General features: G+C 45.1%; 1 protein-coding gene and 1 non-coding gene across 2 annotated transcripts; both read left to right on the plus strand.

Moving 5' to 3' along the window:
• The first annotated feature begins 76639 nt into the window (after positions 1 to 76639).
• FAM171A1 (family with sequence similarity 171 member A1) lies at positions 76640 to 211428 on the plus strand. The gene is made up of 8 exons (XM_053895770.1): positions 76640 to 76750; positions 149378 to 149605; positions 158893 to 158985; positions 174644 to 174802; positions 179320 to 179496; positions 205130 to 205246; positions 208419 to 208533; positions 209154 to 211428. Exons 1-8 carry the CDS (start codon positions 76654 to 76656, stop codon positions 210853 to 210855), a joined length of 2688 nt encoding a protein of 895 aa, XP_053751745.1. The 5' UTR covers positions 76640 to 76653; the 3' UTR covers positions 210856 to 211428.
• LOC128775122 (U6 spliceosomal RNA) lies at positions 103479 to 103585 on the plus strand. The gene has a single exon (XR_008419774.1). It is a non-coding gene; the product is annotated as a U6 spliceosomal RNA (small nuclear RNA).
• Positions 211429 to 252040: the final 40612 nt, after the last annotated feature.

Consider the following 252040-nt stretch of genomic DNA (forward strand, 5'->3'; position numbering starts at 1 on the left):
AAATAAATAAACATTTTAAAAAATGGAAAAAAAGAAAGAAAAGAAAACAATTATATAAACACAGTGACAATGCAATGGGAGAAAGTGTGAAAAATTCAACTGCTTTACTTCATGTAATTATTCAGATGAATTCCACAAACATCTTGAAATTTCTGGGAAGTTTCTTTCTAATCTCCAAATCTGCGTGCTAAAGTGAATTTTTCTTTTTCATTCAGATACTTTAACTTCATGTAAAATAAACCCACATAAAAAGGCAATTTCCTCAAAGAAAATTCCAGAAGATGTATGTATAATGAAAAATGTTTACTGTATAGAACAGCTTGCTCAAATGCTTCGTTTTCTGCTCTCTTTTTAGAGGAAAGGAGACGCAGATGATTTCTGCCAGCTGGGGGACACTCTAGAGAGGTGACAGTTCTGATAACAGATACAGCCACTAAATATTCCACTGCATTTAAACAGACTAAGCCCAGAACTAGACAGCATGTTATTCATAGGAGTGGAAGAAAGTGCGTCATGAAAGAGCTTTTGAAACACTTACTAGATTTACTAGAGATTACTAAGGATGGGACAACAGTTTATATAAGCCTCCTGATTCTCAAAGGGTCAAGAAACAGGAAACCGAAGATTAGTAAAACAGTAGAGGTGGTAGAAGAAATGTTGACACGTATGTGTGAACGCTTGATGGGAAAACACAATTCAACTTCAAATAATGTGGAATAAAGTGGAGGAAATGAATGTTGAGCAACCTACTCAAATATTACAGGTATTCTACCGTAGGACTTCAGACAACAGATCACTCCCAAAAGGTTGCTTGAAAGTTAAATAAAAATCTAAAAGCACTACAAGGTTATGGAAACAATATGACAAACAGTTACATATAAAGCAGAGCCTAAGTTTTGTAATGATATATGTATAAATAAAAAGACTGAAGGGAGTATACCAAAATTCTGTAGTGCTTATCTCTGGAAGTGGGGATTGCTGGTGGTATTTATTTTGTTTTCAGTTATTTTCAGAATTTTTTGAATGCCCTTCATAGGTACATGCTATTATAATAAATGTGTACAATTAATACTCTAGAAAGCAAATAGCATTGTGGGCTTTTGCTGTTTAATTGAACCCCACCGTCAACACATTTTTAAAGATAACAATCGTTTTGTGTGGAACATTACAAACTCTAGTGCTTGTGTGCAGTGAGTTTAGACTGTGGCTTCATATCCTGATACTTTTACTTAAAACAGAGAGATTATCTACAAGTGAAAATGCAGTGAGTGCAGTTTGCAATACTTTTTCTTTATAGTTACCAAGGATTAAGGAAGAGGGACACCTAAATGTTTCACCCAAATGTTATTCATTTTATCAAACTAAATATCAGATGTAAGATACACTTATAGAGGTATATTTCTATATGTTATTCAAATTAAAATGCAATGTTAGGATGATTTCAGCAACAGGGAATATTTAAAACTCACAAAATGACATAATTTCATCAATAATCCTCCTGGACTCTTGAAGTAATTTTACTTACAGGAATCATTCACTTTATAATTGAAGGATCCCTTCAATTCCAACTCAAAGCAACGTACTCTATGTTCAGTGACTTGTATCTTCTTTGTTTAAGACGGAGAACCACACGGAAAAATTCACTTAGCTGTATTTGCAATGTCAGCCTGTCCGCACACAGCAAAAGATCACCCAACCAAATTTGATCAGGAAGGGAACAACATATATTTTCAAAGATTTTTGAAAGGTCTCTACATTTAAAACTTTTTTAATGTTTATTTATTTTTGAGAGACAGAGCACAAGTGGGGGAGGTGCACAGAGAGAGAGAGAGAGGGAGACACAGAATCTGAAACAGGGTCCAGGCTCCAAGCTGTCAGCACAGAGCTCAATGCAAGGCTCCAAATCAGGAACGGAGATAACATAACCAAGGCCGAAGTCGGACGCTCAACCGACTGAGCCACCCAGGCTCCCCAAAACGTCTCTACCTTTGAAATCAGAGGTGAGTGATGGGATGCAGAAAGCCTTCCCAACACTTTCCTGTGTTCACAAGTATTTTCCAAATAAAGACATCCTGAACTAGAATCAGGTATTTGTAGCTTGATTGCTATCACAGAGAGAACAAACCAACAGACCTGACCTGGTCTAAAAGCAAAGGGTCCACCCATCTGTGTCCCCCAGAGAGAGGGGGTCCCATTCACTAATGAACAGATGGCTCACTGAAGGCCAGGAGCAGGCCCCTTGGTGCACCTGCAGATGACTTCAGTTCTACCTCATGAGCAGCAGGTTACAGGGCTACCCTTCGCTCCAGGAGATGGGCACGGAGGTTTTTCTGCTGTTTATATAAGGTTATACTCCCAAAACAAGACATGAGGCAGCTGTTTGGGAGAAAGCCTTGTCTGAAGAGCATCACTGATGCACAGTGTTGGTATTGGCACTGCAAAGAATAAAACACAAACCCAGTGCAGTTATCATAACAAGCAGAGAATCAGGGACTGGAAACTACGCCAATGAGAAAGGCCAATCCTTTGATTTCTGTCCACCCTTTCCCCAGCTGTCTCAAAAATCTCATAAAAGTAACTCATCCTGGGTTGTGCATCCTTCCTTTCTAGTCCCTGTGAAAAATGACACTTGGGGATTTTCAAATTTTTCAGGAGTGTCTTTTTTTTCCTCACATTTTCCAGATTTTGGCTCCAATGGCATACCTGCTCATGTCTGAATGTTCTCCCTGTCCCTTCTGATTCCTCTAAGATAAATACGACTTGTCCTAATTCTGTCCTTTCTCCTTCCTTCCAGGATATGGCTGGCTGCCATAAAGTCAAGGGTTGAGATCAAAGGGAGGTTGCTCCTACGCAAGAGAAAACATAGACTGGTCAGCGAGCTGTACTCTCTCCTGATCTACCAAACCATGTGATTCAGAAGAAGGGGGCAGTGAGGATTTACGGATGTCTCCCACCTCTACACGGTCTGAGTAAATGAGTCTGGCCACCAACAGAGGGAAGGAAGCTATTTTCTATTAAGATTTATGATCAGAGTCTAGCACGGCCTGCTGGAAAATTACTAAATCGGTGGGTGCGACTCTCCCCCTCAGAGATTTATTTCCTTTTTATAAAGAAACAAACAAAATTCAGAAATTCAATCACACAGGATCCCCTCGTTATACCTCTGTAGCAAAACAAGAAACGAGGAAGCCACTCCAAAATAGTCTTTCCCAAAGCCACTGAGATTCCCAATCCCGTGGTTACACTACTAGAAAAATTTTTCTTATTTGTAGGAGTTCCACTTTCTGTAAAAGAACCTTACCCATAGATCTCTTCTAGATCACATGCGCCTTAATTTTAGGAGCTGGGAGACCATGTCCGTTAGAGGCATCGTGGCAAGAGAATAGTTCTCCCTGCCTATGTCTAAGGCAAAGCATTTATTTCCCCCCGGCCTTCTTCAGTTTGAGAATCTTGAAGGAGGGAAAGAGAGAATAAGGGAGGGAAGAAGGGAAAGAGAAAGACTGGAGACGAATCAATACCAAAAAACACTGAACAAAGATGATCCGTGCCTATTCAAAACTGACCCACATTTAGGAAGTCATGACACATGCCCTCTGCAGAGAGTTGTTGTTAAAACCAAGTACACATTTGAGGGCATGAAATAAAAGCAACATGTGCTTCCAGCTCAATTTGGAAGAGCACCTTCTCCAAACCATCTTCCTGTCTCTTACTGACTTACTTTGGTCAATTGTCAAGTGTGTTCCCAAAGAAATGTCATTGGGAAATAAAAGTATTAGCCCTCATTGGAAAATAAGTGATTGCTTCCATAGGTATTTTGTGTCAGCTAAATAATGACATCTTGGTCTTTTCTTTAATTAACAGCTGCAGTACTCAGCATATCGGGGATATTTGGTAATGTTGCTGTTGCTGTCACACACATGTGAAAAGATAGCTTATTCTCAGCTAAGTATCTCAGGCTGTTCCTATACTGAACAAACATACACAGTTGGAATTGGATATATAGCTTTACACTAATAGACGAGATAAACAATGGCAACATTGATCCCTATATTCTTTTGATCTTGAAAATTTCATATTTACTTCCAATTAGAGCTAAATACATTACCCTGTTCCATCATGAGCTAGGAGCCTTTCCTGTTTGCATAGGAATGGCCTTTGTCCAGAATATAGGCTTATTCTACAGAGTCAAAATTTTTATTTTCAGACAAGGTTCTTCTCAGGACCTTAATCTCAGAGCCTAGGCCAGTCTTTGTGTATATAGGAACCTAATAAATGTTTCATAACTGACTGGTAGCCCATAGGACCTAATAGTTAGACAACAGTCAAAAACAGGTGTTACATTTGTCGTCCTTTTTTTAAAAATTTACTTTCAATAAAAAAAAAAGAGTTTTAATTAAAAATGATCTGTTAAATGAAAACATGTTTGTAAACAGCTACCATTTCATTCATCATAAAACGTGGGGAAAAACAATTATGAAGTTAAAAATGTTTCAAAGACTTTATGATGAATTTATTTCACGAACAGGAATGTTTCTCCTTATAGTGTCACTGCCGCACTAGGCTTATTTCATGTTTTTGAAAATTTTATTTTGTTGTGGGAAAAGACACATAACATAAAGTTCACTATTTATCCATTTTAAGTGTACAATTCAGTGACATTTGGTACATTCGGTGTTCGGCAACCATCACCACTATCTAGTTCCAGAATATTTTCACTACCTCAAAAAGAAAGCCCGTTCCCATTACTCACTCCCCGTTTCCCCTCATCCCTCAGACCCTGGCAAACACTAATCTGCTTTCTGTCCCTGTGGACTTGCTTACTCTGTACATTTCATTGTAAATGGAATCGTACCCTGTACAGCCTTTTGCGTCTGGCATAAGAGCACAGTGTGCACTTTTCAGTCCTTACAGTCGACATCATTTCTGCCTTCACACTGAAATTCTAGACTTGATTTCCTCTCTGAATTAGAGTCTTGCCCCCGATTCCTGAGTATTTGATCCAGAACTTAAAAAAATTTTTGACAGGTTTCCAACTCACACCAGAGCCAGGAATGATTTTGCTCAAGGTTTCAGAGCATAGGTCTTCAGGCTTCCATCAACACTATTACACTTACATCTGTGCTGAGATCTGTTAAAATGCTTTTCGGTCGCAAGTGGCAGAGAACCCAACTATTGGTGCACTGAACAATAAGGGGTTTCTTATCCCATATAACAAAACAATCCAAGGGCACGGTGGTTTCAGGACAGCTCAGCACTGCGGTGCAGGAGTTTCTTTTAACTTTCTGCTCTGCTCTGCTCTGCCATCCTCAGCTTGTTGGGACCTTCAACTCACCCTTCTCCCCCCACCAATGATGACCCGATGGCTTCAGCAACTTCCACCTTTTTACAGAGCTTGTCCAGAACCAGAAAAGGTCAGTTATTCTTCTTATCAATTTTTATTAGGGTGGAAGAACTTTCTCAAAATCGTCCCAGCAGATCCCCTCTCATGACTCATTGACCAGTTATGTCACAAGACCACACCCATTCCAGGGGTGGGCAAGAGCAGTGGATGTGCCTTGTCAACATTCACTTCTGGGACAGGGGAGGACCCGTGAAGCACATCGTCACCAAATACCTCAACATAATGGGGTTCAGTTGATGAGGGAGGACAAGGAAATGATAAACAGAGAGGCTACCTACATCTACTACTTTGGCATTTGTGTTGGTTTCAAATCAATTACTCTTCCAGTCAAATAATCTAAATGGTTCCCTGAGGTTGTGCAGTCTATGACATCAGATCTGAGTAACTTGGTTGACCAGGTGTTCATTAAAAGGAGTTGTTAGGAATGAACTCTCAAAATTCACATTTTACTTAGCCTGATAGCTGGTTAACAGAAAATAATATACATTTTGCTATACCGACTTGGCAGAAACAAGATCAGAATTGCCAAACTACAGCACTATGTGGTGGAAAAGACAATATTTTGAAAAGTTTCCTTTCCATAACACTGTTGTATATGATCCCTGGATTATTTACTCACCGTTCAGAGGTTACTCTGACAGATTACATTCAACTGATCAGCAAATGGATCAATACTTTTCACTACCCAATTCACAACTTTTGTCGGGAACTAGAGCAAACCCACCAGTTGCTGTCATGTTGATAGAGCCCTAATTGAACCAATAAATCTAGAGGCCCATCAGTTATAGTGACGGCTAAGAGGGAGAAGCAGCATAGATCACTCACAATTCAAAGGGAAAAACAAAGCACGACCCAGAATGGGAGTTGTCCTCTTCCTCCTCATCCTGTGGGGAGAGGAAAGCCTCAGGAAATTTGAGGAACTCTTTAGCCAAGAGAATAATGAGGCATAAATCCTGCCCATAGATAGTGAGAAGCCTGGCTCAGGAAGTAACGCCATTAACCAAAGGATCCTCCAGTGCCAGGGACAGTGATTAATGACCCAAACTTGACACGGTTATGTGACTTGGAAAGGGTCTCCACTCTTGGGGAGAGTGATTTGCAGAAAATGGAAACAATTTTGGTGGCCATTGTCACTGCCTCGCCAGTTTCCTTTGTACAGCAGCTAGCTCAGGGAGAAAAGAGAGAGCTGCTCGTAACCTTTCCTCTCTGGACTTGAGAATGAGCTCTTATCTATGCAGTGGGCTGCACTGGCTTCCCTCTAAAACTGGAGGATGGCTTGTTAAGGTTACAATTTATGGCGTGCTTATCAACATACTTCAGCCTGCAGATGGCTCCAGGCAGAGAACGTCACTCTTATCGGAGACCATTCTCTTCGGCTGTCGTTTGTTGGTCTTGGATGTTAACGTGGGCAGAGCACCATAGTCACCCACGTGGAATGAGGGTCACAAAAATCCTGCAGACCGCCTTTTGGAGGCTGAGCTTCTGTCACCTCTTCAGAAGTCTGTCACGTCTCTTTATCACTAAGTTTTACATCGCACATATTTCGCAGAACGCAGGAGAATTAAACAGGAAGACCAGGAACTCTTTAGGACTCACAGAGCCTTCAATGAGGAATGTGGGAGTTTTCTTTCTTTTCAGTCTAAAATAGAGAGGTACAGAAAGGGCAGGAATCCACTGGTTATTCAGCAACCACTTAGGGCACAGGGAGGTAAATAATTTGGTTGCTGGAAGCGGAAGCCAGAGGGGAGGCTGTCAATCGCTCCAGTGACACCGTCAACGGACCCTTGTTTTTGCATTTTTGTGACTTCTTAAAAATAAGCATCCCAGAGGTCCACTGTGTCCCAATGAGTTCTTTAAAGCGGGTATCAGAAAACTACAATCATTCCAGCGTTGCCGTCCTACTTAAAACATTTTTGGAGCTGGGGGCCCTCAGAGCCACCTGCTCCTAAGAAAATGAGGCTCATTACTTCACACCTGTATTTCATTTAAGGACTAAGAATTCTTCATCGTATACACTCACTCCAGTTACCAGTTGTTTCTGAGGAACACTGTCCCACTAGTGGAACCTGTGACAGGCCAATATTTGACCCATGAAGAACACCCAGTCAGCACGGTTGTTGAGTGCTGTTTTTAAATGAGTTCTAAAGGTGTTCTCAACAATGGGAGCACAGGAATGGTTTAAAAAGAAACTGGCCCAAACTGCGGTCACCTGTGCTAAGCTCCATGGCTGCAAACCGAGACTTAACACCTCACCTAACTGCAGCTTCAGCTTCTCCCAGAAGTGGAATTTTAAACCAATCGGTCCGGGGCGCCTGGGCGGCTCAGTTGGTTGAGGGTCTGACTTCAGCTCAGGTCATGATCTCACGGTTCGTGGGTTCCAGCCCCCTGTGGGTTCCAGCTCTGTGCTGACAGCTCAGAGCCGGGAGCCTGCTTCGGATTCTGTGCCTCCCTCTCTCGCCGCCCCTCCCCTGTTTGTGCTCCGTCTCTCAAAAATAAATAAACGTTAAAAAATATTTAAAAAAATATATATTTAAACCAATCAGTCTGGAATTTTCTGATCAATACTACAGTGAGATGGTCTGAATGACAGACCCCAGCCCTTTACCCAAAGGAAGGTGACTGCCTGAAATAATCCCTTTTTTGTTAAGACTTCCTTGTCCCTGCTCCCTTCTGCTTATAAAAGCCTTCTATTTTGTAAAGCATCTGGTAGCTCCTTTCTACTTGCTAGATAAGAAGCTGTCCTGTTCATGAATCTCCGAATAATGCCAATTAGATCTTCAAATTTATTCAGCTGAATTTTTTTTTTTTTTAATTTTTTTTTCAACGTTTTTTTATTTATTTTTGGGACAGAGAGAGAGACAGAGCATGAACGGGGGAGGGGCAGAGAGAGAGGGAGACACAGAATCGGAAACAGGCTCCAGGCTCCGAGCCATCAGCCCAGAGCCTGACGCGGGGCTCGAACTCACGGACCGCGAGATCGTGACCTGGCTGAAGTCGGACGCTCAACCGACTGCGCCACCCAGGCGCCCCTGAATTTTGTTTTTTAAAAGGTCAAAGACACAGTTTTTAAATATATTTGTTTAAAAAGTATTAATTCATTGTTATATTATGACATCAGGCCATATTAAGAGGCTAATTGCTATTAAAATCACTATATCATATACCCGAAACTAATATAACACTGTATATTAACTGAACTTTACAAATATGTATCTATTTCTCACTGCTACCAATTGTCCCCATTCCCCCCCTCCCCCCCCCCATCAGAAACAAACCAAAGGAGAAGTATATTGAAAATACTGGTGAAATCGTTGTACTGTTGGAATTTTTCCCAGCTTCTCGCTTGTAAATGTCTTTACATTAACAAGTAACTTGTAAGTGCCAGGTACAAATCGTGTAACAACAGCTGAACCAGAGAAAGAAGCTATTAGAAAAACCACGAAAAGCCCGCTGGTTTTAAGCATGCAGTGTGGTTGGGTTAAGCATTTGGAGTCTAGAAGTCAGACTAGGATTCAGTCCTGACACTGCCACAACTAGATGTGTACTTGGCCAAGTCACTAAGCCCTTCTAAGGGTTAATTTCCTCACCTACAAAATGGAGACAAAAGCGAGTGGTTCCACCTACCTTGTGCTGAGACGACTCGACACCTTAACGCAGGTAAAACCCCTGCATCACCCCAGGGAACGTGAATTCTCAAGACATCTTAGCTATTTTTCTACTGGTCCAAAAAAAGCTGAAATTCTGAATGGAACACACTTCTGGTAGAGGACTATTTTCCTTACTTACCTATACTATGGTAAACTGAGCTATAAAATCAAAATTTGAGAAACCTGGAAAGAGATTTTTGCATCTTGCTTAAGACTCAACCTACATTCCACCACACACCCCCCCCCCCCGCCCTTGAAATTCCCTTTAGACCAAAGAAAGTAGTGGCCCCACAAAACAGCACCTCCTTTGCCTGCGATGCACCGTTTGCTGTACCCACTCAAGCCAAGAGTCAGTCTAGTTTACAAGGACTTGTCAAAACCCGAAGATGAGTCCACAGGGGCACCTAATTCATCAGAGAGGAAGAGAAATATCACTTACTACTGGTGACTGGCTGCCTAGATCCTACAGATACCAATGGACACTGAAAAAAATATGACATTAAAATCTACCATTTGTGTAGAAATAACCATGGGAAAATGCATGGAATATGTGCTGTAAAAGAAAAGCAAGAGAGGATACATCTCGAAACCAAAGAATAACTCCGGTATGCATCCGTTCTGAACCTAAGACATCAATATTTGGGTTGGGACGCAGGTTTGACTGCTGTAACAAAGAAATCCAAAACAAATACGGCTTTAAAAGCTAGTAGGTTATTTCTCTCTCACATAGTCAGGCAAGGCAGTCCAGGCCCGGATGGAGGCCACGCAATCATCAAGGGTCTGAGTCACTGTTCCTTGTGCTCTGAATCCTCCAAATGGTTTGCATCTCATGGTCCAGTTGGTTGCTCTATTATGTCTGCACTTTAGCTTATGGAGAAAAGGGCAAGAGAACATCATGCCCTTCCGTTTAAGGGAAAACCCAAGAGGTATAAAGAGGGGAATGGCACACCTCACTTCCATTAGTAAACCACCAGCCTGTACTGTTACACGGCCACATCTAGCTATAGTATAAGGTCTTGAGCCCAGGCAGTAATTCATCACTATGAAAAATGAGGAAAATCAGTATTAGGACGTAACTAGTAGTCTCTGGCACCGTGGGGTGCATTTATTTAGTTGAGGTGTGTTAGCACCTTTTTTTTAAGAGAGAGAGAGACAGAGCTCGAGACAGGGAGAGGGGGGTAGAGGAAGAAGGAGACAGAGAGAGAGAGAGAGAATCTTTTTTTTTTTTAATATTTGTTTTTTGAGAGAGAAAGAGAGAGAGAGAGAGGCAGAGAGAGATGGAGACACAGAATCCGAAGCAGGCTCCAGGCTTCAAGCTGTCAGCACAAGAGCCCAACGGAGGGTTTAAACTCACAAAGTGTGAGATCATGATTTGAACTGAAGTTGGACACTTAACCAACTGAGCCATCCAGGTGGCTTGAGAGAGGTGGACGGGAGGGAGGAAGAGAATCTTAAGCAGATCCCTGCTAAGCTTGGAGCCCAACTCAAGGCTCGATCCCCGACCTGGGGAATCATAACCTGAGCCAGAATCAGGAGTGGGACTCAGCCACCCAGGCACCCTGGAAATTAATTCTTTAATGATACCATGAGTCACTGGTTCAAATGCTGCTACAACATGTGAAGTCCTATATAGAAAAGTCCCAGAATTCATTGCTTCTGTGCATTCCATTGTTTACCAAGCAGATATTAAACCGGAAGTCATCTTATTCCAGGATAGTCTGATTGCTGCGCATCTAGGTTGCCTCCGCACTTTCAATGCTCTCTCTGCAAACGCTTTAACTGGAGCTTAATTTTCTCTGTCTTTTAGGCATCAAGTGTCTCCAGGGGCTATCACAGGAAAGTCAGCTCTGGCTAGGACAGCCCTCTGAGGTCCATCTGCAGTTTTCAGAGCAATCACTGGATCCTCAATAAAGACTTGAATCACTGAATCATCCAAACATACAAACCCTTCAGCCTTTAAAGTCAATATTGAAGAGGCACCTGGGTGGCTCAGTCGATTAAGTGTCCGACTTCAGCTCCGGTCATGATCTCATGGTCACATGTTCGAGCCCCACATCGGACTCTATGCTGACAGTTCAGATCCTGGAGCCTGCTTCAGACTCTGTGTCTCTCCCTCTCTCTGCCCCTCCCCCATTCACACTCTGTCTCTGTCTCTGTCTCTGTCTCTCTCTCTAAGATAAATAAAATATTAAAAATGTTTTAAAAAATCAATATCAAAATTAAATCAATTTGAGTAATAGGAACAGAATGCTATACCAAACCCACATGGAATTTAGCACTTCTTCCTAAAATATATACACTCCTGGTTTGATTTTTTTGTTTAAACTCCTTTATTTTTTAAAACTTTGACACCAGTACCCCCGAACACTGCTGAAACCAGGGGGAAGGCTGGCAAAGCCCTCATGTGAGGCCTGCCCTCCTTTTCACTCTTCTCAACGTACCACCTTTCAGCCTATGCCTTGGCCTGGTTTCTACTGAATTTACTGCCCTGTGCACGGCTCACCTCAAGAGTCTGGGAATTGTTGCTCCTGAATTTGGAAAGGAGGGAGAGTTGTTTCTGAGAGCTGAGTGCGGAGGCCGTTGCTACTCTGGCATCTGCGAGTGACCCTGAATTTGCTGTCCGTACGTACAGCAGGTTTTGAAAGGTGTTGAGTTGGGGCTTCACGCAGCCACATCGAGCTGAAGTGGGCAAGAAGCTAAGGCACTGTTCTCTTCCTCCTAGGGGGAAGAAGGCTGACGTAGTTTTAGTAATTTTCCTCTATGCCAATCTCTTTTCAAAAAAGGATTCCAGGGCGCCTGGGTGGCTCAGTCGGTTGAGCGTCCACCTTCGGCTCAGGTCATGATCTCACGGTTCGTGAGTTTAAGCCCTCCGTCGGGCTCTATGCCGACCACTCAGAGCCTGAAGCCTGGTTTGGATTCTGTTTCCCTCTCTCCCTCTCTCTCTCTTTCTCTCAAAAATAAACATTAAAAACAATTTTTTTTAAGGATTCAAATCTAGGGGTGTCTGGGTGGCTCAGTTGGTTGAGTGTCTGACTTTACCCCAGGTCATGATCTCACAGTTCGTGGGTTCAAGCCCCACGTCCAGCTTTGTGTTAAGAGTGTGGAGCGTGCTTCTGATTCTGTGTCTCCTTCTCTCTCTGCCCCTCCCCCTGCTCATGCACTCCTGCACTTGCTCTCTCTCTCTCTCTCAAAACTAAACAAACATTTAAAAACATTTTTTTAAAAAGGATTCAAATCTGAACAGCAGAGATAAGAGATTAATGGCTTTGTAAGGGAGTATTTGGGGAGAGATTTGACAGAAGGTAGAGTCTTGAGGGGGTGTGACCTAATATACAAGAATGATTGCCTTCTCTAAAAGTTATTTAGATAAGGTTGATTTCAACTACAGAAACACGTTTCCAAGGGAGGACTGACCCCAAGGTGACCTCCCTTTTTCACACCTTGCGTCTACACTTTGATCACCCAGGGAAATCCAGATCTCCCAGAGGCTTCAGTGGAGGACTCCTTACACTCATATCGAAAAGATTACAGCAGGGGCAATAACGGCATACCTTAGTGTGCTGCAGAGCTGGAAACGGCGAGAAGGGTGGCCCTAGCTCTGATGCTCACACTCAAGTGGGGTACAGGAAAACGCATAAAATGCTCTCTAAAATCCAATTTATAGCGCATGCTATCCGACTACACAGTCCACAAAGGGAGGTGGGAGATCTGAGAATACTTTTTTCACTCTTTCCCACAAGCTTCCCCTCGCCCCACATTTTTCACTGGTGGGAGCAGTAAAAGGTCTTCTCGCACCTGCTGGAGTACCGATCCTGTGGACAGCTCCTCTATGCTATTGGGTTTTTTTAGCGTTTATTTATGTATTTTGAGAGCGTGCGCGCACAAGTGTGAGCTGGGGAGGGGGCAGAGAGAGAGAGAGAGAGAGAGAGAGAGGGAGAGGGAGAACCCCAAGCAGGTTCCATGCTGCCAGCACAGAGCCCGATACGGGGCTCGATCTCATAAACCGTGAGATCATGACCTGAGCCAGAATCAAGAGTTGGACGTTGAACGGACTGAGCTACCCCCTGTCCCCTGTGCTGCTGTTACTGCTGTTACTTGTACTGCCTGAATGACCACCGACTACGGTCTTTGTCATTTACTCTTACATTCTGCTCCAGTCACGGTCATAGGCACTGCACTGACATTACCTCTTTAAATCCTCACAAACCCCTGTAAGTAGGTTCTGTTATTACTCCTATCAGTCATGTGACGACAGTGATGCCAGAGGAGGAGGACTGAACAATTTGCACCAGGTCATGCAGCTGAAAAGGGTCATGCAGAGCTGGGAGGTGACAAATCGGCGGGGGTCTCGAGACAGCCTATAGGAAAGAAGCCGGTGAGGCTCGGACTCAGCAGATCAGATGAGTGGGATTGTTCTGTCATGATGAACTTGAAAGACAGCCCATTCCCCTTGCTTAAAACTCCTCCTTGTCACCTATTATGCTCCCATGACAGTGAACTCTCATCTCATTGACAAAGGCCTGCATGATTGGACACCTGTGCCCTCCCCCCCACCCCCCACCCCCCACCCCCCCCAGGCAGACCTCCGAACACTCCCTGCCACGTCCTGGTGCTCTAGTTACGTTTGGGCCAATCTGCCAGAAGTCTACTTGCTAGAGGCACTGGCTGGACTGCTGGCTTTGTATGTGATGTGCAGCCCTTCCATCAGACAGACTGTGAACTCCCAGAAAGCAGAGAACAAGCCCTGGGGAAGGAAACTCATGAGTTACTACTCTGATCGCAGCAGAGGGGACATGGGGATAACGGGCATGCAATGACATACTCTGAGTAATTGACTCCGTCAGGGATGCAGAAAGTGGCAGTTGCTAAGGCAGCACGTAAGAGAGCCCCTCACGCAGACCTGGAAGACCCGGGAGGGCCTCCCAGAACCAGGAATGAATGAAGAGAGACTTCTCGAGTGCATCACCTGAGGTCAGGTGAAGGACAGGAGGGGCCAGGGGCAGAGGGCAATGCTCTGGCTAAAACATATGCAATATGGAGGTCAGACAGAGCTTGGCTGGCTGCGAAAACTGAAAGAAGTTCTATGAGGCTGGAATTACCAGGGGAGGCCTGTGGAGTATGGACAGGTGAGGGCAGAAAGGTAAGTAGGGGAAGAACATGAACACCCTCAAACCAGAGTCTGTACTCTATCCAGTCAGCAATGGGCCACTGGATATTAAGTATTAAATATTACTATTTAGATATTAAGTATTAAAATGTCTTAAGCAGAAGAGCGACATGACCAAATGGGCATTTTTGAACAATCGCCATGTTCTTTATTTCTGCTGCATTTTCCTACAAGCTACTGAAAAGAGTTTTCTGCATATGGCATTGATGACACAGGCGCTTCAGGTACTGAGATTTCCCAAGGAAGATTAAATTTGTTAACTTTTTCCCTCACCTCTGGGTAGAAAGTTGCATCCATCCCTACGGGAGAAATCCCCTCCTGGAGCCAGGAAAGGTGCCATATTGTCTGTGAAGCAAAAACAATCAGCTCTTTTGTGTTTAGGTTCAGTAAGGAAGGTTGCAAGGGTGAACTAGGCTCTGAGGGCACTGGCTTCAACAGGGTGGAATAATGACCTTATCGTAGGTGGTCCTTAATCAACCTTTTGAGTAAGCGTGCGGGAAAATGGAGGGTCCCTGAGGAGGGAGACAGGTATATGACAGCCAACACTCCCATGGAACTTATTACATGCCAGGCACTGTCCTAAGGACTCTGCATGTATATGAGCTCAGCTAATCCTAACAACAGCCCTGTGACAGAGGGACCCTATTAACCCCATTCTCTAGATGAAGAAACTAATGCACAGAGAGGTTGAATAACTTGCTCCGGTCACCCAGCTGATGAGCAGCAGTGCTGGGAGTCAAGGCTACACTTCCAGAGCCAACTAACTGTGCCTCTTCTACCCACAGTCCATGGGAACAGGAGGCATTACTTTCCCTTCGCCTCTTCTCGGACCCAGCCTTCCCGGCCAAGCCATAGCTCTCCCGTTCATCGTCCACCGCCAATGTGTCTGAAGTAGAGGATCTCTAATTTCTGGTCTCTCTGTGATTCCATAAGTGGGGCTGTGGTCCCAGCCCCAGGGATATCCAGCATCCTGAGCTGGAGGAAAGGAAAATCGCTCCCTAGTTTTACGATAAATTACTCATCTGAATTGTTCACCCCTCATTCTAGGTTTTCTGTTCAAGTATCACTTCCTCCTAGAAGCCTTTCCTGGCTGCTTGTCTAAAATACACACATAATGGGGCACCTGGGTGGCTCAATCTGACTCTTGATTTTGGCTCAAGGTCATGATCTCAAGGTCATGAGATCAAGCCCCATGTTGGGCTTCCGAGCTGAGTGTGGAGGCTGCTTGGGATTCTCTGTCTGTCTCTTTCTCTCTCTCTGCCCCTCCTCCACTTGTGCACGTGCTCTCTCTCTCTCTCAAAAAAAATAAATTCTATTTAACACACACACACACACACACACACACACACACACACACACACACACTTACTCTTTATTCCCTGGCTCTGCTTTATTTCACAGCACCTATTGCTAGCTGAATGTATTTGTTTAATTGGTTACTTGTTTAATCTACATAATTTGTAGGTTATATATAAATAATATATATTTATACATATGTATAAATACATATATATGTAAATAACATATATTTATCTATATAAACTATTATGTTATATAAAAAATCACATGTGTATACATAAATTTTTTAACATTTATTTATTTTTTTGAGAGATAGAGAAACAGAGCATAAGCAGGAGAGGGACAGAAAGAGGGAGACACAGAATCGGAAGCAGGCTCCAGGCTCTGAGCTGTCAGCACAGAGCCCGATGCGGGGCTCGAACCCACGAACCGTGAAATCATGACCTGAGATGAAGTCAGACGCTTAACCGGCTGAGCCACCCAGGTGCCCCAACATATGTGTATATATAAATGTAAATTCCATAATAGCATTTTCATGATCTATTTATTTGTTTCATTGGTTACTTAGTTATTGTCATTCTCTCTTACTAGAATATTACATATATATATAAAACATATAAAATTTGTAGATTATGTATAACACAGAACATATATTTACACATATGTATAAATACATTCATACATAAATGACATGTGCGTATCTATATAAATTATTATGTTATATAAATAATAACATGCGTGCAAACATAAATGCAAATTCCATGATGGCGGAGACCTGGTCTTTCACTACTATAGTCTTAGCTCCTAGAACACTGTCTGGCAACAAAAGGGGGCCGCTCAAAAAATGTTTTTAAGTACTGAAGTAAATGAAAGGCAAGTAAAATTAATATTGACCAGCTTTGCAGCCTCACCTCACCATGGAGCCCCTTTCACCTCACCCCTTCTCACCTCTTTTTCCTTTACTTCCACATCTATAAGCTCTACTGTGGAAAAAAGAAAAAACACAAGTTTGGGGGGGTTCTGTTTTGTTTTGTTCTTTTTTTACTTCCTCCTATGTAATGTTCCTCCTCACCCTGCATCTCTATGAGTCTGTGCCGGTTTCCCAGGGCGCACTTCTTCCTGTGTCAGGGGAGGACAGCGTGTCTACTTTGGCAGCACTGGCCCTGTGATACCCTGCATATCTCGGTGGAACCGACGCCCGACACTTGGCAGACTTCCCTCCCTCACAGAAGTGAGCTCTGTGATTCCCACTCCATGATGTGAGGCAATGAACTCTGTCATTTGGAATTCTGTCCAGCTCATTGTTGGGAGTTTGTCTAACACTGAGTCAAGAGATTTGGGGAGGACACAAATAAATGAGTGCAAACCCCAAGGGAAAACAAATCTTCAGCTATCTGTGAAAACAAACCTCAGTGGGATCTGGCCTCAATGGGCTCCAGGTCCTGTGGTGAACAGAAGACAACTTCCCTGGGCAGGAAGGGGTCTCCTGCTTCACCCTGCCACCCACCTCAACTCCCACTCTGTCCACTGTCTTCTCAATTTCTTTAGCCCAAGCAGAATGGCAGGAGACAAAACAGGGCCAGAAAGGTTGATCAGCTGGACTTCGTCCATAAAAGGAATTCTAGTGCAAAGTTCTAAAGGGAGGGAGGTATGTTTTTCAAATTGTCATTGTTTTTCTCATTCTGGACTCTCCTACAACAGATTTTGCTCACTCAAAATGGAAAAACAAGAGGGAGTTATCTTCATGTAAATATTGGAACAAAAGAATAGAATCCCAGTGGAAGAATCCAACTTAAAGGTATTTCTTCAAGAATATTCGACAGGTTGGAAATGCAAGCTGGTGCAGCCAGTCTGGAAAACAGTATGGAGGTTCCTCAAAAAATTAAAAATAGAACTATCCTACGACCCAGCAATTGCACTACTAGGCATTTATCCAAGAGATACAGGTGTGCTGTTTCGAAGGGACACATGCACCCCCATGTTTAAAGCAGCACTATCGACAACAGCCAAAGTATGGAAAGAGCCCAAATGTCCATCGATGTATGAATGGATAAAGAAGATGTGGTATTTATATACAATGGAGTATTACTCGGCAATCAAAAAGAATGAAATCTTGCCATTTGCAACTATGTGGGTGGAACTGGAGGGTATTATGCTAAGTGAAATTAGTCAGAGAAATACAAATATCATATGACTTCATATGAGGACTTTAAGAGACAAAACAGATGAACATAAGGGAAGGGAAATAAAAATAATATAAAAACAGGGTCAGGGACAAAACAGAAGAGACTCATAAATATGGAGAACAAACTAAGGGTTACAGGAGGGGTTGTGGGAGGGGAGATGGGATAAATGGGTAAAGGGCACTAAGAAATCTCCTCCTGAAATCATTGTTGCACTATACGCTAATTTGGATGTGAATTTTAAAAAATAAGAAATAAAATTAAAAATATATATATACAGGAAAAAGGAAAGTATTAAAAAAAGAAAGAGATAAAAGTTATGAAAAAATCATATTTGAAACAATAGCCAGTATTCAAATATTATCAACCTTACCAGTAATTAAAGAAAAAACAAAGCATTATGATGCAATATTCAAGAAATTCTATTAGTAAAATTTTTAAAAGAATGAAAATAACTACATCAATAATAATGTATTAACTAATTCTTTCTGTGTAATATTGTTAGAAATGTAAATTGGTATGCAAATTCTAGAACAACATATGTTTATATGTTATCTTATTACATCTGTTAACAAAGAATTAAACATTTGCATTTTGGACAAAAATTAAAAAAAAAAAAAAAAAGATTCAACGGGTGGGGCACCTGGGTGGCTCAGTAGGTTAAGTGTCTGACTTCTGCTCAGGTCATAATCTCACGGTTCATGGGTTTGAGCCCCTCGTCAGGCTCTGTGCTGATAGCTCAGAGCCTGGAGCCTGCTTTGGATTCTGTGTTTCCCTCACTCTCTGCTCCCCAGCCCCCACACCCCCCCCCATTCACTCTCTCTCTCTCTCTCTCTGTCTCTCTCAAAAATAACCATTAAAAAAAAAGAATATTCAACATGCGAGCATTCAGAAATCATAGTAAATATTCAGTATCAAATCGGAATCTGAAATATTCAGTACCACATCTCTAACATATGCTTTTACCAGGTTGATCTGAATCATGGCACATTTTATGTAAATACAGTGTTAATTAAGATAAAGCTTTATTTCTGTCTCAAATGTTTTAGGCCAGAATTAACCAAATTATTTTCTCTGAGCATCACTTCAGATTCTTATTGCATACATCAGGAAAATATTTTATTCTATCACTGATATATCAAAAAATGTTCTGAAGTCATTGAAGACATTTGGGTATGTTGCCTCACAATTTTTCTTCATTCACAAAACTCTTTTCTTCTCCATAATAAACTTTTTGTCACCAACAACATCTACTGAGTACCTCTCTGTACAGAGCAGCCTGCTAAACGCTATCATCTCAGATGACAACTGTTTAGGCCAATGTACCACGAAGCCTCTAGTTGCCAAGTAAGTCCCCTTATGCATTGGGTTCTCTTCGTTTGTGTCTCAGAATGCTTTCTTTTGATTTATTTTACATCACATGCCTTTGAAACACTGGATTTTCCCCAAAGCCTCAACATGTCTCTGGATTGGAACCCTTTCTCCATTTCTGAAGCTTTTCTAAATAACACAAGAGGGACCATATTAAGAAATACTGAAATTGTCAATGCCCTTTCAAAACATGTATCTTCCAAGTGGGGTGAATATCAAGCAATCACACTCATTCAAATCCAAAATACATGAATATAAAAAATGAAAGTTCCCTCATATTACATCTTTGAAATGTCAACATTTCATGAAAATATTTGTGTCTAGGGACCTTGTACAACTGGGACTTATTTAGATATAGCGATAACTTTCCCCTTTTCTTCTAAACTCATAGCAGCCTACACCTCGCTTCCATGTCTAGACAAAACAGAATCCTCATGTTGTCCAATCTTAGATTCGTTTCCCCCTGAAATCATCTGCCAGCGAGAGGTGAAAAGGAGTAGGTTACAAACTCAGACAAGCCATTCTGACAGTTTCCATCTATCTCTCATTTTGCAACTAACTGGTGCAAATATCGGACGTCTGATTGACCTCCCGCACTCATTTCTGGCACACGTCCTACACCAGCTGCTCAGTGCCGCTTTTGGCGAGATGCTGATGGGCTCTGTATCCCCAGGGATGAGAAGGATACAGAGACACACGAATGACCGCTTAACCACGTTTTAGATATGACCTCTTTAAAACTCTGATCAGTAAAGTTTTTAAGGCGATGGTGATTGTAGACCAATTCTTTCAGAAATGTAATCATTTTGACTTTCAGGGGAAAGGGGTACTTTAAATGAGGAAAAAGAAAAACTAAGGAAGCTAAAATAGACAAGAGAAGAGATTGTTGCTTGGTGTGCGTGAAATAAGTTTTTTTAATCCTTCTGTGCTATTTGAGTTTCTTCTTATCATGTGGGTGTGTTTCCAGGTGAAAAAGAATGAGAACGTTTTACGTCCAAAATGTATCTTAATTATTGTGTTCACAGGTTAGCAAAACAGAGCCCATGTCAAAAATGGTCCACGAGAGGATGCTATAAGTGGAACAAAGGCCAGCATGGCCTAGGTTGTGAGGTCTAATTGTGACACTGGAAACCCCCCCTTGTGACACCTTGTTCATACCCTCCTGTCCTCCCAGGCATCTCACCTCCCCGAACTCCTTCATCTCCAACCCAGATCTCCTTCTTGTTCTCAGCTGTCAACTAATCCCTACGAAGGTGTTCAATGTTTAAAATGTGTAATTTCAAGCAACAGTTCATTCCAGAGGGGTGCCTTAGTTGAGGCAGCAAATCAGGCCACTCCTCGGCCTCATGATGTGTGAATCAGAGGCAAGGCCAAGAGAGGCGGTGACCACATGTGTGTGTATCAAAACAGAATAAGGATGACAGATGGGGCTCCTCAACTATGAGCTGTTATTCACTTAACCAGCCGACAATATGCTATGCATCAGGCTAGGAGTCAAGGCCACAGAAAAAAAAATATTTTTTGAGGCAACGTCCCACCCTAGAGAAGTTCATATGCTCATGTGGAAGGTAGGCACATCAATAAATCATTGCTGTTCCGTGTGATAAATGGCTAAAATAGAGGGATACAAAATGCCACAGAATCCCTGAAGGGACTATGTCCTTGAGGGATTTTAAACGGAAGAGCTATGTAGTCATAAATACCTGTCTGGCAGGATCATGGAAGACCAGAAACCAGGAGACCAGAGGGAATGACCTGACACAGTCACACCACAGCAGACGAGGGCAGTGGGAACAGGCAGCAAGAGGCCAGTCCTCCAATGGAGTTATCTCAATAACTTACCAGATAATGTCCATCCTGTATGGAGAAAAAGAGAGTGATTGTCACCCTCTGGTGGCCAACCCTCAAAATGGAAGAATTCATACTGGACTGTGTGTGTCAGTTTGTTGTTAACTATTCTAAACGATGATTCTGCTTAAGGTACCATTAATGTTCACGCGTGTAATTGAAAAAGCATGAAAAAAAATGTTATTTTAATGCAGCCTTACATCTGAAGTCTGTGTTCTGATCCGTGGCCATAAAAACACTATAGCATTCATTTAGAACAACCATCATCTAGTTGTGACAAGCTGTTTTATCTGCTGTCCTTTTCATAGTTAACAAGTTATCAGAATGTATTGAAAAGGGTTTCAATGGGGCACGTGGGTGGCTCAGTTGGTTAAAGCGACCAGCTTCAGCTCAGGACGTGATCTTGCGGTTCATGAGTTTGAGGCTTGCGTGGGGCTCTGTGCTGGTGGCTCAGAGCCCGGAGCCTGAGACTGCTTTGGACTCTGTGTCTCCCTCTCTGACCTTCCCCCACTCACACTCCACCTTCCTGTCTCTCTCTCTCTCTCTCAAAAATAAATAGATGTTAAAAAAAAAAGGGGGGGGCCTCAATCAGGATTTCTTGGCTCTGCCTCTAATGAGGTACGGGATATTAAACCAGTTATCCCCTTACACCTTGGTTTTCCCAACGAGGAAATGCTTCTAGGGCCCCTCTGAGCTCTAACTGTCATGTGTCAGCTTGCACATCCAATTTGTCTTTCTTCTCCTTCACCTGATGGAAATGGGCCCATTCAGTAAATGTGCCCTTTATCGCCTGATTTCTCCACATCTATCAGCTGTGTGTAATACAGATTGCCTACCTGCTAGTGAGCCCGTTGTGTTCAAATATGGTTCATATCTACTATCTGTGAAACCCTTCAACAGCTTAGCAATTATAGCTTTACAAAGTCCATCATTTAGTCATAAAAAGGTTAATCATCTCCATCGCGCAAAATATTCTTTGTGTGACCACACATACTCTTACCGGTTTAAAAGTAAAAAAATTTATCTTAATCAACCACCTAATAATTTACTGATCAATATTCAAATTTTGTTTTTAAAGAATATGTCACTCAAAAAAAAGATATTCACTCAACTGAATTTAAACAAGAATAAGAAAGATAATCAAAATTATTATTTTTTTAAAGACTAAAGCAAACAATGCCTCAAATAATTCTCCCCAGACCTTAAAGTTGTATTTACATATAGGAAAACTTGCCATCACGGGGTAAAAGGCAAGAAGGTTGCTGGGACTAACACGCACCGGCCCTGCTCAACCACACCTGGCTTTATGAAGGGCATTTGTGCTACACGTGAGTTTTCACTCCCCCAACACCAACCCAAGGCTGACAAACAGAATAGAGAGCTTTTGCTATTCTATTTATGTTTGCAGTGATCATTTGAAATCCCTTAGATACTTAGACTAAGCATAAAAACGCCAGATTCCCCTCAAGGTTTATGACTTTGTATCAGATTAAACCCCAAGCCTCCTCTTTTCTCTTTTTTGTTTCATTCAGTTTCTCAGGTTCAGTTCCTCCATCCAGAATTTAAAGGGAAAGGAAGATAGGTCAGAAATTAAATTTCAATCCTCTTTCTTTTTTACATAACACATTGTTCACCAAGACCGTGCATTTATTTTTTTTAATGTTTATTTATTTTTGAGAGAGAGACAGAGACAGTGTGTGAGTGGTGGAGGGGAAGAGAGAGACGGAGAGAGAGGGATACACAGAATCTGAAGCAGGCTCCAGGCTCTGAGCCATCAGCGCAGAGCCCAATGCCAGGAACTGTGAGATCATGACCTGAGCCGAAGTCAGCTGCTTAACCGACTGAGCCATCCAGGCGGCCCAAGATTGTGAATTTTAAAGACCAAGGGTGGTATGAAAAATATGTCCTATCATTTACTTTGCTCTGTGGGCTTCCAGGCTACTTATTTTGCCTTCTCCCGATTCAGCCAACTAGCCTAGAAACATGTAAAGATATCTAGTTTACTTCTTAGTAATTAAAAAGAACAAGAAAGAAGACTTTTTAAGTTTTCTGAACTCCAATCCTACAGGTACTGGCTGGATGAAAACTAAAAGTAATTTACCAATTAGAAAAGGAGCAGGAACCTCCAGGATCCAAAGTACATGGGAAGTTGTTTGGGGCTTAGAAGTTACTGTTTTGATGCACTGAATATTTCAGGTGAATGACTCCCCTCCAAGACTGTCATCGAATTTACCTAAAGGGAGAGGTGAAAATCACATAAACCAAGCCCTAACACTGCTGCCTCTCATCATGTGAACTATGACCCTAAGCCATGCGATTCCTTGAATAGAAAGAGATCTCAAAAGGATGTAGGGAGCACTTTGCAACCTATGGTCCAAAACATTCTAACAAAACCCTGAGCGTGATGTGACATCAGTTTTCAGAAAATATGGAGATGAAGGAGCAAGTAAAACCAGGTGGGACACAATCAGCAAAATCCAGACTACGGGAAACTCCCTAGGATGAGCAATCCAGGTTTTTAAGAAGAAAATATCAAAAGGAGAAATAAAGGCATGGAGGAAAGAATTCATAGGTTAAAAGACATTTGGGGGCACCTGGGTGGCTCAGTCATTTAAGAGTCCGACTTCGGCTCAGGTCATGATCCCTCATGAGTTTGAGCCCCACATCAGGTTCTGTGCTGACAGCTCGAAGCCTGGAGCTTGCTTCGGATTCTGTGTCTTCCTCTCTCTCTCTGCCCCTCCCCCGCTTGTGCCCTGTCTCTCTCTCTCTCTCTAAAAAAATAAACATTAAAAACAATTTTTTTAAAAAAAGGCATTTGTAAGACATTATCAACAATCACACTTCATGCCTCTTATTTTGGATCTCGAGTCAAACAGTGACAACCCAATCGTGAAAACTTGAACCCTGACGGGCTATTGACGTGCTTAAGGAATGGCTGTTAATTTTTTTTTTAAGTGGGATCATGGTATCAATGTTATGCTCGAGCCCTTGTGTTTTACAGTAATATCCTGGAATGATTAAGATTTGCTTCCAATAATCGGGGAGGAGGGTGTGGGTGGATGAGGCTACAGAATTCAAGAAGAACCATGACTTAGTAATTGTTGAAACTGAATGACAGGAACTTGAAAGTCCATTATTCTGTGTAGATTTTTGAAATTTTCAATAAGAAAAAGGAAAAAAAAAGAAAAATAAAACCAACAATGAGATTGACAGTATTGGGGAGGATGAAAAGCAGCTGCTGTTCCCAAACACAGGAGTGAGAACTGTTGCCATGACCTTGCAGAGCTATTTGGCATTCTGAAGTAAAGTGCTGTGTGTACCTCTATGACCTACCATCCCACTCTTAGGTATTTAGAAAACGAACTCAGGCTGAATTGCCCTCTAAGTGGCTTTTTAATCCCTCGTCCACTGCTTTCTAATATTTTTAAATCATGGACTCCTATCCGAAATCACACAGGGGCACCTGAGTGCCTCAGTTGGTAAAGCATTTGACTCTTTATTTCATCCCAGGTCATGATCTCACAGTTCATGAAATCAAGCCCCGTGTCAGGCTTTGCGGTGGCAGCGTGGAACCTCTTAGGATTGTCTCTCTCCCTCTCTCTGCCCCACCCCTACTCTCTCTCTGTCAAAATAAATATTTAAAAAATCACACAAACTAGGGGCACCTGGGTGGCTCAGTCAGTTGAGAATCGGACTTCAGCTCAGGTCATGATCTCGCGGTCTGTGAGTTCAAGCCCCACATTAGGCTCTCTGCTGACGGCTCAGAGCCTGGAGCCTGCTTCAGATTCTGTGTCTCCCTCCCTCTCTGCCCCTCCCCTGCTCATGTTTTGTCTTTCTCCCTCTGTCCAAAATAAATAAACATTTAAAAAAAATTTTTTTTTTAATCACGCAAACTACATTGGATGAGGGGATGTAAAGTTCAACTGGCTGCAATATCTATAGGTATCTTTTATGTCTTGTTGTTGTTATGACGTAGTTAAGGTGCGTAAAACGTACAGGTTTAAAGGACTATCTCACACATAAACAAGAATGTGTGTTGTCTGTAATACTGGAAAATGGAAGCAATATGAATATGCATCAATAAATGGTTTAAACAAAGTGTGGAGAATTCACTCCACGTGCAAATGTAAAAATGAATCAACTACATATGAACCTCGATAGTTTTCCAAAACATAATGTTGAATGGGAAAAAAAGCAAGTTGCAAGCAGACAAAGTCAGCATGATAGGTGACAAAGACACAAATGGAAAAAGTGAACTCTAAATACGAGGGAGCAGGGCCGTCAATGCAACTGAAAATAATACAGAGCGTGTGAGCATACTCGTGACATTCTGGTTCGTAAGCTGAGTGTAGGTTCATGTATGTTTGTTATATTATTATCTATCCTATTTTGCATCCCTGAAATATTTAATGAAGAATACATTGAACAAGATGATGCCTATTAGCCAGCTCCAGGGATAGGCTTGGGGCGACAGGAAAGGGGCAGCAGCCAGCCGGTCACACATTCTTAACTCATTACAGAGAGTTCATGTTATTTCTTACAGTGTTGGGGACTTTTTAAAAATCGAAAAGCAGTTTTCTGCGAGTAAAAATCTAATTTGCAGAGTAACATGATTTTCAGGACTCTGTTGTTCTACGTGTGAAAAGAATAGTAAAGGCTTTGTCTATGTTCATCCACCCATCTGAATTATAAGACCTGGAGAGAAAACCCCAGCAGAATACCTTGAGAATCTCAGATGAAGGGCATTAAAGACAAATGCCCAACGAATGGATGTTTTTACAATTTACTCACAATTTACCTTACTCAAAGCACAGAATTTTAAAAGGTTTGAAAAAATGAGACTTTAAATCTTAGTTGGTACCTATCTAGAACTTGCTGAAGAGGTCAGGGTTTCCCTTCCAACCTGTTCTATGCATATTACAAGTTTCTGATTAGTGTCCCAGAAAGCAACAATTCTGAAATCCGACCAAAAAGACAGTATCGCAGCGCCATCTACTGAACCCTAGAAAATTTCACACAAAAACTTGGGAAATGTCCTAAGAAAACGTGGGCTTTTATTTTATTATTTTTTTTAATTTTTTTTTCAACGTTTTTTATTTATTTTTGGGACAGAGAGAGACAGAGCATGAACGGGGGAGGGGCAGAGAGAGAGGGAGACACAGAATCGGAAACAGGCTCCAGGCTCCAGGCTCCGAGCCATCAGCCCAGAGCCTGACGCGGGGCTCGAACTCACAGACCGCGAGATCGTGACCTGGCTGAAGTCGGACGCCCAACCGTCTGCGCCACCCAGGCGCCCCGAAAACGTGGGCTTTTAAACCAAACATGAAATATAAGTGCAAAGCCTCAGAACTTTTTTTTAAAGTTTTTATTTATTTTGAGAGCGAGAGAGCGCAGGGGAGGGCCAGAGAGAGAGGGAGAGAGAAAAAATCCCAAGCAGGCTCCACATTGTCAGCACAGAGCCCAACCGCAGGGCTCAAACTCACAGACCGTGAGATCATGACCCGATCCGAAACCAGGAATCCCATGCTTAACCGACTGAGCCACACAGGCCCCCGCCTCAGAAGAACTTTTTAAATCAACGTATTTATTTAACTCCTTAACACTGATTTCAGTATTAAAGTACATGTAACATAGCACTGCTGTGCAGGCTGCATTTCAAAACATGAGGTTTGGTTTTATTTTACACACCACTACTCAACTACACTATTACTCATGAAAGGACAGCCTTAAAATACCCTTTACTTCAGAACTGTGTGCTATAGAGTGGGATTTTGGGTGTCAGGCGGGGGGGGGGGGGTGCTGGAAAAGTCTCAGGGACCCACCTTGTCGAAGGGGAAGAGCCCTGGCTGGCAGGGCTGACCCGTCTCCGTGGCTCAGGTAGCCACCGCCCATGTGATCACGGCACTGCCCAGCGTGTTGCTCGATGGTTCTGGAAGCTGCTGCGGGAGCTCAGGCTCCAGCACACCACTCCGTCGGACACAGATAGGGATTCTGAGGCCCCTGCCTAGAAAAGCATATGTTGGGGTACAGTTGCCCCAGGCCCTAATCTCCTTATAACTTCGGCCCGCTTCAAAATGAAAGCGCTTCAATATCAGCCCAGGCGTAGTCCCCTTGCCTGAAGCATTTCTTTTGCAGAGCATTTCTTTTTAATTTTTAGGAACCTGCAGGGCACGTCGGCCCCCTCCCATCCCAACCGCAATCACCCATCTCTCTAACCCAGCTCGCAGGGGCTGCACGCAGAGACACCACGAGCTGGAGGCAAGCGCCAGGTGTACCTTACAACCGGTTTGCTCCCGCAAAGACCAGACTAGACCAGTAAGCGCCCCCCCCACGCAGACCCCGTCCCTGATCTGCCACTGACTTTTCCCTCCATTGTAACGCGAGGACTCACGCCTAGGGGTGGAGAGCTACTGAAGGAAACGTGGGACATAGGAAACAGCGTGTTCTGTCCACTGCGCCTGCGCACCCTCCGCCTTTCCCCGCCCCTACGTGCCTAGACGTCACGGCGCTCCCACCTCCGCGCCTTAAAAACCTTTCCCGCGCGTTGTTGGGAAGCAGCCTGGTGTCTCTCTCGCCGGGGCCATGTCCCTCTCGCCTGGGGGCGAGCTGACCATAAACGCCATCCGCACCACCCTCGGCCTCATGTCTGTTTCTATTGTCAAAAACCTCGAGGTCGGTTTCAGTCCTGATCGTGCCAGAGTGGGTCCCCAAAGCCCAAGTCACGTCACCTCTCTAAACAGTAAATCCTCCACCTCGGAAAAGGATGGCGAGTCCTCACGAGGACTTTTCTGGCTTGCAGGCGAGAATTCTAAGAAAGGAACACTCGTGCTCAGTATGTGAAGCCTGGGGGAGCAGCGGCAGCATGTGGCGAAGCTGTCCCGGAAGAAGTCGCGGCACTTGCTCCGCAGCTCCGCCTAGTCTCTGCGCAGGACAGGAACAGAGGCGGCTGCTGGTGTTGTTCCTAGCAAGTGGGAAGGAAAGAGTCCTGGCCCCAGTTGGGAAAGGGAATAGAACTCATATGGGGAGGCAAGTTTAAGTTGTCCCTTGGAAGACTGACCTGATCTTTTTATTTACTGAGCTAATCAATAGGGACATCAAAATGCCAAGAGCACAAGCCCCAGCTCTCAAAGGACTGAGGTGGATGGTGGCCTGACCTGAATCTCTCCTATAGCGGAATCAGAAAAGGACCTGCGCGGAGAAGGGAAACCACAGCCCAGAGAACTGTGTTCACCCTCAGCTTCATGGCTGGTGCCGCATAACAGTCTTGAGTAGGAGGAAGAGTCTAGAAGAAAGCCTGGACCTCAGGGTTCTCAAACCATCCAATGGCAGCTGTCAATAGTGGGTCTTAAAGACTTAAAAAAGACTGCTCGGAAATGTGGTGATCCTACTGTGTGCAGCCATAGGTGAGACCATAATTTACTTAGCCATTCAGTTTTTGATTATTTGGTTGTTTCCAGTTTGGGGTCGTTACAAATAATCTTCTATGAACATCCTTGCATATGTCTTATGTTGCTCGTGTGTACACACTTTGGTGGGCCTATGCCTAGGAGTAGAATTTCTGGGTCACAGATAGGAGGACCACATATTTTGGTCATCCAAACTGGGACACTTTTGAAAGGACAGGTGATATTTAAAATAATTAAAATTTACTTCTTGATCATCAAATTCATTTAATAAATAGGTAGACCTATAAAAGATTTTGATTCAAAACTCATTTTCAAAACAAACCCCCCCCTCCAAAATATTAAAGTATAACTAGGCACATTAAAATAAAATTCTAAAAAAAAAGGGGGTGGGGGTTCCTGGGTGGCTTAGCAGGTTAAGCGTCCAAGTCATGATTTTGGCTCAGTTCACGATCTCGCAGTTGGTGGGATCGAGCCCCATGTTGGGCTCCATGCTGACAGCACAGAGCCTGCTTGGAATTCTCTCTGTCCCGCTCTCTCTCTCTCTCTGCCTCTCCCCCAGTCGTGCACTCTGTCTCACTCTCTCAAAATAAATTTAAAAACTTTAAAAAATTCTTTAAAATGTTCATATTGATAATCTGCATATGTATTTTTAAATAGAATGACTATGCTTGACACATACTCACATATATGAATTGGTCTTAGCCACATCTAGTATTTTTTTTTTTGAAGAACATTTATTTTTTTAATTTTTTGTCTACACCCAACGTGGGGCTCAAACTTACAGCCCTGAGATCAAGAGTCACATGCTCTTCCAATTGAGCCATCCAGGCACCCCAGAACATGTATTTTAATATGGTCTTAATACGTTTTGTAAAACTGCCTGCAAAATGTCTTCAAAGTTGCATTTAATGTTAAAATAACTAAGAAGGGTGAGACCGTCAACAGACTCTTCTCCACAGAGTGTATTCGTGATGCAAATGATCTCTCTGAACCTTCTGAAGTACCTTGTAAGATCAGAGCAAAGTCTGCTAAATGAATGATAATCTCAAATCTAGTTTTTGTCATATTGAACTGTGTAAATATTTATGCCCAATGTTTTCCACAGATGCTGTCTTTTTGTCTTTATTCAGAATCATCTTCAGCAAATATTTTTATAAGCAAAACTTACAAAGTAAGTTGTCTAAAACACTTTCAGGCATTTTGCCACATATATTTGCAGCAAAACTATAGGCCTTCTCCATTCCATTCATTTCTGGTTAGAATGTAAATACATCTAATTAAAAGAACGCTACCAAACATGCCAACATGTTTCAAAGTAAAAGTTTAAAATTAAATCTCGTACAATATTTGAGTTCTTATCATTTAATTTGTTCAACAGTCCCCCATCCCCAGTTGCTTTCATAGGGTTATCTTTCAGTACCTTACTGATCACAAGCTTGGTGTTCAATAATTCAAATTGGTGAAAGTTTGAAAAGCTGCATTTTTTGTGCCCAATTTTTTAACATTTTGATTAAGATTTTCAATAGATTCTGGAAAAATTCGACCAAAATATAGAGGATTATTTTCCAATACCATTGCAGGGCATTAGGCATATTAACAAAATAGTATTTAAATGCTTAAGTACTTCTAAAACCTGATTATTAATGGATAGCAAATAAAAAAAGATATATATATAGGGATGCTTGGGTGGCTCAGTCGGTTGAGCGTCTGACTCTTGTTTTTGGCTCAGGTCATGATCTCACGTGAGATCAAGCCCCACGTGGGGCTCCACACTGAACGTAGAGCCTGCTTGGGATTCTCTCTCTCTTCCTCTCTCTCTGCTCCTCTCCCCTACTCATGCTCGCTCTCTCTCTCTCTCTCTCAAAAAAAAAGATACATATACACACGTATATATAATCTAGACAAGAATAACTTCTACTTAGGTTGGTAAAATAGCACATTTTTTATTGTGGCAAAATATACATAAATTGAAATTTACTATTTTAACTAAAGTTCAGTGGCATTAAGTACTTCCATAATGTTGTGCAAACATCACCACTATTTTCAGAACTTTTTCATCATCTCAAACAGAAATTCTGTACCCATTAAACAATAACTTCTCTCCCCACTGTGCCTGATAACCACCATTCTCCTTTCTGTCTGCGTAACTTTGCCTACTAGAGATACCTCATAAAAATAGACTCATGCAAAATTTGCTCTTTCGTGTTTGGTTTACTTATTTAATGGTAAACTAATGTTTTCAGAGTTTATCCGTGTTGTAGCATGTATCAAAACTTCATTCAAAAACATTTTAAGGCTGAGTAATACTCCATTAGATTTATAGATAGATCTATAGAGAGTGAGATACCGATAGCTACAGATATAGAGATTTCACACTTTGTTCATCCATTCATCCACTGATGAACATTCGGGTTGTTTCCGCCATTTGACTATTATGAGTACTGCTGCTATGAACAAGTGTACAAGAATCCTGAGTCTTTGCTTTCAGTTCTTTTGGGTATATACCTAGGAATGAAACTGTTGGATCATATGGTAAGTCTGTACTTAATTTTTTGAGAACTACCTATGGTTTTCCACAGGGACTGTGCCATTTTACACTGTACAAGGACTCCAATTTCTCCATGTGCTGGCCAAAACTTATTATTATTTTCTTCTTCTTCTTCTTCTTCTTCTTCTTCTTCTTCTTCTTCTTCTTCTTCTTCTTCTCCTCCTCCTCCTCCTCCTCCTCCTCCTCCTCCTCCTCCCCCCCCCCCCCTCATACCCCACTCCTCCGGTAGTAGCCGTCCTAGTGGACTTAAAGTGGATCTCATTGTGGTTTTGATTTGCATTTTTCTTATGACCAGTAGTGTTGAGTATCTTGTTATATTCTTATTGGCCATTTATTTATATACCTTCTTTGGAGAACTATCTCTGTAAGTCCCATTTTACCCATTTCTGAATTGGGTTACTTGTTTCTCTGTTTGTTACGTTTAAGAGTTCTTTATATATTCCAGATATTAATCTCTTATCAGGTATATGATTAGCAAATGTTTTCTCCCATTCTATGGGTTGTTTTTCATTCTTTTGATTGTGTCCTTTGATGCACGAAAGAGTAGCACATTTTTTGACATACCAGCAAATTGTGTGTGTACCACAATCAATCCTAACTACATTTCTCCTCTCCAGGTTTCTTTTTTAATGTTTATTTATTTTGAGGAAGAGAGAGATGGGGGCGGGGAACAGAGGGAGAGACCCCATGTTCTAAGCAGGCCCATGTTCAGCACGGAGTCAGACACAGGGCTCAATCCCGTGTCCCTAGGATCATGACCTGAGAAAAATCAAGAGTCCTGTGCTCAACCAACTGAACTACCATGCGCCCCTAGCGTCAAATGTTTTAAATGGATCTATAGTAGCGTTCACCATCATATCATACATCTTCCCTTTGACAGGATGAATTTTAAAAGCTTTACTTTCACTCCATGGATTACAGGTAAAAATTCAACCATTATTAAGTGATTTTCTATTTGAGGCATCAGTGACACTGCCATAAAAACCGTAATAATTTAGCTGTTTGAAAAGTTCTTGTTCTGCTAATGGAGTGAACACACTGACAACTAGCATTTCATTTTTTGTGTTTGCACAAGAAAATTTGAAATTTAAAATGAGCAAAATTAATTTGCACTGGTCATTTGATCTTAATTAAGAGGCATGCTTCATGGAGTGATATGTAAGTCTATCTTTTGTGGTCGCTTACACCCTTCCTAAAGTTGCTATTACCTTAATGTATTTGTGGATGTTTCTTCATTTGTGTCTTCTGGTTTTCAGGTGGTTAGTGGTAACACTTTGCTCCATGATGAATAATAGTTAATGCCAAGAAGTATTTTGTAAAAAAAATATATTTAGGGGTGCCTGGCTGACCCAGTTGGTTAAGGGTCCAACTGTTGATCTCACCTCAGGTCTTGATCTCAGCATTGGGAGTTCAAGCCCCACGTTGGCATCCATGCTGGACGTGGAGCCTACTTAAAAAATAAATAAATAACATAAAATAATAAACAATAATAAAAATAATACATTTGTCATCACCTTCCTTAAGAAAATCAAGCAGTACTTAATTTTTCTATTATATAAGTACGTCCACTCATTTGAGCTCATTACGTCCAAGAGAATTTATTGTGAAATAAAAAAAAATTGCCAAATAATGACGTAAATAAATGAACTATTGTAGATTTACACTGTGTAATACATAACAAAACTATCTTAGTAAGAGCATTTGGACTAATCTCAGTCCACTCTTTATCAGGACAGCTCGGCTTTGTTTTCTGCACATATTTCAAATACATCTAACCCTGTAATTCTTTAACTTTACCTTTAACCACACCAGCCGGCCGCTTACTGGCTTTGTGCTTCATGCAGGCCCCACAGAGTGGCCGAGGCAAAATTAGTTGGTATTACACCAAATGGCCAGCAGGGGCAGCAGTGTCAGGAACTTATTTTCACCACAGTTCCACATCTGGATAGCTATCTGGATAGCTGTCCATAGACTTTTGTGTTCCTGAATATTTATTTTAAAAATTTTTGTAACGTTTATTTATTTTTGAGACAGAGAGAGACAGAGCATGAACGGGGGAGGGTCAGAGAGAGAGGGAGACTCAGAATCTGAAACAGGCTCCAGGCTCTGAGCTGTCAGCACAGAGCCCGCCGCGGGGCTCAAACTCATGGAGGGCGAGATCATAACCTGAGCTGAAGTCGGACGCTTAACCGACTGAGCCACCCAGGCGCCCCTGAGTATTTATTTTTAAATCAGTGAACACTCTGCATGCTCTCCATCATAAGGAAAGGTTAGATAGGTGGCATCAGGAGATCATTGGGGAAAATAACGTGCATTATCTCTGGTTGCCTTTAAGATGTAACAGTATGTTACAATATGAACTCACTCTGTTTACTGCATATATGTCCCACACTACTAGACACACCCCTGAAAAATGCTGGATGAATAAAGAAGACGTCCACAAAATGTTTCCTGCCTTATTTTAGTGTAACTGTTAGTGACAAATTTTTGTTTAAAAGTGAAAACGTTTTAACTAAAAGCATTCTGAGAAAATATGCATAAGCCGAAACTATTCAGAAAGAGTCAGGACAGGGTCACCTAGTTATAGAGAATGACCATCTTCTATTTTATAAGATACCAGCAATTTCCCAAAGGGATTATTGGAATTTACATCCCTACCAACCGCATGCGAAAGGTGAGAGATGTAATTATCCACTTCCCCACCAACATTTCAGACCATTTGTCTTTTAAATTTTGACCATTCTGGTGTATATACAGTGGAGCTACATTTGGGTTTACTTTTATTTTACCTGGTTGATAATGAGATGAAACACATGTTTATTGACTATTTGAACATACTTTTTTTTTTTTTGAGGTGCCTGCTCAAGCCCATTTGTCTTTTGGATTCTGTGTGTGTGTGTGTGTGTGTTCATTTTTCATATTGATTTGTAGTAGTTCTTAATATATTTGATAAGCCACTAATTAGTTACATGTGTTGCCAACATCTATGCTACTCTTAAATTGCCTTTTTGGCCTCCAAATGGTTTCTTTTGGCAGATCTAAGTTCTTAATTTTAATATAGTCCAATTTCCTATTTAAGCAATCTTTCTTTATTTTGAAGGTCATGAAGATATTATACTATGTTATTGTCTTAAAGTTTTTTTTGTTCACCTGTCATATTTAGGTATATAATCCTACTGCAATTGATTTTGGGTTATAGTAAGAAATAGGGATAATGCTTTATTTTTTTCCATACTGATACCTACGTGATAGAGTATCATTTTTACAAAAAAAAAAAAAGTCCTTTGCCTACTGAGTTTCAGTGGGAGATTCTGTTGTAAATCAGATGACTATATGTTGAGGTCTGTTTCTGGACTCTATTCTGCCCTAATCTGCTGGACTTTTCCAATGCCAATAGGGCCTCCTGCCTCAGTACTGTAACCTGGTAATAGTTCCATTTCTGGTGGTATGAGTTTTCATATATGTACTTCTTTTTATTTATTTATTTTTTTACGTAGGCTCCATACCCCGTGTGGAGCTCAACATGGGGATTGAACTCACGACCCTGAGATCAAGACCTGAGCTGAAATCAAGAGTCGGATGCTTAACCAACGGAGCCACCCAGGGGCCTCTACAGGTACTTCTTTTTAAAGACTGGCTTGGTGATTCTAGGTTCTTCATGTTTCCATATAAATGTTAAAATTAGCTTGTTCGTTTTCTCCCAAACCAAACAAACTCTGCTCAGATTTTGATTGGGTTGCAGTGCATCCATCAACGGATCAATTTGGGATGAACTGACAACAATATTGAATGTTCAAACCAGGAACGTGGCATATTCCTGTGTTTATTTAGGTCCTCTTTAATTTCCCTCAACAATACTTTGTAGTTTTTGGTGCAGACATCTTCAACATCTTTTTCAGTTATTCCTATATATTTTACAGTCTTTGTGCTATTATAGATTCTGTTTTTTAATTTCATTTTCTAATTGTTAATTGCTAGCATATAAAAATGCAATTGATGTTTATATTTTGAATTTGTATCCAACAACCTTGTTAAAGTCACATAAGACCAATGTTTTGTTTATAGATAGTTTTAGATTTTTTTATGTACATTATTACATAATATGTGAATAATAGCAATTTACTTCTTACTTTATAACCTTTATACCTGTATTCCTTCATTATACTTTATATACATCTTGTTATGTTGGCCATGACTTCCAGTACAATGTCACATACAAATGGTGTTAGTGGGTAGGTCACCACAGGGGAAAGGCACTCAGTATTTCACTGTGAAGTACAAGGTTAACCTGTAGGGTTTGGTAGATAGATACCTTTTACCAGATTAAGAAAGTCTCTTTCTACTCTTATTTTACTGAGAGTTTTTAAATCATAAATGGTATTAAATGTTTTTTTGTACATATTAAGATAATCATGTAGTTTTTCTATTTAATTCTGTTATTTTGGTGAATTACATATTTTGATTTTTTTAATTTTCTGCTAATTTTGTATCCAGGAATAAATCTTTGTCAGGATTTATTATTCTTCTTTATATAATTGGATTCAATTGAGATTTTTTGCTTCTATGTTCATGAAGGGAATTAGCATGTAATTGTCTTCTAATAGCCTTGTCATATTTTGTATCAAAGTTGTACTAGCCTCATAAAAAAAAGGCAAAAATCATTCCCTCTTTTTCTATTCTCCAGTAGAGTTTGTGTAACATTGGCATTATCTCTTCTTTGAATGTTGAGAATAAGTCACTAGTAAAACCATATGGCTTGGATTTTTCTTCATTGGGAGGTTTTAAATGATAGATTCCAACTACTTAACATACATAATACTATTGAGTTTTTCTATTGCTTATTCTACCACTTTAGGTAAGCAGTGTTTTTTTTTTAAGTTATTTGTCTTATTTTACTTGTTGAAATGTATAAATTGTATAAGTTGTTCATAATGTTCTCTTAGCATCTTTTTATTATTGATAAGATGCATGGTCATGTTCTCTTTTTATATCTGATATTGATTGTGCCTTATCCTTCTGTCTCTCCCATTTTGATTTTTCTTGATCTGTCTTGCCACAGATTAATACATTTTATTAGTCTTTTTTTTTAGTTAAGGTCTGCTGGTAATTTTCTAAGAAAGTTTCTTTTTTCATAACAATTTGAGTAGGATATTTTTACTGAAGGTAGTGTTCTGGGTTTCCAGTTATTTTCTTTCATCACTAAGATGTCATTCCATTGAATTACAGCTTCATTGTTTCTGCTTTGAGGTCAGCTGTCACTCTATTGCTTGTTTGAGGGCATTATGTTTTATCCTCCAGCTGTGTTTTCGAATTTCCCTTTGGCTTTATTTCTTCAGCAGTTTACTATGCTGTGCCTACATGTGGTTTCCTTTATATTTACCCTGGGAATCATAATGCCTCTTGAGCCTGATGTCTTTTTTCAGTAGAAACATAGAAATTTGTTTTGCTTTCTTTTAAATAATTCTGGCTTTAAGGGTGATAATTAATTGAACATTTTTCCATCTGTAAGTTTATGAAAAAATCCAGAATGTACACAGTAATTAGAGACATAGAGATTAAAATATTAACTTTATCCCTAGTAAATCTGCCATTGAAGAAAAAGAACTAATCTCAGATTACAAGCAGATTTCTAATATTCCTCCTGAAGTCTAGATTTCAGGGCAACTTTCCCAAGGGAGACTTAATTTGGAGACAAGGCCCCTTCCCTCTGAAGTACTGCCCACCACTTACAGGAACATAATAGTGAGGGAAGAGGGATCCGTAAACTAGAAGGGAAGTCTGGTGTACTTACCCCATGGAAAATTGAGCTGGAAACTAATAAACTCTCTCTGGGCAAATAAGCTAAAATTTCTCTTTCCAGTCTCATCAGTTAGCTAAGTCACGTACCCCTTAGGTGAAGGGGCAGGTACTAGTCCCATATTTTCACTCCTAAGGGATCAAGTTAAAACTCCCCCCATTCCATGGGAACAAACAGCCTGAGATAAACATTTTCCTTAAAGTAAATGATATGACACTAAGGGTTGGTGGTTTTTTTCTTATTTCTTTTCTTTTTTTTTTTTTTTTTGGTCTGGTTCCCAATCCAAAAGTTTAGTGAATTTTTTAGTGTATGCCTTTGATTGTCTGGAAATTCCTAGAGACCTGATTCAAAATCCTTCAGCCTGTGAAACACTCAAATGTAGTATAAATATTTTCAAGTTTCAATTAAAAAAAAACTCATGGTTGGGGAGATAGCACAAAGTGACAGACTATGCAAGTTGAGTCAGAAAAAGGTATCATGGGAAGTCAGAGTGAGCTGAATTGTGAAGAATAAAATAAACATTCAAACCTCCAGTGGTGGAAACAGTGGGGTAACAAGGTGAATTTGGGCAATTCATATTTTTTTTATTGCTTTATACTTACTATCAGTACAGTGAGAATAGATTAAATAGTCTCTAAGATTTCTAACTCTAACGGGCCATGTTCCTGAATTGATTAATAGATCATAGTACACCCTAGGTTTCTATGAACTACATACTCCTTCCATGGGTGATATTATGGGCTGAATTATATTTCCCCAAAATTGATATGTTGAAAGCCCTAACTACCAGTAACTCTGAATGTGACTGTATTTGGATATGGGGCGTTAAAAGAGGTACTTAAATTAAAATTAATAGGCTGCTAGGATGGCCCCTAATCCAGTCTGATTGGTGTCTTCGTAAGAATAGGAGATTAAAATTTATAGCAAGACACCAGGAGCATGTGCAGCATGAGGGTGGCCATTTGTAAAGCAAAAAGGGAATCCAACTGTACTATTACCGTGATCTCAGATTTCTAGCCTCTAGAACAGTGAGAAAATGAATTTCTATTGTCTAAACCACCCAGTCTGTAATGTTTTGTTATGGCAGCCTGACCAGACTGACTCAGAGGAGGACCCTTACTAAAACTTCATTAAGGGCGCCTGGGTGGCTCAGTCAAGCGTCCAACTTCGGCTCCAGTGGTGATCTCACAGTTCATGAGTTCGAACCCCATGTCAGACTCAGAGCCTGGAACCTGCTTCAGATTCTGTGTCTCCCTCTCTCTGCCTCTCTCTCTCTCTCTCTCAAAAATAAATAAATATTTTTATTACACCAGACCACCTTGATACCAGTCTTAGTAGGATAACACAGTGAAAAGGAACATATCCAACTCCAGAAAACTTAGGAAAGTAAGATAAGTCTTTCCTGAATGACTCATAAGGAGACAGCAGAAGAGGATTACATTGTACAACACACACAAAAACTTTCTTAAAATTTCTATTAATTCATTTCTCTTCCTGAAGTCCCACATCTTGTGCTTACATCTCTTCTTTCTCTCCCTGTCTCAAAAAAAAAAAAAAAAAAAAAACTTCTAAGATGAAAAAAAATTTTTTTAAGTTTATTTAAGCAATTTCTACACCCAACGTGGAACTTGAACTCACAGCCCCAAGATCAAGGGCCCCATGTTCCACCAACTGAGCCAGCCAAGCACCCCTTCTTCTAAGATATTTTATCCTCCCTGAAACTCTGCATTTTCTTATGTATCTAAATTTAAACTTGTGTAGACTTCTTCCAATCCTCTACACCTGTCCTTCCATGAGCATAATAAAAGCCCATTAGTGAATGCTAGCAATCCTTAAATATTTTCTCCTTAAACACCGGGAAAGGATGGAGAATTTCTAGCAGGTAGAAATTAGTATCTTTAACGTCTCTTTCACTATTTATAAAAAAAAAACAAACCACACTGGAGTTTATGTTAATGTAATGATTTTTGCAAAGCCCCTACGATGGAGGCTGGTTGCCAGGGGAACCAACCATGAATACAGGCTTGGAATTTCTCAGTCCCACCCTCTGATTTCCAGGCGGGCAGAGGGGCTGGAGGTTGATTCAATCACCAGCAGCCAATGATTTAATCAGCCTGTGTAACGCAGCCTCCGTAAAAACCCCAAAAGAGGTGTGTGGAGAGCCTCCAGCTTGGTGAACCCTTAGAGATTCCAGAAGAGTGGCACACCTGGAGAGGGCATGGAAGTTCTGCACCCCTTCCCACACACTTCGCCCTATGCACCTCTTCTACTTGGCTGTTCCTGAGTTCTTTCCTTTTATAAACCAGTGATCTAGAAAGTAAAATGTTTCTCTGAAATCTGTGAGCCACTCTAGCAAATGAATCGCACCCGAGGAGGGCGTCATTGGGATTTGCAATCTATAGCGGATGGTCAGAAGCACAGGTGACACCCTGGACTTGTGACCGGCGTCTGAAGGGGGTGGAGGGGGCAGTCTTGTGGGACAGAGCCATTAACCCATGGGATCTGACGCTATCTCCAGGTAGACAGTATCTTAATTCAGTTGAATTGCAGGACATCCAGTTGGTGTCCGAGAACTGTTTGGTGGTCATGGAGGGGAGAAACCCCTGCATCAGAATTGGGTACAGAATTTCCTTCACGTACCATTTAGGAAAATTCAATATTGTTTAGAAAGTGAAAATTTCAGGGCACCTGGGTGGCTCAGTCGGTTGAGCATCTGATTTCAGCCCAGTTCATAACCTGATGGTTCGTGATTTCGAGCCCCACATCGGCTCACTGCTGTCAGCACAGAGCCCGCTGGATCCTCTGTCCACCTCTCTCTCAACCCCTCCCCCACTCACACTCTGTCTCTCAAAGATAAATGAAACATTAAAAAAAGAAAAAAGAAGGGAAATTTTCAATAAGCAAGGTTTCGGGGATGGCAGCATAAACTGCCAAAACAACCATCTTGTGTTTTTTTGTTTTGTGTTTCCTAATTTGCTTTCTTTTGTTCACAAATTACCAGTTTCGTGAGTAAATCAAAATAGGTTATTTTGACTGTATGTAGACAGAATTTAATGTAAATATTGAATCATCCAACAAAACTAAGGCAATGCTACATTTTATAGTTAAATTATTCAATGAAAAAACTTGAATAAGTTATTGTTTTAAGAGACAAACCCATGCTTTAATGTAGGAAATAACAGGAAATTCCCTGAAATAAAAATAGTGTTTTGAGGAGTATACTGAACTCCCATGAGTCAATGGAAACATTTAATGTTTTATGGGTTTGCAAAGATGGAAGTCTACAATTCTGTGGCAGGCCCAGTAATCTTTCGTAATACATCAATGCCAGAGAGGGGGATCAGCATTTAGTTCCCTTCCAACTGGAATAAGAAATTATTCTAATATTAACAAGTAATTTTGCTTATAATGGATTCTCCAAAGGAAATAAAGATGGTTTACATAAGGAAAGCCATCAAAACAAAAGCATCCACTCAAGAGAAATCAGCAAGAATTTCTGAGCAGCTACCGAAACTCTGAGCCAATTTTAGCAGGAAGTGTTAACAGTACTTTCTACTTCAGGAAAATACATCTTCTCTCAGTGATTGTTCATCAAGACACGAAGCCAGCAACTGTTCAATATTCTGTTTTAGAGAGGATAGCACAAGGGAATTTCCACTTAAAAACCTAGACAAGAGACCGATAATCACTAGCCCTGGCAGTTCAATTAAATGTTTTAAACCATCCCAGGAATAATTTGGGGGATAATAGAAAAAGGAAGTTTATGCACCTGGAAAAGACTAAATAAAACCTGGAGAGTTAAACGATCCTGTGTGTGCCATCCTAAATTCCTTAAATTTTGTTTGCTTAAGAACCCTGTCAGTTAACAATGGGGCAGGGATCTGAGTGGGTATCCAGGGAAATCTGAATCCACATTGCCAGCCTAGCAGACTCATTGAGGACCAGGACCTTGTCTTATTCATCCCCAAGGACTCAGTACTAGGCCTTCAAGATGTCTTTCAATTAAAGTATATTAAACCGGGACGCCTGGTGGCTCAGTCCCTTGAGGTTCCAACTCTTGATTTAGACTCAGGTCATGATGCCAGTGTCGTGATGTCCAGCCTCGCATCAGGCTTCACGCTGAGTTTGAAGCCTGCTTAAGATTCTCTCTCTCTCTCGGGGTGCCTGGGTGGATCAGTCGGTTAAGCGTCCAACTTTGACTCAGGTCATGATCTCACAGTTTGTGGGTTCGAGCCCCGCATCAGGCTCTGTGCTGACAGCTCAGAGCCTGGAGCCTGCTTCGGATTCTGTGTTTCCTCCTCTCTCTGCCCCTCCCATGCTCATGCTCTGTCTCTCTCTGTCTCTCAATAATAAATAAATGTTAAAAAAAATTTTTTTAATAAATAATAAAAAATAAATAAAGATTCTCTCTCTCTCCCTCTACCCCCTCTCCCCTGCTTGTGTGTTCTCTCTCTCTCTCTCTCTCAAATTAAATAAATAAATAAAATAAAATACATTAAACCAAATAGTTACTTATCAAAGTTAAGATATTATTTAGAAAAGGACAGAAATTAATAATGACAATTTTCCTATAGTTTTTATTTGACCAAATGGAGAACCTTCTTTGGCATATCCCTTTATTCCTTCTCTCTGCTTGACACCAAGCACCTTAAGGAAAAGGAAGCTGTCTTATCTGTGTTCTTACTGTTAGTCTAGCATAGTAAGAGTCCAATGACTACTTTTTATTTTATTTTATTTTTTTAATTCTTTATTTATTTTTGAGAGACAAGAGTGTGAGCAGGGGAGCAGCACAGAGAGAGGGAGATACAGAATCCAAAGCAGGCTCCAGGCTCTGAGCTGTCAGCATAGAGCCCGATGCGGGGCTCGTACTCAAGAACCGTGAGATCATGACCTAAGATGAAATCGGACGCTCAACCAACTGAGCCCCCCAGGTACCACAGATGACTACTTTTTAAATGGATGAACGAATAAATGAATGACTCTTTAAATTCTATCTCATTAGACAGACTTCAAGCTGTATTACAAAGCTGTAATCATCAAGACAGTATGGTACTGGCATGAAAAGAGACATTCAGAGCAATGGGACAAAATAAAGAACCCAGAAGTGTACCCACAAACGTATGGCCAACTAAGCTTTGACAAAGTAGGAAAGAATATCCAGTGAAATAAAGACAGTCTCTTCAGCAAGTGGTGCTGCGAAAACTGGACCACTTTCTTACACCATACACAAAAATAAACTCAAAATGGATGAAAGACCTCAATGTAAGACAGGAAGCCATCAAATTCCTCAAGGAGAAAACAGACAAAAACCTCTTTGATCTTGGCAACAGCAATTTCTTACTTAACACATCTCAGGAGGCAAGGGAAACAAAAGCAAAACTGAGCTATGGGGACCTCATCAAAATAAAAAGCTTATGCACAGCAAAGGAAACAATCAGCAAAACTAAAAGTCGATGGACGAAATGGGAGAAGATATTTGCAAATGACATATCAGATAAAGGTTAGTATCCAAAATGTATAAAGAACTTACCAAACTCAACATTCAAAAAACAAGTAAACCAGTGAAGAAATGGGCAAAAGACATGCGTAGACACTTCTCCAAAGAAAACATCCAGATAGCCAAGCGACACATAAAAAAATGCTCCACATCACTCATCATCAGGGAAATACAAATCAAAACCACAATGAGATATCACCTCACACCTGTCAGAATGGCTAACATTAACAACCCAGGCAATAACAGATGTTGGAGAGGATGTAGAGAAAGAGGATCTTTCTGGTGCAATCACTCTGGAAAACAGTATGGAGGTTCCTCAAAAAATTAAAAATAGAACTACCCTACAACCCAGCAATTGCACTACTAGGTATTTATCCAAGGGATACAAGGATGCTGTTTCGAAGGGGCACATGCACCCCAATGTTTATAGCAGCACTATCAACAATAGCCAAAGTATGGAAAGAGCCCAAATGTCCATCGATGGATGAGTGGATAAAGAAGATGTGGTATTTATATATATACAATGGAGTATTACTTGGCAATCAAAAAGAATGAAATCTTGCCATTCACAACTATGTGGATGGAACTAGAGGGCATTATGCTAAGCGAAATTAGTGAGAGAAAGACAAAAATCATATGACTTCACTTATATGAGGACTTTGAGACACAGAAGAGATGAACACAAGGGAAGGGAAGCAAAAATAATATAAAAACAAGGAGGGGGAAAAACATAAGAGACTCTTAAATATGGAAAACAAACAGAGGGATACTGGAGGGGTTGCGGGAGGGGGCTTGGGGTAAATGGGTAAGGGACATTAAGGAATCTACTCCTGAAATCATTGTTGCACTGTATGCTAACTAACTTGGATGTAAATTTTTTTAAAATTAAATAAAATTTTTTAATCTATCTTATTAGAAGTTACAATTCTGTACTCCTACAAAAAATCTGGTTAAAGAAATTGTGCCAGAGGAACACTGAAAAATACAACCCAACACAGGATGGGATAACAATAAATATACAAAATAAAGTAAGCATACATATCTTATCTCCATCCAGGACAAATTTAAAATCTAAAACAGATATTCTGGGATCAACAAAATTGCAAAGGACCAACATAATAGTATCAATAGGCAACAAAGTATGTGCATCAACATAGGGTCCGAACTCCATCCATTATAGTCTTAGGAGAAGGCATAAATCTGTTCAGAAAAAGCTGTTTAAATTCTCAGTGCAAAGCAAGTGGCAAGATAAGCAATAATAAAAGGGACTTCTAATCAAAGTGGTGATAATAGCCACCACCCTACCCTCAGTACCTCTCATTTTCACCATTGACTCCTACATTTCCATCAACTTGGGAAAGATAACAATAAATCCTCTGTAAAAGTTATTAGCAATTTGGCAACCAGTGTGAATCATCCCAGTACCCTAAGAGGGTGATATCATTAATTCAGCTTTACAGATGAGCACATTGATGTTCAGGAATTAAGTAGCTTGAACCCAGGTCTGTCTGACTCCAAAGCCTATGCTCTTTTTTTTTTTTTTAACTGAGATATAATTACATATAACATTGTGTGAGTTTAAGGTGTAGAGTCTGTTCATTTATTCATATGTATATATTGCAGTATGATTACCACTGTAGTGTTTGCGAACACCTCTATCACGGCACATAATTACCATCTCTTTTTTGTAGTGGGAACATTAAGTTCCAGTCGCCTAGCAACTTTGAAGTTTATGATACAGTACTATTGACTATAATCACTATGCTGTGCATTAGTTCTCCGGGACTTAGTAGCTACTGGTTGCAAGTAAGTACCCTCAACAACGTGTCCCCAATTCCTCCACTCCCAAACTCCTGGGACTCTGTAGAATGGTACCATTCTATTCTGTTTTTGAGTTCAGCTTTTTAAATATTCCTCATATAAGTGATAGCATACACTATTTGTCTTTTTCTGTCTGACTTACTTCATTTAGTATTATGCCTCCAAGATCTATCCATGTTGTTGAAAATGGCAGTCTCCTTCTTTCTCATGGCTGAGTAATATGCCAATATATATGCGTATATATCACATTATTTATCCACTCATCCCTTGGCAGGCTTTTAGGTTGTTTTTGGATCTTGCCTATTATGAGTAATACTTCAACGAACGGGGTATAGATATCTCTTTGATACTCTGTTTTCCTTTGGATACATACTGAGAAGTGGGATTGCTGGATCAGATGGTAGTTGTATTTTTAGTTTTTGAAGAAACCTCTGTACTATTTTCCATAGTTAAAGCCCATGGTCTTAATCACCATCCTAAACTGCCCTGTAGCCCAGGTTGCTTGGTGACATCCCAAGCTCAGTGTGGTTAATCTTACAAAAAATACTAGTGCCCTAAGAGACAAGAGATTGGTCTGTCTTCTGATACTGAATTCTTACTTGTCTTTGCCTCGTTACTAAAGCTAAAGAAAGAAGATACTGACAATTACCCTTCATCAAAATGTTATGCACTAAAAATTAAATAATATAGGGGGCACCTGGGTGACTCAGTCATTTAAGGGTCCAACTTCAGCTCAGGTTAGGTAGGATCTCATGGTTTGTGAGTTCAAGCCCCATGTTGGGCTCTGTGCTGACAGCTCAGAGCCTGGAGCCTGCTTCAGATTCTGTGTCTCCCTTTCTCTCTGCCCTTCCCCTGCTCGCTCGCTCTCTCTCTTTCAAAAAAAAAAAAAAAAAGAATTTATGTAATTTTTTCATCCTGATTTTTATGGATACTGACTTATCACCATAGCACAGGCAACCTGGGAGTCAGGAGTATAAACCATGACCCCAAATTTTAAAAATCTTTTATTCTAGCTAAGGAGGACAGAGAGGTAGGACCTCATTTAATAATTGCTAAGCAATTCAATATAGCCTGCAAATACTGTGTTCTTTTGCTGGAAAGTAGGGTCCATGAAGTCTTGCTTGCTGTGTATCCCCAGCATCTAGAATGCAGCAAGGCATGTAATCAAGCCTCTGTAAATATCTGTTAAATGAATAATAATGGATTAGTCTATTCAGACTTGAGTTAATGCACTTCGGGGACAAAAATGCTATTAACATTTATTTTTAGAATCTTAAAAAGGGCATTGCCCTGTACTTGGCCATTTTTGATCCAACTGCCCTCCTTGGGTATTTCCTCACTTCCTAGGTTAGCATGTTAGAAAATCCATGGTGCCTATAATCATGCAACCATCAGGATTTTAAGAAGAATATATCCAAGGAGAACTTCAGCTTCTGCAAATACGGTGTGGACAAGATAGCCTAAAGCCTTCACGCTAAATATAGGTCAAATATGTAAGAATCACTCTTTTACATGCATAACTGAACTTAAAAGATAGTGAGGTAAATTCTAAGACCAAGAACAAAGCAGAAACACAAGTCTATTTAGGGTAAGTGGACACTGAAGCCATCTGTCACAATAGAGCACCTACTGATAACAAGTGAGTCAGAGCACAGCAGACGAGTAACAAGTTAGGAGCTCAGGCAGGGCAGGAAGTCAGAGCACAACCTCCCCTGTCTCTGCTCAAAGATTATGCAGTGTCGTAGCCTCAGAGAAAGCATCAGTGAGAAAAGGCATTGTCCTGGCTGGGGCAATAGAGAGGAAACATGACCGAGTATAAGGAGGGAGGTGGCTCTCCCGACCATTGTGTCCACGGGAAGCCCTGCACAAAGGTCTGGAACATAAATTCACTCTACTTGCAGTCTGGGAAACCACAAGCCAGGAATTTCCTTCTTAAAAGGCACCAGCAGAAGCAAGTGTAATTCCTCTCTGGGGAGCTGGATCTTCAACCCATTCTGACACCCAAGAGGTCACAATCTGAGATTTTATTTTAAAAGCAGTTTAACTCACTCGAATAGATTATGTCTTCCAATATGGCCTGAACCATGGCTGACCACCCTAGATGTCCTAGAAAAACATAGAAGCAACTGAACCCCAAGCTGGAATAGATTTCTTATTTCCATGATTTCTAGGAATTTTGCATGTAAATTGCTGTCTCCTGAGAGCTCCGTAATTCTCTTACATCTAACATGCAGATCCATTTACAATCACCATTGTAAAAATCAAGTTATATCATTAATATGTCTTTTGTTTTAAATGCGTACCCCTCTGAAAGAGAGATTGATTCACCTCTGCTAAAGAGAAGGGAGCGAAGGAAAACAGGGAGCATGCCTTTTTCCTATTTCCTTTCTGTTTTTCTTGGATATCTGGATTGAGAGAGAAATTGTAGTTTCACTACATGGTTATGATTTTGTCATGTTATGCTGGTGAGTTTTTATTTTTTATTTTTCCCTTTCACTCCTAAGGAGTAGACGTATCCTTCATACAGTATTATAAGCAGATCAAGGGTAGTATTCGGGATTCAGTAGAATCTGTTTTTCCAAAGGCTCTGTGAGGCAAGCCTGTGAGAGGCTCTGGGGTCCCATGTGAGTCAGTGGCAACGATAAGCTCAGATACACCCTTGTGGATGCTGGGGGTGGGGAGAATGGTGTTAAATCAGTAAAGTGCAACGAAAGAGCAGGAAGGACCTAGTCCAGTGGCCTGTTCCGTGAACACATTACAAGTGGGGGTCCCAAAGCTCCAGGGTTTGATGAAATTTATATGAACTGTAGAACAAAAGGCAGAATTTCAAATACAAAATTTTAGATATTTAGCCAATAAACATTCCTGTATATCACAGGATTTTTTTTAAAGCAGCATCTTAGGGTTTTGTCTGGCTACCAAAGAGATTCATGCTCACTGTAGAACATTTGGAAAATTCAGAGAAAATATGAAAGAAAATGTTTATGGCCTAAGATGCACAGACTGGGTTCCTGATATAGATGCTCATCATTGGTCTAGCACAGCCTGCTTATATTTATTATTTTTAATAATGTAGTAATATATGTATATGTGTGTTATACATTACATATATGTATACATATACATATACATACACACGTTGTGATGATTAATTTTATGTGTCAATTTGTCTGGGACATAGAGTGCCCAGATACTTGGTCAGACGTTATTCTGGGGTGTTTCTATGAGAGTGTTTTTGGGTGAAATTAATATTTACAGTGGTGGAGTTAGAGTAAAGCAGATTGCCCTCCCTTATGTGGGTGGGCCATATCCAATCACCTGAGAGTCTGAAAAGAACAAAAAGCCTGACCTTCCCTCTAGCAAGAGGGAATTCTCCAGCAGACTGCCTTTAGCCTCAAACTGAAACAAGTACAAGGTAGAGAGGAGCAGAGAGAGAGGGAGAGAGAGAGAGAGAGAGAGAGAGAGAGAGAGAGAGAGAGAGAGAATCCCAAGCAGGCTCCACACTTCAGTGCAGAGCCCAATGCAGGGTCAAACTCAAAAACTGTAAGATCATGACCTCAGCTGAGATCGAGAGTTGCACACTTAACTGACTGAGCCATGCAGGTGCCCTCACGTGATCTTATTTTTATATTTCCTTTTATTCTTTTCTGAGTATTTTTGCAGAGTTGAAATGTTCAGGACTTGGTGCTGGTAAGGGCATAGGAACCAGTTCTGTCCAGAATTTTAGCCACATAGAAGTAATATTTATATAATAAAATTTAAGCTTTTTAAAATGATTTCAGAGAGCTGTCTGAGGAAAACCCATTTCCTTCAGCCTATCACCCTTACCCTCCCCAAATTATAAAAACTCAACTATTTTTTTCCCCTAGTGTTTCTCTGGTTTATTTTTTATTTAGCCTTCCCTATTTCCTATAAGACAATGGGAACTTCAGAAAATCAACTCCATGGTGTACAGTGTTCAGTAACAGTTAATTTTTCAGCCCAATCGGGAAGTAAATTCTTTAGGTGAGCATATATTACACAAAACTGAAAGTCATTTCTATTTTTCAAGTAGTTTTCCTAGAAAACTTCTTTTTTTTTTTTTTTTTTTAATTTTTTTTTTCAACGTTTTTTATTTATTTTTGGGACAGAGAGAGACAGACCATGAACGGGGGAGGGGCAGAGAGAGAGGGAGACACAGAATCGGAAACAGGCTCCAGGCTCTGAGCCATCAGCCCAGAGCCTGACGCGGGGCTCGAACTCACGGACCGCGAGATCGTGACCTGGCTGAAGTCGGACGCTTAACCGACTGCGCCATCCAGGCGCCCCCCTAGAAAACTTCTTAAAACATCATATGGTCCCTTAATAAACAGAAACACTCTAAATAAATTAGCCTTTCTTGGTCCTAAGGATCATCACTATATGTGCATTATACACACACACACACGTAATATACATACATATAAATAAACATATAGATAGGCGGTTTTACTATGCCGAAAGAGGGGTTCATATAGAAAGCTTGGAGACAGTGGAAGTCACCTCCAGCCAGAGTCCAGACTGCTGCTGCTAGTTAGTAGGAGGTTTTTACTGATTTTACCTTTACTTTACTTCTCTTTCTCCCACTATCCCATCAACTTCAAACACTGCCCCCCCCCCCCGCCCCCCGCCATTGTTAGCAGGTCTCCTTCACGTTCCTTCAGTATGGATGGATTCTCTCTGGAAGTGAACATTCCCAGGGTGCTCTGTGTGCAAAATCTATCACTTTGTTTCTTACAAATGAGTTTTTAATTTCTTTATAACAGGGGAATGTGCACACTTTCAGACAGCTGTTTCCTCCAACCTTTTCAAAGACCCCTAGGCTTAGCCTTTGGGGTTGTGGACAATTGGGTGTTAGTGGTGGGGTGAAGTGAGATAGTACCCTACGTAATGGTGAAGAGACGTGCTGTTTTATCTTATGTATATTTGGACCATTTGCACTTAGCACAACGGTTGGCACATAGTAAAACTTCAATAAATGTTGAATGAATGAGTGGATAAAATTGTATGCCACAGGAGAAATCATTTTCTTCCTTTTCCAAAATCCCTGCTGGTCCATAAAATAGACAGTTCTTCGAAGCTCCCACCCTACCTCAACTTTCCAGGGAAGCGGAGAGAAAGTTGCTGCTTGCTCTTCACTCTGGCTGGCTCTTCACTATGGCTGGTGAGGCGGTGGAAGGCTGAGGTCTTGTTCCACATTCTGTCCAGGACCAGTGAACTCTGTGAAAGGGGACACTCAGGAAAGGCACATACATCTCTTTAGCTTCTTCTGGGTAGCTTCCTCTGCAAGCTGCATTTACCTGCCTATTAGTCCTGCCTTGTCCAGTCAAAATGCACCGCTGCGTGTACCCACCCCTGTGGGAAGCCTGCATCATCCCACCCTCTTCCCAGGATCCCATGAGTTTAGGGAAGGAACAGCAGAAAGCCCGCATGGCCAGGGGTCCAAGCACAGCAATAAAGCTCATGCATTGATCCCCACCCTTCTCATGAGTGTATTCTTAATTTCAGAGCCCAGAGGAGTGACATCATTAACTGGGTTCTTCAACCCTATTCACAGAAATAGCTAGCAACTGCAAATGGCAGAGAGCATCTGAACGGAATGTGAACAGAATGTTTGTACCATGAATGGAGGAAGAGGCAGAGCATGAGGGAGGAGAGCAGTGAGTTAGTCCCTCAGGAAGACTGTCTTCGAACGAATTCTTGTGGCTTTCCCAGGCTGGGCCAAAAGAAACTGCTTCGTGATAATTCAGTCCCTTCCCCCCATCTTCCCTCGCTTTTTTCCTCCTCCCCCAGATGCATAGAGAATTTCTCAAAGTTCTGCTTGTGATCATTTCTCCCTGGGAGATGTGGAAAGGAGAACAATGTCAGTTTTTAAAATGTGTTTATATATTACAAGTTAAAGAAATGAAATTCAACCCAACTTTTCTGGTCATTGCTGACATGCTGCAAAGGTGTTTTAGTTCTCAAAATCATTATATTTTATCTCCTAATCAAGATAAAGCAGTTGTTATGTTTATTATTATCAATATGATTAAAGGAAGGCGATAAACAAGAAGGCAAAAGTTTAAATATGACTGGGGTGCCTGGGTGGCTCAGTTGGTTGAGTGTCTGACTTTGGCTTAGGTCATGATCTCACAGTTTGTAAGTTTGAGCACCGCATTGGGCTCTGTGCTGACAGCTTGGAGCCTGGAACCACTTCGAGTTCTGTGTCTCCTCTCTCTGCCCCTCCCCTGTTCATGCTCTGTCTCTGTCTCTCTCAAAAATAAAGAAACTTAAAAAAAATAAGTATGACTTTGTTTCTAATGTTGGAGACAAACTGGTGGCAAGCAGGCCTCTAATTCTGATATCATGGGTGACATACTCAGAGCTTGAGACTGGTCACAGGCTTGGACCACAGTGGAAGACACACACCAGACTCTGGGTCTTGGTTTTCCATTGCAGACCAAGCAGGGAGCAGGCCATCCTGGCTGAAACTTAACTGATCTTACTCTGATCTTGCTGCTCTAATCATCGTTTTCACCTGGCTCCTGATGGCTGCGTGTGTCCACCTGGCCTCTCTAACGTCAGCCTCTCATCATCCTCATCATGTCAGAGAGCTCAGTTCTCTAGGAGCATCTTCTCCCTTTGGCCTGTGCCTAAAGAAGATGGCCAACCACTGAGCATCACAGAGATGCTGGGGCTGCTCTGGACAGTCAATTCCTTTCCACTTTGTTGAATGGGATGCCCTTCAGAATCTCCTGTACAACTGGTTTCTCTGGTGGAGTTTCCATGGAGACCAGAATAGGGAGGAGTGGGTCACTTCTCCAAGATCAGAGCATTCAGAAAAAGATGAGAATTCAACGTTTGCAGGAGCATCAACACAGACGTTCCCATTCTATATGTCAGGGTCCTGTCCCATTCTTCCACCGGGTGACACAGCAATGATTCCACTAAAGTAGAAGTTGAGACTGCCACCAGGTGACTTTGGGTTCCTTATGCCTCTGAATCAACAGGTGAAGAAGTGGGTTATTGTCCAGCTGAGGTGATTGATCCTGATTCCCAAGGGGAACTGATTGCTCCTATGCAATGGAGATAAGGAAGAGTGTGTCTAGAAAGAGGAGGTCCCTTAAGGTGTCTCTTAGTACCACCACGTTGAGTGATAAAATCCAGTTGAGAATTACAACAGTATGGGGTTCCTGGGTGGCTCAGTCAGTTGAGCGTCCAACTCTTGGTTTCAGCTCAGGTCATAATCTCCTGGTTCGTGAGTTCGAGCTGCGTGGTGGGCTCTATGCTGTCAATGAAGAGCCTGCTTGGGATCCTCTCTCTCTCCCTCTCTCTTTGCCCTTCCCCCACTCTCAAAATAAATAAACTTTAAAAAAAGAAAATTACAACAGTATTTGTCTGTCTATATCTGACTTTTATGTGGAAAAAAAAGTTAAAAAATAAAGGTGTGAGCTAAGGTGGTAATCATATTGCAGTATTACAAGTGTTTTCAGTCAACGTGTTGTGCACCTTAAAACTTATACGATGTTCCATGTCAATTATATCTTAATAAAGCTGGGGGAAAGAAGTATAATGATAATGAAAAAAGAAAAAGAAAGTTCCAGAAGGAGGGGAAGACGGCAGAGTAAGAGGACCCTAAGCTCACTTCCTTCCACAGGATGACACTCGCATCAGTGCAAATAACCCAGAAAACAACCCAATGACTGGCAGAATGAACTCCACAACCAAAAGTAGAGAAGAGGCCACATTGAAGAAGATAAGAAAAGCAGAGACACCATTTGAAACCTAAACAGACCATGGTGGTCTACGGACCAGAGGGAGCCAGGAGCCTGGAGAAGGGCGAGAGACAGATGATTGCACCAGGGCCCCCGCATGGGGAAGACAAAACCCCATAACATTTGGCTTTGCAAGCAAAAGAGGCTGAATTTCGTGAGTTCTTACTACCAGTGGAAAATATGGCCTGGAATCTAGATTTCAGGGGGCTCTGCTCCAGGAGAGTCCTGAGGGCATCAGGAAGCTGAGTTGTCACCCTTAAAGTCGCCTAACAGCCTCAGCAGAGACAGCATGGAATTGGCAGTTTGGAGAATGCCTGGGACACATAGGAGGGAGAGTGATTTGCCCATCATGGAGCATGTCCCAGAGAGATAGGGATCTCAGAGACACCCCTCCAGGAACAAAGGAATGGTGGGCGTCATTTTTCCCCCTCTACCAGGAACACACGACCACCTGTGGGAAGCAGTACAGCTTAGCTTGCTTGCACCAAGCCCCACTTTCCTGGCATTTGGGGGGATCTGCCCTCCCAGTCCTGCTTGCTTTAGTCCCAGCACTGTGGGGCCCCTTCTCAAGAAGATCAGCCCAAACGTTGTCAGCACGACGTTTTCCTACTTGTGCCTTTTGCAGGCCCTCCATCCTAGTGGCTGAGGCAGCGGGTGGGCACTGCAGAAGGCTGAGGTGCACCTTTAAAAAGTGCACACCCTGCCCCACACACATTGCAGATCCACTTAGGCTGGCTCAATCCTGGCAGCAGTGGCTCCAGGTCTCATTTAGCAAGCAGACCAGCATGTATCTTGTTAAAAGGCACCCCACCCCCACCAAGGACCAAACATGGCCCCAAACAGACAGAAAGCCACTGTAGACAACTACACTGAAGGGGAGACCAGCAAGAGCACAACAGGACACACACAACACACACACGAGTCACTCCCTGAAGCACCAGGTCCTGGAGAACAGGGGACACTGCACTACAGGACATGTCAGGACCTTTTTTTTTTGTTTTTAAGTAGGCTTCATGCCCAGCATGGAGCCTAATGCAGGGCTTGAACTCATGACCCGGAGATCAAGACCTGAGCTGAAATCAAGAGTTTAACTGATGCTTAACTGACTGAGCCACCCAGATGCCCCTCAGGACCTCATCATAAAGCTATTACCTTCAAGAGCAGGAGACATAGCTGACTTCCTTAACACAACAGAAACAGACTCAGAGAATTAGACAAAATGAGGAGGAAGAGAAATCTGTCCCAAATGAAACAACAGGACCAAACTACAGCAAGAGACCTAAGTGAAACATATAAGAAATATGCCTGAGAGAGAATTTAAAGATCATAAAGACACCCACTGGACTTGAGCAAAGAATGGAGGACATCAGTGAGACCCTTAACAAACAGATAAAAAAAGAACCAAGCAGAGATGAAGAACACAATAAATAAAGTTAAAAGTACGCTTGATGGGGGGCACCTGGGTGGTTCAGTTAGTTAAGCCTCTGACTCTTGATTTTGGCTGAGGTCTTGATCTCATTGTTCTTGGGATCAAGCCCCAAGTTGAGCTCTCCCTCTCTTTCTCCCTCTTTCTGCCCCACCCCTGCTTGCACGTGCTCTCTCTCTCTCAAAATAAACATTTTTTTAAAAATACACTTGGTGGGAACCTGGATGGCTCAATCAGTTAAGCATCCGACATCAGCTCAGGTCATGGTCTCACAATTGGTGAGTTTGAGCCCAGCATCGGGCTCTGTGCCAACAGCTCGAAAACTGGAGACTCCTTTGGATTCTGTGTCTCCCTGTCTCTCTGCCCCTCCACTACACACACTCTGTGTCTCTGTCTCTCAAAAATAAACATTTAAAAAAATAAAACTAAAAAAATACACTTGGTGGAAAAATAGCAAGGTAGATGAAACAGAAGAATGAATTAATAACCTGTAATACAGAGTAATGGAAAGTAACCAAACTGAGCAAATGAAAGGAAAAAAAATTACGCAAATTGAGTCTTAGGGAACTCAGTGACTCCATCAAGTGTGATAACATTTGCAGCACAAGAATCCCAGGAGAAGAGAGAGAAAAGGGGGATAAAATTAATTTGAAGAAATAATAGCTCAAAACTTACCTAATCTAGAGAAGGATACATATCCAGAAACGGAAGGCACAGAGATTTCCCCCCCAAAAAAAATCAACCAGAGGAGGTCCACACCAAGACATGTAGTAATTAAAATGGTAAAAAAAAAAAAAAAAAAAAAAAAAGTGATAAAGAAAAACTTTATTTTTTTTAATTAAGTAGGCTCAACACCCAATGTGGGGCTTGAACTCACAACCCCAAGATCAAGAGTCACATGCTCCACCAAATGAGCCAGCCAGTCACCCTTACATCAATGGACAGATCATCCAAACAGAAAACCAACAAGGAAACAGTGACTTTAAATGACACACTGGACCAGATGGATTTAAAGGATATATTACGAACATGCCATCCTAAAACAGCAGAATACACATTCTTTTCAAGTGTACATGGAACGTTCTCTAGAAGAGATGACATACTGGCTACAATTCAAGTCTTAAATTCAAAAAGATCAAAGTCATAGCGTGCATGTTTTCTGACCATAAAGCTGTAAAACTAGAAAGAAACCGCAAGAAAAATCTGGAAAGAGCACAAATACAGGATAGTTAAATAACATGCTGCTAAAGAATGAGTGGGCCAACTGAGAAATCAAAGAAGAAATTTAAAATTACATGGAAACAAATGAAAATGAAAGCACAATGGTCCAAAATCTTTGGGATGCAGCAAAAGCAGTTCTAAGAGGGAAGTTTATAGCAATACGAGACTATCTCAAGAAGCAAGAAAAACCTGACACCTAAAGGAGCTAGAAGAAGAACAACAAACAAAACCAAAAACTAGCAGAAGAAAGGAAATGATAAAAATTAGAGCAGAAATAAATTATTATAGAAACTAAAAAAACAAAACAACAACGACAATAGAAGAGATGGATGAAATCAGGAGCTGGTTCTTTTAAAAATTTAACAAATTTGATAAACCTCTAGCCAGATTCATGAAGAAAATAAGAGAAAGGACTCAAATAAAATCACAAATGAGAGAGGAGAAATAACAACCAACACCACAGAAACACAAACAGTTATAAAAGAATATTATGAAAAATTATAAGCCAAGTTCAACAACCTAGAAGAAATGGATAAACTCCTAGAAACATAAATTACCAAAACTAAAGCAGGAAGCAATAGAAAATTTGAACAGACTAATAACCAGCAAAGAAATTGAATCTGTAATAAAAAAAAAAAACAAAAAACTGTCAACAAACAGAAGTCCAGGACCAGATGGCTTCATAGGCAAATTCTTCCAAACATTTAAAGGAGAGTTAGTTAATACCTATTCTTCTCAAACCATTGCAAAAAATAGAAGAGGATGGAAACCTTCCAAATTCATCCTATGAGACCAGCATTATCCTGATACCAAAACCAGATAAAGATAGTACAAAAAAGGGAGAACTACAAGTTAGTATCTCTCATGAGCATAGATGCCAAAATCCTCAACAAAATACTAGTAAACTGAATCCAACAATACATTAGAAAAAATCATTTACCACAAGCAAGTGGGGTTTATTCCTGGGATTAAAGGGTGGTTCAATATTCACGAATCAATCAATGTGATACATCACATCAAAAAGAGAAAGAAAAACCGTATGATTTCCATAGAGGCAGAAAAAGCATTTGACAAAATACAACATCCATTTATGATAAAAACTCTCAACGAAGTAGGTTTACAGGAAACATACCTTAATTAATAAAGGCCATATATGAAAAAACAAAACAAAACAAAACACAGCTAACATCATCCTCAATGGAGAATGCTGAGAGCTTTTTCCCTAAGGTCAGGAACAAGACATGATGTCTACTCTACCAGCTTTACTCAGCATAGTACTAGAAGTCCTAGTCATAGCAATCAGACAACAAAAAGAAATAAAAGGCATCCAAACAATAAAGGAAGAAGTCAAACTTCCACTCTTTTCACATAACATGATAATCTATATAGAAAACTCTAAAGACTCCACCAAAGAACTACCAGAACTGAGAAATGAGTTCAGTAAGGTTGTAAGATACAAAATCAACATACAGGTATCTGTTGTATTTCTGCACACTAATCATGAAGCAGCAGAAAGAGAAATTAAGATAACAATCCCACTTACAACTGTGCCAAAAGAATAAAGTACCTAGAAATATACTTAAAGAGGTGAAATATCTATACTCTGAAAACTATAAAATACTGATAAAAGAAATTGAAGATGGCCTGAAGAAATGGGAAGACATTCCATGCTCGTGGATTGGAAGAACAAATATTGTTAAAATGTCCCTAGTACATAAAGCAATCTACAAATTTAATGCAATTCCTATCAAAATACCAACAGCATTTTTCACAGAACTGAACCAAACAATGCTAAAATTTGTATGGAACCACAAAAGACCCCAAATAGCCAAAGAAATCTTGAGAAAGAAAAACAAAACTGGAGGTATAGCAATTCCAGATTTTAAGTTATTACAAAGTTGTTGTAATCAAAACAGTATGGGACTGGCACAAAAACAAACACATAGATCAATGGAACAGAATAGAGAGCCCAGAAATAAACCCATGACTATATGATTAAATAATCTGTGACAAAGGAGGCAAAAACATGCAAAAAGTCTCTTCAACAAATGGTGCTGGGAAGACTAGACAGCTACATGCCAAAACTGGACCCCTTTCTTACACCACACACACAAAAAATTCAAAATGGATTAAAGATCTAAATGTGAGGGGCGCCTGGGTGGCGCAGTCGGTTGAGCGTCCGACTTCAGCCAGGTCACGATCTCGCGGTCCGTGAGTTCGAGCCCCGCGTCAGGCTCTGGGCTGATGGCTCGGAGCCTGGGGCCTGTTTCCGATTCTGTGTCTCCCTCTCTCTCTGCCCCTCCCCCGTTCATGCTCTGTCTCTCTCTCTGTCCCAAAAATAAATAAAAAAAATAAATAAATAAAAATAAATAAATAAAATAAAAAAAAAGATCTAAATGTGAGACCTGAAACCATAAAAATTCTAGAAGAGAGCACAAGTAGTAATTTCTGTGACATTGGCCATAGCAACATTTTTCTAGATATGTCTCTTAAGGCAAGGGAAATAAAAGCAAAAATAAACTATTGGGAGTACATAAAATAAAACCTTCTGCACAGAAAAGGAAACAATCAACAAAACTAAAGGGCAACCTACTAAATGAGAGAAGATATTTGCAAATGCCATATCCAATAAAGCGTATGTAGGGAACTGATAAAACTTAACACCCAAAAACCAAATAATCCAATTAAAAAATAGGCAGAAGACAAGAACAGACCTTTTTCCAAAGAAGACGTCCAGTGGCCAAGATAAACATGAAAAATGCTCAACATCACTCATCATCAGGGAAGTGCAAATCAAAACAAGTTATCACCTCCCACCTGTCAGAATGGCTAACATCAACAACACAAGAAACAACAGGTGTTGGCAAGGATGTGGAGAAAAAGGAACCCTTGTGCACTGTTGGTGGGAATGCAAATTGAATGCAAATTGGTACAGCCTCTGTTGGAAACAGTATGGGGTTTCCTCAAAAAGGTAAAAATGAAACTACCCTACTATCCAGTAATTGCACTACTAATACAAAAACATTAATTTGAAGGGATACATGCACCCCTATGTTTAGAGCAGCATTATTTGCAATAGCCAAATCATGGGAGCAGTCCAAGTGTCTATCAATAGGTGAGTGGATAAAGGAGATGTGATGTATATACAATGAAATATTATTCAGCCATAAAAAGATGAAATCTTCCATTTGCAACAGCATGAATGGAATTAGGGAGTATAATGCTAAGCAAAATAAGTCAGAGAAAGAAAATACCATATGATTTCACTCACATGTGGAATTTAAGAAACAAAACAAATGAGCAAAGTAAGAAAAAAGAGAAAGAGAGAAACCAAGAAACAGACCCTTAACTATTAAGAACAAACTGATGGTTACCAGAGGGGATATGAGTGGGTGAAATGGGGGATGGGGATTAAGGAGGGCACTTATCACGATGTCGTCAACCAGTGGATGCCGTATGGAAGTGTTGAACCACTATATTACACACCTGAAACTAATATAACACTATGTTAACTGTACTGGAATTAAAAATAAAAACTTAGTTAAAAAAATACATGTGAAATACTCTAATTCAGTTTTTAAAAAATTACAAATAGAAGTGCCATACAATCCAGTAATTCCACTTCTGAGTACTTACATGAAGAAAATGGAAATGCTAATTCAGAAAGATATGCACCCTTATGATTACTGCAGCATTATTTACAATAGCCAAGATACGGAAGCAACCGAACTGTCTATCAATAGATGAATGGATAAAGAAGACGTGGTTTTATATATCCGTACATACATACATAGACATACATGTATGGTATACACACACACACACACACACATTGAAATATTGCTCAGCCATAAAAAAAAAAAAAAAAAACAGGGAAGGACCTAGAGAGTATTATGCTAAGGGAAGTAAGTCAGATAGAGAGAGGCCAATAACATATGGTTCCACCTACATGTGGAATCTGAAAAACATAACAAATGAACAAACAACAAGAGAGAAACACGTAAGTATAGGGAACAAACTGGTGTTTGCCTAAGGGGAAGGGACAGAGGGATGGGCAAAATGGGTGAAGTGGATTAAAAGGTATAAACTTGCAGCTATAAAATAGGTCATGGGGATGAAAAGTACAGTATAGACAGTATAATCAGTAATGTTGTAATACAGTTACCATGGTGAGCATTTAATAATGTGTATAATTATAAGGACTCCTGGTTGGCTGAGTCGGTTAGGCATCGGACTTCGGTCAGGTAGTGATTTCGAGATTCGTGGGTTCGAGCCCCGCATCAGGCTCCGTGCTGACAACTCAGAGTCTAGAGCCTGCTTCGGATGCTGTGTCTCCCTCTCCCTCTGCCCCTCCTCCGCTCACCCTGTTTCTCTCTCTATGAATAAACATTTAACAATTTTAAAACATAATGCGTATAATTGTTGAATCACTCTGTTACATGTCCGAAACTAATTTAATGTTATGTCAACTACACTTCAATTTAAAATTTAAAAAAATTGTTTTTAAATGCAAAAGAGAAAATTACAGCAACCCAATTTGGGGAGGACTGCTAATGGTCCAGAGCTTTAGGAGTGAACGTCAGGTCACCCCACCAGACCGTGACCGGCTAAGGTGCTTGCTGACGGTCAACAAAAGATGGAACAGACAGTAGAAGAAGGGAGTTAGAAATACCAGCTGTGATCACATGACCAGTCATAGAAACGATGATGGTCATTGTTGAACGTCTTCCTTATTTTGATACGAGTGTGTTTGTGTATATATTACCAAATATTTTTCTTTCTTCTTCTCTTTTCCCTTTATCAGCTAACGTAAGATACAATAATAATAGTTAACTTTATATACCACGGTATTTAAGTTAGAGAGGATCAAAGCAGAGGAGGAAACATGTGTGACCCTGTTGTTGTCTTTATTTGGAGATTAAGGAGAGATTAATCTCCAAATAGGAGATGTGCACGAATGCCAGGTTGACAAAGGACAGACTGTAAGGATCAATTTTGTGTGTTGGCTTGGCTAGGCTACCATCCCAGTTATTTGAACATTAATCTAGATATTTCTGTGAAGGTATTTTGTGGATGTAATTAAAGTTCATGATGAGTGACTTTAAGGAAGGAGGATTAGGCTTGATCATTTAGATGTGTCTGATTGGCTCAGCTGAAAAGTGCTAAGAACAGAGTTGAGACTTCTCTGAGGAAGAACAAAGTCTGCCCAGGGATAGAGGTTCAGGTCGCTCTGAGAATTCCAGCCTGCTCTTCCTGCCGGCCTGCGCTATGGATTTCAGATCTCCCTGGAAAACAGACTCCAGTGGAGATAAGGATGCAAAGGGGCGCCTGGGTGGCTCAGTCGGTTAAGCCTCTGACTCTTGATTTTGGTTCAGGTCAGGATCTCACGGTCCTGGGACAGAGCCCCACAAGGAGCCCCTCCCCGGGCACGAAGGGCAGAACCTCGCTGAGATTCTCTCCCTCTCTCTCCCTCTCTGCCCTTCCCTACTCAAGCTCATGTGCGCTCTCTCTCTCTATCTCTCTCTCTCAAAAAACAAAAACAAAAAAACAGGACAGCAGAAATTGTGAGGGGTGCTGATGGACATAACGCCTGTTAAGAAGGACAGGGAGCAGCAGTGAGTGGAACGCATGAGTCCACCAGGCCGAGCGGTAGGGCTCCGCCTCTCCGCGAAGTCGGTCAGTGAAGAGAGTGTGGACAGTAGGAGAGGATAGTAGTAGTAGGTCTGGCTGGTGAGTGTTTGCGAAACATTAAAACAAATCACGCAAAAGGAAGCAGTGCCATAGAAGAGTTAGGTAAGTTTAGGATGATGCAGCAAGTTTCCGCACACTGACTCCTGTTCTCCTTTAGAACATAATTTTCTTTTTTTTTTTTTAATTTTTTTTTATTTGACGTTTATTTATTTTTGAGACATAGAGAGACAGAGCATGAACGGGGGAGGGTCAGAGAGAGAGGGAGACACAGAATCCGAAACAGGCTCCAAGCTGTCAGCACAGAGCCCGATGCGGGGCTCGAACTCATGGACTGTGACATCATGACCTGAGCCGAAGTCGGTCGCCCAACCGACTGAGCCACCCAGGCGCCCCTAGAACATAAATTTCAACAGGAATGGGATTGGTTCTTGAGCATCAGAAAACCTTATTCCTTTTATGCATAAGGCAGATGCATGTAAAGTACGCGAACAGATACATGATATATCGTGGCATTAAAATTTCACGTGGTATTGGATTTCAGGGGTGATGAGGAAAAAAGTGTCTGAAAAGGCTCTTTAGGGAGTGGTAATGCAAAAAGGGTGGAGAAACACTGCCTTAGCAGGACTTCTTAAATACTGCCCTTGTGTGTGGGTTTTTTAAAAATCATGGAAATAGCATTGTTGCATTTCCCTACTACAAAAATAATACATCCCCGCTGTAAAAATGAACATAAAAAAAGATGAAAGCTTGCTACACATCCTACCACCCGGAAATAACTACTATTGCACGTTTAGGGCTGCGTGTGGGTGGACGTGTGCACGTGTGGACAGGCACACACACTTCTTTCCTACAGATATTTTTACTTCTACTAAGATGAAATTGCACAATACGTACTATTTTGTGCATGTTTTTTTCTCATAATATTGCAGTTGGCTTTCTATGCGGCAAAGATAAATGGAGAGCATAATTTTTTTTATTTTTTATTTTTTCTAACGTTTGTTATTTATTCTCGAGAGAGTTAGAGAGACAGAGCATGAGCAGGGGAGGGGCAGAGAGAGAAGGAGACACAGAATCCGAAGCAGGCTCCGGGCTCCGAGCCGTCAGCACAGAGCCTGGACAGTAAACATTGCTGTGCTGAACATCCTAGACTTGTTTTATTATGGTTTGAAGATCAATTCCTGAGAGAGGAATAGTCTATACACTTTCTCTGAAGCAATGAGATATGTTGCCAAGCTTTATGTTCACATCAATAAGTACATTTCCACCATCATACTAATGCCTTCATAGTATTCCATTGCATAGGAATATCTTCATTTTTTAAATCAATACGATATTTAAGAGACAGGCGGTTTCTTTGCGATGCTGTAAAAACATCCTGGACTTGCCTCATTATTTTCGCAGGCAGAATCCCTGAGAGGAATTATTGGACCAAGAGTAAACAATTAAAAAAAAAAAAAAAAACACAAACACACAACTTTTTAATGGCTTTGAAATGCTGTTCCAATTTTTTCGTCCCTTTGAAGGCAATTAACCAGTTGTGAATCACAGCATTTCTGGCCTCAGGGCTTGTGACTGTAGGTCTCACAGGATCACCTTCTGGATGTACCTGAAGGACCCCACATCCTTCGCATACTGCTTTCCTGCAGATCATAAGGAAAGGCACAGATTTCTTCCCCTGTCGGTGCCTGAGGTCCTTGCCTACAGTTTAGAAGAGCTTGTCTCTAAAAAGCAGCTTTTGAAAGATAAAGTATGGGGAAATTTTCACCCGGGCTTCCTGGTCTGCTGTTAACTTTGGTTTATTTTGTTTTCGTTTTTAGCTTTGGACCTGCCAGGATGACACTCTTGCATTATACATTGCCTATTGACGCAGGATTGGGGAAATTATTTCTGGCCGCGGTCCTTAATCCTGCGCCCAAAGCACTCACTTGCTTATTTCTGCTTCTGTTTAACAGTGAAGTCATCAGGGGCAGGATACCTAACAAATGAGCCTCCAGAGTCTTTATAAAATCATAGCGGTCTTCCCGTTATCCAGAAAGGCATGGAAAACTGCGGCTAGTCACCTGTTTCTGTTGTGGAAACTAATGCTAGGTTGTTTGTTTTTTAGCTAGATTTTTTTTTTTTTTTTTTTTTTTTTTTTTTTTGTAGATTTCTAAACCTCCTTTCCCTCTATTTCCTGCTTCTCACGCAGAGCTAACCTGAGGCTGTGAGCCCTGGACCAGAGGTAGGAGTGGGTGGTCTTGGTATAGAGGATCCGTCACAGAAGCTATGTTGGAGGAACCACGTGGGGGAGGAAAACAACCCAGTACTCGGAAACATCTCCGCTTTTCCGAGTCACCAGCCTAAAGTCGTCTCTCATCTTCTCGAAATCTCTTTTTTTTTTTTAAGCCCGATGCAGGGCTCCATCACACGAATGCGAAATCATGACGTGAGCTGAAATCAAAAGTAGGACACTTAACTGACTGAGCCACCCGGGCGCCCCTCAGGTATTCATTCTCTTTTTTTATTATTATTTAAATTCAAATTCATTAACATACAGCGTAGCCAAATTTTGGAAAGAACCCAAATGTCCAACAACTGATGAAAGGATAAAGAGTGGTATCTATATACAGTGGAACACTACTCAGCAATGAAAAAGAATGAAATCTTGCCATTTGCAACAACGCGGATGGCATTAGAGGGTCTTACGCTAAGTGAAATAAGTAAGTCAGAGGAAGATAGCTATCAAAGGATTTCACTCGTATGTGGGATTTGAGGAACACAACAGATGAACATAGGGAAAGGGAAGGAAAAAGATTAAAACAGGGAGGCAAACCATAAGAGATTCTTAGATACGGATATTCTTAGTCGGGATCAGACATGGTGGTCTCCCTGTGATGGTCACCTAAAGACAGAAGGTGCTGATTTACTTAGTTCTAGAGTTTTCTGGATGTCTACTTCAGGGGACTGGTGTTTCTAATCCTCAGTGGCCCGAGTTTAGAGTCATCTAAGTGAGCACCTGAATTCACTCTAAAAGTCACAGGCTCCATGGAAGTCAAAGGAAATTCGAAACATTGAGGAGTTTACTGTCAATAATGGCGTGTGTTTAGAGCTTTCGGGTTGCAAAGTGCTTTGTTTTCATACAATCACACATCAGCACTTCAACAATCCTGTTAAGTAGTTATTAGCATCCCATTTTTCAGAAAGGAGAAAATGGAGTCTGAAAGAGAAAGTAACTTGGCAAAAGTCATGTAAAAGTGACTCTGTCTCCAGTTCTCCCAAGGAGGGAGAAATTCTTGCAGTTGTAGAAAATCCTAACTGTTGTGATTACTTTTTTGGAAAATAATTCCCAATGTGCTAACTGGTTGAGCTTTGGTTACTATTTTGATTTGGTTAGGGGAGGTTTAATTTTTTTTTTTAATGTTTATTTATTTTTGAGAGACAGAGACAGAGCATGAGTGGGGGAGGAACGGAGAGAGAGGGAGACACAGAATCCAAAACAGGCTCCAGCTTCTGAGCTGTCAGCACAGAGCCTGACAGGGGGCTCGAACCCACAAACCATGAGATCATGACCTGAGCCAAAGTCAGATGCTTAACTGACTGAGCCACCCAGGTGTCCTGGTTAGGGGAAGTGTAAACTTACATTTCTTGTCTCGATTTTATTTACTTGATTGTTTGAATTACTGCAATCTTGAAAACGTGCCTAAACATTCTCCTTCCTACATTGTTTTCATTATGTTAACATAACTCCGTATGTATCATCTTTATTCCTGTGCCTAAATTTAGCTCCTTGTTATCCAGCCATAGAAAACTGGATGTTCTTTTTTCCTCTTAAATGGTCCCAGTTCCTATAGATTCTCTCCAGCTGACCTGCATCTTTCTGCATATCTGGCACAGCAATAAAAAAAAAAAAAAGTATCACGGATTAAAGTGTATGAAATGAAATTAAAATCTCATTCTGTCCTTTTTTCCTCTGCAGATTTTCCGCCAGCCCCTTTCTCTTTATAATTGCCCCCCACACACACACACACCCCTTCAGCTTGCAGGACCTCAGCACAAAAGGTTACTTTAGAGACAAGACAAAATTATAGGAAAAATTTTGTTTTTGGCCCTCATCCTGAACTTAACCCTACTTTTAACATTGACCAATGGAGCATGAGGAGTTTTTCTAGGGTTGACTCGTCCCAAGCTGGACCCTGGTGTGTGTTGTGGGGCTCTGTCTGCGACAGAAACTCAGCCAAGAGGACTCCCTTGTCTTTCCCAGGGACAGATGGTGCGCTCAGTGGGGGAGGAACCGAGCAGATGTGAGCAGCTATCTTCAGGTTGTGGGGGAGAGGCCCAGGCCTGTGCTCCAGGAAAGCAGAAAACCATCCATTTTCAAATCTCAGCCTCCTCGCATCGAGTATCGAGCCACATTTCAAACATTCTGTGGTGCGTGGAATTCTAGAGAGCCGTGGCAAGGGTGGTTCCCTCCGTCATGCTTGTCTCATCCATCATTAACTTTGGGAGAGTCTCTACTGGGGAGAAGGACCTTGGGTCTTTGTAAAATCATGCAGAAACCCTCCACTTCATACCAAGTTTTTTAAAGGTACTTAAAAGTAGTGTTGGGGTGCCTGGGTGGCTCAGTCTTTTGTGTCCGACTTTGGATCAGGTCATGATCTCACAGTTCTTGAGTTCAAGCCCCATATCAGGCTCTGTGCTGACAGCTCAACTTCGGATTCTGTCTCCCTCTCTCTACCCCTCCCCCGCTTGCGCGCTCTCTCTCTCTCTCTCTCTCTCTCTCTCAAAAATAAATAAACATTTTAAAAAAATTAAAAAGTACTGTTAAAGTCTTTGGAGCGGCATCCATTTTCTTTTTGGTTTCTTGATGAGTTATCTTCAATTCCCGTTCAGGAGGAGGAAGACCTTTCTTCCCAGTTCTCCCTCCACCTTCTCCTTCTCTCCCTCTGCTCAGCCCTTACTCCCTCCTCATGACCTCCTTCTCCACTTTTTTTTAGTCTTCAAAACTTTCTGGCATGTATTGTCACCAAAAAGTGTTTTGGTGCCCCTACCTACAAATCCCAGCTAGCCATAAACTTCACCAATGTACGTGATCAACTCTGTGCATAACTGATGAGCACAGTTTCGAATCCCCTGCCCCTCCCCGCATGCATGGGCTGGAGCCCCACCGGGGATTACATTTGTGACTTTGCTTTCTCCGATGCCAAACACGCAGTCCTCACTATGAGTCTCCCGTTTGTCTCATGTTCCTGATTAGCTCTTCCTTCCCCTGCAATAGAAGCTTTGGAGACAGGAAAAACAGCAGCTTCCTGTTCCGCCTGAACTGTTTATTACGTTTAATTAACTCCTCTATGGTGATTTCTGTTTTTATTGGCCAGGAGACCATTCATATTTGAAAACTTTGTTTTTGACAATGGCTGAACTCTATTTACCAAATAAGATCTGGCTCTCGTGACTCACTCACAAAAAAAGACTACTACTACCTTTCAGTTACCCAGAAGGCACTGACAGGTGTGGTGGATTATGAATACTTGGGTGTGAAAGACATTTCAGTTCCCCCTATGGAAGTGAAAAGACAGATCTGTCACTGTCCGTGTCTGTGATGCATATGCAGGTGTGACAAAAAGAGCAAATGATAGCAGGCAGGTTAGTTTCAAAACAGTAAGAATTTAGGATCTAGGGGCACCTGGGTGGCTCAGTCGGTTAAGCGTCCGACTTCGACTCAGGTCATGATCTCACGGTTCATGGGTTCGAGCCCCTCATTGGGCTCTGTGCTGACAGCTCGGAGCCTGGAGCCTGCTTCTGATTCTGTCTCTCCCTCTCTCTCTGTCCTTCCCCTGCTCACGCTGTCTCTCTCTGTCTCTCAAAAGTAAATAAATGTAAAAAAAATTTTTTTTTCTAATTTTTTTTTAAGAATTTAGGATCTAATAATGCATGAAGGACTATCGTGGTTTTGGGGACCGTCTTTGCTTGTTATGAAGTAAGATTGAAGGAAGTGATTGGCCGGCATGTCCAGAGTTTCTGGTCTCGCTGCTTTATGTCTCCCCTATGTTTATCCACCTAGGAAATACCCCCGAAGTATCTTCCTGAAAGAATCTAGTCTTCCGGGAAGTTTTTCTTCACTGTGAAAACAACCACAGTCAGTGGGCGTTGGGAGGTTAGGTAAATGCCACTTTATCCTGCAGGCAGCATTTGGAACCAGCAAACTGTGGGCACCCGCTATCTCTGATCTCCATCTGCATCGGTCAAATTCTTTTGATTATAAGTACAGAAAGCCCAATTCAAGATGGCTAAAGGAAAAAGAAAAGTTTATTCACTTAACATATGAAGGTCCCAGGGAGGCTAGCTTCACATCCTGGCTGGATTCAGGAGGACATCTCGCTGTCTCCATGTCTTAGTTCTGCTTTGCTGTTTTGGATCCATTCTTGGGTTCTTACCTCATGGTGGCAAGATGGCTGCCAGAGGTTGCTTGCTTTTATCCCTTCTGCTCATTAATTCCAGTTGGAAAAGCCCATCTCTCTCTCTCTCTCTCTCTCTCTCTCTCGAGTTTCAAATATTTTAAAAATTCTGGAATTGGGTCTTTGACTGACGGGATCACGCTCCCAGCTCTGAAGTGTGGCTGGCAAGGGAAGCTTCCATGCTGACTGGCCAGGCCTGGATCACATGCCCACCCTTGAGGCCAGCCCTGACTCACCTGGACTGAAAGGAGAGGAAGGGCGGGTCCTTTAGGAAAGTATTGGCTCCATCCGTTACCAAATGGAGACCAGATGCCTCACACAGGCAAAACCGTGAACGTGCGCTATGCCCAAGTCACATGTGCAGCCGCCTCTGTGAGACAGAAGTCGAATAGTTGGCTCCACCACATGCAGCTGTGTTCTAGAACTTCTGAGGCAGATTTGAAATTCAACTCACCCAGTTAAGGTACATCCCACCCACTCCGCTGGGTGGGCACAGCCAGGTTTTCGTTTGTAGCTCATACATAACTTCTCACCTGCCGGTATTATTTCTGGTCCTTGTGCACCCAAATCCGGCATTCTCCTGACAACTTATATCTCTGCTGAGTGGCTTCAGTCAAAAACCTGTTTAACCCTTCGTGGGTCCAGGATCACCACCTCTCCCAGGCTTTCAAATCTTTTGAAGGCTTTTAAAAAGCTGGACTGTCATTTTATGTGGTGTGTGGGTGTGAGTGTTTGGGGACAAAAATTGATAGAAATGACTTTGAAGTTCCCAGTTAGATACACTGTAGGCATCACATTCAAGATTCTGTCAGCTCTGAGTACTTGCCTGGACTTCATCTAGTTTCCAGGACACTGAGAAAATGCAATAAATGCTCTATTCTCTCCCTTGGATCCTAGTGTTAATTTGCAAAACACATTGTGCAATGATATTTATAAAAGAACCAGTTCCAGATTATGTTCCACGCTTTGTGGCCTTGTTACGAAGGAGATAATCATCATATTTTGACAACTTAGTTATTTTTAAAACTGTGAACTGGTATGTAAGTTAACATTAAAGACTCCAGATTGTGGGGCGAGTGTCTGTCTCTGTCCTGACTTTCTCGGCAGGTGTTCAGCCCCCTTGCTACTGTCCCTTATCCTTACCTGGGACTCTCCCGATATAAGACAGGCCCAGGGACTTCCGATTTCCACCTTCCTCAAGGAGACCTTGGTCTCGGTGGACGAGGCATCAGCTCCCTTTGTTCCTGGCATCCATGAGTCTTACAGCGTCCTCAGTCCAGCAGAAGGGATTGCAACCAAGATGCTGGGGCACCTGCGTGACTGTCATGGGAGACACAGCAGTTAAAACTGTCTCCATTTCATCTGAAGAGTCAGAACCCGTAGTAGCCGAGAGAGACCCAACAGCACCTCACAGGGTGGGTGTGAGGGGAAGCCAGCCAGCTCTGGCCAAGAACCTTGTGATCTTCAGAATCAGCCTGCTTCTGCAGCGGAGTAAAGGCCACCACACGTCCAGACAGCTGCTAATGCGAGCCAGGCTCTGTCTCTGTCCCATATCTCCTTGGATCCACAGCCTAGGAGAGGTGGGGCTATTTTCACCCCCATTTTACAGACAAGCAAACTAAGGCAAGGGATGACGAGCTCACTCACCAAGGGCCACGCAGCTGGGGGTCCAAGCCCCATGAGCCTGGAGTCAGCGCTCAGACACTTCCCCACTATACTATCTGCAGGCACTTGTAGAGGCTTTTTTTTTTTAAATATAAAATTCATTGTCAAATTGGTTTCCATATAACACCCAGTGCTCATCCCAACAGGTGCCCTCCTCATTGCCCATCACCCCCTTTCCCCTCCCTCCCACCCCCCCATCAACCTTCAGTTTATTCTCAGTTTTTAAGAGTCTCTCATGGTTTGCCTCCCTCCCTCTCTAACTTTTTTTCCCCTTCCCCTCCCCCATGGTCTTCTGTTAAGTTTCTCAGGATCCACATAAGAGTGAAAACATATGGTATCTGTCTTTCTCCGTATGACTTATTTCACTTAGCATAACACTCTCCAGTTCCATCCACGTTGCTACAAAAGGCCAGATTTCATTATTTCTCATTGCCAAATAGTATTCCATTGTATATATAAACCACAACTTCTTTATCCATTCATCAGTTGATGGACATTTAGGCTCTTTCCACAATTTGGACTTGTAGAGGCGTTATTATGCAGGGGAAGATACTGAAGTGCTCCCCGACAGGGCTTGTGGCTGATGAAGCAAATATTTAGTGAGGCATGGATTTCAGAGCCATCGAAGGGAAAGAATCTAGGTTGTGGATTTTTTTTTCTCTGTTTGATGCTTTTGTAAGCTTGGGAATCTTTATGCTACTGTCGGATGCTTTCCCTCCGGGGTTCCCAGGAGTCAAATGTCAGTGTGTCCAGAGTGAGGGTCTGGGCCTCTCCTGTGTAACTTGTTCCCCATCCCTTTCTGCTTTCAAGGACTCCTGTCTGCTGATTAAATCTCTCTAGGCTCCCGCTTTCCATCATCCCTTTCCAGGATCCACCATTCTTCTCAGGGGAATACACCCAGGATCACTACTCATAGATCTGCTAACACCCTCCCCCCAGGTAAGGGCAGATTTGGGGGAGGAGGGGCTGAGCAGATGGAGGGGGTAGGGGACAATGCCTAAGTCTTGCAAGGCGATGACTCAAAAAATATATATTTGAAAAGAAAATACTTTTATTTAGACAATGTGTCACTGTTGTATAACACCTTTCTTTAGAAGTAGGTGAAAGAATAATTTTTGAATCATATGTGCACCCAAATCTAGTATTCCATGTAACAACTTACATCCTCTGAATTATTTCCCCTCAATCGAATCTATGTACACCTTCCAGTAGGTGGGTCAATGGCATTGTTGAAAGTCAACTGAGCAAGGCTATGTTGGGATCTTGAGGGAGCCAGTAAGATGTAGACAAGGAGGTTCCTTCAAAGAACTGGTACCTTGGGAAGAAAAGATATTGCTGTGGAAAATATATCACAGATTTTGAGGTGTTCTGTTTTGAGTCTAAGTGACTGAGGATGCCCTCTTTTGAGGAGGAGATTCTGGAGAATTATTGCACGCATAAAACTTTATCCTAAATGCTGGTGTCACAACTCAAGAATAACGTACTCTCAGAGGTCAAAAGTTTCCACAAATATTCCCAGAGAGCCCTGCCAGATGGTATAGTTTGGGCTGTTGTAGACAGACTGCATGCATTTTGGGCAACGCAGACCCAGCTCGCTTTATTATACATGCTGTAACTTGTATGTATAAGGCCCGTTGTTTCCCACATCTGGTAACATGTAATTACAATAACTCCACGAAGTAGCTCATGATTGGAGTGAAACTTACTTGCCAGAGAGCACTCAAGACGTGTGAACAGGATGGGCAAATGTCCCGCAACAGGAAGTCTCAAGTTCAGGTTAGGGTCTGAAATATGAAGTGGGATCTCTAAAGAATAGTCATGAGAGGGACGTTCAGAAAAGTGAGAGGGGGTAAGACTGGAGAGGGCCCTGAGTTGCCTTCTTAAACTTTTGGCTCATGGCAAAGATTCAACAAATACTTGCTAATTCATTAATCAATCCAATGAATCTACTTTGTGCCAAACATTTTTCCTAGATGCCGGGAATATGGCAGGAAGCTAGATAATAGCCCTGTTCTCATGGAGCTTATATTTTAGTAAGAGGACGGTAACAGTCGGATAGCTAAATAACTACATTAATATAAAGATCACGTTAAAAAAAGGGGGGAGGGCGCCTGGGTGGCTCAGTTGGTTGAGCGTCCGACTTCGGCTTAGGTCATGATCTCACGGCTCATGAGTTCAAGCCCCGCATCAGGCTCTGTGCTGACAGCTCAGAGCCTGAAGCCTGCTTCGGCTTCTGTGTCTCCCTGTCTCTCTGCCCCTAACCCACTCACATTCTGTCTCTGTCTCTCTCAAAAATAAATAAACATTAAAAAAAAAAGATCACGTTAAATAGTGATAGGCATTAGGGACACAATAAAATGGTAGGCAATAACTTGAGAGAAGAGGGATACTTTGGATAATGTGGTCAGACGGATCTTTGAGGAGGTAACATGACCAAGCTGGTGCTCTGAAGGAACATCAAACATAGAATTTTTTCTACACATAAGAGTCCACTGGGTGCCACTCGTCCTCTGTGAGGTTCTGTCCAATCAAACCCTCAATGCTAGGACTGGAGGCAACTTCCCTTGGACCTTCCTCACCGCTGCAAAGATAGCCAGTCTTACCCAGCCTAGCCCCTCATCCTGCTATAAATTTCTAGTCTTATTTGTAAAACAGAGAATTCTTTTTCTGCACTTGAGCCCTTACTAATGGAGCCTCTAACCTATGTTCAGAAAAAAACAAAAGGAGAATGGTTATGAAAATTTTAAATTTATTTCTTATTTCCAAATCAGTAGAAGACCCATAGTTCCCAAGCGTATTAGTGTTCTCCAAGAAATAGAACCAACAGGGTAAGTGTGGATATAGAGAGATTTCTTATGAGGGACTGGCTCACACAGTTATGGATGGGAAGTTTCCATGATCTGCCATCTACGAGCTGATTACCCAGGAAAGCTGGTGAGGCCCAAACCTACAGGCCCAGGAATTGGGAGCACTGATGTCTGAGGTCAGAAGAAGATGGATGTTCCAGCTCAGAGAGAGCAAATTCACCCTTCCTCTACTATTTTGTTCTATTCCAGTCATCAGAGGATTTGGTGATGCCTGCCCACATTGGGAAAGGTCATCTGCTTTATTCCGTTCACCAGTTCAATGGTGCTAATCTCTTAGGAGACGCCTTCACAGACGCACCCACAGATGTTTCTCAGTGTTCCCTGAAAAGGAACTAGATGGAGAAGGATCTCCAAACCCTGAAGGAGCCACAGGACCAAAGAAAAAGGCCAAAAAGTCCAGCTTAACAAGAAATGGCTTATCAGGGGGACTTACAGACAAGCGTGTCTCCGGCAGCTACAAGTGAGTAGATCTTGGCAACACCACCTGCCTGGTAAGATCTGCTTTCATAGCCCTAAAGGCTGGGGGGCCTCCTGGGAAACCGCCTAAGAGGATTTTTCGCAACAGACATGTCTTGGGGCGCCTGGGTGGCTCAGTCAGTTGAGCATCTGGCTGCTGATCTCAGCTCAGGTCACGATCTTGAGGTTCATGGGATCAAGCCCCGCATCAGGCTCCATGCTGAGCCTGGAGCCTGCTTGAGATTCTCTCTCTTTCTCCCTCTGCCCTCTGCTCGTGCTCTCTCTCTCTCTCTAAAATGAAAAACAAACAAAATTTTTTTTTTTTAAAGAATAGGTATGTCTCATTGTCATATCTCCAGGGCAGAGCAAGGACATCACTGTGTGCTCAAACAAAATTGAGAATCGTGGCTCAAGAAAGTTTCGGGTCACAGGACGGTCCTCATGGCAGATTTGTCCCAGATGGCATCAGTCTAGCTCATACTATCTGCGCATCCCTCGGCCCAGTCAAGCTGACATGGAAAATTAATCATCACGCGGAGAACTGCATCTGCCTGCGTTGAGAACTTCTCTCTGTCTACTCCTTTACTCTTGGAAATAAATACTCCTCTAGCAAAAGCCTCTGAATATTCCTTCCAACAGCCGAGACCTATTGATATGACCTGGACTCCTTTAATCACAATGGGGCATGCAAAGTGGAACAGTGCTACAGGGGCTCTGAAATGAACACTCCCAGGGATTCGCTCGCATAGGCTAACATACTTTTGCAAACTTCTCACCAGACATGCACTCGCTGGATTAGTCCTTTAATAAGATACCTCTGCTGGCTGAGAGCCTGGCTGAGAGGAAAGAGATTGTAGGGGGAAGGAAAGGACGTGTGAAAGAAAAATCTTGCTGGAAAGTCACATGGATTAATATATGGGTGCTAAGCCCCCCAAAAAGGGCAAAGTAGGGGGCACCTGGGTGGCTCAGTCAGTTAAGCATCCAACTGTGGCTCAGCTCGTGACTTCAAGTTTCCTGAGTTCAAGCTTCTCACTGAAAGTGCAGAGCCTTCTTGGGATGCTCTCTCTCTCCCTCCCTCTCTCTGCTCCTCCCTCACTGGAGCTCTCCCTCTCTCCCCCCCCCCCCCCAAAATAATAAACTTAACAAAAAAGAACTAGATTTTTGGGGCACCTGAGTGGCTCAGTCAGTTAAGCGTCTGTCAGACTCGGTTTTGGTTCACATCATGATCTCACAGTTTGTGGGTTTGAGCCCCCCCCCCCCATCGGGCTCTGTGCTGATGTTTTGGAGCCTGCTTAGGATTCTCTGTCTCCCTCCCTCTTTCTCTGCCCTTTCCCTGTTTGCACACTCTCTCGATCTCAAAATAAATAAATAAATAAATAATAAATAAATAAATAAATAAATAAATAAATAAATAAATAAATAAATAAGAGGGCAAAGTAGGAGCGCTGGGGTTAAGTGGAACCTATCGATTCCTTCTCAGTAATTTTTTCGCCTTTTTCTTTTTCAAATGAATGGCCGACGGGCTCTGAAAAAAATGCCAAGCGCTTGCAGCTTCCACCAATGGCTACATTTTATCCAACTTTAATACAAGCATCAGCAAACAGAAGTAGGAATGTCCGTGGCACCCTTCCTGGTCTGCACCGCATGATCAGCGTGTGGTTCGTATGCGGCTTCTTCCTCCGGGCGGATGTATGGGGCCCAGGGGAGAAAGAGAAGGTAGGGTGAAGCAAACTCAGACAATTCAAATTCCACCGCATGGGCACCAACATCAGGAAAAATTTCAATAGAACAAATCATCCTGGGCTGAGAAACCTTGACACAGAGCCTCTGAAATCAAGGTCTCTGGAAAATTCAGACAGGAAAAGTTCTGTATATAGCATCACTGCTTTTGGCAGAGGACTGGAAAATTGAAATCAAATGCTGCAGTCAGGCAACTTCGAAGCAATTTCAAATAAGTACAGTCATAATTCATCTTCAGTCAAACAATGTGCGATTTTAATAAGAGCAACAGGAAAAGTTCTAGAAGGAAAGAGCACTTCTAATTTCCATTGTCCTATAAACACTCCCTCTCAAGCAGTGATTTTCCCCCCACAGTTATGAAATGGGAATCTGATTATTGGAAAATGAGAAAAGGTGAGCCATATTCTTCTATTCCAGTAGAGAAAAAGCAAGACTATTTAACTCTTACATAATTCTGGGCAGAGGATATGTAAGCATGCTTATTTAGGTGACTTAGCAGAATTTGTGCTTCTTAGCCTCCTACCCCAGTAACCGAAAACATCCACCTAATAGGGGAATGTTCTTGGGGGGCCCAGGTCTCTTCTTGGGTTTGAGACAGGCTTGCAGGGTGCACCGTGCAAAAATATTTGACTTCTTTGTGTTTCACAAAATGGATTGGGGGTGGTATTTCTAAAACTATTTATGCAAGCCTCAGCATTGCTATAAAGGTACATAAACTTCCTCTAAAGTGCTATGTCATCCACAGAAATTTTGTTACACAATAATAACAACCATTATACCCGGGCATCTACAGGGGTGAACGTGACCCAAATTTGATTTGACTAACCATTTAGTGTTCACTAAGACTTCTCCCACTCTTAAAGGTTCTACTCTATACTAGGATCACCAGTGTTTTAAGGGAACAATAAAGCTTAAAAATTAAATGGTACAGAACAGGTGTTTTTTTTTTAACTTTTTATTTGGGGATAATTATAACTCACAAGAAAATATAAAAATACTACAGAGAGGTCCAGTTACAACCTGCACCCAACTCCCCCCAGCAACCCTATTGTAACATGTAACTAAAGTACATTACCCAACCAGGAGACTGACAGTGGCATCATATTATTCACTGGGTGTTATTAACCAGGTGCAGAAATAACTGGGATTAGACTAGGTTTTTGGACCTAGGTTTTGGACACAGCAAGAGAAGAGGCAACTTGAATCGTTTGCATGAAACTTACTCTTGGGGGTAACATTCTTATAGGGAATTTGAGTTTGCTGTCATTTAGAGCTGGATACTTTGGGCAAATTACTTGTCACCGAGTTTCAGTTTGTTCATCTATAATTTGGGAATCCTAATGCTATCCAAGTAAGTTGTTACTAGTGAGAGTGGGATATATTAGGAACCCCCCAAAATAATAGCTTCCTTTATTCTTTCATGAGACTTCAGCTTCCGAGAATTTTTTTGGAGTCCCAGGTGGTCTAACAATCCACCTGGTTAATGTGCTTTGTTTGTTTCTTTTTTGCTCAGGCTGGTCCTGTCTCTTAGAGCCAACATCCCCAACATCCCTGACCAAGATATATCCTTAGGATATTTGAACTGGGAAGTTTCAACTCTAAGATGGGGCTTACTGCTTAGAAGCAGCCCCCTACCCAAGAAAGTGACTTGCAAACTTCAAGACTGCCGTGCTTCACGAAGCCATCCTCCATCCAGCCACCTAGCTAGCCTGGACCCTGTGCTCCCGTAGGCTGGTGACTAAGCTGGGATTGAGGGCTGAGCTGAACTGTCATTGCATTCGCTTCTCTCCTCTGGCTCTGAGGGTTAGGACCCTGGAACAACCCTAAGGCTTTGACGGCGGAGGGATCAGGCAGTCCTTAATTGTAGGTTTTCCTTCTGCCTCCCTGACTACCTGCCACCCTGTGCAGGTGCACAATTTGCACTAATTGTAGCATTGGTCCTGAGGGTGACAATAAAACCCATATGGGCTCCTCCACCTCCTGGTTTTTATTGTGTCTCACAGTGATTTGTCTATCATAAGCCAACTGGGCAAATGCCATCCTTCATTCTCTTTTTGGTACACTGCCTGCCATGCTTTAATGCCCAATTAATAAAATCACAGAAATAACCCTCCTCTGGCCTGGTGTTCTGGAGGCAGCACTGGGCAGACAGTGAGACTGCTGTGGATTTCCTTAGAGCCTGGGTGCCACACAGAGGCCCCAGGGTCACTGCAGTGCTGGTTGGGAGATGGGGCGGACAGTCAGGGGGGACATGTGGGGTGTGTGGAGGAAGGCATATAGAGGGAAGAAGGGAAATTGGGGTGGGGGTGGAGGGGTGTAACTAGGATTAAAGGAAGCCTGAGGATTTTGTGAAGAGCTTTTAGCCTTCGGGCCAGACTATTTTTCGGGCCAGACTCTCAGCCTTGGCTCTGCCACTGACCAGCTGTGCACTTTGGACAAATTTCCTTAACCCTCCTTAGCCTCTATTTTCTCATCTGTAAATGGGGATAACACTACCCCTTAGATCATGTATCCCGAAGACAAAACAAAAGTAACAAAACTACCCACGCCCTCAATACACGGAAATGTAAATTCCCTCCCGACCCTAAGCTTCTAAAACTAGCCCAGCACCATTCTACCTGGAGCCCTTCGTCCGTCAACACTGCGGCACAGAGGGCCTACTTCAGTTCATACAGGCGTACAGATTCTGTTTCCGCTGACTTTTAACACTGGGCGTCAAGTCCACCTTGGGGAACATACGTGGACCGGGACCTGAGTAGCTGCAGGTGGCGTTATACCGAGGAAACTGAGGCAGGCCACGCCCCGAGACCCAGATGCCACCCTCGGACCGTCCGTTAACAGGTGCGAAGGCCTCAGCCTCGGAAAAACAGGTGTTTTTTTTTTTCTTCTTCTTCTTCTTCTTCTTCTTCAAAGCAGCGGGGAACGTGGGGTGCTGGGGCTGTCCCGGGGCCAAAGGTTTCGCTCGCGGCCCTCGGGGAGGCTCGAGGGCGCGCGGGCGGAGGCAGGGGGGCGTCGCGGCGCGGGCGGGAGCGGGGCTCGTGGGCGCGCGGCCCCCTCCCCGCGCGGCGCCGCGGCCGCCAGGTGGCACCACGGCGGGGCCCGGGCGCCGCCCCGCGGGCGGGGCGCGGGGCAGGGCACGAAGGGGTTAAAGAGTTGGCGGAGCCGCAGCCGCGGCTCTTCGGGGAAACCCACCGGGGCGCGCGGAGGAGGGAGCGGCCGTGGGCTGCGGAGCCCGGCGCCGCGCCGGGCGGGGGCGCGGCCAATCGGGCGGCGGGCCCGGCGCGCGCGGAGCCAGGCGACATGGAGGGAGGCGCGGCGCCCGGCCGCCCCTGACGCGCCGCTCCGTCCCGGTGGTCGGCGAGCCCGAGCCGCCCGGGGCCCCGCGGCGCGGAGATGAGCAGGTCCGCGGCGCTCCTCTTCTGCCTGCTGGGCTGCAACGTCTGGAAGGCGGGGACCAAGACGCTGCGGGAGCCCGGCGCCGGAGCCCAAGGTCGGTGCGCGGCGGCGGGGCCCGGGAGGAGCGAGGGCCGGCGGCCGGTGGGCTTTTGTGTCGGCCGCGGGCCTGCCGCAGCGGCGGCGGCGGGCGGGGAGGCTCTCGGGCCGCATTGTGTCGGCGGCCGCCGGAGCCCCGGCCGCAGCTTCGGCCGCCGGGCCTGCGGCGTCCCCCCACGCTCCCTGCGCCGCGCTCCCGAGGGGGCGGCGCCGCCCGGGGCCGCCGAGGCGCCCCCGGCAGAGGCTCCTTGCGGGGTCCGCGGCCGAGGCCGGAGGCGGTGCGGGCGGCACCAGCTGTTGCTGCTTCGGGGGGCTCGTCTGCATGCCTCCGAGGGTCCTTCCCTTTATGCCGTGGCGCGGACACGAGGCTCCATCCTCCCCTTCGCCCCGGCCAGAGCGGCCGCCCCGGGGTCGCCGCCGCCCGCTCTCCCCCCCTCCCGGCCCCCCCCTGCCCTCTCGGGGCTCGGGTCCTGGAAGCCGGAACGCGAAGGCTGACCTCGGCCCTTTTGTTGTGGCGTGTTGGGGGGGTGGCCGCTGCCTCTCGGGTGCCCCCGGCGCCCTGGGACCCGAGGTCCGCGGCCGCTGGCCGCCACCAGCCTGCCACAGTTTGGGAAAGTTTGGGGGTCTCCTTCTCCTCCCCGTCCGACGTCTTTTCCAGGCGGTAAGGGATTTGCTCAGCGGCCCAAGAATCATCCCCAAAAGGGGAGACAGAACTGGGAGGCCTTAATCATTAAAGAAAAAAAAAAAAATCATTTCTAGGTCTGTATGTCGCCAGCTCGTGCCTTTTGTCTCATCTTTGGCCTCTGCAAATCTGCTTTCCAGACCTGGGAGTAATGTGGCCGCCTCTGAGAATGGCCACAAGCCTGTCTTTTGTTTTTAAAATAAGACTTTATTTGGAGGGGATCCCGAAGCTTCCTTTGCACGCGTGTGAGGGGACAAAATTGAGTGCTTCTCTGCTGCCTGCCTTTTCACAAGGGTGAGTGAGGCCGCCGCAAATGAGCATCAGCACCCACACCGGATCCAGTGCCCGGCCTCCCCCTGGGCCTCTCTGGGCTGTCGAGAGGGTTTCCCTGCAGCGGTGTAGACCCCCACCCCACCCCCACCCTCCGCCCACCGACTCCATGCCCCTGTCCTCTCCTGGCAGAAAGGTGTGTGTCCTGTAAGGTCTGCCCAGTGGATGCAATGAACGAGGAGCGCCTCATCCCCGCGCACACCGTCCTCTAGCACAGACCGTGCCTTCCTCCCTCTTCCTCATGCTAATAACCTCCTTCCCTTGTAACAAATACTCAGAGCTTGGATTGCCTGGGAGCAGAGAGCCGTGGGTGGGCTTCCGCCCGTGATGTTATGACAGGCAAGGAAGGTTCTACGTAGTGGCCTGGGTTTAGTTTGTTACCTACATGTTGTACGAGAGGTTTTCGCATTGGGCTCTTGCTGTATCATTTGCTGGCATCTCTTTCCTGCCTTGCTTTTTTCTGTAGCTATGACATAATAGAACCGTTATGAACTGTGTGTAAATTTAGTAATGTATATTGTGGAAAGGGGGACATTGACAAGGTACAAAAAGACCCATATGTCTCTTCAGTAGGAAATGAATGTTTAGAACATTAGATCATCGGTGTAGAATTGTAGTCTCTTTCATTAATATTCTACTGCTTCTTTGAATCAGCTATTTTAATGAATATGATATTTGTGTTTCAACGAGGCCATTAATTCCAAAGAATGGGTTGAGTGTTTTTGCATTTGAGATAGGAATATATGGAAATATTAAGTTCATGTGCTTATAAAATAGGGGAAGACAGGGCCTCGGTTGAAAAAAAAAAAAAAAAAGTCATGAACAAAACCTACTGCTGCAATTGGGTGAGGACCACACTAGACAGAGATTGGGTAACCAAACTCCCAGAAATGGAATATTCTATGAAGTGGGTGAAGAATGATCAACCAATGAGGATATTGATACCATGGTTTGAAGTGTCTTAGTCTATGGGATGGTTTGAATGGAGGATTAAGTGCCTTGGAATGCCCCCCGTCCCCCTGCCCCCCTGCACCAGAATTTAGTGCCATTAAGTAGAATGGCTTTTTAAAGTGTTGAGCCCAGGAGCTCTACCAGAAGTCAGGGCCTCACTATCACCTAGGTTTTGAGCTAGGACCGTTTTTAGGAGAGTGGATGGTTGGTCCTTTGACATTGGAAAGTAACCTTACCCCCACTGATTTCTTTGAACCCAGTCTTGTCACTCGGCTTGTAACATAGTTATTATTTTTTTTAACGTTTATTGTTTAGGAAGAGAGAGCACGAATGAGGGGGTAGGCAGAGAAAGAGGGAGACACAGAATCTGAAGCAGGCTCCAGGCTCTGAGCTGTCAGCACAGAGCCTGACGCAGGGCTCAAACTGACGAACAGTGAGATCAAACTCACGAACCCCAAGATCACAACTTGAGCCGAAGTTGGACTGCCAACCGACTGAGCCACTCAGGCGCCCCTGTAGCATAGTTTTTAAATTCACCTCTTCTCTATCTCCTGGATCTCATGCACAGTGAAGAAAAATGCTACATCTGATTTCACTGTGCAGTCCCACCACAGGTCGTAGATTGTTTTGAACTTAGTTGGTGCTCAGGTAGCGCTGAATGAGCGAAGGACTGAAGACAGTTAATAGCATACACTATAGCACACTGTGGTGAAGTTTTAGAGGAAATCTTCAGTGTTTACCTTCTCGGAAACCTAATTTGTAAGAGTTTTGCTTTTATTATACAAATTGTTACTTGAATCATACTTTGAACGTGCATTGCACACATACCTTCTGCACCAACAGGGTTGAGAAATGACTTTAGGAAAAACTCCTCAGAGAACTGGAACACACAAATGTGTATGGTTTACAGTGGTGTTACAGTTACATTCCTGGGACTAAGTGACACTTCTGTATTAAATGAGTGTTGCTTCATCTAAGGCAATTAACATCTACAAAATTCCTTGGCATTGCTTTGCTCAAGATATTCAAATAAATTGCATTCAAGATAATTGAATAAATTGTACTCAAGATAGAATTTAAGATTTGGCTCCAGATTCTTTCTACTGTAGCTACTTTGACCCAGCAAAGGGCTCTCATAGACCGCTGTTGTCAGCGTGAAGTTTTGCTTTGCGAATCATGAATTTGAACTAGCTCTAGAATATGATTGCGTGTTTTCATTGTTCTCATCGAAGTTTCTCTAAAGTGTTTATAGTGTCTATTTTTTTTTTCTGGGAATTTTACAGAAACTGTTATTCAATAGTACTGACTAATTTTTACTTTCTTAACCTCTTAGACAGCTGTGTATTGAGGCTGGCTTAATAGAGGGGGCTCTCCTTGGAGCGCAGTAAGCTGTGCAGATGTACTCCATAGAGATATTTTTGAAGCCCAGCACTGTTTTTATGTGCCAAAAGAAAGGTCAGAGCTAGGTTAAGGACTTCATGCTCAGACTTATATTGTATGATCTTTATTTTGCTGCTCATTATCTAATAGTGATGTATTTTGCAATGATGTGCTAACTTTATGTTCATCTCAGAAAAGCTACAATCTGTCATAACATTGGAGGTGAATGGTTGGCTGTCTTTCTTCTCTCCGAGAGGCCTGTTCTTTGCCAAATTCAAATTTCGGTTATTAGAACACCATGATCAGTTGAAAACCCACGGAGCGATGGAAAATATCAGGAGGATCGTCCAACAGGCATGACTTATGCTGATGGTATAATGAGAACATAACATCTAAATAAAACTCCTGGGCTCGCGTCCTGGGAAAGTGTAGAGCTTGGATTTGCAGAGGCCACTGGACTTTGTTGCACACCAGGTGTGGGAACTCTGTTGGAAAAACAACAGCAGCATCTAGGTAATTTCTGGCAGAGGCTTTGAGATGACTTTATGGGTTTATATTTGTGTCCTATTTGTACTTTTCCTGTAACGCTTTGTAACATACAGCTTTCATGCTTAACATTCCGACCAGAAAAGGGAGGAAATTAGGTAGATTTCTCAAGTAGTAGGTTGCAAATGAAAGTACTTTCTAAGCTTCAGTCAGTTCTTTGTTCTAAAGACATTTCTAATATCTCTGTAAGTCAGACCGTACATTTGTATTCTTGTTGGGGAATACTAATTTAGTTATTTTAGTAAATACTCCACACGAAAAAGGCACACGCAAATTAAGTCAGACCACAGACGTGTATATTACTGAAGGAAACATTGTATAAAAACTTTTCAGAAATCTAGATGGAAAAATTTGTCCTGTGATGGCACCCACCTCCCGTACTTTGTGTGAAACATGCCTAATGGAAATCATCACATATTTCTTTTTTTTTTTTTTAATTTTTTTTTCAACGTTTTTTATTTATTTTTGGGACAGAGAGAGACAGAGCATGAACGGGGGAGGGGCAGAGAGAGAGGGAGACACAGAATTGGAAACAGGCTCCAGGCTCCGAGCCATCAGCCCAGAGCCTGACGCGGGGCTCGAACTCACAGACCGCGAGATCGTGACCTGGCTGAAGTCGGACGCTTAACCGACTGCGCCACCCAGGCACCCCCATCACATATTTCAATAATACTATTATAGTTTGATCAAGTTACAAAGAAGTAATTGGAAACAAGTCATTTTCATTTGATTTTACTGAATATAACTTAAGGATTTTTAAAGACCTCAGTACTGGCTAAATGCTCAGTTCCACCAAATGTGGAACTGAATGTATTTTAAGTGTATTTTTTTAAGTTTAGTTTTCTTAGTAATCTCTACACCCAGTGTGGGCTTGAACCTGCAACTCCAAGATCAAGAGTCATATGCTCCTCCGACTGAGCCAGCCAGGTGCCCCTAAGTGTATTTTTTTAATTAAGCTTCAGCACTCTAAATAGATCAGTTAATTGTATGAAATAATAGTGTTTTTTTCTTCTTTTTAAAACAATTTTTTGAGTTTATTTATTTTGAGAGACAGTGACAGAGAGGAGGGCAGGGACAGAGAGAGAGAGAGAGAGAGAGAGAGAGAGAGAGAGAGAGAGAATTCCAAGCAGGCTCTGCACTGTTAGCACAGAGCCCACTGTGGAGCTCAAACTCACAAACTGTGAGATCATGACCTGAGCCAAAACCAAGAGTCAGACGCTTAACCGACTGAGCCACCCAGGTGCCCCTGAAATAATTTTTTAAACAATTGTACAGTGTGACCCCAACGTGTGCCCTACATTAAGTAAACCATTGTTTTTGTAAAATGCAGCTGGTAAATAGGCAAAACGTGAGGCAATTAACCACTCTAGAAAGGCTTCATAATAAGCCCCCTAAACACAAAACAGTTCAGTCAGCATGTTTAAGGTGATTCCACCTTCCTCTGATCAAGCTCTTTGGAATGACTTCGCCATTTTCCAGTCCGTCTGCAAACATTTGCTCTTTTTTTTTTTTCTTTCACTTACCCCTTACAGAATTTAATCCACATGGATTCCAGTAATTAAATCCTTTTATGTGGATGACTCCAATTTTTCTCCCTCTGGCTTTGACATGATGTCTTGGCTCTTTTTCTTTTTATCCGACAAGCTACTGGACGTCCCCCCTTCAGGACACTGAGTCTGCCTCCAACCTCCCCCAGCCCAGCACAGCCTAAGTTCTCTGTTAACTAGGCTTAAAATCTGGGCGTCTCCTTAGACTGTTTGTCTACCTTGTAGTCTATACAGTCAGTAGTCTTACGGGTGCTTTTATGTGGCACGTTTATAGAGATGTCTTTAGATCAAGATAGACGCAATTGTGTAGTACAGAAGGAACCTTGAGGTCAAGTTTATCCTCCTTGTTCTGGAGATGAGGAAACTCGGGCCGAGAAAACTAAGGTGATCTGTGGTCACAGTGCTTTCTCCCCACACACATCCTGTGGAAGGTAGATAGAATAATGGCCCCGAGAGATGTCGATGTCCGGATCCCTGGACCTTTGAATATATAACCGCTGAAAGAGGGAGTTTGCAGAGCTAATTAAGGCAAGGGTCTTCAGGTGAGAAGATTAACCTGGATTATCCAGATAGGCCAATGTAATCCAAGGATTCTTAACCGGAGCGAGGTGGGGAGATCAGAGGGAGAAGAGATGTGAGCAGGGGAACAGAGAGACAGTGGAGATGCTTCACTGCTGGCTGTGAGGATGAAGGAAGCGCCGTGTGCCAAGGAATGCAGGCAGCCTTTGGAAGCTGGAAAAGACAAGGAAATGGATTCTCTCCCAGAGCCTCCAGAAGGAATGCTGTCTCACTGACATCTTCACCGCAGCCCAGTTGATACTGACTTGGGGCTTCTGTCCTGCAGAACTGTAAGCAGTAAAATTATGTTGTTTTGAGCCCCTGAGTGATGGTAATTTGTTAATGGCAGCAATAGGAAACTGATACAGATACTGACCCCCAAGAACTGTGAAGAGAGCCTGGCTCCCATACAGCCCACCGTGGCAATGGGCCATTTGGGGGGACCGCAGCTACTGAAGGTAACATTTGGAGAAGCGCGTGGAGTTTTTGCATCTTCTTAACAAAATTCTGCCAAACTGGAGCCATGGTGAGGATCCTTGGGGAGTACCTCACGGACCTCCCCCGCCCCACTATCACCAAACAACTTTTTTTCCCAGATGCACTCCGTGGGCTGTGACTTTTATTTGTAAGCAAAGTGCATGAAATCCTCTGCGTTCCTTCTAGAGTGGGTTTTATTCATATCTGCAGGGAGAATACAGAACCGCCCCCCCCAAGCCCCCTGCCAAAAGCTAGTTTTAGAAGTCTTGCTTGCTTCTAAACTTGGCTCTAATTTTTGTTGAAACCTATCTCTTGGTTACTAAATGGGGTAAAAGGCCGCTGTGATCGAAGGGCGCCACCAGTGCCTTTGTATAATGAAAGGATAGGGGACCACTCCCCCTGGAATGGCCTCCCACGTGTTGTGTGTTGTCTCGGGCTGGGCGCCCACCTCTGATACCTGTGCCTCTCGTCGGCGAATGGGCCCCAGTGCGGACAGAGAGCGGTGCGGTGTGGAACACCTGGGCACTGCACCTGTTGGGCAGCACAGGAGGAGCAAAACTGCTTGCTCTGCAGTTTCTAACTCACCGGGAGCAACGTTCAGTCCAGTGTAGCCTAGAGAGGGGAGCTATATGACAGCTGGACAGGTCCCAGGGGAGCAGCTGATGGGGCCTCTGGTACAGAAGCGGGGATTCAAACCTCAGGGGCTGGGAGGAGGAGGCTGAAGGGTCCCGGTTGGAGGCTTCTCCCAGGGAACTGAGCTCAAGAACAGAGAGGAGCTTGGCTCTTGTCGAGTTCAGGGCCTTGGTCTAAAGGTGAATAAGGAACGGACAAAGGGAGAGAACCACTCAGTCATTTTAAGACCTCGCCTCACGTGAAGGCGTCACACTTCCCTTCCCGTTGTGTCTCATAAACGCTCCCTCACTCGCTCCTCACTTTCACGATCGTGTATCCTCACCCTCATAAGGCACCTGTTGAAAGCATCCTGTCTTCTCTCTCTCTCTCCGTGTTGTGGTCTCTTCTTTCAACCCAGGCTCTCTCCACGTGTCCCTCTTCAAACACCATCGTATTCATGTTTCTCTCCTGCAGAAAAACATTTAATCCTTTCCTGTTGCCCAGCATGTAAAGTCTAAATTACTAAGTCTGGCCTTGACGACTTTCCTGCCTTTCCTCATGCACCTGCTCCAACCTTTGCGCCCCCTGCTTCACCAGCTTAAATCCCCTTCTCCAGCTGGAACATTCTGCTCATCACCCCTGGATGACCACTGTGCGTCCTCACTTCCCTTCACCTCCTGCTCCACTCTTTATGCTCTTACAACCCTCCATACAGAGCATGCGCCCTGTGAAGACTTATGTAAGTATGCAAAATACCTACTAGACAGAAGAGGGTTGGGGGGGACAGCATATTTTTGGGTAAGCTTGATTATTTAGAAATCCTCGGCCTCTGATATTTTACAGTCCAGCTGGAAGACAAATGGAAAAATAAATTAAGAAGGGCATCACCAAGGGACTTTTTTTTTGTGTGTAATTAGGAAAGAGTCTCTTGAGTAAAGGTGAAAGCTAGTAACAGTTGTCTGACTAAACGTCCAGCTATAAGTTGTGATGTATATTTCTAGATGTTTCAAGGATTTATCCACAATGGGACACAGGAGGTTTTATTTTAGAGAGTATAAGCATGTGGACATCTCTCAGTGCTCTTAATGGTTATAAATTAGGTTAAGAGATGTCCTGCTGGGAATCAAATATTTACGCAGTGACAGCATTGATTGGAAATGTTGGTACTCTTGTCGGATGAAGCTCTGAAATAATAGTTACAGGACAATTAGGTTAAAACTCATATTTACTTAAGTGGAGAGAGATAAGGTGGTCAAATATAGATCTGATATGTTCATCCACTATTTCGAATCCTTAATTTTATGTAACATTTAAACACATACTCAGATATGAAAACTGATAAGATCTTTTGGATTTGGGGGGAGTAGCAGGCAGAACAGGAAAACCTGGCTTTTAGAAGAAGACACCTTTGAAGTAAGCATTGAGTTTATAAAAGGTGGGTTTTTCCTTTTGTTTTGTTTTGTTTTGTTTTGTCTTAAGCTATACTGCACAGGGACAGAGAAATATGAGCTTGAGGAGGAAAGTTAATTATTTCCAAATCAGACGAGCATTTCATTTGCTTAGACTGACTTTTTTGAGCACAGGACTTGAATGGAAGACTTCCTGAATTTGTACTGAAGGAAAGGTTTCTAATGTAATTTTTAAAACATTTTTTAATGTTTATTTTTGAGAGAGAGAGAGAGGCAGAGAGTGAGCAGGGGAGAGGCAGAGAGAGAGGGAGACACAGAATCGGAAGCAGGCTCCAGGCTCTGAGCCATCAGCACAGAGCCCGATGCGGGGCTCGAACTCATGGACCGCGAGATCGTGACCTGAGCCGAAGTCGGACACTCAACCGACAGAGCCACCTGGGCGCCCCTCTAATGTGATTTTTAGTGTAATTTTGACAGAGCCGAACTCAGTCCCTAAGGTGAGCCACGTTATCCAAGCCGTCACCGGGAGCTCTGCCTCAGTGGATGAGGTGCCCGCTCCCCCTCTTCGCCCCTGTAGTGCCCGAGTGGGCTTGTGCTCTGCGTCCTTTGCACCACAGTCCACTGTGGAGGCTCCGGGGAGGAATTTGCTTGCACACGAATTCAGGTGGTAGTCAGAATGCAGCCCCTTGCGGGTGGATACCAGGCCGAGGCTCCTCTTTCCTTGCCCCTTGAGGCTGCCTGCAGTCCTTGTCCCCTTGCCCCTTCCGTTGCTCAACCACAGCGACAGCACCTGGGCAGCTTTTCACACCTCAGATCTCTCTCTGATTTCTCCTGCTGCTGCATCTCTCGGACCACAGCCAGATTGACCTCTCTGCCTTTGAAAGGGGCCCATGCGATTAGTTGAGCCCACCGGATAATCCGGGAAAGTCCATAACCTTAATCACCCCTGTAGTCTCTTTTGCCACTTGACCTAACGTATCCGCAGGTTCCAAGGGTGAGGGTAGAGATGCCTTTTGGGGGCTCCTGCCTGCTGTAGCCAGAATGTAGACGAGGGGTCACTGGGCAGAGAGGATGGGGAGGCAGATTTCCCTGCCGCCGAGGTCAGTGAGCACGGGAGGGAGGACAGTGGAGCGCCTTCCCTTGGCGAGTCCCGAGGAGGGCTCTGGATGAGTGTCCCCTCTGTCCTTTCCTGCGCCAGGACCTTACAACTCTGACATGGACTCGTACACAAGGAAATCCTAAGACAGCTTGTGGGATCCCAAATGCCATGTTTAAAGTCGTCCTGAGTTTTCCTATTTTGTCTCTGAGAACTTGAAAGTGAAGTTTGTTTCCATAACTGTGATTTACTGAGTTCACTGAATGGTAAATATTTATGGGATCTCTATTATATTTAATGTTAAATCTGTGAAATAGTGGCAGACACTCTCTGCTTCCTTCACAGAAACGTGAAGAATAATAATGGCAATTAGCTAACGTGCACTGGGTGCTTACAACCTGCCAGACATGATGCTAAGTACCTGGATAGATTATCTTCTTTAATCTTCATATCGTTCCCGTGAGACGTAAATATACAGTAAGTGACAGAGGCCACTGTGTGACCGTAGGCAGCCTGCCCCCTGCCCTCAGACTGTGCTATCATAAGATTTGGAGGATTAAATTATAATTTCTCATAATTTTGATCCTGTGGCATTTTACCAGCATAAATAAGGGACTCTTAATAGGCCTGGTCGTTTTTATGCTGAAAAGACAAATCACCTCCCTTGTGTGGTCCCTGTTAGCCTTTGAACCATGGAAAGCAACCTCGAACGGTCATTTTCTGAGCGGCTCCTAAGAGCCGAGCTCTGTGCTTCGTGTTGTGTGGGGTCCAGATGTGTAGAAGCGATAGGAAGCTCCCACGAGTACCTCTCCTGAGCTCTTGAGGGAGGTCCAGTCGAGCAGGGTGGGACTTGGGGTAACACCCAGCTGGGCTTGGGGGAATCTCCTGGCTTGTGTTCAGAGCCCATTAGTTTTTGGCAAGACTATTTATATAACAAGAGAAACTTGTTAGGACCCAACAATTGGAGAGTTGGAGGTAGGGAAGGATGTGGTTGTTTGTAAAATAGTCCCGCAGGTTTGTTTGGATCCGTAAAGTGTGATGGGATGCCCTTGCTCTCCTTATGGCACCAAGTGAGGGCTTTACTCACTCTGAAGTAAGTGTGAAATACCGGTGTTTATTTGGTATTTGAATTTACTTGCAGAATTTTAATCCTTTTCACTCTTTGAAAAGACTTTATTCATTCCTCTTGGCTTATACAATGATCCTGAAAGTAAAGTTTTAAATGATGCTAATTATGGCACTGTAATAGATTTTTTTCCCAACTTATTTCATGAGCGTGTTTGGCCATACAAAAAAATGGAAAGAATTTTACAGTGAAGACCCATACTCACCACTTAGATTCTACAGTTACCATTTTACTATTCTTGCTTTATTCCCTATCAGTTCATCTTCCTATCCATTAATCTGTCTTATTTTTTGATGCATTTTCTTTCTTTTAAAAAAAATTTTTTTTAATGTTTCTTTATTTTTGAGAGAGACACAGAGTTTGAGCGGGAAGGGGCAGAGAGAGAGGGAAACACAGAATCCAAAGCAGGCTCCAGGCTCCAAGCTATCTGCGTAGAGCCCAGTGCTGGGCTTGAACTCAGGAATGGTGAGCTCATGACCTGAGCCGAAGTCAGACATTTAACCAATGGAGCCACCCGGGAGCCCCTTTACTGATGTATTTTAAAGTACGTGTCAAATATATGCACTTTCCTCCAAGTACAACGGCAGGCATATCATTAATTAGGATTCAGTATTCCATTTTTTCCCAGAGGAAAATTTACATACAAGGAAATACACCTGTCTTAAGTGATGACATGTGTATATCTGTGCGAACCCAAGTCCCATCTTGATACAGAATATTACCATCATTCCAGAAAGTTCCCCCAGTACCCCCTCCAGTAAATCCCTGCCTCTGCTGCTTGGGGGCAAGCACCGTTCAGATTTTTTCCACCACAGGTTACTTTTTTGCCTGTTGTAGAACTTTCACATGAATGGAATCATACATTCCATACTCTGGCTTCATTATTTGCCATGAATAGTATTCCACTGGGTGAATATCTTATAGTTTATCCATTCTCCTCTGGATAGACACACAAGTCCTTTCTGGTTTTTGGTTGTTATATCGTTGCTGTGAACATTTTTATACATTTGTTCGTTCTTTGGGCATGTTTTCATTGTTCTTGGGAAGAAACCAACATTTCTGGGTTATAGGTAGGTGAATGTTTAGTTTCTCAAGAAACTGCGAGATGTTTTTCCATCATATTTTTCTATACTCCCACCAAAAATGTGTGAGAATTACTGTTGCACCACATTCTCACCATCATTTGGTGGTGTTGGTTTCTTTAGTTTTAGCCATTTTGGTGGGCTAAAATATACATTAGGTGGCTAGATCGATACATTAACAATGCAGTGCATACATTTCATTTTCCAGCTACAGTTTTCCAGGCTTTAGTTTTTGAGGAGTGTTAGAGCACTTTGAGAAATCAGCATTGTTTCGCCATTATGTTTATTTTTATTCTCAACAATGTTTTATTTATGCAGGCTTTAATTTTTCTTTGATAATTAAAGTCTATCACATGACCACACTACCTCCTCACTGAATATCCCATCTGATCATGTAGAACCACGTTATCGCATACCAAGTAAGCCGTGGTACATGCCTGTGCATCTGTGTACGTGAGGATGTGTATGTGTGTGTGTGTGTGTCAGGATAGAGAAGGAATGAGAGAGAAAAAGAAAAGTAACCCTTCCAGAGTCTAACATTTACATACTGCTCAGGTTAGATAGGTTAATATAGGACTAGAGATTATACCAGACTGTTTCGATACTTATTCTCTTTAAAGGAAAGCAAATGTATATGCCATTTACGTGTAAGAATCCATACACCCAAAGAAGTGCCAGGATCTCTTCATGACCAGGCAGCTTCTAGGAAGTTTCTTGGGATACTTTGTTAATAACCCTTTTGAGTCAGTAGTGTATTGAGTCAGTTCCTCAAAATTAGAATACTTTGAATATTCTAATAGCCTCTTTTAATCAGTTAAGATAGTACAGTTCCAAATGTATTCATTCACAAAAGCCAGAAAAACTTTGAATCAGAGTTGAACATACCAAGAGAGCATGGAAGAAAATGAAATTCCTTGAGATTGAAGAAGCTCCCCTAATGACTGGGTATATCCTTTGGAAATTTAGACAAGATATCATCGTTTCCTTCTATCCTTTGCTTATGCCATTAACCTATACAAATATACATTTGACACTTCAAGGGAATGTGCATGTCTACCTGCAGATTTTGTGGGGCTGGGCTATTCCAGAGATCCACATCTGGGATTAGGGAAAAAGTGGGTGTTTGAGTCAGGTCCTCTATTTTTCATTTCTGCTTCTTCCCTCATGTGGCCTCTTCTAACTTTTAGTCTGTTTCTGAGCCGCCTGCCTTTTAGAAACTATATCCGTGCAAAGAACAGTGAGACCTGTGTCCGGTTTCCCCGCTGTATATACAGTTGCCTTGTTAGTAAAGCTTCTCTCCTCAAGCCCTTTGTCTGGTTTCTGTGAACTTCTGCACAGACAGATAGAATTAGTGGCATAAATAGCCCCTCTGTTTAAATTAAAATAGAGATTTCATAAAAAGAGAAGTTTTTTCCAAACTTAGAACGTTTTCTTGTTTCCGTACTCATGAGATACATTTGTTTCCTCTGATTCCTGAGTATGGAATCTCAGAGCCCTGCGTTTATACATTTGTTTCCGCTGATTCCTGAGTATGGAATCTCAGAGCCCTGCGTTTATTCAGTGTTTACTGTGATAGAAAGTTGTTCTCTGGGAGCTGCTGGCCCCTTCTATTATGTTTTTGATATTAAGGAAGTCTGTGGTTATTCCAAGTTAGGAAAGCACAATAGGATTAGATAAATGCAAGTCCATTATTGCAAATATCGCAGTACGAAAAGGCGGTATCTGCTCAAGGATGACCTAAAAGAAGTTGCTTGCGTTTGATGTCACTCAATTAAAATATTCCCATCTAATGGGAGGTTGGAGGTAAGTGGCTTTTAGATGTCTCTTTCAGAACAAGGTTTTTCAATTTTTGCTTGGGTGATTGATCTCTTTCTTTGTTACCATCTGCTGTCCATGTTTTTGAATGTGCGATAAAGCATATGGGAAAGGAATAGAAAAGTTAATGCATTCAACTGGTGAGGGTGGAGGACAGTGTCTGCAGTCTGGTCAAGTTTACAGCCCATCTGCGAGCACAGGGAGCCCTTTTAAAACGTAGCTTTGCTCTCCAGGCTGTCTGTGCAGAGCCCCCTCGGTCCACCGCTTGTCCAAATGTCACCAGTACGGCTGTGGCGAAATTAGGTCTCTCCTTCCAAAACTATATCACTTGGCGCATGGGGCATATACTCAGTGCACAGTTTTGTGGGTACGTTTTTTCCTTTACTGTAAACTTAAAGACTGCCTAGTGAAATTAACCTTAGAAAGTGATCCTTTGATTCAGCTCGCTCACCCCTTGGCAGCACAAACCATTAAAATGACTTTTAACGCCACTTGTGTTTTGATTCTTGTGCTGCAACGTAGATTTTGAGTTAGAGGTAAAATTGATAGAAGTCTCCCATTGTGTTCTTTCCCCACTACTGTTTGGAACAGCTTTGTTTTGTTTTTTTCACCATCTTGAACCTCATTTGCCTTTTCAAATTTAAAAATAAAATCATTGCCTTATAAAGATTTCAGTGTCTTAATGGAAACCTATTAGATGTTGCATTAAATATTAAACTGAGACATTCTAAATCAGTACACGTAAAAGTAATACATAAATGCTAAGTAAACAAGAGAAAGGAGTTAATGGCTTTCAGACTAGGATATTTTTTTATGTGCACTGATTAGATAACATGTTAATTAAGGTGGAACTATTCCCTGCTTATGTCTTCCCATTTGTTTGTTTCGTTTTTAATGTTTATTTGTTTTTGAGACAAAGAGCATGAGCAGGGGAGGGGCAGAGAGAGAGGGAGACACAGAATCCGAAGCAGGCTCCAGGCTCTGAACTGTCAGCACAGAGCCTGACGGGGGGCTCGAACCCATGAACTGTGAGATCATGACCTGAGCCGAAGTCAGATGCTTAACCAACTGAGCCACCTAGGCGCCCCCATATCTACCCATTTCTAAATTCAGAATCCTTAAGGAGACGTTTACATGAGAGAAAGGCCTGGCAAGTTAGATACTTCTTAAACTTCTTTTCCTCTTAGCTGCTTCATGGCAGATGAACCACTCTTTATCCATCCTCCCATCCACCCATCCATGTACCCAGCAAAGAGTCTCTGCTGTCCTTACCTCTCACCACCGGAAGGTTGATAATACTAATTTCTTAAATTGCAGATTTTCAAGTGCTTTCAGGTCCGTTATCTTTTTACTCCTCATAATCCTGAGAGGTATCAGGAAAGAGATTATTCCTTTCTGTGTATGTGGGTGGGGGAGCGTGGCTTGAAGTCACAGCATGGAGATGATAATCCCACATACATGCTCCTCCTCTGTTCTGTTAGAGTGTCTCTCTCGGCTGCTTTAGACGCTCACACTCACTGTTTCAGTCATGATTTCTGCTCAGGGATTCTCCAGTCTGAGCCACCCAGTTTCTGGGCAGCCGTCATGCTCCCTACCAAGTAGAGCTCACATATTTAATAATGAAAGTGGGCATTATCAGTCGCTTCTTATGGTTCCATGCTCTGGGGATCCAAAGATAATTAAGCCCCCACTTTTCAGGAACTCGAGCTCCTATGGGAGAAGCACAGATAAACAAACCACTGTAGGGAGGAGCAAAGCATAGAGGGATGCGGAGGAGGAAATAACTGGGCAGTCAGGGAGGCTTCCCAGTAAAGTGGCTTGTGAGGTGGGGTTTGAAGGCTAGGAACCACACAGAGAAGGGGAGGAAGGCACTCCCAGGGCCACGCCACCATCCATATGAATTGTAGCTTTTTTGTAGTTTATAAAGCATTTGAAAAAGACTTTTTTTTTTTTTTTTTTTTTTTTTTTTTTTGGCAAAATGACAGTGGAGTTGCTGAGCTGCTGGTAAACTCCTGTCTCCTGCTTCCTGCAGGGGCATTAATGAGTAGTGGGTATTCTTCTAGGTCTGTGAGCCGGGCGCCTTGTCTCATCTATCTTCCTCACCCGAATTATTACACATCCCCTTTTCTCATTGATTCTGCATGGTTGGTCAGTCTTCAGCCAGATATCCCAACATCAAAGGGACTGGTTTTCTCAGTATCACTCGTCTCAACTCTAGCCCCTGCTAATCTCATGGAATTTATTGAGGACACAGTTAGTCGCCTTTGTTACTGAGCTCCTTTACTGTCTTTTTTTAAGTTTGTTTATTTTTGAGAGAGAGAGAGAGAGCACGAGCAGGGGAGGGGCAGAGAAAGAGGGAGAGAGAGGGTCCCAAGCAGGCTCCGTGCCGTCAGCATGGAGCCCGACGTGGGGCTCAAACCCACAAACCATGAGATCATGACCTGAGCCAAAGTCAGATGCTCAACAGACCGAGCCACCCAAGTGCTCCTACTTTCTTTTTTTTTTCTTTAAGTTTATTCATTTATTTTTCGGAGGGGGATGGGTGCAGAGAGAGAGAATTCCAAGCAGGCTCTGTGCTGTCACCGTGGATCTTGATCTCATGAACTGTGAGATCATAAGTTGAGCTGAAATCAAGAGTTGGACACTTAACTGACTAAGCCACCCAGGTGCCCCTACTTTCTTTTCTTCACTCTTGTTCTGCTCTTGCAGTGGAGTTAAGGGAAAGTGCCCCACCACAGCAGCCAAAAGGGTATGGAAAGTTCGAACTCTTTAATGGCAACTTTGGCAGCGGAAGAGACTTTGAAAATTGTTGAACATCACCGCTTACACCCAGATCTTAGTTAGTTTACATGGGGTTATTGAACATTGCACTGCGTCTCTTTTCAGGTACTAAAAATGTTTGAGATAAGGAAGCTGATGCTGATTCTTGTTGGGATGGGGTGCGAGGGACCTAGTGCCCAGAGAAGGTTCCTCCAGTGGTCCTCATGGAAGCCATGGTAGAGGCGTCTCCATGTGGGGAGTGGCTTCTTGAATGGCTTCAGGAATGGCTGGAAGGTTCATTGGATTCTCTTTGCTTTTGCAGGAATTGAAAGGGAAGGGGCAGAGTGTGGTAGGGAGAACGTACAGTTTAAGTGCTATTCGCTCTCTCATTCATGGATATTTATTAATCCTGTCCTGTTACTTGTCAGACAGTACAAAATAGACTCACGATCCCCGCTGCTCCAGTTTACGATTTCGTGGATGCAGTTAACTCTTCAGTGAGTGGGACTGCTGTTTCAGATGGAAACGCATACCTAGGCCTGTTGTAGCACACTGTCTTTAGTGTGAGCTGTGTGCATATGGCCTTGTTCTGTGCTGTGTACCGCACCGGCCCCAGCTCCTTCTGTTTCTAATTACATGTCATTTTTCTAGGTAGTGCTCTAAGTGACTTCCTAGCTTGCTCTGAAACCCAACAGGTTTGCTAATAAGCCCATTGCAATTGTCACACGCACACACACACACACACACACACAAAGAGAGGGAAAGAGGAAAGAGAAAACAAAAAAATTATATAATCCTATCTAAAATTGAACTTGGGAAATATTTTCCATTTCCTCCTAGCCTATTACTGTACATAATTTAAAATTGACACTGTTTTAGGGGCTAGCATGAAGCCAAATTACTTTGAAGAATTAAGGCTAATGGATAAAGAAAAGGCAGACAGGGGCGCCTGGGTGGCTCAGTCGGTTAAGCAGCCGACTTCGGCTCAGGTCACGATCTCACCGTCCATGAGTTCGAGCCCCGCTCTGTGCTGACAGCTCGGAGCCTGGAACCTGCTTCCGATTCTGTGTCTCCCTCTCTCTGACCCTCCCCCATTCATGCTCTGTCTCTCTGTGTCCCAAAAATAAGTAAACGTTAAAAAAAAATTTTTTTTTTAAATAAAAAAAAGAAAAGGCAGACAGCTTTATGGCTCAGAGCAAAGGTGAAATAAAACTGAAAGAAGTTATAAAGTGAAACGCCAATATAATCAAAGTAGCACTTGATAACTTTCTGAGGCTACTTGCCCGGGCTCCGTGGAACCTTTGGGATGGGGAGCCAAAACAGAAAGCCAGTTCTCACCACTGCTTCCCAAATTTGAAAGCAGATACGAATCACTTGCTGGTCTTGTCAGATTCCGGGTCAGTGGGTCTAGTGTGGCCCCTAAGATGCTGTAACTCTTACCGTGCTGCTGGTCGCTGGACCACACTTGAATTGGTGAGGTTGTTCACTGCCCATCCTGTCCTAATATTTAGGGACAGGCAGAAGCAGACCCAGGAAGCCATCGATTGAATCTGGCTACTTTTTCCTCAGATTTTTAGCCTTGCGGTTTAAGAAAGCTACCTAGAAAATGTATTCTCACCTTTTTCAAAGCCTACGTTCAAGAGAGGTAGCTGGTTTAATATGTTCAGGTGTTGGGGCGGAACCCACATCACTTGTGACTTAGAAGGAATTGCGGGCCTTTTTTTAGGTAAGAATTCCCACTCGGTTACTTCATTCATACAATTAAAATATTCATTCATCATGTACTAACTGTGTAATGAAAACCCTGCGTAGCTCTGAGTGACTTTTGGTTTGATTATCTTTAATTTGCCTGCGGCCCGTCTCCAGCCATGCTGCATATAGTTTTAAGCCAGGAAAAAATATTTCAGGGCAATAGAAACACTGATACCATTCTGGTTCTTGTTTATATTTGACGCTGAACTATCTTTTTATACCTTCTTTTTAATAATTTTTAAAATTTAGGGGCACCTGGGTGGCGCAGTCGGTTAAGCGTCCGACTTCAGCCAGGTCACGATCTCGCGGTCTGTGAGTTCGAGCCCCGCGTCAGGCTCTGGGCTAGTGGCTCGGAGCCTGGAGCCTGTTTCCGATTCTGTGTCTCCCTCTCTCTCTGCCCCTCCCCTGTTCATGCTCTGTCTCTCTCTGTCCCAAAAATAAATTTTAAAAAAATGTTGAAAAAAAAATTTTTTTTTAAATAAAATTTATTTACTTACTCTGAGCTAGAGAGCACAAGTGAGGAAGGGGCAGACAGAGAGAGGGAGACTGGATCCCAAGCAGGCTCTGCCCTGTCAGCACAGAGCCTGATGCAAGGCTCAAACCCACGAACCATGAGAGATCATGACCCGAGCCGAAACCAAAAGTTGGATGCTTAGCCAACTGAGCCACCCAGGCTTCTGTACCTGTACCTTCTTTTTAATTGGAGTACGGCTGTTATAAACAGTAAAGCTTGCACATTTTTATCGGTTTTATGTTAGTATATGATCTTTAGTTTTGTGTGGATTGCATCTGGAATAAGTCACTTATTGCCTGCTGTTTGGGCTTGTTTAAATAAAGAATAGCTGACCACTGTTACTCAGCTACAGAGTCCCTTTTTTCCCCATAATTTTTTTTTTTAATGCTTATTTTTGAGAGAGGGAGAGACAGAATCCGAAGCAGGTTCCAGGCTCTGAGCTGTCAGCACAGAGCCCGATGTGGGGCTCGAACTCACAGACAGTGAGATCGTGACTTGAGCCGAAGTCGGATGCTCAACCGACTGAGCCACCCAGGCACCCCTCACCCGTAGTTGTTTTTGTGTTTTTTTTTTAAGGGCTAACTAATGACTAGACTTCTGAGTCACTTTATTCGAAAGACATGGCTTTTGCACCACACTCAGATACCAGCAGCAGGCTGTGCCTGCCGCCCCAGCCGTGTTTTCTTCTCCGTCCCTGTGTGCAAGGTGGGTGAGGCCCTGCTGAGGCAACGAAATTCCTAAGTGGCCTTTTTGTAATTTATCTCCCTGGAGATTCTTGGCTGCCTGCAGAGTCCCAGAAGACCTTCAGGGGGCCGGTAAAATGATGATCCGTGGGAGCATTTGACATTCCACCTCACGAGGGTTGTATGTATTTCTGTTCTGTGCTTTTAAAAGTAGGAGGTAGAGTTGGGTGCCCCCGTCCTTTTCCTCTTGAAACGTTCATCTCCTTGCCTCCAGAAGAAGTACCACGTGTCCAGATGAGAGCCTGGGTGCTCAGGAGTGAGCTCTAGGCTCCACTGGGCCGGGCTTGTCGGCCGCAAACCAGGTTCCTGGAGGGAGTTGGAGGGGGAGGAGGTTGAGAAAACCCCCGAGGCCTGGCCCATCGCATTCCAGCTTTGAGCCCGGAGCTGTGCAGTCAGCACGTCCCAGACTGTGGCTCTGTCTCTCATCTTCAGCAGATCTGGAGGCCTTTCCCCCCACGAGGACATACCTGTGAAACAGCCCCCCCCACCGGACCCCAGAGCCCCCGCGTACGATTTCTTCCATTCCGCTGCCAGGAATGCTGCGGTCTGCGCTCAGTGTCCCCACTTGCTCACCCCCACATTCACCCTGTAACCCTCTGCTGCCCATCCCCCTCCCCCACCACTCCTCAGGGACCCCTTTTGCCACAGCCAGCGCTCATTCCCCGGCCCGCTCTCCTCTGACACCGGTACTTCTGTCTCCATGACATGCGGCCCAGCTTCCATGGCAGAGGCGTCTCCTGGCTGGTCTCCTGCCTGGGCTGCCCTTCCTCAGTCCCCATCGGGTCTCCCCTTTCCTCCTCTTCCTCTTGAGAGAAAGCTGTGACCTCGGGCTCCAGCCCTGAACCCCTCAGAGCATCTGCTCCACACTGGGGCCCATTTCCAGCTGTCAGCTGATGGACCCCCAGATCTCCCCCGACCACCCCCAGGGCAGTCCTCCCGCTTCCCCCTGAGCACCACCTGGGCTTTACTGGCCAGGGGTCTTCATTCGTGGTTGTCCAACATGCTCGCTGTGCTGCACCTTCGGACCCACCCCCCCCCCCCACCCCCCCTTGCCCGAGGGCTTTGTACTGACTCATCTTTGCTCTTCCTAAAGCCTCAGGCATCCTCCCCTTCGGGAGCCATCTCTGGCTCCCCCTTTCCCTTCCCAAGTCTGTGTGCATACCTTTGCTGTTCATTCAACAAATATTTATTGAATGGCTCCGTATTCCTGGCACTGTTCTAGGTGCTGAGGGCACAGCAGAAAACCCTCCCCGCCCGGTACTGAGCAGTTGTGTGGTACACATGGGCAGTCCGTCCGTCTCTCCTTGAGGCCGGAACTGCCTCCCATCTGGTCCTCAGTGTCTTTGCTGAAAGAGCAAATCCGGTAAGGCCAGTTTTCTCCTCTTTCCACTGTGCCTTTCCTCCACCTCTCTCAGGAGCAAAAACAGGAAAAGAGAACTTCATAATCACAAGATGAGCCACATAAAATTGCATCACTGTTTCTGGTTTCTGCATCCAGTTTGTTGAATTTTCGTGTGTGAGCGTGGTACAGAGTGTGAGTTGAATGCTTCCTTTGTTTGATAAATTTGCTCAGCTGTGGCCCACAACGAAAGTTTCTCTTCTGCTGTGTCCTTTGTTCGGAGCTGAAGAACCCCGTTCTTTGAAAAGTCACTGAGATGGATACTCTGCTTATATCTTATTCTAGACAGCCCCTATGCCTGGGACTCCCAAAGCATTTGTTGGGAAACAAAACGCAGCGTTTTCAGATGTTTTTATCTTGTAATACCACCATCCCTTTTTCCCAAAACAAACTCACACAAATTGACTTTGGGACCATTAGCACTGGAGCTGCAGATAAACTAAGGACACCCGGTTGAGTGGCATTTCAGACACACAGTGAATAAATTTTTAGTATAAGGGTGCCCAAATCGTGCATGGAACATAATTACACTAAAAATTATTTGTTGGTCATCTGAAACTCAAGCGTAACGGGACATCCTACATTTGAGGTCGCTAAATCTGGCAACCCTGACTGCCAGCAGAAGGCACTTGTTGGGATTAACCGTCTTTTAGCTCTCCTTTCAGTCATGGTGACTTTCCGAGGGACGTCGTCCTCATATTTGGTGAAGGCTCCTGCCTTTGCCGACTGCAATCGCAGCCCCACCTCTGAAGCACTTCTCAGCCCTCATTAAGCGGGAGGAACAGTGACAGGCACGTCTTTCAGCCTGGAGGTGTGGGACCAGCTGTGCCAGTGTTGTTTGGTTGGGAAGGTGAGGTCACAGATGTGAACCCAGTCTTCGGTCCTCGAGGCTGTTTGCCCTCTACAGACGTGGAAACAGTCCGATAGGCAAATATATTCAGTTTAGCTCAGCGATAATTTATTACGTATTGGTTTGAAAGGCAGAGAGGGAGAAACCATGTCCCCCTCCAGGATGCTCATGGTCTTGGGAGGAACAAGCATTTCCAGTGGGGCTCAACCCTGGGTGGACGTTATAATTACCCAGGAGCATCAGCAGGATTCACCCCAGAGACTCTAAGTTCGAAGTCTCGGGGGGCCTGAATATGGGTAGTTTTTCCAAAGCCCCCCCTCTGATTCTGTGTCAGCCAGAGCTGAGACGTGCTGACTTTCATCTTTGTGTCTTGTCTTGAAATATTCCCCGAGTGTCAGCGTGCAGATAAGGGACAGAACCTCTGCTTACGGAGTAAACACAAGGCAGATTTAATGCTGGGCCGTGACTCTAAGGTTGGGTTTCTAAGCTGTTCACGTAATGGCCCAAATGGTCAGAAAGTCATGTGTGTGCCAAATGCATTTTAAAAATTATATATAAATAGGACTGGAGAGGGTCAGACTTGGCATCCTGGAGTCCCTCAAATCGCGGTTAAAATTTTCTGGGAGCTGTAGTCATGTTTATTGCCATTTGTCATCACCCCTCAAGACTTTTAGCAACGGGATACGGTTGCGGAACTAATTAGGAGGCACCCTGACTGGCAAAGAGTCTAAATCGGCAGCCTGGCTCCGCCGTTCTGTGTGCGACAAGCTCGTAACAGCGCTGGCATTTAATTATACTCGACTTTCCATTCATCACTTTAACCGTCCCAGGTTAACACCACTACAGTTACATCGACACACTGCACAGAACGAAGGATTGATGATAAAAGTCTTGAGGGGTGACTCCTGGGGTAAAGTGGGCTGGTTTGGTCAACAGACCGCCTGTGGCTTGCACCCCGCATCACTGTGTCTCCGAGTGTCCTTGAGGACCTCCTGCATCTGAATCCCGGGATGCTAGTTAAATATGCAAATCCTGGGCCCTGCCTCACAGATCAGGACCTCTGGGGGTGGGCCTGCAAATCCCGGACATAGTCCCTGTGGTCCCGATGCTGACATCACGGGGGTTAATCCGAGCAGTATTTTGAGCGTGGCAGACTCAGAAGTCAGACGGAGATAGAAGCCTTCCATTATGTTATTATTGTTGTTGTCGTTACTGTTACTGTTTATGTGGACCTCCCCCTGTTTGGGGGGGCAGCGGCATCTGACTCTTTGTGCCTAAGGGTCCCTTTGCCTCTGTGATGTGCCTGAGGATCTCATGAGCATGCTCAGAAGCACAGGTATGTCCTGGGTTGTCTCCAGCTCTGTGGAGTAGCTGACAAGGTGTGCAGAGCTTGTCTTTCTGCAAGCCGTGTTGCCATGGTATCACCTTCCCCCCTTGATTCTTTCTTCCTGTTGCTTTGAAGGCAGATCGATTTTTTTTTTTACTATGAGCAGAGCCTTCCCATTTAACTCACAAGTAATTACATGTATCTTATCATAGATCTTCATTAATGTACAGTGGAGCTAAAAATAGGATAGTGGGTGTTACCAGCAATTGGGAAAAAACTAAGGAAACTATTAAATAAAGTTTTCAAAATGTGCCTTGTGAAGCCTCTTTTTGCTAATGTGGGTTTTGTACTGATTTGGAGAATGGCTTCTAAGTGTAGCCTTCGGTCTGCTGAAAACAGAACGTGTTACGCTCATCAGTCACCTGGACCAGTGGTTCTCAAGTAGGACTTTCTGTGAGCCAAGCAGAGGTGTTTTAATACCCAAAATGGAACATTTGGGGCTTTTTCCAGGTTGCACTAGAAAATATTATAGTTGAAAATGTTTCTAGTCCGTGCTGTTTATCTCAGTGAGAGAACCTTTGATAAGATGAGTCCTCCCTTACCCCGAATTATAAACTTACTTCAGGTTTGATGTACCTACGACTCTGTGCAGATTCCACTCCCACACCTAGACGTTCTGCCACCTGCGCAGTTCGTCACCCACTGGCATAAGCAAATTTAAAAGCATTAGGCTCGGGGCACCTGGGTGGCTCAGTCAGTTGAGCATCCCACTTCGGCTCAGGCCATAATCTCACGGTTCGTGAGTTCGAGCCCCATGTTGGGCTCTGTGCTGAAAGCATGGAGCCTGGAGCCTGTTTCAGATTCTGTGTCTCCCTCTCTCTCTGCCTCTCCCCTGCTCCCTCTCTCCCTCTCCCCCCGCCCCTCAAAAATAAACAAACATTAAAAATTTTATAAAAAAAAAAAAAGAAAGAAAATACTGATAAATGATTACAAATTAGATCCACCCTCCCCCCTTCCCCATCTCAGACTCTTGCTTCTTGTTCTGGCCCCATATCAGCTGTCATCTCCTCATATGACTTCTCTGTAGGGTCCCTTAGCACTTCGTACAACCTCCATTACATCACCTGCTGTGTTTCATACATAATGTGCCCCTCGCTGCTCAGTTCCCACTATCTATATATACTCACTATCAAGACCTGCAGAATTGTTTCTCCTAAATTCACGGTCTTGAGTGAAAGCCCAGGTACCGTGTACCCCACCGTGTACACAAGTCTGTGCAAGAGGCTGTAGGGTGGGCTGTAGGTCCCAGCCATTCTCCTGATAGGATGCCGACTCAGGGTGTTTACGAGCATCGTGCCTGGAGTTTGCCAGTTGCTTGACTGTGGGAGCTGAGGACAAAGGCCAGGATGGGCACTGACATGGGCAGCAGGGCTTCTGGCATATGGTGGGTTCAGCGTTTGCAGTTTGGTTGCTCAGACAGAGTCCAGAGTTCTGCAGCATGTAGGACTCTGTAATGTTACTGTGGCAGAAAGTTCACTGTTGTGGGCCATCAGTCTGGTGTGTGACGGGAGTCTGGTCGGCGTGAGGGAGGCCAGCAGCTCTGTGCGCACAGCGGCCCGTCCTCCCCAGCCTTTGCACGTGCACAAATACAACAAAATCCCTTCCTGCCTCTTCCTTTTATTTTTTTTTAATGTTTATTTTTGAGAGAGAGAGAGAGAGAGTGTGTGAGTGGGGGAAGAACAGAGATAGAGGGAGACACAGAATCTGAAGCAGGCTTCAGGCTCTGAGCTGTCAGCACAGAGCCCGATGTGGGGCTTAAACTTATGAACTGTGAGATCCTGACATGAGCCAAAGTCTGAGGTTCAACTGACTGAGCCACCCAGACGCGCTCCTGCCTCTTCCTAAAAATTAACTCTTGAGTATCCAGGAGTCCATACTGCTAGGAACAAATGAATGAACGATTGAATGAGTGAGTGAGCGAGCAAGTGAGTGGAGGAGACACATCCCTTATACACAAGAACCGAAATAAGTGAGGTCACTCCTCTGCTGTCAAGGTCACAAAACCTCCAGCCCCTCACGTATGAGTTGTGGAAAGGAGAAAGTAATTCTACGATTACTTGTTTCATTAGGAGGAACTGAACAAACAGGCAGGTGACAAAGGTCAACATCAATAGCTGTGTTGATAGTACCCTTGATGTGACAAGAATGACACTTTCCTTCTGGGGTCTTCCTCCTTACACCCTTAATCCCAGTCTAACCGTGAGAAAACACTTCACAAACCCAAACTGGGGGCATTCTACAAAATACCCAGCAGTACCCTCAAAACTGTGCCCAGGTCATCAAGAACTAGGAATGTCTGAGACACTGTCACAGCCAAGAGGAGCCTAAGGAAATATGACAACTAGATGTGATGCAACTCCCTCGATGAGGGCCTGGATCAGGAAAGGGACATTAGGGGGCAACTAAAGAATCTGAATAAAGGAGGAGCTTCGGTTAATGACAATGTGTCAGCATTGGTTCATTAATTATAACAAATGTACCAGATTTTGCTACAAGATGCTGGGTAAAAGCTATATGGGAACTATCTCTACTGTCTTTGCAATTTTTCCGTAAATCTAAAACTGTTCTAAAATCACATGTCTTAAAAAAATAAAATAATCCCCAAGGAGGAAGGTAACCGTTGGTGCTGGAGATAGAAGTAAGGTGGTTTTAGAAGGTGATGCCTATTAGCTGAAAATACAAGTTTTATGGGAGAAAATATATGCCATATACCATAATCAAATTTAGGGACCCCTAATACTAGCAGAATATATTCGTCACAGATGTCCTCGATCTCTTTTACTTTGATTTCAGGGAAAATGTATATAAAATATTGGGTTACTATCGTGAATTTATTGTTTTATGGGCATCAACAAGCAACAGAAGCAAAAGCAGAACCATAATGAATGACTTTGCTAATTGCTATTTCCTTTATTAGTTGGCATCCATTTTTCAGTCTGACATCATATCAGAAGTATTGTTTATTTTTATACGTATTGGGAAAGAGCATGCAAAATAATGACTGTTCTCCCCAGCAGTTCCAGGTCTGAATCGGAACAAGATGAAATCTGGCTGGTGGTGGGAAGGGTACCTACCAGTTTTAGGATTACACAACTATTAGCATTTCCCCCTGTACAAAATCTATTTTTTGCACATGGGAGATCCAGGCATGAGCACTTAGTTCCTATAGCTCTTTATTTATTTTTTTTAAATGTTTTACTTATTCTTGGGAGAGAGAGAGAAACAGAGCATGAGCGAGGGGAGGGGCAGAGAGAGAGAGGGGGACACAGAATCCGAAGCAGACTTCAGGCTCTGAGCTATGCGGGGCTCGAACTCACGAGCCATGAGATCGTGACCTGAGCCGAAGTCAGACGCTCAACCGACTGAGCCAGCCAGGGGCCCCTCTATAGCTCTTAAGTTTTCACGATCAGGTCACACTCATCTGAATCAGACCTCAGAGTTAATTGCAAAATGAGTGTTTCCATGAAGACGTTTAATTGGACTTTTTATATAGTCTGCCTGCTAAAAAAAAAAAAAAAAAAAAGCATGTTGTCTTTTAAGTAGAAGTTTATTTAAAACCATGATAAGTGAGCCATAACAATCTTGAAAGAGGGTTTTTCTTCCCCTCTTTTCCAAAGGCCTTCAGTGTATTTACACTAAAGATACTCCGTGAATACCTTGTTCAGATCCCAGAGGATTCAGTGGTATGAACTATCGTTTAAGAACACTTTGTACTCGCTTCAGGAGCACATATACTAAAATTGGAACGATACAGAGAAGATTAGCATGGCCCCTGCACCAGGATGATACACAAATTTGTGAAGTGTTTCATATTTTGGGGCGCCTGGGTGGCTTGGCTGAGCATCTGATTTCAGCTCAGGCCATGATCTCACAGTTTGTGAGTTCGAGCCCCGAGTCGGGTTCTGTGCTGACAGCTCACAGCCTGGAGCCTGTTTTGAATTCTATGTCTCCCTCTCTCTCTCTCTGCCACTCTCCCACTCTCTCTCTCTGTCTCTCTCTCCTTCAAAAATAAACACTAAAAAAAAAAAAAAAAAAAAAGAACATCAGACAAGTTTCAGGTTTAGTATGAGGCTACAGGTAAAATATCATTTGCTTACATTTTTTCCCTTAAGAATTCATCTTCCAAGAATTTCTGCTGTGGCTCCTTGACACACAGACCTGAATGTTTCTGTATAGAGATTTCATCAAGTAGTCTCCCTGAGGGAAATAGAGTTTATCAGGTCACTCCGGGTTCTAGTGAAAGGTGACAATGTATTAGTTTATTAATAAATCAGTGTTTATTGATAATTTGTTAATAGCCCACACTTCACTGTGTCAAGCATACTTCATGTAACTTTTCTCTCTAAACACTAATAAAAGTCTACACTGCCCCTCTTTTTGCTGGCAGAACCCTGGTTTTGTTCAGGTGTCAGAGTACGTGGGCTCATCCTCAGGGCTGGGGTCACCCTAGTGCAGGACCCCGTTCTGGGGTGTGAAAGCATGTCCCTGTCTGCTTTTGCTTCCTGATAAGTGGAAGGCACCGGGGGGAGAGGGAACCCTGTGGCCCGTTTCCTTCTTTTCTACTTGGACACTGTTGTGACAGCCCGTGCTCCAGTGATGACACTTTTGACTAGGAAGTGACAAAAGCCAACCCGCTGAGGGTTGAACCTCTGGAAGAAACCCCAGTTTTGGACAACACTGCCGAGCAGCTAAGCCCGGCCGGCCCCTGCTGCCTCCAGACTTCCTGTTCTTTGGGAAATGTAAACCCCTGCTTGTTTAAGCCACCGCTAGCCTAGTGTTCCAGTGTTCGCAGCCAAAAGCCTCCTTAACTGATGCTGCTGTCTTATCCCAGTTCTACATGTGAAAAAGGGAAGACTTCCCCAGGTGGGAACCCCTTTCTTGGGATTGCATGACTCCAAGTGGCAGAACTGGGTCTCGAACACAGATCCGGCCCCCAAACCCTTGGACTTAACCATGAATGGGTGCCTTTCCTCCAAGACAGGGCTTTGAAACTTTCTCAGAGATAGGTCTACCTGGAGCAAACCTGATCATAAATGAAGCTGTTTCCAAAGTGTTTGTGTCTGCCTCCCTTTTCTTTTCTTTTTTAATTTTTTAAATGTTTATTTTTGAGAGAGAGAGACACACACACACAGTGAGAGTGGGGGAGAGGCAGAGATTGAGGGAGACAGAATCTGAAGCAGGCTACAGGCTCGAGCTGTCAGCACAGAGACCGCAGGGCTCAAACCCAGGAACCGTGAGATCGTGACCTAAGCCGAAGTCGGAGGCTTAAGCAACTGAGCCACTCAGGCTCCCCTACTGCCTTCCTTTTCTTATAAAACCACCAATCCTATTGGAATAGGACCCCACCCTTAGGACCTCATTGAACCTTAATCACCTTTTAAAGTCCCTAACTCAAAACTACAGTCACGTTGGAGGTTAGGGCTTCAACATAAGAAGGTGAGGATGACACAGATCAGTCTATAGCACACAGCCATACGGTTTCTCTCTTTGGAGAAACCAAAGCTTCGAGAAGTCTCGCCAAGCCCACTGCTGGCAGGTTGTCTCTGAATCTAACACTTTGAAACCCAGCTGTGGTCCTGGCACCCGGACCTAGACCTGTGGAGCACCCCTCCTCAGATTGTTCAGCACTGATTTGAGAACCCCAGGATTTCAGAGCTCAGGGTAGCTAGCTGAGGGTTTGAAAGTGTTATCTTCTTAAAGAAAAGTCAGAATTGGGGGGCTTTTATTTCCAGCATTAATTTCCCACCTGGCCCATGGGTGTTGGGCATAGACCTTTAGAGCAGTCGGTCTCAGCTCGTCCCTGGGGAAGACAACATGGTCCATTCAGACAGAACCACGATCAGAGCTCAAGTACATTGTCAGAGTGGGAAAGTAGATGCGGTCCGGTCAGTCTCCACCATGTTTAGAAAATTTAGTACCGGACAGTGACCCCTAAATCCTTGAATCTGAGAGCCTGTTTCGTATCAAAATGGTTTATAGCCCCCCCCCCCACACACACACCCAAGCATTACACAGTATCATTCGGTAGAGAAAATATGTTGGTTATGTGAGTGTCCTAACCATTTACATTTAATCCCATTTTAGTAGCCGAAACCCTTTTTCTATAGGGCTGAAAATAACAGCAGGGAACATACAGGATTTCCTTGATTCTGCCCAGACACTACCATATCATAGGCCCACACTGATTATCAAACACATCCCCGTTTACGAAATATTAAGTGGAGCAGTAAAGCTACACCTTAAAATCAAAGAATACATTGGGCGCAAGTTTTTTCGGTCCACAGAGAATGTCTCTGCACATAGCTGTGCACTCTTGAGAACTCCACATATTACCTGCCCCACAACCCCAACACTGGCCACTGCTGATTTTCAAGTATCAGGTCAAAAGCTTTTCCCTCTTGCATGTGGAAGGCAGATCTATTTCATGGATAAAACTGCCCTATTTGGTGCTCCTTTTCCTTTCTTATTTTGGTGTGTGTGTGTGTGTGTCTGTCCTTCTGGGTATTGCTCAGCCCAGCCTTGCCTCAGGAGGGATATAGAGAAAAACCAGTGACCCCAGTCAACCTGGATGACAGATGGTGGCCTTGAACCCTGTAGGCTTCCCTCTCTCTCAGCTCCGTTTTTGAGGGTACTGTGCTCTGAATAACATCCTTTTCATTACTGCTCCCTCCTCCCTGAGAATACTGCATTGTTGACTCAGGTATAAATGACAGATTTCACAGTGGTCACTCAGAAGGACCTCTGACACCAGATGCTGTCTTAAGTCCCAGTTGTTGAGTAAGAATCTAAGGACACTGGCAGAGAATGAAAGAATTTCTCTGTATTACAAGTCAAGGTAAATAATAGAAGGTTAAATGAGTCAGAAGCTTGAGTCTAGTAGAAGATAAAAATGAACCTAACCTTGATTACCAATCTTAGGAATTTATTCCCACTTTCTCACTCACTTTTTAGTCTGTATCAGAGGGAAAGAAAGCAATACATCTCCATGTACATGCTTTTACGCCACCTCGATGGAAACAAAGATAAAAGTATTGTACTTTCAAGTTGTGATTCAAACAAGTTTAGCATTTTATGTTTCAAATCTCAACATTAGTGCTATATAGGTATATATACATCTTGTAAATGTTAAATGGCTTTTAAAATTTAATTATCTCCTTTGGCCCAAGTTTTGTTTTCCTTCTGTTTGAAAACCCTGATGAGGTACTTTAAGATCATGATTTTTGGTTTTTTGGCAACCAAAAAAAAAAAAAAAAACCCTTTCCATTAAGCAAATAGATTTCTTACAGCAGCATTTTTTAATGTAAGTTTATTCTCTTAAAATTTTTTTCTTTTTCCCTTTTGAGCCCCTTCACCCATTTCTCCCATCCCACCCCTGCTGCCTCCTGAAGTTACCAATCTCTTCTCAGTATGTATGAGCTTGTTTTGTTTGGCCTTTTTGTTTTCATTTTTATTTTTTTAATTTTTAATGTTTAGTTTTCTTGAGAGAGACAGAAACAGAGGGTGAACAGGGGAGGGGCAGAGAGAGAGGGAGACACAGAATCTGAAGCAGGCTTCAGGCTCCGAGCTGTCAGCACAGAGCCCAATGCAGGGGTCGAACCCACGAACCGCAAGATCATGACCTGAGCCAAAATGGGACGCTCAGCTGACTGAGCCACCCAGGTGCCCCTGTTTGTTTATATTTTAGATTCCATGTATAAAAGAGATCATGTGGTATTTGTCTTTCTTTGTCTGACTTATTTCATTTAGCATTATACTCTCAAGGCCCATCCATGTTGCAGATGGCAAGATTTCATTCTTTTTCGTGGCTGAGTAATATTCTCCTGTGTGTATGTGTGCGCACGTGTGCGTGTCTTGAATGTTCTATAAATGCATTGTGGCATTTTGTTAAATTTAGTGAGCTGTTCCAACAGAGTATAAATGAAAGTAAGGTTACTTGCTGTGGTAGTAAACCACCAAATGTTTCATAGATTGAACTTTTTGTAAATCAGTTGTTTAAGGTTTAAGAGATGCCAGCCCCAATCTTCTGATTCCTAGAGCAGCCTTGATGCCAGGAGTATTTATCAGCAGTAAGTGGCGAGCCAGGAGGTGATCGTGTCTCCTCTTTGATCACAAGACCAACTTCTAAAATCCAAGGTCAGAGGACATTTTCCATTTTTCTAGAGCTCTATTTCTCATTAAAAAGAGGAGGGGCTGCCGAAGAACCTTATTGCTGTTAAACCACTCCTCAAAAAGGTTCTGTAAAGAGAAACCTTAGTTTCACTGCAGCCAGAATAACAGAGTTGTAACATCTGGGTGAGTTTGTCTGTAGTGCCACGTTTAGGATTGGGAACACAAAGGAAAATCAGGAGCTGTAGGTCTGGGAGGAGGAATTCTGTGGCACAAGGTCTTTGGATGTTCCAGAGGCACATCTGAAAACTGGGCTAGTGAATCCAGTAGGAAGGCTGATGCCAACACCTTGAATGTTGAAATGGATCCCCAGGGAGCAGGGAAACAGTGACCAGGAGGTTGAGAAGCTATAGGGGAGAGAGTTTTAAAAGCATGAGTGGCCCCTGATCCCAGACCCCAGGAGCAGAGAGCCCCAGAGTGACACTGAATGGACAGATGTCCCCAGGACCCAGGGGTTAGGTGGGGTTAGGGGCGGTAAGAAGAGCAGCTGGGGGCTGCTGGGAGCAACGTTAGATGGTGACACGCAGCCTATCTCGTGGCGTCAGTGACGATAAAGTGAAAGCTGCTGTATGTGCATGAGGTCTGTGCTCAGCTCTGTGCTGGGGGTGTTGAGCAAGGTGGGGGGGTGTTGATCAGCTTGTTAGGACACCCCTTAATAGATCCTGTTCACCTTTTCTTACTGTAAGCACCCCAAGATCGCAAAGTGATTCCAAACTGTTCCTTCCTACCTAGACCCAGACCCAGGCAAATTAGCTGAAATTCATTGCTCTAAGCTGATCTGTTCCTCAGATGAACTTTGAGGAGACTTGTCAAGGAGATCAGGAGGAGGGAACAGACGGTGTCAGATCGTAGAGGATAAGCGAATAGAGCAGCTGGAATGCTCTGGACCTTCTGCAAGCCTGGGCCCTGAGTCCCTGGGACTTGATTTGTGTTCGAAAGCCTACATCTATGAGTTTGTTAATGACACTAGTTATTTCAGGTTGGTAAGTCCCGTCTAGCTCATGAAGACGTTGTACTTGAATCACCACTGCCACGCGGTAAGATTGGAAAACCCTTTACATATATATCATGCAAAAGAGAGCCTTGGACAAGCAGCCCTCATATCAGAATCTGCCCTTCTGTGGAAGAATGTGGCCCTATCTCTGCTGGAGGCAAACTGGCATTGGGAAGTATAAAAACTCTCTGGCTTAAAAGAGAGGAGGAGTAAAAGAGGAACTGCTGGGCATCACTGACTTTGAGGAAATGCCAGGTAAACTAAATATTATTTCTCATGCCCTAGAAAGGAAAATACCAGGTCGATGCTTGGTTATGTCTCTAAGAAGTCGAGTTTAAAATACAAATGCCTCGGGGCGCCTGGGTGGCTCAGTCGGTTGGGCGTCCAACTTCGGCTCAGGTCACGATCTCACGGTCCGTGAGTTCGAGCCCCGCATCGGGCTCTGGGCTGATGGCTCAGAGCCTGGAGCCTGCTTCCGATTCTGTGTCTCCCTCTCTCTCTGCCCCTCCCCCATTCATGCTCTGTCTCTCTCTGTCTCAAAAATAAATAAACATTAAAAAAAATTTTTTTAATACAAATGCCTCTAAATGCTAGTACTAGTTTTTAAGTTTTCTGGATAATTACACTTGAGTTCTTAAGTCTTAACTGTGTTTTTTAAAAATAAAAAATCAGTGCTGTTTTCAGCACATAGGAGCATATATTTGGTTTTTGCACATGGGATATTCCCAGTAATTTCCAACCAAAGCTTTGTGCCCGAAGTGGGTAAGACATGGCTGTAGAAGCTGGGAGTGTGGTGGAGTGTGTTTCTAGAGCTAACTTAAAATATTTAGGGGCGCCTGGGTGGCTCAGTTGGTTAAGACTCGGACTTTGGCTCAGGTCATGATTTTGCAACTCATGAGTTCAAGCCCTACATACGGCTCTCTGCTGTCAGCTCTGAGCCCACTTCAGATCCTCTGTCACCCTCTCTGCCTGTCCCCCACTCGAGCATGCTCGAAATAAACAAAATAAACATTAAGAAAAAAAATTTTAATTAAAAAAATATATTAAGATGTTGGTCATTCCATTCTTAGATTGTCCTTTTCTCTTATACAATGTACAAAGATTTCTCTGGTGTCTGCCTGCTCACTGTGATAGGCAGAAGATCCTTGTAGAACCGGGAAGGACAGGGTGATAGATATGGTGGAAAGTCCTTTGGAGTTGAGTTAGAAGACCAGAATCTTCCATCTCCTGGCTTTTTATTCCTGTGAACTTGAGGAACGTGCTCAACTTTTGCAGACCTCAGTTCCCTCACTTGCAGCACAGGGCTGACCACACCTCCCGGGCACCTGGGATGGTGCCACGTTCCATTGAGATCATGCGTGTGCGAGCATGCTATAGAGGCTTCTCATGCCAACACGGTTCTTCTTAATGAGTGCTTCTGGGACAGTGGTGGAGAAGGTTCATAAAAGACTGCCTGTGGGTGGCATTCACATGCGTGCCAGAGGGAATTTACTAAAAAGCTTTTGATTGGTAGCCTGCTTTTGTTTACTGTTTAGGGTGATCTGATTAATAATGGCTGAAAGAAGTCTTCGTGCTAATCTGTGGAATCTGAATATCTGTCGCGTCTCTTCCCTTCACTATATACATAGACGCCTTTCTCCTTTTTCCTCTTTCATTCCCTTTTGCCCTTCCGTCGCTCTTGAAGATGGTTTTGCATAACTGTAAAAGTATTAGGGAATCGTGATCTTGACAATATAGTGAAATAATTCAGTCCGGAATAGACCGAAGCTTATTGTTGATCTCAGCTGTCTCGGAGGAGGAAAATATTCACCAAGCAAATTAAAACACTCGTCAGTGTTCAGCCACCTGCGGTGCTGTCCTATGCGGTAAAGAAAATGCTTTTCTTAAATGCCTCCTGCAACAGGACTTCTTCAGGTTACAAGTAAAAAGAAACGCAATTCAAGGGCGCCTGGGTGGCTCAGTCGATTAAGCATTCAACTTTGGCTTAGGTCATGATCTCCGGGTTCGCGAGTTCAAGCCCCGCATGGGGCTTTGTGCTGTCAGCATGGAGCCCGCTTTGGATCCTCTGTCCCCCTCTCTCTGCCCCTCCTCTGCTTGTTCTCTCTCTCTCTCCCTCCCTCCCTCCCTCCCTCTCTCAAAAATAAATAAACATTAAAAAGAAAGAAGCACAACTTAAGGCTGGCTTCAGCAATGAACGGAGGATCACTTTATGAAACTAGAAAACCGAAAGGCACAGTGCTGGGGCCGCCAGACACTGATCTGGCTTAGCAATGCCGCTGAACGTCCTGGTTTCTTTTCTCCACCTGCTTTGCTTTTCTTGGTGTCAACCTGATTCTAAGGATCTCCCCTTGGGATCCTGCATGTGGCTTCTGGTGGGTCATAGCACCATCTGCACCACTGTCCCCAGCATCTCCAGAAGAAGCTCTGTCATTCGTGCTTACTGCTTCTGCTCAGGTCATGTGCCCAGGACAGAAATCGTGGGGGAGGAGAAGGGAAATGGGCTCTGCCAGTTGCCATAATCTGGATCATGGGTCTCAGCCCTGGAGCCAAATAGAATCTCCACAGGATGTTGGGGACTCCCCATCAACAGAGGTGTCCCTGCATTCCTTACCTATTCATTACGGATAGTCGGTCAGGATTCCTGTTGATAAACTCTTCATTATTAGTTCAAGTTAGTATATGTATTTTAAACTCAGAAATGAGTGTCTGTAAAAAATACACGCACGCGCGCGCACACACACACACACACACACACTGCACTTGGTTTTTTACATTGCTCTGTGCCCTCTAGCCAGATTCTCAGCCTTTCTGCCCACGTCATGCTTAAGGGTTTCCTTTCACCTGTGGTTGTAGCAGAATCTGGGCCACGGCCACAACCACGGGGACTTGCTGCTGCCGTGGCTTTGCCAGGGCTTCCTACTTATTGTGTGACCGAGGGCAGATTACTTAACCTCTGAGCCACAGGTTCTTTGTGAATTTTGTCCTCTTTACAAGGTTGTTTTGAATATTTTCTGAGCTGCAAGGACATGTGGTTTCTGATCTCCACCCTGATAAGTCAGAGGCCAAGTGCACTTCTGCCCTGGGGATGTCAGCTTCGGTAGATGCTAGAACCGCATATGGAGACTCTTGCCAAGGCCTGAGCTGTCTGAACAACAGGTTGCCAAATCCCTGGGGCTGGGTAGGGATTGGAGACAAAAATCGGTGAGGAAATCAAGGCAGCCGATGAAGAAAGAGTGATCACCTCGACCCAGCAGAGGCAGCCAGACTCCTATACTGCCACAGCCCAAGAAGACTGGAGCTCAGGCTAATTCTGATCCAGGAGCGGGTGGGGTGTGAAGAGGGGCAGCTCCAGCCTTTCTCACGGGGTATCGCTGTTCACATACTTAGAGCGTTACACTTCAGGGCACCTGCCTACTCCTGTTCAGAATATCCCAGTTTCTGATGAAAACCAATATGGTAAAACCTTGGTTTGCGAGCATAATTCGTTCCGGAAACAGGTTTGTAATCCAAAGCACTCATATATCAAAGCGATTTTCCCCGTAAAAAGTAATAGAAACTCAGATGATTCATTCCACAACCCAAAAACATTCACATAAAAGTGATTACATAAAAAAAAAAAAAAAAAAAAAAAAAAAAAAAAGGGGGCGCCTGGGTGGCGCAGTCGGTCGAGCGTCCGACTTCAGCCAGGTCACGATCTCGTGGTCCGCGAGTTCGAGCCCCGCGTCAGGCTCTGGGCTGATGGCTCGGAGCCTGGAGCCTGTTTCCGATTCTGTGTCTCCCTCTCTCTCTGCCCCTCCCCCGTTCATGCTCTGTCTCTCTCTGTCCCAAAAATAAATTAAAAAAAAAAAAAAAAAGTGATTACAGTACTGTACTATAATACAAAATCATAAAGAAAATACAAAATATAAAGAAAAATCAACAACCTGCACTTACCTTTGAAAACCTTCATGGCTGTTGTGAGGGAGACAAGAGAGCAGAGGGTTATTGTGTAGGACAACTTTCACTATCACTAACGGAATCACTGCTGTCTACTAGCTCAACGGAATCTTTTTCTTTTCGCGCAACTTTAACGAGGAACCTGTCCAATGACACTTGCTTTTGCCTCCTTTTGAAGATTTTGTGGAAACATGACATTGCGTTGTCATTAAACAGATTCATCGTTTGTGCTGCTAGAACCTCATTCGGGTGATGCTTTTCTACAAAATTTGCACCGTTTCCCACGTTTTACACCTCTCCCTAATCTCATTTGAAGCGAGGGATTCCTGCATCTTTTGTCCTCCTCCTCTGCAGACGAGATACAGATGTAGACTTCTTATAAAACCTTGAAATTTCGGCCACTCGCATCCCTCGATCGTGCTTCTCGATTTCCTTCTTAACTTCCACCATAATCATCTTCTTCTTAGCGCCTTTCTTTTCAACCTTTTTCTGCATGGGGGCCATTGTATATGCTCGCACGGATGTTGACTACAGTACTAATAAACTTGTCATATACCATATTTAACGTAACTGGCAATAAGGCAGCACAGGAAAGGGTGTATATCTGCAGGCAGCCTGACCTAGAATGAAGCAAAGCATTCCTAAGCCTCCTCTTGTATAGAAAAGCAAAGGACTGTCCCTCGGTGCTTTGGAGTGACAAAAAACACACTACTGCCAGTTGTGGGCGCCCTCCGACGTTCTGAAAAATCACTGATTTCTGCCAGACACTGCGGCCTGAGACGGAGCATCCAAGCATGGGAGACAATCACCCACAATCCTGCAGTGAGAGAGAGAGAGAGAGAGAGAGAGAGAACCATTGGCTCATTGCGACCATGTGACATCTGGCGTCATGTACTACTCATATTGCAAGACATCGCTCGTTTATCAAGTTAAAATTTATTAGAAATGTCTGCTTGTCTTGTGGAACACTCGCAAAACAAGTTAATCACCATCAAAGGTTTTACTGTAACGTAAAATTTATTTTTAAAAAGATTTTTTCTTATAGGTTATGAAAGTACTGATAGATTTAAGCAACGAGACAAGTTTCCCTACTGAGAAAGATAGAATGTCCAATTAAGTCATCTTTGCTATCCTCGTAGAAATAATAATAGTAGCTAAGAGCTGGTAAGCACTCAGCACATGGCAGGCCCTGTTCTAAGCATTGTGTGTGCATGGACTTGATATTCCCCTAACACCTGTGAGGTAAGTGGTCTGGGACAGAGAGGTAGCGGCCTCCAGGCTATTTAGCTAGCAAGGAGCAAAGCTGGGAACTAAACCCATCTCTTCTGGTTCCAGAGTCTTTGACCAGCACCCCACACCACTTCCTAGTGATTTGATCTCCGTTAATTTTGTGTTTCAGGGGAACGCTTCATCTGAAATTTAGAGCTCGTATCGATTTTTGATGGGTACTCGAGGGAAGAGGGAGACAGTTAATCATTTCGAATGCATTGTTGCCACATTTTAGTGGTGAAAAACCACCAGGTGTGGCTGTGTCCTCCTGCCCCCAAAAAACCAAGAAGAGCTAGAAGCTGTCACTCCCACCAGAGGTAGCCATGTGAGACTTATTTTTAATTACTCACTGAGCCTATTTCAACAAACCAACTGTGAACACAGTAGTGGGTTACAGGAGAGGCAGGGGGAAGACACAGGACTCCAGTCGATATATACAAGGTTGTTCACAGAACATAAAATAGAAGAATCTCAACTTTTACAACTGATAAATCAGAGGACACTTAGAGTGAAAGGCGATTCTTTTACTGAACAGTTCATCGTAGATTTCCTCATCCTGGGTGCCCTCCGAGTGCTTACAGGGAGGATGTGACCTGGATGTGCTTCATCTGCATGAGGTTGAAGACAGAAACATAGTTTATAAGTAGGAGTCTGAGGTAATAATGGTTTAAAACTGAATATGAGAAGAGAGAATGATGGGATTGTCCAAGCAATTTCTCTTTACCTTTTAGGACTCATCTTCAAGTGGGTCAGAGTAAAACAGCACTTACCCTCGGTCGTCACATGCTGCATCCGCCCCTGCCGTTCCCCCAGAGGTGGCATTTTGGCCCAGTCAGGAGGGAAGGTGAGCATGTGCTTTGGAGACAAAGAAATAGGTTCTGAGTTCTGAGGTTTCGCAAGTCTTAAAGCCTAATTCTGGGGCTGCCTGGGTGGCTCAGTCAGTTAAGCATCCGACTTGATTTCAGCTCAGGTCATGATCTTGCAGTTCATGGGTTGGAGCCCCAATCGGGCTCTGTGCTAAACAGCTTGGAGCCTGGAACCTGCTTCAGATTCTGTGTCTCCCTCTCTCTCTGCCCCTCCCCTGCTCACACTCTGCCTCTCTCTCTCTCAAAGATAAATAAACGTTAAAAAAAAAAAAAAAAAGCTTGGGCACCTGGGTGGCTCAGTCGGTTAAATGTCTGACTTCGGCTCAGGTCATGATCTCACGGTTTGTGAGTTCGAGGCCCACATCAGGCTCTGTGCTGATGGCTCGGAGCCTGGAGCCTGCTTCGGATTCCGTGCCTCCCTCTGTCTCTGCCCCTCCCCCTCTCACACTCTGTCTGTCTCTCTCTCTCTCTCAAAGATAAATAAACATAAAAAAAAAAAAAAAAAAAAAGCTTGGGCACTTGGGTGGCTCAGTCGGTTAAGCGTCTGACTTCGGCTCAGGTCATGATCTCAACGGTTTGTGAGTTCGAGCCCCACATCGGGCTCTGTGCTGATGGCTCGGAGCCTGGAGCCTGCTTCGGATTCCATGCCTCCCTCTCTCTCTGCCCCTCCCCTCTCATGCTCTGTCTCTCTCTCTCAAAATAAAGCTTAAAAAAAAATAGAACTAAAAAAGCTTAATTCTGCCAGAGAACACAGCAAGCTTTAAGAAACCCAGAGTCCCAGCAGAACAGAAGCAGACTGGAGGAGAGTTAGAGGCATAGCACATGACACATCTGTCTAATGATCCGTAACTACCAGGAGTCAAGTGGGTAGAACCCGAGCATAGATCAGAAGTGGCTGAGGTGCACAGTGTCAGGGGCAGAAGGGCCTGGAGGCAGGGGGCAGAGAGGGTGGAACTGAGCCAGGCCTGGACGGGTGGTGGGGTTTGGGCGGACAGAGCTGAGAGGAGAGGCCGGGAGAAGGGCTGGGGCGAAGGCACAGCCGCATGCTGGGGACAGTCAGGGGTCTGAAGTAGGGTTGGAAGGATGGAGTACAAGAGAGGAGCCGGGATGAGGCTGGCTGGGTCTGTGAGCCACAAGATGCAGCTGAGATGCACAAGCCCAGTTAACTGCTGCCCCCACGGACAAGTCTGGAGCAGAAAGGCGAGCTGGCAAGACCTCTTGAAAGAAAGAGGCATTTACCTTAGGAGGCAGGTGGTTGTCCTCCGCTTACCTGGAGGCGGAGCTGGGTGTCGTGAGCACTCCAGGCTGGCCGGGTCACCGGCGCCCACACGTGGAACGCGGGCTTGGTGCCGTGCACGGCTGGTGGGTGCAGGGCCAGCGGGTGCACGGTTAGCAGATGCACGGCCGGCGGACCCCCTGAGCCTGCCACACAGCCCTGCCCTGGATGCCGAGGGCTTGTTTAGAGACGTCCTCTCTCCCATTGGCATCGCCAGTTCTTGCTGGCCGGTAGCTGATTTTCATTCAAGATTCCATTAGCCACAGAAGCGCAGAAGGAAAGTTCCCTTTCTGTGAGACTGAAGCTCTGGAAAGATTCGGCTAAGGCCAGCCACTGAAGAAAGGTGTGGATGGAATAACAGCCCTAAGAGTGGAAGGTCGTGAGGGACCGGAAGGATTCGGGGGCGGGTTGCTTTTCAGGTGTGAACTCTTCAGGTTCTCTCTGCGTTAAAATGAAACCGGAAATCACCGACCGTGCCCTCTGTGTGTAGACTTTGCAAGAAAGGTGCCGCGGGACTGCGTCAGAGAAGGAGGACAGGGGAGGAGAGCGCCTCTTACTCAGATGTACCCGGCTTGCTCCTGCCACTTACGGGTCATCAGCCCCTGTGTGTGCTGTGCCCCTGCCATGTCTCCGGTCTTAGCGCTTTCGTCGCTCTTCCATTTTGTTCTGGGTCCTCGGGTACAGGGAACAGGTGCGGGGGGGGGGAGGCATCAGTACAGATGCTTCTGCTCAGAGAGTGACTACAAGTGGGAGGGCCTCTAGTTAGCCCAGGTTGCTCTGCCTGCGATTTGTTATTAAACCCGTGACGAAATCATGCTTCCTATCATGACAGCACGGATCCGGATGGGCTGATTCGGTTTTTTTTGTGTGTGTGGTTTTTTTCGTGGGCTCTTTTCTCTCAGCCTTGCATCTGAGGCTCGAAGAGACACCGGCGGTTAAGTAGATGTTCAGATCGTCGCTAGGAGACCTCTTCGCCGTTCCGCGGGTAGATGGGTGTGACGTGAGTCAAACCACCACTGGAAACAGACAGTGAGTCCGAGCCGGGCATGCGTGATAGACGGATAGTGCATGAGGCCGCCCGAAATGTTTTAGCGCCCGGCAGAGATGGTGATTGCCAGAGATACGATTAAATGTGGAATATTAGCATTATGTTATGCCCTGGGAATAAAATACATTCGATGGCGATATATAAAGAATGTTTCCCCCAAGGAGGATAAGAGGGTGAACCTCTTAAAAAATGTATCCTCAGATGGGCGCCTGGGTGGTTCAGTCGGTTAAGTGTCCAGCTTCAGCTCAGGTCACAACCTCGTGGTTTGTGAGTTCGAGCCCCGCATCGGGCTCTGTGCTGAGAGCTCAGAGCCTGGAGCCTGCTTCGAATTCTGTGTCTTCCCCTCTCTTCCCTCCCCCACTCATTCTCTGTCTCTGTCTCTCTCTCAAAAATAAATAAACATTTGGGGCGCCTGGGTGGCTCAGTCAGTTGAGCGTCCGACTTTGGCTCAGGTCATGATCTCAGGGCTGGTGGGTTCGAGCCCTGCGTCAGGCTCTGTGCTGACAGCTTGGAGCCTGCTTCCGATTCTGTGTCTCCCTTTCTCTCTGCCCCTAACCCACTCTCATTCTGTCTCTGTCTCTCTCAAAAATAAATAAACATTAACAAAATTTTTTTAAAAGATAAACATTAAAAAAAAGTTTCTTTAATGTATCCTTGGAGGACTGGGGGAGGATCTGGGCTGCACGGGGATGGTCTCCCGTGCCTGCTTGCGTGGACTGCCTCTCTACTTAAATAACTTCATCTTCCCTGAAGAAGAGATGGAGAAGAAGAGTGGGGTCTCAGTTGGGCATAGGCCAAGTCGCTGCCTGGGCGTTAAACTCCCTGTTAATCAAATCAGACATGATGCATGCCAGTTTCCATCTCGAATATTGCACATTTTGGGGTGGAGATTAGGACTCAGGTTTATCTTGCAGTCACTCATTTCACTGGCCACCTATTTATGGGTTTCAAGAATTCTAACTAAAAGTTATGTGGTGGCACTCTTGGAAAACTGATTAACCACCAGCCCTCTCGTTTTTGATGCCCCACTTTGAATTGGTTTCCACTCTGTGTGGATTTTTTCACCATGGTGTATTTTTAGTGGTACTGAATGTAGAAGCTTTTCCTGGCAAGTAGATAGATACTGGTTTTAAAGTGTTTGCACTGGGGGTGCCTGGCTGGCTCAGTCAGTACAGCATAGGACTCTTTTTTTTTTTTCTTTTTTTAAGTATTTATTTTGGGAGAGAGACAGCGCAAGTGGAGTAAGGACAGAGAGAGAGGAGAGAGAGAATCCCAAGCAGGCCCCGCAATGTCAGCGCAGAGCCTGATGCAGGGCTCGAACTCATGAACTGTCAGATCATGACCTAAGCCAAAACCAAGAGTTGAAGGCTTAACCAACGAGCCACTCAGGTGCCCCAAGCATAGGACTCTTGATCCCAGGGTCATGAGTTCAGGCCCCACATTGGGCGTGAGCCTACAGAAAGGAAGAAAGTAAGGAAGGGAGGAAAAGAAGAAGAGAGAAAGGAAGGAAGGGGGGGGAGGAAAGGAAGGAAGGAAGGAAGGAGGGAAGAGAAGGAAGGAAGGAAGGAAGGAAGGAAGGAAGGAAGGAAGGAAGGAAGGAAGGAAGGAAGAGTTTGCACTGTGTTTAAAGATTTTTATAATTGTTGAAACTAGACAAGATGCTGAATCACACTGGAATCCTAATACCGTGTTCTTTTCTCCCAACTATATTATCCCCCACTTACTTTAAGTAAAATCACAACATGTAGGGTAGAAGATACTGTGGTTCCTTTGACAAGATTATATTGATTGTGGAGGTATATGCTTTGGGTTATTTCAGCCTGATACTGTTATGCATCTGAATCCTATGGTTTGCTCTCTTTTTTCTAATTCTCTCTGACCCACCAAATAAATTTATGATTATAAGTTGGCTTCTTGGACACCTGGGTGGCTCAGTTGGTTGAGCGTCCAACTCTTTGTTTCAGCTCAGGTCACGATCTCACGGCTCCATGCGTTCAAGCCCCACAGTCAGGCTCTTCACTGGGAGTGCGGACCTTCCTGGTATTCTCTGTCTCTCCCTCTCTCTCTCTCTGCCCCTCCCCCACTTGTGCTGTCTCTGTGTCTCTCAAAATGAATACATAAACTTAAAACAAACTAAGTTGGTTTCTTGGGCTGGCCTAGCTTTCAGGGGAGAGAAGGTACCACTTATCCAATGAGAGTATTGCCATCTTATAGAGAGGTAGTAGTACTTCCTACTGCAAAGGAAGACTTTGGCACTTTGTTTCCATACTTCAGTCCGTCAGCCTGGTAAAGGTGAGTCCATCTGGGCGCGGGGTCTCCGCCAGGGCTGTAGACCAGACCTGGACATTGACACGCATTTCCCAGGATGACCCCAGTCCATGAGACTGCTTACTGGGCAGCTTATTTGCTACTCCTGGAAGAGCTCTGTCATCCTCACGCTTCTCATTTGAAACATTAATAGTTTCTATTAAACAGTTTGGGTAACGGATTAACAGTGTCAACTAAGGATCAGCGCATTTGAATGAGTGCTGCCTCCTATTGGCGGTAACTTAAAGGGAATCAGCCATATCTCCACCAGGGAAAAGTCAGGTGCGTGGAAGAGCTTTCACCTCAAAGCTATCTCCTTTAAATCCACAGTTTATGTTATCTAACAGGGGTGGAACGTGATACAAAAAAAAATAAAAATAAAAGAAGAATCATCTTTTTTCTTTAATGCTCTTAAGTAAGACTAGTCTGAGTGTTGGAAAGCATTCTGGAAAAGAAAACCTGGTAGCGAACCAAATAGAAATCTCTTGGCAGCTGACTCCCTCTCTCCAGATGTATTCAGTTATTGAACAGCTGTCAAAGAAAGCAAAGCATTATTTGTCCATTTAGAACAATTTCAGAAAGCTCTCTTTAACCCCCAGTGGTATTTTTCTGCAGCCTTCTAATCTCTGCGAAGGTTTTAAAAGATCTAACAACCCATGCTTGTATCAGGCCTGAGGTTACCACTGGAGCATAAAGAGAAGCAGTTAGTGTTCATGGGAAAGGAATTATAACCGCTAGAGTTTTTAGTTCCTGCAAAATTTTGCACCATGGCACATAAACATATATAGCTGTGTTGGCTCGGGGTCAACAACAATATCTACTCTTTGTTTCTCCACTATATGATAAATAAGGTAAGATAAAAATCAGAGCTCTATGTATTCCTCGCATAACTATGGAGCTGGAAACAACTATATGGTCAACTTCTGTTCTAAACATTTCATCTTACAGTGGGACTGAGTCTGTGTAGTTTTATGAGCTCATAATGATACAAAATACAGTCAACATGATCTTTCTTTTTGACTTGAAGTACAAACCGTTCAGATTTTGAAGCATCAACTTTTTTCTCTCTCTCTCTCGGTTTTCGTTAAAGTGGGTTTCTGGCTGGGAATGCTGGTATTTGACTATATTGAGATTTTAGACTTAGAGAAATGCAAAATGTTTGTGTTTGGGTTTCCCTTTGTGGTTTCATGGTTGCCCCAAAAAAGTATTTTAAGTGAAAGTTGTATAAAATTATACAACTATTTGACTGTGAAACTGGGTTATAGTTTTAGTGGGGAAAAATTTTAAAACAAACCTAGCTTCTAAAGGCTCGAGGCTGAAACCGTGGCTTTCTCAGTGTGCAGTGTTAGTTAAGGTGACACGGAGAAGTGCCCTTTTAGGAACGTGAGTGAAGAGTTTGTGTCTTAAGATGCCTGGACACAAGTGAGGGTTTATTTTCATTAAAAATCACAGCCGGGTTTCCTCCGGAGTTCCGGATCACCCTCCTTTTCCTAAGCAGAAACTGTCATACAGGAAAATTGTATGAGTTACCTTATCATTTATTGAAAGCATTTAGTATTATATTTTGAGTATTTAAAAAGGGTATATGTTATCTGGATTACCTTTGCAAAATAGCAAACTTGAACATGTAAGGAAATTCTTTTGTATGGTGGCCACAAAATTATTAAATGTAAAATAAATCATCGCGATGCCGACAGTGATGTGGCTTTGAATGCCAACATCAACAGAAAATTCTGCTCACAGGGGCGCCTGGGTGGCTCAGTCGGTTAAACGTCCGACTTCGGCTCAGGTCATGATCTCACGGTTCGTGAGTTCGAGCCCCGCGTCAGGCTCTGTGCTGACAGCTCAGAGCCTGGAGCCTGCTTCAGATTCTGTGTCTTCCTCTCTCTCTGACCCTCCCTCGTTCATGCTCTGTCTCTCTCTGTCTCAAAAATAAATAAACATTTAAAAAAAAAAAAAACTCTGCTTACACACCACCACCGTTAAACTCACTTTTCACATACATTATCTAGAAACTGTTTGATTTAGACAAGTTCATTAGACATTGGCTGAATTGCCTGCACACTTCATAACTTTCAGTGATCATTTTCAGTACATCCCACGTGTATCATTGTATTCTAACTACTTAGCTGGGACTAGCAGATGACGATTTCTTATGGGCGTAATTGCTGTATGGTCTAAAATGGTCTAATATAAAAAGTGGAAGTATTTTCACCTGCTGTTTTCATTTCTTTAATTAAAAGGCTACAGATGGTGAAGAGTGTTATTAAAAATTGTTGTACCTGTCCTGTGCCTGCCTTGAGTGCGTGGATTAAGGGATTGTTTTTGCTTTGGTTGGTTTTCTCCACTCCCACTCTACTTTTTTAAAAAAGATTTCTTCCCCATATGTGTCCAAAATCCCTAGGGGCGCCTGGGTGGCGCAGTCGGTTAAGCGTCCGACTTCAGCCAGGTCACGATCTCGCGGTCCGTGAGTTCGAGCCCCGCGTCAGGCTCTGGGCTGATGGCTCGGAGCCTGGAGCCTGTTTCCGATTCTGTGTCTCCCTCTCTCTCTGCCCCTCCCCCGTTCATGCTCTGTCTCTCTCTGTCCCAAAAATAAATAAAAAACGTTGAAAAAAAAATTAAAAAAAAAAAAAAAAAAACAAAATCCCTGACCGTGTCTTAATTTTTCATGAGGGAGGAGGGACGAGTCTCTTTACTCTGGCAGTGACCACGGGCTTCCTGTTGGAATGACCAGGTGAGAGGAAAGAGAGACAGAGATTCTGTGACTCCGCTCTATGTATATGCCATCCACAGGCTTGGATGTGGAAATGAGCACTTGCGCTGTACCTCCAGATGTCTCTTCACTGTCCTCCTGAGCCCAGACATGATGCCACACGTCACCCCTCCCGGTTGTTCTCTGAACACCTTGATGGTCTTTGTGACAGCAAAGCGCAGGGAGGAGCAGATGTCTCGCCGAAGACCGCGTGATTTGTGTCTCTCTCCCTTTGTTTCCTCTGAAGCCTTTACCCTTCATGAACCACTGAGAGGCTTCTGAATTTCCCTCTTGTGGCTGACAAAATCAGATGTCATGCCATTCCCAGGTATGGTTTGGGACTGCTTCAGCTTGAGCAATAGAGACAGTACAGGCGTGATCCCCAAATAGTTGGGGTTTCTGCACCCCCGGTATGGTCCAGGGTGCTGTGCTCCCACATCAGCCACAATGCAGATCCCCGGAGAGTCTCAAAGGGATGGGAAAAGGATTAAGATGTTAAGCACACTCAAAGGATCTGAAGGAGATAAAACTAAGCACACTCTTCCACAGGAACAGTAAGACTGCATATGCCTCAAAACTACTAAGCCAAGTTGACATTCTGCAGCCCCTGGGAGAAACCAGTTTCAACGCTTGACAGGGCACTTGACCAGAAATTCCCATCCCCTAGGGCCCAAGGGGGAGCATCTTGGGTGACACGGGCTGCATGGAAGAAGGTGAGTGGATTTCTCTGCAAGAGGCTGGAGTTAACTGCCTTCTCTCTGTTTTATCCTGCTACCCAGAGATACGCACTCAGTTTCTTGACCCTTCTCCATGTGGCTGTGGGACTTGGTCACTGATATGAGTAGCTGCTCTCATCCCAGGAGGGCCGAGCTGAGCCCCAGCTCCTTCTGATCCTTTTCCTCTTCCAGACTCATTTGCTCTGGGCATTCCCGGGGAGGAGTCCCCAGCTCCCAGCATCCTCCCTAACAACCAGTATAATCATGTCACTTCCTGGAAAGTTCCAGTGCCCCACCACTGATATCATTGGCTTGCGCACCTCTTTGTATACCCCTGGCAGTAAAATGGAGCATGTGCCCCTGACCTGTGTGTATTTACTTATAAATGATGTCGTATGTCTCTGTATAAACCGTTCCTACAACCTGGTTTCTTTTTTTAGATTGAAATGTATGGAAGTGGTTTTCATGTTTCCCTTTAGTGACCATTGGCTTATAGGAGAACCAGACCTTGTCGATGGCATTAGGATCCTCTGTTGCTGACTGCTGCCCCACCTCCCTGGCCACACGGTTTCGCTTTGCCATCTGTCTCCAGATAGTCCACGTGGCCCCCGCTCAGGCCTTCCCGGCCCTGCCTGTCAGGCCCCATCTCCACACCTTTCTTTGTCCACACGCCGCATTTTGTCCTCTGTCCACATCCTTGAACCTTAAGGGCCTGTTTTTCTGCCCTACACAACTGTCGACACCTTCTGATTCTTCGCCAGCTCCCCCAGCAGGTATCTGTTTAGACAACACTCCCGCTAGACCCCAAGGATTTCAGACGTTGGTTGGATGTTTGTGTCACCCAAACCTGCTTCAGGACCCAGATGGACAGACCCTCATTTCTTTTACATCGTGTCAGAGAATACACGAGTGTGTCTATGAAATAAAAAGTAGAATTGCCTGTCGAAAAGTACATGCACTTGTGACTTGGATGGATGTTGCCAGATTGCCCTCGGAGGGGTTGTGCTAATTCACGTTTCCACCAGGAATGAGTGTTCAGTGGCCATTTCGACACAGTTACGCCAACACAGCGTGTCATCAAACTTTGCCATTTTTGCCAGTCAGATCGGTAAACAAAAGTGGTACCAGACAGATGTAGCTCTTCCTGTGACTCTGCTTAAACCTTCGCCCTTGTTGAGGATTGGAAAAGCAGGTTACTGTGTCTTAAGAGTAAAAAGGGCCCGTGTGGGTGGAGTTTCCCTCCTGTATCAGTCACTAAGTCAGCTTCTGGAAGGCTGGTCCTAAAAGCTGGGATGGCTTCTCAGAATTAGGGGAGCCAAACGCAGTGCACCACCGACAGAGATGCTCTCTTGTAAGAGCAGGGCCACTAGAAACCCTTCGCTTAACGTGAAGTAACTTCGAGGTCGGAAGGACACCAAAGCGTGTCCTTCCAGCACATGGAGAACGAGAAAGGAAGCCACCCTCCAGGATGATGCCTGTGGTCCAGACACAGCCTAGACGGCCTAAATAGAAAGTACAGCTTCTCAATAAACCAAGGAATGCTAGTAGATGATGCACCAGAGTCCTCGTAGCATTATTTACAGTCATGAAAAACCGGAAGCAACCGACAGGTCCAAAATAGGGGATAATTATACGACATATCCCTACAGGGGAGTGATATGTAATCTTTAACATACGTTTTTAGGGACAAGGGAGAAGATGTCTGTATGCTAAATTTAAGTAAAAAAATGTAAAAAATGCTCATGTAATATAACCATCTTGCTATGTAAGGAAAAAGTGGCAGAAAATCCAAACCAACACAGAAACCTGAGAGGAGGTATGCCAGAATGTCAGACCTTGTTGCCTCTGGAAGATGGAGTTTGGTTGTTCTTTGGTTTTTTTGTGTGTGTGTGCTTCTTTATTTTTTTTCTATATTAATTTCCTACCTTACACTAAACCTCAGCCCTCTCCAGCCCCTACTTGTCACCACAAAAAAGGACATCAGCCCTCCTTAAGGCCTTGGGAATAAGGAAGGCACCAGATTTGTCCCAGGGAGATAGGGATGGGTTGCCAGTGGGCTCAAGGGCTCAGCAATCCTGATTAGTTAGAACCTTTCAGTGGAGAGGAGTGTTTCCTGAGACCTTTGTGAATAAATCCGTGTTTACAGATGTACCAGGTCTATTAGAATCATGGGATAATGTGGTCTTCACGGGAGATTTCCCCACGGCTCTGTCGCATGCACCCTCTGGGTGGTAGAGAAATTCAGTCACCGGGAAGGCAGCTCAGCCATTTCTTATAATGATGATGATGATGATGACAGACTACCAGCTGACGTGTGGAAGGCTAGCCGGGTGCCAGACCCGAATCTCCGTGCTCTGCACTTACCCCACCGTATGCTTCACACACCAAGTACACTGTCTTAGGTACTACTGTTGTCCCCATTTTGCAGATGGAACAGTGAGACAGAGAGAGATTAGATAACTCACCCAGACACACAGCTAGTAGCTGCAGAGTAGAAGCCCTTTCTGCCCCTCTTTGTTAGATGGATCCAGTGATCAGCACGGGCCGGAGGACGAGGAAACTTGGGCAGGTAACAGAAACGTTCTATATCTACAGGCACAGTGGTGGTGGCTCCATGGGTACGTTTGTCAGAATTCAACCAGCTGCACCCTTAAGACGAATGGCCTTTTTGCATCTAAATTATACCTCTATCAAGTCAATTTTTATTTGTTTTTTTAATGTTTTATTTACTTTTGAGAGACAGAGCATAAGTGGAGGAAGGGCAGAGAGAGACACAGAATCCGAAGCAGTCTCCAGGCTCTGAGCTGTCAGCACAGAGCCCAACATGGGGCTCGAACTCACAGAGTGTGAGATCATGACCTGAGCTGAAGTCAAAGGCTTAACCAATGGAGCCACCCAGGTGCCCCCATCAAGTCAGTTTTTAAAAGAAAAAGGCTTAAGCATGACCTCTTTCTCTCATTCCGAACTAAAGTCTAAGAACGTACCATTATGATATGAGGAAAGGCGAGGCCAATCCACGGTACCAGATGGAGCTGCTTCAGCCTCTTTCCCGCTGCTGCGGCCATGTGGGCCTGGGGGTGGGGCGGTCGTGGCAGGTTGCTTCTGTCCTGTGTCACCTGGGATCCTTAGGGAGGAGACAGCCTGGGACCAGGTGCTTCCTTCCCTTCCCCCAAGCTCGTGGGAAGGTGGGCCATTGGGGGCCTTGCTCCCTCTCTGTGGGGTTGGGATGAAACGGCCTTGATCTGCCCCAGGGACCAGGAGGAATGCCAGAGTTCCTTGAACTCTTCCCCCAGAAGAACTCACTCAACACACAGAGAACTCCCTGCTACGTTAAGCCTGTGGTGTTGGGTAGTCGGCCAGATGGGCCGACACCCCAGATGAATTACGGTTTTCCCCACATTGCCGGCCTTAAAAGGATTTGCAAATAGGCAAAACTACAAACGTTAAAATCTGCAAGTGCCCAGGTCTACTGTGTGTTTTAAAAACTGAACATTCAGGTAATCAGCTAAATTAAAGAATTTTTTTAATTATTTTTTTAATATTTATTTTTGAGAGAGAGAGAGAGCATGAGTACCAGAGGGACAGAGAGAGGGGGAGACACAGAATCGGAAGCAGGCTCCAGGCTCTGAGCTGTCAGCACAGAGCCCGACATAGGGCGCGAACCCACGAACTGTGAGATTATGACCTGAGCTGAAGTCGGACGCCCAGCCAACTTAGCCACGCAGGCGCCCCTAAATTAAAGAATTGTAAACCAGACCAAGTGAATTTCTCTTCTCTTTGGTTTTTTTCACTGATAATGTCAAGATCTGAGTAAAGATGATGGCAGGCATTCAGGCCTATGTTTTTATACCATTGTATGTGGCCTCCTGTTTTGAAATCCTTTCCAATCATAGGGTGGCGGTTTGCCCTACCATATACCGTATGATCAGACTCTTGGCATCCCACCCCTCCACATCATCGGTTTTGGCACTGGAAGCTGGCTTCTCTGGGTCTGATCAGGGAAGCACATTGTCAACAGGAAATATCTGCCAGCATGACAGGGAAGATGTCGGGAAAGCTAATGGAGGAGGAGTCCGATCCCCCTGCCCCTCCCCACCGCTGCGTTGGTTGCGTTCAGCCCCGTGGACCAAGGATATGGGACAGGAGTGGTTCCTATTTGCTCGGAGTGTGGACTCAATGAAGTTCTGCTCTGTTCTGGCAGGACATGAGTCGCCCTCTTTGAGGAACGTGGGGGCTTGCTTTTCTCAGATCACATACACCTGCAGATCTGAGGTGGCCTCCATAATACATAACAATTTTATTTTTTTCCAAATTCAGGATAATAATGTGAATAGTGAATGGAGTTCTCTGCCCAGAAGGGCTGTATGTTTCTATACCCTTGAAGTGTTTATTTATGCACCTTAATTTTTCTTTTGGTGTGGATGTGCTTTATTTTTAAAGGTGTTTTAAAGATGGTCAGTTTCTGGGGCACCTGGGGGGCTCAGGCAGTTAGGCGTCTGGCTCCTGATTTCGGCTCAGGTCATGATCTCACTGTTTGTGGGGATCAAGCCTCAAGTCAGGCTCTGTGCTGACAGCATGGGGCCTGCTTAGGATTCTGTCTCCTTCTGTCTGCCCCTCCCCTGCTCGCTCACTCTCCCCCTCAAAAACAAATACACATTTAAAAAATTAAAACGGTCAGTTCCTTTATTATAATGGACATTTGTGAAAGTGTATCTGATTGGTTTAGGGGCAGTCTACGGTGTGGATGTTGTTGTCATCTCCAGATTCTTGCTAGGCTGGGTCCTCAGGAGAGAGGCTGAATGTTAATCTTTGACTCCCGAGGTCCTCAGTAGGGTGGTGAGGAGAGAGAAGTTACAGAGAGGAAAATCTTAGGTCAGGACAAGGGAGAATTTTCTCCTCTCCGGGGCTGTGCGGTCATGGAATGGGCCGCTGCCCAGGCAGGGACACGCTAGGCGCATTTCAGCCACGGGTGCTGGAGCTCTCGCTCCTAATGCTGCTGGCATCTCCTGGCCCCCCCGTTCTCTAGCTGCCGAGACCTGGGAAGAAGAGAAAGTGGTGCTGCAAAGCAGTGAGGGGGAGCTCTTCCTGCTGTTCCTGGCAGGAACACCAAACGCGTGTCCACAGAGGAAGAGACACATTCTAATCAAGTGCCGTTAGACTCCAGGACTCCCTGGGGCCAATTCCCTGGACCGGCGCTCTGTCCCTGGCATGTGGGGAGCTCCAGAGCCCACGCCAGAGTGAAATCAGTGCTCTGCTCCTTCGTCAAGAACCTCTCCCTCGAAAATGGAAAAGTGCTGAACTCAGAACAGTAGTTGATATACATTCTGGTGCCTTTTTTTTTTTTTTAAGTACCATTTCAACTTGCAGCGGGCACTTGTGCGGACCTCTGCCTGCGTGGCTCAGCATCCAGGCGTGGAGGGCCAGGGGGTGCCTCTGGGAAGGTAGAGCTCCGGGTCAGTCGCTCTCCCCAGCCTCGCCCCGCTGGCTCCAACCAGAGCAGAACCCATGTGTTCATTGTTTCAGCAGAGTGTTTTAAAGAAGGGGTTCTCAGACCAAAAAAGATTCAATACCTCCCCTACATAAGAGCGGACTAGTTTTGGGGCGCCTGGGTGGCTCAGTCGGTTGGGCGGCCGACTTCGGCTCAGGTCATGATCTTGCGGTCCGTGAGTTCTAGCCCCGCGTCAGGCTCTGTGCTGACAGCTCAGAGCCTGGAGCCTGCTTCACATTCTGTGTCTCCCTCTCTCTGACCCTCCCCTGTTCATGCTCTGTCTCTCCCTGTCTCAAAAATAAATAAACGTTAAAAAAAAATTAAAAAAAAAAAAAAAAAGAGCGGACTAGTTTTATAGCTCAGCAAGCAAGGTGGCAGTGAGAGCTTTGGGGTGAGGGTGACGCGTCCGTAAGAGCATCACCTGCATTTTTTGCCTGCTGCTTTGAAACTTGGAGCAAGCTTTCTTTCCCGGTTTTCTTTCAAGTACGCTTTTCTAAGCAGGGTGCTCTCCTTTTATTGGTGACCTTCTGATCTGGTCAGATCTGAAAGGCGGTGTCTGGGGCTTGAATGGCAGGCGTTTGTTTGGTGTGACAGAAAGTGCACCAGACTTAGCAGATGTGAGCCTAGATTTCAGTCTGTGCCCCGCCACAACAGTGTTGTAGAACTTAGTTAAGGGAAGTCCCAGAATGAGTGGCGATTAAGCCATATTTACTACTCATTTTTAATGGTTAGAGGGAGATCACATCTATTTAAAGGAGGGAACAAAAGCCTTTGCACAGAGAAGGCAAAGGCTACTTCATGCAGACTGGAGACTTTATATGCCATTACCTGCTTGTGCAGCTGTGGGTCCAAAATAATTAAAAGGGAATATGGGTTCAATTTTCTTTCTCCCTTCTCCCTCCATTCCAATGCGTCGACGTGTTAAATGCAAATGGAAAATTTTGAAACGATGCATTGAGGTTATACCTGTGCTGCAGAAAGCCTGCACATATCCCATATTGTGCTTATAAAAATGCAAAAGTGTGCTCAGACTTCTACACTAATGCTTCCACAGAGTGGCCCATTTTTGGAAAGGAAGGCAACAGTTGGAAACATGTATTGTTGGGAGGAACGGGGAGAACCAAGTGAGCTGTAACTGTATGAAAAGCAGAGACAAGGCTTCCAACAGAAGTATGTCGGGGGGCCCTCCCTCCAGCCCTCCCTTCCTGCAACCCTCGGGCCTCCTATGCCCAGTGCTTCCGGGCTCTACTTCTCCTTTGGGACTTGTCTACCCACCCTTGTCCCGATGGTAAAGGTCCATCCTGCTTTCCAGGCACAGGGAGGTGGAGAGGGAGGGAGTAAATCTCCGGAGGATCAATGCTTAGATCCTACAGATCTTCTACAAGAAGAAAGTTTTGTTTTGGAAACAGGCCAGTTGGGGGCAGTTTTCAGTATAGGGCTGTGGCTGACAGAGTCTGCTTCTCTGCAGAGCTAGCTGGAGCGGGTCACAGCACACTGCACTGCTATCCAAAGACCAGACCCTTTTGCCTCTCGACTGCCGTTTTTAGGGCATTTTTAAACATTTTAGGTCACGCTTCCCTTTACTATAAATCATGGACATTGCCTGTTCTATATCATGGGGTTACTTCTAAGATCAAATAGTAGAACCTATTTGATGGTTTTTTGGAAACTAATATCCGGTACATATAGAAGAGGGTTTTTTTTTTTCAGTGTTTATTTATTTTTGAGAGAGAGAGAGAGTGTGAGCAAGGGAGAGCATGAGAAAGAGGGGGACAGAGAATCCAATGCAGGCTCTGTGCTCACAGAAGAGAGCCCTATGCAGGGCTCAAACTCACAAGCCATGAGATCATGACCTGAGCCGAAGTCGGACACTTAACCGACTGAACCACCCAGGTGCCCCTATACAATGTTTGTTTGTTTGTTTGTTTGTTTTAATCAATTTAGTATTACTCTTTCCCACTAAATTCTTCCCTCACCAAACTCTTTGCCTCAATCTGCACCTGCCCACCATGCAGGCAAGGTGTCAGAAGTTGGAAACTGATCGTTCTTTCGTACATTCAGGGGTTCTAGGTCAGAAAGAAAATTCAACATCAAGTACAATTGGCTAGTGAAGCTCCACTGTCTTACTGTCAGGCTGGGGGGTTCCTAGACCCAAAATAACAACTTCTGTCTGTTGCTTAATAACAAGTCCCAGAGACCTGCCAAAGTGAGAGATCAGAGTTTAGAAATGAAACACACCTTTAACATTCTTTCCTCCTCATTGAAGGTCTACTGTGTCATTAAAGCAGAAATAATTTACTGATCATCAAAAGTTTGTTACCTTAAAATACTAGCATTTTGCTGTGGTTTTAATTAATAAAGGCTTAGAAAATTTGCAGATTTCTTTCAAGTCCTAGAGCAAGTCTTTAGAAGCTAGATTCGTCACCTCCAAATATTTTGTTTCCTTTGTGGATTTAAATTACATGCTCTTGAGTATCTCACTTTAAACATGGGCAGTTGGCAGACAAGACTGTGGATACAGTAGTTTGCTTCAGATGGCTTTTAAATTGTGAGCTGTGAGCACACGTCCGGTTTACTTGCATATCGGTTATTTCAGCAAATAGGTGCATTAGAAAATGAGATACACTGGGTTTCTGCTCACCCCGAATTTGTATTGCATTCATGGTTAAGTTATCTACATTCATTAATTTCTCATTTACAAATTACATCATAACAAGAGATGAGCCAGAAGATGGGATATCAAAAGTTTGAAATAGGACCAGCTTTGCAACAAGGAGGAGTTGCTCATGTTAAGATTACGTTTGTTTTTAAGTTGAAAACCTGGAGTTCTTTATGGAAATAGTGATCAAGATAGACTGTGTCAAGATAACATGTCTAAGCTGTTCCCTATCTTTAAAAACTAACTTTCCACTTTTAAAAACTAAATGTTAGCAGATGTTTGTTTACAAGACTGTCTCTTTAGAACCTTCCCGGAGCATTTATGAACTTTCACAGTGAGGTGACAGTTTTCCTTTCCGGCTGATTGCAGTATATACCCTTCCCGAGTAAATCCTGCGTACCCGGATTGTATACTTGGACATGGAGGACAGTGTATGGTGTTTGGGTTGTCTGTAGAACAACCAGTGATTTTGAAAGATTAATGCCTGAATATGGACAGCATGAGAGAGACACAAATGTTTAATCTTTTCTAATTAAAACTTTTCATTTCCCCACATTGCCTCCATGCTCCTAAATAAGCTCTAAATACTCACTGGGTGGTTTTGGAAAAGAAGAGTCACAGAATTGGAAGAATATATTCCTGTTATTGTGGTGATGAATGTTATTGTTTGGGGGTCTTCCTCAACTCACTGTCTACTTTACAATGAAATCCTAACCCTATAATCCTGGGTATGGCCTCTTGGCTCAAGCTTTTTAGGATCCGGTGTGTGCTTTACCCAGGGGGTGGGTTCAGCCCTCGTGGCCCATGTATATGGCATCCGATCGCACAACGCAAGTGAGTGGAAAGTTGTTGCATTTGTGTTACTTCGCAGCTTCCTGAAAAATAGGCCAAAGTATTTGCCCTGTTGAGGATATGTGGGTGGTGTCATCCTTATGCTGCGAGGTCAGCACTTGGAAGCAGGAAATGAGGTCACTCAACAGAGACTGTCTCCACAGTGCCCTGCATCCAAGTCCAAGTCTGCACCCTCAAAATGTCACAACCCAGAGCCCTGAAAGGATCCCAAAATTCACTCCAAAACTACTGTGGCATGATGAAAAGCCTTGTTCTGGGAAGCTTGTCTTGGCAGAAGTGTTGGCCATGATGGATGTTTGCTGAATTTAGATCCAGTGAGAAAGTGGCTATGACCTAATTGAGCAAAAGAATGGAATCCAAAGTAATTGCTGGTTCTGTGTGTGTGCAGATTGTTGTGTTTGGGATGCAGTTTCTCCCACTGCCCTCATTTCCATTTGGGGGTACCCCTTGGGAGTCTTTACCCCAAATCAGACGGTCTTCAGAGTCAACTTCAAAAGAACATCTCGTTCTAAAACAGCTAACTTAAATACTCTGAATTTACTCATCTTGCTGACAGGATGATTTAAACATTTGTCCTCTGCATGATTTCATTATTTTAGGGTGACTTTTTTCAAAGGAGAACCAAAAATACCTTACCTGTTGGAGGCTCTGTGGAACACCTAAACTGAAATCCATAACTTAAAATCATTTTGAATCAAATGATTTGCATCGGTGTGTGGAGATAGGGACCAGCCCCAGCAAGATACGTCACATTGCACACGAAAGTGATGCCCCGTGATGCAGCTGTCTCCTTTCTGTGGGACTGTGACCTTCCTAGGGATTTTTCTGCAGGTTAATGGCCATGCTGTCAGACCCTTCCCGCGGGGCACTTTGGTGCCCTTTCCACTAAGAACCTCTGCCCAGGGGTCTCCTCCCTGGCGTTGAGAGGAAGTCGATTCTTATTCAAGTTCACCCATCTTCCTGTCTCTGCACACGCACATGTACACACCAGCAAGCCTCTCTCTGTGGTCTTGGGGACTGGCCTTCAACTGGAATCTCCTCATTATCCCTTGCACCCCTGGTCTCCCTTTGTGGCAGTCCATCTTGTGTATCATTGTAAGAGTCACTCTTCTACTGAAGTCCCCAGCGATCTTCTGCTGTTGAAAGTCTGTAATTTCTCATTCATGGCCCTGATTCAGGTGACACCTGTCAGGGTCTGGGAGGTAATGTAGAGCTTCATCCGGACCAATATGGAGTCCTGTGTCCCACCTTCCTGACAAGTCAGTGTCTCCTCTCACCACTTAATTTTGTACTGTGATCAGGAACGTACTGTTTTTTCATGTAGCCGAGACTTCTACAAAGTTCTTCCTCCTGGCAAGTGTTACTTGTTCTAGCATAACTAGTTCTATACTACCACTCTGTTCATGGCTTGTCTGCAGCCAGAAAAACAGGGGCATCTGGGTGGCTCAGTCAGTTGAGTGTCTGACTTCGGCTCAGGTCATGATCTCACGACTCGTGAGTTCGAGCCCGTCAGGTTCTGTGCTGACAGCCTGGAGCCTGCTTTAGATTCTCTCTCTCTCTCTCTCTCTCTCTCTCTCTCTCTGCCCCTCTCCCCTGCTTGTGCACTCACTCTCTCTCTCTCTAAAAGAAAAGAGAATTTGTGTTATCTTCACATCCCCAGGAGGAAGGGGCATGGCTTGGCATTGTTGGGGTTCACAGGGGGTCAGCACTCAGAGAGACTGAGGGGAAATGTGGACAAGAGCCTTTCTGTGGTTTTCTTGGAAAAGAATGGATAAGGCAGAGGAAGCAGAAAGGGCAGGGCCAGGATAGGCTAGTTTAAGTAACATCAGTGGGCTCAGGGCAGATTGGCTCTCTCTAGTCGTTTGGTATCTGGCCATGAGGTCACTAGGACAGGTGGACAGTGACCTGAAATGTGAGAGCCCCATAAAGGTGGTGGCTGGGGATGTGAGCTCTGGATGGGTTCATTTACATATGAAGGCGTGCTCATGAGCCAGTGCTCACAGACAGTAGTTTTCTCTCTCTAGGAATTAGCTAGCCCTGGGACAGGTAGGCCCTGCTGGACCAGCAAAACCTTAATTAAAATGTCAAAGCCTGGGGCACCTGGGTGGCTCAGTCCATTAAGCATCTGACTCTTGGTATCGGCTCAGGTCATGATCTCAGGGTTTCATGAGTTCAAGTCCCGCCGTCGGGCTCTGCGCTGGCAGCCGGGAGCCTGCTTGGGATTCTCTCTCTCTCCCTCTCTCTCTGCGCCCCCGCCCCCCACTCACGCTGTCTCTATCTCAAAATAAATAAACTTTAAAAAAATGTCAAAGGTTAATATACCTACTCATCCTTGCAGCTCCATCTCAGTTACACGCTAGCCATGGAACCTTGCATGGGAACCTCAATTCTCCTCTGGAAAGTGGAGCATTAAAGATTACAGCACAGCCGAGAGCCCTCTGTTTCTTCTTTGTGGGAATGAAGCCTCTGACACTTCCTGCTGCTTCTTCCCCATCCCCAAGATCTTTCAGTCCAGATTCCCAGTGGGGAGGTGCACTAGCCAAAACACCGTCCCTGGCTAATGGGCAGGGAAGGCCGGCCGGCAGTGGGCCACCCTGAAGTTCTAACCTCCTTCATACGTGGACTTTCCTGCCTGTATTCCTAACTCCTTTGGCCAATGGGCTCTCTTGGGGAGATATCATCTTTGGCCCTGCCACTCCAGTAACTTCTGAATTCTTGATCTGAGCCAAGTGATTATTCAGTGAATATACGTGTGTGACCCATTTGACAGGTGACATTTAATATTGCCTTTGTGAAGGAGAGCTAATAATGGCATCGACTTCCAAGTATAAGACAAAATATGGCAGACCTTCTGTACTGACGCTTGGAAAAAATAAATCTCCATTTTATATTGCAGAATTCGTAGTTGAGCTGGCAATGAAGAAGAGTGTGGAACTCTTACTTTTTCGAGGCAAGAGTGGAAAATAAAATCCCTTTATTGACATTGATGCCAGTATATGAGCTATGAAGGCTAGAAAGTGAAATGTTAATCCACTTGGCACAAATTAAGAATGATTCTATAAACTTAAACTGGGTGGAAAATGTTGGTTCTTACTGTGGAAAAAAATCACAAGGACCAGTACTTTGTTGTTCTGAACAGTCCCGTGCCACCCCACCCCCCAGCCCCCTCCCACTGTCAGATGAAGCAGGAAATTTAAGTTGGCTGTGAAAAGTTTAAAAGTTCTTAGACAACCCCTGTAAATTGGATTTCATAAATATTGGTGTTCATCAGAACATGAACATGATAAGTTTCTGTAATATGTAGGAGTGAACACAGCGCATGGTGCTGTCTCATTAGTACAGAATTTATTCAAACACGTGATAAGCAGAAATAGTATTTCACTAAGCAAATGTACATTTTCACATGTTAAAGAACCTTCATAAGCCAAAAGGCATTACCCAAAACTTGGGACTGTCTTGTCTCTTGTTTTTTCCTCTGATTCTCCTGGGGAACTCACACATTCCTTTCCTGCCTCAGTGCCTTCCCAAATCCCGGACTTCCTTGGGCTCCTGAGAGGCTGTCCAGAACTGCAAAGGGTCTGTATTCTGCCCTACTTGTAAGCTAATAAGGCAGCCCCCCATGGCTTGATAGATCCAGGTAGAAGACACAATACTTGTGGGTCAGAGATGAAGGACTATTTATTACTCACAGCGGCCGCAACAGCCAGAGGATCAGTGTTCTTGCCCAAGTTTCCCGAGCCCTGTCTCCCATAGGGCAGTGCAGAGAGGACCAGATGATACCACACGCAGTGGGTTGCATTACAGAAGCTTAGGGAACCTAAAGAGCCTGCTTGCATTTGCTTAGAGGGAGACATGTCTATCTTGCATGGCTGTTCACTAAGCATCCTTGAGGAGATAGTTCAGGACAAAAAGTAGAATATTTTGTGTCTTATAAGATGTTCACAAATACAAGAGACCCATGTAGAGCTCTCTCCTATCAGTGACAGTTCCTTGTGTCCTTGGGACTTGTTGGGGATGGGTGTGAAAGAGGAGGAAGAATCTTCCATGAACCTTCTCAGGAAGTCTTTTGTCAACTGTCTAAAGATGTTGATGATCCTCATTTAAGAGTTGGGTGTTGGGGGCCTCGGAGTGGCTCAGTTGGTGAAGCAGCCAACTCTTGTTTTCAGCTCAGGTCATGATCTCATGGTTCATGAATTCCAGCCTTGCATCGGGCTCCACACTGACAGTGCAGAGCCTGCTTGGAATTCCCTCTCTCCCTCTCTCTCTGCCCTTCCCCTGCTTGTGTGCTATCTCTGTCTCTCTCGAAATAAATAAATAAAACTTAAAAAAAAAAAAGAGTTAGATGTTGGGGAACAATCACCAAAGTAGCAAACAGTTATTAAACCCCACACTGTGCTGTGTTAAATACTAAGCCCTTTACTTCCTCACTATGGCTCCATGAGCTGATCATGGTAGGGGGGCAGTGTAACCTCCTTTATTACAGATGAGAAAACTAATTAAGAGCATTAAGGAATAAGTAGGGAGATGAGAATCTTCCAGGTCATCAGAGTCCTCAGCCCTGTGCTCTGAAGAGCACGCTATCTTCCCTTTTTTATTTCTCTTTCCTTGAGAGACTTTTAGAGGTGGAGGCTGGGGAGGCATTGAGATTTTGTTTCACCAGATAAACTTAGAGGAATTGGACAGGAAAGCAAGGAATAACCTCGTGCTTGCAGCTGCCTTATGGACATCACCGCTGGTCCTTCAGGGAATCCCACAAGTCTTCAAGGCATTTGGCATCCCTGCTTTATGAATGAAGAGATGGAGGTCAAGGAGGCTGAAGGCAGCCCTGGTCGCCGGGGCCATGAGACCTGCATTGTGTACACATTCCGTACTAGTTCTGGGGACTTTCGTATCAAGGACCTTCAAGTGCCCTAAGATATTTAAGCTTCGTTCTGAAACAGAAAAGAACATTTTAATAATAGGTTCACTGTAGCTTGTTAACTATCTCCATTTCCTCGGAAAGATAAGCACACATGTGTAATTTAATCACTGCGTTGACTAAACTCAGCTGCTTCAAGGACCTTTATCTTTCTTTCATAAAAGTTCAAGTGCCAGAGAACCTCACACACTTGGGCTATTCACAGCCTTCCAGAAGTCACTTCAGCTTCCATATTTTGCCCTTTATTTTTTTCAGTTCTAAAAGTAATTAGGGGCGCCTGGGTGGCTCAGTCGGTTAAGCATCCGGCTTTAGCTCAGGTCATGATCTCATGGTTTGTGGGCGTGAGCCCTGCATCAGGCTCTGCGCTGACAGCTCAGAGCCTGGAACCTGCTTCACATTCTGTGTGTGTCTCTCTCTCTGCCCCTCCCTCGCTCATGCTCTGTCTCTCTCTCAAAAATAAACATTAAAAAAATTTTTTTTAAAGTAATGACTCTGCTTCCTCACTACTAGCTCCCACTTAGCACTTTCTGGCTGTTCTTTGCCTAGAGAAAGAAATGACTTGCTAAAAGAAAATTTTTTTAACAATAAACCTCTGTAGGCTTCTTTATTCAAAATAAATGTCATGTCCTGTTGCCCGTGACCTAGCCCTAGACAAAAAGTATGAAAAATGTGTATCCATAGATAAAAGGAGATCTGGAAACACACACACACACACACACACACACACACACACACAGTTTTTCCTCCACCAGGTTCCCTTGGCAACCATCCACTAGCATCTTCCAGCAGATCTTTAAAGCTTGGCTAAGGTGTGTATGTTAATTTTATAGACATGCTTAATATTGCTCATTAACTTCACAGTTCGCAGATTCTTCCAAACTCTCCCGAGGGGACTTTGTGCCTTTGTGAAATTTTTAAAACACTAACAGAACGGAAGCCTCTTACAGTGGTTTCTTACAGTGATTTCTTTACCAACACTTGGTGGGTCCTCCTGTTAACCACCGTGACACATCGTCGTAATTCTCTCGTTCAGTTCGGAAGGATGCTTTGTGCCCTTATACGTGCATTTACCATATTTACATTTCCATGTGAGAGTCATCACATGCTTTCCCGTATCTAACTAAAATGAGGCTATTGTTAGGTTTTTACATGTGCATTGATGTCTATGGAAAAGATCTCTAGAGTTGGACCCACAGCGTTTTTTAAAGCTATATTTAACGCCATTTTGTTTTTTTTGTTTTTTTTTTTTTTTTTTTAATTTTTTTTTTTTTTTCAACGTTTTTTATTTATTTTTGGGACAGAGAGAGACAGAGCATGAACGGGGGAGGGGCAGAGAGAGAGGGAGACACAGAATCGGAAACAGGCTCCAGGCTCCGAGCCATCAGCCCAGAGCCCGACGCGGGGCTCGAACTCACAGACCGCGAGATCGTGACCTGGCTGAAGTCGGACGCTTAACCGACTGCGCCACCCAGGCGCCCCTATTTAACGCCATTTTGATGTTCAGTAACTGCTTCAATCCATATTTCTTCTGAACAGTCGAAACATCTCTCATTTTAAACTGGCGTGAATTTTTTTGGAGAATTCTCCCCCAGGATAACTAATCCTGCCTTCACATAGTACTTTAAAGCTACATCTCAGTGACTCCTGTTACCACGTATGAGGACTGGGACTGTGTCAGCTTAGGCTATTGTCAGGTAACTTGTTTAGGCGGGATCATAGGAAAATTCTGAAATGATTTTGCTTGAGAATACTTCGTTGTGACGTAAGTTGTTCAGTTGAATCAGGTCAATCCAGCAATAGTTTCCGGATTATCCTGGGATGTTTACCCAAATAACCTTTTGATTAGTTGCAAGAACGTACTCACTTTATGGTTGCTTTCATAGCATAATCCACATATGGAACCAGCCCCAGAAAGCTTCGTTTTGTCCCAGGTGCAATAACAGAGAATTGCTTCTGCCATTTAACTTATCACTAAATGGATAGACTTAACAGGATCCTTATCCAGTATGTTGCAGTAGGTTGTTGGTATTTGAAGATTACATTTTCTACTTCCATTACAGAGTGTTTCAGGTGGGGCGAAAAGTCAATGTCATGCATGTATACATCAGTATTCTCTATATCATAGCTTCTTTGTGAATGTTTATTGTGTATGTCAACATTCTCAGCAACTTGGTGAGGTTGGGTAGAAGGTGTTGTTAATGGGATGATCGTAAGTTTGGCCCTCATGCATATTTCTTTTGGGGTGGGGAGCAATCCACTGATTTATGGCCCTTGACAGCTTTGCCAAGACAGAAGTAACATAAGTGAGAGGGACAGACAAGTGTTGGGGGGAGGTGAGAGAACGTGCTGTATGCAGAGCCTGTCAAGACTGTGATGAGAAATAAACTCAAAGCACACGCCTGCAGAGGTAGGCAGCCGCTCATGTAAACAGTACCCATTGGATGCCTGCGGAGATCTCTCTCTATTCCAAAGGGAAGCTGTAACTGTTCAGTCTACCATGTAGCTGTCCTTTCACGAAGTTCAGAGACGAGCCAGTTACGATCCAGAGATCATAAGACAGAAAAAGGCCCAAAATGGGATTCTGACTTCCCAGGGTCTGCAGCAGCAAACTTACCTCTCATATGCTTTTTCAAGTGAATAGAGATTCAAATGGAAATACAGAGATTGTAATCCTCCACTGAAAATCAAGGGACACATTTACAAGGAAAACCTACCAAAGTGGGGGTGGCTGTCAGATATTGTGACCACAGATTAATAGAGAGGTTTCAGGGCACTCCCGATAGCATCGACCAGAGCCACAGGTGTCTTAAGTACAGAATGGCTGCTGACAGGTGGACCAGGAGGGACTAGGGCCCAGCGGATTTGTCCCTCTCGACTATACCTACATTGTCCTTTCTCCTCCTGAAGACAGAAATGTTGGTCTTTGCAGAAGAACACCAAACTGAACATTACTTTTATAACTAAGCACACACGAGATTTACCAAATGTTTGAAGTGCAGCTAAAATTGAACAGTTGTAGCAGGTGTTTATTGACCTATATATTATAAGTAATGTATAACATGTTATTTATATATAACACAATGCCTATGTTAACATAATTATGTATAACTAATATAGTATATGTTAATATATAGGTTATATAGGATATGTTATACAATATATAGTATAACATATAGATCTCTAAAACATACGTATATAATTTGCTTGAAGGACATGATTAATTAAATTTTGAGAGCAAATAAAACTGAATGGTAAGGTGCATATGCACTATGTGAACCTGGAGAAAACACAAGAAAACTCTAGTGTAACGCTCGCACAAAGCGCATTCTAATTTTGCCTGATTACAAAGTAAAATACACCTTTCGTAATTATAAAAGAAATAAAGTAGATAATTGCCTCTCAGCATGCGCAGCGTCTTAGGACATACCTGCAAATAGCTGCATAAAGGCAGGGAAACTCTGCGACTCTACCAATACCGTAAAAATGTCAGTACGAGTAACATGGGGCAGAATCTCTTAGAGCAGAGGTCCGGTAACATTTTAAAACTGGCATCCGGGGCGCCTGGGTGGCTCAGACGGTTAAGCGGCCGACTTCGGCTCAGGTCATGATCTTGCGGTCCGTGAGTTCGAGCCCCGCGTCGGGCTCTGTGCTGACAGCTCAGAGCCTGGAGCCTGTTTCGGATTCTGTGTTTCCCTCTCTCTGACCCTCCCCTGTTCATGCTCTGTCTCTCTCTGTCTCAAAAATAAATAAAGGTTAAAAAAAAAATTTTTAAAAAAACAAAAAAACTAGCATCCCATTTGGAAATTGTTTTCAAATGATCGAGTCATGTCTTACTGTTTTACGTGAGACATGAAAAACCATGAACTCCCCCTGAATTTGGGTTAAATCTAATCATAGTGCCGGAGGCGAATGAGAGGATTCTCCCACCGCTTGGCCCGGCGTGAAGCAGCCACAGGAGCTCCAGGCAGCTTGGGAGGGAAACCCTTGCTTGGTCTGCCAGTGGAAAAGGACTCCTGTCTGCAGGGCCCCAAGGCCAGCCTGCCGAACGCTGTGTTCCCAACCGGCTGGGGGTTGCCGTGGAAACCAACAGCTCTAAAACCCAAAAGGAAAGAAAAAATTAAAATCCCAGAGTAAAGACTAATTTGAGGGGATATGAAAGGGAATGAAGAACAGCCAGAGGGAGCCAAAAACTTCACAGAAACAAAAACAAAACAAAAGACGGCGTCCCTACACTCCACTTTCCCGGCCCAGATGAAGCCAGAGTTTGTTGGGTTGCATCGCAGAGGCCGTTTCAGAGAGCAGGTGAAAGCAGCCTCCCAGCCCCGTCCCCAGCGAAAACCGCAAAGGGCTTTGCAATCTGGAGCAGTCCGCGTTAGCACATGACCGTAAGAGAGATGTTGAGATGTTGGCTTTGGAGTTTGGGTGAGAGATTATAAAATAAATGTGTTCTGTCGTTTGTAGGGAAATAACTCGGGGTATAAAGTATTTGAAGAAGAAGGAGGAGAGAGAAAAACAAGGCCCCTCGGTGTTTGTGGGCAGCACGGTAATAAAACTGATGGGGGTTCCCTCTGTCCCTCTGCAAAGTGTGACCGTCTTCCCTTCCTCTGCCTCCAGATACGTTCCCTTCCTCTGCTTCCGTTCAGATACGTTTGCTCTGCACTCGCCACTTAACTGGTGGCTTCTCTGAGGCCAACAATTTGAAACAGGCTTGTTGCGTTTAGTTCTAAATCTGTGGCAGAAGAAAGGAAATGACTAAAAGATAATGTTTCATTTTCTACCCACAAAGCAGATGCTCTCTGTTCTACTTCAAATGGACTGGCTTGTGCCCACAGAGCCAAACTGCACATTTGCCAAGAGCAAAGGAGCTCTGAATCATGGCGGAGGGAGAATGCCCGAGTGCTTGTTGCTTCCTTCTTGATTCTTTCACTGACCGATGAAATTTTGAGAAGAATGCTCCAGAGGCGGTGACTGAATTCCTGATCCTGAAATAAATTGCTGAGTAAGAATATGTAGCGAGGAGAGTCCTGAGCACACATTCCGGGGGTCCGCCCACCGCGAGCGGACAGAATTGGAACACAGGATGGGTATTATGTTGGTTGGGGTTCTCCAGAGAGACAGCATCAATAGGATGTATGTTTATGTAGAATGAGATTTATTATACAGAACTGACTCGTGGAGGCTGACAAGTCCCGGGATCTGCAGCATGATTCAGCAAGCTGGAGACCCAGAAGAGCCAAGGGGTGGTTTCAGTCCAAAGCCTGGCAGACTTTAGGCGCAGAAAAAAAAAACAAAACCTGTATTTCAGTTCAAGTCAGAAAGCAGGAAAAGCCAGTGTCCCAGTCCAAAGGTAGGAGGAAGTTGGGGGAGGGTCAGCCTTTTTGTTCTATTCAGGCCTTCGACTGATTGGGTGAGGCCCACTCATGGGAAGGAAAGCAAATCTGTTTTACGCAGTCTGATTTAAATGTTAATCTCACCCAGAAACACCCAGAATATTGCTGACCAAATACCTGGGCACCCCATGGCCCAGTGAGGTAGACACATAAAATTAACCACCACAGATACTGAGAAGTTGGGCCAGAGGGTGGGAGGAGACCCTAGCGGGTGCGTCCCAAGGAGATAGCCCTCAGCTGTACAGCGTCCTGCTAGGATAGTGCAGAACTTGAGGAGTGCAAGCACCACGACCCACTCTAGCTGGTTTAACTAGACAAGACATCATTAAAGCATGTAGGTAACTCACAGGAGTTCTGGGAGGACCAGGCTGGGCAGCCAGAACAGTGCCTAAGCCAGATGGCAAGACTGAGCCCAGGACGCCCTGTCCCCCTCCTGCACTGAGACAGGGCGGCTTCCACTGCTGGCCCCCCAACCCACAGGCACTCTCCTCTGGCCAGAAAAAGCACCTGCGTTTTTACGTTGCTGTCTTCTAAATCAGAACCCAGCATGAGGACATCAGATTAGCAGAGCCCAAGTGTCTCTCCTTAGCACCGGGGAGGCTGGGAAACCAAGTTTCTGGCGTCTGCCTTTGGCTGAATGTGTGATGTGGGAACATAGTCAAGTAGAGAAGGCTGTTCAGAAGATGCCTTTGTCTTCCCACACTACGCATCCCGCCAGCCTCCCTTCAGTTCTCGTCTCTTCCAGAAGCATCCCTCATTGAACTCGATAAACCGTAATCATCAGGGCCAGTATTCGTGCAGGACTTTGCACAGCCAGCGTTCTCTGTTCCAGTTAACAGAACGCTCACAGGCACCCCCTCGTAAGTCCTCTCCTGTCACCCCTACGTCACCTCTGCCTCCACAGAGCTTTTGGGTCTGTCCTCGCTGTTTTTGTCTGTCAACTCCAGACCTTATTGGTCTCTTCTTTGCTATATTTTTTCCTCTGCCTTACCCAGCTTCGTCCTTTTTGCTCTCTGGCACGTGGGTTGGCCTGACCTCCCCCACAGCCCCCAAAACTCTAAACTTCTTAAAAACAGAAGCCGTCTCTTTTTTCTTCTATTTTTAATCTCTGACAGTGCCTAATACCTGCTACACATACAGTTGCTGATCAGTAAATATTTTCTGATTATTGCAGCGCATTAGCTCTCTGAATTAATGCTTTTCAAATGAATGTCGGCAGTGTCTGTTTAAAGCAGTAGTGACTAGGAAATAAATGGAATAACAGCCAACAACAACAGCAACAAAAAACCAGGGATATTTAGTCCGTGTACCAGATGATATCTGGAAATGCCTGTCAGTGTGAGTGACTCATTCAGCATACATACTGGTTGCCTACTGTGTGCCAGACATGGAACACATGATTGGACAAGAAGAGAAGAAACAGACAACATAGCTCTCTCAAAGCTGGCATTCTGGAAGAGTCAGGCAGTTAATAAGCACATAAGTTATAGAAACGTGATAGAATTGCTGAGTGTCATGCATAAAAGAAAAAGCAAAGCAGGACAGTATCAGAAGCACAGGGTGGGGTTGGGATCGGGGTTTTGGATAGAACGGTAGGAGGGGCACCTGGGTGGCTCAGTTGGTGAAGCGTCCAACTTCGGCTCAGGTCATGATCTCCAGGTTCGTGGGTTTGAGCCCAGCGTCGGGCTCTGTGCTGACCGCTCAGAGCCTGGAGCCTGCTTCCGGTTCTGTGTCTCCCTCCTTCTCTGCCCCTCCCCTGCTCATGCTCTGTCTCTCTCTGTCTCTCAAAAATAAACAAATGTAAAAAAAAAAAAAAGTACAGAGGATGGATGATATATTTTTTGAAAAATACAGTCATGGGGCGCTTGGGTGGCTCAGTTGGTTCAGCGTCCAACTTCGGCTCAGATCATGATCTCATGGCTCGTGGGATTGAGCACTGAGTCGAGCTCTGTGTTGACAGCTCAGAGCCTGGAGCCTGCTTCAGATTCTGTGTCTCCCTCCTTCTCTGCCCCTCCCCTGCTCATGCTCTGTCTCTGTCTCTCAGCAATAAATGTTAAGAAAAAAAATTTAGATACAAAGGTAGGAATTGTTAAAAAAAAAAAAAATTGCTTGAGGCAAGCAGAGAAACCTGAATATTTGCTGAGTATAAGGTGATACAAAGAGGTTGTTATATGAATTGGGTATGATGATGGCATTTTGGTTACTTTTAAAGCCCTTATCTGTGGTAAACTAAAATATTTATGGGGAAATAATGTGACCTAATGCAACTGGGATTTGCTTCAGAATGTTGGTTTTTTGTTTTTAATGTTTTTTTTTATTATTATTTTTGAGAGGCTGAGCAGGGGAGGGGCAGAGAAAGAGGGAGACCCAGAATCTGAAGCAGGCTCCAGACTCCGAGCTGTCAGCGCAGAGCCTGACGTGGAGCTCAAAGGCGTGAACCAGGAGATCATGACCTGAGCCAAAGTCGGACGCTTAACCAACTGAGCCACCCAGACACCCCTGCCTCAGAATGTTTGAGCAGAAAAAGAAAAGAAAGGAAAAAATTGAGTTGGGAGAATAGATAAGAAGAATGGTAGAGGGGCGCCTGGGTGGCGCAGTCGGTTAAGCGTCCGACTTCAGCCAGGTCACGATCTCGCGGTCCGTGAGTTCGAGCCCCGCGTCAGGCTCTGGGTTGATGGCTCCGAGCCTGGAGCCTGTTTCCGATTCTGTGTCTCCCTCTCTCTCTGCCCCTCCCCCGTTCATGCTCTGTCTCTCTCTGTCCCAAAAATAAATAAAAAACGTTGAAAAAAAAAATTTTTTTAAAAAAAAGAAGAATGGTAGAAAGTTGGTGTTCGAAACTTTATCAGTGCAGAGGGTTTCCTCAATACTATTATATTTTTCTATATTGTTCTCTATATTGTTCTAAAATTTCCATATTAAAAGTTAGAAAAAATAAGTGGTGGTCGGTAAAGGCCTCGTTCAAGAGGTGACACGTAAGCAGATTAAGCTGACGAGGACGTGAGGGAGCCAGATGCACGGAAGGGTGTTGGGGAAGAGTATACCAAGCATAGAAACATTCAGCACAAAGCATGCTCCCAGAACCCTAGCCTCCTTGTTGTTCCTTGAATGGGGGGCCACGTAGGAAATGAGGGCTGAGAGATCTTGGTAGGCAGGATAGAGAACACAGAGCCTTTTAAGTCACTGTAAGGGCTTCAAGTGCAGGTCAAACCCAAGAGCATTCAAGGGGCTGCTCCAGAGTCATGCTCAGATATATTTTCTTCGTCGAACCATTCAGGTGCCTTCAGGTCTTTGCTCAGATTGAGACTGTAGTGCATGATCAGTACCGTCCGGTAGAACCATCTGTGATGCTGGAAATGCTCTGTCTGTGCCAGCCAGTGTGGCATCCCCCTGCCCACCTGGGGCCGGAGAGTACTTGAAATGTGCCTGGTGTGACCCAGCAGCTCAATTTCGGATTGAGTTTTATTTGGGTTCGTTGAAACTTGAATTTAGATGCCCACGTGTGGCTGGTGGCCCCGCCTCGGACAGTGCAGTGTTAGGAGGTGGCTGGCTGCACGCCAGCATTTCCCTCCACGCTGGTTTTTATTCGGTTCCAGCAGCCAGGCCGTTCTCACCTCAGGGCATTTGCTCCCCTGCCTGCACCTTTCCCTGGGTGCTTCCTGTGTGTCCCTCCCACCTGATCTTATACAACCCCTCCCAAAAGGCCTTCCAGTTTAGTAATCGGGTAGCTCGGCAGGATCCATAAGCTCCCACTGGCCGACGAAGATAACAGAGTTCATCTTAATACATAGTTAGGTTTGGGCCCTTTATAGTGTCTTCTTTTAACTTGCAAAATGAGAATAGTCTCAGGAAATAGTGCCTCACCTAGTCCCTAAGATCACTCCGTTGGTGGGAACAATTTTGTTTGCTGTTGAATGGATAACCTAATTCCAGATGTTACTCAAGAAAAATGATACCCCAGTAGTCTGTAATAATCACCCAACCATACTGACATTTCCCCCCATCCTGTCACACCAAAAGAAGCAACTAAATGATCTCTTTCAAAGTAGATAATTGCAGAACATAAAGTAGGCTTCTCTAAATTGGAAGAAATTCCAATCGTAGAATCGAAGACATCGTTTATAGTAAAACTCCCTCCTCTGTTGATTCAAGAGTTGGTTAGCTTTGTCCAACTCTTATCTGCTCTTGCGAAGCAGCCAACAGTGAAGAGAGAGCAGAAACCTTGTAATCCCAATTGTTAGTAAATGTTTCATGACCATAAAGTTGCAGAAATCGTCACTGCCGCCCTACAAAGCCACCCTTCCACTCTCCCTGTTCCGGGGGATTTCTGCTCTGTGAGTATTAATGAAAGCAGAGTTAATTTACATTATAACTTCGCATGCCACCTGGGGACCTAAGGAGTTGAGTTAAATAAGAAAACACGTGTGTGGCATATATCCCGAACATCCTGTATTCAGATAACTGCTAAGATTGGAGGGGATTAACTCAGCATATTTTGCGATGTCCTATCCTGGTTTTCCATGATGTTGATTTTATCCCTCTTTGGACATTAGTTCTCTCCCTGGATCAAGTAGCCAAGTTCAGCTTCCGTAGCATTTATCTTTTCCTGTCTACTAGGTTTCGAGAGATTTCTTTTTTTAATGTTTATGTTTGAGGGAGAGACAGAACAGGAACGGAGGAGGAGCAGAGAGAAAGAGAAAGAGACAGAATCCGAAGCAGGCTCCAGGCTCTGAGCTATCAGCACAGAGTCCGATTCGGGGCTCGATCTTAGGAACCGTGAGATCGTGACCTGAGCTGAAGGTGGATGCTTAGCCAACTGAGCCACCCAGGCACCCCTTGAGAGATCTCTAATACGTAGGCCTAGTATTCTCTAGCTGTTCTTTGTGGTCATCTAGTCAAGAAATATGTTAAGTTATTCCGTGAAAAAAAATGGTGATTAACTGAATTCAGAAGGTCGCTTTGGTATCATAAGATTGTTTGGCAAACTACCAAGGCAGAGGTCCTTGAGCCAAAAGACGTTCTTCTCAGTTTGGTTGCCACAGCGGAGGTAGGGCTTTGGATGTAAAGTTATCACCCCCTGAGAGGGATGCCTCAGCCCTGCACTTCGTTTTATCCCTTTCTCCCCTCCAGCTCCCTTCTCTGTGCCCCGGCCCGGCCCCCACTGGACGCTGTGACCAAGTGCTTTCAAGCACAGTGATGGGAATAACGTAATGGTAACCGCTGTGTTTACACTTGCTCCGTCCGGCGTCACGCTGAATGCTTCCACCTCTGTCTTGACATATATGTTGCTGTCACCTCCACTTTACAGAGGAAGAAACAGACCTGGTGAGGAGAAGTACCTTGCCCAGGGCCTCATGGCCAGAACCGGGTGGAGCTGAGATTCGAACCTGGCACGGGGAATTGCAGTGGAGCTCTGGAGTGTATGCCCCGGGGGCAGTTCCCACAGGGCCAGCTCAGAAGCGACTCCCTCCCCCTCGGTGGCCGGTAGGCCACTGAGCCCGGCTGCCGTGGTCCTGCACTCATGAGCCTCCCTGCACACCCGGAGAGTCCTTGCTCGTCCTTGACCCCACCTCTTTATCCCAAGGCTTCGATAGGGCTTTCAGGCTGAGGCAGCTCAAAATGTGTGGCAGGGAGGGGCTGTGTGTGTGTCAGTGGACTTATGTCACTGAGCACCAGCCACTCCTTACACACCCAGGCGTAAAGGGTTCCCTGGAGCAGGATTCACCTCTGATCGTTCTGGAGTACTGTGCTGGTGTCTTGTAATCGATGCGGCCCACCTCGTCTCCTCCTGGGTTATTACAGAGGCCCCTTAACTGCACGCTCCGTCTCCAGTCCTGCCTCTTCCCCGGTGCATCGTTTACCTAGAGCCTGATGTTTCTAAACCAAATTTAATTCCCGCTCCCCTGTTTAAAAACCTTTGTAACTTCTCATTGCCCTTGGGGTCAAGAGTGAGCCTTTTACGTCCCTTCTGAAGCCCTGAGTGGTCTGGCCCCTACTCACCTCTCCAAACCTATCTCTTACTGGGCCTCATGCCCCTCACGCTGTCTGTCATCTTGCAGAAGCTATTCGTGTTTCTCCAGAAAGCATGGTTTTTATCTTGCCTCTGAGCCTTTGCACATGCTGTTCCAGCAGTGCCCCCCTTCGTGCCTGCACCACACATCATAGCACTTGCCTGTCTACTCACTTTTCTTCACCACTGTGACTTGCACAATTAATTACTCACAGTGCTAGGCACACAGTCGCGGCTCAACAAACCTCTCTTGCATGAATGAATGAAAATCATTCCATTGTAGGCTTTTAACGGGAGTCTGGATCTGGATACCCCCGCCCCCCCCCCCCCCCCCCCCCGTTCAGGATCTGGGTTTGCCAGTGTCGCTGACTCAAGTTCCTCTATCTTTTCAAATGTGTACTTCTTTTTTTTTTCTGCTTGTAAGTTTCTCCTTTCCCATTCTTCAGGCCCTCCTGTTTAAGACACTTTGGAGTGCTTTTCCGTCTAGTCTTCTTGCCCGCCAGCACAGCGATCCTGGGTGGCTCCCGTCCACGTTCAGCAGGATTGTTGAAGACTCTGGGTGCAGCTCTTTCAGACCGCAGGGTCCTTCTGTAGCAGCCCCAGCCCTGTTTGAGCCCTGTTTGCCAGCAACACTGGGAAGGATAGAAAGACTATTGTGTTTGTCACGCAATGTCTTAAAGGGATAGGATTTTTCTCTCAGTGATTTGTTGGTGTGAGCAGGGAGGAGCAAAGAGGAAGGCAGTCTTTGACTTGCATTGGCGGGGCGGGGAGGGAGGAAATCATGGAAAGTAACAAAGGATCTCTACCAAGAAAGTGTTCCCTGGTTACAAGGACTCCTCTTGTGGACGTCGATCTAGATTTTCCGAGTGCAGCCCACCTTCCACGCTCCCCAGCGAGGGCAGGATCGTTGTCGAGGTGGCCCAGGTAAATAGCAGTTGTTCTTTGTTGCCTTTTCCTTATTCCAGAGGTTACACTGAAAGTCCACGTCAGTGATGCCAGCACCCACCAGCCCGTCCCAGATGCGCTCATCGAGATTTTCACCAACCAGGTCTCCATTGCCTCTGGCACCTCGGGCACGGATGGCGTCGCTTTCATCAAGTTCCAGTATAAGCTGGGCAGTCAGCTGATCGTCACCGCCACGAAGCATGCCTATGTGCCAAACTCTGCCCCGTGGAAGCCAATCCGATTACCTGGTAAGGTTGTCCCGGCCTTTCTGCGAAGCAGAACTTGTGGTACGGGCTCAGGCAGGAGTCAGGCACACGAGCCATTTTGAAAATAGGGGTTGACATCAGAGACTCTTAAATACAGAGAACAAACTGAGGGGTTGATGGGGGAGTGGGGGAGAGGGGAAAATGGGTGATGGGCACTGAGGGGGCACTTGTTGGGATGAGCACTGGGTGTTGTACGTAAGCGATAAACCATGGGAATCTACCCCAAAAACCAAGAGCACACTTTACGCACTGTATATTAGCCACCTTGACAATAAATTATATTAGAGAGAAAGAAAGAAAGAAAGAAAGAAAGAAAGAAAGAAAGAAAGAAAGAGAAAAAGAAGGAAGGAAGAAAGAAAGAAAGAAAAAGAAAGAAAGAAAGAAAGAAAGAAAGAAAGAAAGAAAGAAAGAAAGAAAGAAAATGATTGCCCTCTACTGCCAAAAATAAAAAAAAGAAAGAAAGAAAATAGGGGTTTAGTCTCTGCTTTACTTTTGGGTCCTCTGATGGGAAGGAAAAGTAGGGTCTTATATGAAGGAGGTGGGAGCTCTCACTCAATTTACACACGCAATGGAATCAAAAACCGTAGAGTTTCTCCGCATTTCCCCAGCGTCCTGTTGTGTACCTTGTTGATGATAACTGACAGGATGAGATTGAGGCAGTGTTCTGGAAGGGAGCTTCAAGGGGCCCAAGAGCCACGCTGGCCAAAGAGGCAGGGGGTGATCTTTCTCTTTTCTTCCTTCTCACCTGCTAAGGGAAAACACACTCCTCTGTGTTTCCTCAATGCTCTCGCTCACGTCCAGCACTTCTGATCACCAGCTGTGTGGCGGATTTTCCACACATCAAGCAGTTCTCAGATTCTCAGATGCCCACTGGGCATCCTACGGTTGAGCTCAGTTCTGACTCTGTCTACCTGGGGACAGCACCAGATCCCACAGGTTAAGGGCTCAGTCCCACGTGACTTTCCCACTTCAGATGCCAGTCATAAGTCCCAAGATGTCACCTGTGCTTCTGACCTGTAGATCAGAGGTTCCCCAGCCCCTCCTCGGGTTTGACTGATTGGCTGGAGCGGCTCACAGAACTCAGGGAAAACAGTTGTTAAAAAACAAAAGTCGGCCAAGTAAACTTGAAGGTCTGTTTGGCTTTATTAAGTGATTCATCAGTCAGGCAGCATTCATCCAGCAAGTAGAGGGGAGCTTCAAGGAGTTGCACAAAACAGGGGGCACCTAGGTGGCTCAGTCAACTGAGCGTCCAGCTTCGGCTCAGGTCATGATCTCACGGTTCATGAGTTCGAGCCCTGCTTCGGGCTCGCTGCTGCCATCGCGGATGCTTCAGATCCTCTGTCTCCCTCTCTCTCTGCCCCACCCCCACCGGCGCTCTCTATCTCAAAAATAAACATTTTTTTAAAAAGCAGCTAACATATGTAAACTACCTTACAGTGCCTAAAACACGGTAGAGGCTCAATAAATAGCACAGTGACTGGCAAAATACCAATGTCAGTGCTCATCTCTGTGCCACCACACCACTGGACACACACTCCATCAGGGTCCCCATTGCCTCTGGGGACACATCTCATACAGCCCTGGCATCTGCCCTCATACACAAAGTTCTCTGTAGTTGAGTTTACATGTATTAAGTACCTACTATGTGCCATGGAACTCCCCTGGCCACTGAGGATATAGATCTAAAGACACAGAACTTGCCCCTGCGAAGTTTATAACTTAGTTTGAGAGTTATGTAGTCAGCCACAGAAGCCATTCCCATCTAAGGAGATGTTTGTGTGTATATGTGTGTAGGGCATCCTGGGGGAGGACTGGTCATCCTAGGTGAGGGAATGAAGACTTCCTGGAGGGGGCGGGAGGGAAGCTGAGTCTGGAGGGTGAAGAGATATTAATATCAGAAGGTGCTGTAAAAAACACACAGGTTCCACGGCTCACCCATTCATCTGGGGACACTGATCCAAAAGTCTGCATTTTAACAAGTAATTCCCCACCCCCAGATACTTACAGATAAAAGCGTTCACTAAAGTCGGAGACCACTTCTTTGTGAGCAACGGAAAGCAGATTTGATATAGATACAACTGAGGAGATAGATCATTTGGAAAAATCTTAGAGAAAAGGGGATAAACCTTTAAAGAAATATTTAGCAGGCAAAATGCAGAAAGCCTCCGAGAACAGATGGGAGAGAGTTAAGGGAAAGGACAAAACAGAATTGTAAGTTGGATCTCGCATTTCTAGCTGGTGACGGAACAGATAGAACAGATGGGCAATGGGGTTGAGACACCCACCACTCCATGCTTCCTTAAAGTTGACTCAATTGATGCAGTAAGTTCAAAGAAGCTCCCTTCTTCTTCCCCACTCCCCTGTGCTTGGGGCTCTCCCCTGGCTTGGGGCTCAGGCAGAGGTAGATGCAGGTGATGGTGGGGGTGGGGGAGATGGGAGGGAAGGAATGAATGTTGGGCTCATAGTTGATGAGTTCAGTGCAGGGGAGATTGGATTTGGGCTGCCTCTTGGACACAAGGGCATTCAGCCTTTAGTTTGAAATGATTTGAGGGCGCTCAAGGGGTTTGGAGGTAGAGGTGTGGTTTGGGGGTCACTAGCATCATGGAGGTCGGAACCGTGACCTCCCCGAAGCATGGGGAGCAGGCCTGGGACAGAACCCAGAGAAAGCCCACAAAATAGGAAGACGATCTTTACTGGATAATATATGAAGAAAGTGTTTGACCACCTCCATTTTTCACACTGAGAAATCACTGGAAACAAGGGAAGGTTAAATGGTACCCAGACACCACAGCTCAACCTTTGCTGGGAGAGCAGCTGCACAGAATAACAGCAGTTTGTTCTGTAAAGTCACACGGGCACTGGGTTAGTCGATACTGAGCCATTGCCTCTAGGGAAAATTCAGGGTTAGGGTCCTGTGAGCCTCCTGTCATAACATTTTCATCAGCCGAGCAATATATCACCTTGGTTTATGTGCGTTCGGGGGTGTTTAAAGACACGTTATTTAATATGTACTGTTGGTTCATAAACATGGAACTCCTGGCCAACAGCTCCATAACTCATGCTTGAACAAAGCTTATCTAACATATATTTTTCCCATGAGCACCTCCCAGCCTTCCTACAGTTAGGAACACTAGACAGCACGTCAGCGCTGTGCCTGGGGGCCGTTTTAAACAGCAAAATCCTGAAAAGAAGCACAGGAATGTGAAAAACTTGGCACTAAATAGATCACCAGAGGATGCTTACAGTATGAGAGCTGAAAGGAAAAAGCGGAGCATTGCCTCGTCCGACCTCAGCTGAGAATGTGTGCATCCAAGACTCAAATTTTTGACCCCTCTGTACTTGCACGGAGAAAACATCATGAGGGCGCCTGGGTGGCTCAGTCAGTTAAGCCTCCGACTTTGGCTCGGGTCGTGATCTCGTGGTTTGTGAGTTCGAGCCCCGCATCGGGCTGTCCGCTGTCAGCACAGAGCCCGCTTGGAATCCTCTGTCCCCCTCTCTCTCTGCCTCTCCCCTGCTCAAGTTCTCTCTCTTTCTCTCTCAAAAATAAACAAACATAAAAAGTTAAAAAAAAATTAAAAAGAAAGCATCATGAGGATTGATTTGGGGGGTCACAAATGAATTTTATCAAGTAGGCACATTTGCAAACCCCAAATCCACAAATAATGAACATTCAATGTACGTTAATTACATTTGTTTTGACTTTGTTAACATGATCATACTTTAATTGCATTTGTTTTGACTTTGTTAATATGATTCTTGGAGAAAAAGCAACGTTTTCCATAATCTCCATATTCTTAAATGAGTGAAATAATGGGAATAATGAGGTTTAATTGGAAGAGATGGGAACTAGGCATGACACCTGGGTTCCTGCCCCACCCACCCCCAGCTGTCTCACATATGGGAGCCCATCATGGCTTTGGGGGCCCGCCAATGGCTTTCTGAGCCCACGTTCCTTATTTCTAAAACTATATTAATTAGACTAAATAATTTTCAAGGACCCACCATGTCTTTGATTATTTTCTCTGTTTGCCTCATTAACATAATAAAGATACTCTTAACTAGAATCTGACAGAAAAGCTGACCAAACCTTGGACTTGTCCATTGTGAGAGCAGAGTAAACTTTCGTTGTCATGCATGCTTTTGGAGGTCAAGAGAGCACTGTTGAGGGTACCTGGGTGGCTCAGTCCGTTGAGTATCCGACTCTTGATTTCGGCTTAGGTCATGATCCCAGGGCTGCGGGATCAAGGCCCGCATCAGGCTCTGCACTGAGCATGGAGCCTGCTTGAGATTCTCTGTCTCTCCCCCTCTGCCCTTCTCCCCTGTGTGTGTGTGCTCTCTCTCTCTAAAATAGTAAATAAATAAATGTTTTTTTAATGTAAAAAGATAACACTGTCGATATTGCAGATAACTGGACAAGGAATAGAGAAAAGTAGGAAGCCTCCTGGTTTTGTTTGCATGTGCACCCTTGAGAGATTTTGGAATGGATTTCTTTTTTCATCCTTGACAATAGTTCCTGGAGAATGTGTTGGTTTTGCGCTTTCAAGGAAGGAGGTGTAGATTGGAGGGGGAAGCCCAGCATTAGGAGAGCACCCTTTACCTTGGCAAGCAGGTGAAACAAATTCACCTGTATAAAATGAGTCCATCAACTAAAGACTGTAAGCCCACATCTGAATTATTTCCATCTCCATAGCCGTTGCTTCACCAGACCTCAGACCCAGTTCATTTGCCCCCTCAAATGACCCTCTATGTTACCGAGCATTCGTGTCTTAAAAATTTGTACATGCAGATATGTGTATATGTGTGTGTATATATACATATATATGTATACATTACATATATATATTTACATGCATGCATATGTAGAATTGTGTCAATTTGCTGTCCTCGGGATAAAGTTTAGACCCTCCTCCCCTAGCTGCGTCTCCCTTACACATCTCATGGTCTAGACATCTAGGCAGTTTGTCAACTCTCCTTGTGACTCCTTTTGAATCTGACATTTTGCCCGCTCTGTGTTTGTCCACACTGTTATTCCTTTACTGATGTTTTCTTGGCAACCTCGTCTTATGTCTTCCTGGCTGTTTTCTGCTCCACGAAGTCTTCCTGACTCTCCCAGGTAGAGTTACATGTTCCTCTCTCTCTACTTACCAAAAACCAAACATCTACCTGGTATGATAAGAACCCCCAGACATCACTCAGCATCTCTTCTCTGAAGGGGGTCCAAGAGTCGTTCTGCCACCTCCTACCCTCCGGGGCACTCGGTCGATTTGAGGTGGGCAGTCCCTTCCTTCCTGCTCCAGGAGGCCCCTGTGGTGTCCCTCTTGCCACACAGCACACTCAGCTACAAGGGACCGTTTTTCTGTCCTCCAGAAAATAAGGCTTGAGAAAGGTTGCTGGAGCAGATGCCTTATGTATGGAAGTACCAAATGTTTCAGGTTAGAAGTGTTTACAGAACACCCCACAATGGTCACGCACATCTTGAGAGACTGCAGGGCCCAGGACATACCCCTCAGGATGTGCGTGAACTCTCCAATGGGACAGGGCGGCCCATGCAGGCAGCATCACGGCAATGACCCTTTCTTCTGGGCCATTAGGTACCCGGTGCCGTTGGCCGAAGGCGTCATTGTTAAAGAAGGTCAAGTGTACCTTTGAAGTGGTTGCAGAGGATTTACCCAAATTAGGACTCCCCACTTTAGTCCTGACTCACACGCGTTCCCTGGTCTCCCATCCCCCAACCTGGTATGGATTTTTCTCCCAACTTTGAACCCCTAAGATGAATTCTTTAATTTCTTACTTTTTTGTTTTGTTTTTGAATTTTAAGTCATAATTCATATACCATGAAATTCACCATTTTGAAGTGTGCAGTTCACAAGATGATACAACCAACACCACTGACTAATCCCAGAATATTTTCTGTACCCCTGAAAAAAAAGCCCAGACCCATTACAGGTGACTCACTGTTACCCACTCCGCCCAGGCCCTGGCAACCACTGACCTCTCTGTCTCTATGGTTGGCCTATTCTGAACATGGAAGATAAATGTATCTCTACAATATGTAGCCTTTTGTGTCTGGCATCTTTATTTCTTTTAAACGTTTATTTATTTATTTTGAGAGAGAGAGTGCACGCATGAGTAAGGGAGGGGTGGAGAGAGGGAGAGAGAGAATCCCAATCAGGCTCCGCACTATCAGCACAAAGTGCCACGCAGAGCTTGGTGCCCTGAACCATGAGCACATGACCTGAGCCACAATCAAGAGTCAGGACGCTCGACCAGCTGAGCCACCCAGGCGCCCCGCGTCTGGGATCTTTCACTTCACATAATGTTTTTATGGTCCATCCGTGTTGTAGCGTGAATCAGTACATTTTTCCTTTTCATGGATTAATAATGTTCCATTATATGGATGGACCACATTTATTTATCCTGTTCATCAGTTGGCGGATTTGGGGGTGTTTCCACTTGTTGGCTGTTATCACTCATGCTGCCATGAACATTCATGTGTATGTTCTTATGCGAACATATATTCTCAGTTCTCTTGGGTCTATACCTATGAGTGGAATTGCTGGGTCATATGGTAACTCTGTGTGTGATATTTTGAGAAACCACCAGATTGTTTCCCCAGCACCAAGATGCGTTCTTTTTTTTAAATGTTTTATTTATTCTTGAGAGAGAGCATCAGTAGGGGAGGGGCAGAGAGAGAGGGGGACAGAGGATCTGAAGCTGTCAGCACAGAGCCCAACATGGGACTTGAACTCACCATGCTCGAGATCATGACCTGAGCTGAAGTCAGTTGCCCAACCGACTGAGCCACCCAGGCGCCCCCCCAGGCACCCCCCTCCCAGGTGCATCCTTATTGTTGCTCATGGCACCGGCCAGCTTCCACTCATTGTGCAGCTGCTTCTGTGTCCCAGTTCTCTTCAAATGTAGAACCTTGCAGGTAGGGACTACCTCCAGCATTGATCTGTTGTCTGTGTCCAGCACTGGACCTCATATAAAACGACAGCTGGATAAGTTGACTGTAGAGGGTATATAAAAAGAGAGATCATGTTCAGGGTCAGCTCACTGGTCCCCCCTGGCACTATTAAGAGCCAGCGGTGCTAAATAATGGATATTCTTAGCACTTGATGTTTCTGGTCCCTGATAATTTCCCAGAAACTCACTTTACCTCTTTAGACCTTGCTTTCCTCATCTTTAAACTTGGACTGGGTAAAGTCCAGGGCAGGGGTCTCTGAATTTTAGTCTGTGTCGCATAGTAGTGGAGGACAGACTCCAGAGTTCCAGTCCTGCGCTCAGTATTTACCAGCTGTGGGATCTTGCACAAGTTAATTCCTTATCTATAAACCTGTTTCCTTACCTGTCAAATGGACGAGTTAATATCTATTTCATAGGGGTGCCTGGGTGGCTCAGTTGGTTAAGCATCTGACTTCAGCTCAAGTCATGATCTGGCAGTTCATGAATTTGAGCCCCACGTCAGGCTCTCTGCTGACAGCTCGGAATCTGGAGCCTGCTTCGGATTCTGTGTCTCCCTCTTTTTCTGCCCCTCCCCTGCTTGTGCTGTGTCTCTCTCAAAAATAAATAAACACTAAATAAAAAAATTTTTTAAGAAAAATAATATCTATTTTACAGGGTTGAGATTTAAATAAATTACCAAAATTAAAGCCCTTAGAATAATGTCTGACATGTTACTAAGGGTTCAGTGACCTTAATGAGTATTATTATTCCATAATACATTTATTTTTTTCTCTTGGAATCATATTCTATCCAGAAACTTACAGGCTTTGTGAATTTTGTAGTTAGAAGTCCAGGTCCTTAAGCAAGAATTTTTAAAATGGCACAAGTTCTCTCATCTTATTACTTACCAGAATAGGGAGTAATGTTCTCCTACCACATGGCATATGTTAACCTAAGCACATATTTTTAAAGTCTTTTTTTAAAGTTAATACCTAACTTTATATATTTTCCATTCATATAATGTGTAATTTAATATACTTCTAATGTGAAGGGGCGCCTGGGTGGCTCGGTCGGTTAAGCGTCCGACTTCAGCTCAGGTCATGATCTCGCAGTTCGTGGGTTCAAGCCCCGCATCGGGCTCTGCACTAACAGCACCAAACCTGCTTGGGATTCTCTCTCTCCTTCTCTCTCTCTCTGCCCCTACCCACCTCTCAAAATAAATAAATAAACTTTAATGGATATGTGAAGAGATTCAGAATCTTTACTAAAAAATTCTGGTGAATAAAAACTAGTTGACCATCGTAGCGTAAGCAGTTTTTATATGGGAGATTGCAGTATTCCCGTGGCAATTGGAAAGCCTCTTGCTAATCAGACTTAAATGAAAAAAAAAAAAGTTTCCTTTCTCTCTACTCACAACACTCTGACACCAAATGAATGGGGCTTTTTCTCAAACCAACCAGTTCTCCGACTCTGGACGCCACCTGGGTGTCCTACAATTCAGTTCAGTTCTAACCTTAACTACCCAGAGCTAGTGCAGACCCTACAGGTTAAGGTCTCAGACCCAAAAGACTGTCCCCCACCAGTCCCCCAGCTTCAGACACAACTCCCATGGTGTCGCCTGTGCTTCTGGCAACTGGCTATGGATCAGGGGTGTCTACAATCCCTTCTCGGGTTCAGTAATTTGCTATAATGGCTCACAGAACTCAGGGAAACATTTATTTACATTGGCCAGTTTATCCTAAGGGATATCATGAAGGATACAGAGGAACTGCCAGATGAAGAGGTGTACAGATGAGGTCTGGAAGGGTCCTGAGCATGGCTGACAGCTTCTGTCCCCATGGAGTTGAGCCGTGCCACCCTCCTGGCACGTAGATGCGTACACTGATCTGGAAACTCCCCAAACCCTGTACTTTTGGAATTTTCACGGAGGCTTCACCATGTAGGCATGATTGATTATAAAGTTAATATCTAGCCCCTCTCCTCTCCCTAGAGAATGGAGAGGTGGGGCTGAAAGTTCCAAGTTTCTAATTACAGCTTGGTCTTTCTGGTGACCACCCCCCATCCAGGAGCCCACCCAGACTTGCGTCATTAGAACAAAAGATGCTCCTACCACCCAGGAAATTATAAGGGATTTAGGAGCTCTGTGTCAGGAACCAGGAGCAGAAATCAAGTATGTATTTCTTATTATGTCACAATACTAAAAATCCGTATTGTTGTTGACTGATTTGAAATCAGAATAGCAAGAATGCAGAGTCCCCAAAAATTGGAGTGGGCATTTTGATTTAAATGTCAGAATTCCCTTATGTCCATTTTTACTTCTGCAGTATTTTCTTCACTGAGCCTGGGCCTGCTTCCAGAACGATCTGCGACTCTAATGGTGTATGAAGATGTTGTCCAAATAGTCTCAGGATTCCAAGGTATGTTGAATATTGAAAAAGAAAAGTGACTAACTTTTGGGCCAGCCACTAAAATCCTATTATAAGACAGCTTCTTTTCAGATGGTGATGGCAGTAAATTTACCCAGAGCTGGATACTATGCATGTTGTCCTATGAGTGCACAAACACACTTGAATTGTGGTTAAACTCTCCCCTGGCTGTGATCTTGTTTGTTTTAAGGCCAGCCTTTAACTGGGTGAGAGAAAAGAAAGGGCTTCACCACTCTGTCCATACCACATCTCTCTTTCTTCTCCAAAGCTGAGAATATTCACCTCATGAGTTCAGAGCCCAGGACCCTGTCTGAGCATCACTGAAGAAAGGTTCATCATAAATATTCAAGGAGGTAGAGTTTCAGTCTTGCGCAGTGAAAAGGATCTGGAGATCTGTTGCACAATAATGTACTTCACGCTCCCAAACTTAAAAATGGATAAGATGGTAAATTAATTACTGTGTGCTTTTTAACACAATAAAACAACCCCTCCCCCTTAAAAAACAAAGGAAGAAGTGTTCATAGCCTTCAAGAGTGGCCTTTTTCTCTGTCTTGTCCCTCATTGTCGTAACCCCTCTGGTATGTGGTTGTGCATCAGAATGTGCCCTTATACCTTCTAACTTCTCTTGCAGAGAAACCAGTACGGAAGGCTTGAGAGGGATTTCCCTGTGTTGGTGGTGGGGTTAGAATTGGGAAGAACGCTAATGTCAAACGTATTTGTGCCAAAGTCAGTTTCTTTCTCTAAAGCATGGGCTAGAGAGCGCTATTTCCTGGCTCTCAACGTTCCATCGGATTAATTTTTTTGTTTACTTCATTTTAATACCATTTAACACAAATCATTCTCTACCTCACCACATTCCGGTGCCATTTGCAAATGAGGTGACCCCATTTATTCCTTTTTTGAGTGGCTGTGGAGACCCTGCAGAAGTGGGCATGCAGCCGTTATAATTAACATATAACACTGTATTCCTTTTAGGCATACAGCATAATAATTCGAATTATGTGTATATTGCAAAATGATCGACACTGTAAGCCTAGGTAACACCCGTCACATGTAGCTACAAATCTTTTTTTCTTGTGATGAGAACTTTTAAGATCTACCCTCTCAGCAACTTTCAAATATACACTACAGTGTTATTAACTATAGTGACCATGCGGTACATGACATCCCCAGGACTTTTTTATCTCATAACTGGAAATTTGTACCTCTTGAGACCCTTCACCCATTTTCCCCCAACATCCCACCTCCGGCAGCCACCGATCTGTTGTGTTTCTATGAGTTCGGCTTTTTTAGATTCCACGTAGAAGGGAGACCATGCAGTGTCTGTGCTTCTCTGTCTGGCTTGTGTCACTTCGCATAATGCCCTCCAGGTTCAACCATGTTGTCACAAATGGCAGAATTTCCTTCTTTTTTCTGACTGAATAATATTCCACTGTAGATCACTTTTCTGCATCCATTTATCCATTGATGGACACTTAGGTTGCTTCCACACCTTGGCTCTTGTAAATGATGCTGCAGTGAACATGGGCGGGGGGAGTGACCGGGGGTTTCTCGAAATGAGGGAATGATTATGCTTCCTTCTCATGTTCTTCACTAAGAGAGGAATCGTTAGTGTCTTGCTCTCATTTCGACTGGACTACATTCTGATAAAGACCGAAATGATCTTTATCACAATTTTGGTCTTTATCAGAATGCAGCCCAGCGGAAGATGATAGCAAGAGGTGAATGCTTGTAATTAATGTCCTGGGTACAGACAGGCTGTGCTCACCCATTTACGTCAAGATTATGTCTGTTGATTAGGATGTTCTGAGTATAATTTAGAGCTGACTTCAGCTCTTCAAATATCAAATGGAAACTACGAAGCACCTGAACCAGGCTTCCTGAAGCTTGGAGTTTGGTACCCACTCTGCATTTCCGGAGAACGGGCACACACTTTGCGTTTCCTCAGACCCAGCCTGGTTGGGACCCTGCTTCTTCTAATCGGGGCTGTTGTTGCTGTGCCGTGTGCCCATGTGGCAGGGGACTGGCACAGAGCAATTAAATGCTGTCACGGCAGCCGTATATTGTTTTCTTTTTAGATATGCCTTAAGACCCATTTTTTCACAGAGAGGGAGACAAACCATAAGAGAGTCTTTTTCATTTTTATTTATTTTTGAGAAAGAGAGAGAGAGAGACAGAGCACGAGCCGGGGAGGGGCAGAGAGAGAGAGAGAGATGGAATCCGAAGCAGGCTCCAGGCTCTGAGCTGTCAGCACAGAGCCCGACGCGGGGCTCAAACTCACGAACGGTGAGATCATGACCTGAGCCGAAGTCGGATGCTTAGCCAGCTGAGCCCCCAGGCGCCCCAAGAGACTCTTGAATATAGAGAACAAACTGAGGGTTGCTGGAGGGGAGGTTGGTGGGGGGATGGGCTAAATGGGTGATGGACATTGAGGACACTTGTTGGGATGAGCATTGGGTAAGTGATGTGGTGAATCACTCAACTGTACTCCTAAAACGAGTATTATGCTACAGAACTCACTTGGATTTAAATAAATCTAAAAAAGACCCATTGTTATCTTTCACAGCCTTGCATGTTTTGATTTTTTAATTTAAAAAACTGACCACCGGGGCACCTGGGTGGCTCAGTTGGTTAAGTGTCGGACTCTTGATTTCGGCTCAGGTCATGATCTCACTGTTGGTGAATTTAAGGCCCGTGTCAGGCTCTGCTCTAACAGTGCAGAGCCTGCCTGAGATTCTCTCTCCCTCTCTCTGCCCCTCCCCTGCTCTCACGCTCTCTCTCAAAATAAATACACTTAAAAAAAAAAAGTTTAACTTATAGGGATCTTTGGTAGTAGCTAATTGATTATGGTGTTCCTCAAGGAAATATATTTGGACACTGCACTCTAAGAAAAAAAACACAACTGACCCATATCATGTTTTACACGTTGTTCTAAAGGCCGCAGCCACCATAATTTTCATCACCTGCTCTTTCTCTTAATTGGCCCCTCCCCTACCTTTTCCTCAGAGTTAGTCTTCATTTCCTCTTACTAGCTGTACTCATTCTTTGTTCCACTTTTCTTCTGCTTCCCGTGAATTGCTCATCCTTTTCCTGAGATGTTGGTCCACCAACATACCCTTTGCTAGAAAGTTCTCAAGTAGCCAGGCTGCTGGGCTTCTGCGGTGTGGACCTGCCAGTGGGCCTTGAGAGATGGAGAGGAGGGGCACCTGGGTGGCTCAGTCGGTTAAGCGTCCAACTTTTGATTTCAGCTCAGGTCATCATCTCACAGTTTGTGAGTTTGAGCCCTGCATCGGGCTCTGTGCTGACAGCGCTGAGCCTGCTTGTGATTCTCTCTTTCTCTTCTCTCTCTCTCTCTCTCTCTCTCTCTCTCTCTCTGCCCCTCCCTGCTTGCGGTCCCTCACTCTCAAAATAAGTAAATAAAATAAAAGTAAATGGTAAGTAAATAAATGGAGAAGAGCCAGGCTGCGGGGTACAGACCAGAAAGGGACCTTGTCCAATAGAGCCCAACTCCCCACCACCTTCCCCAGCCCTCACCCTGTGTCCTCTGGGCACCAGTATGGCTGCAGAGAACAGCCTTCCACCTCTTCTCCGAGCACTGCCCCCCTTCCTGGTCCGAAATGTCCCTGAGACACAGCCTTCCCTGCAGCCTTCTCAGGTGGGGGCTGTGCTCACATTACTTGTCTCCTTTCTCCTTCCTTCCTTCCTTCCTTGAGGATCCTTGGAGGTCAGCTGGACCACTCATCACCAGTGTCTGGGTCAGCTTTTCCTCCTGGACTGATGATACGAGCTCCTAGTTCCCAGGTTCACAATGCTTCTAGAAACGTTTCTTGGGAATGTGAGCCTCCATATGGAGGATGCCCCCGGGTCCCAGCTGCTCACCCACACCAGGGTGCCCCCCTCTACACCACCTCCCTCTAGAGGATGCCCCCTGGTGCCCCAGCTGCTCTTGCACTCCCAGGGTCTTTTCTGTCCCACATCGGTCACCCACTTCTGCAGTCCTGCCTTAGGCCTCATCATTCCGGCAAATCAAATGCACCACCTCCGAGCTCAGCCCCTGCACTCCCTCCTCTCACCCTGTGGCAGTGGTTCGCACACCACTGAGGGCTCCAGAGCCTTGACTCACTGTGTCCTTACCCACGGATTGCCTCCCTGCCCAGCCTACGAACCATGGCCCTTCGTTGGAATCGTCTCCTTGCAGACACTCCCCGCAGAGCTGCTCCCCTCCCCTTCTGCCATCTTTGACCGAATAACTCCTGACTCTGGTTGACCTGAGCCACTTGTGGCCACCCCAGCGCAGCTGCACGCGGCTGGAGGAAACCTCACCGGTGGTTGCCCCGACTGGTTGCACGACCACAGACCTCAAATGGGCATCGGTCCTGGGGCCACTTAGTCGTTTGTTTCGTGAGTCTCCAAGATGATTTTCACACCCTCTTCCCTACCTGCTGGCTTCCTGTGTGTTCACTCACACTCCCATCCTCTGTCTCCTCTCCTCACATCTCTGCCTGCTTCACTGAGAAGCTGAGAACCCTCACCGCCCCCCCCCCGGCCCCCAGCAAACCCACAGACCCGCTCACTGTCCCTCGTTGCACTGGAAGGAGTGTCCCTCTTCCCTTACGTGTGAGTCCTTCTGTTTGTGCTCAGCATCTCATCTCCTCTCTTCCTTCGGGATTCCAGAAGTTTTTCCTCACCATTTTCTCCTCATCGGGAGCGGGCAGATGTTAAAGTAGCACATCTCTAATGCTTCCACAACCGTGTCTGTCTCTAGCCACCGCCCTGGGTCTCTGCTGTCTTCCGGAAGGACGTCTGCACGCCCTTCCTTCCTGCTTCCTCGCCTTTCTTGCCCTGTTCAGCACCCTGCAAGTGGCTCCATTCAGACTGCTTTATCAGAGTCTCTTACAAGCCCCGTGTGGCCCGGCCTGAGGACATTTCTCTGTGCCTTCCCCTGGACTCTCCACGGCACCCAACAGGGATGACTCTGGTCGCTCTTGCTGGAGACTCTCCTATCTTCCATAACACCATGCCTTGATTTTCTTTCTCCTCTTGGTCACTTGCCGACACTCCAGTGACTGTCTGGGCCTACATTCCTCCTTCCCAGTACCCTCCCCACAATGTCTCATGGGCCCATGCTTTAATGCTGTGTAGACACAGATAACGCCCAGTCTCTCACCTCCCGCCCAGACTCGCCAAGAGGGTGACCCAGAGCTGGCTGCTTATTTGACGTCTCTGCTTGGATGTCCGCTAGGCATCTCAGACTTGATGGGTGTGTCCAACTTTCCGTCTCCGTACATGGTACAAGCATGGTACTTAAGTGGCCAAGCCAGACCCTAGGAACTATCCCTGACTCCTCTGTCCTCACAGCCTGGTTCTCTGGCACAGGTGTTTCTCCCCATCTGGGACACCACCACATGAGTCCAAGACTCCGTTTCCCCCTGGAGAGCTGCGGTAGGTTTTTAATCGGCTGTCTCCTTCCGCCCTTGCCGACCCATAATCCGGTCTTCGCACTGCTAAAGCGACCAGGTCACCTTGCTTCCACTCTTCACTGGTTTTCCCTGTGTACTTGGAATAAACTCCCAAATGCTTAGCCTCAGGGCTGGACAGTCCCCTGGCCCTGAGCCTCGGTGGCTATGCAGTTACCTGGAAGGGGAGTATTGGTAAGAAGGGGTCGAGATTGTAGTATCTGGATACATGTTCCCGTGAGCAGGCTCTCTGCACCCCGACCCCCCCATGCGTACTTCTTAGACCCTACAGTTCTCATTGTGGACCTCTCTTGTCCTGCCCAGGCACCTTTGACACCCACTGCACCACACGTGTGACCCCTTCTCGGCCCCTCTCTCCCTGGGAGCCACTCTACCCTCAGCAAGGTGTTTGTGATAAGGGCTCACTCTGAAACCCACAGGGTCTGTTGCTGTGGCCACACTTTACCCCACCGTGGCTGTCAGACCACCTGTCACTGCCTGCTCTGCTCCTCACTATGCCCCGCCAGCCCCGAGACCTGATCGTCTCTTCTGGTGACTGTGAGGGGGCTCTGGAAGGGTCTCAGCATCTGTGTCACACGCTGTCTGTAAGGAGTCACCTTCTCCCCTTGTGTGTGACCTTCATCTCCCCTTCTTACGCTCCGTGGGTCAAACAGGGTTACAACACGCCGGGGCCTCGTACCCCGAGTGATTTCAGAGTGTTCTGTGCTTACACACACTCGCATCGTCTCTGCTGCCCACACGTGTTGCCACAGCCGCCGCACTGATCCAGGCCCTGGTCAGTCTCTCTTGGACCAGGCAGTAGCCCCCAGCTGGTGTTCTTGTCTCTAGTCTTGGAGTTGAGATTGGAGCTGGACCTGTGATTAACCAGACTTCCTCCGTCTTGTCTCTCCCTCCTAGTCCACCTTGCCCTGAACTGCCAGAGGACTCTTCTGGGGGCAGAGCTCCAGTTATTTCACACCCCTCAATTGCCACCCCACCCCACTTTTGCCCTAGAATAAAACCCAGTCTCCTTAACACAGCACATACCGACCTTGTGACCCGGCCTCAGCCTCCCTTCCACACGTACTTCTCCTTCAGGGATCGTTTTCTAGCCTAACTGAATTTCCTTTTATGTTTTCCATCTGGGGTGTCCCACTCCATCTCCGAATCTGTCTTCGAGCCCTTCTTGGCCATCAAGAGCAGCTTCAGGGCCACCTCCTTCAGGTCTCTTCTGCATCTTCCCTGGAGATGTGGTTCATGCAGGTGCCTTGCCCTCCAACCTCGGCTGCCAGGGAGCTTATATCATGTGACCCCTGACTCAGGGGTAACCAGTCCACAGTGTGGCCAGGGGCTGGGATCCAGCTAGAAGAGAAAATCTGGAGCCATCAGTTCTTCGTTCTCTTCCTTTTACTGAGATCGAGCTAAGAACCAGAAGAGGTGAGAATCTCAACTGAGTAGTTATGAGGCGCAGTGGGTCTGTGACCATTCCAGGCCACCTGGAGAGGGCAGAAGAGAAGAGAAGGTCGGGTTCCTGGATGGCTCAGTCAGTTAAGCGTCCATCTCTTGATTTCAGCTCAGGTCATGATCTCATGGATTGTGAGTTTGAGCCCTGCATCAGGCTCTGTGCTGACAGCAGAGAGCCTACTTGGGATTTTCTCTCTCCCTCTCTCTCTGCCTTCTCCCCTGCTCATGTTCACTTGCTCTCTCTCAAAACTAAATAAAATTAAAATAGAAGAAGAAGAAGAAAAGAGAAAGTGTGAGTAAGAGAAGGGAGCCAGGTGGTGGCAGGTCAGAGAGAAGCCGACTGGGGATTAGTGGAGTCATGGTCAATGGCACTGCATTCACGTGAAATCTACAGACTCTTGCCGTTTTGCCCAGAGCTGCCCTGAGCCCAGAACCATGTTCTCCTGCAGCTTCCATGCCCTCTGGCTCCCATCCTTGTATTCTGACACATCGCTGTATCCCTTATGGCCCCTCAGGTCCTTATCAGTAACCAGAGGGTGGATTAAAACCCTCCAGCTGGGGTGTGTGTATCTTATTATGATACCTCCCTTTCTACCATATTTGGTAGTATACCTTATCTCCCCAACTAAAAATTTGAAACATGAAGGCAAGAAGTTTGTCATCTTCACCTTAAACCCCGCCCAGGCACTGGCCCTACACTTGCCGTATGATATATTCAATGAACAAGTCACTGAACGATTGAATAAATAAAATTTTTTCAAGTCTAAATAACCAGTGTTTTTTGCACTTCCTACATAGGTTGTCTGCGCCCTGATCAATTATTTCCTTTGCTGTGGCTTCTAAGAACATTGCAGCTCACACACACACACACACACACACACACACACGCACATATATGCACACACGCAGTAAGAGAACTTGAAGAGCTCTTTCTCTAAGGAGTAAGAAGCATGGTCCTACCATAAGGGTATTAACCATTCAGGTAGTTTTTGTTACATTTAATGTATTCACTCTCATTCCCTCCTGTGTATAACCAAAGACTGGGAACCACCTCTCCCTTTCTAAAATCTTTTTTGCATTCCAGCTTTTTAAAAGGACAGCAATTTTGTTATTTTTTTTTTAACTTTTCCTGGTTCATGAGTCTAATCATTGTTCCTTGCATTTTTCCTTGCCATGGCAGAGTTGAGACAGGACAGTAATACTGCATGATGTTGTTTCATGTTTTCTTACCAGTTGGAAGGAAAGCCATATGTAGATAATTTTGGGTCTTTGCAGTTCTGTTCTATAAAATTAATACAAAACTGAATTTACAAAAGCTACATTCAATTTTTCTCAGACTGGTCTAGTGTAGGTGCGTTTATTTATTTATTCTTTGGTGGATTCAGAGAAGAAAAAAAAATCAATTCTTACTTGATCAGAAACGTAAGTACTAGAAGCCTTTGGATTTCAGTGTATCGCTCGGATGTTATAATGTGGCAAACGCTCCTGAGAAAAGGCGGGTAGCATGATGACAGTTCAAACATGTTACGTGCATAGCCCTGGGTGATGATGCCCATTGTTTGGCTTTATGTGACACTAAAGTAAAAGCTTTGGAAGAATGAAGGTCACTAGGTGGAGATGAAAACAGGAGAGGAGGGAAGGAGCCCCGCTGTTCTCATTAGTTGGATGCTTCATGCTTCAGTTGGCGTTTTGTTTTGTTTTGTTGTTTTGTTTGCACCCAAGTAAAGTAGAATAAACTCATGGGAAATGAGAGGTTTCCTAGAAAAATAAAAAGACCGCCCACTTGTTTTCTTCTCTTGTAGGTATGGTCTTTATTTAAATTCTGACCATACACACCCAAACACTACTCTGTCATCAGACTAGCTTCAGACACAGGAAGTGCATAATACATGCACATTTCCAATGGAACAGTTCTTAGAAGTGACTTTCATTTAAAAAGTAAGGCAAGTGATTGTGTTTTATTGACATTGTTTTATAAAGAAAGCCTGGAGCAGTCTCACGATAACAATGTGGTGAAGGGGAAGGGCCAACTTAGTAATTGGTTAACTCTAGAGTTTTCTGCACCATAGACTGTCTGAAAATGTGCTCCTTGTCACAGAAATGCTTGCAAATTGCATTCAGACTTTGCAATGAGATGGGAAGTGAATGACAAGAGAGAACACTTACAGATTATTTTATAAGAATTATTTTCTTTGAGGGGCTCAGTCCATTAAGCATCTGACTTCCGCTCAGGTCATGATCTCACGGTTCGTGGGTTCGAGCCCCGCGTCGGGCTCTGGGCTGACAGCTCAGAGCCTGGAGCCTGCTTCAGATTCTGTGTCTCCCTCTCTCTCTGCCCCTCCCCCACTTGTGCCGTGTCTCTCTCAAAAATAAATATTTAAAAAAAATTTTTTTAAGAATTATTTCCTTTGAGTGTGTCGTGTACTTTTCCGAGGAGCACATTCACACAGAAGCCTGTGGGGAGGGGATCGGTGATGTTTCTAACGTTTAAATCTCAAGATGATTACTGATAAGGCGTGGACGGTAATGATGGTGGTGTTGGAATCTGGGGACAAGACCGGCAGTTGGCCTGCGGCTCTGGCTCCCACAGCGTCCAGCAGACCTTCATGCTGTCTCACAAGTGGGGCATCTTGTCGACTCTGTATGTGAGGACGTCTATAAGAAGGTGTCATGAAGATGCGCCACTGCTCATGGCCACACTCTCAGCACCGGCTCCCTCCTGGCTCCTAGGGCTCTGCTGGAAGCCCCGCCCACCTCGTCCATGCCCCGCCCACCTCGTCCATGCCCCGCCTACCTCCCTACCTCTCCTCCTAGCAATGACCTTGCACCGAAAAGAGAGGCCACCAGGGGACGCTGACCCTCCTGATGTGCCTGCTGTGGTCCCTCCCCCCCCCCAGGAGCCCCTCCTCAAGCACAGGGTCCCACCTCTTATCTCCTCTTCAGGCCTCCCTCACTCTGTAGTTCTCCTCCCGCTCCCCCTCAGTTCCCAAAACCCCAGACTTTAGAGAAGCCCTTGATAACCCACCTTCCTCCTTCAGCTTCTACCCGCATCTGCATCCTCCTCCGAACAGGACAGGTCTGCAGGGGAGGGGAGGTGGGAAATTAATGTTCATCCTGCACCTGTTACGCGCCCGGAGGCACCACTGGGCATCATATATGTGTGTGTTGTGATCTAAGCATCACAGCAACCATATTATGAGATGGGCGTCATTCATACCCATTTGAAAGTTAAACAACCTGAAGCCCAAGGTCACTCAACTAGAAGGTGGTAGAAGAAAGACTGAAATGTCGATTGAGTGACTCCACTGCTCTATGTTCTGTTGTCATGGTGGCTCTGCTTAGGGAGATGTACACGTTCACGGATAAACCTAATTAGGGGCGCCTGGGTGGCTCAGTCGGTTAAGCATCCGACTTCGGCCCACGTCATGATCTCACAGTGTGTGGGTGCGAGCCCCGCGTCGGGCTCTGTGCTGATGGCAGAGCCTAGAGCCTGCTTCGGATTCTCCCTCCGAATCCGAAGGTGGCTCCCTCTCTCTCTGCCCCTCCCCTGCTCACACTCTGTCTCTCTCTCTCTCTCCTTCAAAAATAAAAATAAAACATTAAAAAAAAAACCTAATCCAGGGCACAGTGAGATCAGTGCTGCAGAAAGATACACGTAGCGTCTAGAGGTTGGGGTGTGATCAAGAACGTCTCCACAGAAGAGGTGGCCTGTAGGGCACATCTTGGATGACGCGTGGGACTTGCAGGTAGAGACTGTGGAGAAGAGACATGAGCACGTGTGGAAGCACAGAGCCAGGCAGTGCCACGTGGCCAGAAGGTGAGAGCCAATTGTCAGGAAGTCCAGCATCTCTTCCGAGGTAGGCGTGGTGAACTAGGAGGGGAACAGAAGCCAGGGCTGCAAGAATTCCTTTCTGTCTCTTACTAACGGGATGCCTATGGACAAGTCACTTAGCCTCACTCGGAAAGCAGAGAGGGTTCTTCCTTCACAGGACTGTTGTAAACAGTAAGTGAAAGAATGTGTATAGAAGAACTATGTACATTCTAAAGCACTGAACTCTACCTGTCACAGGACGAGAAGCATAGTAATTGGGGTCTGCATTGGTCTGTAATTGTCGCTGCCATCATTAATTTACCAAGTGGTGGAGATCCGTTGAAGGTCTCTGGGCTGAGAAGGGATGTGACCGGAGTGCCTTTAGAAAAGTCCACGTATCCGTAAACGAAGTGGGGAAAAGGTGGTCAGGCTGGAGCACAGTTAAGGCAAGGGGTAAGGCAAGGTAATGCAGGGTGGGGGCAGAGAAGGAGGAGATGACAATGCTGGAAATGTTGTTGGGAAGGAGACTGGCCAGTCCTGGCAGGGAATGAATGCGCAGAATAATAGGAAAAATGATGGTGTCCTGGAAGCAAAGCTGGGTCTTGGGCAGAATGGGGTAGGGGGTGTTAGATGGAAGAGGAAGTAAGTGATGGTGTTGATGCGCCTGTGGGGCATCCAGGTGGAGGTGTCTGGAAGGCAGAGGAATTGCAGACATGGGGCGGACAGGAAGGCCACCGTGGAGGGGAGTCAGTGAGGAGAGAGCCCAGAAACTACTACGGAGGCAGCTGAAGGCAGCCCCTTAGGAACTGTTTCATCCGGAGGTGGGAGGAGATTAAAAAAAAAAAAAAAAAAACGCACTTGCAGAGGAAAAAGCCAGCTGACTCTGGAGAGACCAGAGCCCAGGAGCATGAATGCCAAGCAGGAGGGGTTCCTGGGCGGGGGCGACGAACAGTGTTGACCATTGTGAAGAGGTCAGCGAGGAGGAAGGCTGAGAAGTGGTCACGGGTTCGCAGATTATACAGTTGTCCATTGACATTAACGAGCGCAATGTGTGTTGTAAGTAAAAGCCACATCGCTGGGCGTTGGGTGGAGGGAGAGGAGGCCTTCGCTTTTGGTGGTAACGGCATTAAGGTCATGTTTCGGTGTTATTTTTCTAGATGAGGAAGAGACGGGTGTATTTGTTGGTTGTGGAGGAAAAGCCTGTAGAGAAAGATGATGGACGGAGGCAAGATTAGTTGGCTGTGCAAGTCTTGCTGTATGACACGCAGAAGGTAGGCTAGAGGCTTGGGCTGACTGTGGAGGAGACGGGGGACAGAAGGGACAAGAGAAGAGGGAAGAGAAGAAGGTTGGCCCCAGCAGTTTCGGTAACACATGATGAAGTTTTAGGGTGACAGTGGGGTGGTCCGGAGCCGGCCACCAAGAAAGAATTCTTGAAGACGTCTTTGGTGCGAAAAAGGTGATTTTATTAAAGCACAGAACAGGACCCGTGGGCAGGAAGAGCTGCACTGGGGTTGTGACAGGTAACTGATTATATACCCTCAGGTTGGGAGGGGGTCTGGGATAGAGTAAGTCTCTGAGGAATTTTGGAAGCAAGGTTTCCAGGACCTTGAGGGGCCAGCTGTTGCTAGGGAAATATCATTTATTACCATTTATAAAACCTCAGTCTTGAGACCCTACAGATGTTTATCAGGGGCCCATAAGCTTGGGGCATGATTGCCAGCATGCAGCTTGGGGCAGTTGAGATAAAGGAAGTTGATTTATAGCATCCTGGAGGTTGGGATGATGTTAAACTAAGGTTCTCTTTTGCCCCCAGCAAAGTGTCATCCTCGAGGCAGCTGAGCTCCTAGAGGGAGGTCACTCTGCCGGTCTCAAGGACTTGTCAATGGGCTGTAGGCAGTAAGGGAATTTAATTTTCTATTTGCCTTAGTTTCCCATATTACAGTGGCAAGCACTTAAGCCCCTTTCCTTTGTTCTTGGGTAGCTGGGAGCGTCCAAGGAATATCACACAGAGTTTGAGAAGAACAGAGAAAGTTTGAAAAACCACTATTGCAGAGAATGTGGGAGAGGCATCCGGAGAAGACCTAGCCAGTCCCGTCCCCTTCTGTCCCTCCCCCGTCCCCAGCCCATCACACCGCGTCCTGGAATTACAGAAATCTAGCAGCGCTAATACAGGAAGATGGGCCTGAGGTCATGACCGCTCCCCCAACCCCACGCAGACACTTGTATTTCATTTACACACGAGGCTTAGAGGAACTTCGACCCTTAACATAACTCCCTCCTCCCGTATTTCTTTGGTCATGTCAGCAGGCAGAGGTCTGGCCTTTGCTCTGTGTCGGGAAGTGTGTTCGGGCCCTCAGCAGACAGGTGTCCGTGTCATGCTGGTCACAGCGTGTGTCCAATCGGCTGGACAGGCCACACCCCCTTCTAGTAAACCTTCCCCAGGCATCACCCGTCTGTGCCCCCCACCTGGCAGCCACAGCAGATAGACCCCAGATGTCTGGCCAGTGACCAAGTTCTCTGGCACAAAAAAGGAAGGGGAGGGTGGGGAGGAGAGGTGGGGAGGGGACTGAGACGCATCTCCCACTGAAAGGCAAGATATGCCAGAGACCATGAGAAGGCTGCGTGCCTGTTAGAGGGAGGGGTGAGGGAGAGAGGAAAGGAGACAGGAGGGGCGGGCAGGAGAGACAGCCAGTGGCCCCTGAGAGCTGGGGTGCAGTGGGGTCTGGAGCCTCCCAAGTTCCAGCCAGTCCCCATGAGGGTATCAGTCTGATTCCCCCTTCACCTTTTAGCAGCCGCCCTTTTCCCTTGGTCTAGCTTGAGGAGATTTCTCTTCCTTCCAGCCGGAGGAGCCTTTGCAAAAATCTCAGCCTTCCCATCTTACAGCGGCTATTCCTGAGGCCTGGAAAGCTGCATGTGGATCTCACCCTGCTCTTCCTCAGCCCTCGTGAAGACAAGTCTCTCTTTGCCCCGTCACACTTGAGACACCCTTCTCTGCGTATTTGCAAGTTCTTTGTTTCCTCCACTGCGTGAAACCCAGGCAGGCAGCCGGCAGCATTGTTTAGATGAAGGGCAGTGGAGAAAGGGAAGTAAAGGTCTCAGAAAGTTCACTCCCGTTGAAAACCACACGATAGGAGCAGCGAATGATGTTCTGTAGTTGGGGGTGAAGAGATGAAAACAGAAGCGTTGCCTTTGACTTTCCATCTCTGAGTGCAGCGGGGTGCGGGGGGGTGGGGGAGGAGATCAGGGAAGCAGAGTGCTCCTTGCTGGGCGTGGGGTGCTCCTGGGGGACGCGAGGTGTCGGAACTCTGTGCAGACCAAGGAGGTGACAGGCGGAAGACATCAGTCTTCTGTGAAATCAAAGGAAGAGACCAGACTGAGCAGAGCTGGGAGTGAACAGAGACAGATACTTGGATGCTGGTGCCTCGCCACAGGTTGTAGGGGTACAGAGAGGCAGTGGTGGTTGAAACAGCACTGCATGTGGGTCCAGTTGCCTTCAGCGGAGGTGACCGAAGACAGAGGAGTCATGACTTTGGGCCTCTGGCTCCCGCGGGCCCTAGAGCGGGGCTTGTGTTTCATGGAGTGCACACCAGTCATCCGAGACCTGTAACCAGTGATGTTCAGGAGGTATGGAGAGCATCTGGCTCTCGGCCACCTTGGTTGTGCGCGTTCCAGCCAGCCTCCCCGAGCCTTCACGTCCGTTGGGCTTCTGTGGCCTCACTTGTAGAAGAAGAGAGATGTGGACTAGTTGATCCTTTGAGCTCTAAAACTCCCTTATGCTAGAACCCTTTCGGATAAGCTTATTCCCCACTGGAAAGTTTCTGATCCAGGGTTAAAAGGAACCCTGGAGTCGGCATAAAGACTGCCCACTCAGGGCAGGGCTGTGGTGCCTGACAGCCGTGGACTGTTGTGGGGGGAGCCCCCAGCCGACCATGGGGGAAACCTCAAGCCCTGGGCAGGCTATGCAGTGACCCGAGCGCCAGGGCGGATCACTGCTTTCGAGGAATCACTCTTTCAATCCGCACGAGTGTGCACTTTCATTGGTAAGGTGCTATCACTCCCACTTCGGTTACTTTTTGTCTTAAGGATGTTTTTGCACCTTAAGGATGACTTAGCACCTTGACATCTTGCGACTGTCACCAGAGCCATTCGGTGAACACGGGTTCAGGCTTTGCGATCAAAACAGCGTGTGGAGTACAGTCGAACTGCAGATGCTGTCACAGGGTAGCCTTCTGGGTGGGGCCACCCCGTCCTTCTGCACCCAGGAGCTGGGTGTGACGGAGGCACAGCACCTCCACTCCACTCAAGGGTGTCTCATCCCAAAATTCTCGACATAAGCTGTGCACCCCGCAGGCACAGACCGGATGCCACGTGGCAGCTTCCACCGAAGGAAGGGGGTTCAGTACTGTCGGGCTCTTGTTAGTAATTCTTGTCCGGGCTGCACACTTAATTCCCTTTGCTCTGCTGCTGTGTGGTGTGTGGAGTTAAGCCAGATTTTGCCAGATGAAGGAGGCGTGCATAACGGGATCAAAGGGTATCTCTTGCTTTGTTTATGTAAAGAGATGAATTGTCGTCTACTCCTTTCCCTCATGTGGACTTCCTTTCCCAAAACGTTACCCCCATCCATAGGCACACGCTGGGCAGTGAAAAGCTCGCTCACAAATGGGACTTAGGAAAGCTTTTTGTTAAAAACCCAAATAACATCCTGTGTCAAAACAAATGTGACAATGGGCTATTATTCCTGTCCCCATAATAGCATGTTGTCACATCTTTGCGCCCTGCCGTGAATGGGGGAGGGGAGGAGCCGCGGTGGGGGGGGGCGGTGGGGGGGAGGAGGCGTGCCAAAACGTGGAGAAGCACTTCCTGGTTTCCTTAGATTTACTGCCCCTTCGGGAGGTAACTCAGAAGTCCATTTCTGCAGGTGCCCGGCCACAGCCTCGCGTTCACTTCCAGAGGAGAGCTCTGCGGTTGCCTGAGAACACCAGCTACAGTGACCTGACGGCTTTCCTCACTGCCGCCAGCTCCCCGTCCGAGGTGGACAGCTTTCCCTACTTGCGAGGACTAGACGGGAATGGAACAGGTAATCTGAGTCTCTCCCCTGCTCAGCTGGGGCTTCCGTGTTTGGATTTTTCCGTGGGGCGGGGAGGATTCGTACCAAATGAAAGAACTGAAGCCGGAAAGTTCAAGTGTGCTGAAACTGTGTTACTTAAGGAACCCGGTCTACACCACTGCGGTGCATTTTAATGACTTTGTCTCCTTCAGTCATTCTGCCTCCTGTACCTTCTGAGCTCCCCTCTGGTAGACTTCAGAGACGTGCTTTCCACTGAAATGGTTGTGTTTGTGTTTTTCCAAGGGTAAGGTCCGAGTGAGGGGCTCTCTGCCCCTCGTCCCCACTGGCCCCTGGAGCCTGCAGGATGCACCCCGCCCACCCACGTGTCACAGTGGGGAGGGGAGGTGGCACTGGTCTGGTGCTGAGAGTGGGGACGAGGGGGCTGCCATTTCTAGGATCGGGAGCATTTCGGAATGGGAGCCTCTGCTCGCCTCCGTCTGTACACATCCAGCGTGTTCTCACCTCTGCCCATCCTCCGTGCTGTTCCCTCTGCCTGGACTTGACAAACAGTGGCCAGGCTTTGAAGTTGACTTGAATCCTCTCCTGACAGACCTCTGCGTGAGCTCCGTCAGTGTCACCCTATGCCCGCATGACACACAGAGCTAAAAAAAATCAGAGACACCAAAAACCACCAGCTGGAAAATATGTAATAATTCCTTGTCAGTAAAAGACTGGTTCTCAGCCAACAGTGCACTGGGCACTAACATGGCCCCTGGTCCTAGTGAATGGAAAGCAGCAGACTCTGAAGTCCTGAATCATTTCTTGTATCCCCTCTTGTTTTCCCCACACTTCTGACGTGAAAACCAGAGGCTGTTCTGGGTTAAATCCTGCTAGGTGAGGAGGTGACTGTGTTTCCCAGAAACACTTTTATTGAATTTCACTGAACTGTCCAGGGCTTTGCATAAGCGGATCTTGGGTCCTTCTGAAAAAGCTTTTTACACCTGCAGCATCTGATCCATTCTGTAGAATGCTGACAGATTTCTGGGGACCGATCAAGATGACCTGGTGATTTGTTACTCGCTTTTGTGGCACCTGTCCGTCTGTGGACCCTGCCTTCACAAATGTTTCTTCATACTTTAATTTTTGTATGAAGGTGCAATTAATGCGTCTATAATTGGCCATCAGATAAAAATGTGTGGTAGCCACTCTGAGTAAGCATTACTGGGAGAGAATGTTGACTTACAGGCCTAGGAGAAAGTAGTATTTCAGGGAACAGGAAAACGTACAATTTGAGACCATCAAGAACCCTGTACCCAGTCTCCCCAATAAATGATGCACAAGCATAAAACCCTAACTTGGAGGGGCGACCTCATTGCTCAGAGCTCACTAATTTTTCTGTGCCCCGTTTCCAAGAGCTCTTGAATAAATTATGAAATCCGAGATGATGGGCAAGAACACAGAGAAGAACACAGAGACATAGGACTATTGATTTTAGAGGAGTTTGTTTTATTTTAAAATGACTGTTATTTCAAGGGGGGGAAGAAAGAAGGTCTTCAGAAGGTTACGTGCAGCCTCTTTCCCACTGAAATAACTGATACTTGACGTGGGAAGAATCAGACCTTGCCTGAGCCCTGCCGGGAAAGGCGGTGTGCTGGCTCACAGCCCAGGAGGGCGTGGGCACGTGGGGTCCGCTTAGCACCCCGACATCTCATCAGCCAGGTGCCTGTGTCCAGTTTCACGTCGTGCACAGCCTCTCTTCTTCCCCACGGTTGCTTGCCTGCTTCCCTCCTGTTTGATAAGATGCATCTAAGAGATTACAGCTTTGCGTGAGGGCCTGGCCCACGCACGCCAGGGTAAGGTGGCAGGTCGTCACGAGAGTCCAGCAAAAGTGCGTGGAGCCCACAGACGGGATTGGAGAACGTTCTGCAGGCTGGTCTCCCCGGAGTGTCCTCGTTCAGAGGACACCGTCCGGTTCAGAGGGGGTTTCCGGAGTCGTCAATAGAGAAACCCGGCCACGGGGAGATTTGGGCCACTTCCCCATTGTCCAGCCACGTCCACCTGCTCCATAGTGTCCTGGCGTCACACGGGGCAGCCTCCTTGCACAGGCCACAGACACTGCACCTTCAGAGAATCACAGTCCCCACTCTGGTTGCTAAGAGATTTCTTGCACACAACGGTTCTGGCATTCCCAAGCGGTTCTCAAGAAACAACTTCCGCTAGTAACTCTAGGAAGACAGGGAGGTGTCAGTAGAATGACTAACACCCAGCGAAGTTGGTAGCAGGATGCAAAGCCAGGCAGAACCCGAGATGCTATTTGAGCGAAACCCCTCATATTAGAAGGGATGAGTCCGGGGCCTCCTAAGCTTGGTCCAGTGGTGCTGCCCCCTCCCCCTGCTGCCTTTCCCTGACACCTGTCTTTATTCAGATGTGACAGGAGCCTGGTAACATCAACAGGGAACAAGAAGGAAAGTCCTCACTGTATACAGAACTCAGTGTTTCCTGTAGAGTTGCAGTCTTATAACAAGGGCTGGAACAGAAACAATGGAATCCTTCAAAGTATGGATTGTTCCAGAATAAAGAAAGTGGGAGGATACAAGGGAGGGTATTTTGGAAGGCGTGGGATAGGAGTGGGCATTGAGTGGAGCACTGAGAAAGCAGGTACAGCTGCCTGCTGGGTCTTCTAACAGAGAACTTTTCAAAGAACATTAAATCTCCAGAACCTAACGTATGTAACTTTAAATTAATAAGCCCTTTTGTGCGATGCTGTGATTACTTCTGAATATTTAGAGCTGAGCCTGTTTCTTTCCCTCAAGTCCTAGGTAAAGCATCTAGCCCAGATAACGCAGATAAGGAAAACAAATCCCAGAGGAGCAAAGTAGCCTGCCTGAGGCCACAGACACAGCTAGTGGTGCCTCTGGGACTGGAACCCCGGCTCTGTGGGCCGGGAATGTGCAAGAAAATAGGAAGGGAGGATTGAAAGGTGATGAATGGGGATCAGGAGGCAGAGTTAAGTGGGAGGAAAGGCTGGATGGTGAGTCTGGAAGGCGTTCCTGCCCTCCCTGCTGCTTCCCTCTCCTGCCTCGGGTTTGCTGAAAGCAGCACTTCCGGGTTTGAAAACGTTATCGATAAGTTGTTTATACAGAGTCTAGTAAGTTACTTAATTTCTCTTTGCTTGCAGTTCTGTCCCATCCAGAGGGTCTAACAGAACCTGGGGAGCTACACTGTAGACCCGGCTTTGCCTCCACGTCCCCTTTGGACACTTGGCACTGCTTTAGGTCTCATCCCAGCAGATATTTTGACCAGAAATATGGTAAATTCTGGGTTTTGGCTTTCTGTGCCCTAAAGAGAAAAGGCCAGACTAAAAGATTTCAGAACTTGAGCCTGTGATTCCAACATGGACCTTTTGACGAAATTCCTATTACCGTGCTCGTCCCTTCAATGACAAACAGACGGCCATAAATCATAGAAGGTAGTGCTGTTGTGACCTATATATAATTTGCTCTACAAAGGGTTTGGCCATCACTTGTGTTGAAAACTCTAAAATTCACTACAGTTGCTCTAAACGTTTACATCTAGTCCTAAGTGGTGGTTTGCATTAGCTCAGGTGGTTGATGGGTAGATAACCTATGTAAGCAGCTTAATAAGAAATCCTATAGATTATATTCTAATGGAGCTTAAATTTTTTTTATCACTGTGCGTTTGTCATTGTGCTCAAGATTTAAAATTACGACATAAACATTTTGTGTGATATTATATTTCACTGCAGAAAAATTGCTCTACAATGGATCGCTTAAGTATATAAATATAATATCGCTGTCCTCAGCAGTCCCTAATTTATCTATAAAGTAGGCAGTCGTTAAAGGCTTGGCTTGGAGAAAAGTCCCCTGATGTACAATAATTGGCATGTTAAATTCCTTTTAAACAGATCAAAATAACAATGGCACCTAAAATTAACTCCTAAATCTTTCAAGGCCGAGCTTTCAGTAGGGTACTTTTAGTACAAGTAAGTTAATATTTTGAGGCACTCCTTGAAAAAACCGCCCCCCCCCTTCTTTTTCAAAGCAGCCTCTAATGTAAAACATTTGGTTTCATTATGGCGATCTGCCGAGTCATTAACGTGTGTGGGTCTCACTTTGTGCAGGGGTTGATTTCAGGGATTTCTACACTTACCCTCCTCTGACACCACAGAGGAGTCTCTTCCTTTCGAGGCCCTTTCTGAAAGCAAAGCTCAGTAGTTAGAGGCAGCAAACCTGAGAGCTTCGATCCCAGATCCCACCATGCCCTTGGGGCCAGTTCCCATTTCTACCCTCTCTGGGCCGGTTTCTTTGTGTGTCAAATGTGGATTTTACTTACCTTATGGAGCCGTGGTGAGGTATCTGTACATATAAAGTGGTGAGGATTTTATACACGTGAAGTGCTCCGTATAGTCCCTGGCACATAGGAGGTACTCAGTGAATGGTAGCTGTTTCTATTTTCTCGCAAACGTTTGCGGCAGCCCCACATAGGGCCCTTCTGTGCACGTGATGGATACTCCCTCTTGCTTCCAGGAAACGGCACCAGGTATGACCTGACCCCAGTCACGGCCGTCAGTGTCCATTTGCTCAGCAGTGATGGAACGCCAGTGCTGGTGGACGGCCCCATTTATGTCACCGTGCCCCTGGCCACCCAGAGCAGCCTGAGGCACAATGCCTATGTCGCGGCGTGGCGATTTGACCAGAAGCTGGGTAAGCAAGACTCCAGTGATTGGCTAGCAGGTGACTTCATTCCTGTTTGATTTTTCCTTTTAAGATATCTGTGCAAGTCTCCTTTCCTTGAAGTTACTGAATCCTGCTGCCCACAGCGTATCGCATGGTTTCTGGTAGGTGAAGCTTACTCCAGTGTGCCAGGCAGGCACCTCTTGGGAGGGTTTTTTGTTTTTGTTTCTGTGTGTACATTTAACTCAGTTTACTTGAATCTTTAAAGGTTATTAGAGCTAAAATTGGCTCCCCTGATCTTTATCATTTTATGCTCTAGGTTCTCTGATCCCTCGTGGTCATGTGGTTTTCTGTTTCATGAAAAAGGAAAAACACTGCCAACAACACACCAGAAGAGAAAATAAAAATTACCCACAATGCCACCACCTAGAGAAAAACCACAAATAGCATTTGGGATTATATCCTTCTGGTCATTTCCCCATGCACACACGTGTTCGGTATCTATTGCTGCTTAACAAATTGCCCTAAAACGTAGCGGCTTTCAACAACCGTGCACATCTCCTGCGTCACATGTCGAGAGGGTCAGGAATCCAGACACAACTAGCTGGGTGGTTCTGGGTCGGGTTCTCCAACAACGTAGCCGTCTGGAGGGCGGGGGGAGGGGGGGGGGTGCATTGCTAGTGACTGCGCGTCCAGTCTCACTCACGGGTGTTGTGCAGGCCTTAGCTCCTCACTAGATGCTGGCCAGAGCCCTCAGTTCCTTGCCATGTGGGTCTCTCCATAGGGCGGCCCACAACATGGGCACTTGCTTTCACTGGAGCCAATGATCCAGAGGAAAAACAAAATAAAATAAAAATACAGAAACACAGTGGGCAAAGCAGAAGTCAACAGTCTTCTATAGCCTCATGTGAAAATGACAAACCATCGCTTCTTTCCGTGCACCGTTGGTCACGGAGCCTGGCGCTGGTACTGTGTGGGGCAGACGGCACAGGCGTGTAGACACCGGGAGGTGGGGATCACTGGGGTCCTCTCGGAAAGGCTGGCTTCCACAAAATAGATTTTTAACAGAAACGAGATTACATGCTAGGTACTCCTCTATAACTTGCTTTTAAGAATCGCTCGTATATCATAAACATCTTTCCGTGGCATCAGCTGTTACTCTGCAATGTCAAAATTGATGATTGCATAGCATTTCATTATATGGATGTGTCATACTTTGGTTGCTCCCTGCCCTGTAATTGGAGAAAACATTACTATTCTTACCGGTGCTGTGATAAATATCTCTGTAGCTAAATCTTTAGGCACGGCCATGATTATTTCCACAGGATAATATTTTAGAGGAGGTGGAGCTGTTGGATTAAAAACATACATGGGGACGGGGCACCTGGGTGGCTCAGTCGGGTGGAGCATAAACTCTTGATCTCAGGGTGGTGAGTTCAAGCTCCATGTTGGACACGGAACGTACTTAAAAAAATTTTTTTTAACGTGTATAAAATTCTAGGAGTGCCAGGGGTCCCTGGCTGGTTTGGTCAGTTGAGCATCTGACTCTTGGTTTTGGCTCAGGTCACGATCCCAGGGTCATGGAATCGAGCCCCACGTCAGGCTCTGTGCCGAGGGTGTAGCCTGCTTGGAATTCTCTCTCTTTCCCTCTGTCCCTCTCCCCCCCCCCCCTTCTCAAATTCAATAAATAAGTAAATAAGTACAAAATTCTAAAGCTTTTAATACATGTTTTCACATTTTTCTCTGGGAAGTTTCACATTTGACGATCATCACGACATTATGGGCACACGCGCTCGTGTGCTTAGATTTTCACACCACCTGCATTCCTGTACCCCTTTGGTTCTTAGCAGGGGTCGATGGTTGATATCAAATGTGTTTTCAAAGATAACCTCTTTCCTTGAGTAGTCAAATTAGAGTTCCGGGAATTTATATTTGAAAATAAACGCCCGTTGGGTACTCAGGGTTTGGTGGGGTTTTGTTTCGTTTTGCTTTGCTTTCCAAATAACTGCTAACAGGCGCCATAATTATTTGTGTGGAATTCACTGATTTTCCCAGACGTACTAAACTTGATGTTGAGGGATGGGTGGTGCCACTGCAGTAACATATCCTGCACTGGGACAGACGTGCTAACCTCTGATGTGTGTTCTCCACAGTGTAGTGACTTTTTGAGGCTCTGTGATGAAGGTCAGGTCATAAGGAGCCCTGCGCCTCCCAGGAGAAGACAGATCGGGAGGGTTGTGACTGAGAGAATCTCAGAAGAACACCAGAGAAAGTAGCAAGCAGAAGGGAGACAGCTTGTACTCCGTCTCCTGAAAGCCTGGTTCTGCTCCTTGTAAAGCTGTAGGTCCCGCCTGCAGCGAATCACCATGCCTGTTTTCTCATTTGTGCAAGACATGCTTTTGTCGGGGCTCCTATTCCCTTTTATATTCTGCTTCTCTCCCTGGACCTCCCAGTTGGCCCCAAATGTGCCCGGGAGCAGCAGCATGGCATGTGCTTAAGAGCCAGGGCTCTGGGGACACCCTGGATTGGGATTCCAGCTCAGCTACCCACTGGCTGTGTGCCCCTGGGGCGAGTTACTTCCCCTCTCTGGGCCATAGTTGCCTCAACTGTGACATGGGGTTGGAAATAATAGTACCTCATGTTATTACAAAGAGCGTATCAGTCAGAGTTCTCCAGAGAAACAGAACCAATAGGCTATGTGTGTGTACCCCAAAGAAAGGAATGAGACTGATTTATTTCAAGGCAGGGGCTCATAGATTTGTGGAGGCGGACAAGTCCAAAATCTGCAGGGTGGGCCAGCAGGCTGGAGACCCAGAGAAGAGTTGATGTTGCAGTTTGAGCCCGAAGGTAGTCTGCTGGCAGAATTTCTTCCTCAAGGGATCTCAGTCTTTTTCTTAGTGCCTTCAACTTACTAGATGAGGCCCACCCACCTTATGAAGAGTAATCTGCTTCACTCAGCCTCCTGATTGATATGTTAATCGCATTTTATTTTTTTATGTTAATCTCATTTTAAAAATGCCTTCACGGCAACTTCCATACGTGTTTGATGGAGTATCTTGAGACCATGGCCTAGCTGAGCTGACACAAAAAATGAACCACTCCAAGGACTTAATGAGTTAATGTCTGCGAGAAGTGTAGTACAGTGCCTGGGACATAGCAAGGACTCCCTAAGGGTTTATAAAGTCAGCAGAAGGCTTCCCGTTCTGTAGGCTTTCACGGGCCGTGCCTCCCAAACCGCTTTCCCAGATTTCCCCTTAGCCCACATCTCTCAAAGGATTGTTCTCCACGTGCGGCTTCCTCAACCCGCCACAGTCCCGCTTCTGCTGCCCACTCTTTGGAAACAAATGTCACTGAGGTCACCAGCAGCTGCGTGACAAGGCAGGTGACTTCCTTCAGTGTCTCTGCAGCGTTTGGTGGCTTCTGTTCCTTTGTGAAGGGCTCTCCTCTGTTGGCTGTCTGACTCAGTGTCCCCCTGGGTCGTCCTCGTCTGCTGGCCGCTGGCCTACGCCCAGCTCCCAGCTTACCTCATATCACTTGCTGGGGCATCTAATCACTTCGCACACTCCCACGGCCCCCTGTGCACCCAAGTCCTGTTTTCTGCTCTCTATTCCCGACCTTCCATTAGACATTGGCTGATGGATGTGCCTTAGGACACTCAGGTCCGACATGCCTCAAATTGAGCACATCCACTGCCCTCACTCCAGCATTTAAACCTCTTCGTTCCTGCGTTTCCTCTCTTGATTAAGGGTATCACGCACCAGACCATCGAAGTAGAAACCTCGGAGTTATCCCCACTTTATTCTTTTGCTTCACCTCTCCGCCTGCAGCCATGTGTGGTCCCTTCCAAAGTCCTGTTGCTGTCACATCAGCGTTTCTCAACCCTCCCCTCTCCTCTCCTTCTCTGTGTCACTTCCGCCTTGGTTCAGACTCTTCCCGCTTCTTTGACCTATTCCAGCAAGAGTCTGCCTGCCTTCCGCCTCTGCTTCCCTCCACTGGCTCTTGTGTATCGCTGCTTAGGTTATCTTTTAGGGGCGCCTGGGGGGCTCATTCGGTTGAGCATCCCGACTTCGGCTCAAGCCATGATCTCGCGGTTCGTGAACTCGAGCCCCACATCGGGCTCGCTGCTGTCAGCCTGTCAGCACAGGGCCTGCTTTGGATCCGCTGTCCCCCTCTCACCCTGCCCCGCCCCCACTTGTGTTCCCTCAAAAATAAACATTAGAAGAAACTTTGAAAGCACGGATCACTTCCCCTCGTGAGATGGTCTCTCAGCTACTCGCGGTGAAGCAGTCCGCCCTCCTCCCGGCACAGCGGCTCAACGGTGTCATCAGAGCCAGCCCTGCCGGTCACTCGGCCTCACTTCCAGCGCCGACTTCTGCACGCCCACCGTTGCTCCCGCGCCGGACTGTTCACCCTCCCCCGGCTGTGCCTCGCTGTGACGGTGTAACTTCTCACATCCTATGGGCAGGATCTCAGTTTTGCAGTCCCTCTGTCCGTCCCCTAAACAGTAACGTAGCCCCCTCTCACTTACAGTGTGCATATTGCAGTGACACTAGAAATGCACGGGGATGGGGCCTTGTAGTTTCTTGGTTATCAGGGCAGTGTAGTAGACTCTGATACATTTGTACTTGAGATGACTACATACAGGGGCGCCTGGGGGCCTCAGTCGATTAAGCATCCCACTTCTGCTCGGGTCACAATCTCACGGCTTATGAGTTCGAGCCCCATGTCGGGCTCTGTGCTGACGGTGCGGAGCCTGCTTGGAATTCTTTCTCTCTCCCTCTGTCTCTCCGCCCCTCCCCCACTTGCACTTTCTCTCTCGCACAAAATAAATAAACTTTAAAAAAAGAGAGGTAGAATAAGTTGTTTAAAAAGAGAGAGAGAGATGGCTATATACATAGACAACAATGGTATACATACATAGAGAGAGAGACACTGTGATCACTGGTCCTTCTGAGGGAGCCACGAGGAATCAGAACTAGAGGACATGGGACCATGATAGTGGAAGCAGAGATCAGAGCAACGTACTTTGAATACGGAGGAAGGGGCCATAAGCCAAGGAAACAGGTTTTTCCCCTCAGAGCCCCCAGATGGAGCCCACCCTTCTGACACCTTGCCTTCAGCTCAGTGAAACTGACTTCAGACTTGACTTTCAGAACTGTAAGAGAATACAGTTGTGTTGTTTTAAGCCCCCAAGGCTGTGGTCATTTATTACAGGAGCAACAGGAAATTAATACGATTAAAGAACTCCATGAAAATGAAGAAATGCGCATTGTTATGCAGCCTCTGAGATGTAAGATATCCAGTTTCTGGGAATAATCCCCACAGCATTGAGCCTTCTGCCATTGGGAATTCTTGTTGGGTAATTGATCTGTTTCCTTTTTTTTTTTTTTAATTTTATTTTTTATTTTTTAAAATTTACATCCAAATTAGTTAGCATATAGTGAAACAATGATTTCAGGAGTAGATTCCTTAATGCCCCTTACCCATTTAGCCCATCCCCCCTCCCGCAACCCTTAGTTTGTTCTCCATATTTATAAGTCTCTTCTGTTTTGTCCCCCTCCCTATTTTATATTATTTTTGTTTCCCTTCCCTTATGTTCATCTGTTTTGTCTCTTAAAGTCCTCCTATGAGTGAAGTCATATGATTTTTGTCTTTCTCTGACTAATTTCACTTAGCGTAATACCGTCCAGTTCCATCCATGTAGTTGCAAATGGCAAGATTTCATTCTTTTTGATTGCCGAGTAATACACCATTGTGTGTGTGTGTGTGTGTGTGTGTGTGTGTGTGTGTGTGTATATGTATATACATATGTATATACATATATATATATATATACGTATATATACCATATTTTCTTTATCCATTCATCCATCAATGGGCATTTGGGCTCTTTCCATACTTTGGCTATTGTTGATAGTGCTGCTATAAACAAGGGGGTGCATGTGTCCCTTCGAAACAGCACACCTGTATCCCGTGGATAAATGCCTAGTAGTGCCATTGCTGGGTCATAGGGTAGTTCTATTTTTAGTTTTTTGAGGAACCTCCATACTGTTTTCCAGAGTGGCTGCACCAGCTTGCATTGCCACCAACAATGCAAAAGAGATCCTCTTTCTCCGCATCCTCGCCAACATCTGTTGTTGACGGAGTTGTTAATGTGAGCCATTCTGACGGGTATGAGGTGGTATCTCATTGTGGTTTTGATTTGTATTTCCCTGATGATGAGTGATGTGGAGCATTTTTTCATGTGTCGGTTGGCCATCTGGATGTCTTCCTTGGAGAAGTGTCTATTCATGTCTAAATGATCTTTTTAACCTAGCATCTACTGCAAAAAGCATAACTGCCAAATTCCTGGTTATAACAGATTGTATGTGTACACAGAAAAGCCAACGTTTGGCTAGTCATTCAAAAATAATCAAATGAGTTAAAATACATTTTCTGAAAACCTTAAGATTGGATGGACATTTCAAAGAAACCATGTTTTCTTCAACTTCCTCAACTCAGGAGAAGCTACATATTTCATAAGGTTGTTGTTTTTTCTACTGTTTTTTCCTTTACTATTAAGGTTTTTATTTTGTTATATTTAGTCAATAATATCATTCTTTAAGTAGAAACTAAGTTATCTCTGGACGCCTGGGTAGCTCAGTCAGTTAAGCACCCAACTTCGGCTCGGGTCACAATCTCACAGCTTATGAGTTCGAGCCCCGCGTCGGGCTCTGTGCTGACAGCTCAGAGCCTGGAGCCTGCTTTGAGTTCTGTATCTCCCTCTCTCTCTGCCTCTCCCCCTCTAGCAGTCTGTCTCTGTCTCTCAGAAATGAATAAACGTTAAAAAAAATTTTTTTTAAGAAATTAAGTTATCTTGGTTAAATAAAAAGTTCCAAGACTGTATTACCAGATCAGGAAAAAAGTAGGAACACATCTTAAGCATCTAACACTACTTACTAATTAGCAGCTACTTATGATTAATTCAAACACAAGAATCACTCCAAACCATTTTAGCACTTTAAATTATCTGCTTTTGAAGTAAATCAAAGTAACTGTAGTTCCAAACAGTCAAACAGCCACATACAGCAATCTGTGAATCCATTACAAATAATTGGGGTGCCTGGGTGGCTGAGTCAGTTAAGCGTCCGACTTCGGCTCAGGTCATGATCTCACAGTTTGTGAGTTCGAGGCCCGCGTCGGGCTCTGTGCTGACAGCTCAGAGCCTGGAGCCTGCTTCGGATTCTCTGTCTCCCTCTCTCTCTGCCCCTCCCTTGCTTGCACTCTGTCTCTCTCTCAAAAATAAACAAACATTAAAAAAAATTAAAAAAAAAAAAAATTGTTCGCCCAAATCAGGGCCGGCAGACAACATGTTGCAAAGCTAAGAATGGTTTTTACATTTTTAGATGATTGAAGAAAGAATCGAAAGAAGGAAAGTATCTCACGACACATGAAAATTACATGAAATTCAAATGTAAACAACCCTCAATAAAGTTTCATTGGATGCTATGGACAGAATGTTTGTATTCCCCCTCCCCAAAAATTCATATGTCAAAATCCTAAACTGCAGTGTGTTTGGAAGTGGAGCCTTTAAAAGGGGGTGATTAGATCATGAGGGTGGAACCCTCATGAATGGGACTAATGTGCTTATAAAAGAGACCCCAGAGAGTTCCCTCATCCCTTCCAACCTGTAAGGACACAGCAAGAAGACGCCATCTTTGAACCAGGAAGCAGGGTTTCAGGAGACATTGATTCTTACAGCACCTTGATCTTGGACTTCCCAGCCTCCAGAGCTGTGAGCCATGAATATCTCTAACTCATAAGCCACTCAGTTTGTTATTTTTTTATAGCAGCCCAAAGAGACTAAGATACTGGAGAATAAGCATACCCGTTTCTGTATGGTCTGCACGAGTGCTATCTCATTACACTGGGGGGTTGAGTAGTTGTGACAGAGACTGGATGTCCCCACAAACTGAAAATACTTACTTGTCTGACTTATACAGAAGACTGTTGTGATTCCTTGATCTAAAAGGCATTAACAGGGAAGCTCTTACCATTTTAGTGTTAGAATGCAAGTAGATTCAGGGCGCCTGGGCGGTTAGGTCAGTTAAGCGTCTGACTTCGGCTCAGGTCATGATCTCACAGTTCGTGAGTTCGAGCCCCACGTCGGGCTCTGTGCTGACAGCTGAGAGCCTGAAGCCTGCTTCAGATTCTGTGTCTCCTCTCTCCCTCTGCCCCTCCCCTGCTCATGCTCACTCGCTCGCTCTCTCTCTCAAAAATAAATAAACGTTAAAAAATTTTTAGAAAATGCAAGTAGATTCTACGCTCTGCAGGGCCAAAGTGGGGTGACCAGTGTGGCCACAGTACTTGCTGCTGTCCGGGTAGCCCTCCAGCATTTTGCCAGGAGGGCGTATGGATGCTCAGAGTGGTAACAGCTCGTTATAGGGCAAGACTTCAAACTCCGTAAAGAAAGATGAAGTTGTTTTTAGTTCCGTGGGACTTCTATTTGAAAAATACATCTGCATTTTGACACTAACTCAAATACTCCAATCCAGGACTGCCAGATAACTTAGTTTACTCTTAGGACAAAGACCAATCAGTGCTCCCTTTCAAACACCATTATTAGAGTGCAGTCAGTGTTTGGTGCCACCATTTATCACTGTGACCTTCTTTTTATTTTTTTAATGGCTGCAATTGCCTTTTTTTTTTCCCCTCCCTTTTGGAACAGGCGAAAATTTTTCCATGAACATTAGCATCTCCATGCTTCAACCCACACAGTTCATCAGAGGGTGACCTAATAGATCAGCACTCTCTTAGAGCATAAGTAAAGTTGGATTTTGTTTAGTCAGTCAGAGCAGTATGAACTGGGCCATTGTTACATGCGCTGTCCATAAAAATGGTCTTTTTTAGAAATGCAACTTGCGATATGCTAGAATTATACCTCGGCTGCATTTACATGCAGCAACTGAACATGTCGTGTAAAATGCCCTTGATTGTGTTGCAAGGGAGGACTGTGTAGTGAGCCTAAGTCTTTCTTTGGAGGAATTAGCGGATTTCCTTCGCTTATGATCTTCTGACTTTCTGTTGGAAAGTAGAACAATGCCGGTGTCAGGGGGACGGGCTAACGTGGACAGACACGCGTTCTCATCCATATGTGCTGGGGCGCACTTTGCCCTTGGAAGAAAGCAGTTTTCCTTCGCCGGTCTGGCAAACGAAGTGTCATTGGTCATGGTGAATGCATCTTAGTGGAGGCTTTCTGGGCAATGGGAGATGATTATGTCAGCTCGCTTTTGCAGGCATTTACTCTCTCGCCTATAACTGGGACAGCAGATGGCTGTCCCATGTTCCGGGTTGTCAGACCGTGATCTGACTCGTTGCCCTGGGGAATGGTCACTTCTGAACATGCAAACCAGGTCAGTGGTTTGGATTTCAAGCGACCGACTGACATTGACTGGCACAGAAATCAACATTCCGGATCCTGTAGGTGATGAGGTTCTGCTATTTAATGGTAACTTGGGTTACTGGCTTTGAATACGCTCATTCTAATGAGACGACAGAAATAAAAGCATCTTCTAAGCGGAGCTCCGTTGTAGAATCCAGTTTTAACTGCCTTCCCAAAACACGGCCTGCAGAGTGTGTGTGGGTTGCTATAGAAATGGCAGTTACCGAACCACCTCTGATCATGTATGGTGTGTATGTATCAGGCACTCAGGATCCCCACTCATAACTGGCCTAGAGCGGATTTGTCTCCGCTTCAGATGGCGAACGTTACTGCTTATGCTGCGCTCTTTGAACTAGTCCATTTGGGTAAGTCACAGCCAGCCCACCCTTGAAGGCGGGGCTTGATTTAAAATATGGATCTGGATGTTTTTCCACTTAATTGTTTTTTGGGGGAATAGGAAGGGATGGGAGCAATGCCCTGGTCCTGTCGTCCGAGGGGAGTGCCGTCAGGCCGAGGAACATGCACACAGTTGCCCGTGGGGAGAACGGATACACAGTGATCTCAGAACATGGCCATTTGTTTTTCAATGTTGCCTAGCAACTAAAAAAAAAAAAAAAACATTCGTGTGATATCAGTCCATTCCTAGGAATCATTAAGCCTTTTGTGTTTGTCGCCACCCGCTAGCCCCAAAATGAGAATTTTCAGAAACTAATGCCATCACGTTAACATTAACCATATTGTAGTTGTGGTTCGGGGACCATATTTGTTTTAAAATACTATTACAAACTTAATCTCCCTAAAGTGTCATTTTATATACAGAACTAGAACCTTCCATGCTTGCGTTTAACTGAAACAGCTTTTGGCAAGCTTTACAAATGACAGTTGCCCACTTTGTGGTCTTAGAGTGTGGTATAGATCAGTATGTTCCCCTGGAAAGGAAATGTGTCTTACTGTCGACTTCTCATTACCACTTCGGGAATATTCACATTGTGGATTATCTGGGGCAAATTTGTATCCTCCTGCCGGCTTCCCGAACACCTAGAAACCTCGGAGCCCCCCGTGCTTTGCTGCCTCTTGGCCTGAGTTTTAAGCATGGCATCTAACATGCTCATTCTAAGATCAGCCTAGGTGAAGAAGAGGAAGGTGGAGCTGCCATAATTTACCTCAAAACCAAATAATAATAAAAATTAATTTTAATGTTTATTTTTGAGAGAGAGACAGAGTACAAGCAGGGGAGGGGCAGAGAGCGGGAGACACAGAATCCAAAGCAGGTTCCAGGCTCTGAGCTGTCAGTACAGAGCCCAATGCAGGGCTTGAACTTGAGAACTTCAAGATCATGACCTGAGTCGAATTCAGATGCCTAACCGACTGAGCCACCCAGGCGCCCCCAAACCAAATAATTTTAAAATGTCTTCTGTTTTCAGTTATCTCCACCGAAATGGATAATTAAAGGAAAAGGTGTGTGTGTTTTTTTTAGTTTATTTATTTTGAGAGAATGTGTGCATGAGCAGGGGCGGGGCAGAGAGAGCAAATCCGAAACAGCCTCCACACTGTCAGCACGGAGCCTGATGTGGGGCTCAGTCCCACGAACCGTGAGATCGTGACCTGAGCCAAAACCAAGAGTCGGATGCTTGACCGACTGAGCCACCGAGGCACCCCAAAGGGAAAGTATTTTCGATAGAATACTACATTGGTAGTCCGGCATCTATCAGGAGTCGACAGGATATAGGCAGCATGAAGCCCAGCAGTTGAGACAGCTTGGACTTGGACACTGGTTCCTCCTAGTAACCAACTAAGTTACTAGCTGTGATGTTGAGCAAATCCTTTAACAGCCCAGGAAATGGAAACAGCAACTGGTACTCCGTAAAGAGCTCTGTGCAATTTCGCCATTATGATTATAATCATCACTGCTATCATGGGGCCCATATTTAGTTTGTGCATCTTAGGTGAAGCATGATAGAAGAAAGAAGGACAGGTACGGTGAAGGCCTAGCATCTTCAATATCCACTCTCAGCCAAGGCAGTGTGTAGCTGGTAGGCCCCAGGTATCCAACCTGATTGGTTGGTACCTCGTTTCCTGTTTCCACCAGTTGTTCCATGTTTTGAAGGGCATTGCTGTTTCCTTATTTCCAAATAACTCTTACAGTCCAGGATAGGTAATGCCTTTAGTTTGAGCAAAGCAAGAATAAATCCCCTGGTGTGCCGGGCAAGTGTTTGCCCGGGAGCAAGTCCGGCCCGCTGCCTGGTGCCTGAACTTCAGCCCAGCCCTGATCTTCCTTCTCGCAGCCCCACGCCCTGGTCTTGACAGCAGCTCATGTTGTCCCCACTTCACAGGTGAGGAGGCCGAGGACGAGGGCTTGGGATGGACGAAGATCCCAATGTCCAGGCTTTCCTGAGTAAGATTCCAGGTTTTTCAAACTAGAACCTGTTGGCCCAGAGAGCTTCTTTTGGGGAATGGGAATTGTCCACACGGATTTTAAAATCTGAGGTTTGGGTTTTGATGATAATCCTATACGACGTAACATGAAAAATACTCTGTGTCATCAGGAGTCGGTACAGAATTTAAAGCCATCGGGTATTCTCATTGCCTGGATGCACACTTATGAATAGACTGTTGGGTAGGATAGAATCATGGAGAGAAAACTGAACCGGGGCAGCTGCCGTACATCAAGGACCCCACCATATTAAGGAAAAGTAATTTCAAAGTATGTTGAAAGAGGAAAATTTCTTGGCAAGTTCATCTAGAAAAAGGTGGCAGGAGAGTCGAATCGTAGGCACACCAACACTCAAAAGAAGCCTCACCCTACGCTGTCATGTTCATGTTGCAAGTGATAAGTGCCCTTCAGTCATCAGGTACTACATTAAATTGCTGTTTTTATCTTAATTTTATTTTGAAATTTTACAGCCTGCTTCTATTTGTTTTATAAACTTGTTTTGGTTTCATACTTCTATATGAGCCATACTGTTATATTAGGATATGTTTAACACATAATTTTTTTAAGTTTATTTATTTATTTTGAGAGAGGGAAAGAGAGAGCTCAGGCACAAGCTTGGGGAGGGCCAGAGAGAGAATCCCAAGCAGGCTCCACACTGCCAGCGCAGAGCTCAACGCGAGGCTCAAACTCACAAACCATGAGATCATAACCAGAGCTGAAATCAAGAGTTGGATGCATAACCAACTGAGCCCACCCAGGTGCCCCCCAACACATAATGACTTTTTAAACAAGTTGAACACATTGCATATGAATTTTTTTTTCCTCCTTCTACATTAATTTTGTACCTTAATCAGGTCTGGAAGTCATCAGAAGGAAAGATAGTCCAGGCCTGGTATCTAGGCAAAGCTTCCTCAGCATGCCACAGATTTAATCTTGGAAATATATGCATTCCTGAGAACCCCTTTTAGCTAGGTCATTTTACCTTTTAGAATAAAATTCTACTTCTTGTGGCTCTGCCCCTTGGGAAGTACCACCCTTGGACTGAGCAAGAGGGATGGCTGCTGTAAGCACCCCCCTGCCCACTTTAGAGGACCTCACTCTGGCCCCCATCCAGCTGTGCCGTCTCCCCATGGGATAAGGTATCTACTGACCCAAAAGGATGTGGCCACCTGGAATCTGAGACCCCTTTCTAGAACACCCTCCAGGTAGCCTAGATCCTAGGGTTCCCTGCCCACACAGCCTAAGCTGATTTCCAGGCACTCTGCTCTATGCCCTTCTCCCAGGGGCAGACCTCTCCGCCCATCTACACGCGCCATGTGCATATCCTCAGGCCAGAGGGTTGGCCAAGGAGTGCCTTCTGGCTGGGGCATGAGCTTGGACATGGAGTTGGGAGTCCACATCCATGGTCATGAGGCAGGGTGTGAGTTGGGAAGGGGTATAGGCCGCAGACCAACTCTCCTCGTGCTCTTTGTTCCAGCATGTACTCTTTAAAGCACTGAAGGATTCTACCTTCAGCCCTAGCCTTTAGGTCCTATAAAGTTACAGTTGGGGAGGTAGGACACGTTTATTTAACCACATAATCACTTGCTCCGTAACTTTTAAATATTTAGATATGTTGTAATGGACATCCATTTATACTCCTGTCTTGAGTTCTGTCTGCAGCCTCAGATATAAGTTCTAGAATACCCACCTTTCAAGGTTGTAGAAGACTGAAAAGCGGTTATGTCCATAAAGCACCTAGCACGTCACCAGGCGTAGATGATGCCCTTACTATGTTGATTCTTTTTGTCCCTTATCTTGAATCACCCTGTTAAAATTGTTTGTATCGGGGCGCCTGAGTGGCTCAGTCGGTTAAGCATCAGACTGCGGCTCAGGTCACGATCTCCCAGCTCGTGAGTTTGAGCCCCGCATCGGGCTCTGTGCTGACAGCTCAGAGCCTGGAACCTGCTTCTGATTCTGTGTCTCCCTCTCTCTCTGCCCCTCCCCTGTTTGTGCTGTGTCTCTCTCGCTCTCTCAAAAATAAATAAACATCAAAAAAATTTTTTTAATATTTAAAATTGTTTGTATTTACACACATGCACACGCATACACAGAACGCAGGCATAGAACAAACCCAGCCTACACAGGATGCGCGTCATTAGAGGTGTCTACAGGAGCACCTTGCTCGCTCTGTGGTACGACGTGTAGATGGAGTTGTACGTGGCAGGCCCAGTCATTTCAAGTGTGCAGTTTGAAGTGAGCCTCAATTGAAGGGGAAGAAACATAGGATCATCTGGGGAAAGCCTTTTCTTCTCCCACTCATTCTTAGCTGAGCGTATCCATTAACAAAGCAGGTATTGCCCTGAGGCAACGTTTTGCATCGCTATTCTCAAAGCAGCCCGGGAGGTGGGGAGCTACCAGCTTTCTTAATAAGAAAGAAGCCAAAACTAGGCACACTCAGCCCATGCACAGCATCCCAGGGAGCGCAGAAGGAGAGACGCAGAACATGATTTTCTTTGGACTTCAGATCCCTTCCTTTTCTAGTGTATCAGCTTTTTGTGCAATCCTGCTTCCATGCCAAGACTTGATGTGGCTTGCTAGAATAACGGACTAAATCTGGGAATGCAAAACACCCTGTTCCCAGGTGTGTTTGATTTGGCCCGTACAGTCGGTTTGGGGGCAGTTGTTTGTTTGCTGTGTTTTAATTTACTGCCAACATTTAAAACTGAAAGATTTCCCATGGAGTTGTTTCCTTGGCTTCTCTTTTTTTCAAGATCGAGCAGTCCATTCATTTTAGCAAATATCTATTGAACATCTTCTTTGTGCCATACTTACTCTGCTCCAGGCCCTTGGAATAAGGCAATGACGTACCAAGCAAGGGAAGGTCTCTATGGTTATGAAGCTTTTGTTCTAAATGAAGGAGACAGTGAGCCAGTTTGCTTCATACGACCTAAGTACCGTAAGACTGTTCAGTAGGGTGATGTCAGAGAGGATGATTGCTGGTCAGAGCCTTTGGAGCAGTGACATTTGAGCTGAGATCCTGTAGACATCTAGGAGCCTAATGGAAATATCTTGGGGCGGGCGGCAACATTCTGGGCAGAAAAAACACAAAGGTCTTCAGGTCGGAATCAATTTGGCCACATTAGCAGCCAGTTCCGTGAGTGGCATTGCCTCTTCAGGCAAGGGCAAGACAGCATCTGTAGGCATTTGAATTTGCCAACTGGCAGTCTGGCCGATAGTCTGACAAGTGACTAGATTATTTTTTAAACGTGTAGAAATATTTCTGAAGTGGCTTTAAACACGGGCTGCCCAGGTGACGCACCATGGCAACATCATGGGAAACGCCGTCGGGGGTTTCCTTGAAAGAATCATGATTTAGAGCTTTGCTACTCCAAGCGTGGTCTGCAGACAGGGAGCATGTTAGAACCACAGACCCACTGAGTCAGAACCTGCATTTTAACAAGGCTTCCAATGTCACAGGCTCTTTAGCAAGCCCTGCTTGGGAACACCTTGCCGCATCTGTGAAGATGTTTGTAAACTTCTCTGTTATGCTCTCGTTCGTTTTGAGTGACTTTTCTAATGCTAGGGATTAGTGGCTGTGCCTTCTACGTCCCGGTCAGCTCCCCCAGCCCAATCCCTTCTGACATATAATTGCAAGGTGGATGTTGGATGTAGTGGATAGTGAACAAAATTTCTCTCCGTCTGGGCCTAATTAGCCTATACTCTGATACAGAGTATCAGAATAGAAATAGCTACTTTCTAGGAATTTATACATACCTGTTATAAATCCAAAATTCTCTCATTAAGTTTTATTAATGCTATTATGTATCCTAATACTTCTGGCTACCTATTTAAGGCATAGACCTTTCTATAACTTTGCCAGAATCTTTATGGCTTCCCATTACTGCTCTTTTCTAAAAACTCAGTTCTGTAAGTCTTCTGATAGCCCAGCTAAAGCTTAAAGGAAAAAAGAAGAATCAGTTGCTTAAGGTTATTTTTAAGAATCTACTTCTCGGGGCGCCTGGGTGGCTTGGTCAGTTAAGCGTCCGACTTCGGCTCGGGTCATGATCTCACGGTCCGTGAGTTTGAGCCCCGCGTCGGGCTCTGTGCTGACAGCTCAGAGCCTGGAGCCTGTTTCAGATTCTGTGTCTCCCTCTCTCTCTGCTCCTCCCCTGTTCATGCTCTGTCTCTCTCTGTCTCAAAAATGAATAAACGTTAAAAAAAAAAAAAAGAATCTACTTCTCAAAAATTACCCTAAAAATACCCAGGGAACATGCTGTAGCTGAATACAGACTCATTTCTTGTTTTAATTTCTAATAATTCAGCATATCTCTCTGTCTTTTTGCTTCAAACAGAAGGTCTTTGGTTATAGTGAGTTGCCTTTAATTTTATTCTTATTTAAATCAGTCCTGAAATGTACTTGCCTGAAGCTGTAAGAATCCAACCATCTGTACATAACTTTTGCTCTTCAGTTTGATTGCTTTCAACAAGAACAGTTGGATAATTGACACCAGGTAAATACATTGCTGTGTAATTAATGAGGACTGTATCCCCCTCACAAACTTCATGGAAAAATAATCCCAAAGAAGGAAACATAGCTACTCAAAGGCATGGGCTTGAATTTGGGAAAAAATGAGAAGGCTACTCCACAATATCATCAAAGTTTCTACTCCACTGGTAAATGTGACGTAGGGCCGATGGAGTTACACATTCTGTTGTATGACAGTGATCCTGTCATAGTTTTGTAAAAGCATGCAGCGAAGGTAGATTTTTGACCTTGATACTTCTATGCTATACGTAGAAAAGTATAATAGAGGTGATAGCCTTAGGTAATGCAAACTAAAGCCCTGAAAAGTAAGGGATTTGGATTCTAGAGAAATCCAGCATATTCGGGGATCAGGAAAGACCCTGTGATCAAAACTGGCAATAAAGGGGCGCCTGGGTGGCTCAGTCAGTTGAGCATCTGACTCTTGATTCCGGCTCAGGTCATGATCCCAGGGTTGTGGAATCGAGCCCCACATCGGGCTCCACATTGAATGCGGAGCCTGCTTAAGATTCTCTCTCCCTCTTCCTTTGCCCTTCTTCCCTGCCCCCCTTGCATGTTCTCTCTAAAAATTAAAAAAAAAAAAAAAAGAAAAAAAAACTAGCAATGAGCAGCAGCGGCACTTGCTAGGGATCTGAAAGGTACCTACTTCTTAAGAAATTGTTCTCAAAAAAAAAAAGAAAGAAAGAAAAAGAAGATTCTTCTGAGAAGAGCCAGTGCCCCCACCATGCTGAAGGCTGTGCAGGAGCTACCACAGCTCGAGTGAGATGATTACTGGCCGCGGCCAGCAGCTGAGGGGCAAGACGGCCATGTGTTCCCACCAGGAAATTCACGCTTGTGTCACACATACGTGTGTCTCACCTCTCACCATAAATGTTCGCAGATATCTCACGGTGAAAATGTAGGTGGAAGAGTAGAAATAGCTATTTGGCAGCGTGGATACTCAATACTCACCTTTTGACCAGTAGAACTTCTCTGAGGTGGGTTTTCGGAGGGACTGTGGGATTTCTTCACGAGTGCCAGCTTACAGACCCGATAGAATTCACTCCGGTCTCTTTCAAGAGACACAGATCAATTAGAATATGTCAATTGACATATTCGTGCAATTGCACGAAGTAGAACACCCAACTACAAGTATGTGACTGATGAGCCGTTTCTCGTTTCCACGACGAAAGCCACGTGAAACAGCCCCAGGATCGCTCCCAGGGCTGAAAGGTCTCGCCAGCGCCCTTCAGGCCCCACTGCTGTGCCGTCCTCGGGACGCCCAAGTTCACGAGGTGGCAGAGCTAGAATTCACATACAGGGTTATGTTAACGCTGGAAAAGCCGTCCGTGTGGTCAGTTGGCCCTTTATATGCCTGGCTTTTCTTCTGCCCCGGGTTCCGAGGTCTGACGCGGTGACAGTACCTCACCGTAAGTGCAATGACTTGTGTCCCTGTGCACTGCCTAACGCGCAAGGTGCCTACTTCAACTCGTAATTAGTGAAGTTGTGGGCTTTCATCTGCAGTTTCCTTTGCAAAATCAGTAGCGCTCCTAATATCAGGGCTTGATGCTTGTTTCCAAACGCTGAGATGAGTTAGCATGGCTGCTAGAATAGGGACTTGTGGGCAGAGGACAGACACGTAGCAGGCAAGGGGAGAGAGGGAAGTCTGAGCCCTGCAGGCTGTATTCAAACAAGACGTGGTTTGAGCCCTTTTCTCATGTTTCAGGGTTCTTTTCCCTTTTGATAGCCATTTGTTATACTTTTTAACTCACTTGCCTTTTTTTTAATATTTATTTTGAGAGAGAGAGAGCGAGCATAGGCACACATATGCATAAGGGAGGGGCAGAGAGAGAGGGAGAAAATCCCAAGCAGGCTCCTCGCGACGTGGGGGCTCATGAAATCATGACCTGAGCCGAAATCAAGAGTCAGACGTTCAACCAACTGAGCCACCCAGGCACCCTTTAACTCACTTTTCTTTATATTTTGCAAATAAAGGCTGATTTCATTACTGCTTAGGAACATAGCAAGAAGGCACCCTGGGTGATTGCTAAGAGAGCCCATCAGATCTTACAGACGAGCAGAAGGCATGTCTTTTTCTGCCTGTCAATAACTGTGTGTAATAATCTTTGTGGTTAAGCATAGCTTCCAAATTAAGAACTCACGGTGCTTTACGCACGGTGAACCTTGCCAGCTGAATACATAGCGAACTCATTTTTTAAAGATTAGAATGACTTTTCAACAAAGTATTTATTCCTGAAAATATCTCTAAATCTTTTCTATTGTGCAAGGTTTAATTCTAGAAAATGATAATTCAGACAAAAACTGATCTGAGGGTGTAGTGTCGAAGGAAAGAGATACTGAACTTGGATTAGAACACCACTGTTGGATAATTGCTTCTGTTCCCCAGTCCCTCAAACTGCCTGTGGACGTTACTCGGACACGGTTTTACTAAGGTGGGTCGTGTAGTTCTGGATAGGAGACCGCCCCAGTTATAGATGTTGGGGGTCTTGATGGTGAGGGAGAAGATCTGATAACAGAAACACTGATAGCATTTAGGAAGGGAGGGAAGAAGGAAAGGAAGGAGGAACCAGGAGGGAGGGAGGGACAACATGGGAGGGTATATCTAATGTAGGAGCAAACAATTACAGTCCTCAGCTGGGACCTAAGGGCATGATATTTTTTTTTTAATTTAATGTTTATTTTTGAGGGAGAGAGACAGAGTGCAAGCAGGGGAGGCGCAGAGGGAGACACAGAATCTGAAGCAGGCTCCAGGCTCTGAGCTGTCAGCACAGTGTCCGACACGGGACTCGAACTCACAAACCATGAGATCATGACCCGAGCCAAATTCGGATGGGGCATCAATATTTGAGAAGCTAGCATTGTAGTTGATCGTGATCATGGCCCTGAGTTATTGTGAAAAATCGAAATTGTATTCAATTTTATTTTATTTTTTGAAATTGCCTATTGACTGATGTATTTAATGTTCAGCTACGAATACATATTATAGCATAAGCTGGCAATTAAAATTTATTTATTTATTTGGGGGGGAGGGGCAGAGAAAGGGGGAGACAGAATCCTAGGCAGGCTCCGCATTGTCAGCAAGAGCCCAATGCAGGGCTCGATCTCACGAACTGTGAGATCCCAACCTGAGCTGAAATTAAGGGTCGGACACTTAACCAGCTGAGCCACCCAGGTGCCCCTTATATTCAATTTTATAAGGCAGGAGGAGTAAATGGTCCTTTTTTAGACTATTTGTAAAACTTCGATTTCAAATTTTGGGAAATGAAACCCAAGTTGTATAGAAGAAGAACTTCCAGGCCCTGTTCAGGAGATGTCCTGGGGTTGCCACGGTGGGCAATGTCGGGGAAGGGGGGAGGGAAGGGGAGGGAAGGGGGGAGGGGTGGTGTTCTCTTCATCTTCATGCAGAAAGCTTATCTTCTATCTTTTATATATAAATTTCTGCATAAGATTTCATCAAAGGGAGAGAGTTCAAATACTTTAGAAAACTATTTGAAAACTACCGACCTAGAAGTTTCAGTAATGCAGAATTTCATTCCTTGGTGATGCCAGAGGGGTTACTATATAAGTTTCACCCACAGAGTCCCCAGTGATCGACGTGTCACAGACCTGAGTCACAGCAGAGAGGCGCCCAGAGCCGCCAGCCTGCTCCCAACAGACCCACTTAACAGCTGGCCAGGTGCTCGGTGCATTAGCAGCTGTGCGTGGAGCAGGTGGCCGCCTGGCTGGGCCAGTGGGGTGGGACGGGAGAAATCCCAGGTGCCTGCCTGCACACCTTCACCAGGTGACCCGCCTTGACCCGGTGCATGTCCCAGCGGCTGCCTCGACTGCCCGCTTGTGAAGAGGATCCTGAGCCTAGCAAGGCCTCCACGGGAAGTGGCGGGAAGGGGCTGGAAGGAATAGGCTGGAGCAAGGAGAAAGAGAAGCAGAGGCGTGAAGTGGATCTAAGGAAGCAGCCGTGCTGGGCTGCTTTTGGGACATTGGAGGCTTCTCTGTGTCCGGACCACGGACGCTGCCCCATCCAGGAGGCAGGTGGGCAGGCTGGAGATCAGGCAGCTGGAGCTTTCCTCTGTCCACACCGCAGGAGCAACCCAGGCCCTCCCGGTTCTGTCTGAGCAGCGCCTGAGACCCCCCCGCCCAGACTGGCGGGATCCCCACCCTTGGCACCCTGGTTGCGGGTGCTGAGCTCCCGTGGCCTCATGGAACAGAAGAGACTTCACAGAGGTCTGTCTGCTCTGCCGTCCGGTATCCCCGGCTCCCGGCCGGCGAGCACAAGAATCTCTTCCCATGTGTGTTGGCTCCTCGGTGGGGAGGTCGCCCTCATCCCGCGGCACCAGGATCTCACCCTAACGAGAAGCATATGCTCCAGGGCACAGCTCGGTAGTTCTCTTCCCTGCTGCTGACTTCCTCCCACCAAACACAGAAAGCTTGGAAATGGCTTTTGCCAATAACAGCATGATTGTTGAGTCCTGAGATGGTGTCACCCTGTAGTCACTGAAGACGTGTACGTTTTGCAGGCAACGTAGGCCAAAATAAATGCCTCTTTCCCAGCTGGCTTTGTTCCCTTAAGTTTGAATTTCAGCACACTTCTGTAAGGATCCCTTTCCTGACGACCACACCCAGCTTTTCACAGAAGGTCATCCGACGCCACTTCTTGGGTTGCCTGCTGGGCTTTCACTCGTTCTCGAGTACTATTCAGCTGGTACGCCAACGAGATTTCTTGGTGCTGAGAAGACAAAAGGAATATAGGACCCAGGCCCAAACTCGCAGAGGCTACAGTCTGACAGAGGAGGCCAGACGTTGGCGACTGAGGCAACGTGTGATTTGGAAAAGAGATGCAGTGACACGTGTCCCAGGAGGACGAGGACAAGGAAGATCCTTGAGTTCTGGAGGGACTCGGGATAAGCACATGACGTGACTTGAATCTTGAAAGATGGGTAGATTTCTGGAAGAGAGAAAAACCATGTGAGGGGCGCCCGGGTGGCTCAGTCAGTTAAGCGTCCGACCCTTGATTTTGGCTCATGATCTCACGGTTCTTGAGTTCGAGCCCCGCCTCGGGCTCCGTGCTTACAGGGAGGAGGCTGCTTGGATCCTCTGTCTTCCTCTCACCGCCCCTCCCCCTCCTCTCAAATATAAATAAGTGTTGAAAGAAAGAAAGACCTTGTGAGATTAGAGCCGCAGTTGCCAGCAAAGCCACGGACTTGGGTGAAGTGCATACTGCGTGCTGGTGTTTGAGGAGCTCAGGGGCTGCGGGGATGGGTGAGGGGCGGGTGGGGAAGAGAGGTCTGACCACACCGTGCCTCCATTTACAGGGCCCAGTGGCTTCCATTTCTTTCTTCTTTTTTATTAAGTTCTTTATGTTAATTCCAGTTAGTTAACACACAGTGTCACATTCGTTTCTGGTGTACAGTATGGCGATTCAGCACTTCTATACGTCACCCAGCGCCCGTCATGACAAGTGCACCCCTTAATCCCCGTTACCTATTTAACCCACCCCCCCACCCACCTCCCCTCTGGTAACCAGCAGTTTATTCTCTATGTAAGAGTCTGTTTCTTGGGGCACCTGGGTGGCTCAGTCAGTTGAGCGTCTGATTCTTGATTTTCCTCAGGTCATGATCCCAGCGTCATGAGATCGAGCCCTGTGTCTGGCTCTGCACTCCGTGTGGAGGCTCTTAAGAGTCTCTCTCTCTCCCCCTCTGCCCCTCTCCCCTGTTCATGTGCTCTCTCCCTCTCTCTCTCTAAAATAAAATGAGGGAGAAAAAAAGAATCTGTTTCATGGTTTGTCTCTTCCTCTCTTTTTTCCTTTGTTCATTTGTTTTGGTTCTTCAATTGCACATATGAGTGAAATCATATGATATTTGTCTTCTTCGGACTGCCTTATTTCACTTAGGATGATACTGTCTGGCTCCATCCACGTTGTTGCAAATGGCAAGATTTCAGTCTTTTTTATGGCTGAGTAATATTCCATTGTGTATATATCACTTCCTCTTTATCCATTCATCTATTGATGGACAATTTGGGCTGCTTCCACATCTTGCCTGTTGTAAATAATGCTGCAATAAACAGGGGTGTGTGTATCATTTGAAATAATGTTTTTCTGTTTGGGGAGTAAATATCCCAGTAGTGCAATTACTGGATCTTAGAATAGTTCTATTGTTAACTTTTTGAGAAACCTCCGTACCATTTTTAATGGCCCTAGAAGCCCTTCCCAGCCCTTCCCGGGCAGACAGCAAACTCCTTTCCAGCCCATCCCTTATGCCCCGCCGACCCGACCCCCACCTGCACCCCATCCAAAGCATCTTCCAAGCCCACTACCCTGTGTGCCTTCCTGCACACTGTTTCCTCCCCCTCCTCCTCCTCCTCCTCCTCCCCTCCTCACCCCCACCCCCAGCTGCCAATTCTTCGAAACTTGACTCATCCGGAAGCCTTCTCTACCCTCCCTGTGCTCCCAAAGCATATTCTCCAGTCACCGGCCTTGCTGGCTGTGGCCATCGTCACCACCACTGCTGCCAGGCAGGGGCCCTCCAGGCTGGACTGGGGGCGGGGTATAGCTCGAAGGGATTTTAGAAGCGTTTCTGCAGTTGATGTGCTTGTGTTGGAGAAGGCAGAAGCAACTTCGCAGTCGAGTTAGACGGTTTGAAGGAGCGGCAATCAGGACCCGTGAGCTTCAGGTCCTTCCACGTGGGTCCCTTCAGCCTGACGTAGTATCCGCTCCATTTGAAGAGCAGCAGTGACTCAAGAACCCCACCTGGGGAAAACCGCAGACCAAAGAGTGCACGCCACCTCCTGGCTGAGGCGGAGATCCTGGCAGGGCCGTGTTGTGGGGACAGCCAGGGGAGTGGGGTGGGGTGTGGAAGTCAGGGCAGGGGCCCAGCAGCGTGGGATCCCCAAGCGGAAAACTGGAACCGGTCACCAACAGCCAGCTCTCTACCTTCAGAGAAGCTTTCTTACCAAATAGGGAAAGTCTTTAGCTGAATGTGTCAAATGTCCTATGTTTTCCATTTCCTCAGTAGCTCTTGTTAAAAAACAAAATTCAGCAGAGTAAATTTGAATACCTAATTGACTTTATTAAATGATTCGTGAATGTGGCAGCATCCCATCTAACAAGTAGAGGGGAGGTCTGCTGAGCTAAACAAGTGAAAGGTTTTTAAAAGCAGGGAGGGGGGCGGGGGCGCCTGGGCAGCTCAGTCGGTGAAGACTCCGACTTCAGCTCAGGTCATGATCTCACAGTCTGTGGGTTCAAGCCCCGCATCAGGCTCTGTGCTGACAGCTGAGCCTGCTTCTGTTTCTGTGTCTCCCTTTCTCTCTGCGCCTACCCCACTCATGCTCTCTCTCTCTCTCTCTCTCTCTCTCAAAAATAATAAACATTAAAAAAAATCTTTTTTAAAAGCAGGGAGAGGGGCATAAATAAAAGAAGAATGGATTTTATTAGCAAGGAATGCATTGTTTGGGCAAGGTTGCCCTCCGAAGGGGAACAGAAGGGGTCAATTAGTAAATTCCCTGGTACTGACCAGGAAATTCATGTTGTCTGGTTAAAGGTTACGTGCCTGTGCAATTGAAACTGCAGTTAGTTTGGGTATCCAGTCTCGGTGTACCGACCAGGGGCCTTCCCCTAAGTGACACCATTTTGGGCCTTTGGTTGTAACGCTCTGTAGAACGGAGCGATGCTCTAAGTAACTAAATCATCTCTGGGCTGGGTGTTCTTCAGCAAATGAATCTGAATTGGGCATCCTTATCCTCACACTCACTTTAGAAACTTTCCCATTTGTATTCCTCTTGTCTAATGGGAATGGAAATCATCTCCAGCCGTGATGCAGCCTGTCTCTTGGGAAGGTCAGACAGTGCAAGGCGCCTCCTGACGCCTAGCCTCTCCCTTCTTCCTCCTTTGTTTGACGTCTGAGCAGTGGAGGAGGCGAGCAAGATTGGAGGCTTTGCCACCGGCTCCTTTCCACCCACTGCATTTCAGTGTTGCTATGGCAACTGGTAGGCCGTAGAAGCACCGCCAAATATTGTTTCCTTCTTCAACGGAGAACAATCCACCGTTGCCACCTCAGTAACGTGTGTGCACGGGAAGGGCAAGGGTTTAGGAACCAGAGGGGAGAATGGTTGGTGCACGGTTGGTGCATTTAGGCCTCGAGTGGACACAGTTACACACAAGGCCATTTCAGGTAGTGGGGATTATGGGAGCAGGCCGAGCGGTGGAGCGCGTGGGCCTCGAGGCAGGAGGAGCCCTGCGAAGCAACTTGACTGAGGTGTCTACACTGGTGGGCTGGGCGGGTGCCTGTCCTGCTGGGGGGCCTGGCCAGCACTCTCCATTTGTCTTCTGCTGCCGGCTGCCATCACGGGCCTCAAAGCAAGGCGCTCGGCAGGTGGACCAGGCAACAGGTCTGTGTCTGGAAAACTTAAAAAGTGAAAACGTCACGAACTGTTGGGACAGTTTATAGAAGAATGCAACAGGGTGGATCAGATCCTGCCCTGAGGACAGAGAGACAGGCGTAGGTCTGCTCCTGCTCTGCTCTCTACCCCTGAGGGCCCTTAGAAGAGTTCTGTACCTCCCCAGTCTCTCCAGTCCTTGTCCAAAAAGAAAACGAGTCCTACTCTGTGGCGGTGCTGTGAGAATTATAATGTGTATAAGACGCATCTGCTGTGACCAGCCTGTACGTAAGAGGTGCTCATTAACGTTAACTACCAATTAATAACTGAAAGACAGTTCAGACCTGGACATATCTGGTGTTTCCCAGTGTCAGAAGCAACTGGAAACTTTTTAAAATACTCACCTAAGCCAGGTTTAGTAGGCTAGAATTTGCAAAAATAAGACCAAGAAGTCTGTATATTTTTTTTAAACTTTCCTAAGTAATTCTGATGTAACCAAGTGTATAATCTGGGGTAGGAAATTTGCTTATTGGCTTGAGAAAGAAGAGTAGAAACGGTTCTGGATTTCTCCCGACCGCCTTCTTTGTACTCCCCCCAACGCTTACCTTGCTACCTTTCTTCTACTTCTAAACTCCAAAGCTTTTGGGTAGAATTATCTGAGTTTGGAAGCAGGGATGTTTGAGAAAGTGGTTGAAAATAAATTAATCAGAAAAGCAAGAAAAAATCAAAGTTTCCCTCACCCCTGAAAGAAGTTGAAAAGAATCTATGGAAAGGTGTATGCAGTCCCTAGATGACATCTGGACCGTCTTGGCTACCTGCTGTGTTACAAAGATGACATTTAAAGTACAATATGTGTAAGCCCTAAATAGGGGTGTAGTGTGTGTCCAGCTCAAGTTTTTTCTGCACCCCACAGGAACGTGGCTGAAGAGTGGTCTGGGCCTCGTGCACCAGGAAGGTAGCCAGCGGACGTGGACGTACATTGCCCCGCAGCTGGGGTACTGGGTGGCAGCCATGTCTCCTCCCAACCCAGGTAACACGAAGCCAGCACCTGCGATGATGGGCGTTGAGTTCTTTGAGGGTTCAGGCTAAGTATGCTTTGGAAAATTACTTCAGCAGCGAGACCTCATCTTACTCAAAAATGGTAGAAAGGGGCGCCTGGCCAGCTCAATCGGTAGAGCATGTGACTCTTGATCTGAGGGCCATGAGTTCGAGCCCCACGTTGGGTGTAGAGATTACTTAAAAAAAAATGGTTAAAAGTCTGAAAATCAAATGATGAAACTAAGGTATTGTGTGGGGGTGGGGGAGTTCTGGTTGCGACTCTCCCGTCTAGGATAACAAGAATGCACAGAACATACTCCTGTCTTGTATCTGTTTTGCTCAGACAGCTGCCATAGGGAATTCCTAATCTAAAGCCCATGGGGGCGGTTTAGACCTCCTCCCTAATTCCTGAAACAGCTGTGGCCTGTTGTAAGAGAACATGTGGGGAAGGGCACTCCTTAGACAGGCTAACACAGTCACCACTGGAGCTTTCTTGGGGCAAAAAGCTTGTTTTGGCCTTTCCTGAAGGTTCAGAAACAAACCAGTTTGCTTTGTGTCTAAAACAATGATCATCTCTACTTAGGATACGTGAATTAACTCATACTTTTTAAAGCATGACTTAAAAAAAAGTTTTAACCTATATGCCCTAATTTATCCCAAGGAACATTCTAGAATTGTTTCTTAAAATAGTCATCTTCAGAGAATTCTTTCCAGTCATGGCTTCTGTCACTCAAAATGCCTTTAGAATCTGTATCACTGGGACTGCCTTCATTAGTGAAACGTTTTCATTGGTGGCAAATCTTTATGCTCCGAGGGTCCCTTTGATTCTTCTTAGACGCATCTAAAAGTCATGCACATCCTGGTCTGGTGAGTAAAGTAGGTAATTGAGCCAGGTCAGAAATGTGCTATGATTAAAAGCTGTCTCTCATCATGAAGGCAGTTCCAAAATGGGAGTCCAAGATATTTTAGCAGTGGAATTGTCACTGGAATGACACTCACATTCCCATAGTAGCGGATTTGATGGAGGTGCTGAGAAATCGGCCCCAGACTGAGAAAATGTTGATTTCCCATTTCACAAAGGGAATTCTGTGTTTCCCTTTGTGATAGCGTTCTTGTAGCAATATAGGCACGAACCAGGTACAAAAATGCCCCAGGCTCCAAATCACAAATATCTAGAATATGAGTAAGAGTAAAGAAGGAAAGAAAAGAAATTCCTGAAGTACCCAAGTAGAGGCCATAAAGCCCATGCATTACAGTTAACTTTCATTTTAGATATATTTCGGGGGCACATGGGTGGCTCAGTCAGTTGAGCACCGACTTGGCTCAGGTCATGATCTCACGGTTCGTGGGCTCAAGCCCCACGTCAGGTTCTGTGCTGACAGCTCAGAGCCTGGAGCCTGCTTCGGATTCTGTGTCTCCCTCTCTCTCTGCCCCTCCCCCTCTCGCATTCTGTGTCTGTCAAAAATTAATAAACATTACAAAAAATTTAGATATCTTTCAGACAACTGTGATTCTCAGTTTGCCCATCATGCCACAGATTAATAGATGTTTTGTAAAGAGGGGAGAAAGAACGGCTTGGTATAGGTCTGCCAACCCTTCCGAGCAGTGAAGGAAGAGACAAAAATCTATAAAGAGCGTATATGACAGAGCCCTGATGGCATTTAATGTACAGACACATATATTAGTAACCTCACAGCCATCCCCTTTATTAAAACAAATTACAAAGATGCTGTGCCTTCATGAGCCCAAAACCAACAAGAAAATAGTTAGGGTTTTTTCTTTCATTCTCCAGTTAAGAAGGAAATTGAGTACAGCTGTAAATTTTATAGAGTGTTCCATTGGCAGAAGTTAAGATAATAACATTTTAAGTACTTAAAGGACAGAACTTGAATTATTTGGAAATGATTTTTATGTGTACCCCGGATTTTTGGTGATTCCTGCCAAGGCATTGCCTAGGTCCATGGGGGTTGTCTCTGGGTAGAAAAAAAAAAAAATGGTTTCTCTGAATGATGAATGGAGTATACAGTTGTCAATTGTTTTTCCAACTTTGGGGCATATTAACTCCACACTCCCCCACTGAAGTGAATTATGTTTGGCAGAGAACGGTGTTAGCTTTTTCAGCTTACGTCATGTCACAATTTTCAAAAATTAGCAAACCTCTTTGGGTTTATCTAGCTCTTAAGTGGTCTGCTTCCAAAGATTTTTAAAGAAATCTGTCCCTGAAGATATTGAGATCAGTAAGTAAATGGGTACCTGTGGTATGTAGTAATTATAACCATGCTAATCTGACATAACATAAAACCACACCCCTTCTTTCGATGCTTGGACACCAGTATGTCCCCAAATGTTATAAATAGGGGAGATTTTTGTTGTTGCTGTCGATCTGTTGTCAGTGCATTAAGATAGATTCTTAATAGTATTGAACATAAACTTCGCCTTGGGATTCTTAACAACGTAAATTAAAAAGAAAATATATTTATCTCTGATACTTTGTAAATTCTGAAGGAGGTCTGTGGCCACATACGGTTAGCAATTTTGAAGAGGCATTGTAGAGGAAGACTTTATTTTTACAAATGGAAGGCATTTGAGAAACACTTGAAAGCCCATAATAAGCTGTGGACTTTTTTTTTTTAAGTCCTAGCCGATTTTATATCATACATTTTAACTGTTCATTTAAGCAAAGGGCTCTCTCCACATAGTAATAATTATCCAGGGAAAGTGAGAATAAAATCTTGTGGGGTTTTTTTTCTCCTGCAGTATAAAATCCCCAGATATTCAAGCCATCTCTCGTCTAAGAGTCTCTCTCATTGTGTTATCATGCATCCATTTTCTTGTATTAAAAGATCATGCATTTACAATGCTGAACTTCCTGCAAGTGCAGCTCTCTTCTGGGCTAAGGAGGGACCCTTAGCACCACATGGAGTGTTTGGGTGTTCACGCTGCTCCCGGCCACAGCTGCTCCGGTGACGGTGACGGTCGTGGTAATCCCTTGTCATTGAGAGAAATTACAGTGATCTGTAAGCACATCATCCAAAGGGTGTTTGCCTCTGGCCCCTGCTCCGCACCCCAGCCAGGAAGAGGAAGAACATACGCTCTCAGCTAATTATCCCTCTTATCCCTTCAAGGTTTTCTGCAATCTAAAATGCCCTTTTCTGACCTTCTAGGTCCCGTTGCCACACAGGACATTACCACGTATCACACGGTGTTTCTTTTGGCCATTTTAGGAGGGATGGCTTTCATACTTTTGGTTCTGCTGTGTCTCCTTTTATATTATTGCAGGTAAAGTTTTACCTTTTTGGCAATATCTTTTTTAATTTGGAATTTCTTGTGCAGGCATTGATATTGAGGTCTTTTTTTTTTTCTTTTTCTGAATGAAAGTCCTTTTTTTCTCATGAAAAAAAATCTCTAAGAACTAAAACATTTGTCCTTAAAGTTGCAAACAAATGAACAGGATGTGGGGGGGCATGCTGTTTATGAGGTTGCTCACAAGGGGAGTTCTTATTTCTTTCTTTTTTTTAAGTTTGACGGTTGTCATGATTCATTCAGAATATTCCTAAACACTGATTAAGAGACGATATTCTCAAGGACAAAGCAGAACTAAAATTCTTTATTTTGATGCCTCGTCTTTTTGGTTTGTGAGAATGTTTGCTGTCGACTCTTGGGTAACCGCTTTTGAACGAATAACTCGGCTGTACGTCTAAAACCCTGAAGGTGAAATCTGCAGATTGCGCTGCTCTGAATCAAAATAAGGCTGCGGGTGTGGGGTGAGAAGGCTTCTGGCTGCTGAGTAGTTGTTTTGTTTCTTCCTGTGGAAATTGAGAATTAGGATCTTGCTTGGAACCTTTTACCACTATGAGAGTCTTTAACCGTTGGGTTTGGATTTTTATCTTTGATCGCAGGCGGAAATGCTTGAAACCTCGTCAACACCACAGAAAACTCCAACTTCCGACGGCCCTCGAGAGCTCCAAAAGAGATCAGTCAACTTCCATGTCTCACATCAACTTGCTGTTTTCACGTCGGGAGTCAGAATTCCCCGGCCCGCTCTCTGTCACCGGCCACGGCCGCCCGGACGCCCCTGGGCCGAAGGAGCTGATGAGCGGGGTCCATTTGGAAATGATGTCTTCCAACGGAGAGGCAGACATGCACACCCCCATGCTAAAGCTTTCCTACAGCACCTCGCAAGAGTTCAGCTCGCGGGAGGAACTTCTCTCCCACAAGGAAGAGGACAAAAGCCAAATCTCCTTTGATAACCTGACACCAAGTGGGACGTTGGGAAAAGAGTATCGTAAGTCCGTGGAGATTTTCCCCTTGAAGTCCAGGAAATCTGTGGAAAGAGAAGGCCGTGAGTCCCCTGGCAACAGCGAGTACAGGAGGAGCTACAATGCCATGCTCTCGCAGCCCCTGTTTGAAAAGCAAGACCGAGACGGCCAGGCCTCCGCTAACCATATTTCCACGGGAAGCAAACTCACCATTCAGGAACACATGTACCCCACGCCTTCATCTCCCGAAAAGGAACAGCTGCTAGACCGCAGGCCTACTGAGTGTATGATGTCCCGGTCAGTGGACCACCTGGAGAGACCCACGTCCTTTCCGCGGCCCGGCCAGTTGATCTGCTGTAGTTCCGTTGACCAGGTCAACGACAGCGTTTACAGAAAGGTATTACCTGCCTTGGTCATCCCCGCGCACTATATGAAACTCCCCGGGGACCACTCCTATGTGGGCCAGCCCCTGGTCGTTCCAGCCGACCAGCAGCTGGAGATCGAAAGACTGCAGGCTGAGCTCTCCAGCCCTCACGCGGGGATCTTCCCGCACCCCTCCTCCCAGATCCAAGCGCAGCCCCTGTCCTGCCAGGCAATCTCCCAGCAGCACTTGCAGGATGCAGGCGCCCGGGAGTGGACCCCGCAAGGCGCGTCCATGTCAGAGTCCCTCTCCATCCCGGCCTCCCTGAACGATGCGGCCTTGGCTCAGATGAACAGCGAGGTCCAGCTCCTGACCGAGAAGGCTCTGATGGAACTTGGGGGTGGGAAGCCGCTCCCACACCCCCGGGCGTGGTTCGTCTCCCTGGACGGCAGGTCCAATGCGCACGTTAGACATTCCTACATTGATCTCCAAAGAGCCGGAAGGAACGGAAGCAATGATGCCAGTTTGGATTCTGGCGTGGATATGAATGAACCAAAATCTGCCCGGAAGGGAAGAGGAGACCCCTTGTCCCTGGCACAGAACCACCCGGCCGTCCAGGAGCATCCGCAGAAAGAGCCGCGGGCGGCGGACAGCACCTCCTACACGCAGCTCGTGTACCTGGACGACATGGACCAAAGCGGCAGCGAGTGCGGCACCACCGTCTGTACCCCCGAGGACAGTGCCCTGCGCTGCTTGTTGGATGGCTCCGGCCGGAGGAGCGGCGGCCAGCTGCCCAGCCTGCAGGAGGAGACGACAAAACGAACTTCGGACGTCCCCCCGGAGCCGCTAGCCAGCCCGGAGCAGAGAAGATCGGCCCAGGAGGACGACGAAGAGGAAGACGAGGAGGACCAAGGAGAGGACAAGAAGAGCCCCTGGCAGAAGCGGGAAGAGAGACCCCTGATGGCGTTTAACATGAAGTGAGCTGTCACAGCGCCACCCGTCGGCGGAACATAATAAAAATTGCCAAAAATTCTTTTCTTAGGGAAGCGTTTACTTGTTCGTGGAGGAGGTGGAGCAGCGGCAGCCGTGGAAGCGGACTTAAGCTGCATCACGGTTCACTGTGTAAATGTCAGAACGGAATTAAAGTTACCGGATGATGTTCGTGGACGCCTCACCGCCAGGGAGAGGGCTGAACAGGAGTGTCTGAATGTGGCTCCTGCGTCTGGGACGCGCCTCCCCCACCCCCACCCTCCCCACTCCCACCCCCACCCCCACCCCCACCCCCATCCCAGGACACTGAGAAACCACGAGTGATGTCGCTCAGCTCTGCTGATAACCTCAGTTCTCCCTCAGATTCTAGGAACAGATGAGACTCTTTTCACATTGCTTGAATCCATTTTATCACGATAATGCTCCTGTGACGTTATTATTGGGAAATTAGCGTAGCACTTAGTGTCTCGAGGTATGCGTTATCTCAAAGGAAAGCTATGCACCGCTGCTTCGTGCTCTTGGTTTGCTTAGGTGTTTTTGCTTTGGTTAGCTTTCGTTTCGGGTTTGCTTTAGAAAACACACACACACACACACACACACACACACACACACACACCTTGGTTGTGAAAGATTTTATTTGTTGGTTTTCATCTGTTCTGCTTCTCGACGGTTTATTTCGGTGTCTCCTTTCGCGAACTCCTGAGTGTCATCTCTTAAACAAGCCTTTTAATGAAATCGTACTGAAGTTTTTTATCAGCTGAGAGCCCTTCAATTCTGGTCCCATTAACTCCAAGTGCCTTTTTTACAGTGACAACAGCAGTCCCCTCACCTTTTCTTCTTGTTGTTGTTGTTGTTTTTTTTTTCCTTAACTCCTTTCATTGAACTGCCTGGATTTTATAAGGTTATTAAATGATTCCCCTTTTCTTTAAGCTGCATGCTGCCAAATGCCCGTTTCTGCTCCGAATTCTCATTTCAACGCAGTGTTCTCTCTAGTGCCCATGTGTGACGTGAATTCTGTTGAGCTAAGGTAGACTAGAGGACACTTTAGAGATCCCCTGCCCTCCTCCGTCCCTTCGGCCACTAGCCACCATTATGGTTTCATTGGCTGTTTGTATATACGGTTATGTATTAACTCGGGAATCCTATGGGCTGACCTTGCTCACCAGACACAGAGTATGGACTGAGCAAGTGAATGTGACTATTACAGAAATCGTATGTACTATCCAAAAGTGCCAGAATGACTCTTCTGTGCATTCTCCTTAAAGAGCTGCTTGGTTATATCCAAAAATGAAAATTCAAAATAAATGCTGAAGAAAAAAAAAAAAAAACTATCTTGTGGTCCTTTTCATTCACTCTGAGCCAGCCACTATTTGTTTCAGAGTCGCTATTACGAATTTGCTCTTTGTTCCTCGGCAGTCTGCTTTGCTGGTGGTTGGACTTCTGTTCAAAGACTCCGGAGTAGACACCTAGGAATTTACACCGAGGTTAAATCCCACCTTGTGTTTATTTAGTTTATTCAAGAACACAAGGTGACATTTTGTTGTGTTTCAGATAGGGAGAAATGTCTGCACATTACAAAAAACTCGTGTGTTCTTTGATGTTCAGCATTGATCCACTTGGAATCATACAAAAAGTTTCATTAAAATGACCAGAACCATCCCAGCTGCATGAAACTATTACTCACAATCAGTAATGGAGACATCAGAGCAGAGCAGAGAACACAGTAAGCTAGCTATGTATTCAGTAACAGCTTCATTACAAAATCTAATTTGTGAATTCCATGTGGACAGAGAACCAATCAAGTTGATTTTTATCACTTTAATTCTCAAATGTTGATACATTTTGCTTTTCAAGGGGAAAAAAAGTTGAAATTCCCTGAAGCGTTGGGGCATTTAAATGGATGGGAGTCTGGGGCACCTAGGTGGCTCAGTTGGTTAAGCGCCAGACTGTCGATTTCGGCTCAGGTCCTGATCTCCGGATTTGTGAGATCACACCGGCACATCGGGCTCTGGGCTGATAGCGCGGTGCCTGCTTGAGATTCTGTCTCCACCCCTCTGCCTCTTAAATAGATAAACTTAAGTAATAATAAAATAATAATAAATACATAAATGGGAGTCTGTGGTTTCACAATGAGGGACTGTTACCTCGAGGGTAAACATTCTCACCAGTAGGTGGCAGGTGAGCCCATGCAGACTTCACTAATAAAGGCCAGTTGTCAATTGCCTCCCAAAGGAAAAGTAAGTGGCTCTCCAAGAAATACCCCAGGGCAGACATAGATGACTGGGAGACTCTCGGCCCTCTCTAGCCCTGCCGAAGGTTGCTGCCAATGCAATCATCTTTTTAAAGCATCAGTTTCCAGAAAAGCCTCATTTACCATGTGTATTACCTGTGAAAAGTAGGTAACACGTTTGGAGGGAGAGGGGCTTTTCTGCCCCTTTATTAGGCAGGACATACCTGGGTTGGCCCCGGTTATGGAAAGTATGCACCAGCCAGCAGTGGTCACATTATGTGCCTAGGAGGACAAGGCAGTGGGTGGGTTTGCCAGAAGAAAACTGGTTCTGCCAGAGGTGACTCTTAACTCGTTTTACCCTTGTCTGAAAAGAGGCTCAGAGGATAATGGTTTTTGCTCAGGGCACCCGTACTGATTACCAGACTGGAACTGTCTAGACAGAGCACTGTGACTATGGATTTAAACATTTCATTTATGTTCTTTCTAGCCTGGTAAGAGTAATAAAACACATCTCATTATTAGGAACCAATTGTATTGTCTGAAGAACTAAAGCCATCAAAGGCACCTTGCTTATGCCACCTAGTGGTGAGCTTTCATCTGCCTGTTGAGGAGACCAGACAGACCGCTGTCCAGGGCCAGCTCTGGGAACGTGGCGTGGGTGTGTGTCCACAGGAATGGCTCGGACACTGGTTCTGCCCTCCAGACAAGGTGAGGAGATGGGGACGGACGTTTGTTGAATCTCTACGCTAGAAACCATATCAGAAACAATCGTGCATTCAGTTCTCAAAATCCTGGGAGGAAGTGATGTTCCTTCTTTGTTTTACCTCTAAATAAATTGAGGCTTGGGGGTTAAGTAAGTGAGGCCGCTCAGCTAGAATCAGTGGGATGCTGCTTAAACAACCAGCCCTCTGGAAATGAATGCGTTTAAAGTCATAAGTGTTCCTGATAAAGGATGTATGGGACACAACTTGCACATCGTAATAAAATACGTAATTGTAAATGCCGTTTGACACTTGATAGCCACAGAACGCTTTTGTTGATTTTTGTCATAGCCAGCCTGTTGCAGTTGACAAAAGGGTATAGTTCTGACGTGAACATCTGTTGATTTTTTTTTTTTTACATTAATGATTAACGTGAAACAAAGGAGGAAGACACACGTCAGAACTTCACTCGTTCATCGATCACCGAGTGACTTCTTTGCTGAGGCACATAATAGTGTTTGACTCCTGGGAAGGTATTCCCTCAATTTTCTGTGCTATTCTCAATGTAATGGTTCCAGACATGGTACCATTTTAAGCTTAATCTGCATTATTAATATCTCCCCATGTCTTTCTTTAAATCTAGCCAGTCAGCAAGTCAACCCTCTCTTGGGAACATTTGCCAGTTCCCATGGTGTAAATGCTCCCACGTGGCCAATTTTAAACAATAGAGTGACATCACCACTCTCAGGACTTGGGAAGGGGTACAGAGTAGCAGAGCTATATTTCCACCAAAAAGGTACAATACAGGGAAATGACCCCAAGAGCATCGTCACATGTACAGTTGATCCTCATCATTTGGGGATTCCATATTTGCAAATCTGCCTGCTTGCTAAAACTTATTTGTAACCCTGAAATCAATCCTCATATGCTCTTGTGGTCATTCACAGACACGCAGAGCAATGAGAAGCATGAGAATACATGTATCAGATAAGCGTTGTTCAGGCATTAGTCAGAGGGCTGTTGGCTGGGAGTTCAATGTTAATGTGTCAACAACGTGTATTAAAGAAGATGTCTTTGAACGGAAACACCCATGAAGGTGATGTTTTGATCGGCTGATGAAAATGTGACCAGACGCTTTCAGGAACGTAACCCTGTATTTCCCCTGATTACAGTGGTTCTGACACTGGACTCACAAAATCTGAGTTCAAGACAACTTTACAGAACATGACTACCACCGATAACAGGAATGGACTACAGTAAATAATTAGGACATGATGCACTTTAAGTAATTAGTACCTTTTTCTTTAAGTTATTTTTAATTAAATTATGTATATATTTTATTTTTTTAATTAAATTATTTGTAAACTTGAATATGCTTTTTAAGAAAGGCTCTAACAACTGACTCGCAAAACTCCTGACATTTCGAGGCACCTCTCAAAGGTCTGCCTGATGCCATCACCTGGTCTCTAGCTTTTTGAAGTTCATCTGGAAACCTCTACTTAGGACAAAAGAAAATCTAGGTGCAATTGCTTTCCAGGCTTTGGTCTAACTTAGTGCAAGGTGGGTAGTGTTTGCTAGAAAAAGGACCACATTCCTTCTGGGGCAGGTCTGGCTGCAGGACTTGGGAGGGATTTATGAAAGAGCATGCCCTACCCCATGCAAGGGAATATGCAACACCGCTTAAGTAACAGACCCTGTGCCTCAGAACTTTATTTCGTGTAAGCTAGCACAGATAAATGCTAGAACAGTGAGGCAGAACACCCAGAAAATAGACCAGAATCAAAAAGGAAATAGACCATAAAACCTAAAAATAACCAGCCGAACAAGTGTGATAAACTGTATAAGATTTCTTGCGGTTAGCCTCTTTTGCTTTTATTTTTTTATCTTTTATTATTATTATTTTTTAAATGTTTATTTGTTTTTGAGAGAAAGAGAGAGCACAAGCCAGGGGAGGGGCAGAGAGAGAGAGAGAGAGTGAAGACCTGACACGGGGCTTAATCTCATGACTGTGAGATCGTGACCTGAGCTGAAATCAAGAGTCACACTTGACCCACTGAGCCATCCAGGCACCCGGGATTAGTGGAGTTTATTTGATTAAAAAATTTTTTTAACCTTTATTTATTTTGAGAGAGAGCACGCACAAGTGGGGGAGGAGGAGAAAGAGAGAGAAAGAGGGAGACATAGAGTCCGAAGCAGGCTCCAGGCGCCGAGCTGTCAGCACAGAGCCCGACGTGGGGCTCGAACCCACAGACTGTGAGATCGTGACCTGAGCTGAAGTCGGACACTTAACCGACTGAGCCACCCAGGCACCTGTTTATCCTTTTATAAATTTTGTTCTTGCTGACCTCTGTATTGGGGGGACATGGGGATTAAAAATGAGTATAGCTATAGATAGGACTTGTGATGAGTTTTCAACTATTTTGAAATTGCATTTTTTTTGTTTTAGATTTTTTTTTTGAGCTATAACTGACATAGAACATTACACGCGTTGCGCAGCATGATTCAGTATCTGTATATATTGTGAAATGATCACAACATTAATCGAGTTCACATCCATCACCACACACAGTTACAGGATATTTTTTCTTGTGATGAGAAGTTTTAAAATCTACTCTCTCGGCAAGTTCCAGATATGCTGTACCGTATTAACTGCGGTCACCATGCTGGTGTTACATCCCCAGGACTTAATTTTCAACTGGACGTTTGTGCATCTTCCATGATTTCTTGTTGGCTATTTTGACACTATAATTAAAGCAAGTCGCAGTGATGTTTTGGGACTTTTATGACAACACCTGACATCCTGGAAGACCCGTCCAAGTGAACTTGATGGTTTTCAGGATCCATGGAAAAGGAGAAGGAACGGTTGACGTAGCAGATGTGGGAGAGATTCAGCAGAGCTCTTTAGGTAAAGTAATCACAGCCTCTTCTTTTCCCCCCTGAAAACCGTATTTTCAAAGCTGTGGATATAAACACCAAAACCCCTGGTAGATGTTTTTGTCATTCTTAACAGAGATTGTGACCCCGTTGGTGCTGGTGTTCTGGTACCTGAGAACTGGCTAATAATTCCTGTAAGACCTTTTACTCTCCTGCAGGATGAACGGGAAGGAGCGCACGGGAGGACGTGGAACATGAGAGAGCCTTGATGACCTCGCGCGGGAGGAAATGGGAGCCAACCGTGATGAGATGACCACTCCACACCGTGAGTGACCACATGGGGCGTCTTAGTTGCTGTGACAAAAACACATAGGTTGGTAACCGGAAGTCTGAGGTCAGGGCCCCAACACGGTCACGTGAGGGCCCTTTGAGGGAGCTCTGTGAGGTCTGTTATAAGGGCACCAATCCCACTCGGGAGGGCTGTCCTCTCATGACCCAGCCACCTCCCAAGCCTCTACCTCCTGGTGCCATTACCTTGGGCGTTAGGATTCCAACACATGAATTTGGGGGAGGACACAAACATTCAGGCCAGAGCATGGGACAGGGTGCCATCTCCTGACTCCCGGTCCCTGTGTGCACCCCCCTCATCAGGCCACCTCTCGATCCCCTGCTCTTTCTGGCCAGCTCTTCTGCACTCTGCCATCTGTTCACCTTCTGTGTACGATGAATATTTAATCATCAGAGTAGAAGGCATTGTCAGCCATGCTAATCATTAAAACTTTAGGGCTGGGGGCACTTGGGTGGCTCAGTCGTTTGAGCATCCGACTTCGGCTCGGGTCATGGTCTCGCGGTCCGTGAGTTTGAGCCCCGCGCCGGGCTCTGTGCTGACAGCTCAGAGCCTGGAGCCTGCAGCCTGCTTCAGATTCTGTCTCCCTCTCTCTCTGCTCCTCCCCACTTGCGCCCTGTCTCTCTCTCTCTGTCTCTGTCAAAGATGAATAAATTTTTTTTAAATTATTATTATCAAAAAGAAAAAAACTTTAAGGCTGTGGGAAGAATCCTGACTTGGACTCAGAGCACCTGGGGGTCAGACCCGGCCCTGGGATCAGACAGGTGACTGACTTCTACAGCTGTAGAAGGGGGACAGTGTTATCTTCCCTGCTTACCTCTCTGGGTGGGTTGCATTGAAATGAGCCAACAAATATTAAAGTTCCTTGTAAACTGTAAATTGCAGTAAAATAATTATTCTGGGAGTCTTGTAGTCCCCTAATCCAGTTGCTACGTGGAACAATGATCATTTTTTAAATTATATCAGCTGCTTCTCAGCCTCTTTTTAGGACAGTGGTTGACAAAACAGCCCGATCTCTTCTTCGCCATGCTTTCCACTTTCCGAAAGTTTCAGCTGGGTGATCTCTCCCTTTTGTGCGAGGAGGATGGTTTTCCAGGTGTCTGACATTACCCAGGGGGCTCAGTGAAGATACCACCTCCTTACCCATCGGTCTAGAAACACGTATGAGCACACTGCTTACAAGGCAATAAGGTTGGGACAGGTGCCCCGTAACCATAGTTTATTCGCTACTGGCCACAAAGATGAATTCCTTTGTGATGCATGCCAGCAGCCTCTCCATTCCTTCATTAAGTTGCTCTAGTAGGAAGATCGTGTGCTTGGAACTTCCGAACAGTGGAAATCCAATTCAGATGCACATTGGGATCAGCTGAGAGCAGAAAAAAGTACTGACATATTCAGGCCCCACTGCAGCCGAACGGGACTCAGAATCTCTGCAGGTAACACCTGGTGCTGGTGTTTCTTTGAAAACGCTTCCCCCGGCTGACGCTGATAACATAGGCTTACCAACCACTGCTTTAGAAATTCTGAAGATACTTCACAGTGTGAGAGCAGCTCCTGTTCTGTATTTCAGGGAATGACGGGTCTCCCCTTCATTTCTAGGGTAGGTCAGCCGCCCTGCCCTAGATTCGCGGTGGGGGAGGGCAGACATGTTCAATAACAGTCCCCACGCTGAGCGGCACGTGCCCAATACATGGCGACCAGGGCCCTGCTCTGCATTCTTCACACCGTTTGTTGACAATCCAGATGCTGGGGCGCCCGGGGGGCTCAGTCTGTTAAGCGTCCGACCTTGGCTCAGGTCATGATCTTACAGTTTGTAGGTTTGAGCCCTGCGTCGGGCTCTGTGCTGACAATGCAGAGCCTGGGGTCTGCTTCCTCTCTCTCTGTCTCTCTCTGTCTCTGTCTCTGTCTCTGTCTCTCTCTCTCTCTCTCTCTCTCTCTCTCAGAAATAAATAAACATTAAAGAAACCCCAGATGTCGACCAACCCTGGGTTCTGTCCTCTGTCCTGCTCACACACTACACATTCCCCTTGTTACCACACCCACAGCCAAGGACTCCCATCACTGGACCACCACTGTGTCCGCCACCCAAACCTGCTGTTGATCAGCCCGGCTGCTGACGGGGCATCTCCATCCCAGATGACCCTCAAGCATCTCCGACTCAACTTGTCCCAAGATGGAGTCACCATGCATCACCCTGTGAGCTTCTCTGCCTACCCCCTCAAAACAGCCCAGTTTTCCCAGTTTCCTCCAAATCTGCTACCCCGCTGTCATGGTTTTACCGTACAGTTTCCCCAGCCAGAAACCTCAGGGTCAACCTCACCACCCAAATTCAGGCACCAAGTCCTATCAATTCCGCCTGCTATCAGGAAACAATGAATATTTCACGTGTCCAGCTGGCCAGGGCTTTCCGAGTAAAATTTACCGGTGTCCTAGGTTTAAGGATGAGTGTAACCATTCCTCGGAAGACAGAGATAGTGAATTACTTCAGAGAGATTTACGGGTGTCTCTCCCCTCGAGCCACTTCTTTGCCATTCCTTTATGTTCATTTACCTGTGTTGTAACACATAAGGACCTTCTTCCCCTTCTCTCCCAAGATTTGTTTCCATTAAGAAGTTAAGGTTTCTGGGGCGCCTGGGTGGCTCAGTCGGTTAAGCGTCGGGTCATGATCTTACGGTGTGTGAGTCTGAGCCCCACGTTGCGTTCTGTGCTGACAGTGTGGAGCCGGAGCCTGCTTCAGATTCTGTGTCTCCCTCTCTCTCTCTGCCCTACCCTGCTTGCTCACATGCACATGCTCTCTCTCTCTCTCTCAAAAATAAATATAAAAAAAAAAATATTTTTAATAAAAAAAAAGTTAAGGTTTCTCTTCACTGAAAGGGAGGAGGCAGCTATGCAGTAGATCCTATGAAGCACCAAAATTTATAGTTTGGGGGTCCTCTTCTATAGTATGGATCCCCTTTATACGTGCAATCTGACACTTGCCCTCTGCATTGCCCCAAGGGGTGAAATGGGGCAGCGTGTAAAGATATTTTTTAAAGTAAATAGCCTGCCTCTGATCCAGAAACCTTGTTTTTGCTATCAGGATAAAATAACTACGGGTATAAAGACTTCTCAGATGCCAAGTGTGTCCCAGACCTGTTCTTGTGGTTGCAAATGACAGAAACCGAACTCAAACTAGCACAAATAAGGGACTTCATCACTAAGGGAGATTTGCCAGCCAGATGACAAGGTGTGATATTGTCATTTAAAGTAAGAAATATATACGTGGACTTTGTCCTTCTTCCTGGCAGAGCTCCTAAAACCCTTGTTATTTCTTAAGTGGTAAGAGCGATTAAGGTATCTTGGTATTCATAACAAATCCTTTCAGCCATACCTGAGTTTGTTCAGGAAGTGACTCTTGGACTGCTCCTAAGGATGGGGGCTGATTGCACGGAGACCCAACCATGTGACTAGAAAGTAGGAGCTTCAATCTCCCCCCCAACCCCCCTCCCGCCTCAGAGGACGAGGGAGGGGCTGGAGGTTGAATTGATTGCCCGCAGTCAGTGATTTAATCAACTGTGTCTATGTCAGGAAGCCTCCATAAAAACCCAAAAGGATGGGATTCGGAGAGTGTCTGGGTTGGTAAACCCATGGAGATTGAGGGAGAGCGGTCCGCTCAGAGAGCATAGAAGCTCCACCCCCTTCCCTGCCCCCATACCTTGTCCTACACATCTGGTTCTTCCTGAGTTACATCCTTTTATACTAAACTAGTAAGCAAAATGTTTCTCCAAGGTCTCTGAACCTCTCTGGCAAATTAATGGCATGTGAGATTGGGGTCATGGAAACCTCTGATCTATAGCCAGTGGGTCAGAAGCACAGGGGACAATTTGGGACTTGTGATTGGCATCTGAAGTGGGGGGGGGGGGGTAGGGGGAGTGGGTAGGGTGACAGTCACGTGGGACTGAGCCCTGAACCTGTAGAACCTGATGCTGTCTCCAGGTAGATAGTGTCAGAACTGAGTCAAATTGTAGGACACCCAGCTTGTGGTGGAGAATTTCTTTGTGGTACTGGAAACCCAAACACATCAGAATTGGGGTCAGAATTGTACAAGGGTTGGGGCGCCCGGGGGGGCTCAGTCGGTCGGGCCTCCGACTTTGGCTCAGGCCATGATCTCACGGCTCGTGAGTTCGAGCCCCGTGTCGGGCTCTGCGCTGACAGCTCGGAGCCTGGAGCCTGCTTCGGGTTCTGTCTCTCCCTCTTTCTCTCTGCCCCTCCCCTGCTCACACGCTGTTTCTCTCTCTCTCAAAAATAAACATTAAAAAAACATAATACTAATTTTAGAATTGTAGGAGGGAACCAAACCACAGAACACAAGGTGTAAAAATAAGGGTTTCATGTTTATAGATGTCATCCCTAATGCATTCTCTTTTGATTCTCACAACTCCCCTGTCATGACTAAAGCAGGTGGTATTAACCCACTTTGATATCCAAAGATACCGAAATTGAGTGGGTTGCCCAAATGGTGGTAAAGACCCAGGATTTGAACGGACACCCAGATGCTTTACTCAGAAGTGCGGTGTTCCCCCCATGACACGCAGCTGCCTCACAGAGCTTAATTCCAGGGATAAACAGCAGTGACACTTAGTACTTCCTCTGCTTAGAAGCAGGTTCCAAGCACTTCCCTCGGATCATCTCATGTAACAATTCTGCAGTGCTTATGGAAAAGTGTTACTTTCTTTAAAAAAATTTTTTTTAATGTTTATTTATTTTTGAGAGAGATAGAGTGTGAGCAGTGGAGGGGCAGAGGGAGGGAGACACAGAATCTAAAGCAGGCTCCAGGCTCTGAGCTGTCAGCACAGAACCTGACATGGGGCTCGAACCTACAACTGAGAGGTCATGACCTGGGCCAAAGTTAGATGCTTAACTGACTGAGCCACCCAGGTGCCCCCAAAGTGTTACTTTCTTAGGAAAGCGAAACATTATGTCTCCCAGCATGCTAGCAATTTGATAAAGAGTTAAAACAACTATATACATTCTTTTAAGAAGCATGGGGGTGGTTACTGAGGTCTTCAATGATCCTGTGTGCACCTTAGAAAGAAAACTCAATCCTTCCTCCCAAAGGTGGGAAATTTTGGAGTCCTGTGGTGTTAGTCGCTCCTTAAAGGCCAGGCAAGGAAGGAAATTTGGTTAAGAGAGATCAACTACCCAGTGGTGGAAATTTTCATGTTTTTTAAATTTATTTTTTAAGTTTTTTTTTTTTTTTTTTTTTTTTTTTAGAGAAGGCACAAGTGAGCAAGAGGCAGAGAGAAAGAGAGAGAATCCCACAAGGGGCAGAGAGAGAGACAGAGACAGAGAGAGAGAAAGGGAGAGAGAGAGAGAAATGGGTCTCACCCGAAGCGGGCCTCAAACTCACAAACCATGAAATCATGACCTGAGCCAAAGTTGGATGCTTAACCCACTGAGCCACCCAGGTGCCCCGAAAATTTCATGTTTGTTATCAGGAGACACACAAAAGGGGGCAAAAGGATGACAAATATAATACAACCACTTGGAATTAGAGAATAGCTCAAATTGCCCTGGAGATCAGTTACATTTTTCCTTTTTAAACAAGGCCGGAAAGACAGATTTTCCTTTTCTTGAGTGAGAGCGGAGGATTGTAGAGGAAGTTTGCCTTTTGTCCAGGCTGGAGGGTGAAAGAAAAACCCGAGAGGGACATCTTCAGAGGAGTGCCACCGAGTGGAGAGGATTCTTGGCCAGAGACACTTACAGAGGTTGTTTTTGAAAAAGGTTGCTGTTCTCTAATACTGATGCTAGCTCCTTTCCAGTCAGCATGGGAATGAGACAGTATCGACCAATGAACAGCCAAGGGTGTCTCCATGAACGGCAGTGAAACGTTTTGTGCGAGCCTCTGCGGTCCTTTAATGTGCAGAGAGCTGTCCTCACTCCTTGTTCTGTGTTAACAATACAGCACACTGTCTGAACTTCACTTTTTCACAGGGCCAACAGAATAACGCTTGGACCTTCAGGAAAATCTTATGGTTGGGAAAAGCAAGTATACTTGCAGAGACGTGCATGATGCATCAATAATATGGGCTATTCAAGTAGAATTTTAGCTCACTGAAGTAGAACGTCAGGACGCAAAGAGGAAATGTAATTGCTTCTAGAAACAGAAACATCATCTTTCAATTATTTTGTAGGCAGAGACTTGCACAATGGTGTGTGTGCGTGTTTGTATGTAAAGGAGAAGAGAGCCAGTGCATATAAGAGCTGATAAGAAACACTAGCCACCAGATGAATTTATTTTAAAATTATGAAAACAATGTTACTGAACCATGTAGTGACTTTCGGTGTTTCCTCTCTTTATAAAACAAATTATTTGGCAGATGAAAAGCTGTTTGCTAAGTTCTCTCGATATCCTTTTTCCTTTACATTCTTAGACATAGTACCAAAATGACATCTCTTGTGTGTTTAGAGGTATTTTCTCTGCCTCTTTCTGGTTAATAATCCGTTTCTTCTTTGCAAATGATGCCCAGTATACAGGGTGGAACCCAACGCCCTGTGTCTACTAGGGAAGTATAGTGATTGGTCCACATTCACAGTGATTGATCAACGTAGCAGCCAATCAGAATCCTCCTCTGCCTTTTTTTTTTTTCACTAGAGCTAGAAAAGGTAGGGCCAGTGGTAGAACAACATATATGAACCTCTGAAGCTGTTAATAGTCACATTCCTTTAACTACTTGACCCCCCACTAACTTTCCAATGACATCCCCACTTTGCCAAAGGTAGCCAGGCCACAATAAGATCACGTGAACTTGACACGCAGAGAGAAGGGCTGAGAGAAGAGCCCTGCTACGTTCAGGACTGAGGTTCCAGTTGCTTCCAAGACTCAACTGGAATCACTTTCATTCCTTTCACTTTATTATTCACCCCTTCCCTCCATTATTTAAAATATTCCAGGGGCACCTGAGTGGCTCTGTTACGGAACTAGGCTGGAGCGCTGGCGGAAAAACCAAGCGGCACTCGGAGATCTTGGTGAATCGGTGATTTATTTAACACCGGCGGGCTCAGAGGAGACCCTTTCTCCAAAGATCTGAGCCCTGAATGCAAGTGGGGAGGCTAACTTATAGTCGTCAGCTTCCATATCTGTGGGGGTTTTTGCGTGCCCAGCAAACAAAGGAAGAAGAACCCGGAGAAGAGGTCTCCAAGCTAGAGACCAGAGCTTGTTTTAGTCCCATCAGCCATCTTTGGCCTACTTTATTCACTTCTCCAACAATCCTACCCAATTATTACACTCATAAGTCACCACGATAGCAATCATGAGGCACCATGACAAGACAAATTCTCATTCTGCTGCATTTTAATGTTTATTTATTTTTGAGAGAGGAAGACAGAGCATGAGTGGAGGAGGGACAGAGAGAGAGGGAGACGCAGAATCCGAAGCAGGCTCCAGGCTCCAAGCTGTCGGCACAGAGCCCGACGTGGGACTCAAACCCAAGAACTGTGAGATCATGAGCCACCCAAGCACTCCTCATTCTGTTGCGTTTTAGACGCTCTTCATTCTTTAAATGAGAACTAGAGCATTCCTAGCTCCCCCTGCCTCTGTATTATAGTATTTTCCCATTGGAGATAGGAAAGTATGTAAGAATCATGAATTGTGTGAATGGTAATCAAAATCATCCTGTTGACACAATCTCTGCCTTTGATCTTAAGGAGGGGGTGGGAGCAAAGTTTGTCATCAGAGCTGAGATCAGAACTATCTGACAGAATAGAGTTTTAAATGAATTTACTTGTCTTTTATATCCCATGTTTTTGCATTGACATAACTTTTTAATTCATTTAAAAAATCTTCCCCACCTCCTTTTTTTATTTCCTCACTAACTCAGCATCTTACTTTTAGTCCCTACATCAAACCTTCTAAGACCTCGGCAGGCTCAGGGACAAATCCATTTGTGACTTTACGATTGCACGTTGCCTTAACATGCACCCATACTGTAAGCCCAGAGCACATAAAACAAACCTACAACCAACTCACCTGACTGACCCTCCTATTCCAAATGTCAATTTAGAAATAAATGCCTCTTGGGGCGCCTGGGTGGCTCAGTCGGTTAAGCGTCTGACTTCGGCTCAGGCCCTGATCTCATGGTTCGTGGGTTCGAGCTCCTCGTCAGGCTCTGTGCTGACAACTCGGAGCCTGGAGCCTGCTTCAGAGTCTGTGTCTCCCTCTCTCTCTGTCCCTTCCACACTCTCACTCTGTCTCTCTCTCTCTCTCTCTCAAAAATGAATAAACATTAAAGAAATAGATGCCTCTTCGACTGAGACAAGCCCAGAATAACAACCAAAATTCAAAGGTAAAATAGGTGAGGGTTGAGATGATACAGAGAGCCCGAAGAGTTGGCCTGGGAAGGTCCACGGAGGAGGTGAGGCTTGCACTCAGTTTACAAAGTCAAGTGAAAGAGTTTTTCCAGACCAGAGAAGAGAGGCCAAGGTTAGGATGAGGTCAGCTTATTTGCCAGGACTCAGCTATCCAGCTCCCAAATTATGTTTCTCTGCGTGTTTATTCTCTGTGACCAAGACTCCAAACAGAGGTACCCACAATGATGAAGTTTCAGGGTGATGGTGGTGTTCGTGGGGTTCGGAGCTGACGGACAAGAAAGAATTCTTGAATGAAGACGTCTTTGGTGCAAAAAGGTTATATTAAAGCTCGGGGACAGGACCCATGGGCAGGATGAGCTGCGCTGCAGGTGTGGGGGTGACCATTTGATGGAGTGGGGTGGGGGGGAGATAAAGTCAAGTGGGAGTTTCCAAAGAGGCTCTCACATGCTAAAGACTTCCTGGAAGCCTAGCTATTGTCAAGCTAAGGTGGTTCTGCCTCCACCAAAGCATTAAGATAGGGAGTTCCTGGCCCTTGGGCCATTGATGGGATTTGCCTTTTTCTGGTAAACTGGTGGAGAGTCTTTTGTCCTTTCCTGTTTTGGGGTAGCCTGGAGTGTCCGAGGAATATCACACATGTCTGAAGTGGGGGGGGGGGGGGGGGGCGGCGGGGAGGGACGGGGCGGGGCGGATGCAGCTTGTACTTTGCCCTCAGCCTGCCCCACAATCCCTCATCAACTAGATGTGGAGGTAAACTGACTACCCCATAACATCTTGAATTTTTCAACTATAGCTTAATTATTTATTTTACTTGAATGAAAAAAAAAAAAAAACTTTAATCCTGCCCTTTGCAGCAATATAGATGGACCTTGAGGGCATTATGCTAACTGAAGTACCCAGACAAAGGCAAAAGCTGCTGGCATCACTTATATGTGGAATCTGGTTTTAAATTTTTTTTTTTTCAACATTTTTTATTTATTTTTGGGACAGAGAGAGACAGAGCATGAACGGGGGAGGGGCAGAGAGAGAGGGAGACACAGAATCGGAAACAGGCTCCAGGCTCCGAGCCATCAGCCCAGAGCCTGACGCGGGGCTCGAACTCACGGACCGCGAGATCGTGACCTGGCTGAAGTCGGACGCTTAACCGACTGCGCCATCCAGGCGCCCCTGGAATCTGGTTTTAAAAAGTCAGATTAATACAAACAGAGAGTGGGAGCGCCTGGGTCAGTTAAGCATCTGACTTCAGCTCAGGTTAGTGATCTCACAGTTCATAACTTTGAGCCATGCATCGGGGCTCTGCGCTGATAGCTCAGAGCCTGGAGCCTGCTTCGGATTCTGTGTTTCCCTCTCTCTCTGCCCTTCCTCCGCTTGCACTCTGTCTCTCCCTCTCAAAAATAAGTAGACATTAAAAAAAAGAAGAAAGCGATGGGACTGGGGAGGGGGGGAAGGTGAGAGGGTTGGAAAAGGGTACAAAGTTTCAGCTATAGGACGCATAAGGTCAGAGGATCTTCTGGAACGCAGGTTGACTATAGTGGATAACACTGTGCTACATAATTGCAATTGGCTAACGGAGCAGAACTTAAATGTTCTCATACATGCACAAAAAGGTGAATATGTAAGGTGGCGGATGTGTTAATTAAGTAAATGGTAGGAATCCTTTCACGAAAATGTTTCTATTTAACTCTAGCCTCCGGGACATTAGCTGTCAGATGATGACATCAGTTGTGAGTCAGAAGCTCTCAATTTTCAGGAATACCATAGTAACAATGTTCTTTTTTTTTTTTTTTCTTTTCCATTTGAGAATAACCTTTGGAATAATTAGAGAAATGCCTTTGTATGACTCCATGTTTTTTCCTCCCTCCGTCCTCTGAGGCCTGTAACACTGACCTGCCCTAGGAATCCTGGATTCCAGAAACCCTTGGTGGATTAAGTCAGCGCATTGTCGTTGAGATTGCTCACAAGTGTGATTACCCCTTATCTGTTTCCTTTGAGAAAGTCACTGCAATTGTTTCCATGTGTGAATCTACTGATGAAGCCATTACACATCTGTCATCCACTCACACCCTCCTGTGCTGATCGCTGAGATAATGACAGGGTGGTGGTCCCACATGACTCAGTCCTTCCAAGCGTAAGCAGCCCCAATATGAACGTTTTTAAATCGTTTAAAAGGAGTATGAACGAGAAATTCACATTTTTTACTGCAGGTTGTGGAACTCCTGACCAGTCCAGGGACAATAGCCCCCACCCCCCATCCCGAGCCACAGCATTTGCTTCTATGGCAGGCCCTCCAACCACTGTATCTGTAACATCGCTGTGATCCAGAAAGAGCCCGTTCCTTCCCCATGGGATGGAGGGCTCTCAGCCTTGAGTCTCCAGATAAACTTACAATTTTGCTGGGGAAGCAAATACACATACTTGAGAAATTAACGGTGCAAGTAGAAAGAAAGGATGTCAGCCTTTGACGTCTATATACGCAACCCTCCCACCTGGAGAATGGCTGTCAGGCTGATTCCTCCCAGAAAAACGAAAGGGAAAGGGTATAGGTTCCATGCAGGTCTGAGGCCCTTCCCAGAAGACTGTGGGAAGAGTTGATGCGTTCCTAGGTGCGGTCACATGCCTCTCCTTTAAAACCACCAGGGATCTTAAAGTTGTGATCAGAGCAAGCGTCTTCGAAGGACAAATTCTGACTGTTAGAGAAAACGAGACTGTGGGCTCATTTAAAGTGGCACATCGGCTGCCTCTCTGTGGAAGTGACCACATAGCACAGGGCAGGGACCCCTTTTGCTAAACAGTGTTGCAGCCACACATGGCAGAGTGTGAGGCTTTGGGGAGGGCAGGGGCTACTACTCCCCAAAGTTCAGCCTCCGGTCTCTTGAGAATGAGTTGTCTTGTAAAGAATGCGTCGGGTGAATCAGTGAAAGGACTTCCCCAGAAGCTGATGCTGGGGTAGCAGAGCATCATGGGCAGAAACTTAAAAAGGAAATGTCCAGGAACTGGTCCCACAACACTTAGCCCACTTACAAAAGGGTCATGAGAGACAGCGGGAGCATTTGGGAAGATTTCTTTGGACAAAACAGTGCTGTGAACTCCACGCACAGGGCCAGACCCTGGGGAGGGGGCCAAGGCCACTGTGGGCAGAGAGGCTGGAGTCACAGAGGAGGGGCACTGACCACAACCCTCCCCTCTCTCTGGCCACATGTTCTGCGTTATGGCCAGCCCCATCGAGATGAAGAGAAAAGACTGAAGGCTAAAACTAGAAGTTTTGCTCATTTATAGGGCTGAGCATTCTGACTGATGAATTGAAATGCATCTTGTCAAGACTGTTGACTGTTGCTCCTTGAAAGTGACCAGAAATGTCACCAACTTGACAGTTTTTGACGGATGGACAGAGGGAACTTCCCCCTGCCCCCAACAAAGGACAGCAGGAGAGAAAACCAGGTTTAAATTGCGTCTGATTATGCAACAAGTTTAGTAACTTAAACCTGGTTCCCTCCTATAGTTTCTCCTTCATTCTCCTCCAAGCACGTAGTAGAATCTCTTCCATTTCTTTGGAACACCTGGGTTCCCATCCTGTGTAAAAACATCTGCTAATTTAAAGAGTTTGTGTCAAGAGTGCTCTTGGCAGTTGTAGGGAGGAAGAATTATATGTGTAGGGACAAAAAGATTGACAATAAACAGAAGGGCCGAAGGAGACTGAAAATGCATAGTGAGACAGAGATGGCTCGTGTATGTGGAAGGATGCTGGGCCCTGGGCAACAAGTGGCCAGTCTCACCCAAGATACCCATACCCTAGCAAGACTCGGGGACTGTAGAGCCACTGGACAGAGAGGAGCCATATAGACCTGGATCACAATTGTCCAGCACAAGCTGCGAGGAAAGACGCTACCAAGTGCACTGGTGCCAATTAAGACCCATGGTGGGGAGATGGTCCAATAATGCCTAAGAGTGAATATCCTGCTAATCCAGGTGCCTGGGGTCTCAGACTCACATCTCAAAAATAATGAAATCCATTTGGATGTGCCTTCTGTAAGTTTGTAGCCTGAGATCCACACCCGTCACAATAGCAAGGAAATGTTTGGCACTAAGATGTGATGGGCAACCAAAGAAATAATCAGCCAGCAGGCAACAGACTGACATTTTCACCAACTTTTGATTTTTCAAATTCCAAGATTTAGGGGTTTTTTTGTGCTATTTAACAGATTGTTTTCTTCCCAGGAAGTATTTTTCTATGGTCATAATAAGTACAGTAAAACCTTGGTTTGCGAGCGTAATTTGTTACAGAAACATGCTTGTAATTCAAAGTGCTTGGATATCAAAGTGAATTTCTCCATAAGAAATAATAGAAACTCAGATGCTTCCTTCCACAGCTCAAAAGTATTCATATAAAAATGATTACAATACAGTAATATAATACAAAATCATGAACAAAATACAAAGTATAAAGAGAAATAAACAAATGAACCTGCACTTACCTTTGAAAACCTTCGTGGCTGGTGTGAGGGAGATGAGAGGAGGGTTATTGTGTAGGACAATTTTCACTATCGCTAACGGAATCACTGCTATCTATTGGTTCAATGGAATCTTTTTCTTTTCGTAACAAGGAACCTATCCAATGACATTTGCTTTTGTCTCCTTTTGAGGATTTCGCGGAAATGTGACATCTTATTGTCTTTAAACACATTCATTGCTCCCATTGCTACCACCTTATTCGGTGGTGGTGTTTTCTACAAAATTTTGCACTGTTTCCCACATTTTACACATCTCCCTAATCTCATTTGAAGTGAGGGATTCCTTCGCCTTTTTCTCTTCCTGCTCTACAGATGAGATGCAGACATAGACTTATAAAATCCTGCTATTTCGGCCACTCTCATCCCTCACTTGTACTTCTCAATGATCTCCTTAACTTCCACCATAATCATCTCCTTCTTCTTAGCGCCTTTCTTTTCAACCTTTTTCTGCATGGGGGCCATTGTATACACTTGCACGGATGTTGACTACATTACAGTATTAATAAACTCTGGTCATATACTGTATTTAATGTAACTGGCAATAAGGCAGCAGAGGGAAGGGTCTATATCCGCAGGCAGACTGACTAGAATGAAGCAAAGCATTCCTAAGTTTCATCTTGTATGGAAAAGCAAAGGACTGTGCATAGGTGCTTTGAAGTGACAAAAAAAACAAAAACAAAAAAAAAACCAAAAAAAAACACACTCATGCTGGGCACCTTCTAACATTCTGAAAAATCACTGATTTCTGCCAAACATCAAGACCTGAGACCGAGCATCCAAGCCTGGGAGATGATCACCCACAATCCTGCAGTGAGAGAGAAAGAACCGTTGGCTCAGTTGTGATCATGTGACATTCAGCATCAGGTATGCCTCGTGTTACAAGACATCACTTGTTTATCAAGTTAAAATTTATTAGAAATATTTGCTCGTCTTGCAGAACACTCACAGAACAAGTTACTTGCAATCCAAGGCTTTACTGTACCTAAGTGAGTTGGCAGACAAGGCAATTTAAGGTGTTCTTTAAGAAAAGTGAGAGAATTGTGGGTTTTTTTTTCTTGGTGTAGTAGACAGCCCTGGGTTTGTCTGCCAGGAACCCCTTTCTAGAAACACACCTCTCGTTCCACCCAATCCATAGGCTGCAGAAGTGGGCTACTGGCAGACATGTTTTCAGAACACCACACTATCCCTGCAGTTGATTAATCCACAGGTTCTCCGAAGGGTATGGTGCCCGTGGTCCAGGTGGCCTTTCCGCCTCCATCCGTCCCTGACACTATGATGTAGCAGCTGAGCAGCTTGGGTAGGAATGACTGCAGAAGTGGGCCCTGACTGGCCAAGACAGTGAGCATAAACACATCCTCCTTGCCCAGTGAGTGGTTGACGAATGAGCACATGGTCTAAGTTGGTCTAATTAAAGTGAAATTAAAGGCTTTTGTGCACCCCTTGGAGGAAAAATAAATATTCTCTGGCTGTACAGTGAAGGCTGAAACTGCCTGGGTCCTTTTGCTATCAGGAAGAAAGGCAGGGAATGCACCTGGCAGAAAGACGGAGGGCAAGCCAAAAGCATCACAGAGAAACTGAATGGGAGTCTGGATCAAACCAACCCCAAAGCCTTCCAATGCCATCGGACTTTTGAAATGTGGTTTAATAAGTTCATTTCATTATTTAACTCTGTTTGAATTGTGTTTTGTGCTGTATCCTGATCTGTAAAATTTGGTTCCATGAAGAGGGGAATTATAAGTAACAGACCCTAAAATGTGATCTTGACTAAGTGAAGTAAGTTGAGTGGAAAACAATGAGAACAATGCTATTTTATGTAATGGCAGTCATAAATTAGAGTTCAGAAGATGTGCTTACCAAGATCTTAACACGAGATTTGGTAGAAAAATTCAACATGTTGGAGTGTCTTGATTGCTTATTGTAGCCTTCCATAAGATTCCACAAGAAAGAGATGTGCTTAGGCTTTAGAGAAAGAAAATATTATTTTGCTAAAATATAATATTAGTAAATGTCTTAATAGAGCCTGAAATTCAAGAGATCGGCGGATTTCAAAATATGGAGTCTGATATGGTTGAAAAAGCCAAACTCTTTACTTCAGGTCAGCTGAGGAAAATCTTGCAGGAGAGACAAGCAGGGTTTAGGGAGGCATGATTCTGTCTGCCAAACATAGACAATGACTCTCCATGCACGGATGGTTGCAGCACAACATCAGGGAACAGAGTAGCTGTCCCTCCCCATCCTAACTCATTATTCTGAATTTTCCTGGGGGCAGAAGCCTAGGCAGAAGCATGGTCATTAACCAAAGGCTAAGAATGGATGAAGTGGAACTAGAAGAAAGACAGTTCCCTAGCTAAAGGCTATCGGGCTTTGGGTATAAGCCCATGACATTGACTATATTCTTGTTATACTTTAAGTAGAATTTCTGTAACTGCCACCTCGTGCTATGATGTTGAACATTTCCTGTTCATCTTTCTTTTAACTGGATCTAGTTCTGGTAAAGAGATAGTTTTGTTTGACTCACAGTCTTTGGCTTCCTGCTCTCAGTATGTTTTTTCTTTATTTGGTTGGCCTGGGTCATAATGCCTCCCAATATGAATGGGAAAATGAAAGATCCTCCTAACAAAGCTCTCTTTTTATTTTTATTTTATTTTATTTTATTTTTAAAGTTTATTTATTTTGAGAGAGAGAGAGAGAAAGCACAAGCAGATGAGGGTCAGAGAGAAGGAGCAACAGAATCCCAACCAGGTTCTGTGCCATCAACACAAATGCAGGTTTCCAACCCACAAACTCTGAGATCATGACCTGAGCCGAGATCAAGAGTTGGTCGCTCAACCATCTAAGCCATTCAGGCGTCCCTATTTTATTTATTTTATTTTATTTTATTTTATTTTATTTTATTTTATTTTATTAAGAGAAAAAGAGAGTGCACACAAGCACAAGCAGAAGAGCGGGGAGGGGAGGGGAGGGGCGGGAAGAGAGAGAGAGAGAGAGAGAGAGAGAGAGAGAGAATATCTTAAGCAGGCTCCATGCTAAACCTGGAGTCCAATTCAGAGCTCAAGCTCACAACCGTGGGATCATAACCTGAGCTGAAATCAAGAGTTAGATGCTCAGGGTACCCAGGTGGCTCAGTTGGTTAAGTGTTCGAATTCAGCTCAAGTCATGATCTCATGGTTCATGGGTTCGAGCCCTGTGTCAGGCTGTGTGCTGACAGCCTGCTTAAGATTCTGTCTCTGGCTCTCTCTGCAACCCCCCCCCCCCCCCACTTGTGCTCTGTCTCTAAAATAAATAAACATTAAAGAAATTTTTTTTTTAAAAGTTAGATGCTCAACCAACGGAGCCACCTAGGTACCCCCGAAAATAGCTGTTTCAAAAGTGCTTAATTTGGTCTTATTTCCTGTTGTCGTACATTTGTAACAGCTAAGGAAGCAGGTAGAATATTTTTGCTGATGCTTATTTTTTCCCATAATTTCTATGTCTTCGGTATCCTAAGCAATTGGTTTTTAGATAATTCTAAAGTGTTCTGGGGTTCCGTGAGGTAGGAAGCCAAGATAGGATCTTCTGATCTTTGCTGATTTGTGTATTATGGGACTTGTGTAATTACTTTTTCTAAAATGATTTCCCTTTTAAAAACCAGTAATAATGTTTGAAAACTGTTGTCCTAGGCACTGGCCACAAGGATCTGTTCTTAGCTAGTAGTTGTGTTGTTATAGTAAAAAATAAAAATGAAAATGAAAAATAATAATACTAATAGTACCAGAAGGAGAGAACTGGGTAGAAGGAGGAAGTGGGGGCATCAAAACACAGGAGGGTGGGGGCACCTGGGTGACTTAGTCGGTTGAGCATTCTACTTTGGCTCAGGTCATGATCTCGTGGTTTGTGAGTTAAAGCCTCCCATCGGGATCTCTGCTGTCAGCACAGAGCCTGCTTTGGATCCTCTGTACCCCTCTCTCTCTGCCCCTCCCCCAGTCACACTATCTCTCAAAAATAAATAAACATTAAAAAAAAAAAAAAAAAAAAAAAACGGGGACGCCTGGGTGGCTCAGTGGGTTAGGCGTTTGACTTCGGCCCAGGTCATGATCTCACAGTTGGTGGGTTCAAGCCCTGCATCAGGCTCTGTGCTGACAGCTCAGAGCCTGGAGCCTGCTTCGGATTCTGTGTCTCCCTCTCTCTCTGCCCCTCCTCAACTCACGTTCTGTCTCTCTCTCAAAAATAAGTAAACATAGAAAAAAAAAATTTAACAAAAACAAAACCAGAGGAGGGTGTTGCCCTGTATGCAGAGAGGGGCTCATACCCAGAACAGAAGTAGCCCGCCTGGACTCTGTGTCTTCTGGGGTAGCAGCAAGACGTGTACGTTGGCTCTCGAGGTAAGGATCAGGGAGAACAGGAGTTGCTAATACTGAGCCATTTAAGGGATTTAAAAAATTGACCTCGCGAGGACCTGAACGCTGTAACTCAGGAACGGGAGAAAAACATGCAGAGAGAGAGGGTCGCCATTTCTAGAGCTCATCGGATGGTTTAATGTCATCACAGAACAAGGAGCAGAAGCCCCTCGGAGGTCACGTGGTTCAGTCTCCTCATTGGCAGACTTAATGAAAGACTGGACTGAGGGAGGTTTCGCTGTCCGCCTAGAGGTGGTCTGCAGCTGTAACAGGCCATGATGGCCGGCCAACCCTCTACAAATGGCTGTCCTCCTTTAAAGATAGAATCATTTGGGGGCCTTCAGAGATAACACATCAGGAACTTGATCTACCTGGTGAATTTCTTCCCCTGCTCTTTGCCCGACATATGGATTCCCTGGCACAACCTAGCGGAAGCATTCAGCAGCAAAGATATTTGGGGGAGTGATGGCTGAAAATATCTATGCATAAATTGTATGTTGCTATTTTTAAAGTGAATTTGCATTAACTACTCTCCCTCCCCTTCTTTATTGGAGAAGGCGGGTGAGTTCCGTTAAGCAATATTTTGCTGTTGAATAAGAGTTCGATGTAGCCCATCTTTAACTTTCCAGATTTTCTAATGATTCCTCTCACGTATATCTACATCCTTAGGGGCTGAAGTACCGGAGGAGAGACCCTCTAATAATTGTGTATCACGTTTTAGTTCATGTGATATCATTCGATCTTTAGCGTCATTTCTCAGCGGGCAGCGAAGAAAGGCCTGTGGTAACAGAATAATCACAACAGGTTTCTGTCCACAACGCTCCCTCACACCAGCAGTCATAGTGTCAAAGCATAACTTGCAGTTATGTTGGTGATCCTCTCACCTTGTTAGGACCATGAAAGGTGAAGCAGTTTTCCTGTGGGTTGGGGCTTTCCCTGTTGTACGTTGTTACAGCCGTGCTGAGGCGCAGAGCTCAGAGACAGACATTTTAAGGCATTCCATAGAGCAAACCAGTCAGCCCAACATGAGCAGAGAAATGGACCGAGGTCTGGTATCCATCGGCATTGCGCTCCTATGTAAAAATGATATGGGGCAATAAAAGACAGGCCATTCCTGTCTGCTGTAATAGCCTTGGGGATGAAGGACCAAAAAGATGGGCTGGAGGACCTAGGACGTGAGAAGAGTTCTGTAGGAGGGCTGAGCCCATGCAGGGCTGCCGGCAGCGATGTCTGGCTTATTCAGATGAAATTTTGACCTTCTGTAAGAACCAAAAACACCACTGAGTGGAGGCTCAGGGTCAGCCAAGTCCTGGCTTAAGACAGTCATTGGTATTTCTGTATCCTTTTTCTCACCAAATCCCTCGTGAGGGAAAATGTCCAGCCTTTGAGGACATCCTACTGTGGGACCAAGGGTTATAAATTTAAAAGTGCCTATGTTTTCATTTGCAGTTTGTATCTTTTCCTTTTGTTCATATACGCTTAAATAGGCTTTTTCTTTTTCTAAAGCCTGGTGCTGAAGAACGCTTCGTTTGATTCAGTCGCTTGGTGTATGAGGGAGAAGTGATTGGAGACCTGTAAATTCTTCACGGGAGCCCCCCAGAAGTCACCCCGATGCATCGCAAGTCTGAGAGACGCCACAGTAGGGGAGTGCAGAATGTGCTGGGTGATGGGTCACACTGTCACAGCTACTGCAAAAGAAAATGGGCTGTGATTTAGGCTATCAGTACAACAGGTAATTCAGAAAATTCTGACGTAAGTAAACCTTCTTCCAGCCTCTCTATCCGCTGCGCCAAGGGTTTATCTTCATAGGCAGACATGAAGATTACCCTCTAGCTTGTAAAAGAAAGAGGAACTGAAAATAAGATGTAGGAACACAGAGCTCGTGGACACAAAAGATGAGACTGACAGTCCTTTCCTGGTAATCAGCAGAAGGAAAGGCATTAGAGCCAAAGGTTTGTAGAAGCAGAAACTGCCCCTTAGATATCCTACTTACTTGCAACGATTAAAGGTAGAGACCCAGTCAGATGCTCTCAGTTCTTAGAAGAATCACTTCAGTTGAATCAATGTAAGACAAGCAGCATCCACTGACTTAGGAGAAAGGTCTAGTAGGACCTGGCATCTTCGGCTTGGCAAAATTGCCTTCCTCGGGACGGTCCCATCTACATAAGGTGCTAAGGCCATATGAGAAAACTCACACCCCAATCCCTTCTCTGTGGTATTTAAACAGACCCGACAGATGGGTCTGTTAGCTGTGAAAACAGCAGCAACAACAACAACACATAGGAATAAAGGTCTATAAGATCTCTGAAATAAAATGACCGTGAGGATTGAAAGAAACAAGACCACAGTGGGTAGGCTACCGCTTTGGGTCAGGAGGGGGAAATCAAAGAAGGAGCACTTCTGTCCATGAGGTGGCAGAACTTCTTCTGGGGGCAGGCTGACATTCCAGGGGAGGGGTTGACGGAGACAACCCTGTGTGTAGACCCATCCTGTCAGCAGCAGCAGGGAACAGAATTTCCTCAGGGCACCCGTGGGAGCGGAGAGGTGCATTCTAAAGTAACCGACTTCCAAGAGGTATTGAAACATTCCCCAGTTCCCTGTTTGAACGCCGCCCCTCGGGCATGATGGGGTGGGGCAGGCAAGTCAGACCCTGAGATTCCCAGCTACAGTGAGTCACATAGAAAGACTTAGAGATCAGGACAGGTTAGATCTTGTCCTGCTTGTCGCGTCACATGGGGTGGAGAGGGAGCATGGGGACCCTAGGCAGGTGGAGGGCATTATTTTGTAAATCTGAGCGGAAATAAACATCTTCGGGGACCCTTGAGATTTGGGGGTTGGGGCGAGTGGTATACTGTCTCTGATGGAATCCAAAGATGGAAATCTAGGATGCCAGAGGTGGGAAGGGGCCAAGGCAGGCTCAAGGGGGTCCCTTCTTCACATCAACATAGACCAGGGGGCGCAAACAAGGAGAGCCGTCGTTTATAACGCTTCATGCCGACCTGGAAACAGAACACGGCCTTCACAGCTGTTACCACCAGGCGAGCTGCGGGCATTCTACCACTTCCTGGACACCTGCTCTCTGCCCAGGCTTCTGCCGATAATGCCGGGCCTTTAAATCCCCTCAAAGATGGGCCACAGGGACGCCTGGGTGGCTCAGTTGGTTAAGCAACTGACTTCGGCTCAGGTCATGATCTCACGGTTCGTGGGTTCGAGCCCCATGTCGGGCTCTGTGCTGACGGCTCAGGGCCTGGAGCCTGCTTTGGATTCTGTGTCTCCCTCTCTCTCTGCTCCCCCCCCTGCTCAGGTTCTGTCTCTCTCTCAAAAATAAATAAACATTAACAAACAATTTAATGAAATTTTGTAAATGTCAAAAAAAATTTTTTTAAACAATAAATCCCCACCAAGGGCTCATTTGAGACCTTGTACATACAGCCCATGACCAAGTACAGTCACTTGCGCGGTGACTCACAGGGAGGACCCGAGGAGCCTGCACCTAAGAGAGAACTGTATTTGCTGGGACGTGTCCAGTAGCCAGTTGCACGGCCAGCTGAGGACCCAGCGATGTTCCCCGGCCTGTCCTGTCAGAAAGCAAGCTGGAGAATGCAGAACAGCAGGGGGGATGCATCTAGGCTAGAAGAGCAGAAGCAAGGAAGCAGCGTCAGGTTCTGAAACCCAGGATTGAAGCCAGATGCAAGATGTCAGACGAGGATACACCAAGAAGCCAGGAGTTCAGAGCCAGGAATTAAATGAACCTGACTCCGGGGCGCCTGGGTGGCTCGGTCGGTTAAGCGTCTGACTTCGGCTCAGGTCATGATCTCACGGTCCGTGAGTTCGAGCCCCGCATCGGGCTCTGTGCTGACAGCTCAGAGCCTGGAGCCTGTTTCAGATTCTGTGTCTCCCTCTCTCTCTGCCCTTCCCCTGTTCATGCTCTGTCTCTCTCTGTCTCAAAAATAAATAAACGTTAAAATTAAAAAAAAAAAAAAATGAACCTGACTCCACAGTCCAGATCAAGGTGTCAAGTCAGAGGCAGGCCCTGGTGAGGAAGCATGAATGCTCAGGCAGGAGGCAGGCAGTAAACGGACCCCACACTTTCGTCTCCACTCATCCACTCAGGATCCCTACTCTTACCCAAGAATGAAGGATGGCTTAGCCAGAAGTTGAAAGGGAACTAGAAATTCAGCTTTCCTTCATCCCTTTGGTCAGGCTCAACTGTGCTGAAAGCAAAAGCAGGAATCTGGAAGTACCAGCCTGTTCCTCCTCTGCTAAAAGCCTGAACAATCAAAGGCTCTAGGCCACAGTGGAAGAACCCACAGGAGAGCCAAACAAAAGCCTGAGCTTCACCATGGTCAACATCTTTTTTTTTTTTTAATTATAAAAAAAATTTTTTTAATTTATTTTAATCATTATTATTATTTTTTTTGATAGAGAGTGGGCATGAGCAGTGGGGAGGGGCAGGAGGAGAGGGAGAAGGAGATCCTCAAGTAGGCTCAACACCCAGCAAGGAGCTTGATGCAGGGCTCCATCCCATGACCCTGGGATCATGAACTGAGCTGAAATCAAGAGCCAGGCATTCAACCAACTGAGTAACCCAGGCGCCCCTCCACAGTCAATTTCACCTTTCTTTACTTTCTGTTTTACTATATGTGAGAAATAAAGCCACTTGACCCATCAAAGGAGGGACGCAGAGACTCTAAGCACAGTGAAGAGAGGCTTTAATGAATGTTCTTGCAAGAGGGGGTGTCTGGTGGACAGACACATTCAGAGCGGTTACAGCAGGCAATTAATCTCCTAGCGTGAAGTCCCTCCTCTGATTCCTCATTGGCTGCGCACTACAGAGGTTCCGGCCTTACCAGGAAGTCGCCTATGCCCATGTAAGGCCATGTAAGCCTGATTGGAACAAACGTGCATTCCCTGAGGTGATGCAGACTTTCAGTTCTTTGGCACGTGCTCATTGCAAAGCCCGTGAAAAGTAAGCTGGCAAAATGGAGAGGGGAAGAGCCAGGAAGTAAAGTGTCTAAGGGTTTGGGACTCCATTTTGGCGAGGGAGGGGTTCCTACATATTTCCAATAGGTTGTAAACCTGTTAACTAGACAGCACAGCTTTTATTTGGTGTTTCTGAAAATGAAATATCTCCCTTACTTTTCACACTATATTTGCCCTCCAGGGAGATCTGGTCCCTGAAAAATCTCTACAAAGTGACACCTGTCATCATTTCTTTGTACATTATCCAAGGAAGAAGCTAAGGGCAGAGACTGGCAGGGCAACTATATGGTGACTTGAAGAATGACAGCAAGAAAGGGCTTGATGTAAAATAGTGGGACGTAGAACATTCGGTCCAAAATCCACTGTTAAACTTCACATTGAAGGAAATGTAGCTTGACTCTTACGGTCTCAATAATTATTCTCCTAAGCCCCAAATATGCTCAGACACAGTTGGGGTGGTGGTATGCATACAAAGGTTGAAAGACTAAATACAACAAATGTACCAACCAATTCACTAAACGTGGAAAGTTGTGTGATGTCATCCAAAAGGATGATCTGAAAGCAATGTAAAATTAAAAAGCTGACTTCTCTTCATGTTTCACCACTAAAAGGAGTCACAGACATACACATAACCATATAAGAAGGAGCTTTCTCAAATGGCCACACTTCCCAAGAGCTTCTGGCTTACTTAAATTTGTATTAAAGACTCTAAATGTTTCTTCAGTAATTTTCAAACATCACTGTCTGCATAGGCTGACCCAAGGAGTGGTGTCTGGGGACAGATATGATGACCCATTGGAGATAGTGGAGGGTGGGAGCATAATGGCCTTCAAGCTTCGAATTTCTTAACATTTAGAGAATAGTTCTTGTTATCACGCCATCTGAATATTTTCCCAAGAGTTGATGTGGTTTTCAGTTGCTATGTTCAACTACATGCGACCTGCCATGTTATTCTGTTTTGAAAAATAGAGTATTTTTAGAGTTTTCTCCCCAAAGCTCTGAAAAGTAAATATACAAAAGTTTTGGTGTTGGGTTTGATCTCTAAAAGATTTCCTTGAGTTCCCTTGTACCAGACAATAAATAATTTTAGAAAAATGAAGTACAAATTAAAGCATGAAGCATGACTGCAAGTGTTATATAATCTGATACACTGGTTGAAAAATATATGAAAAGATATACCTAGTCATATAAAGAATTCACTTAAAATTTCATCATGAATATTGGATGCACTTCTGACTTTAAAATGGTAGCATCTTGGGGCACCTGGGTGACTCAGTCAGTTAAGCATCTGACTTCGGCTCAGGTCATGATCTCACAGTGCATGGGTTTGAGCCCAATGTTGGGCTCTGTGCTGACAGCTCAGAGCCTGGAGCCTGCTTCGGATTCTGTGTCTGCCCCTCTCTCTGTCCCTCCCCCACTCATTCTCTCTCTCTCTCTCTCTCTCTCAAAAATAAACATTAAAAAAAAATTTAATGGTAGCATCTTCTGCAAACATCAATAATCCATGAAAAAATGTATTTCCTAAACTCTTCACCATTAATTATTATAGCCATGAAATAATTTCTTTTACTGAGAAAAGGATTACATTTACTAGTAACTTTCTTTAAAAAAAAAAAAAAAGATTTTATTTTTAAGTAATCTCTTTACCTAACATGGGGCTTGAACTCACAACTCCAAGATCAAGAGTTACATGCTCCACCAACTGAGCCAGCCAGGCACCCTTTCTAGTAACTTTTATATGGTTGGTTAAAATGTCAGACCCAATGTCCTGAGTGGAGAGTTTATTTTATTTTATTTATTTGTTTGTTTATTTATTTAGTTTAGGTAAGCTTCACGTCCAATGTGGGGCTTGAACTCACAACCCCAAGATCAAGAGTTACATGGTCTACCGACTGAGCCAACCAGGTGACCTGAGAGGTTACATTAGACTTTGAGAAGTCACCCTCTCATTCAGAATCCTCCAGAGCTCTCCAGGTTTCATCCTGCTGTCCGCTCCCTCCTACACTTCTCTTCTAGGCCAACTGGTCACCTCACTGCCTCCTGGACCGTCATGCGGACTCTCAGACCTTGATCTCGGGTCTCAGATACCAAGATTTTCTGACTGGAGAGCCCTTCCTTTCCCTGCCCTCTACTCCCCAAAGTCCTGAAGCAAACCAGCCTCTTAGGACAACTCATGTTCCTCCCTTTCTGGAACCTCTTCCGTACCTCCCAGCCAGCCCACCCACCATGGCACGATGCTTTATGACATAGTCTATTTCAGTTGGATGGCTTGCCTCCATGATAAGATGAAGCTCCCAGAGGGCCAGCGAAGTCTTATTCTTCCTCCAACTCCCCATGGTGTCCGGCTGCGAAGCCCAGCTTTGGTGCTTAGAAGGCCCGAGTTAAAATCCTAGCTCTGTCATCTCATGTATGACTTCCCTGAACTGGCAATGATTGACACTGTGTTATGTCAGCACTGTGTTCTCCTGGGGGGGATTAGAAGTTGAGTCAGATGTAGCTACCACTTTCCAGGCCCTCAGGACTGAGATGTGTCTCCCCCCATAGCCACCATACATTCCTATGGTGAAGCCAATATTCATATATCGAAGCCTCAACATCCCGTATGGCTGTATATGGAGATGGGGACTCGGAGGAGGCGATCCGGGTGAAATGAGGTCCTGAGAGTGGGGCAAGGAGAGGGCGTGGTCGTGTCAGTGGAGGGGAAGGCTGAGGCTGCTCTGAGTTCCCCGAGTCCCTGGCCTGGGGTTGCACGAACCTCAGCATCAAGTAAAGCTCAGGTGTTTTCCAAGAATCCAAGGTCTGCTTTCCTAAGCCTTTCAAGCTTAGGGAGCAAACAGCAGCGCTAACCTACCTTAAACAGTACTCTCAGCATGGGCTCGCTTAGCCTCCTCTCCCCTCCACCAATTCTCCCCAGAAACTATAAATGAAATTGAAAACAGGGGATCATTGTACCTTCAGTGGAGGCAGGGCTGAGGCCTCAAGCTTTTTCTATAGAACACGTAGTAACCTAGGACAACTGGCCCCCCACCACCTCTCACCTCCGCTTATCCTACCCTCCAAGAGGGGTTGGAAATTTACGGATGGGTGGGTATTCACTGGAGTCCACCTTGACATGACTCAGCTTTTCTCTTAGCCTCCGGGGTTTTTTTTCTTTTCTTTCTTTTCTTTTTTCTTTTTTTAAATTTTCCACCCTGTGCTAAATGAAGAAAAAAAAAAATCTTCCCAAATCTCCAGTTCAAATTCCCAAAAGAGAGTCTAATTTGATTTTCAACCCCCCTTTTGAAGGATGTGTTCATGCAGGTGTCTTGACGGTCCTGCCCTCCGGAGGCAGCTGCCCTGGTCTCCCTGGCAGTGAGCTGTGGTCGGGGCCCTCTCCCTCCCAGTGGGTGGTGAGCATCCAGGTGATGAGGGACCATGAACCTGGCTGAGGACCCGGCACAAGCTAGCACCTCCCCCCACTGGTGGGATAGGCGTGACAGTCCTCAGGCACGCCTGGCTGCCCAAAAACAAAGGAAAGAAAAAACCGGTGGTTAACTGATAGGGATCACAGTGGTGCAGGCCAGGAGTCTCCATCAGTTTACGGATATCTTAGCCAATTACAAGAAAAAGCCAGCCTGGGGCCCCTGGGTGGCTCAGTCGGTTGGGCGTCTGACCTCAGCCCAGGTCCTGCATGATCTCACAGTTTGTGAGTTCAAGCCCCGCATCAGACTCACTGTGGTCGGCGCGGAGCCTGCTTGGGATTCTCCGTCTCCCTCTCTCTCTACCCCTCCCCTGCTTGCATTCTCCCCAAAATAAATAAATATTAAAAAAAAAAAAAGAAGAAGAATAAAAGGAAAAGGCAATCTTATCAATAGCCTAATCTCCAGAAACCTAGAAGACTCTGTTTCCTGGAGCCCCTAATATCACCTTCCCCTCCATAGTGATGTGAGAACAGAGGCAAGAAGGAAAAAGCGGGTAAAATTAAATTTCCTTATAACCAGCAGCCCACTGACAAATACTTGAGGGAAGTTCAGAGAACATTTCTCCAGGAACCCCCTACCGTCCTGATGTTAATGCCTTACTAGCTGAAGAACAACCTTAGATTGACAATAGCAAGGCCTCAGGTATCTTAAGAGTCCTCTTTAGCATATCAACGTCCTTCTGGAGGCCTGCCTTTTGCCTCTCTCTCCCCCAACTCCATTAGTATATAACCAGTCACTCTTGCACCCCCAGTACACCCTTTCCTGCCCCCCGGGTCCTGTCCCGGTGCTGGAATAAAAATCACACTTTTTGCACCAAAGACATCTTCAAGAATTCTTTCTTGGCCATCAGCTCTGAACCCCCATCCCTCCAAAACCCCATCACAGGCATCCGGGGACAAGCCTGGCCTGCCCATATGGGATGGAATGCTTTCAGCTGCAAGCAACAGGATATCCCAAAACAAGGAAACTGAAACACTGAGAGATTCTTTTTCTGCCCTGACAAGAGGCTGGCAGGTGGAGGTCCTGGAGCTCAGAGGGTCTGTGACCCCACGAAGACCAGGCTCTTCCCATCCTTCCCCTCTGTCAAGTGGCTTCACGGTAGTTGAATCAGCTCCATGAATATGTCACTCGTTCAGGTCTCCCCTGGGCCCGCAGGGGGCATCTTGATGTCTCACTGATAAAAGGAGTCATAGTGCCCCTTCTGGCAAGGGTGAGTAGTTGCCATTTACAGTGTCACAGGAGCAAGTGGATGCTGGTGACAGGTAGAGGATGGTGCATTGTGGACCCAAGTATCTGCTCTCACAAGCAGACAACCGCACCAGTGCTGTGAGTGCTAGAAGAATTTGCTAAGACGCTATTTTGGATAAGTTACATAACCTCTGTGAGGCTCAGATTCCTAAATGGAAAATAGGAATCATCCCTACATGACAGAGCTGTTGTAGAGATAATGTGAAATAATATCTAAGAAAGTCTCTGCCTCTATCCCCGGCGTCCAGGAAACACACATTTGTTTCACCCTCCCCATCACCCACGGAGGAAATACTCCATAAATACTCGTTAACCACAGAAAACACTGCTTACCTGGGATTTTATCCTCTTGAAAGTTGTTGGATATTTGTTGTGAAAAAAAAAGAAAAGAAAAAATCAATTTGACGTGCCAAGTAAAAGTAAACATGAAAAAATGCAAAGGCTGGCATGCTAGGAGTTAATTTAAAATGCAATTGTGCCTCACTGTATTTATAAGAAAGCCGGGTAACTACATTTAAGCATCCAACACATTTCCCCTGGATCATCTGATTGTCCATTGTCACTCTCCCTCAGGCACGGCACCTCCGAACAATCTTGCATTCAATCTTGCATTCGTTCCTGCCACCGGATCATTGCTGAAATTGAAATGTTGGGGGATTTTTGTTGTTGTTTATTTAAAAGTGTGTGTTTGGTTTTTATGTTTTGTTTTGTTTTGTTTTTGATTTTTCGTCTATTGCAGAGTCTCTGGGACAGACTGGGGTCGCTTCTCATCTGAAACAAGTCAGAGTAACTGGCAGTTTCGCCTCCAGATGCTGTTGCTCATAAGAAGTTCAAGACATTATAGTTACATCAATTTCCCCCACCTGTATCTTTGACAACATAATCGGTGGGTGCTTCTGCGGTGGATTCAATTTATTCACATTTGATTTCAAGACTCTTTATCAAATTATCCTAATTATATCACTTCCCAGATCCTTTCCCTGCCAATTATGCACAAGGCATGTGGTTTCCGTCTTTCCCCTTCAGTGTGTCATCAGAGGCTCCTGCTGTCTACCCGAGATTCAAGAATTCTTCCTTTTATTCAAAATTCATCTCAAAGCCCATCTCCTCCAGGAAACTCATACCTGCTAAGTGTGATGTTGTATTTGTTTCCTGGGGATGCCATAACAAATTACTACAAACTTATTTGGTGGCCTGAAGCAACACAAGTTTATTCTCTCCTGGTTCTAGAGGGTAGAAGTCCAAACTTAAGGTGTCACCAGAGCCATACTCCTTTTGAAGGCTCTGGGGGAGAATCCTTCCTAGCCTCTTCCAGCTTCTGGTATTCCCATGGCATAGCATTCCTAGGCATGGGACTGTATAATCCCCATCTCTGCCCCTGTCTTCACATGGCCTTCTCTCCTGGGTGCCCGTGTCTTCCTCTTCTGTCTAATCTCCCTCTGCTTCACGCTTAGAAGGACCTGTCACGGGATTTAGGACCCACCTGGGTAATCCAGGATGATCTCGTCTTGAGCTCCCTAAGTTAATTTTATCTGCAAAGACCCTTTTTCCAAAAAAGGGCACAAATATTCAGGGGCAAATTTTATGTTACATACATTTTACCATGATTACAATTTTTTATTTTATTTTTTATTTTTTGAGAGAGAGAGAGAGAGAGAGTAGGGTGCAAGTGAATGATGGCAGAGAGAGAGAGAGGGAGAGAGAGAGAAGCGGGGCTCACCCGATGCAGGGCTTGGGCTCGTCTGATGTGGGACTCGAACTCAAGAACCGTGAGATCATGACCTGAGCTAAAGTCAGATGCTTAATGCTGAGCCACCCAGGTGCCCTACAATCTTTTAATAAAAAAAATAATAAAGGGGCGCCTGGGTGGCGCAGTCGGTTAAGCGTCCGACTTCAGCCAGGTCACGATCTCACGGTCCGTGAGTTCGAGCCCCGCGTCAGGCTCTGGGCTGATGGCTCGGAGCCTGGAGCCTGTTTCCGATTCTGTGTCTCCCTCTCTCTCTGCCCCTCCCCCATTCATGCTCTGTCTCTCTCTGTCCCAAAAATAAAATTAAAAAACGTTGAAAAAAAAAATTTAAAAAAAAAAAAATAATAATAATAAAATATTTTGTTAAATAATAACAAGAAAAAAAAACCACAATTGTTTCCCTAAGGTCAAGCTTCTTCTCCTGAGAAGTATACTTCTGAGAGTGCAGCCATTCACTTGCATCGCCCCTGTGGGACTTGCGGACAAGAAGAACTGACATAAATATACTCGACTCCTGCATCTTACTGTGCCGTGAGACAAAGTCCTTTGTCTCTGAACTAGGAAGCTCGTGTCTTCTGGCAGCAATAACACCGTAACAAGCCCACTTGTTAGCTTGTGAGCCAGGTAACATCTCAGACCGCTCGCAGTTCTTGACACATACTATTGCATTTCGCTCTTACCAAGGGGAAATAAAACTGTGTGTGCTGAGCCACGGAGCCCGTGCTCCAGCCTTGGAAATTCTGCTCACCAGTCCTTGCACATAGCTCTCAGAAAATTGTGCCTGTGATTCCTGGGGAAGACCACAGTGATGGAAGGAGGCTAAAAGTAAATTTGACTCAACAAAATGTCATTATGTGCCTGCTATATGCCAGGCCCCCTCTAAGACACTGAGAAGATGACCGACAACGGATCTCATTCTGAAGGAGCTCAGTGTCCTGGAGAAATGCAAACACAGGACAATACTAAAGTGTGATAATCACCAAGTCCAGAGTCAGCGTGTTAGAGGGTGGCAACTGCGGGCCAGAATCAACTGCAGACTCATGCTCTCATTCACTACGTTATGTTTCTTGAGACAGGCATTGTTTATATTGACATATGATTGCTAAATATGAACACAAAAATGTATCATCTTTATTGATAAAAGAAATAGGAACTTTGGCAATACACTGTCTGGTGCTGCCCTGGTGGACAAAAGCTTGGATATATTCAAGGGATTGGGCAAGCAGTGTGGTTTCAAAGACGTTCCTGTTTACAGAGGTAAGGGCACCCTGTAGTTCATGGTATGGCATCATCTCTGCATCCCCTGGCACCTTCATTCACATCGCCCTCAAGTCCCACCTTGTCCTCCGGGAGGCAAGGCGTGAAGTTGCATAATGCAGCTGGTCTGCAGGGTTCACTGTGGTCCCACCCTACTGGTTTGAGCACGTATGAAAACTTTTCAGCAGAACGCTGAGCAGTCAGAGGTGAAAATTACAGAGTGCTCATCAAAAGTGCTTCTCAAATGCATGTAGTCATAGGTTACTTAACAATTAGAAAGGGAGTCACTTTAAAAAAAAAAAAAAAAAAAAGAAGAAGTGAAACAGGAGCCTGAAGAGAGCAGCTCTCAGGAATAGGCAGTACGATGCAAAAGTCATGGGCAGGGCTTCGGGGGCATCGACTGGAAAGCGCCAACTAGGGATCTGGCAGCATTTTCCAAACATCCCCTGTTATACAGACAGCAATCACAGCTGGAAAGCAGGACTGAGTCTGTCTTTAAGACTGCAAGTTCTGGTCCTTCTAGATTCCTTCCAGTGCTGCTTGCAAACTGGCAGCTTCTTTCCTTAGCTCATCTCTTTCTTGTTGAACCCTGTCACATGCAGTTAAGAGTAACCAACTGACACTTTGAATATTCGGCCTCGAAATGATCTTTCTTGAGTCTAACGTATATTAGACATATTTTCTATCTTGTAAGTTACTAAACACAAGAATTTTACCCAAATGTTTTGAAAATACACAACATGGGACACCGTATTGTTTTTAGCCTTTTATGGTTTCCTTACCACTTTTCCAACCTTTGCTTCCTTCTTAATTGTAAAGCCAATAGCACACATTTAGTGTGGTAACATCCTATGTTTACAATTTTTTCTTTTTTTTCAGAGAGAGAGAGAGAGAGAGAGAGAGAGAGAGAGAGAGAGAGAGAGGTGGGGGGGAGGGGCAGAAGGAGAGAGAGAATCTTAAGCAGGCTCCACACCCAGCGCAGAGCTTGATGAGGGGCTTGGTCCCACGACTTGAGCTGAAGTCAAGAGTTGGACGCTTACCTGACTGAGCCACCCAGGCATCCCGTACATCCCAATTTCTGTGTCAGTTACCAATTGTCACATAACAAAACACCACAAAATTTAGTGTCTTGAGAAAACACCACTCATTTCTCACAAATCTGCAGGTCTGCTGGGCGATTCTCCTCATCTAGGCTGAGCTCAGCTGATCTTTGCTGAGATCATGAGTGTATCTACAGAGGGCAGGTGAGCTAATGGTTCACGCTGGGATGGTCTTATCTGGAAGATCCCTATCCATGGAGTCTCTTATCCTTCTGGGAGGCTATCTAGGCTTGTCTTTGTTGCAGCGGCAGGATTTTGGGAGAAAGATTGAGAGAGAGAGAGGAATCACACAAGGCCTCTTGAGCCTAATCTTGGATCTGGCACACCATCATTTCCATCACATTCAAATGGCCGAAGCAGGTCAAAAAGCCAGCCCAAATTCAAGGGCTTTTCCTGGAAAGAGAGCCAAAGTCATACTGCAAAGGGTATAAATACAGGGAGAGGTTAAGAATTGGGTTCATTTCCAGGGCGCCTGGGGGGCTCAGTCAGTTAAGTGTCTGACTCTTGATTTCAGCTCAGGTCATGATCTCACAGTTTGTGGGATTGAGCCCCACATCAGGACCTGAGCTAACATCCGAAGTCTGCTTGGGATTCTCTCTCTCCTTCTCTATCTGCCGGCCGCCCCCCACCCAATAAATAAAAAAAAATTTAAAAAAAGAAAAAAATATTGCTGGTAACTTGATAATACATAAATCCAAAGGTTCATGGTTTTTTTTTTTAATCAATGGAAAATACACTTCCATTACTTCCTCAAATACAGTAGAACCTTGGTTTGTGAGCATAATTCGTTCCAGAAACATGCTTGTGATCCAAAGCACTTGTATATCAAAACGAATTTCCCCATAAGAAATAATGGAAACTCAGATGATTAGTTCCACAACCCAAAAACATCCATATAAAAATCATTATAATACTGTAATTTAATACAAAATAATAAAGAAAATACAAAATATAGAGAAAAATAAACAAATTAACCTGCACTTACCCTTGAAAACCTTTGTGGCTGGTATGAGGGAGACGAGAGAAGGTTATGTCACAATCACTAACAGAATCACTGCTATCTATTGGCTCGATGGAATCTTTTTCTTTTTGTGCAACTTTAACAAGGAAGCTATTCAATGACCTAGAATGAAGCCAAGCATTCCTAAGTTTACTCTTGTATGGAGAAACAAAGGACTGTCCACTTTAAAGTGACAAAAAATACACTAGTGCCAGTTCTGGGCACCTTCCAACACTCTGAAAAATCACTGATTTCTGCTAAACACCGTGGCCTGAGACAGAGCCTTGGAGCATGGGAGATGATCATCCACAATCCCATAGAGAGAGACAGAAAAACCATTGGCTCAGTTGTGATCATGTGATGTTTGGCATCACATACTACTCATATTGCAAGACATCGTTCGTTTATCAAGTTAAAAGTTTTTAGGGGTGCCTGGGTGGCTCAGTCGGTTGAGCAGTCGACCAGCTCAGGTAATGATCTCAGGGTCCATGAGTTCGAGCCCTGCGTCGGGCTCTGTGCTGACAGCTCAGAGCCTGGAGCGTGGTTCAGATTCTGTGTCTCCTTCTCTCTCTCTCGCCCACTCATGCTCTGTCTCTCTCTCTGTCAAAAATAAATAAACATTAAAAAAAAATTTTTTTAAGTTAAAGTTTGTTAGAAATGTTTGCTCATCTTGTGGAACACTTGCCGAACAAGTTACTCACAATCCAAGTTTTAGTGTACTATCTTCCCACATTCTTTGCTTCTGGAACTCCTTTTTTCTCCACTGTCTTCTCCCTCTGGAACTCATTCTTTCCTTCTGGAACTTTTGTGAAATGAATGCTAAATCTTTTTGTTCTATCAAGTACGTTTCTTAACTTTAAATTTTCCATCTTTGTATTTCTCTGAACTGCATTCTGGGTTATTTCTCAGGTCTATCTTCTGATTCATTAAATCTCTTTTCAGCTATATCAATAGTTTCCTCTCCTCTGAAAAAATGGGGTAGGTTGGGTCCTCCACTTACTACCCTTCCAAAATGAACCTTTAGATTTCGAGTGCAAATAACATGAACTTCTTGGGCTTTTCCTTTAGTCCTGTTGTCAAATTCTCTTAATTGCCTCTTTCCATAATCTTATTATAGTATCCTACAGTATCCTATAGTATACTACATTACAGTATCCAGAGATGAAAATAAGAGACAATATTCAAATAGATCTTGAGGTTAAGTATTATGCGGTATTACTTTACAGCTAATGTGTAATCTCCTTCTAATGATAGACTGACTTATGTAAGAATTTTTTCATTGTAATTAAGGCATCTCTAAGTTAGTTATCTCGTATTATTTAACGGACCACAGTAACTATGTTCATTTTATCCTTGTAGTAGATGTGGTTTTACAATTTTTTTTTATTATTGTTTTGGTCTAAAAAAATGCACTTTACAAGCAAAAACAAGGGTTCTATATAAATCTCTGGTTATATCACCTCACACCCATAGGATTACTAGCATTACAAAAATTAGAAAATAACAAGTGTTGGTGAGGATGTAAGGAATTACAACCCGTGTTCACTGTTGGTAGGAACATAAAATGGTTGCAGCCGCTATGGAATACACTGTGTCAGTTCCTCAAAACACATGAAAAATGGAATTACCAGATGATTCAGTCATTCCCCTTTTGGATATATAGCCAAAAAAACCTGAAAGCAGGGATTCAAAATGCTGTTTCTCATCCGCTTTTATCGCAGCATTAGTCACAAGAGCAAGAAGCAGAAAGACCCCAAATGTCTATGGAAGGAGACCTGGAGAAACAAATGTTTATATCCATACAATGGGTATTATTCAGCTTTAGAAAGAAGGAAATTCTGACCCAGGCTCCAACACAGATGAACCCTGAGGATATTATGTTAAGTGAAGCCACCCCCAGCAGACAAATCCCCCATGATTCCGTGTATGGGAGATAGCGAGAGTAGCGACATTCATAGGGACAGAGGGCAGAATGCTGGCTGTCAGAGAGGAAATGGGGAGTTGTTTAGTGGCACAGCTTCAGTTTCTCAGGATGAAAGAGCTCCAGGGATTGGACGCACAACATGATTACACATAATACTACCAAACTACACACTTAGAAATGGCTAGGGGCACCTGGGTGGGTCAGTCGGTTAAGCGTCCGGCTTCAGCTCAGGTCACGATCTTGCGGTCTGTGAGTTCGAGCCCTGCGTCGGGCTCTGGGCTGATGGCTCAGAGCCTGGAGCCTGCTTCCGATTCTGTGTCTCCCTGTCTCTGCCCCTCCCCCGTTCATGCTGTGTCTCTCTCTGTCTCAAAAATAAATAATAATAAAACGTTAAAAAAAAATTAAAAAAAAAAAGAAATGACTAAGATGGTATATTTTTTATGTGTATTTGACCCCAATTTTTTAACGTTTATTTATTTATTTATTTATTTATTTATTTATTTATTTGAGACAGAGAGAGACAGAGCATGAACGGGGGAGGGGCAGAGAGAGAGGGAGACAGAATCGGAAGCAGGCTCCAGGCTCTCAGCCATCAGCCCAGAGCCCGACGCGGGGCTCCAACGCACGGACCGCGAGATCGTGACCCGGGCTGAAGTCAGACGCTTAACCGACTGAGCCACCCAGACGCCCCAGCCCCAATTTTTTAAAAACCAAAAAGTTACAATCGTTTAAATAAAATAAGACCAATTATACAGCTATGGTCTTGCATCTATAACAGGAGATGAGTTAGCAGGACAGGAAATTCTCCAGGGCCTCTAACACTAGTAGCTACTCTATGGTCCTCTCTTGCCCCACGTCACTCTTGGACCTGAGATTCTGGAAGATGCCCCTTGGTTCCAATTCCCCAAACTCTGGGATTAAGTCAGGGAAAGAAGCAAACATTTTTAGAAATAGTTTCTGTACATGACAATAGGATTTAGGAATCTCCCGGGTCATCTGCAAACTTTGCCCTCCTTCAAGTGATTTACAATGGCAAACATTTGTATTATATAATACCTCAATCCTGTACTGAACA

This window comes from Panthera pardus, unplaced genomic scaffold, assembly GCF_024362965.1.
Source record: "Panthera pardus isolate Hobbes unplaced genomic scaffold, ASM2436296v1 HiC_scaffold_6, whole genome shotgun sequence".
Lineage (NCBI taxonomy): Eukaryota > Metazoa > Chordata > Mammalia > Carnivora > Felidae > Panthera > Panthera pardus.

Coding starts and splice junctions, on each gene's coding strand:
- FAM171A1 (XM_053895770.1), top strand. CDS start 76,654: ATGAGCAGGTCCGCGGCGCTCCTCTTCTGCCTGCTGGGCTGCAACGTC. Junction 76,751..149,377: donor GCCCGGCGCCGGAGCCCAAG/GTCGGTGCGCGG, acceptor TCCTTATTCCAG/AGGTTACACTGAAAGTCCAC. Junction 158,986..174,643: donor AATAGTCTCAGGATTCCAAG/GTATGTTGAATA, acceptor CCATTTCTGCAG/GTGCCCGGCCACAGCCTCGC.